This window comes from Drosophila innubila, assembly GCF_004354385.1.
Source record: "Drosophila innubila isolate TH190305 chromosome 3L unlocalized genomic scaffold, UK_Dinn_1.0 0_D_3L, whole genome shotgun sequence".
NCBI lineage: Eukaryota > Metazoa > Arthropoda > Insecta > Diptera > Drosophilidae > Drosophila > Drosophila innubila.
The window spans coordinates 26,628,361-26,916,718 of NW_022995376.1; the positions used below are offsets into that span (position 1 = coordinate 26,628,361).

The 288,358-nt window shown below is 34.3% G+C and overlaps 13 protein-coding genes and 1 long non-coding RNA gene across 21 annotated transcripts; 6 read left to right on the plus strand and 8 right to left on the minus strand.

The window, feature by feature from the left end:
- Window positions 1-11,257: 11,257 nt before the first annotated feature.
- On the minus strand, window positions 11,258-81,010 carry LOC117789255 (Ig-like and fibronectin type-III domain-containing protein 2). Its single transcript, XM_034628367.1, has 17 exons — window positions 80,539-81,010; window positions 32,748-32,839; window positions 32,409-32,579; window positions 32,203-32,340; window positions 31,028-32,144; window positions 29,856-30,069; window positions 29,514-29,787; window positions 28,310-28,582; window positions 27,173-27,537; window positions 16,242-16,389; window positions 15,964-16,105; window positions 15,015-15,207; window positions 14,702-14,948; window positions 13,552-14,221; window positions 12,602-12,933; window positions 12,273-12,517; window positions 11,258-12,108 (listed from the first exon to the last, which is right to left on the minus strand). The coding sequence occupies exons 2-17, from the start codon at window positions 32,821-32,823 to the stop codon at window positions 11,635-11,637; spliced, it is 5,079 nt and encodes a 1,692-aa protein (XP_034484258.1). The 5' UTR covers window positions 32,824-32,839; window positions 80,539-81,010; the 3' UTR covers window positions 11,258-11,634.
- Window positions 81,011-87,930: 6,920 nt separating this feature from the next.
- Window positions 87,931-89,490, minus strand: LOC117789111 (obg-like ATPase 1). Of its 3 annotated transcripts, none has more exons than XM_034628154.1 (2): window positions 89,372-89,490; window positions 87,931-89,309 (listed from the first exon to the last, which is right to left on the minus strand). In XM_034628154.1, exon 2 carries the CDS (start codon window positions 89,259-89,261, stop codon window positions 88,068-88,070), a length of 1,194 nt encoding a protein of 397 aa, XP_034484045.1. In that variant the 5' UTR covers window positions 89,262-89,309; window positions 89,372-89,490; the 3' UTR covers window positions 87,931-88,067. The 3 variants fall into 3 exon arrangements, with proteins under 3 accessions (XP_034484045.1, XP_034484047.1, XP_034484046.1); XM_034628156.1 differs by having other exon boundaries at window positions 87,931-89,286; window positions 89,372-89,487; XM_034628155.1 differs by having other exon boundaries at window positions 87,931-89,286; window positions 89,362-89,484.
- A 1,213-nt stretch (window positions 89,491-90,703) lies between these two features.
- Window positions 90,704-104,243, plus strand: LOC117789103 (probable helicase with zinc finger domain). Of its 4 annotated transcripts, XM_034628145.1 has the most exons (7): window positions 91,003-91,522; window positions 92,022-92,538; window positions 92,602-93,211; window positions 93,269-96,813; window positions 101,028-101,985; window positions 102,025-102,273; window positions 102,338-104,243. In XM_034628145.1, the coding sequence occupies exons 2-7, from the start codon at window positions 92,194-92,196 to the stop codon at window positions 102,925-102,927; spliced, it is 6,297 nt and encodes a 2,098-aa protein (XP_034484036.1). In that variant the 5' UTR covers window positions 91,003-91,522; window positions 92,022-92,193; the 3' UTR covers window positions 102,928-104,243. The 4 variants fall into 4 exon arrangements, with proteins under 4 accessions (XP_034484035.1, XP_034484036.1, XP_034484033.1 ...); XM_034628144.1 differs by lacking the exon at window positions 91,003-91,522 and adding an exon at window positions 90,704-90,850 and having other exon boundaries at window positions 101,028-102,273; XM_034628142.1 differs by having other exon boundaries at window positions 101,028-102,273.
- A 294-nt stretch (window positions 104,244-104,537) lies between these two features.
- On the minus strand, window positions 104,538-105,226 carry LOC117789113 (H/ACA ribonucleoprotein complex subunit 2-like protein). The gene is made up of 2 exons (XM_034628159.1): window positions 104,976-105,226; window positions 104,538-104,908 (listed from the first exon to the last, which is right to left on the minus strand). The coding sequence occupies exons 1-2, from the start codon at window positions 105,224-105,226 to the stop codon at window positions 104,677-104,679; spliced, it is 483 nt and encodes a 160-aa protein (XP_034484050.1). The 3' UTR covers window positions 104,538-104,676.
- A 3,731-nt stretch (window positions 105,227-108,957) lies between these two features.
- Window positions 108,958-111,714, minus strand: LOC117789105 (tudor domain-containing protein 3). Its single transcript, XM_034628148.1, has 4 exons — window positions 111,568-111,714; window positions 111,424-111,511; window positions 109,282-111,357; window positions 108,958-109,216 (listed from the first exon to the last, which is right to left on the minus strand). Exons 1-4 carry the CDS (start codon window positions 111,600-111,602, stop codon window positions 108,986-108,988), a joined length of 2,430 nt encoding a protein of 809 aa, XP_034484039.1. The 5' UTR covers window positions 111,603-111,714; the 3' UTR covers window positions 108,958-108,985.
- A 1,271-nt stretch (window positions 111,715-112,985) lies between these two features.
- LOC117789114 lies at window positions 112,986-113,434 on the minus strand. Its single transcript, XM_034628160.1, has 2 exons — window positions 113,223-113,434; window positions 112,986-113,162 (listed from the first exon to the last, which is right to left on the minus strand). Exons 1-2 carry the CDS (start codon window positions 113,406-113,408, stop codon window positions 112,986-112,988), a joined length of 363 nt encoding a protein of 120 aa, XP_034484051.1. The 5' UTR covers window positions 113,409-113,434.
- A 1,787-nt stretch (window positions 113,435-115,221) lies between these two features.
- LOC117789115 lies at window positions 115,222-117,002 on the plus strand. The gene is made up of 2 exons (XR_004617836.1): window positions 115,222-115,261; window positions 115,347-117,002. It is a non-coding gene; the product is annotated as an uncharacterized LOC117789115 (long non-coding RNA).
- Window positions 117,003-119,603: 2,601 nt separating this feature from the next.
- LOC117789108 (1-acylglycerol-3-phosphate O-acyltransferase Pnpla3) lies at window positions 119,604-127,126 on the plus strand. 2 transcript variants are annotated; one of them, XR_004617834.1, is made up of 8 exons: window positions 119,604-119,989; window positions 124,879-125,561; window positions 125,624-125,790; window positions 125,852-125,960; window positions 126,023-126,111; window positions 126,173-126,417; window positions 126,487-126,635; window positions 126,783-126,922. XR_004617834.1 is itself a non-coding variant. In XM_034628151.1 (7 exons), the coding sequence occupies exons 1-7, from the start codon at window positions 119,830-119,832 to the stop codon at window positions 126,935-126,937; spliced, it is 1,608 nt and encodes a 535-aa protein (XP_034484042.1). In that variant the 5' UTR covers window positions 119,604-119,829; the 3' UTR covers window positions 126,938-127,126. The 2 variants fall into 2 exon arrangements, 1 of the variants encoding a protein (XP_034484042.1); XM_034628151.1 differs by lacking the exon at window positions 126,487-126,635 and having other exon boundaries at window positions 126,783-127,126.
- Window positions 127,127-127,331: 205 nt separating this feature from the next.
- Window positions 127,332-149,713, minus strand: LOC117789106. Its single transcript, XM_034628149.1, has 10 exons — window positions 149,689-149,713; window positions 137,259-137,504; window positions 137,023-137,186; window positions 136,780-136,962; window positions 135,955-136,070; window positions 135,563-135,656; window positions 129,730-129,906; window positions 127,934-128,223; window positions 127,733-127,878; window positions 127,332-127,670 (listed from the first exon to the last, which is right to left on the minus strand). Exons 2-10 carry the CDS (start codon window positions 137,473-137,475, stop codon window positions 127,393-127,395), a joined length of 1,665 nt encoding a protein of 554 aa, XP_034484040.1. The 5' UTR covers window positions 137,476-137,504; window positions 149,689-149,713; the 3' UTR covers window positions 127,332-127,392.
- A 745-nt stretch (window positions 149,714-150,458) lies between these two features.
- LOC117789104 (structural maintenance of chromosomes protein 5) lies at window positions 150,459-160,456 on the minus strand. The gene is made up of 17 exons (XM_034628147.1): window positions 160,275-160,456; window positions 159,275-159,647; window positions 158,644-158,822; window positions 158,338-158,584; window positions 158,157-158,255; window positions 157,809-158,096; window positions 157,651-157,752; window positions 155,560-155,768; window positions 155,340-155,503; window positions 155,093-155,219; window positions 154,191-154,396; window positions 153,912-154,129; window positions 153,632-153,856; window positions 153,335-153,559; window positions 152,397-152,554; window positions 150,658-150,775; window positions 150,459-150,594 (listed from the first exon to the last, which is right to left on the minus strand). The coding sequence occupies exons 1-17, from the start codon at window positions 160,340-160,342 to the stop codon at window positions 150,499-150,501; spliced, it is 3,102 nt and encodes a 1,033-aa protein (XP_034484038.1). The 5' UTR covers window positions 160,343-160,456; the 3' UTR covers window positions 150,459-150,498.
- Window positions 160,457-162,343: 1,887 nt separating this feature from the next.
- LOC117789112 (growth arrest and DNA damage-inducible proteins-interacting protein 1) lies at window positions 162,344-163,135 on the plus strand. The gene has a single exon (XM_034628158.1). The coding sequence runs from the start codon at window positions 162,387-162,389 to the stop codon at window positions 163,086-163,088; it is 702 nt and encodes a 233-aa protein (XP_034484049.1). The 5' UTR covers window positions 162,344-162,386; the 3' UTR covers window positions 163,089-163,135.
- A 1,508-nt stretch (window positions 163,136-164,643) lies between these two features.
- Window positions 164,644-182,964, minus strand: LOC117789107 (UDP-glucuronosyltransferase 2C1). Its single transcript, XM_034628150.1, has 6 exons — window positions 182,297-182,964; window positions 171,519-171,659; window positions 168,279-168,462; window positions 166,391-166,687; window positions 165,523-166,310; window positions 164,644-165,458 (listed from the first exon to the last, which is right to left on the minus strand). The coding sequence occupies exons 1-6, from the start codon at window positions 182,332-182,334 to the stop codon at window positions 165,296-165,298; spliced, it is 1,611 nt and encodes a 536-aa protein (XP_034484041.1). The 5' UTR covers window positions 182,335-182,964; the 3' UTR covers window positions 164,644-165,295.
- A 40,859-nt stretch (window positions 182,965-223,823) lies between these two features.
- LOC117789109 (transcription factor AP-2-epsilon) lies at window positions 223,824-245,318 on the plus strand. 2 transcript variants are annotated; one of them, XM_034628152.1, is made up of 8 exons: window positions 223,824-223,881; window positions 240,507-240,737; window positions 240,816-240,983; window positions 242,823-243,030; window positions 243,515-243,704; window positions 243,780-244,044; window positions 244,686-244,853; window positions 244,910-245,318. In XM_034628152.1, the coding sequence occupies exons 1-8, from the start codon at window positions 223,825-223,827 to the stop codon at window positions 245,018-245,020; spliced, it is 1,398 nt and encodes a 465-aa protein (XP_034484043.1). In that variant the 5' UTR covers window position 223,824; the 3' UTR covers window positions 245,021-245,318. The 2 variants fall into 2 exon arrangements, with proteins under 2 accessions (XP_034484043.1, XP_034484044.1); XM_034628153.1 differs by lacking the exon at window positions 223,824-223,881 and adding an exon at window positions 239,185-239,229 and having other exon boundaries at window positions 244,910-245,317.
- A 13,533-nt stretch (window positions 245,319-258,851) lies between these two features.
- On the plus strand, window positions 258,852-279,016 carry LOC117788725 (dynein regulatory complex protein 11; the record flags this gene model as incomplete). Its single annotated transcript, XM_034627567.1, has 8 exons — window positions 258,852-259,684; window positions 270,162-270,492; window positions 270,549-270,838; window positions 272,089-272,245; window positions 272,664-272,927; window positions 273,012-273,169; window positions 273,231-273,814; window positions 278,936-279,016. Coding segments are annotated over exons 1-8 (2,601 nt in total), but the record flags the coding sequence as incomplete, so codon positions are not given.
- Window positions 279,017-288,358: the final 9,342 nt, after the last annotated feature.

Consider the following 288,358-nt stretch of genomic DNA (forward strand, 5'->3'; position numbering starts at 1 on the left):
TGTCAGGATCGGACTAGAAATACTAAAGATACTAAAGACCACATCTTTGCGGCAGTTAGATTAAATGACCAATAATTAAATAAATAAATACTTAAAAAACTTCAATTCATTTAATTGACACTTTTTACTTAAAAAATGGTAAAATAAAAGAAAATTTAACACACTAACTATCAAACATACATAAATATATGAAAATTTAACATTTATAGATTAACACAATTTAATGAACAATTGAATTAACAGATGAAATGTATATTAACATAAAATTAATTTACATTACATTCATACAAAATTTCTAACATAAATTGTTATATATTAATATAACATTAATGTAATATGTATAACTAAAATTATATTATGTTATTATGACATTAACATACCACGGCGTGCAAAGCGAAACTTATTTGCTTAACATATTCGTTGTTTATTATCCGATCGCAATGAAATTTTCAGCGTAAATCACAAAGATGATAATCCATGCGTGTGATGAATTTGAAATCTCTACTTATTAAATTGGTCTTGTAATTGGATATTTTAGTTTTTGTCGATTACAGGAAAATTGGGTACGTAGCAAAAATCCAAAGCAAACTTGATCACCGAATTCGGTTGCTCTAGCCCTTATAGTCTATGAGATCCAAGCTGTTATATGTCCTCAATATATCATATTTCCTCAAATATCTTCTCGGTTTATTAACCGATCTCGATAAAATTTTCAGCTCACCTCAGGACACCTCCCCCCATCCTATGTGTAAATCTCAAGACTGTAGTTTTAAAATTGCCCTTGTTACTAGATTTTATATCATTTACGTGGGCGGAAGTGGGCGTAGGTCAACATCCTCGGAGTATTGTCACCAAATTTGGTTGCTCTAACTTTTATAGTCTCGGAGTTAAAGGTGTTCAAAGAAGTGTTCCATAATTGTCACCAATCTAATAGGCTCTAGTACCCATTTTTTGGGTACCGAGCTAACTAGTACCCATTTTTTGGATACCGAGCTAAAAACCGGGGACTAGGAATTGATTTTAGAACTATGGTTTACGAATATGGGACACCAATTGTTTTTTTTTTTTGTTCTTTTTTTCATGCAAATCGATGCACTCTAATATATCTACTTTATGGGGTCGGAGATGCCTCCTTCTCCCTGTCACATACATTTTAACAAACACAATATACCCTTTTTATTATTTTTAAAGTAACGGGTATAAAAATTATCAGTAAATCTAATGTAAATTCACAAATAAAAATTACAAAATTTAATCAAAAAGAATAATTAAGGAAATAGTAATGCCTCGACAGCTTCAATTCACACATTTCGCTAGTATATAACTTGGTAATGCCCTTATTTTCTGTAGGATTCAATCAAGCTTACGAGCCCAACTCCTCTCAATAGACTTCACAATATCATTGTAGATAGTTATCGGTTGATCTCCGTTTGTGTCTTCACACATACTTGTCTTTTATGGATACTGATTAAACTGTCAATAGCAATTCTCGTAGAGCAGAGCAGATAGTGAAGAAGGTGTTATTAGCCCTTTTATTTTTGAATGCCACTTATGCAAATAACAATGTAAATCACTTAAAGGCATAATTAAAACATATTTGCATGATAAATGCGTTATGATAAATAATAAAATTAAATAATAAAAAACCTTCGCATTTAAATGAAAATTATGACAAACACGCAGCCAGATACATATATATATATATATATATATATGTATATATATATATATACGTAAGGTCAGACTTTCCCGTCATATTTAATTATGAGTATGGGAACGAGTAGAATGGCGACTGCATTAACTCAGTAATTAACACTAATTATGTGCGTCCGGCATTTATGATGGCTATTGCATAATAATAAAAGCTCCAAGGATGAGCATGACTGTGCCAAACAAGAACATTATAATTCATGCATTATTAAGTTATATATATTTATTAAAAATTTCAGTATTCACAGAATATTAATATCTATCATACGGACAGATAGCTGTACTGCGCTCTGATTCATAGAATCCACATAATTTGAGAATTCATTTGAATAAAAGCGGATTATATTTCAATTGCAATCCCAATTACTGAAATTGTTTTACGTTCGTACTTTCGGCAGTTTGTGGATCCGTGCTGCAGCCTGTCTTATGAGCTTAGTTAACGGATTAGCATGTTATCAATGTCCCTAGAGGCGGTGCATTGGCATGGGCTGACCTGCCAGCAGTTTGAGCCATAATTTTGCGAGGACTATAATCACTTTAAAACAATTTCGTCTGCGGCTCATTTAATGAGAATTAATTTTCAGCATGTGCAATCGGGTTGCAGTCTCCCCTTTTTTGGACACCAAACCACACGGTAAACCAAAAAATAAACACAAACCCTCTTAAATTACCCAAATCCAGACTTATAATCTTCTGTTCGCCACACACATACGAGTATACTCGTTTTCGGGCTCGGGTTCTTTTAGGGTGTGACGCCTGCTGTGGTGGTGGGCGTGGCGGCTGCTGGTTGCTGCAGCTGCTGCCACGCGGAGGCAATCACTTTAAGCGTAAGCCGCGCCATATTGTCAGCCATTATTGTCAGTGTACGGAAACCGGAAATAGGGTGTCATATTTTTCAGTGTCTGTCCTCTTCGGCCTTGTCCTTGTGAGCCTTGTGAGCCTTGTGAGCCTTGTGAACGCAAAAATGCGTTAAGCTCCACTCGTGCTTAAGCGCTTCATCTGTGCTCTGTTGTAACCGAACAGTCGCTATTCAGGGCAGGACATGGAAGGAAAGGGCAGGACAGACGTGATATCTCATTAACCGGCTTAAGCAAATTTAACATATCTCTGTAATTAAACAACATCGCACTTGTATACTTAATGCCATTCTCTACATTCTCGTATCTGTCCACAATGCCAAATAAGAGTCACAGTCGCAAAAAGATGGCAAAACCTTGCTTTTTGATGCTGTCACACATGCAAAACGGCCAAAATTAGAAAGTATAATGAAGTCTCTGTAGATCTCCTCTTTTGTTTTGTTTACTTCTCTGTTGTTCCGCATTTTATCAAGTGTGTCGGCTCTGACAGCACTCATACGCCATGTGCGCCATGAATTTTTGTTTGCCACACTGGAACACACTGTTTACTGAAATTGTCCCTGTTTCGGTGTTTGTGTGTGGGTGTGTGTGTATTCATTTCGTGCTTGTGTGTTGCCCTATGCAAAATCACTGATTGCCAACATTTAGACACAAATATTTATTCTGAAGTTCCATCTATCTGTATATATAGTACTATATTCTATAAGAAATCTACACTTTATAGTGAAAGTTTTTTCATGTATGTAGATCGTAACAACTTCTTTTTTTATCAAATGACATTTCCTATAGATAATTTGACAACCAGAATACAAATTATCTTTTCATTTTTTAATTGCCTTAAATATATTTCAGTTAAGCCGTCTGTAAAATTATCAATATATATTAGATTCTTCATGAATGGATTATATTCTTGAACATGTCCTTAAGTACGTGTATTAGCACAGCGTCTTTGGTCAATATTTTGTACATTTCCTTATGTATATGTCCACAATATAAAGGCGTCCCATTAACAATTGTGGTCTATAACTATTAACGGTCGCACACTTACTTCTTCATAATGTCGCATGTCTGGAAAACAATTCAATTAGTAGATATTTTATACCGAAGTTGGCAAAATATGGCCAAAAAGAAACATTTATTGATATTCGTATGCTTATATTGAAATGTGCATGGTATGTATGTATTATGAGCTAATTGTTATTATATTATTACGATAATAAGCCAAATTCAGTTAATACTCGCATTTTTTTTTTACCAATTCCTTGTTTGTATAGGGAAGTACTTGTATATTTTAGTAAATATGTATGTGCGCTGAGCACAGCGTCCGTTAATATACAAAACTCACGCAATGCCGTTACTTAGACCCAGACTTTGTGCTGCCTCTGCCTCTGATTCAGCTTCTGCTGCTGCTTCAGTTGGCTGAGGGCCAACCAGCGAGGTTGTTGTGGCAACCGCGCTGGACAAGGACAGGCGACAAATTGCCTGTCCCCTTGTCGAAAATTAAAATTCGTAGGCCTATGAAATGTTGATTTTGGATGGTGGTTGGTGGACGGTGGATTCCAATGTGAAGGTTTTGGTTGAACGTTGCCCGGAAATGGAAAATAAAAAGACATAAAAGAAACGACAAATCGTAAAAAGATTTTTGTGTTAATGCGCATGATGAAAAATTGATTAAAAATTTCTACTAACGCAGAGCAACACATAAAGTAATAATAATTTCAAATAAAAGAAAAGAAAAGAAAAGGAAAGCCGAATCGTATAAGGGTCAAGCAAACGAGCTTATCCGTTTACTTTATCGAACAAAGCCAAGAACTTAGTTAAAAATTAATAATAATAACGTCAAACTTCGCAACAAAAATCTCACTTACCCATTGTACTTTGACACGCACCGTGTCTATTGTGTTATTATTCATTTTATGTTTTTATTATTGTTATTACGCCAATTTGCAGTTCATTTCAGTTAATTGTTTGGCCACCGGAAATATATAAATAAAAGAATAAAAATGAAATTTAATATAAAGTCCGGCCTCTTTTTTTGTGGGCGTCATCATGAACTTTTTTTGAACTAGCCTCATCTTACTCAACATGGCGTATACAATATTTTGCATTTCAGTTTTATTATGCCAAGAGTTATTAGTTTAGCGATAAATAAAGTTTGCAGCTTCACATAAATCACACAGCACGCTATGACATTTTTTCAACGCAGATCTATGGATTTCAATCGATGGACTATTTTTAATCCAAGTAAATTGTTTATAAACGGGCTCTAAAATAGAGTATTATTCTGAAGATACGAATTTTACAATTATTATCGATTATAACTTTCCCTGTCTAACTTGACGCACTAATTAGAGAATTTGTCTTGGGTTCAGAGCCCGTGCTTTCTGCTAAGCGAATATGCTTTCCCTGAAGCATAGAACTTATTCTTGCTAAGTTGAGACACTCCTTCAAGACGTTGATTTCACCAGGCAACCGACAAAAATACACGAAGCAACCCCACTTTTTTCTAAACATATGGGCCCTGTATGTCAAAAAATAAATTTTTAATTGTGGAATAGTTTTTTTTTTTTAATTTGAAAAATGAAACTCTTTTAGCGGTTTTTAATAGGTGACCATATTTCATAAATTCTCAAGCGATTTTGAAAAGGTTTACTTTTTCTGAATGCGAATGAATATGTCTATAATTCATTGACACACTGTTTTAAATTTAAATGAATTTAAAGCAGCTGTTCAATTAAAATTCACAAAATTACGCCTTCTTCATCGGTATATTTACGATTTTTGTAATTTGTAGTAACCGACAGCACCTAATACACTTATTACTATAAGAGTAAGAGTATCATAAGAAACAACAACATTTTTCAAACGAAAGGCTCATATGAAATCTTCCAAAAAAAAACCTCTTTACGAGGTAAAAGTCATGTGTCGAATTTCTTTACATGTCCCAACATTTCTGATAACCAATTATGTAAAAAACAGTATTCAATAATATATAAATTTACAATAAAATATTTAAATACAAAATAAAAACAAGTGGGAAAGGCTATAGTCGAGATCCCGACCATAGGATACCCGTTACTTTGCATACTTTTAGGTGATTGTATTGAAATAATACCTTTATTAATAACTTTGGTTAGCTAATACTCCCGTTCTACTCGTCCGATCTTGCTGCAGTATGGTGAGATTATAGATAATATTAATAGATAACGTTATTTACCATAAAAGCTGTATTATCTTAAAAACTGTTGGTGTGGCGATTTTTAGAAATTTGCGGGGACGTAGGGGGGCGTGGCTTAAGTTTGAAACTAACTTCTTCTGCGTGGGTGTAGAGAAATCTGTGTGCCAAATTTGGTTGCAGACAGACGGACATTGCTATATCGACTCGGATATTGATGCTGATCGAGAATATATATACTTTATAGGGTCGAAGATGCCTCCTTCTCCCTGTTACATACATTTCAACGAACACAATATACCCTTTTACTTATTTTTTAAGTAACGGGTTTATACCCGTTACATTCTGCACCATGAGCAAAAAGGTTGAGCTTCGCAGATATACACAGCTTCTATGGTTTTGAAACTGTTTTGGTTTTCATTTTAACGGAATTTATTGTTTTTCCGCTAAACTGGTGGTTTTTTCACATAGTCGAAAAACAAACAACATCAAATCCAATTTTTTTTAACTCTTTTAAGCAAACAATCAAACAAACTTTTCATCTCATTTTAGAAAGGTCACTACAAATTTCAAATTAAATTATCTTTTGAACCAGTTGTCGTACTTGGGTGATCGAGTTACTAGTCGATGAGAATTTAAAATTAAATAAAAAATTTAACCAAAAGGCCCAACGCACAGTGGTCGATTTTGTTAATCTGGCAAACAATTATTAATAACTTTCGAACAAAATGTGTAATAGTTTTTTTTAATATTTTTATAAATTTGTAAATACTGCAAGCCAATTTTACCACAATGATTTTATTTTTAAAAATAAAAAATTATTTACAAAAAAAATGTAATAAGCTTTAGATTTGTATATTAAATTATTTACAGTAAAAAAAATTAAGAAGAAATTAAGATTCGGCGATATTTTCTATCAGTTTTTTGACCTTTGATCAGCATCAACAACCAAGTCGATAAAGCCATGTCAGTCTGTCCGTCCGTGTGAGCGCCTAGATCTCACAGACTATAATATTATATATATATATATATATATATATATATATATATATATATATATATATATATATATATATATATATATATTTTTTTTTTTTTTTTGACATGGCCCTTTTCGCCCCAGCATATTGCGAATAGTCCCCACACCCACAGTTTTTAAGATAATACAGTTTTTATGGTAATTAACGTTATATATTAATATCATCTATAATATCACTTAACCGCAGCAAGATCGGACAAGTGGAACAAGATTAATAGCTACCCAAAGTTATTAATAAAGTTATAATTTCAATACAACCACCTAAAAGTATGCAGTAGTCTTTATCAAGTAGTCATTTCTTTAAAGTCCTTTAATATATATTGAAATAAAAAACGGTATGGTCTGGATATCGACTATAGCCTTTCCCACTTCATTTCATTAAATTCATTCGCTTTCTGAAATGTAACCGCACGTCCAAAAACAGTTAATAAAAGAAATCAAAATAATAAATTAATAACAGTGTTATTATTAGCATGGAAATCGTATATGATCCAGAAAAAAAGCGAGCATACTCGACTGTTGGAGAGCCCGTACTTACTATGGCAAAAACTAAGAGTGGAAAAAATTAAAAAATATTTAGTTAACTTAAATGCATATTCTATCAGATTGGTTACGATGTCTCATAAAACATAAATGATTTTCATACTAAGACTTGATTTTCGCTCGATGGGTCATATGACAGCTATATGATATGGTGGTTTGATTTGCTCCAACTTCGGTAAGGATGCATATGCTATAAGTTTGGTTATTATATCTTATAGAACAAAAAAGTTTTTCACACTAAGACTTGATTTTTGTCCGATCGGTCCTATTACAGCTATATGATATAGTCGACCGACTTGAACCAACTTCGGTCAGGATATATAAAACCAAGTTATCTACTATATCATATAGCAACAATAGAGGCGCTCAATCGAAAATAAGGTCTTAGTATGAAAAAATTTTTGTTTATTGAAATATTTTAAGCATGACAAAATTTTTGTTTATTGAAATATTTTTACCAAACTTAGTTTTATCCATCCTGACCGAAGTTCGGCCCACTATATCATATAGCTGTCATAGGACCGATCGGTAGAAAATCAAGTTTTAGTATGAAAAAGTTTTTTGTTTTTTAAGACATTCTAACCAAACTGATAGAATATGCATTAATGTTAGTTTTGTACATTCTGACCTGCTTTGGTTCAAATCGGTTCCATATATCATATAGCTGCCATAGGAACAATCGGTCGAAAATCAACTTTTCTAAAAGAGTACCTGGGCTCAGGGTATCCTACGAGCGAAGCGAGCAGGGGGCGGAACGCCCTTGCTTTTTAATTTATAAGGAGTTGCTACGTGAACTTCTTTGTTTATAAACATTAAATTTTTTCTTAGTCGGAAAGGCTATAGTCGAGATCCCGATCATAGAATACCCATTACTTATTTCAATTACGGCTGCAAATCAAACACTGAAATTCGTGTTCATCGTAGTTCATTTGCACAGCTAAATGATCTACAATCAAAACTTTTCTTGCAAATTAGTGCTTATCGAGAATTGAAGTGAACTTAATCGCGCGGATGCTGATCAAGAAGATGTATACTTTATAGGGTCGGAGATGACTCCTTCTCCCTGACGAACACAATATACACTTTTATTTATTTTTTAAGTAACGGGTATCACTACGGACGGCAGTGCGCGATAGTGACGAAAGCCTCATGAAGGGTGCGAAAGGCGACTAACAATATATACAGCTAAGTTGGAAAATTTGCTACGACTGTCCGATCAAATCAAGTTATATACCGATCGAAAGGTTTAGTCTTAACTTACAAAATGGCATACTAAACTTTTTCTAACCAACCTGGGTCATGAGATACGGGGGTGTAAATGGGAGGGGAAAAATTTAAATGATTGCAGCTAATGGGGCTGTTGGGGCCTTTTGGTAAAATGTTTTATTTTTTTTTTCTACTTAAAAATACGCGTCGATTGATACCTTAATCACCCAAATCCGATAACTGGTTCAAAAGATAAATAAATTTGAAAATTTTAGTGGACTTCTCGAAATGAAATGAAAAGTTAGTTTCTTTGTTTGTCTTTTTGTCTGTTTTATCAAAGCGCTAAAGAAGCTAAAATGTAATGATGGGGACTTATTTCTTTTCGAAAATCTAGAAAAGTTTGTTCTACGACTTTTTGAAAAAACCGCTAGTTTAGCGGGAAAACACTAAATTCCAGTAAAATTGAAACCTCAACAGTTTCCAAGCTATAGAAGCTACAGATATGTTCTGTATATCATTGGAAAGGTGTCTTGCTTTTAAGCGTACCTTTAAACTTTTTTTCTAAAGTACTCAGGTAATATTTTACAAGTGAAATAAAGTTTTTAGCTTACATCTTAGCGATTTTTGACAAAACGGCTCTAACGATTTCTGTTAAATTTTAATATGTTGTAATACGTACAATTTCGCGTTTTTTGGTATATGAAACATAAGTTTTGGTTGAATGGCTTGGAAGATATTACCTGTTAAGTGAATTAATACATTTTTCTATCGGTCGAAAATCACGTTTTAGTACGAAAAACTTTTTGGTTTTATGAGATATCTCAACCAAACTGATACAACATGCATTTAACTTAGTTTTATATATCCTGACTAAAGTTGGATCAAATCGGACAACTATATCATATAGCTGTCATAGGACCGATCGGGCGAATATCAAGTCTTAGTATGAAAAACTTGTTTGCTTAGTGAGATATTTTAACCAAATTGATAGCATATGCATTTAGGCTAGTTTTAAAAATCCTGACCGATGTTAGTTCTTGTCGGACCACTGTATCATATAGCTGTCATAGGACCAATCGGGCGGAAATCAAGTTCTACTGTGAAAAACTTTTTTGTTTTATGAGAAATCTTAGCCAAACTAATACAATATGCATTTAACTTGGTTTTATATATCCTGACCAAAGTTGGTTCAAATCGGAGCACTATATCATATAGCTGTCATAGGACCGATCGGTCCAATATTAAGTCTTATTATGAAAAACTTTTTTGTTTTACGAGATATCGTAACCAAACTAATAGAATATGCATTTAAGTTAGACTTATATATCCTGACCAAAGTTGGCTCTAATCGAATCACTATATCATATAGCTGTCATAGGACCGATCGGGCGGAATTCAAGTCTTAAGATGCCAATTTTCGCTTTTTTTTTTATTAATTTATATTTTTATTTAAAATTTTTAGAATTAACTGAATTTTGTTCGTCACAAAATTGGATATCAGAAATTTTGGGGCTAGAAATTGCTTTCGTCACTAGACGTTTACCTCGTGTAGAGGTTTTTTTTTGTGGGATACTTATGTTTTCTATGTTTTAACATTTAGAATGACCTTAATAACGATGAACTTAGCAAGCTGACTGTGGATCGTAAACATCATTTGCCATTAAATGTTTTGAACTTGTATTGAGTGCTTTGCGCTGTCAATATTTAGTAGCTTGCTTCAAAAACAAACAAGTCTTTCTTTAAGCAACTCTTTACATACCCTCATAGCCAAAACGAAGGTAAAAGAAGGCAAATTTCATGCAGGTACGAGAATGAAGAATGTATTCACTGGCACTTAAACGTGTTGCATAATTCAAGCAACGTTTATTCAGATCCATTGCATCAGTTCGGGCAGTCATAGAACGGAAACGGAAGTGTAGAATCAGAGCTAAAGCTCAGCCAGAGCAGTTCCATCTGCTGACTAGCATATTAAGGCCGACTATTAAAAGCTAGTACAAAAGGGGCAAAGATATTTGAGGAGGAAATGTGAAAGGTGGAGGATGGATTTTCGTTGAATCCACTTTGTTTATGTCTATGTCTACACTCAAGAGCAGAAGAAGTCAAAGTGTCGCCGCTTATGCATAACTAAATTATAGTAATCTCCGTGGCACAGGCTGACATAGCGAGTATGAAGGCGTCATCCATATCAGTATCAGATCATAACGCATTAGGGCTTATCATGTCGAGCAACTTACTCAGATATTCTAATAAAAAGAAATTTACATATGATATGAGTATGTACATACGTTACTGTACAAAGTATATCGCGCACTCTTTGTACGATATAAAAGCTGCCTTTTCTCTTTCCTTTTCCTTTTCCTATTCCTCCTTTTCCTCTGCTTCTGCTGGCCTACAAATAATAATGGGCCTGGTCGGGTTGAGTCGGGTGAGTGCCTACTTATGTGTAAGAATATATTGCTTAGACACTAGTCTCCACCCAGCAAGAGTAAACTTCAATAACCCATCACCCCGTCCACCCCTTTGCCCTAATAGTCCGTTATCCCGGGGCAGAAATACTCGTAGACAGACATGCACAGAGGAGCCATAAGACGAGTATGTCTTTCAATATGGTAATATGCGCTGTTTACTTCAGACTCCACTGAAAGAAAGAAGGAGAAAAAAACTTGGCATACTATACTCTACTACTACTACACTCATTAAATAATCAAGCGATAGTTTTGGCTTATGTTTTTTACCAATTAAATTTATTTTACATAATTTTTGAATCACAGTTACATACTACAAATTTATTACTTTACGCTACCCAAATTCATGTTAGCAATTATATTCTACGCATTGTTACCCAACTATTTCTCACAGTGCATTTTCTGTAAAGATGTCACTGCTGCTGTGTGTGTGTTTTTGTGTGTGTGTGCGTGTTTATGGTTGCGCTTCGCGCTGTTTACACGGCCTATGTCTACATTTTGCAATTGTACTCGTATGTCTACAAGCATGTACTGCGTGTGTGTGTGTTTGTGTGTGTGTGTGTGTGTGTTCATGTGTATGTGTGTGTACTAGCTCTAAACTTTGATGTTGCTGTTGTTCTTGTGGAGGGGGGTTGTCATTTATGGCACAAGTTTCTTAAATCCAGCACCTTCTTGGCCAAGTTTGAGCTCTTCATAAATTGAGGGATTTACTTCATTGCACTGCGTATTGCTTAGCGGGTTGTGAAAGTGATGCGCCGCATCTGTGAGGCCATTGAGATGGCCATTGCGCTGCTGATGTTGCTGCTGTTTCTGATGTTGCTGCTGTTGGTGATGTCTACTGCCATTGGCAGTGATCCCCGTGTCAGGCGTCGCAGCTGCTGCTGCTGCTGCTGTTGTCGTTGATGTGGATGTCGTCATTGTGGCTGCAATGCCATTGTGGTTGTGATTGTAATTGTGGCTGCTGTTGGTATTGTTGCTGCTGCCATTCTGTGTCCTAACAGGGCCAACAGAGCCGCTGCCATGTGTGTGATTCTTGGCATTGTGATGTTGCTGCTGCTGTTGATGCTGCTGTTGTTGCTGTTGTGTTGTGATGGCCGACGTCACAGTGGGTAGCTTTAGTAGACGGGTTGTAGGTGTGTGGGCACAACAAAAGGAGAAATAGAAAAGACACATGGCAGTTATAACATAAGTATACTCGTATAGTAGGCAGCTTAACGCCCGCCTGACTTACGACCGGGCTATCCATGGCTATAATTAATAGGAGGCATTATACACACCTGTACCTGCTCCAGGCCACGAGTGTATGTGGGATTCTCGAAGGCCACGTTGCCATTGCCCGCCTTGCCGTGGTGGCAGCGATGTCGGCGATAGAACACAATGGCTGCTGCCGCCAGGAGGATGGCCAAAATGCTTGCCACAATGCCGCTGATTGTGCCCACGGCACTGGAATAGCTGCTGGTGGCCGAGGTCACATGTTGCTCCCCCAGTGTGAACCTAATCGGATCGGTGAGTACGCTGGCACCTGCGAGAGAGACAAGTCTGCAAATTAAGCCTAGACGACACACAGCCAGCTATCGCCATCGATTCCACACTCAAGTTCACGCACCGTATATATTGCCAGCCTTTACCACCAGCTCATACAGCACGTCCTTCTTAAGCCCATTAATGCTTATTGTTGTGTCCTTTACGTCGATGCGTTGAATCTCTAGTACGCCCGCCATCATCATGTTGTTGCTGTTGCCGTTGCCGTTGCCGTTGCCCATACTTGTTGCATTATTCATGGAGGCGAGTGTATCCGCGCCAGGCTCCATCGAAGCTTCGTTTGGCTGCCCCGACGACGAGGACGACGAGGACGATGTTGGCGGCAAGACGGCGGCCTCATGGTAATATATTCTATAGCCGTCGACAACATTCGGATTCTTTGTTGGAGCGTCCCATCTGTAATGAAATAGTTTTGAGACCGTGTGCATGGCGCCATATTATGAGTGGTAATATTGTTGCAGGCGCAATACTTGTCTGGAATTTTAATAAATTTAATGCGAACTAGCAACTGGCATTCCCAGCCGAGTTGATTCGCATCTGCCCCCGCCCAATACTCGCATCTATTACCCACCACCCCACTATCCCACCACCCCACTATCCCACCACCCCACTATCCCACCAACCACCCATCGACCATGGACAATCCCTTGTTGTCCCTCGTCCCCTGTCCCCTGTCCGTCTGTCCGTCGGACTTTGTGTGTGCGTAACCTTTGACGTTGACTAAGTGTATTAAAGTGAGATAAAAATCTCAGCTTTAATGGATTTTGCGGTCTATTAGTGCAGTCAGCCTCGCACACATGGCCAACTCAGTTGGTAATGAATGTATTGGCTCGTGTGGATAGAAAAATGGATGACTTCACATCCGACTAAAGGCAAAGGCAAAGGAAGAGCCAATGAGAAAGTGTTTCAGTAGACGACATACGCATAGTTAAGAGATTAAATTTGATAGCTTTAAATGAAATGAAGGAATTTGGTTCGTTTTCGCGAGTAGGTTTCTCGATTCATCTTACTTACTTAATGTTCACCTCGTTATCCGACAACACGCTGACCACAATATTCTCTGGGGGACCCGGCAATCGATCACGGTTCTTCTCGAAGCAGCCAATTATAGTCCGGGCATACTGCAAGCTACAGATTTCCTTTGAGCGCACCGACTCGCCGCGACACCAATTGAGGCACTTGCGAGGCACATGCTCCTCCGCACAGCAGGAACGATGGTCGGATCCGTCGGCGGCGCACTTCATCAACTTGTCAAAGTCCACGATGCACTCTGGCCTGTTGGCAATTGCGTCAAAGTCGACATAGTAAGTGCAGGCATCGCGGCAAGACATCGATACGTTCTGCTCCGCGCAACATTGCAACACATTGCGATTGAGGGTGGGAGTATTGCGTATACGCACTGAGACTGGAGTTGTCGAGGAGCCAAAGGGATTCTCCGCATGGCAAAAGTAGTCACCAACATCGTTGGCCTGCAGTTTGCTGATGCGCAGCGACATCGTATAAATTGTGGAGACATTCGTGAGGGAAACATAGTAGTTGCCTCCTTGGGGCACGGGCACTCGACCATCGTGATCACGCCAGAAAATTGTCTTCGGCTCCGGTTTTGCATCCACAATACAACGCAGCTCCACCTCATCCCCCACAGATGCGACTGTGATGCCGGCAGCCTGAATCCTAGGTGGATCTGTTCAAAATAACCATATTTTTATTTAGTAAGAACATCCTTTCTTCACTATCGATAATTGTAATTGTTAATCATACCCCTCAGTTTTAAAATCTTTTTTTTACTCTTTTGCGAATACGATTAAAAAACCGTTAAGAAATTCTTGAGGATTTTTCGGAAACGTTAGAAAATACCTGGGAAGGCTTCCCCATTCCTCGTCCGTACTAATTCACAATGTTTAATTTCTTGACTTTTTTCTCAACGATTAGGGAGCATTCCTTGACTTTTCCACTACTTTTCCTTAAGGAATAGTTCTGAAGGGTACTTTAATTAAGATTTCATTATAATCATTTAATGCCAAGCAAAAAATGTTAATAACTTAACATGTATTTGGTAGTTGATTTCAATGTTATTGAAATTTGATTTTAATTGGGCCCATCTGAGAAAGTTGTCCTCCAGTCTTATCTAGTACATCTTAAGAATAACCAACTCTCAACTTACAGCAGATGTTGACGCGTCGGGTGGCCTGCATGGGAACCCCATAACCGTTGTCCGCATAGCACGAGACGTGCTCCATGTCCGCAGAGACATTGTGAATGACCGTCACCATGTGGCGTGAAGTATCCTGGCGCACCAAGTGCCCGCCCACGTAGAGCGATATTGTGGGTGCCGGGTTGCCCAAGGCGAGGCAGAGGATAGTCATCGAACCGCCCTCGGGAATGTTGTCCGCCGGATGCACTGTAGGTGGCTGTCGATGAGGGATTCTCATTAATATATTTTCATTGGCAGACACAAACTATTCTCAAGACATTACATCCACAAAGGCAGGAAGCGCGGGATCCGTCCACGCCACAAGCGTCTCCGATGGCAGCGAGGATGCTCTCTCTCCCACTGCCTCCACGTAGAGGATGTGCTGTGAGCTGGGTTTGAGATTAGTGAGGCGCAGCCAGGCTAACTTCGTGTCAATCTTGGTGAAGCCCTCAGTTTTCATCATCTTGTGATAAACCCTGCAATATTATGGCTTAGTAACATACAATATATATGTAATGCACTCGACACAAAGAGAAAAAGTCAAGTATTTGTACTCAAAAAGTGTTTGAGTAAGCCATTTATTCTTGACAATTTAAACTTGACTTTAAGGAATCAATTCCGAAAAACGTTACGTCACTAAATAAAGGAGTTCCTCTTCAATTTTTATTATAAAAATTTAAAACAAAAGTTGTAAATTTTTTTCCCAGAAAGCTGTACATATTTAAAGAAATGGGAGATATACATATATAGTATGTACACATGTGATCTACGCATTAACAACTTCCCTTACTTCTTGAAGGAACTATATTTGGAACTTGATTTAAAGTAAAAATAAAAAAAAAAACATTTAAATAACGAATTTTATATAAAATTGAAAATTTAGACCGATTTTAAAACTTATTCTTTAATTAAAAAACATATAGATGTTAATTTAAAATTTGTATTTTTAAGATAACAATCGTTACGACCCCTTCTTTAAGCGTTCAAGCTGGTTTCAATATCTTGGTTTCAGCTTTTACGAACGTGATTTCGTAATCAAGATGAAATGATGAGAACATGTTTCTAGTAAGCCTAGAGTTGTACTTGATTACTAGATATCAAGATAACATGTACTAAATTAAGGAATCTCTATGCTCGCCTTCAGGTATTCACACTTATATCAAGAATGCATTTAAATAATCGCAAAAGCTTAGTTTAAGGTTCGCCTTTTTCTCTCTGTGTAGGATGCTCACCTGTAGGTAATGCGCTCGTGCGGATGAGAGTACTCTGGCGGCTGCCAAGTCAACTGCATCCAGGTCGCGCTTTGTGTGAGCACGGTCAGTGAATGGGGCGGCGAGGGTGCGCCCCAGGTGTCAGGTGTGTTGGGGTGTTGTACTACAAGCAAACATGGAAAAACGATGCTTAATTCTAAGTGGAACAATTGAAACCAACAAGGCCCCTCTGACAGCAACATTCGAGTTGCCCCCAAATGCCCAAATGCCCAAATGTCCAAATGCCTTGAATGACTTACCTTTTTCGCCGGCACTCGACGTGTTGAGCAGCAACATTGATGCCGGCAGCGATGTGCCAAATTTTCCACGTGCCACAACCGTAATGCGGTATAAGGCATTCTCGTCCAAATTTGTCAAATCGATGCTGGTCTCGTTGGTGGTCAATTCCTAAGTGTAAAGTTACGTAGATGAAAGACGAAAAACATCAGAAACAACAACAACAGAATTGTAAGCATCAGTGAGACAATAATAATACTGCAGCTTTGACATTTCAGCTATTTTATAGCCAGACTATATTGAAGACCCAAAAATTGAAAAATTTGAGCAAATTACAGATTACTGGAAAGCTCCTACTCTACTCTTTATGGAAAATATACTACGGACAAACAAAGATTGAATTGAGTTATTCGAATATCTCAATGCAGGAAATTTCAGAGATTTTAAAATTCAGAGATGCATCGGATATAAGCCCGTTCGCCCCAATTATATTAAATTGGTTGAATGCAATCAATTATAAAGCTGAATGCATTTAAACATGTTAATTGCTATTTTAGTCAAAAGGTTGTTAAAATTTATCCACCAAATATACAGATATTTTAAAAATTTTGTTTAAAATAAGAATAAAGAAAACGTGTTGTTTTCAATTTGCCTTATACATATAAGCTTAAAATAAAAATTTTCAATAAATGGGATTATTTTAATACATTTTTAATAAACATTTCTAGCTATTTTTACCAATTTTTTTTACACATTAGATATTTTTTCCATTTTAATTGTGGCAACAATGATTCACTGTGGTTTTGCCTTATTTGAGTATTTCCATGGAGTGAGAGGGGGCAGAGGGAGATCGTCATGATTAGTACTTTTTGTAATTGCCGCGACGAAGTGCAATTTGCGGTATTTAGCCACAAAATGACACCGCCAGCCGACACTCTACACACACACACACACACACAAGCACACAAGCACACATAAGCATTGGTGTTGCCAGCTGGCGTCATATTGTTTCAAAAGTCATTGCCGAAATTGACAATAATGTCCATTAATGTTGATATATGTAGATACGATTTGGTGTACGCGGTGTCTGTTCTACTGACAGTGTAATTCTCCGGGATAGTCCCGACCAACAGTTAAAATTGCTTGCGTAATCTGCGGCTACAGCTTGCCGCTATTCGAGTTGGCAGTTGAGAGTGAATTAGCCGAAACATTGTTGCAGAGGTACGATGAGAAATGGCCAGTAGAAATCAACAAACTCGGATGATGTACATATGTATGTACATGAGCTCGACTAAGTACTGCCAGATACAGATTTAGCTAGATATACAGACGTAGATACAAATGAAATCCGGTTAGTTTTGTTAAATTGTTTGATTATCTTTCAGTTGTCACAGCTTTGCGCCATTTCGACCATTAATTACACTTTTGGTTAAAGTGATAGATAATTTATGCTCACTCAGTTGTTGCATCCACTATGTGTGTGTGTGTGTGTGTGTGTGTGTCTGTGTTGTGGCACGCTTATTGCGTAAATGTGTTTTTATTATTTGCGAGCTTTAATGCTTCTGACATAAATAATCTGTGTTCTCGCACTGATGCCACTGATGATGACAAAGTGTGTACACACGCTAAAGCGATTTGATTTACGTGACTTCTTCTCCCTCCTCTCAACCATAATCCCTCCTCCTCCTTCTCTACCACCACCTTCATCACACCCGTAACGAGACTTTGACATTTTGGTATGTGAGTCAATGTCAAGTCGAGTCAACTAAGTCGGCTGACAAACAGAAAATTGATCATTTTATGCTCGTACTCATATCTCTCTTGTTGATGCACTTTTGTTGTTGCTTTGTTGCACAATTTAATTTATATGAATGCACTGAAACCTCAACATAGCACATTTGCCTCCCTTTTTTGGATGCAGGTGTTGTTTTTTGGACAGCGACCATCAAAGTAGCACTTGTATTTTGATTTATACAGACAAGTTCGTATAGAGCTTGCCGGTCCAAGTATGTATTATACGAGTATGTAGTATAATGCACTTGCTGGAGAGTTCAGCTGAGTGATGATCTTGGCCCCCATATTCCACCAGTGGGCGTATTTTCAAGTTAGTTTGAGACAAATAAATTAAATATTTTTTCTCATTTATGGCCCTTTCCAGAAATAAAGGTATAATCGAGACATTCGCAAGGTTTTAAAATTCAAACAAGGGGGCTCCGCCCTTGCTCGCTTTGCTCGCGGTAAGGTGCGGCTACAGTTGAGCACGCTCGACTGTGCCCTGTGCCCAGGCTCTCTGTACTAAAAGTTGATTTTCGACCGATCGTTCCTCTGGCAGCTATATGATATAGTGGTCCAATCTAAAAATTAAAACTAACTTGATCTACGATCGGTATCCAGGAACCTACATACCAAGTTTAAAGTATCTGAGATCGACGCGTTCAAACAGACGGACATGGCTCAATCGACTCGGTTGCTCATACTGATCAAGAATATATACACTTTGGCGCTCTGCCACGCCCCATTCTACCTGATACAAACATTCTGCCAAACACATACAGGTCTGTTCCGAATTCCGAACGTTTTCAAAAAGTAAAAACGAAAACTAGTTTTGAAAATTAATTTTAAATATTTCATGTTAAATATAGCACATAGAAACTAAATTAGAATAAAAATTTCGTCGATCGAGTTTTATTTATCAATTGAAGTAACTATAGCAACTTTCGATTGCAAGAGCTAGTATCGATAACAAAAAGTAAAGTGAAATTCAGAACAGCTCGATTTAGTCATCGTCGCTAGATTTTGTTTTGTATGCAATATTTTATAAATTTTAATACGAACATTTTTTTTTAATATACTTCAACTTTAAACAGTTGAATTCGTGATGTTAAACGATTCAAAAAATGTTCAAAGTTATTTGAATTTTCAGTTTATTGTTTTATGGAACTATTATAAAGATTTATGTAGCATTTACTGTTTATTCCGCTCGCTCAACATCACACGTTTTAAAAACGACAATTCTTGTCGATTTGCGGAATTTGGAACAGCAATCAACTCGATTCGCGGCAATTCCACTCGTTTTCGGAATTCGGAACAGGCCCGATAATACACTTTTTTGCCATTTGTAATGGCCACAGGGTATAAAAATAACTGGAACTTAGAAACAAACATGTGTTACTATATCCAGAGAATATTATAATTTTGTCACTTATCACGAATTAATGGAGACGTAAATAAAAATTCAGGTCCATATTTTTGCGGCAGGCAGTGTCTTGTTGGAGCCAGTGGATCGGTTGACTATAAGAACGATCAGTCCAAAATCAACCCATAACATAGTATAGAGAGCAATTTTGTTTTTTAAACATGTCAACCAATCTTCACTCATTCAATATTAATTATAGGTTGACTATTTAATATATCTGTCAACTAAACAATTAGTCAACAATTTAATACAGTATTTAATCGAATATGCTCGACTGTAGCGAGTTGAGCATTTGCTTATAAATGGGAATGGAATTTCACAAATTCTGTGGTAAGTCCTGATGTAAAAGCAATGCTCAGACTTAGATCAAGCATTGATCAGTAATCATTATTTAGTAATTTGTCACATAGATTTAAAAAATGAAGCATATTCAATATTGCAATTATCAGCATTACAATTATATGCCTTATATCTTTCCTTTACAAAGTTTATGTACACTGATAAAAAAAAAATTTCCAAAAATCAAGATTTCGGTCTCAGAACTAAGATTTTTGGTCTAAAAAATGCGTGGAAACATACAATTCTTAAATTAAGAGTGTCTTGATATTAAGAACATTTTAAATAAGACCAAGTTCTTATTTTAAGAATAAATGTTATTAAAATTAAAATTAAAACATCAAAAATAAAATAAAAATTATTTTATATTTTTATAATTTTTTTTTTTTTAATTTTGATTCATATACATTTTATTCTGTTTTAGTTTTAGTAATTTTAAAAATGCTACATTAAATTGTTACGAGTGAGATTCGAGCCGCCGCTCACAACTGAAGCGGTTTCTCTAACCAGGGCGCCACGGGGCCACAATTTGTTTGATACGAAATAGTATCTATTTATACTTTCCTAACAACTTAAGATTTTTATTCTGATATTAAGACATTAAGATTTTTTAGATTAATAGTCTTAGTTTCAGTAATTTGGTCTTAAGATAATCTTATTTAAGGAACAAAATATTTAAAAAATGTTCATGATTTTCGAAATTGGTGTTTTTTTCAGCGTACTACATTTTAAGCGCTTTGACACTTTATTTTACATTGCTAAAAATGTGGGTTAGTTTGTAAGAAAAGTGAAAAACTGTGCAAAGAGTAATAAAACAATTCGTTCGCACGTTGTGAATATTGTCATTAAATTAAAGGCACAACATTGTATGAATTTTATGTGTTTTCTCCCTTGAGTCCAGGCTTGTTTTTAGACTTAATTTTTCAAAAATTATATTCACCACAAATATCACGTTCTTATCTAAAAGAAAAAAGTGTGTTGTGTTCTTACTATTTCGAGTACTATCGCTTGAGCCTGACCCCAAAGGACCTTGTGGACAAAAACAAGTACTAATAGCCCCAAAGCACCAGAGCTGCAACTTTGAAGTCACTTTATTACGAGTACATCCCTTTTGACCAATAATTATGTTAGTCCGCAATCTAAATGTGCCACAGTTGGCATGGCGAGAGCAGTCGAGCAAGCCTGGCCCAAATGAATAATTAATGCGGCCACAAACACGTGCTCCGACGCGTTGAGGTGAGACACTCGTAACTACCGAGTCCCAATACCAAGTAGCAGCTTCCAAATATGACAGCAACTGCTAAAACAAATAAATATTCAAAGGGCATAGTCTTGAATGAATCGCCCAACTTCAGCTTCAGGCATTTTTTATATAGTGTATACATTTATATAACAAAAGTCCCTCGATGCTCATTTGCCATTTTCAGCCTTAGAATCAAATAGTCGAAGTATAATCGATGTCATTTTACCTCTTTCAAGGCTATCCTCTCTCTCTCTCTCTCTCTCTCTCTCTCTCTCTCTCTGTCACTCTCTCTCTGTCTTTATTTCTGTGTCCCTCAGAGGAAATGAGCTCCATAGGAGTTTTGAATGTATCTAATTGGTCGTCTGTATACTGCGCAGGATTTTTACTATTTTATTTCAGCAACCATATTAAAAAGTTTTTATGACTAGCATTTCGGATGAATTTGACAACAAAGAGAAATAAAACTAGTATGTTGTTGCTGTTGTCAACTAACAGCAGCTGCGGCAGTAAAAATCATCACAAAAGTTACGTTCAAAAAAGTAGTCAAGTTGAGCTCCCGCCACCCCCGTATAAACCATTGGGGACGGAAGCAACCCTATCACTACCCCCTTTTTGGGAAGGCCACTGTCCATGTTGGACTGGCTCAGCGATTGCCAATGCTGGTGAGATCATTCCACGGCGCACTGCCGCTGAATAGAAATTGCCAAATTATTGGCACTGATTCAATCGAGCACGACAAACACCCTGGGGTGTCCTTAGTCCTTCGTCCTTTCTCCTTAGACTACTTCCTGCTATTTACTATTAACATGCAGGAGTATTTTCTTTGTTTCAGGTGTCTATCAATCGATATAGCAGTTAAAGTAGTTAAGAACCTATGAAAAAAATTCCATTATTCAATGGTAATAATTTCGTTATCTTCTAGTGTAAAATGGTTTCTTCTAAAATCGAATTAAAAATGTTTTAATGTATTTTTACATCACAACTTACTTTGTTTGTAATCTTATATGACTAGCACTGTGGCTTTGTTAAAGATTCAAAATATAGTTTAGATAAATGCACATAAAATATTTGAGCATCTCTAAGAATAGGAGTAAGAACACTCTCTAAACTCTTACTTTTGTTCTTTGTTTTTCTGTAAATTTTTCATGTCTATTTTCTGTGTTTTACTAGTTGCAATATTTTAACTAAGACAAAAGTATTTCTGGCACGTTTGAATGCAATTAACTTTTTTATTAAGCCAATATCCGAGGTCAGATGTCAGTTCCACGTGCCAATAAAACTCATGACCTCAGAACGGGTTGCAGATACAATACGGTATACTCATAGATTCATTTATAAATGTGCATACATATTTATATATATGTACCGTATATGAATATACCGATAAAATAACGCTGCAACAGCAGCCAAAATGTCTGAGGCCGATGCACTGAGACGCATTTAAACCAATTGACACCAGGCGGGCTAGAATCGAGAGGAATAAAAGAAGCTAAGCCAACAACTCCGCAACATCTGCGTCCGCTTGGCCTGGTCAAGCAAGCCAAGCCAACCGACCAACAAAACCAAACTGAGATGGCGAATGAATTTTGAACGCAAGAGCATGCAGAGAGAGGCATGAGGCTAAAACAGAATCAGAAACTAAACAAAAGAAAACACATTGACAAAAACGAAAGCTGGCAACAGCTACATGCCTCGTGCCTCATGCCCATACCCATGCCTCATGGCCCATGCCCATGCCTCATGGCCCATGCGTCATGCCCCTTGCCCCTTGCCCCATGCAATGTGGCATGCTGTTGAGCTCTTCTCCACTATCGATTCGATTGGTGACTAGTGTTGGGTGATAGCAAAGGGCATAGTGAGGATGAAAGTTAAGGGGAAAAGTTGAATTTTTATTTTAAACATATCAACTATAATTAGTGGTTTATAATAAAATAAGCAAAATTAATACCTATCTGCAATTTTGAAAATATAATTATTAGCTGATTGACAAAATTTAATTTTTTACGTAAGTGATCGCATTATTAAATTAATATAACGCATCTAACATGATTATTGCTTCTGTGTGACCGGCAAAAACTATAAATGAAGCTGCATTTATTTGAATGTGCAGTTTTTAATCAGGAACCGTAAATACTGATTATTATTTTTTTTGTTTTAAAAAAATACTAACTTATAATTGTTCAGAACAAAATTAATCATTTAAAAATTCCTGCATTTTCGCCATGATTTATAAGTTTCTGATTTTTTGCGTTTTTTTTTTCTATAAATATTAATACTTTTGAGTAATTTAGGCTTTTCAAAAAAAAAACCTCTTTACGTGGTAAGATTCTAGTGACAAAAGATTTTCATGCCTCAAAATTTCTGATATATGTATAATTTTGTGACGAACAATATTTCATTTAATATATAAATTTAAAACAAAAATATATGAATAAAAAAAAAAATATATATTCTGCACCATGCTCAAAAAGGTTGAGCTCATTATTACTTAAATTTTGATTTAACGCAGTGAAGGCCACTGCGAAATAGCTGGGAACGAATTTGCAGAGCACAGCAGCGAAAACAGCCATTAACCGACCTCTGATCTTGCACCCTAACTACAACAGTTCCGACAAAAAAACTTCATTCAAAAATATCACCATAAAGATCGTGAGGAACTATGGAAGAACACAAACACCCATTATCAAGAGATCAACCAAAAAAATGATTCGACTTCTAGACTTCGGGAAGTTTCAATTCAATGACAGCTTCTCCCATCTAGACTTCAGCAAAACACTACGTTTTCGATTCGGACATACACAACTCACACATAATCACTTGTTTGACAAAGACGCCAAACCAAACTGAAATTTTTGCAGCCTGGACAGCCGACTCTCTATTAAACACATACATTCAGAATGCAATCACTTTCTCAACGCAAGATCCAAATATTTTCATAACTCCAACGAACTCCTCCTCTTATTAAACCCCATTTAATCTAATATGTTACTCACAATAAATTTTTTTTTTAAGAAACTAATCTATACCAACGTATTAAAAAAAAAAATGACCATAATCATAACAGTAACCAAGGCTGCAAACCTCTAAAATATTGTTAAAGGTTCGGTTCGGCGGTTCGAACCATAGGGCAACCCATCGGTCCGGTTCGCGAATTGGTTTGCATACCCCCTGAACCCAAGGTTTGGGTTTAAGCCTTGGTTCACTTTTATACAAAAAAATGTTTTTATTGTTATACATTTTTCTCTACATTTTGAACAACTTAAATTTTTTTTTTGAAAAATAAATTAAATTTTGATGATACACTAAATTTATTTGAAGATTTAAATATGACTTATTTTAATTCGAAATCTCAAATAATTGCGTAATATTAGAAAACCATAAAATGTATGTAATTATTTTTTTTTTAAAAAGCGGTTCGGTTTAGGTTCGGGTTCGCAAAGTAAATAGGTGTAAGGCTTCAACCCGAACCGAACCGGTTGTACGAGGTTCGGTTCAGAACCGGTTTGCAGCCTTGAAAGTAACCAATAACAATAAACTAGACATTACAAATGTATATAATAATATAAGAAATAACTGTATAATAATAGTAATAGTAAATAGCTTAAGGCCACAGCCATAGCTTAAGATAGTTTGTATGTAGTTTTAAACAAAAAAAAAAAAAATTTCAAAAAATAGATATCATACTAAAACGGGATTTCTTTACCGATCGTTCCGATGGCAGCTGTATGATATAGTGGACCGATTTGAACCAATTTTGGTCAAGACGTATATGTCTGACTTAAAAGCATTATCTGACAGATTGCTTGAGATATCTCAAAAAACAAAAACGTTTTTCGAACAAAAACGTGGTTTTTGACCGATCAAAAAATGTATATATTCAGTTAAAAAGTAATATCTTCCAAGCCCCTCAGCCAAAGTGTGTGTGTATCATGTACCAAAACTTTACGTTCTACAACATATTGAAAATATATAAAAACTCTATTTCACCTGTAAAATGATACCTGAGTACTTAGAAAAAGTTTGAAGGTACGCCTAAAAGCCCTTTTCAACGATATAGGCCATATCTGTAGCTTCTAAGGCTTGGAAACTGTTGGGGTCTCAATTTTTGTGGAATTTAGCGTTTTCCGCTAAACTAGCGGTTTTTAAATAAGTCGTAGAACGAAAATTTCTAGATTTTCAAAAAGGAATAAATCCCCATCATTAAATTTAAGCTTTTTTAACGCTTTGATACAGACAAACAAACAAACGAACTGACTTTAAATTTAATTTTGAGAAATCCACTAAAAATTTCAAATTTTATTATTTTTTGAACTAGTTGTCAGATTTGTTAGATCGAGGTAATAATCGACGCATATTTTTGATAGGAATTTTTAAAAAATAAAAAATTTTATCAAAGGGCCACAACGGCCCCATAAGCGGCAATCATTTAAATTTTCCCCCTCAAAAGCAAAAGTTTTAGTATGCCATTTTGTTACTTAAGACTTAACCTTTCGATCGGTATATAACTCGATCTCAGTCGTATCTATTGCTAGTCGCCTTCCGCACCCTTTGTGCTGCTTTCGTCACTAGTCCGCAGTGAAAACTTGGACCATAATCATTTTTTAGAAATTAATTTTAGAAAAAAAACAAGGGGGCTCATTAATGATTTTACTTTTTTCGCTTAAAATAAAACTTAAAAGTACTGGGTATACAAGGATATTCAATAACTTTGGTGAAAGGACTAACACTGAAGCCGTAAATTTATGTTGGGGGCAGGTGTCCCCCCTGATACTACCAGACTACGCCTTTGGGTGCTGGCATCACGGGCTAGTCGATGTCGATGTCGACGGGCCACTAGTTTGTAGTGTGGTGTGATGTAGGTAGGAGGAGAGAGGAGAGAGGAGCGCAGATCACATTGAAAACATTTTGCGCGCATCAAATACAGCAACAACAATAACAAAAAACAAAAACAAAACAACAACAACAGCAGACGTCAAACACTTGCCAGTTATTCAGTTATTCAGTTATTTTTGCAGCGTTTTTTAGCATTTGCCAGTTTTGAGGCCAATAACTCTGCTGATGGCCATGGCTGATAGCTGATGGCTGATAGGGGCAGTTGCAGGCGACGGGGGGAGGGTGTGGCAGGCGCAGGTGGCGCCGTGTTGCGCTTTGATGTGCGACAACAACAGTCAATAACTACAACAATGCCAATGGCAATTTATATGTATATTAAGCCAAGTTCGCCTGCCCCTTTATGGCAACAATTTTGACTAGTTTATGGTCACGTTTTCGACATTCGACGAATGCACCATTTATGGTCCATAGCAACCCTTTAATCACACTCTTTGGCCAAAACGTTACTCACAGTTTAAGGTATGAGCGGGCACGTGCTTCAATACCTGAGAAATCATTGAAAGGTTACTAACTGATATGGACATATGAGTCTTTTTACATACTATTTGTACACATATTGTTATGCTATGGAGGGCCTTTTTATTTCAAAACTTTAGCGAGTCTCACTTTGCGTTCGTTTTACGCTTACCAGCTTTTAAATTAAATTGGTATTTTTGAAAATAAAAATATATAAAAATACTTGTAACGAAAAATGTTGAAATAATTAAACTATTCTAAAATCTAAAATCGGTAGTTTTGAAAATAAAAATTAATATAAATACTTCCAACGAAAAATGTAGAAATAAAATTAATTTAAAATCATTGATAATTAAAATAGATTTGTGTTTTTTCTATTATTCTTTAACTTACAAAACAGTTTAAAAAGTTGCTATATCTTAACTAAAATGTCAAAAGTGAGATAAGGGACCTGTTAATTAAATAATGCGTGAGCTAAATGATAATGCAAACATAATTTGCATAGCATTTGTATATAACATTCGTAATGTTAAGAATCTGGGATAAAGCGACTTGTTAATAGAACTTTCAGGATCATTACACTATTCTGTAACATGCTTGGAATTCTTCAATCTAACAATGATCATTCGTATGCATATACATATAACTCAGAAATGTTTTGTGCCTGCGATAATGGGAACTGTTAACAGAGTCAAAACTATAATTTGATTTCTCGAGTAAAGACGTGAGCAGTAATTGCTTCAGTCCTTCTCTAATATTGAGTAATATAAGTAAATGATCACTTATCATAATTAACTTAAGCAGTATTAGTCGATTGAGAGTTTACTCACATTCTCCAGTTTGGCAACTGTTTCATACATAGTCATGTTATTGACTCGCCCATATTGAACAACAAAATCAATATCATCAGCATCGGCATCGGCATCATTATGGGGCGCACTTGTAGAGCCCGAAGACTGTTGCAGTTGTTTAGCTGTCAAAGTATCGGCTCCTGTCGCGACATCTCCAGCCACAACGCCAGCTGCAGCAGCCAGTTCATCGCCGGTTAACATGTCGGTGGGCAGAGCGGTGGTGGAGGTGGAAGTGGAGGCTGAGGGGTTCTCCGCATTGGGCGGAGTCCATGCCAGACTTATGCTTGTGCTCGTCACGGATGTTGCATGCACATCTCCTGGTGGTCCGGGTATGTTATTCGTGCCTGGGAAGCAGAGGAGTGTGGGAGTGAGCAGTTGATTTTATAATGCAAGTTTAATTGGCCAATATTGGTTTTGTCTACCATTTTGTGGGCTAAGCCAAGGCATTGACCAAATAATTTAGCACACAATCGTGTGCAACAGTGCGTATGCTCAACATGCACAGACACGCCATTAAACAAACAGAATTAGCCGCAAACACAAGCACACAATCACAAACATAAGAGTAGACCAGTGTTGCCAACTCATCAGTGCCTAAGAAAGCTACATACATTAACATTTAAAAATAGCTAGAAAAATTAGAAAAGGTTAGAAAATGCACAAGAAAGCCAGAGAAAAAACTATATAACGAGGCAACTCCTATATAGCATTTACATATATTCTAGATCAGTATCAGAGCAACTAGATCTCAGAGATTCCAAGACATAAAATAATCATTATCGTTACTTTTTCTTAAATGAATACTACTACATAATACAAATAATAGAAACAATTAAAAAAAAAATAAAGTAAACATTTTCTTTAATAGTATTATATATAATAATAAATAAGTGATCATTTCTAACAGTTTTTGAATATTGAATATATTTAGTACTACTGATGAGATAAACATTTTACTTGAGTTCTTGAAATGTTTTTTAGTTATAACTACTTTCAGTAATTTTGTCGAAGATATAATAAAACACTTGCTCTTTAAATATATAGCTATAATTCCCGCCATCTGCTTCTTTTTAGCAACACTGAGTACAACTGCCATGGTTTCCCTACGATTCTCACCTTCCTCGAAGCACTGCAAAATGTTTCCAGCGTATGATAAACAGTCTGGCACATTGCTCGCCAATGTAGATGAGGCTGACATGCCTCCGTTTCCGCTTCCATTTGATGTGAGCGTTCCGATTCCCGCCGATGTTGCAGTTGCCGCTGTCGATTTGGTGGTCAACGCAAGTGGCATGACGCCGCGGCAGAGTGGCATGCAAGCGTTAATAACGCCACGACGGCTGCAACAAGGACTGTGGTCTCGTCCTCCTGCCGCACAGCGAGCCAGAATAGCTGAGATTGAGCAGAGAACGGTTAATAAGAGACGTTGCCATGACACAGCAGCCTCTGGTCAAGTATAAATCCACCCCTCAGGCCCCAATTTAAGCTTTGAATTCATCAATTTAGTGTTTGACATGATTTGGATACTTAATTTTAGGACACTTCCTTGGCGCTTGAAAAATTAGTTTTGAGCAACCAATGACGGAAAGGATGACTCTGCATACTAATGCAATTTTCAGGAAATTACCACAGATTTTACATCTGCTTGGAGTAATTCTTTTAAACTCATGCAAGTCATCATCTAATAAACTTGACATGTTCATTATCAATAAAACTATTTATGTTAAGCTTGGGTTATTCGACTTTCTATTCGAACAATATAATAAGTATCTAGTTCATTATCAATAAAACTATTTATGTTAAGCTTGGGTGATTCAACTTTCTATTCTAACAATATAATAAGTATCTAGTTAATACTTCTATCATATAAAGCATGGATTGAAGCTCTTTAGTTACCCAATTAGTTGAATTTAAATTTATTTCAATTTCGATTGATAGTTATTGCATTAATTCTTCGGTCATCTAATCAGCATTTCTTGTTGTAGAACTGCTTCTTATTCAATTAAGTGATTGGCTTCGAGCCAATCGAACGTAAAAAAGAATGTCTATAATTTCAAGCAGTTTTATTCTTCTACCAAATATGTTTCAACTAAACATTTGTATTGATTTGCTATTCGTTTTTGGGTCTTCGAATTTGGTAATATGGTCAATTAAAAAGAGCATTTGAAATGAGCTCATTAAATTGAGAAAAATCATTGAGATGGCCCATTGTTCGTTGTTCGTTGTTCGTTGTCCAGCTTGTAAGCTTAATAAGGATGTTGGACTGACACTAATTAGTGTTGGCCATGTGTATGTCATGGAATTGGGCTAAGCTGTTACTCACGCATTTGTGCACGGCACGTCGGACCGAGATTTTCGATGTCGGACAGGCGTATGTTGTAGGAGCAAAGCGGAGCGCATTGTGGCAGAAGGCCTGAAGCTTGGCAACACGTCGACATGTTGTATTTGCCGAGGGGAGTTGGGTCCAGCTCAGCGGTCAGGGTGCGTGTAATGAGACGTGGAGATGGTTCGCTTTTGCCGTACGCATTAATTGATACCACATAGAACTCGTAGTAGATGTCCGCCTCCAGACCTTCAAGGATGAGTGGCGGCTGACGCTGCAAAGTTAATTAAATTAGCCGAACAACCTCGAGAAGTTCTAGCTTCTAGCTTCTCCTGCACTTGCCTTTTCCACTGACAGATAGTCATCGCCAACGCCGAGACGACGGAACTTGACGTGATACGTGGTCACCGTATCGGCCAGACGCTTTGGCTTATTCCAGTCCAGAATGACAAAGTTATCCGTTTTTGCGACCGTACGCAACTTAGATGGAGGATCAGCTAGCACACCATAGCCTTGGAATAGACAGCTGCTATACTCGGACATGAAACGTAGACATCTGTGAAATGATAAAGCAATTCAACTCTGTAAGCATTCTCAGATTTAATACAGCCATTTCAGATTTACTCTACTTCCAATGATAGCAAAAGGAGCTGTAAGAAATTACAATCGATACGATTCCAATCGAAACTTGTATAAAGTTTTCAGACTATTTTCATTGCAATGAAACTACATTTATTTTGATTTGCTAAAATTGTAATAGGCAAACAATTTAAACAAATAATTTTAATCAATTTTGGTTTGATTCCCTTTTCATGGCCTTTATTAATTAAGTCATAGTTTTTATTTGTTATCTCTCTCTCTTTATCAAATTTGTTAACTGACTTCAATCCCATATCGACAACGTGAGTAATTTAATTAACTATTTAGTAATAAATAATTGTGTTTATGGGAATAACAAGCATTTTACCTTTTATTTAAAATTTTAAATGCGATTTTTAATCTTCTGTTTCGTCAATATTAAATAATGGCTCTTGGATCCTCTGTCCACTATCTGATATATTGAGTTTTGAATGAATAAATGATAGCAACCAAATTAGAAACTGGTTTCAATCCATTATCTTAAGTTGATTGCAGATTAAATTTTTAGTATCATAAAATATGCAACCAACTGTGATTGCAATCAAATCTGTATAACAATGAATAGGGTATTCAGCGGTAATTTTGATTACCAATCACAATATAATTTTTGGTATCGGTATCACGTGAATTTTATTATACAAATAGTGCGAACGACGAATAAAGATCTCTAACGAAATTTCAAATGATGTTGAAGGTTGATTTAAAAGGTAATATGTTATATGTCAGTATTCAGCAAGTACTGATTTTTGATCCATCTCATGTAAGAGAGTCATTTACTAATTAAAATTACCTTCTGAGAAACCGCAAAGATTGCAAAACATATTGATTGAAATTTTTACAGCTCTGCAATATAATATAATCTAATGTATACCTACTTGAACAAACTAAAGTCCAGAGAGGTCAGCTTGCCAGCACAGAGAGGGAAACAAGCCGAGGGTATTCCACGAGCACGGCAACAGGGCGTATGATCAATGTTATTAGCCAAGCACGTGAATGTGATGTTCGACCAAGGGGCACACACCATTAGGTCAGGGAGCGTGGCCTGATCCGCCTTCTGTGGGTCACACATCTTGTCCATGCACATGCGGTGCGTCATTCCACTTGATTCACAACAACCTCGGATATCTGGCAACGAGGGCATCACCTGTTTGTCCGTGTTGCCCGCCTGAGCCTCGGCCACCGAAGCGCTGGTGTGAGTGAAGAAGCGAAGTCGCTCATTGGGCAGACTGGAACCGTATTCATTGACGGCCGTGAGAACTACAGCGTACATGGTCAGAGGGGAGAGTGTGTCGAGGAAGAAATACGTCTGATTGGCGGGAACATTGTAGAGCGTCGTTTGTTCCTCTTTTTGATCAGTTCCGTCCGACGATTTATGTTTGACCTCACCGCTCAGCTCGTCCTCGTCGAAGCTATGCAACGCTGTGAGGTTGACCATGTAGTGGGAAACCTGGTCGGCCAGCTTCTGTGGAGCTGCCCAGCTGATGTTGACCGTTGTCTCCCGCACCTCTTCTATTGAAAGAAGAATTGGCGTGCTGGGTATCAGCTGTACCCCCTTGAGGATGCACTGGAGTCCGCTGAGGGTGTGCTGCACACACGAGACGCGAGTCTTTAGCCTGTCGGTGAAGGGTGTGTACTCGCCGCGACACATGTCCTGGCACAGATCGGGAATTTGCTTTTCCACACAGCAGGGAACATGATTGCGACCATCAGCCATGCATTTTACAATGCTGGGAAAGTCCTTCTCACAGGCCTCTGGATCGAAATCTGTAGTTCCATCCAATATATTGTGGACATTGCAGAAGCCCATGCACTGGGAGGAGACATTCGAATGCTCACAACACTCGGTAAAATCATGGGTAAACACAGGCGGCGCTTGACTTGGACGCCAAAAGCTGCGATTATCCTGGGCATTAAGGGGCGGCGGTAAGAGGAAGACATCGCTAGACTCCGCCGTAGCAGTGTCTGTGTTATTTCCCTGCGATAGCTCCTTAACTGCATTTAAGAAACATGATTTTAAGACCACAAAAACATTAAAAATTCTATAGCTTACCTGTTAGTATGTGTATGCTGCGTAAAACCGGATCAGAGTTCAACTCACAGATATAGGCACCCGAATCACTTGCCTTGAGGCTCTTAATTAGCAGCACCCAAACTTCTCCTCCCGTTTCCAAATTGCGTCCTTTTGGGTCTATGCGAGATCGAATGTCTGTGCTTAACATTTCAGAAGTATTATTCGAAAAGTCAAATCCAACTTACTTTCATCATGCAAAACTCTCACACGATGATCCTTTGTGACCCGCACCGTTCCAGCCGTTAAGATCTCGTCCCCCTTCTTCCATATTACCGTATTGTTGGCCGCGTTCTCGGAGACAACGCATGTCAACAGCGCATCTTTGTTTTCGAATATTTGCGATGGTCCACCAGTTCCTAAACCAGGATATGGTACATGCAACAATCAAGATTAACTCTTAAAGTAAGACAGCTCTGTGCGCTGACCAGTTTAAATTGGTCTTTCAATATTCGATGTACGTTAGACATTTGAAAACACAGTTAATGGAACAAATTGAAATTCAAATAAGCGAAAGATTAACTTACCAATTGGCACACCTGAATTAACATTTGTTAATAATATACATATCGTAATGATTTGCAATACGAACACCTTGAGCATTATTCCGTGTATTTGCCTGTGAGTAAAATAAAGTACAAAAAAGAAAAATTAATTTAAGTAATTAACAAAATGATCTTATTTTTAATATAAAATAGTTCATATATTTACTACTCGCAATACAAAATTTCGTTCAAATATTTACATTTCTATCTGTATTCTTTTGGCGTAAAATTTTGTAATTTTCAATAAATATATTTCATATGAATATTTACCTACAATTATTAAAGTGCGAAATCTATAAAATAGTAATAAATAAAACACAGTTTGAACGTTATTGGATGTTATTGGCAAATTGTTTAAGAACATATAATATGTATTTAAAATATTGTAAATTTTGAATTTTCTTTTATCGATAAAAACCTTAATCATCACATTAGAGGTTGTTTTTATAAAGTACAAAATTAAATTAAATTATGCTTTAATCTAATTGCATTAATTTTATAATGTGAAAAGAAATATTCTGTAATTATATATCATCGTGTATTGTTATCATTAGACAAGATTGTAAATGTGCTGTTGAATTTTTCAAATTACTAGATATAGATTTTCATTTATTAAATATCCTAACGTTAAAAGGTTTACTTTTAAATGATTGACATGATCATAAATATAGTTTATAATTTTAACGGACAATAAATTAAAATAGTATGACTTTTAACATATTATTTAGTAGTAAAATTTTATAACACATTCGGGTGAACACATTTTTGTTCAAATCAAGTCACGGTGTTTGACATTATAAAATGTTATATACCCCATTCTCTGTTTTTGTCGTAGCTGTCGCAAGGAGATGTAAGTATATTTGTGAATTTAAAATATGTATTTGGTCGTTTTGGGATGTCAAAAATGTTGAAACTTAAATAATGGTAAATGCTTTCCTTTACCTATTGCACAATCAATATTTTTCAATCATTTTCATAGCCCGTGAGACACATTTTTATTTAGGGAGGGTGACTGCCCCTCTTTTGAGCTCACACACCTATACACACACACACACACACACACACACACATACACAGCCGGATGCACCCATGAACGCACTGGCTGCAGCTGGAATCAGCGCCACCTTGGACATGTGAGGTGGGTGACGGAAACAGAGACGGAGACGGGCACGGACACGGACACGGACGGACACGGAGAACGTTAAGGGGACTAGGACGGACACGAAGACTGGCAGCGTGTTGATGTCGACGGTGGCATTCAAAAAATAAAATATACGTGACCGTTGGCCACCCCCATCCCAACATGGGTTGACGCCATGTTCTGCTGCCTTTTTCGTTTACCTCCGTTTTTTTCTTCTTATATTTATTTGTGATAAATATTTTGTTTTTTTCTATCAAATGTTGAACATTGCAATAGTCGCTTGATGCTGACAAGTTGTACGAAGCCCGGTTCGCAGATATTGGCTCGAACAGCCAGTAAAGGCGTTATACCAATTGCAAATCGATGCGAGTGTGCAAATACTATACATCCGTACATCCGGTATTTTTCGAAAAACGTCAAGCATCAACAGGGCACGCATATTGCAAAGCCATCGAATTAAAGCCATTTCCATTTTACTGTTCGCATAAACGTTTTCCATCATTTTGATCATCTAATCATTTTGATTGCATCTAAAGCTCGTGAACCTCTCCAGCTTAACTTTTTTAAACATGTTTACAAAGAAAATATTGCAAATTTAACAGTAATTTATTTGTTTCTAGTCTATATATATAAATCTCTTTGTCCAACTGACTGACTAAATGACTGCGCATTGTATAGGCCAAGCCGATTGCCTTACAAGTTTGAAATTTTGGCTCATCACAGCTATGACAAATTCATCGTAATAGTACCAAATTAAAAATTTGAATTTGGTTGATATTAATTTTTTTTTCTTGCAAACTAACACTCCGACAATATTTATTCCAGTGTTCAAATATTTTTCCTATCGATAGTCAAGCAGACGTGAGCGTTCAAAACTTACTATAGTTTTCTGCCCATAACTGAACTCATTTTCGCGCCTTTTTTAATGTGCTTTGCATTGCGCTGTGAAAAATTATGTTTTCATAATTTTTTTAAAAAATTGTTGAACGTGTATTTAATAAAAAAAATATTTGTGTATTCTGTACATTTAACTTCTCATTTACAGCTTTGTGACTAACATATCCGAGAATTTCTTGGAATAGAACTTGTTATATTCGTCTATATTCGGCTTTAATCTTTATGTGTTTCTAAGTATGGTCCTTTGTGCATCGTCCAGTGCCAAAATGATCTGGTAATTTTACATTAGTTAGATGAAAAGGTCAAGGAACTTATAGAAAATAACGCCGAATAATTATTGTTAAATACCTTTTTTTTTCTTTTTTTTTTACTGTAAATAATTTAATATAAACTTTCTTATTGCTTTTAATTGACTTAACCAAACTTACAGAATATGTCTTTTTAACCAAAATTTACACACTGATTAAATTTGCATAAAATCGGATGACTATATCAGTCAGCTGTGAAAGTTTACTTTGTAATCTATTAATAATATCCAATTGGCTTTGAATACATTTGCAAAGTAACTATTTTATCAACTATTTAAATAAATAGTTATAAAAGTATTTAAAAGGCTATTTTATATAAATTTTCAGCAAATAATTAATCAATTAATTCGGAAATATAATGAAAATGAAATATTTTATATAAATTGTCAGCAAATAATTAATCAATTAATTCGGAAATATAATCAAAATGAAATCTGAACTCAATACACTTCATATTAATATAATTATTAAATGTTAATAGGATTATGTTCTTTTAAAAGAATCTTCTCAATTTGTGTGTTAAAAAAATTTAAATATATTCTTATTCTAGGCTTCTGCAAAAAGCAAGAATATCTTTAAATTTTTTTAACACACCAATTGGTTCAAAAGACATTCAATTGAACTTTTTTTTTGTGTTTTTACTTAAAAGTTTAGAATGACTCTTATTTGTGACATTTAAAATAAAAATCAATTATAACACTTATTTTAAATTTTTATTTAAAAAATCCATTTTTAAACTTTTAAATAAAAGTTGTTACTTAATTATTATTTTTTACTTTTCTAATAAAAATCAAAAATAAGTGTTATATCGTAAGTTTTAAATAAAAGTTAGGAAATAATCCCTGATTCCAACAGTGGTACTATTCATGAAATTACATTTTAGATACAGAAGTGTCGAGCTCTAATTTCTTACACCTATTTGCGGGTACACAAAGATAGGTTATATTCATTATTGGTATATTTGGTACAAAAAAATTAATTTAAAATATATTTAATGCCCTTTTGTTAAATTTAAATAACAGTTTAATATAATTTTATAATTTTTACAATTAACAGCAACCATTGCTCATTCTAGGGTCTCGACAACGGCTTTTTTGTGCATTTGGCTTGTAAAAAATTAGTAAAACAGTCCTGTATAATAGAGTCGGCCAATTTTTATGGAGTAAAAAAAATTTATTTTATTTCGAAAGATCAGATTCGAAAGATTTTGATTTTAGACCGAAGGTTTATTAAAAAAAAAATTAAACCACTCTCCTGTATAATTTTTTTAAGCGTCTTGTATGCTCAAGAAACGCTAGCTTTCGAAATAATTTTAGCTTATATAAAGTTCAAAATGAATACGAAGACTAATTTAATTACGAAGTTATGTTGCACATAGGAATGAGTGTTCTAAAATTATGCAAGCAATGCTTTCAAACAACAAAAATATTTTGGAGAGATTAAGGTTTTAAGGTATTTTTTGAAATTGAATGAAATGTATTTTAAATTAATTTATTAATTATATAAAACATACCTAAAATAACATTTATATAGCTCGGAAATTTTTCAAACAGTTGTTTCAAAATTAATTCTTTTAAAAATTTCTAAAAGGTTTGTGGCAGGGATTGTGGTGATATTATAAAACAATTCTTGACGCGATTTTTAAAAAAATGTTTTTAATTTTTGATTTTCCTAATTTACTCTTACTAATTTTTGGTTTTCTTAATTTTTGTTTTCCCAATTTTTTCTCCCCTCAATTTTTGTTTTCCTAATTCTTGTTTTCCTAATTATTTTTATCCTAATTTTTGTCTTCCTAATTTGTAATTCTTAATAACTGCAAGGGCGTACGCAGGTATGGGGCAGCTGCACCAAATTGTATAAATATTATAATTTATTTAAAATTCAAAAATATTTCGAGGACGGCAAAGTGCATCTTGCTATAAGCCATACTAAAACCACTGCAGTTTGAGTGATGTTTTGTGAATTTGATTTTAGTTGATTTAAAAACATGCCTTCACTTGGAAAACATTTTTCCAGTTAAATAATACTATTATAGAATGCAAATATGGGAAGTTTGTTATCCAGTAGGGAACTCCACCCCCTGCTCGATTCGATCGCGGTGATGTAGTTGAGCCCAGATGAACAAAACAGTTTTTCTTTACGAATGGCAGCTATATAATATAGTGGGCCGATTTGAGCAAAATTTGTTTAGGATGTATAAGATATAGGCAGACACTTGCCAGTATTGACATATCGCCACCAAGTTTTATTAATAGTCTCGGCTTTTTGCGAACTACGCCCCCCACAGTGGGCGTGGAAATATTTTAATATCTACTTGATCTAACTAAATTATATTAAGTCTACACTCCAAATGTACGATTAACTCTTACCATCTCTAAGATCTTTTAGTTCATACGAGCAGACGGACATAAGTATATCGACTCGGCTGTTTATGCTGACACAGGGTATTAAATTACATACTTAAAAAAATGCTTCTGCTCTCCACCCCCCTTAATTTTCATTCTGAGTTCGCGCTTGAATAACAGTATTGCTAATTTTAGTTTCCTAATTTTGTTTTCCTAATTTTTTCTTCCGAGTTTTCGTATTCTGAGTAATATTTTTCGACATTCGTATAGTGAATCGTTTTAAGAACTAACAAAAAAAACGCGGTTATATCGACTCAGCTCTTCATCCTGATCAAGAATCTTTTAGTTTATTAATGTAGAATTATAACACTACTCATGTATCATAACTATTTGGGTTATGGTATAGTTAAAGTTATAAGTTAAATTAGAACTAGCTTAAACAAGTTTATTTATTTGGTAGTTTACAAAGTTAAATAAAATTTTACATGCATTGGCATTAAGCTGAAGGGTGACCATTGGCGGCTATTGAGGTTGTCAACAGACTCGTATTTCCAGCGTTCAACTGTGCTTGAGAAATCCCTTATATACTCGTATATATACGAGAGACGTCTGTTAGAAAGGCATTTGTTTGTCCATGGCCTTTGGTAATAGCACTTGTAGGGTATCAAAGGTCGGTTGCATATTTACAAAGTGCAAACTGCTAATGACCAATTTCCAATGCCCAATCGCAAAGTCGTCGACTATGGTTGAAAGACAATAGCCGTGGAAAAGTTGTATCAATGGCAGGGACAGGGGCAGGGCCATGGGCGGGCTGCAAAGAGGTTGACTGCTCATAGTCGAAGATATTTTATGCGCGTTAAACGCATTTTCAATTGAATTTACAAAGTGCGAGCGATGCAACGAATACGTCTCCCCAGATACGAGATACCCAGATACCGCCATGCTCGGATGCCACCATAAAGACCATTCATAAATTCTTCAAGCGCAAGCGTTGCCACAACCATTCCACTCCGACTTCGACAACGAAGTCTCATCGCCTCATGCCGCACAATGGAAATAGCGACACGGTGAATTTCGCTGCCGTGTGACTCTCTCAATTGCAAGGGTGACAAATTTGATTAAATTATAGCGCTATTGCAAAGCGTTTTATCTTTCGCTGGCACTGGAGCTGGAAGTGGAACTGGCGCAGTTGCACTCTGCCAGCGTATGCCACGTACGAAGGACCCAACTCAATTAATTGTTTTTGCTTTGTTGTTGCCATACTCTCACACTCACTTACAGATACAGATACGCAGACACGCAGACACGCACAACAACCAACCCATCACTCACATTTACGTGCCTTACTTGGTTGCCATCCATTTGCCTTTAGCGTCCCGCGACCGCGTTAAAGCAGTCAACGTTCTGCTTGTTGACGTTGTAAGTATATTGTATAACGTGGCGTATGAGTAATATGATATGCATGCTTCGATTCCGTCCGCCCCGATACCCGCTCTTAACGCGCTCTGCTCGCTGAAGATGATTTGGTAATCAGTTTTGATTTTATTAGCATTTGGGGCACGGCAGGCAAAGTAACGTTTCTCGTGGATGCCAAAAAGAGCGGTAAATATCCCGAATCTTTTTTACGACTTGCGACATGTGCGTGGTTTCGTTCCGGGTGAATCCCCCGTTGTACAGTGCTGAGGTATTATAAAATCTTAATAATTGTTAACAATGTTAGTTACAAGTATACGAGTTGGATTAACTAGACTTTGCAATTAATTCTATTGTTAAGAACCAAATCAAATTATGACCAAATGACAAACTGTCTAACATAACTCAGCATTTCAGTAGGGCGTACCTTTTTGTATACCAAGTGCCCATTAAAAATGGGCAAAAAAGGGTACAAATATTGTGTTTGGCAGAGTGTATGTAACAGGCAAAAGGAGGCGTGGCAGCCCACATAGAGTATATATATTCTTGCTCAGGATCAACAGCCGAGTCGATCTAGCCCTGTTTGTCCGTCTGTCTGTCTATCCGTCTGTTTGAACGCGTCGATCTCAGAAACTATAAAAGCTAGAGACTTGGTTCTTGAATTCCGTACGTAGATCAAGTTTTATCATATAGCTGCCATAGGAACGATAGGTTGAAAGTGTTGTTTTAGTATAAAAAACTGCTTAGCTTCTTAAGATATTTTAACCAATCTGACACAATAACATTTGGACTGGTATTATACATCCTGACCAAATTTAGTTCATCGGACCACTATATCATATAGCTGCCATAAAGACGCCCAGTCGAAAATCAAGTTTTATTATGAAAAAGTTTTTTGTTTTTTTTTTATATATCTTTACCAAACGGATAGAATATGCTTTTAAGATGGTGGCATACATCCTGGCCATGGCTCAGATCTGTTTCCTATATAATATAGATGCCATAGGAAAAATCAGTCGAAAATCAACATTTAGTAAAGAGTACCTGGTCACAGGGTATCCTACTGTGGAGCGTGCTCGACTGTAGCCGCAGGTAGGCAAGCGAAGCGAGCAGGGGGTGGAGCCCCCTTGTTACACATGCAGAGAGTATTATACACCCAGCGACACTTGCGACTTTTCTGGCTGGAGCTTTCCCCAAATGCTATTTGATTCCCAAATGCGGGGCGGAAGGGGGCGTATCAAAAATTTAAAACAAACTTCACCTGCTCCAACGCATTTGTAGTTTGTGGGTCAAAGTTTGATATCACTGCGGACGGCAGTTCGCGCTAGTGGCGAAAACAGCATGAAGGGTGCGAAAGGCGATTAGCAATGCATACAGCTAACAATGAAAATTTGCTACGACTGTCCGATCAGAATGAGTTATATACCGATCGAAAGGCTTAGTCCTAACTTACAAAATGGCATACATACACGAAAATTTGCATTCGGCACTGCGCAAAAATAAATTTGTTTGTTCATGGTAGCTCAACCTTTTTCGCGCACAATGCAGAATGCCAATTTTCGTCTTTATTTTGTGTTCATTTATATTTTTATTTAAAATTTTTATATTAAACTTTATTTTGTTCGTCACAAAATTGGATATCAGAAATTTTGGGGCTGAAATATGCTTTCGTCACTAGACTTTTACCTCGTGTTGAGGATTTTTTTGTGTGATTTGTTAATATCTTAAGAATTCTATTGACTATAGCAAATTGAATTTTATAGAGATATCAGATGTCAATTTTCATAAGTCGCCAAAATGTGAACGAAAAAACCGTATTTTACCTGTAAAATTTTACCTGAGTACTTTAGGAAAAAAGTTTAAAGGTTCGCCTAAAAGGACCCATAAACGATATAAAGAACATACCTGTAGCTTCTATGGCTTGGAGACAGTTGAGATATCAATTTTAGCGGGATTTAGAGTTTTGCCGCTAAGCTAGCGTTTTTTTTTTTAAATCGTAAAACAAACATTTCTATATTTTCGAAAAGGAATAAGTCTCCATCATTAAATATGTTATAAGCTCATTTAGCGCTTTGATGAAAACAGCAAAACAAACAAACGGACTTTTCATTTCATTTTGAAAAGTCCACTAAGAATTTTCAATTTGATAATCTTTTGAACTAGTTTGTAGGACTTTGATCGAGGTATCAATCGACGCGTATTTTTGATAAGAATCTTAAAAAATGAAATATTTTACTGAAAGGCCCCAACAGCCCCATTAGATGCAATCATTTAAATTTTGCCCTCCCACTTACACCCCCTTATCACATTTCTTAGGTTATAAAAAGTTTAAGTATGTCATTTTGTAAGTTAGGATTAAACCTTGCGATCGGTATATAACTCGATCTGATCGGACAGTCGTAGCAAATTTTCATTTTTAGCTGTATATATTGCTACACTGAAAAAAAAGAAGAACTTCTTAAATCAAGAACTTAAATATATAAGATTATCTTAATAATATAATCTTATTTTAAGACCAAATTACTAAAGCTAAGATTATTAATCTAAGAAATCTTTATATAAGAATAAAAATATTAAATTGCTAGCAGAGTATAAGTAGGTACTACTTCGTATCGAACAAATGGTGGCCCCGTGGCGCTCTGGTTAGAGAAACCGCTTCAGTTGTGATGCAGTAGGCGGCGGTTTGAATCCCACTCGTAACAAATTAAAATAACATTCACAAAATTACTAAAACAGAACAAAATGCAAATAAATCAAAATTTTAAAGTAAAAAAAAAATTATAAATGTGAAAAATTATTTTTTTTTATTTTTTTTTTTTTTTTATTTTAATTTTAAGAACACTTAATCTTAAAATAAGAACTCAGTCTTATTTAAAATCATAATGTGTTCTCTTAATTTAAGAATTTTATGTTCTAGACGAATTTTTTTGACCAAAAATCTTAGTTCTGAGACCAAAATCTTGATTTTAGAACATTTTTTTGTCAGTGTAGTCGCCTTTCTGAGATACCTTAGCCAATCTAATTCCCAAGCAAACTTGGATAGAACCGGACTATATAATATATTTGTCAAAGAAACGATAAGTTGCAAATTAAAAACAGGCTTTGGCAGGGTTATTAAATCTTTGGCAATTCAAAGATAACCTTTCTTCTTTTATTTATTTTGAGTTAATTACGAAAATGTGAACAAATTAGAAGCTTAAAATGATTCATAATAGAGCGCAAAGGAAAATGTAAATGACTTGGCCATTATGGAAACCGGAGATAACATAAAAACCGAATATATCATAAAGAGACGGTACAGGCTATTGTGATGGTAATTTAGAAGACACGACATTGCTTCATATTTTCGCATTATCTATGTAGCCTGGTCGACAACGAAAGACAAACCTAACGGAAGACAGACAAATGACAGTTGGGAAAGGTGTGCATCGTCAGTTTGGAGCTGGAGATGGAACTGGAACTGGAGTTAAAGCAACAGCAGCAGGCAATTGACTAAAAGATATCCTTTTTGATAAATGAAATACACCACAAAACATTTTAAAAGCCAACCGACAACACTTTCCACTTTGCTGCTAATTTAAAGTTAACACCAAAAACTCCTGGCCACAAGAAAATGGCAGGTTGCTGAAGTCGAGGGACCGGCAAGGATGGCTAGTCACGGTTCCTCCTCCCTCCTCTGCTTCTCTTTGGGTGTATGGGAAGCAGCAGGAACAGCTCGACAGTCGCTTGACAACGGTGCAACCATCGCCGTGTGTCCGTCCATTCCTACAGTTGTCCTTTGGGTTTGTCTGTGTGTTTTGCTGAAGCTATTTTATGGTTGCCATTGCCTGTTCATGTTGTCATGTTTTTCGTTTTTGTTTCGTTGATTTTTTCCTTTTTTCACTTTTTCTTTTTTTGAGTTTTTTTTTGTGTTTGGCTTGAGAGAGGTAATTTTTCTTAATTACCTCAAAATGTTTACCTTGTTGCTTGTGTTTGGGCTATGGCTTTGGCTCTTTGCAAGCCTAGATAAGGAGCGGCGCGTCAGGTCGGTAGCTAGGAGTCTCCTTAGATTGTCCTCTTGTGTAAAGGTGTAAAATATTTTTCGACATCGTACTAAAACAGAAACAGGAAAACAAAAACAACTCTTTTCTTTTTGCAAATGTTATTGTTTGTGTTCTTAAGCAGCTTTCCTGTGAACCCATAGGATTCTGTTTCACACACACACACACACACACACACACACACACACACACACACATGAAAGGGCTTCTAGAAGGAAAGTAAAAGTGTTGCCTACTTTTAGGCGGTGACAACAAACGTATGGGAGTGGGTGTGTGTTCCTAAACACAACTAAGTACCTGACGACACACTGGCAACACCATAGCACTTTTTTGCAGCTTAGTGCAAGGTAACCAACAGTGTTAAAACTATTTCGAAACACGTACATAGTAAGCATATACTCGACCTGAACTTGGATGTGTAGTCTAAGGCCCTCTGCAAAGCTTTAAATGAAAGAAGGGAAGCAGGGAAGGGGAAAGCAGGCTTAGGCCATTGTTTTATTTATAACTTGAGCAAATATGATGATAAAAATTATCTGCACGCAGTGTGACAACTTTTGGTCAACACTAGAAACAAATTTGTGAAACTTTCTAGCACCGGCTCCCACTCTGGCTCCGACTCCGGCTCTGATAAGCAGTCCTCTTATCCTAAAAACCATAGTAGGAATGCATGGAAACATCAAGATCAAAGTTGCTTTTCAGAATCGGAATTTCTGCACACTCGTAGTTTAGTCTGCTGTTGTTATCTGTTTGTATAGTGGCTTATTAAAGAAGTTAAACAGAGTTTAAATACTTCAAGAGTTGTGATGAAATGACGTTTGCTAGCCGCAATACAAAAAACCTTAAAATAATTATCAGTTTGTTTTCAATTCAACTTTTCTTTGTTATCGTTCGTAAAGTTTTTTACTATAACTTTTTAAAATATATACAGGATGAAAAAGTCCTTAAAACCCAACTTAACGCTGTTTTTCATTAAACAATTTTTTAATAAAAATTTACTTTCCAGTATCGAAAAAATATTTAAAATGCAAAGAAAACACTTCAATTCTGATGAAAAAAAAGTAAACTTATTTCTAAAAATTTGAATTTATGCATACATTGTCACGTACTTAGACTATTTAAAATAAAACGGAAAAAGATGTTATAACTTAAAAACCTACAAAATTAACTAACATTAATACAAAATCTACTTTATAAAGTTTTATGCAAAATGGCTTGACCATTGCCGAGGTCTTTGCGATTTTCAATATCAACTAAGAACCAACTTTTACGTTATAGCATATTTTTGCTAAAATCTTTTAATCGGAAAAATCGATTGTTTTCATCTTTTTAATTAAATATAGCTTAACTGTATTTCTACTCAGATATAAGCAATTTTTATTTTTAATTGGACTTTTTTCTTGTTTTGGCACACTAAAAAAATGCCCATAAACCATAAAAGCAGGAGACACCATTCAATGATTAAGCGCAGGGTATCCCTCGATCGAGCACTCTCGACTAGGACGAGGTATTCCAGAAAAACACTCTTTCAAATGCACCCCTAATTATGTGGAGATGTGTGGAAAATCAAAAAGGGATTGAATATATTTTAAGCAATTTATCGAGTCAAGTTTCATTCAGATAGACTCACGAAAGACACCAACTGTAAAAAACCTTTCTATGCAGCTTCTCACTCTTAATAGACATGCTTTATGTAATTAAAGAGTTTGGGGCAACATAAGAACACCCTCAACACGAGAATAATAATAAAAAAATAAGCATAAATGCGAGTGATTTTGTATTAAATATTGGTACACTTATAAAATAAAACAAAAACAGAATTGTGCAAAAGAAATACACATATGTAGATAAATATATATATACATACATGCACGGAGCACGAAGTAGAAGCACCATAGCTCAGTATTTGCATATGGAAATGCAAAGGAGCCCAGTTCAGTTCGTTGAATGTGTCTAAGCAGGCGTGGGAGTATTTGTAAATCAGACATAATTGTATGTGTGTCTGCAAGTGAATACGAGTACTCACGAGTGCAGTGTGACTATGGACGTGGCTATAGCTGTGAGTTTGAGTTTGAGTGTGAGTGTGAGTGTGAGAGTTTGTTTATTTATTTTGCATGCGCATTTCGCTACGCAAAGCAGCAAAAACTTTTATGCACATTTCATAATTCGCTTCAAGCACAAATGCACAATAATGCTCGTACCAACAAAACAACAATAATAGCAACGGCAGAAACAACAACAAGAAAAAAATTGCAAACAAGGATGCACAAATCCGACAAACGATAAAATGTAGGGACAAGACACCAAACAACAGTGACAACAATGCCTCACAAATTTTCTAGAGACAGAGCGAAGGGGAAAGATGTCAACAGTAGAAATAATAACAACAATGGCATTGACTTTACATTTCCGCCGCTTTACTTGGTAACTTCCGCAGCTTCCATTGTTACCGCTGACAAGCGCATACCACTCGGTGTGGCAGCATTTTCGTTTTATATCCATATGTAGCACGCACTTGCTGCAACTGCAACACGAATAAAAAATATTGTAAGTGAAATCCTAAACAGTCTAAAGCATACGTCCCATTTGAAACTATGACGGCTTCCTTTAACATACATACACACACAGTGCGAAAAATTCATCAAATTTATAATTAAAACGCAACATTTAAAACTCGATTTATCACTAAGATTAAATTTATTAAAGTCGATTATTTTGATCTTTTCGATATCTTAAGTCTGAAATTTATGTATTTAAGTATTTTCACACTCGCTCAAAACAAACTTGATTTAAATACAATATAAACTTTATCCAATTTCTTAAATTCTGAAACTGTCTACACTAACTTCTTCAAATATTAAAATTATAATTGATACTGCTGACAAAAAACAAAATCGTATAATCTTGATGTGTAAGTATCAAATGTTCTTCAAATTAGTAAGTTATATGACCATAATGCAACATCTCACGCTGCTAATGTAATTGTGAAAGTAAAACTACCCTGTTTCATACACAGATCTGTTCTGGTTTTCACTTAATATATGGTTTTTATTTTTTGATATTATTAAATTATTTTCAGGTCATCTTATTAACTTGATTTATTTGATTTTGTAAAATTATATTTAGGTCATAACCCCATATCGGTAAGACTCTAACCTAAAACGTTTGTTGAATTTTCTTGACGTGTTCTAAATTCCGCTGGTATTTCTGAAAAGCAATAAAGTATTGAGTAGGGCGTAAATATTTAGGTACAGATTTAAAACATTAGTTTGAGTGGATTAAAATAATAACAATAATACTAATTTTTTACAGTTCGAGTTTGGACAAAACTGTGTATAATTAAACGAAAAAAAAACTAATTGGTGTTGTAAACAAGCACTGTTTTGCAGTCCAATACTGTAAGAACACCTGACTTCCGTGCGAAACTTAAAAATTATTGTTAATGCTTGAAAAAAAACTTGTATGTATTTTATATTAAAGAGAATGGTTTTTAAATTGTTATCCTATAGTCTATATATAGACTACAGTCAATTATATCAAAACAAACAATTGATTGGGTACCAACGCTATCACTACTGATTTGCTGAACAGAATGCCGCACAATATCGGAGCAGTTAAACTCGCATCTCGCGGGAAATTTAAGGGAAAATGGGGCCAACATATTTGAATTAAAATTCGTAAAATAAAACTAAAAATCGGAACAGGTCTGATGGGCTTAATTTCTCAGTGCCCGTCGAAGACCTTCGCAAATAAGACAAGCAAGAACTAATTGGAAATTAAAGGCAAGCGAATGCAAAAAAAATTGGAGTAGGAAAGATTTGATTTAAGATATAACCGATTTGAGCCCAAATTCCGAACTTATATAAAGAAATTTCATAGTCATTTTAAGTAAATCTGGAGTTTTACTTGATATCAGATTCTTTGCTCTTATATGAAGATTATTCGTACTTGATTAAAGAATTTTTCAGTAATTCGTACATACGTATGGATTTAAAATATGTACTTAGCTCGAGGTAATTCGAACTTAATTTTATAACTGATTTTTATACCCGTTACTTAAAAAATAAGTAAAAGGGTATATTGTGTTCATTGGAATGTATGTAACTTCTCCGACCCCATAAAGTATATATATTCTTGATCAGCATCAAAAGCAAAGTCGATATAGTCATGGGTGTCTCTCCGTCTGTCTGTCCGTCCGTCCGTCTGTCTGTCTGTATGAACAACAGGATCTCAGCGGCTATAAGAGATAGAGATACCAAACTTTCACTCAAAGACTTCTATATACCCCTTAAAGATCAAGTTTGTTCCAAATTTAAGCCACGACCCCCTCCGCCCTCGTATTTTTTGAAAAACCGTTTGTTCGTTTGTATGAACAAAGGGATCTCAGAGACTAAAAGAGATAGCGTAACCAAATTTGGCACACAGATTTCTATATATCTCACGCAGACCCGCAATTCGCGAAAAACCACCACACCCATAGTTTTAAAGATAATACGCTTGTTGTAGTAATTAACGTTATCTATTAGTCTTATCTATTATCCCACTGAATCGCATCAAGATCGGACAAGTAGAACGACGGTTATGTCGAATTAAGATTTTAAGAGTATTTTCTTTAAAGTACTTTTATATATATTGAAGTAAGTAACGGGTATGCTATGGTTGGAATCTCAACTATAGCCTTTCCGACTAGTTTCTCTCTGTGTACATGCACATTACACATACTTATGTTACATGCACTCATAATAACACACGAGAACGTATGTGTTAACTGTAGTTTGTACTAGGCAACAACTTAAAAGTCGGTAAGCTCTAAAATAGCAACAACTGACGTCTGTCGACAAGAAAACTCTGCAGTTGACGCGCTCTGACGAAGTTTAACGAGTCCTCGTACAAGTTGCAGTTACATTGCCGCAGATACCACAACCCGCTGCCGCTGAAGAGTTCTCCGCATGTGCGGTTAGAAATTAGATTTACTAGTCTCCCGACAACCCAGCAAAAGGCCATTCAAAGCCCTAAAAAGTGGCAACAACTTCACACAAGCCGAACAACTTTTAGAAAAAGTAAAACAAATGTTGTTAGCTGCTTTCTCCTTTCTCGTGGCGCCTCCTTCGTCCTTCATCCTTTCTCCTTCGTTATTCATCCTTACACTCTCGGCTTGTAGCTACCATATACCCTGTTGTACTATTAAATTTACTCATGGGACTGACTGAGGACTTTGTTGTTTGCAAAGAAGACATAAAGTGCAACTGTTTTGTTGTTCTTTCGGCAAATTGGCCAATGAAAGCAAAGATCTGCAGTTAAGGTAATCAATGGAGCTTCTAGCTTCACTTTCTAATATTTTTGCTCAACGACTTAATAACTGGCAAATGTTGACCATGTGTTTTGCCCTTGCAAAGACAGGTTGTCCAAGTTTTGGTCCAAAAAGTTACAAAACACTTGTAATACTTTTATTTGACGAGTACGAGTATGTCAGGGGTTTCAGACCTTAAACAAAGTTCAAAGTGCTTTAAATTTCTTTACACTCGGAACTTTTCAGAATATTTGCGAAACCGGATAATTGAAAACTAACGATCGTATTCTTCTTCCATTTCCACAAAAAGGTCCACCGTGTTCAAAACCTAAAATGTCCAACCAGAAACATATGTTAATTTTGTTACTCATATAAACAGTTACACTTGAATAAAATTATCATGATGAGCATATCTATTGCACAGTGTTACAAATGCGATTTTTCTTCATTGTAAAATAATTTTTACAAATGCAAACAAATGCAACCATCCTACCGATTATCTTCCGCGAATGGTTATTGTTCAAATTATTGAGTACAATTTCTATCTGCTCAACTGTTGTGCGTCGTCGCATTTTGGAAAATTTGTTTTCGTAAAGGAATCTACTCATAAAACTAATGCATAAATAGATAGATTTTCGATCAGCTGCAAAGTCTTTGGTTGAAATAAACTGTGTAATTATTTTTGGTGAATTGGTTGGTTTTAAATTATTTCAATTTAAATTTAAATCTGTCCGTCTGTCGGTCTGTATGAACAAAAGGATCTCAGAGACTATAAGAGCTAGAGTAACCAAATTTGGCACACAGATTTCACACCCACAGTTCTTAAGATAATACTTTTTTGTGGTTATTAACGTTTTTTTTTTTAATTTTATCTATTATTCCACTGAATAGCATCAAGATCGGACAAGTAGATCGGCAGTTATGGCGATTTAATGTTTTCCAAGTAATACAAGTAAATTCTTTAAAGTACGGGTATAACTATTTTAAATTTAGTTCTACCTTAATGATAAATCTCTAAATATTTAAAAGAGAATCGAAGAAAAACTATATTTTATTGATTATTATGAGCCAAATGAAATTGTGATTTCATGGTAATAACAAAGTGGGATAATGTGAGTGCCCTGGCAGTAAATATATTATTCCGACTGAGACTTCAACACGCAACTCGGCACCTCATTTTGCACTTTGGCATAAACTCAATTTCAACAAAATGTGCTGCCAATAGGCAGGACAAGGGATCCAGGCAGCGCTGAGACAAGTCAACCGCAACCAAGCCAAGCACACACCGTGAAGGTGTGCGATACGATACGATACGATGTGATGTGATGCGATGCGATGCGGCAGCCAGGTAAGGTGCTAATGAGCTGCAGTTCCAGGCGCACTCATAGAAGGAGCATCTTCATGAAGGTTGGCAACCATTTTACTGTTGCCAACTTGCTGCTTCTCTTTGAATGCGTGTATGTGTGTATGTGTGTGTATGAATATACTTGATGCTGATGTCGCTTGTTACTCCCTGCCAGCACTTAAAAGCTTTGTAACACACACACAAGCACACACACTCTCGCACAAGGGTGTACGCAGGTATGAACTAGTGGGGGCAGCTGCAGCCCCTAAAGCTTACAAAATTAATAAAATATTCTTAAAGATTATTGAAAATTCAATGAGTGAAAATTTAGATATTGTGCTTCTTCAATGCTACTTGGAAGCTAAAAGAAGCTCTCACAGCTAAGACAGATATATTTCAAAATTAAACTGATTATTCGGAATTGTGTGTGCAATTATACAAACAGTAAAACCAATTGATCAATGCAAGAATTGTAAAACATTAATGACTCAAAAACAAGTCTGAAAGTTTATGGTCGAGATCCCGACACTAGGACACCCGTTACCTATTTCAATATATATAAAAGTACTTTGAAGAAATAACTATCTAATAATAATAAAAAGTTCGGCAAAATCATATTTTGTATTGAAATAGACTTCAAGGATAATTATTCAAATATATATAAATTCGCTATGATAACTATTTTGGAGGGATTTGAAAATGACCAACTAATATGAGTATTACCATTTATTGTGATTGTAATGAGTGTCTATGAATTTTCAATTCGATAACTGCATTGAGCCCTTGCACTAACGCCTACGCTATCAACAAGAAAATAAATCCAAAAATTTTAAGGGTATAAGTTAAACTGCATCCTATCTCTTAAAGAACGCGAGAGCCTCCATTCACAAGGCCATACGAAGTGTCTATATTGGCCTTTACCATTTTCTGTACAGTGGCAGTAACAGATTAGTAACTGTTTTTAGTTCAAAATGTTACAATGCTATTATTTTGAATCAGGTTAATGCAATTCTTATGTGTCAAGCCTGTATAAGCTTGGTCCGAAATCGCCAATAAGTGTGAGCATTCCTTTCATATCCATGCCGGCCGGAATTTCTTGAATTTTTGTAAGGTCCAACGATATTAAAACTATTAAAAACTTGAACTTTAATAATTCATCACTGCAGTTCTACTTGTCTGATCATACTGCGATTTAGTGTAACGGTTATCATCACAAGTAACCTATTATCTTAAGAACTGTGGGTATAGTGGTTTTCGCGATTTGCGAGGGCGTAAAGGGCGTGTCAAAAACTTGAAACAAGCTTAATCTGCGTGGGGTAAATAGAAATCTGTGCGCCAAATTTGGTTACTCTATCCCTTGTAGTCTCTGAGATCCTTGTGTTTATACAGACGGACGGACGGACGGTTTTTCGCGACTTACGCATTTGGAGACTGCGGGTGTAAGTTTGGTATCTCTATCTCTAATAGTCTCTAAGATCTAGGCGCTCAAATGGACTATATCAGCTCGGCTGCTGACGCTGATCAAGAATATATATACACTATATGGGGTCGGAGAAGCCTCCTTTTCCCTGTTACATACATTCGAACGAACACTATATACCCTATTAATTATTTTTTAAGCAACCGGTATAAAAAGGTAAAGTATGCTATGTTATGAAAAAGAATCGGGATAGCTTCAACGTTGTATTGTGCTCTGTTTTGACCAGATTAAAAACATATCGATAAGTATGAGGATCATTGATAATTGGAATTTATTTAACATTCAAATATATTACCACCATTGCAAAAATCATGTTGCTATAAGTCCGAATTTACTATCATTAAAGAGGTGGCGGGAGCTTTTATATTTTATTTAATAAGCCTGCGATCGTTTGTGAAAAATATATATTCTGTCCATTAAATATTTAATAGTATCTTCAAAATAAAAAGTAGAGAATACTTGCGTATATGTATGTATATACCTCAGCCTGCCCCCTTTATTAACAGACTGGGTACGCCCTTGCTATCGCACCAATGCATACATATGTATGCACTATATATGCCTTACCAAACTGCCAACGCGATGTCGACCTGCGCTTATGCTCTTGATATTTTTGACGTGTTCGTTTGACATTATTGTTGTTGTTGCTGTTACTGTTACAGGTTGACTGCACTTTGAGCAAGTTTGTTGCTGCGGGAAGGCGTTGTTGCATTATTTTCATTTTTGTTTTAATTAAAATTTCACATGTCAACGATTTTTCCAGGGGGGGCATGAGAATGGGCATGGGCTGGTGGCATGGTGCGTGGATGTGTGGGGGAGAGGGAGCTATGATACTAGTATGTATCATGCCAATGACTCTTCCATTTCCTTAACTAAACAGTTGAGCCACCCACCAAGAGTTCACAATTTTTGGCACCCTTCTCGCAACATGTGGCCGTTGACAAGACTGTCAACTGCTTTTTCTAATGGCAACTGTGCAACGCCTTTCGGCGGCAATGCCAATCCATCAATGACTCCATGTACCCACACTTTAAGGTATAGTTCCACCAACGAGTGCCCTTCTAACTCAGAAAACTACGCCAACACCATTTTCAGCCTCCGCTGTGTTCTCATCTTTTTATCTGACGTCGATTGCCGTTTTTATGTTTTGGGTATTTCGATCATTCATCTGGTGCTTTCCATCATGCTTGTATTGAGCTCTCGGTAAAGTTTTTTTTTATAAATTCTGTAGGAATAGTTTGTATTGTCTTCCGTATGCCCCAAATATTATGAATCTATACATTAAAATTTCGCTGTCAAAATTTTGTTCATAAGATGAAAGAATTTATATAAATCAGATGAAAAGGGTGTAACTGATTCAAAATATCTAACAGATTCTAAATAAGATTGATAAAAATTAGTTGAAATTCAAATATAACGAGTTTTATGTGTAATAGTAGTTTAAAATTATGTTAAGGTGTAAGGCAATTTCAATTGAGAATACATATACAAATTAATTGAATTAAAATCTTATTATGTAGATGGTTCAAATGAAAACCCTTCAAAATCATAAGAAAAATTTAACTAATGTCAACTCAATGTACCCATTTATTTAAAATAAATGTTTTAAATTAAATATTTTGTATATATGCAAAAAGATATAATTTTTGGATCATTTTCAATAGATAGAAACACTATCAAAATTACCTGAAATGATTTACCGCTTATGGTTTGTTGCCTATTGTAATGAAACTAAAGCAAATATTTTAACTCTATCCCAAAAATAGATAGTTATTGTAATTGCAAGCAATAAATGTAATTGTGACAACAGGTTCAATAATTGTTGGCTCTTTCCATATTTATTGACCAATTTTGGTGTTTATTTATTTATATGTACATCGATAAACGCACTCCACGCACATGACTCTAAAATGCTAATTAAAATATATAAATATATATATGCATGTATGTATGTGTATGTCCACATAATGTCAGATTTAATAAAAAAAACTCATTACGTCCAGTTGTTTATTATTAAAATTCCGCACAGTTGACCGGTTAAAATAACTTAAAAAAAAATTAACGACAATGCGTTAAATGTTGTCTGTAAAGACCGATATGACAAATAATCGAGACCCCATGACTATTTGATTTTCAACCAATTTTTTTTACGATGTAGTATTCTTAACATGCAATTAATAATCTGTCATTAACATTTGCGACTTTCATTTTACAGACGTTGTTAAAAAAAATAGCCCAAGTAAATGTGTTCTATTTAATAATAACGACTAAAAGATATCCTAATTAAAATATATTGGCAAAACATCAAGATTTGGTTCTATTTCGAATATAAAAATAGTAACCCTACCAAATATGAACAATTATTTATTACATTTGAATAAAATAGTTTGCATACCTTTTATTGATTTAAAATTGTTTTTATTTTTTTTGATTTGAACTATTTGAATACACCATGTTTTCTGCGGTATCTTTTCAAGGCAAGGCAATATAAATTAAATACATGGAAAGAAAAAAAAAAACTATGAGTTGCTGCCAACATTTAAATTGCGTAGGCCTATTGCCGATTTCCGTCAGACAATTATAATGTTAATTTAAAACGAAAACCCTTCAGTGTTAAAAATGATTAATGATCAATGACCCCAAGCACGAGACCTGTGAATGCCCAGTGGATTTTTCAAATAACAAAACTAGGAAGCAATCGACACAATTGACAGCACGAGCGACAGTAACAAGAAATACTTGTTGTTGGCCTGTGGCAAACTCAAGAGAAGCAACTTCATCGTCATCAAAATGTCTTGGAGATTTTTGGTAATATCTAAGCAGAGTTTTGAGCACATCTTAGAAAACTGAAAATATTGTTATTAACACTATTACTGAGGACTGGCAGTAAGCACTAATGCATCTCACAGAAGTCCAATCTGTTTTCTCAATAATTTGCACAAAATGAATGTAAATATACGCAAATTCCCCATCGACTGAGTTCATTCTGTAGGGCTGACAATGCACGAGAGTTGCAGGGAAATAAGCACTGTGCTCTCCCCCTCTCTCTCTCTCTCCCTCTCTCTCTCTCTGCGGAGAAAAGTTCCAGTTTGCTTGTGGTACAGCAAAAAGTTGATTTATAAACAAACTTCTGCTGCACAAAGTTGTACTCTGCCGTCAACAAACAAACAAACAGAAGAAAAAGAAAAATGGCCAACGAAAGTCAAAAGTGCTTTGGTCAGACAGCCAACCCTCCGCCATGCAAACAGCTGCTTCTTCTAACGTTAAGGGTATAGGTCCAGAAAAGCTGGTGAAGGGAAGTATCACACAATGAATGTATCCAAGCGGCAGTAAAAACCAGCATAAAATATGAAGAAAACACGCATCAAACTCATAATTGAAAACCAAATAATAGGACATTTAAATACAAAAGTGCAAGCCGCGGGAAAGGTTACATATTTAAGTACAATATTGTAGTAACCTCGACGAGGGCGTACAAATAAAATAAAAATAGGACGACAAAGTACTTTTCAAAGAACACAAAACATTTTACATGACCAACTTCCATCAGAATAGAATGTTTATAAGGCCAAAATTATAAATATTCATGAAAAGTATAACACACATTTCACTCTTGTCAATTGACTCATGATATAAAACCTTAACTCGTATACAATAATATTGATATCTATGGTAATAAAAATCAAATAGACATTACTATCTACAAGTGCAAGTATATCCAGAAAATTAGGCTCTACATAAAGGAATTGTCCGTCAATTATTAAACACAAATTGAGAGCAAGTGCTCAAATTACAGCTAAAAAGTTCAAAAAGTAAAGCAGGTTTTTTGTCAGTGAAAAAGGTCATATAGAGCAATACAAAACCCACAAGCAACTGTCTGATTTTAAAAGAGAAAACATTTTGGCATCAGCTCCTTACATATAGTCGTCGTCTCTTGCAGTCATCCTGAGTCAAATCAGTTCTTGGCACGAATTTCGCAACAGAAATCTAAGAAATAAAAAAGTTTTGATGCCGCCGCAAAAGCCAACGCACAATCGACAAGTTCTGCGCGTTGGCTTAACTTCTGCCACAAAATTTTAGTTTCCGGCTTTTGATGGCTTGCAGTTTGTGTTGGCAATATGTATTCCTTGGCCACCGAGTTACCGAGTTGCCAAGCTGCCTTTGCTTAACTTCAACTTTTCTGCTCTCTATAAAAGTTCTTGGTAGGGTGTTGCTTATTTGATTTTTGTGCCGCCTTTGTTGCACAACAATCAACGGACCGACATCAACATGTGTACTACCACACCAATACCTCAATACCCCAACAACAACAATAACAACCCGAAGATACACAACAATTTGCAATTTTACAACTTATAAGCGAATTTCTCGAAAATGAGCACAGCCCACAATTTCACAATTTAACAGGCGCCGCGTTGAAGCCAACAAGTTTACAACAAAAAGGAGCATTTTGCTACCAATAGAAAGCTTCAGTTTGAGGACCGGGGCAATAATTCACCCCATCTTTTTCCTTTCTTTGATGGACTGTAAATTGGCATAAACGATTATTAGAGATGAACGAAATTAATAAATAATAAATTAAATAAACGCATTTATGCATATATTGACCCAACCATACAATACATGACCCCAACGACCTCAAAAACACTAATCCTGTTTATTTTGAAATAGTAAAATATTGATTTTAATTGAAGTAATGAGCAGTTACCATAATATTTGTACGTACATATATATCGACGTCGTTATTGATAGTTTTTTTTTTCGTAAAGTCCCTTGGATATATTTATATTTTAATAAATTATAAAATTTAAATACAGGTTGTATTTCAGCAATATTCAGCTAGTGAGGTGAACAATTCTAAATAAAAAATTTAAATGAGCATGTATAAGCAATAAAATTTATGATTACTTATAAATTAATTATCAATAATACTCATTAAATTTCATTGAGCTCAGATGTAATTTTAATTTTGTTCCAAATTTAACTCAAACTATTAATTCCAGAGTCGGATAGTAACATTTATATAACATTATACAGAAATATATTCCAGTAGCTTGTTGCTGTTTTCTTACTTTTTTAATAAAATATCTGTCGTTTCGGAATATTTTGAATAATATAATACTAATATTACCTGACCTTACCTTAAATGATAATAGCACGCTTCATAAAATTTGATCGCATAATTACCTGAAACAAATATAAGAAAAAACTCAGCTTAAATAGTTCATTGCAAACGATTTCATACTAGTTTGGTTACTTTTCTATAATTATGGTAAATATATCATAATAATAATTTAGTTATCACTGAATCATTACGTTGCGTTAAGAACATAAATTTCTTAAATTAAGAGAGCACATCTTGATTTTAAGAACATTTTAAATAAGACCAAGTTCCTATTTTAAGAATAAATGTTCTTAAAATTAAAATTTAGAAATTTAAAAAATACATACAAAAAATATTTACATCCTTACCAAAAAATATTTTTTAGATTAATAATCTTATCTTTAGCAATTCGGTCTTAAAATAAATAAACTCTCAAAGAAATAATATTGGAAATTCATTAATAGGTCATTGCTAACCCCAAGTTTGCTTGTAAATCTAGTCATAGTACTTGTAAAAACACATATGCACATAACAGTATAAATACGGCGTTTTGTTGCCGTTCATGCAATTAATGTCAAGTTGCCATAATGAGTACACAAAAGCAGCTGATGATGCTTTCAACAGCCGTGAAGGCGGCTTAAGTTAGCCAAGCGATAAGGACACAGTGCCAACTCGGCAGCCGAACAGTTGGAGAAAGTCAGGAAGTCGAGGCGTAAAAGCATATACGGAATTAGGGACAGCAAGAAATACACGTATAAGACCACCAACATGATGCTTTTTATTTGTTTATGAAAATGAAGCAGCAGCATAAGCAGAAGCAGAATCAGAAGCCAAGAAGTTAAATTGGTTTTGTATTTGTTAACTTTGTTGACTGGCCGTCAGTTCTGCTCTGGTTCAACCTGTCTAAATACTTTATTGTTGCTGGTTTACGACACATACATGAATACATACACAACAAACATGTATACATAATTGAAAAATGGAAGATGCTCCAATCCGAATACTGACAACGACAACAACAACAATAACAACGGCATTAACATAAGCAACAAAAATATTAAGTGAAATATAAACCCAGCCATAAGCCTAAATACTGATTATGCAGCATCAACACACTTCACTCCACTAATGTGGCCCAATGTGGCCCAAAGCATGTGGCAAACTTTGGCGTTAAAATGTATGACCAACCCGTCTAAGGACATAACCAGCACCAGGATCAGACCCAGACCCAGGACCCAGTTCTGGTCTGGTCTGGTCTGCTCCGCCCTGACAAATATACGAACATAATTGTGGGCGTCTTTGTATTCTCATTTCGCATGCCAGGCGGTCCTTTTTGAAAAGTTATGCGTTTGTCTAACAACACACACGCATACGCACCTACATTCCAACACACCCTAACCACACACCCCTAAATACAAAGTCGTAGATACACACGTTAGATTGTAAGTAGTTTTGGTAACTGTTTTTGATAATAAAAAGTTATTTATGTGATATAAACTTTTCGCCAGACGTTGCTTTTTTTGTAAACTAGTCGTATCTAAAAACGAACCTATGTTAGTTGGCATTGAATTATTTCTCAACTAAAAATGATCATGATAAAAGCTAACTAAAAATTCACTTTAAATAATACGTAACAAAAGTCAGAACAAGCTAATTTGTTGAGATCGCTCAGATTACCTAAAATAAGTATATTGACGGCAAATTGTTGAAATAAAAAACGATAATAAATAAATAAAATAAAGACGACCCGTGAGACAAGTCAGGTTTAATGCACAACGGGTATACACACTAATTGTTATTACTTCAGTAAGATCAGAAACGTATTTAAAACCGGTTTCTAATTCAATGAGCTCAGAGCAACAAATGAACGAAACAATCGTACATACAAAATAAATGATCAAAGGTATAATTAGCAACGGAGATGCAATTAGACCTCCAGCAAGAATTATTTCTCCCATCTAATCGATAAAATATGAAACATTTTATATCAATTCAATTTATTTGTTTAGCCCATTCGAGATGGAAATATTCAAAAGGTAATTGCCATAATTCTTTATAACCAACAACAAGTCACAGTGTTACTTGATTGAATTCACTAGCCTGAGAAATATAAGACATTACAGTTTAGTGAAGACCAGCAGCATTCAGATAAGTACACATAGATACACACACATACACATACAAATAGAAGATGCACGTAAGTAGATATTAGATTCCATTCAAACACACTCCGTTGAAGTGCTGTTTAAACGCTGAACTCTATCCACAAGCTTCGCCTACTAAATATTTTATGGCAAAACAACACTGTTGCTGTTGTAAATGTGGCTGGCTAAATGCGAAACATGAAGGCCCAAATATTTGACCAGCAAACAACCAGACTGGGAGGATGGATGAAGCTGACGCATAATGGTTACTTTGGGAGTTTAAGCTCAGATTAATTCAAATTAAAAATTTGTAGATAATTCAATTATTATATATTTATCGATAGCTAATCTTTAGTTGGTCTCGCCAGTTTGGCATAATGAGATGGTGAAAGTGAATAAATTGTTGACAGTAGTCGATCACGTTTTTGGCACCATTGATGTGGTCATTTGTTTGTGGTTTCATCAGAAGTTTCTGTTTCTTAAAAACAAATTTTAAAATAAAACAAATAGTAAACAAAATCGTAATTAAGAAAACATTATATTTTTTTGGCATAGTTAAAATTTTAGAATAAAAATCGAAAATTTGTTAATAATTTTATTATTTAATCCAAGCTAATTCGTCCTAAAGAACCACTGTGTGTCGGATTAATTCATTTTTACATTTTTTTTGGCATACAAAAAATGTATGAACAAAGATCGGACATTTGTTATTAATTTAACCAAGCTAATTCGTCCTAAAGGACCACTGTGAGTCGGAGACCAAAGGCGCATACAAGTAGTTTTCGGAAATGAAGAGACATTTGAGAGACATTTTGTCAGTCACGACTGTCGACGCACCGCACTAGTTTGCAAATTGCATTAACATATCACAAGTTGAGAGATGCCAAGCAGGACAACAGCAACACCATCGAATAACCGCTTGATTGTAAGCTATTAACAGCATTAAAGATGCCAAATTTAAATAATTCCCGTCTGAGTTTAAACGTTTCTCTACACACACACAAGTACGAGTATGTGAATGTATGTGGGTATATGGGTGACACTTGGAACGTACATATATATATACGGAGTCTGGTTCGCAGTGCAAAATCAAGCTAAACTGTCGTTTAGAGATAAACAGCTTCAAGCTAAATGCATGAAACTGACAGCTACACGGAGTAAGCATATAAATTACTAATACGCACTGTTGTCTACGCCTGCTATCCACACGTCCACTTACACTTTGCATGTATACTTGTACATGGATGTATATATGAAAGTATCATGAGTTGCTCATTTGCACGAGTGTAGACTCATATGAATTTCAGTATGTAGTCGCTTATGTTTACGTGTACATGCATCCACACATACTGGTATGTATTAAGTCATATAGAGCATATGTAAATTTTATTAAATCGATTCAACTATTCTTACCAACGTCTTTGAACTGAACTAAAATGATTTCACTTGCTACAACTGCCACATTTTCAATCAATTAACAAAGTTTTCTTATCTTAAGAGTCGAGTCAGCATACGTGTCAGTATGTATCAACAAAGAATACTTGAGATTAAATAGAAACATAGAAGAGCATCGCATATTCCTTTCTACTTAAATAAATACTCGTATAATTTTATAACAATTACAAATTATTGCTATTGTTGTCTTGAATCACTTCAGTTCATTGTCCAATCAAACAGCTGTTGTGGAAGTTGAATTATCAAGAGTCTCGTCTTGACTCACCTGATGACTGTCTGAATGTGAGTAGTATTTGCTTAACTTGGCTCATTCGCTAACCGGTTTGCTGCGCTTGACCTTGTATCTGTTTAAAGTTCTACATCACGTGCGTCGTAACGATTATTTGTACTCAATACTCATGTATTATACACCTTATTGTTGTCGTTGTCAATATTGTTCGCTTTGTTGTTGATGCTGTTTTTTTTGGATGTGGGTAATTTTCGATGAGCTGTGAAAAATAATTCTACAAAATGAATATAATTTACACCTATGCTATTCCTCGACATTTTCAGCTGATTGTCATCGCATTACTGTGATCCATTGACACTAGGTTTATCATTAAGTAAAGAGATGTAGGATATATATACAAATGAGAGTGTATGTCAAGCCAGTTTTGATAACTTGTTTTGCACAGCAAAGGGTGAAAAATTGTTTGTACTTGAAAGAAATGCGGAATAACCTTGAATTAAACCGGTCTTTTGTCCGATATATTCACTTACATCTATTGTATTATCTCTCTATACGTTTTGTTTGTATGTCGAGAACGACGAGCAATCTGATAAAGGCATTTCCAGTTTGCAATATAAATACGTAATATTAAATGCGAGTAGGAATTTGATTACTAATCATTATCTAATTAGTTGGAAAATACTCAATTATTTAATACGTATTACAAATGTCTTAAACTAAGTTAAGTGTAGTTAACTAAGATGAGTTAATTTCAATCAACCCATAGGAAGCCAATTTTAAGTTTGATTCATGAGCTTAAGTCTGCATGAATATCAAATTCAACAAAAATAAACCAGTTTCAAAAACCGCTTAGAATAAAAGATACAAAAATTTCGTGCATAACTCTTTTCCAGATAAAAGTTAAAATTGTTTATTAAAAACCACCAACTTTTGGACTTTTTTAGCGAAAAAAATAATAAATCATTATATGTTTTTTTTCCAAATAAAGTTTATTTTTGATTATTCCTTTCTTTTTAAATAAAAATAGTTAAGATCTAAGTTTTATTAAATTACTTAAAATTAATGATGACCATTGAAGAAAAACGTAATAAATTTAAGCTTAATCATAACCAAGTAATTTTTATTTTATAATATAACTTATAATGATTAGGGTCCCTGTTTTTGAGATCGAAATCTTGATTATAAGAACTGTTGTCTAAAAAATATGTCGCTTTAGACAACTTGTTTTTTTTTTGTATTTTAATGTATTTTTCTCTTAAGGTTGTGTTATTTATAAAGTAATCACGGCAGTCTACTCTAGTGACGACTGTCAGTTCGGATCGAGTGATATGCCGCTCGACACCGTTCTTTTTGTCAGTGCATATATCCAGCAGTTCAAACTTAATTTCTCAACTTCAAACTCCCCACGATTCCCACCGATTCCCCTTTTCGGCTTCTGACTAACATACAATTTAACGAGAGAGGGCGGCATTAAATAAAGCTTAATTAGCCCCGAATATGCAACAGAATTATTGAGCAAAGAATTCTGTAAAATGAAAATTTGAAAAATCATCGATTAGTTTGAGCCTCAGCCCAGGACGGTGGCCACTTGAGCGAAGTGAGCTGAAAACGCTTGTGCATTTTGCGCGATAAGTTGATTAAATTGCATAGAAGTGGGCTGAGTGGGGTGCCATTAAGCGTATTAGAAGGCACAACTTAGATTGAGATTGAGTGCCGCTAATTTGAATCCGTAATTTCCTCAGTTGGCCACTGAAACCTTTGCATTTGACTTTTATAGCACAAGAATGGAAGGAGAGAAAGGAGAGCAAAGGGATCACAATCGTAAAATGGTTTAGAATGCTGCAATTTTGTTGCATGGTATACTATAGTGTGGCACTCCTTTTACTGCCACATTATATGCCCCATTTCCCAATCCTGCACAGTGGAAGAAAGTGTTAGAATAGCGCTTATTACATTTTGGAATGCCGTAAGTATTATTTTTGAATTTTATTCGATTAACAATACATTAATTTCAATTTCGATATTTATGCAGGTATAACATTTCGAAAGCAACATATTTAAGTTTTAGTTTTAGCGCCAATTTACGGTAAGAGCTAAACAAATTATCATTTGTATATTTCTATTATCTTTACTAAAAGCAAATAAATTGGTTTTGTTAAAGTTAAGGTAAGTACACTGATAGAAAAATGCTGTGATATTTTAATATTTCCACATTTATTTAACTATTTTGCTCTATGATTTTGCGTTATATACGGATTTAGTAGATTTAAAGTGTAAGCACTTTAAATCAAAAACAAATATGTATATATTAAATTTAAATATATTTCATATTTTATATACTTATTATAGTATTAAAAAAACAAACATAAGATTATTAAACTAATTTTGCATTTGTATTTAAGTGAAAAAAAATTTCAAATATAACTTGCTTATTTATTTAGTTTATTTATTTTATTGTTTCTTAATTTATTTTTTACTTTAACTTTGTTTTTACTGTTATTCTTTTATATACATTTTTTATTTATTTCTTTTTTATATTTTTAATCGTTTTGAAATTAATTTTTTTTTTTTATTTTAATGAATTTTAAAACTTTCAACTCAATTTAATTTTTCCCGACTCTTCTCCTTGGCATGGCACAGAGTGGGACTCGAACCCAAGCCTTCAAACTGAAAAAGTTCTGCCTGTATCAACGTCGGCAACTCTATCCATTAAGCCACCGGACTTAAAATAAATGTTTTCCTATTTTTTGTCTAACAACAATGTACAAACCGGCTTCAATTCTAAGAGGTTTTGAGTTAAATTAAGGTTTATTATATTTAATTTTTATATTTTTTCTAGTTAAATCTAAAATAATAAACTCAAATATGGTTATATTTGTTATCACTTTGTGTGTATGTATTTCAAAGTTGTTTCTTGCACGATTATAAAGCTGTAGATCATAAGCAATAGTAAATATGACGAATTTTAACAGTTTTTTCGAAGTGTTTTGTTGTCCAAAGGTGTCCAGTTTAAAAATAAAAAATTAATTTAAAAAAATATACAATATAAAAAATGAATTACATGCTGAAAAAGATCTTTGATGTACATAGGAATAATCTGACAAACGAAATCCTTGCTACTTTCGGAGATATTAATAATAGTTATAAGCGCCAATTTAGCGTGTTTATCCACTGTGTCCTGTCGGCTATTGATGCCACCATTGCATCGAGTTGCAACTTGCTATATTCCGTGCAGTTTATAGCATATGCAAGTGCAAGTGCAGTTCAGCATCCAAGCAAAACAGACCCGTGCTGATCAAACATTTACCCGGTTAACAAACTAGACTCTTTTTTATATACACTCACATTTTTTGTGCTCTTTTTGTTTTGAGTGGTAGTTACAAGCCAGTGCATAAGCAACTCAACCGGAGGCAGGTATTTTGGTCGATTCAACCCTGACAAATGTAGTTCAAAGTCGTGCAACATCGTAAATCCATCGTTGAACTATAAAATACCGTCTTATTGCAATTTGTATCTCTTTTAAAAGCGCAAAAAGAACAGTTTGGCGGTGGGCTTTGGGCTTTGGGCTTCATGCTACAAGCTTTGGCTTTGGCTTGGACTTGGTTGGTTCACCCCTGAGCTCTTTTAATCCGATTTAGCTGCTGCATTTTTTGCCATGTTGTGTGCTGTCCAGCGATTACGCCTGCTTATTTCTCTGCTTCCCTTCCCTTTCATTTTCCTTCCTTTCCTTTACTGCCTTTGATTATTTCATTTTAGCTCCTCTCTTTGCCCAACGGTTTAGCATTTTATTTTAAATATGCTCCACTCGGCCCTTTACACTGTTCTTTCTTTCTTTGGTCAGACTTGGTTGACGTTGTTTTTATATTTAAGCTCTAAATCGTTACTTAGCTCTCTGTTTGACCGAGTTCAATGCTCAGTGTTGGCCTTCAATATTCTGTCATAAGTAGATCAGCTGTCCCATCCATTAAGCACAATATGAGTACTCTACGACTTCTACAGAAAAATCTCTTCGTTTTAAAGAATAGATTGAGATGTAGTCTAGGTGATGTTTAATCTATACTCTTCCATTCTCTGTATTTATGACTATTTGCTCTCGACGCTGGTTTTTGGCCTATTTGCATTATGAATTATTTATTTTTTCCATTTCTTCTCTGCCATCGAAACGAAACAAAAAATGCAAGTAAAAGAAAAGCAAAAGAAAAGTTGGAAAATGTTGCAACAGCGGCACTTGATACCACCTACGCGATAAACGGGAAGGCAGCAAGAGAACATGCCAGACCAAAGAGAAACACGAACACGAAAAACGAAATATGCGAAAAGTGTTTGTTCGTATTAAATTTATGAATATTATATTTGAATATATCCAGGCAAAGTATCGCGGGCAAAACCAAACCCAGCTACTGCAGATCCCAGCTAAAGTTTGTCCATAAATTTGTTGTCGTTGTTGTTGCCGGGACTCTACGGCCTGACTTACTGAAGGAGTTACGGCAACCAAACTAGGAGGCCACCCCGCCCATTAAGATTCCCTTAAGGGTATCATGTTGGTCAAGTGGTTTATTTTTAGAGCATCATGAAATAAAGTATCGACTGGCTATCATCATTCGTGTGCAAGTTCTTTAAATATTCAATTTCCCTAAGCTGCTCAAAACACTATAGGAAAAAAGTCGGATACTTTGGCATCAATGCAATTTTTTTGTTATTCAGTATTTTAAAAGTCTCGGATTCTCCCAGTCTTAATAATTGATAAACAATAAAAAGCGAGTTTTTATATTTTTAAGGACCACCGATAATATTTTAAGATCGATTAATGTCAGCTGACTGAAAATCATTGCTAATCCAAATATGTAAAATAAGTTGAAAAAAGTTATTTTTGGTATTTGGGTTTTATTGTGCAATTGTATTTTCCATGTTTCATGTGTATTTTTAGCTCAGGGTATTACTTTTATCCCACAAAAAAAAACCTGTACACGAGGTAAAAGTATAAAGATGAAAGCATATTCCAGCCCCGAAAATTAACATACGGCACTGCGCAAAAAGTAATTATTATGTTCGTGGTAGCTCACAGTGCGCATAGTGCAAAATGCCAATTTTCGTGTTTTTTTTTTTTTAATTTATATTATTACTTAAAATTTTTATATTAAACTTTATTATTTTCGTCACAAAATTGGATATCAGATATTGTAATAATTTTTTTTTTGTGGGATATCAGAAATTTTTAAAATAGCTTTTTTACTATATATTGTAACTATCATTAATGCAGACAGATAATAAAATAAGTAAACATAGTTGTTGAATTTATTTCAAATTTAATAAAAAACACAAAAGAAAACCTCTACACGAGGTAAAAGTCTAGTGAAGAATGCAAGTTTGAGCCCAAAAATTTCTGATATCCCATTTTGTGACGAGCAAAATTCAGTGATATAGTAGTCCGATTTGATCCAACTTTAGTCAGGATATATAAAACCAAGTCAAATGCATATTGTATCAGTATGGTTGAGATATCTCATAAAACCAATTTTCGACCGATAGAAAAATGTATATATTCAGTTAACAGTTAATATCTTGCAAGCCCCTCAGCCAAAATTGATGTTTCATATACCAAAAAACGCATTTTACGTTAAACAACATACTTAAATTTAAAAAAAATCGTTAAAACAGTTTTGTCAAAAATCGCCAAAATGTAAGTAAAAAAACTTTATTTCACCTGTAAAATGTTACCTGAGTACTTTAGAAAAAAAGTTTAAAAGCCCACAACACACCATGATACATAGAACATTACTGTAGCTTCTATGGTTTGGAAACTATTGAGGTTTCAATTTAGTGTTTTCCCGCTAAACTAGCGGTTTTTTCATAAAGTCGTAGAACAAACATTTCTAGATTTCCGAAAAGAAATAAATCCTCATCATTACATCTAAGCCTCTTTAGCGCTTTGACAAACAGACAAAAAAACAGACAAACAAACAGACGAAATAGCAGACAAACAAACAGACAAAAAAACAGACAAGCAAACTGACAAGCAAACTGACTTTTCATTTCATTTTGAGAAGTCCACTAAAATTTTCAAATTTTTTATATTTATCTTTTGAACCAGTTATCGGATTTGGGTGATCAATCGACGCGTATTTTTAATTGGAATTTATAAAAAATACTTTTTTTAAAAATAAACCAAAAGGCCCCAACGGCCCCATTAGCTGTAATCATTAAAATTTTTCCCCTCCCACTTACACCCCCTTATCTCATGAACCAGGTGAGCTAGCAAAGTCAGTTTGTAAATTAGGACTAAGCCTTTCGATCGGTATATAACTCGATCTGATCGGACAGTCGTAGCACATTGTCAATATTAGATATATATATTGCTAGTCGCCTTTCGCACCCTTCGTGCTGCTTTCGTCACTAGCGCGAGCTACCGTCAGCAGTGATATAGTCAAAGGGATACGAAAAAATAATTTTAAAAGTTATTAACTAAAACTGAACCCTTTTTTATGCCAAAAAATCAAATTTTTCTCGTAGTCGGTTGGGAAAGTGGATGAACATGTAAGCCTATTAAAAAATACAAATTTTTATAAATTTTATTTTAGTCTAAGTAACAAACATGCAGTATTTAAAGTTTTATATTTAGATTCTAAGCCAAGCAATATACTTTTGGCCAATACAGAGTATTACCTAATTTTTAAACTAAAGGTATATAAGGATCAATTAAATCAAATGCTTGCAATCTCTTCACTTACTGTTTAAAATAAAAATAACTGTACAATACACTTAATAATGATTCGTGTAAAGTATCTGTTGATAGATCTTAACTGCTTATTAAGCTCGACTAAAATAAACTAAGCAGATGCATAAATATGCTAATATCCTGTGTGTACAATAAATAGGTTATTTGGCACTATTTTCCCAGCCAAGTCTAAAAGGCATTGTCCCATCCGTGGACGACCGCCAGAGAGGTCTTTCTCAGTTAAACAGTCTAATTTGAAGACTAGAAGAAGACAATGCCCACAAGTAGCGCATTAAACGCTGTAGACAGCAAAGCTGATATAAATCTAGCTTTATTTGTACAGTCAGAACGAGTGAGAGGGATTTGGAGAAGGGAGTGAGTTGTAAGCGAACTGTAGCGCCTTTTCAATGTACAAAAGTTGGAATGAAAATGGGACGATGACTTTGGAATGAATGCAATTTTGATAAAATATGCAAAGAACGCACGCGAAAATAGAAACACATACAAACTCGCAAACTCGCTCAAACACTAAACATTGAAGCAGCAACAAACGAAATGAAAAACGGCTGTGCAAATTAATTTTACGTTCAACACAAACCAACAACAATAAAACATCTGAGACAGCGCCAAACAAAAGTAGCAACAACAATAACGGGAGCACACTCCAAAACTTTACGACTTGCAAACAAACGCGCACACACACACACACACATAAATATATACACACTTATATGAGTGCATACATATTTTATGTTTGTATGTAAATGAATAGGAATAGTAAAAGTACTCTCTACGAACATCCAAAAGTTGAGTTGATTTTCTGTTGTCCCGCAATTTGGAAATCGATAAAAATCAGGGACTATGACCATTATAGGTTTTATTATAGTATTAATTTCAAATAATAAGTTTTTTAAATTTTTATTGATTTACTCACAATGTAATTATAAATTTAGAGTGGAGTCGCCGTGGTTGGAGTCGCCGACCTGCCCCAACTGACCCCACTGTTCATAAAGAATGAAACACAAATTATATTTACGCGTCAAATTGTAAAAAATCATATGCTATAGGTCCTATACTATTGATGAATCAGATTAACAGTTCAAGCAGGTATTATTAAAAATTGAACATTTTGAAAATTTACTCATTTTTGTAATGGGTGTGATATTGTTGCTGTTAAATAAATATAGGTATTTAGTAAACTTGTAGTTGAAAATTAAATAAAATAATAGAAAACAGTTCTTAATTACACGTATTCATAAGTTGTTTGTTATCAAAATAAAGTAAAGTTGAAAAGTTAGCAGATATTTCCAGATCCATCATCTAACTCTAGTTTTACTGAAATACTAACACATTCAACAAAATTTAAATAACTAAAAAATAAAAATTATAGTTTCAAAAAAACTTTAATTTATTTAAAGTAAATTATCTTGGAATTTTAAAGCAATTAAAATAAATGTGAAGAAAGTGTTTATAAAGGTTTAATATTTATATTCGCAATATCAAGTCAGCTATAAATGAACTAGATGGAAGTCCAAACAGTTAGCAATATCTATCTTATTTTAAGCTAAAGAAATGAATCCTATGCGATTAAGTCAAGCATCTTTACAGAGGAAATGACAAGGAAATTGTGTACTCGCAAATTGATTACAGATAGCCAGGATTCTTTGGTCGTGTTTATAGTCCGCCCAATGAGTTTTACTCGTCGTCTTGAATAAGGGGAAAAGCCAGTCAGCTGGAGGATGGTCGAACGTCTTCAACTAAGTAGTTACAGAGCTTTGATTTAAATTTAATTTTTCTTATGACACAACACAAAGCGTAACTTTTCACTGTCGTCGCGTCGTTCTCGCCCCACATCATCTCCAGCGTCACTGCCGGCGACATTGCCTGACAGCACTTCACAACAACAAAATTTATCACGAATAAAAATTAATTAAATTTAATGGAGCGTAAAAAGTTGGAATTTATACGACCGTACGATTTTAAAATTGTTATAGAAAACTCTTAATTTTGCTAAAAATATTACATCATACATACCCTACCCTATCATAACTTTTTATTTTTTATTATATCTTATGATTACACCATTTTGATTTAACTATTTAAAATGAATGTTGGAAAATTATATTCAATAATTTAAAGTATCTTAAAATATTAACTTAATTTATATATTCCAGAACTTAATTTTTATTATGAAATCTATTTAAATAAACTGTATTTAACTATATTTATTTATTTTATAATTAAAAACCCACACTTTAGATTGCTCAATTCAATATTTGACGATAAAACATAATTTAAATCTCTGAAGGAATTATTACCAGATTTCTTAATATCTAACTTCAATAGCTCTTAGCTAAAATATATATGTAACTGCGATGTATCTGCTAGTCGTACAAACCAGTAAATACACTTTTTTGTGATCCATTATGTTAATTCTCATTGGCCTTGGTCTGAGAACCTTGGTTTTAAACGGTTTGCTCTTATCTCTTTTGATTTCTCCTACTTTATTTATAATTCTCTCACTGCAGTCGCTTTGTTATTACAATTGACGGTTTTTATGCCGAGAATTATACATATATAATTTTCGCTAATTTTTAGCCCCAGCATTTTAACTTCAAAGAGGTAAATCTCTTTTATAAATGGCAGAAAGTTATTAATTTACAGTCTTGTACTTGTAAATATCTGTAGATTTGCTTCTTAAGAAGAATATGATTCAGTATCGAACACAATATTTAAATAAGTTGGTATATTAACACATTGATTAATATAAAGGTTAAGAAACTTTTAAAGCTGCCATCAAGGACAGCTGACGTAACGCCACTTGAAGATCAGCAGACAAACAAACAAATGGGTTAATTATAATTATAAACACACAAATAAACGTAATAATCACAAATTATGCAAGTAAATATTGAAATAAACCAAGTCACCTGAAGAGCCACCTTGTATGCATTCCATACATAATAATTATGTGGAATTCACAATTAAATCGAGTTGGTTTAATCACATTAACCAATTGCTGATATTCATGTGCCCACTATATAGATGTACATCTATACATCTATATATATGCGCATAAAATATATATATTTATGTAAACATAATCGATGGCCTTATTTGGTTTTGTGGATTTTGAAAAAATACTCAGACCGCATATTAAACATTCATGTATTAAGCAAAAACCCTCAAAAAACGAGGCACAAAGCATCGTTGTTACGTTGAGCAGGGTTTTTCTTACTTTTTTGTAAGTATAAGAAAATTGCGCAGAATTAATTAAAAATTCAAGACCCCACGATAACATTATACGACTTATTTGTTTTCCCCCAATTCAATGGTAAGGGGTAATTAGATTGGTAAACATACAAGCCTCACAGGGGAAAATTCGATTCCAAATGGCAATAAAGCGCATACGTACTCGTGAGCAAAGTTTTGTAATATTATTGCAGAGGAAACTATATAACTTTGTCACAAAATGTGTAACGAATTGAAGAGTAAACAAGGCAAATTAACTAATTGCAATCAACTTGGTGAATGCCAGCATGATACTTGACCCTGCTATCCTCTGGTCGACGCACTACCTCTACTTGGTTGCCCCTGGATTGTCACCTAACAGCCGTTGGGTTCAAAACTATAGCGCGCGACAAGTTTCTTAAACCATTATAATATAAGAATTGAGGTCCACCCATGGAAAACATATCATTCAATGAAAGATGCAAGACGAGGAGGAACATAATATATTTTAAAAATTAAAAAAAAAAATTTAGACGAGCATATTTTCACAAACACTTTTTATTAAAAGCCCTTAGGGGTCGGGGAAAACTCAGAATTCTCACCGGTGCTCACCGATGGACATGGAATGTAAGAACAAAACCGAAGCGAATAATGTGAATGTCAAATTCAGCTGCGTAGAGAAGTATCAGTAAAAAAAAAAAGCTCTAATGACACATTTTTTTTTTTTTAAAAAACGTTTTTTCAGCATTAATATTCAAGACCAAATACAGATATTTTAAATGCCGTAATCTGATCATCCTATTCATTTAGTTTTTCCAATATAAATGCGAAGAATTAAAGTCGCGACAGTGTATTTTATGCGGGTATTAGCCAAATATAACTTTGGAAAGAGTTGGCCCAGTGCAGTTAAAAGCACAAGAGAATGAAATCAGTCTATACCTGCACTTGGTGGGGCTGACTAAGAACAGGCAAAGGAATGGGCGGCTTCCAAAAAGGTGGCCAACAATCATAGGGATAGACATTCATGTGTTTGAGTGTACAGTGTGTAAACGCATAAGCAGCAAATTCTTTTTAAGCCCTTTTCCCCAACAATAGCCTCAGTGGCAAACAATGGCCACAAATGTAATGGGTGCTCTGGCGGCACACATTCCAAGTGCTTGCAGCGGGAGACAAAGCTCGAGTTGCAGCATTTAAATACTTGACAATATGCAAGGCAAGAAAAATGGCAACTGCAACAACCAGTTTGTCTAAGATCTGTGGTGTTGCCATATACGTGGGTGTAGCCTTAAGTATAGACGTGGTCGAGGGCGTGGCGGGGGCGACTGTCCAAGTGGCTCGCAGTGGGCCAAGTGGCAAATGGAAGAAGGTGAAGGTAACCGACCATGGTTATTGTCATAGCCGTTACCGCAAAATTCTCCATGGTCATAAGTAAGCAACAATTTTTTTAAATAATTTTCTCTGCTTTGCGACGCAGCAAGATAATGAAGAATGAGATTCTTACCATTGTCTTGGACACGATTTTCGCCTACTCGTATGCTTTATAAGTTGGCTCGTTACAGGTCCTACACTGATAAAAAAAAATGTTCTTAAATACAGATTTTGGTCTCAGAACTAAGATTTTTGGTCTAAAAAATGCGTCGAGAATATAAAATTCTTAAATTAAGAGAGCACATCTTAGTTTCAAGAATATTTCAAATAAGATCACATTCTTATTTTAAGAATAAATGTTCTTAAAATTAAAATCAAAAAATAAAATAAATAAAAATAATTTTTTTTATTTATAATTATTATTTTTTTAGATTAAGATTTATATACATTTTATTCTGTCTTAATAATTTTACAAATGTTATTTTAATTTGTTACGAGTGGGAGTCGAGCCGCCCACTACTGCTTCACAACTGAAGCGGTTTCTCTATCCAGAGCGCCACGAGGCGAAAATTTGCTTGATACGCAATAGTACATATTTAAACTTTCCCAACAATTTAAGATTTTTATTCTTATATTAAGATTTTAAGATATTTTAGATTAAAAATCTTAGTTTTAGTATTTTGGTCTTCAAATAATCTTATTTTAAGAACAAAATATTTAAGGTGAATGTTCTTGATTTAAGAAGTTGGTCTTAACGTTAGTGTATTGCATGTTTCAAATATTATCTTAAATGCAATGCACCATCATATCATACTCAAGTAGCCTTAAAGATAATATTTCAATAGATGCAATAGGTTAATTTTTTGACATATAGTATAAGAATAGATTTACACAAAGTGCATATTAAAATTTAACAACAAAAAGCCCGATATTACAAAAATGCATAAAAGCGCGTCTTTAACTGAACCCCTAAGGGTTGACTGCGAGAAATTTCTAGAGCACAACACATAGGAACACAACTTGGAAGCCATATATACTTATATATAGTATATATACATCTATATGAATATACAAGCAAAGCACATACACACTAATATACATTGTACAAGTCCATGTACCCTCTGTTTACTTTGGCTTTTTCCTTTTGTGTTCTGTTTGTCAAGTACGAGTACAACCCGCTTTATATTTCGTGGTTCGGCTACAATTTGACTAACAAACTCTTCTCAATGACCCGTCGTCCGGTCGAGTTTTCCTCTGCTCATTTGTCATTCAGCTTTGGGGGCACAATTACGTAAATTACAATTATGTTGTATTCCTTGGTTTTCCCGGATTTGGTTGCCTGAATACAGAGTTGATGACTGCGATGTGACCGCGGTGACAAAAAAAAAACTTCTTGCACACGCACAATGAGAGAATAGATGTTCTATAATTTCTCCAAATACCCAAGTGCTAAGCAACCGATCTGGACCTTATCTGATTTCACTTTTCGTCACTTTAACAACTATTATATTTTAACACATTTGAAACATTGTCTGAGTTGATCTTAATATTAATTATTGTACCCTGATATGGGTTAAAGTTCAATTAAATATTTACAAACGCATAAACTATGACGACCGTGTAAAAATTATTGGTAAAAAGTAACAAAAATTTAAAACAAATTTGATCTGTTCCACATTTATAGAAACCACTGTGTGAAATCTGGTTGCTGTAGCTGTTTTAGTGAAAGTAATATAAGATTATTCTCTCTGAGTAAGGGGTATAAGAAGGCATAAGTTTAGGTGCTTCCTTCCGGCTTTTTGGTAAACCATGAATTTAAAAAAAATGGGACAATCAGCAATGCAACTATTGAGCGGATTTTGCATCTCTAATGATTTTCCATTTTCAACTTCTGTTGCGCTGGCTTTTGAAAGAGTAAAGTGTCCAAAAATGCCAGCAACGAATCCCTTTTGGAAAATTTCATTTCGGAAATCAACTTATATCCATAAACAAGCCAAAAACGCCTAAAAAGCCTTAACAGTAAACTAGAAAACAGGAGGCTGCACTAATGCCGTATGAACCCAGCCCAAACGAGAAATGTGCCCCCTCAGTGCCCCTGGGCTCCTGCGTTCCTGCGCCGCGGCGCGCCGCTGCTTATCCGCTGCAACGAGGACGTCGCGTCGGAGGCCGGACGCCTAAGCGCTAGATAAACTTTACGTCTTGAAGCGCACATCAGTCCCTGGCCTCGACTCCACTTTGCACTTCAACTTGCTGGGGAATTGTGCGCCAATGTGTCTGCATAAATATGTCTGTGTGTGTGAATATCTGTGTATCTGGGAATCTGCGTATCTGTGTATCTGCGTATCTGTGTATCTGTGTGTTTGGGTGTACATGTATATGCTTTGACTGCTGGCATTTTGCATGTTTGTCTCGCAAATTATGCGTCGCGCACAAACAAAAGCGGAAACGGTGCTGTTCGCTGCGCTGGAACACTTTTGGGCGCTGATGTCGGTCTGAATGTGGGATTGGAATTGAGGTTGTTCCTCCCCTTTGTGGCAGGCTTCTGTGCGCCTTCTTTTTCCATTTTTTCACACTCCTGTACTGAGGCGTGTGTCGCTTCCTGCTCATTTTATTTTTCGCTCCGAGCCGGAAATAATAATTGCAACATGGCGCTGCCTCCACGGCATAACAACTGCAACTGCAATGGCAGCAGAGAGCATTAGCAAAATTCAACGAGTGTAAAAACCCTTCCCATCAATGCCATGTGTGACAACTTGCCGATTGCAGTTTCAGTTCCAGCAGAAACATCACCATAATGATTGTAATGATCAGCGAGCCGATCTTGGAACTATTGAATACCATTTTCTTCCATATGTCATGCTTTGACTCCAATAAAAATTGACAGCAGAGATGTCATCGAGTCGTCATAAAACGTCAATCTGACCAGAAAATGCCAAAAAATGGGACATTAACTTTTTTTAAATAATATTTGCCAATTATTCTTATATATTTGTCCCGTTTAGTTTAATGAACAACCCTAAAATAATTATACGAATTGATCAAGTAAGAGTTTACGTGTATAGTACAGAATAAATTTTCGGATAGGGAATGTTTGATATTTAAGTATTTAAGTTTATTGTTTGATATGAAGTAGCTTTGAAAAAAGGCAAATTTATCCGGAGAAGAGATAAATCGGCAACACTAATTGTCGGGAACTGGCAGACTTTTCTATTTTTCTTTTTGTAACTCTCTCCCTTTCTGTTTGAATGAGTGCGAGTATCTGTCATATAAACAGTACTTAACTGTCAGGCAGACAGGCAAACGGACAAACGGACAGACAGTGGCAGGAGACACGATGCTGTAACTCAGCCCATCTGTTTCCTAGTCAGCCAGTCAGTCGTTTATCCCATCCATTAGCCTTCCTTTTCGCGTATGTTTCCCTATAGCTAAGCCATGTCCATCTTTTTCATCTGGTCGCGTGTAACTGCTAACGAACAGTTGTCAATGTCCAGCCTAGAAATATGCATTTTCCTTGTACGCCGCTTCCTTTACTTCAACTCACTATCTATGTATGTATGTGCATACAGTACAGTACAATACATTTCTATGTATACGAATAGGTCCTATGCGGGCTCAAAATATTAACCAACAACTGTTTTTGTGTTTATAAATATCTTTAAAAGTATCTGAACTAATTGTAACTGAATGTGATTACCCATATCTATCTGTAACTATGTATGCCTATATTCATATTTGTATTTATATCTGTATCTATATTAGGGTGTCCCTTATTTTTAGACCACGTACTTAAAACATGTACAGGGGTCTATTGGGTTTGTTTTAACGAATATGTGCGTAACAGGCAGAAGGAGGCGTGGCAGACCCTATAAAGTATATATATTCTTGATCAGCATCAATAGCCGAGTCGATATGACAATGTCCGTCTGTCAGGACGTCCTGACGTCTGTATGATCACCTAGATCTCAGAGACTATAAGAGCTAGAGACACCAAACTTGGTATGTAGGTTCCTGTATTTTGCAAGCAGATCAAGTTTGTTTCCAAATTTGGCCACGCCACCCTTACCGCCCAAAAATCAGCTAAGAAATTTTGATATCCATATTATAAGAACAATAATAGCTGGAGATTTCAGATTTTGGTTAGACGAAGCGGAAAGTGTTCTAGATGTTTGCTGAAAATTTCATTCCGATCGGACAGTAAATAGGGAAGATATTCAAACAATAAATTTTACTGTTGGATTTGATAAGGGATCGTTGGCAAGTAATTAAATCTTGAATATCTTGATAACACGAAAATTTAATTAACATATTATATAACAAATTGGCGTATGATTAGTCATGGGTGTGATAAGAGGCGGAAAGTCAGACAATGTTCGTAGGTTTGAGTCCTGCCGTGTGCGAAAGACATTCAATTTTTATTCTTTTTCAATTAAAATTCAGTGTTTATTTTTAAATGTGATTTTAAGATGATTAATGGCTTAAATACAATTTTTCATTGTCATTGTTATTTAACATTTCTTGAAGTTTTGTTGCGGGTTCGATTCCCGCCGGGGACAACATTTTTTCAGCTGACTTTTAGCTATTTTCAAATTTTTTTAAAATTATTATTTAATTTCAAAATTTTTCTTAATTTATTATTTATGAATGTTATATTGACATATTATATTGAATACATGTTTAATCATTTTTTTAAAATTATTTTATATTGACATTTATATAAATGTTATGTTAAAATTCTATTTAAATTTAATGTTTTATAAATTTGTCTGTTATCTTTTTTTGATTCAAATATTATATTTAATTAAATTTTGAGCTTCAATTATGTTACTATATGAATTATGTGTTGGTTAGTTTATTTATTACAACACTTTGCATGTTGAACAAGTACTTTTAATTTAATCTCTGTTAAGGATTTACTTTTATGTAGGCTTATATATAAGAATTTAAGTTTATCTTAAATATTATTTAATTCTTAGAAGTGGCTGCTTTTGGATAGTAAGTACGGGGTCTCCGACAGTCGAGTATGCTCGACTGTAGCACCGGCCGACTAGTTTAACATAGTTTTTTTGCAATGCATACCCTCTAGTTCTTTTAGACTTTTGTAAAAACAAAAACAAAAATATGCGCAGAAAGTTCTCTGAAAGTTTTATAATTCGATTGGTAACATTTTTATCGAGATTGGCCGACTCTGGAATGAAATCGGCACGGGTTAATGTAGTCTGAAATTTCCAAAATAATTGTTTTTTAATGTTGTAATATAAGTATAAAAAAATAGAAGGGTATGCGTATTCGCATATTTAAAAAAAAAAAATTTCACCGAATAAGGGACGCCTTAATCTATATGTGAACTGTACCTGTACATATATCTGTATCTATATCTAAATAATCGTATATATTAATATCTGCAGCTGCAAACATCTTGTATCTGTATCTTTACTCAAATATCATATCTAGACACAAACATCAACAGGAATCTATACTTAAACCTTAATATTTATATATACATATACATAAATAAATTTCAATAGAATGACTTTCCATATTGTATGAGTAATACAGTCCAAGAGCTGACATTATTTCATTTTTAATTGCACGATGCGCATTTCATACTCTATAGAAGTCTGACTTGAATATAATTGAGATCTATTTATTGTTTAACTGTAAAATAATCGTCTTCAAATCCCGTCTTACAGTTAATTAAGCATCTTATCTACGGGCATATCTTGAAGTTTATAGATTTTTTAATTGCTATCTACAGTTATATCTTGAAGTTTATAGATTTTAAATTGATTTAAAAGTTAGCAATTATTGTTTTGCCCTTCATTGGATACAAAGTTGCTTTAAAGTTATATTTATTTTATTTAAATAATTAAAAATGCTTTGCGAATTATCCATCGATTAGGATCTTGTCAAGAAATGTTATTTCACAGTGCCAAGTAATAAATGTGTGTCACTTCGAGCACATTTTATTGTCTGCCCGTTGCTATTGTCGTTAACTTGTTGAAAGCAACTCAACTAGCGACTAAGTAAATGTCCCTATTGTGCTTTTGTCAGCATTTGTTGCACTCTGGACAGATTTGGTTACGGAGACTTGGTCATCTTTCCCCAAATAGAATCATTCCATCATCAAATAAAGCCCACTTTAATGGAGAATACAATACCAATGAATTAAGGTTGAAACAAACATTGCTCTGTACTCAATAATGGCCATGGTATGGCTTTCAAAAAGTGACAAGAGCATTTCGCGTGTAAATTTCGTATTTCCACGAGTAGAATCTATCAACTTACACATTTGTACAAGGATATTTCATAGCTTAGTAAATGAATGAAATGAGTACACCAAATCGAAAACTAACTTCTTATTTACGCAACAAATAAACAAAAGCTCTAAATCGAGTAAAATTTTCAGTTTACCATATCGCACCCTTTACACGAGAGTGTATAACAACATAAAATTTTTAAAATATTCAGGAAATAACATAAAAAAAATTGGAGCTTTTCTCTTGGAGGCAGTTCAATGTAGACAACCATAACAGTTCATAATTCAGCAATCTACAGCAGATGATGCAACATCTTATATTGATGGGAGGTATATATGTGATGAATACATAGTTTAAGCAAGAAAATTCAAAAATTACGATTTTGTGTTGTTACATTCCTGTGTATAGGGTAAGATATGAACTATTTCACACAAAAACGAGCGGAAAAAGGCTATAATCGAGACCCCAACTGTTACACACTTTGGATATATATTACCACCAGGTATATGGTTCTCGTCAAAAAAGTTATTGAGTTGATTAATTAACGGCGTTAGAAACAGTCAAGCCGCAGATAAAGAAAGAAATCAGATCATAGGCGAAATGTTCTTCGCTTGGTCCACTGGGTAAGGTGATATTCTGAGAAGGCATCCAAAAGCCGTTGCATAAGTTGGACTGCTTGCGGCGGTTGTGTCTTTCACTGAAAGCAGTGCTTGGGTTTTTTTTTAAATTCATTTATTTAATATTAAGGTAAATAATATATACAATGTAGAAAGATCTTGAGAAGTCTATAGTCGGAACTGCGGGACTGTCGTGAGGTAATGCTTCACAGTTCCGACTAATGGCTGGCTCGCCTGACTGTCCTCTATGACTGGCGCCTTCTACACCTCTCCAAGGCCCTAAGCCTAATCATGACTGTGTTTGCGTAGCTGCCAACTGCTGACCAGATTGTCTGACTGCGAAGCATGTGGGAGACCACGGGGCCTCCGATGACGCTGCTTGGGTGTATGCGTGTGTGTGTGTGTGTGTAAGACAGTATCTCAATCGTTTAGCGACTTGTTTCTGAATGAAACCATAAGAAAAGGAAACGAGAAAACTGAGCTGCTTTTCGCTAGAAATAGTCTGCAGCATGATAAAAAAAATGGAGGCAGCTTATACTCGCAGAATCGTCAACTTCAAATCAGCCTCAAATTTCTCATATCCTTTACGTTTCCTGCATTTTATTGCATTTCCGTGTTGTTTGGGGCAATCAAAGCACATCTTCAGGATTCAATGCTGCAAAGGCCGGCCTAAACATGTTGGCCACTGCAATCAGTGCAACACTAATTCGGCTTAAAATCTACAAAGATGTATAAACGTACATGAGTACATATGTGGATGCACATACACACAGAGAGAGCTTATTTACTTTGACATTCATCTATGTACCTGGTTTTGAATAGAGGACATTGCGCTATGCGCCAAATCTCTTGAAACAACATGATGGAAACTCACAAACTGTCACCAGGTATATGATTCATGTAATTGTCTCGAGAAACCCAATTTTGCTTTATTTACATCCATATACTCGTACAAGTACATAAATCAAGGCTGCAAGCCTCCAAAATTTTGTTAAAGGTTCGGTTCGGTTCGAAGATTTAAATATGAATCCGAAGTCTCTAATAATTGCGTAATATTAGAAAACCATAAAATTTACGTAATAATTTTTTTTTGGAACCGAACCTTTTATTTTAAAAAGCGGTTCGGCTTAGGTTCGGGTTCACAAAGTAAATAATTTCAAGGGTTCGGTTCATGATCCGGTTTAGGCTGCCTTAAAACTCGAACCGAACCGGTTATACGAGGTTCTGTTCAGAACCGGTTTGCAGCCTTGACATAAACAATACAGAGAGTTGCATGCCTTTATTTTTTAACCTTTTACTTTAACTCCCATCCTTTTAAATATTGACTATTACCAATAAGAAAGTTGGCATACATTAAAACTGAAACAAATATCAGATTCGGTAATTTCGATTAACGGTTCAGGTGCAGGTTTCGGATTTATTCCCTAATAAAATATATCACATCTAAATCTATAATAATCTATACCAACTTTATAGGATTGGAGAATAATTTATTGAACTGTATTTATTAGAAGCTGAATACAAATTTATATTTAAAACCAAAAAATATTGAAATGCGTTTTATAAAAGCAAATCATACAGCCACGGCTTACAAAATTATTAAACTAATTTGCGTAGCTTCATATATGTACATATACTTTTGTATATGAATACCTATATATTTATTAGTATATAATATATACTTCTGTACATATTAGTAAGATGATAGAATAGTACGAGTACATGCCCACATGTCAGTATGCTAAGACTTCTCACACATTTTTCTTAAACTGAGCCCACCGGCAATGAGTTCCATTGTAAACCGTTTGAAGGCCTAATGAAAATCAAATTTAGAGACCAGCAAACGGCACCAACAACGACAACAATTCAACTCAATGCAGCTATGTTTACTGCTTACTGTACAGTGTGCACTGCTTGTCGCCTATGATTGTTGGCGCTGTTGACTTTACTTGCGCTGTTTACGCTGCTGCTTTTGCATTTTTTTGTTGTTCAATTAAACGGCCATATGTATTTATAGGGGGGAGTCAAAGCAGAGTATTCCAGCTTATGTATGTGTGTGTGTATATATTATTGAAACTTTTTCAACTTTCATTTCATTTCCCGCGCCGGCAAACTGAAAAGTTAACCAAATACGGGTACTATAAAACAAAAACCAAAAAAATCCTATAAACTGGTGCAAATGCCAAATACCAAATCAAAGCGAAATGAGAATTGGTAAATTTTAATTATTGCACAAGGAAAAGTTTTGAAATCGACTTGAATGGGGCTTTAATGTCGAAAAATCTAAACGTCCAACGTCAGTTAGTTTTTTCTTGTTTAATTGCTTAATTTTATTTGCATAAAAAAAAATTAAATAAATAATAATAACAAATACAAACACTAAAAAAACTTACATACCTCGATTCTATTGTTCAGGCGTACCAAAATGTTTCGCAAGCACTATGTACACACACACATAAGTATGTATGTATGTATGCTGCAGAGGTTTTCTTTTATTCTTTTTTATTATTATTATTGTTGTTTTTTGTTTAACACTTCACTGGTTTTTTTTTTGCGTGTCTGAGAACACTACAAGAAAACTTTTAAAGTGGTTATTAAACGGGATTGACAGTTGATTTGTAAATCGTTGTATATTTTATTCTTACTTATTGATATTTTTTGTGCACTTTTTCAAAGTCAATTTTGTTGTTTCGCGAAACACTTAAAAACACACTTGTTTATATTTGCTTGCACCGAAGACGAGAAATTTGTTCGCGAAATACTTAAATAACGATACCATAGACGGCTGCAGCTTTCTTGCCAAAAGCTCGCCAGAACTTTTCTGCCCAGCTTCTTCGAACTCCGTTAGACGACTGAATCGGCAAGCGCCAAACCACAATTTTATAAGTGCCCTGCAGCCGAAGCTCTGCTTCGTGATCCACGATCGGCGCATGCGCTGGATTTCTCACAAAAAATATAAACACAAAGCAGCTGGTTCTACGGAGCGCGGACTCAGCTGTTTTTGGCAAAAGCCGGCAACAACACTCGTAAGAGCGAGACAAGTGTCTTGAAATGGTTACATACATACATATGTGAATGGGCGGACTAGTTGACTGAGCAATGCAAATAGCAAAGAACAACATCAAAGATACAACTCAGGTCTTTGTGTACCTGCTGTTGTTGTAGACTAAGCAATATGAGCATGTGTATGTATGTAAGTAGATACGACTACAACTACATGTGAAAAGTTCAAGCAAGATAAAAGCTTTCAAGCTTACAATAATCCACAACAGGTGGTGGCTAATGTATGTATATGTCATATTTATATGTAAACGCATTGTTAATAGGTGGAAATTCAGTATGTACAATGTACAATGTACATACTTGTTACACCAGGCAACAGTTAAAAAGCTATTGGGACCAAACCCACTTTATTTGATAGATATAGGGCCTCAAATGATAAAATAAAACAAAAAACAATTTTTTTTACATGGTGTAGTTTTTTTCATTTTAATGTTAATATTTTATATAAATATTTTTCTTTTAATTAGATTACAGATTATAGATTTAACACATGTAAGCAGTTTAAAAAGCAGTGTGACTGCTGCACGGATCAGACTGCTTGACTTTTCACTGCATCAAAACAAATATCAGTTTCAGTAGTCACTAAAATGTTTTCTTGACTAATTTAAAACAATTCCACACTCGATGTTGAACATCCACTGGAATATAGAGTGAAATTTGTTTGTGTTTTGAAACATTTTTTATATATGTACACGGTTTTGCGCAGTATGGGAACCAACTCAAATAAAATTAAACTCGATAAACTAGATTTAATTAGATGCTAAATATTCGTAAGTCCTGAATCTAAATATGTATGTATATGTATGTATGTATATGCTAATATGACTGATTTTTTTTGAATTGCGATGTTCGTTTTGAGTTTATTGAACTGTAATAATTTTTTAACGTTATATTAATGTCAAAAAACAATTCCCAAAAATAAAAATATTTTTTTCACTAGTCACTTGTACTTTGTATACAAAACAAATTTAGTATTTTGAGCGCCAATTAATAATAGTTGTGTATCAACCCTGCGTTTTTGTCAGTTGATTATAATTATTAAAAATATTAGTAATTAATAGTTAATTATATAATTTATTAAAATATTTTTTGTCGCTTTTAATTTGAATACAAAACAATGGGCTCCGTCCCCTGCTCGCTTCGCTCGCGGTGAGGATAGTAGGATACTCTGAGTCCAGGTACTCTTTTATAAAAGTTGATTTTCGACCAATTCTTGCCGAACAGACTCGATGCTTAACTCCGCGCTAAGGGTGGCTACATCGAACAAAAACTCATTTTTCCTATAGCTTGAAATGTTTTTAAATACTCAGAAGGTTTGAAATCAAAACTAACAAAATTTACCAAGTTACAGCATACCCCTGTAAAACCAAGTTATATACATATTGTATCAGTTTGGTAATCAAAAAACAAAACAGTTTTTCATACTAAGACTTGATTTTCGGCCGATCGGTCCCATGACAGCTATATGATATAGAGGTTCGATTTGAAACAACTTTGGTCAGGCTATATAAAACCAAGTTATATACGTATTGTATCAAATTGGTTATGATATCTCTAAAAAAAAAAAGATTTTCATACTAAAACTTGATCTTCGACTGATTGTTCCTATGGACGCTATATGATATAGTGGTCGAAAAAAGAAACAAAGATTGATCTGCCTGCAATATAGAGGAATCTACATACCAAGTTTGGTGTCTCTAGCTTTTAAACTGTTCTCATAATTTGGATATGAAATTTTCGATGTCGATTTTTAGGCGGTAAAGGGGGCGTGGCCAAATTCTATAGTCTCTGAGACCTAGGTGTTCATACAGACGGACGGACAGACAGATAGACGGACATTGTCATATCGAATGGCTATTGATGTTGATCAAGAATATATATACTTTATAGGGTTACTGCCTGTTACGCACATATTCGTTAAAACAAACCTAATAGACCCCTGTACTTTTTTTAAGTACGTGGTTTATCTAGTGGGAAAGGCTCTAGTCGAGATCCCGACTATAGGATACCCGTTAGTTATTTCATTATATATAAAAGTTCTTTAAAGAATTTACTACATAATAAAAACTACTGCATACTTTTAGGTGATTGTATTGAAATAATAACTTTATTAATAACTTTGATTAGCTATTATTCCCGTTCTACTTGTCCGCTCTTGCTGCGTTTAAGTGATATTATATATAATATTAATATCTAACGTTAATTACCATAAAAACTGTATTATTTTAAAAACTGTGGGTGTGGTGGTTTTTCGGAATTTTCGGTGGCGGAAGGGGGCGTGTCAAAAATTTACAACAAACTTCACCTGCTCCAACGCATTTGGAGTCTGTAGGTGAAAGGTTGGTATCTCTCTCTCTTATAGTCTCTGAGATCTAGGCGCTCACACAGACGGACATACGGACATGTCTATATCGACTCGGCTGTTGATGCTGATGAAGAATATATATACTTTATAGGGTCGGAGATGCCTCCTTCTCCCTGTTACTTACATTCCAACGAACAAAATATACACGTTTACTTATTGTTTAAATAACGGGTATAAAAATAAAAGGGGGCAGTAAATGATACTGACGGACAGTACTCGAAAAAATAAATTTTGAAAGTTGAGCAATTTAGAGAACAAATCGTAACCAAATAGACATTCTGAATCAAAATCGGATAAGTTCAGGCAAAGTTATACAAGTTTGAAGTCTGGTAAATCTTCGGACTGACAACCTTACTATTAAAAATTGTCAGATTTCGCATGATTTTTTCCAAAAAAAATTGAACTTGTCAGTCTTGTTATATTTGGACACCAGGAGTTAATTTTAAATAATGATCAAAATGAGATTCCGAATGAAAATTGGATTAGTTTTATACCATATAAAAAAATATTCTAAGTTCTAAGTATATTGGGGTCCAATAGTTTTCTTATAATGGGCAATAACGGCTGTAAGAAAATTTAAAATTAATTTTTTCAAGAAACTGCAGTTTTAATTTATTTATTGTCAGGCTATTTATAAGCAGCCGACACTTAACAATACATTTAAATTAAAATAAAAATTTATAAAATAAATTAAATTATTACTGTGTAATGTAAATGAAAATATATATAAATATTCGGGGGGTATCTAAAATGAAAAGAAAGCGATTGGTCCAAAATTTGTTGCATGGATTGGGAAAAACCCAATCAGGACAAGATAAAATTTGAGATTAGTTAGCTAGCTAGATTAGTTAGAAATAAAAATATATAGAGGCTTTAATAGCAAGCGAAGAACACTCAAAACTATGCGTATGGTACATATTGCTATAATCAGAATAAGAAAAGGTTCATTCAAAGCCCAGTCAGTGGTGCAATGCTGAAGATACAGAGGATTAAAGTTACGAGTTAATCTAAAAGGTATCTGAAAGTAATTTCTTCCATCAAACTAACTGAGTCTACTTGACCCTGCAGTAATTTATGGACGAACATTACTCCAAGCATAATTCTACGATTAGTAAGAGAGGAAAGATTGATTAAGCGAAGTCTTCTAGAGTATGAAGGTATCTGAATTTCTAAGTACCAGCTCAAGCCGCGAAGAGCAAATATTAAGAGATGATTTTCAACCGATTGTTTTCTGGCACTATGTGATTCGTATTAAGGGGACCAAATGCATGACCCATACTCAAGAATCGGACGAACAAGAGATGTATATAAAAGCCTAGTTATATAAGGATCATCAAACTCCTTGGACCATCGCTTAATAAACCCCAAAACCCATTGCTTTATTGACTGCAACAGCATATGCTTATCAAACTTCAGTTTATGATCTAGAATAATACCCAAATCATTTACTGAGCTTTCGCAATCATTTAAGCATTCCAAGATTATGCCATTAAGTGAATACTGACAAGGCGAAAGGATCTTTAGAAAGTCATTACTTTACATATTGAGCTAATTAAATTTAGCAAATTGGCTTGACACCAAAGAAGCAGTGCATTTATGTCCGCTTGCAAAAACCTATTAGAGAAAGGTTCACTATTGGTTAAACATAGCTTACCGTCATCCGCATACATGAATGCACTTAAGTGAGATAGAACAGATGGAAGATCGCTTATAAATAACGTAAAAAAAAGTGGGACAAGATGTACTTTGAAAATGAAGTTCGGAAACTAACTCTTTGCGCTATGAAATAAAAAATTGGATATCCAAAGCAGAAGATTATTCGGAAAACCGAGAAGATAATGCTTATAAATTAGAAGTGAGTGATTTACAGAATCGATGAAAGCTTTACTAAATTCCGTATAAATAACGTCAGTTTGTTGTTAGTTGTTGTCGATCTACATCTCATAAGCCCATGCTGAGTAATAGAGATAAAAGAAATACATAAATGTTGAAGATAAGAAATTATTATTTTCTCAAGCAACTTCGGAATTGCAGAAAGTTTAGCAATACCCCTATAATTCTAAACGTTGCACTTAATACCCGTTTTGTGAAGACGGATAATATAAGAGTCTTTCTAAAGATTTGGAAAAGATGAGGAATAAATTGACAAAGTAAATAACTTATGAGCGGTCTACACAAAGATTCCGCACTGTACTTCAATTCGGAACCAGGCACACCATCGGGACCTGGTGTATATACTGGCTTAATTAATTTAAGCTCAGAAAGAAGCAATCATAGTTTTTTCACGATTCGATGGCCAAGAAGCTTACACTCTAGTTCGTAGTTATTATATTATAAGAAATATATGTATAATAATTATTAGAAAATAATCTAATATCTCCTCTCTATCTTATCGGGAAATCGTGTTCAATTAACGTCCCACTACTAAGTACCGATATTTCTTATTAGTGGCTTAGTCATTTTTGTTAACTCGGCAAAGGTAGACTGCAATTGTCGAGCAGTATTTCAGTTTATTAAATTCATTTGCATCGTACAAACATGGAACATCACCTGGAAATCATTGTGGACATTAGAGAAAAAGGTTTGATAGAAAATGTAAGAATTTTTCGAATTAATTGTGTTAATTAATATTGTTTTTTTCCTTTCTGTGTTTACATAATTGGATTAATTTAGCTTCCAACAAAATGCATCTTGCTATAAGCCATAATAAAACCACTGCAGTTTGAGTGATGTTTTGTGAATTTTATTTATATTCGATTGCGATGATGTAGTTGAGCCCAGGTGAACAAAGAAGTTTTTTTTACGTATGGCAGCTATATGATATAGTGGGCCGATTTGAATAAAATTTGTTTGCAAGTATTCACATATCAGTACCAAGTTTAATTAATAGTCTCGGGTTTTAGCGAACTACGCCCCCCACAGTGGGCATGGAAAAATGGCAAAATTTAATATTGTTTTCCAAGTGAAGGTATGTTTTTAAATCACCTAATGAAGCCTTATTATAAAAATTCCAAACAAACCCCTCAATTCACATTGGGCAGGTTTGCAAATATGCCCAGCCGATTCTCCACCATAGATTTTAATTCCTAATATTTTATCGGAAGCTTAATAAATCCAATTATGTAAACACAGGAAGGTGAAAAAACATTATTAATGTTCTTATCTTAAAAATTTATATAAGTTTGTGAAAGTATAATGCTCTTTAAGACCGGCTGAGTGATTTTTAAATAAATTGACTAAATTGACTCGGCCGTTGTTACTGATCAAGAATATAGAATGATATTCAATACATTTCTAAAAAAAAAAAATATTATTTTGAAAATCGCCAATGAGGAGTAAGGGTATGATTTTTAACTTTTTTTGATGGAAAAAAGTCAAAGATTCGATAAGTACCTGTAACTCAAAAACACGCTCTGGTGGAGAAAAATGAAGATCACATTTGAAATCAGCGACCCCAAATTAGTAAAAAAAAAAACTTTTATACATTTCAAAAGAGTAAACAAAATGTTCAATTTTGTCCCCTTGTGTTGTAAAGTCCAAAAATAAAATAACAACCTTGCTATAGCAGCTTTTCATAATACTTATTTTGCTTGGATCAACTTTTGATCAAAGGTATGTTCAATGGATTCTTATTTTGGTAACGATTTTCTTTGTTAAATTTGCAAATCCCAAATATCAATAGCCATAACCAGTAGAAATAGTTGAAGCTAATCAGTACAAATCCTACCAAAATCCGTGGATCTATAGAACCCATAAAAAAAACTCTACACGAAGAAAAAGGCTAGTGGCGAAAGCAATTTCTAGCACCAAAACTTCTGATATCCAATTTTGTGACGAACAAAATTCAGTTGAATAAAAAATTTTAAATAAAAATATAAATTAATAATCAATTTTAATAAATTTTTTACCAAAAGGCCCCAACAGCCCCATTAGATGCAATCATTTAAATTTTTCCCCTCCCACTTACACCCCCTTATCTCATGACCCAGTTGAGTTAGAAAAAGTTTTAGTATGTCATTTTCTAAGTTAGGACTAAACCTTTTGATCGGTATATAACGCGATCTGATCGGACAGTCATAGAAAATTTTCCATATTAGCTGTATATATTGCTAGTCGCCTTTCGCACCCTTCGTGCTGCTTTCGTCACTAGCGCGAACTGCCGTCCGCAGTGATATTAGCGAGAGCTTAAGGTTTGAGCACCACAACATTCTAGAGGACTTCGGAACTACATATTAGGAAGCCATTGATACTCATGGTCGAGCAACAAAATAAAGAATTAAATTTTTTTTGTCAAGTTAAAATGTCCTATTTTTAGCTCATCCTACAGACATTAAGTCGAATCTACACCTTTGTCAATGTTATTGTTTTTTTTTTATTCTTTTTGAAGTTTATTTCTTTTTTTTTGAAGAGAATATCAAGCGAAGCGAAACAGTTGCGAGTACAAAATTAAATTCATGTACAAGATAATGCACATAATGATGTAGGCGGAAAGACGACATCATTTCTTCTTGGCATCCTTTAGACCGGCACCGGCATTGAACTTGAAGAATATTATATCGCCATCCTCGACAGTGTAGTTACGTCCCTGCTGACGGTATTTGCCAGCCGCCTTTGCGGCAACCTCGCTTCCCTCGGCCTTGAAGTCTTCAAAGTGCATCACCTCGGCCATGATGAAACCCTTCTCAAAATCGGTGTGAATCCGTCCAGCAGCTTGGGGTGCCTTTGTGCCCTTTTGTACCGTCCATGCCTTAACCTCGTCGGGGCCTGCAGTGAAGAAATATTCCAGCTGCAGGGCCTTATAACCAGTAACAATAATCTTTTCCAGCTGGCTCTTGCATTTCGTCTCATCCTCGTAGGCCTTACGCTCCAAATCGTCCTTTTCGGTTAATTGCTGCTCAAATGCGCCTGAGAACGGTATAAGTAGTGAACCTGGATCGTGCTTGTCAATCCACTCCTTAATCTTGGGTAGCCACTTATTCTTCTTGCGTATAAAATCTTTGTCGGACAGATTTACCAAGTAAATGGCCGGTTTTGATGTCAAGAACAAATACTTGTTTAGCGTCTCAATATCATGAGCATTCCAGTCCTCAAAGCGCAAATGACGCTTCTGATCCACCAATATTTCCTTGATTTTCAGCATGGAGTCGTACTCTGGTTTCAACTTCTTGTCTCCTCCACGAGCCACAACTTTTTCGAGCTTGTCGAGGCACTGCAAGAGTTTCTCTTCATCCTTGAGACGCAGCTCCTCTGCAATGATTTCCAGATCACGTACAGGATCGACCTCACCCTCCACATGCGTCACATCCGGATCCTCGAAGGCTCGACACAAATGGAAAATGCTATCACAAGCACTAATGTGCGAAAGGAAGTCGTTTCCCAGTCCCTGTCCCTCTGCGGCGCCTTTAACCAATCCGGCAATGTCTACCACATTGAGATAGGCGGGCACAACGCTGGCAGGCTTGTGGTATTCCACGAGGAACTCAAAACGCTGGTCAGGCACGGGCACGCGACTCTCGTTCGGCTTAATGGTGCAGAAGGGGAAATTCTCAGCCGGCGCTGCGCTCTGTGTCAGAACGTTGAAAAAGGTTGACTTGCCCACATTGGGTACGCCAACGATGCCAATGCGCAGATTGGTGCCAATGCGTCCGATCAACGGCTTCCTTTCCGGTTCATCATGCTTCTTAGGTGGCATATTGAATTTATTAATTTGCTGCCAGCTGTAATGTACTCGTCAGTTAAACTATAAAACGTTTTTAAGCAATAAATAGTTTAATATACAATGGAAGATTTACTTTTATTTACGTTAATCACTTAAGCCAGCCAGGAGAAAGTAAAATATCGAAATTGATATTTTTTGTTAATTGCTCAAAAAATTAGGTTAAGAACAACACCGCACCATTACTATTTTGAAATTGGTAGGGGCACTCCTAAATAGAGTTGTATCGATTCGTTCAGAATAAGTTCAAATGAACGAGTCGATAAATAATCGATTGAACTTATTCACTACTTCATAAGCTATATCGTTCATGTTGTTCAGTTGGTCAAATTAAATTAAATTTTGTTTAATATTATTAATGTCATATTAATATGTTCACCATACCATAAATAATATTGTGATTATACTACCAAAATATCTTTCAATGCGTTAAAAATAGTTCATTGATTAAATTCACCGATTTGATTCAAATCAAAAAAGTTACATTCAGGGGTGCCAAGAAAATCGAAACCAACCGAAAATCTCTCAAATCTATATAGATTTTCTGTGGCACCACTGATTTATTATTATTGTAAAAATCTGAATCTGCAGTTAAGTTTAAACAAAACAATTATTTATTATTTTATACTTTTATTTGTGAATCTGACTTATTTGTTTTAAATATGATAGAGTTTTTCGATCAGTTGTTTACAGTAACTTAATAACAAATTTGGAGTAGGCCCAGAAAGGTAGGAAGATTTGGCTTAGATGGAACGATTTTATCAGCGAATCGAACTTTCAGTGTCACAGCAGAAATTTTAACAAGACATGTAAGACAGATTTTTTACTTGACAGTGTGGAATTCGAACTCAGCTATTTTTCATACTGTTGTTCTAGTTATGTGACAGGTTGGCTACTCTAGGTAGAGAGCCACGGGACCTTACGGTTAATGGTTATATTTAGGTTTTGTACTTTTGGTACCGGTATAACTACCAGTTTGCAGCGGTAAATTGTTAAGAAACAAAAATATAATCACTGGTTATTATCGAGATAAATTGTAATTTTTTTTATATAAAGCAAATATATATACATAAAGAAAAAAAAATTTGGTCCAGCTGCAGTACTAACTTGAAACTGTTCTGATACTGGTTCCGGTATTTTTCGGCTCATCAAAAATAATTTATTTTGGTGACTACCGATATTATTCCCTGGTACTAACACACTTCTTGAAATTTCTTCAATTGTTAGTTTGGCCGTATTGTACAAACAGCGAAAAATTTAATTTTTCAATTTCTAGAAATCTTCCGCGTAAACGTTGTATATGTGTAATTTGGCAGCAGTATTCCAATAAGAAATTTCTAAAGTTCGATTATAATAATCTATCAACTCACAATCGTCCGACCTCCACAGTTTAAGTGTTAGATAAATTTTATGTGAACTCAGTGATGAACAAACCAACACTAGTACATACATAGCTTATTTTTAACATTTTTCGACGTGAGATGTGCATTTTCTATCATATCTGTGCTTAACCATGTAAAATTAAATTAGCCATTAGTGTAGCATCATTAACAGTTAGTGCAAAGGTAACTGAAATGTGTTTTTCCATTAATCTATGTACGGCGAATAGGTACACATCTCCACCTCTTTGGTTGGCAAATGACAGCTGCTGCGCCTTTGAGTTTTTCGGCTATAAGAGATATTCATTTTGTTAGATGCAAAAAAAAATATTTAAAGTGCATTCTCAAAAATAACAAGTCGTATGTATGTATGTGCAATTGCACAAATTTATATGGAAAGCGGAGTTGATTTACATATTTACATATGTTTCTTCGAGTATGTATGCACATGTACATTTGTATAAGTCCATGTAAATTTATATGGCAACATCATTGCGTATGGCCGTATCAAAAAGCACTGGCTGCTAATTTGACATTCCGTTTTGTGTTGAGCACCGTCTGCTGTTGCAGAACTTGAAAGCGAAAATTTTGAAGAAAACTCGATGTATTGTGCAAAAAAAAAAGAAGAATAGACACAAAATTGTAAATTAAATAACGAATTAAGTTAACAATACACGAATACAGCAAAAAAGAAAAGTAAACGCATTCGGTGCAAACTGTGAAAGTAGCTCAAACAGAGCCTTAAAAAAAATATTAAAACAGTCAATAATAAAAATAAAAATAATTCAGCAACAACGAACTCAAGAGAGACACATGTGTGTACTTAAATTAATAGAAAGTTGTCTGTGCGAATTTAGTGTATATAATAAGCTAGAACACAAAGCCACCTCTTATAAATAAAACACCGTGAAAAATCAAACAAAAACAAACACAATAGAAAATGCGAACATTTTTAATATCTGCTTTTTCATGCATAGATATTGATTCAAGTAATTTATATGTACATATCGCAATCTACCTATAAATGCACTAAAAATATTTCTTTATCGAATGTGCAACTCGTCATAAAATGAGAAATATCTTTGCGTCTTTTCATGCAACATTCTTACGTGTAAACACTGAATACACACATAACTATATACGGAGATAAGGATTTAGTATAGTTAGTTGATTACCTGAACTATACAAATGTTTCCATCAACAAAGTCAATTTACACCCATTGTTATATGTACAACAATAAGATCTACTGAAATAGTATCTTTATGTTGTTCCAATTGCATTATTTTAATACAATATAAACAATTCGACATGTATTTGCATTTTTTCACTTAAATTCAATTTTTTTTATCTTTGCAGAAAGAGTAACCCTTCTGTATCTGTATCTGTAAATTGTTAACTTAAGGAAGTAACGAACTAAATATTCATACACTGAGAATTCTTTTAACATAGACGAGCACTTAAGACACAGAGAACGGCCCAATCATAACCAGCCCATAAAGATTAACGACATCAGGCTGCCGTCTCGACGATGGCTGCCGAAAAGGAGATGCAGGCACACGACATGGTGCGACGACGGAGCTGGGCACGAGCTGTGGCGCTCTACGATCAGATACTCGCCCCAGGTGCGAGTTTGACTCCCACCCAGCTGCAGACGCCGCAACCGAATGGAACAACGCGGGCACAGAAGGATCAGCAGATTGCTTGCTTGCTGGGACGCTGCGAGTGTCTGCTAGAACTTGGCAGATACGAGAGCTGTCTGGCAGATGCGTACAAAGTACTCACACTGCTGGCCGAGCAGACTGAATGCTTGGCCAGCGTATCTCGGGCGCGTCGTTGGCTGGTGCATGCGCTCTTTAAGCTCCACAAATACTCGGTGAGTAATTAGCATTAATAACTTTAAACTATCTACATAACAACTATAAATGTACATGTGTAGGACGCGGAGCACTTTTTGAGCAAGTGGATTAACGAGCTCAGTGGCCAGCAGATCTTTTCGGACATTTCGAAAACGCTGGAGCGGTACAAGTCCATAATACAGATGATTATGAATGGAAACAACAAGGCACAGTCGCAGACTCAGAAAATTCCTCACGCCCGTCTCGAGGATGAGATGGCCATTCTGGACACGAAGCTTGATCACTGGGCAACAAATAATCTGCCCCTGGACAAGTATAGTAAGCTGCTCAGCAATAAAGGGTTGAAGAAACGGGAGCAACAACACCAACAACAGCAGCACCAACAACAACAACAGCAACAACAACAGAATGGTAGTGGTAGCTTTAGTAGCAGTAGCAGCAGCACTGGAAGCAGCAGCACCATGTCCACCTCCAGCATGTGCGCCAAGAACAATGAGCTATTGTCGGCCATTAAACTGACCGGCGTGAAGCATCCAGCAGTGGATCTTGGACAAGATCAAGCGGATCAAGCCTCGCACTCGACAACAACAACAACATGCAGTTACTGTGCCATCAATTTTCAAACACGCAATGAGTTGAGGCAACACTGCCAGACTGAAAGCCACCAGAAAGTGATAATGAGTGATGAGGGTACTAATTATGGATAATGATATTGTTTTTCTTATTAATCAACTTCCCATTATCTAGGTCGCGACTGGAAGTGGCGTCCTCCACCTCGCGGCTATACACTGGACACGTACAGCGTCTGCGAAACATTTGTGGAAGCACACACCTGTCACTATGGGGCCCAATGTGTGGAGGCGCACGGCATTGACGAGCTGAACGAGTGGAAGGAGCGCTTTGAGTATAGGCGAATGCGCGTACAGAAGGCTTGCGAAAAGGAATTATATGGCAAGTCGTACACGGAACAGGTGTTGGAGCGATGGATCCAGGCAACTGCTCCGGAGCGTGTTATGTGTGAGAGAGTGGCTGATGTTGAGGCTAACTGTGAGCAGCAATTGGTTACCAGCATTAGTTCAAAGACTTCGAAACGCGAGTGGCTCTTTCAGCTGGAAACATTGCGACCTCTTAAAGCCGTTGCACTCCTACAGGACGCGCATCGCAATCATTTCGCGATAAAGTCTATCAAGCTGGGGAATGCTGAGGCAGAGGCCAATGTAGAGCTAAAGTCTGATCAGGAATGGGTCGCCGGCAGCGTGGTTACATTGTCCGAAGCATCCAATGATGAGGAGCAAGACACGGCAGCGGTGGAATCAGTAAAGAACGTTCTCTCACACGTGATTACTGTTGAATTTCATACAGAGATTTACGGTACGTTCCGGCAATCCATATGCTTTGACGTTGGTCAAGAGCCCCTGCTGGTGCGTCATCTGTGCGTTGATGTGCTGCCCGTCAGCGACGCTGAGAAGATTGAGGAAATCAAACGTGACATTATCAACAGCTCGGCCACACGATGGGATGTCTCCAATACCCAACTGACACGTTTTGAGACCACAATCGGTACACACTTAAAGACGGAAGCCTATCTCAGTGATTTGCAGCACGAGCGAGAGCTCTTGGAGCGATATCCGTGTCCTCGGGCGGCCACATTCACGCTTACACAGTCAACCATTGTGGAAAAGCGACTGACACAAAACAACTATCGTTCGCGCATCCACGAGCTGCTTTACGTGGAAGAGATTGCTCGATACGAGCAAATCGCACGCTACAACGTGCGCACCCGTCTGACTGTGGCTTCTAACTATATATTAACACCGGCCGGAATGGCCACGAGTACAGCCAAGTACTCCTTGGCTGGTGAGCTGTTTGCACTGATGCGCTTGGGAAAGGACATTTCAGAGGATACGTCGCCGGGTCGGCTTATTCTTTCCAACTGCAGCAGCGTGTACATCTCAGCACCGGAGGAGACTTCGACTAAAGCAGACAAGTCGGAAAAATCTGATAAATCTGAGCAACGTGCTGTGTATGAGGCCCTCATTGAGGATAAGGGAAAAAATGTTATATATCTTAAGCTGTCGTCCAAATGCGTGGAAGCCATGGGCCTGCAGGCGGACACCGACCTGGACGTTGATATACAGTTTCAACTCAATCGCATGCCCTACTGCGAGTGGCACAATGCCGTGGACAAGATAACCGATTTCCGTTTGATATTTCCGGCCACCGAGCTGGAGCCATCCATACCGTGGACACCGAAGAAGCAATGGGCTGATGCCTGCGAGCCCAAGTTGAATGCAAAGCAGCGGGAAGCTGTTAACGCCATCACGACAGCTCTGAATATTAAGTTGCCACCGATCTTATTAATCGGACCGTTTGGCACTGGAAAAACATATACGCTAGCGCAGGCAATTAAACAGCTTCTGGCACAACCAGAAGCCAAGATACTCATCTGCACGCATTCCAATTCGGCGGCAGATCTCTACATTAAGGAGTACCTGCATCCGTGGATCGAAGAGGGACTCGAGGAAGCAACTCCGCTGCGTGTCTACTACCACAAGCGTTGGTCCGCCACCGTCAATAGTGTGGTGCAAAAATATTGCATTACAGATGGCGTGGGCAACTTTCGTCGTCCCAGCATTGAGGATATTATGCGCCATCGCATCATAGTGGTTACACTGAGCATAAGCATGGAGTTGGCCACTCTTGGTCTGCCCAAAGGTCTATTCACACACATTTTCTTGGACGAGGCGGCGCAGGCGATGGAATGCGAGGCGATTATGCCTCTTGCTCTGGCCAACGATTCCACACGCATTGTGCTGGCTGGCGACCATATGCAGATGAGTCCCGAACTGTTCTCCGCCTTTGCCAAGGAGCGTAAGTTGCATATATCGCTTTTGGAGCGGTTATACGACCACTATCCATCAAACTTTCCATGCAAGATTCTGTTGTGCGAGAACTATCGTGCTCACGAAGCCATCATACGGTTCACCTCGGAACTCTTCTACGAGCAGAAGCTTGTGGCATCCGGCAAACAGCCGCGCCACGAACGCTTCTATCCGCTTACGTTTTTCACGACGCGCGGCGAGGATGTTCAGGACAAGAACTCGACGGCATTTTACAACAACGCTGAGGTCTACGAGGTGGTGGAGCGCGTCTCGGAGCTGCGTAAACGGTGGCCCAGTGCCTGGGGCAAGTTAAACGACACGAGCATTGGAATTATGACGCCCTATGCGGATCAGGTGTTTCGCATTCGCTCCGAGCTTCGTAAACGCCGCATGGGAGGCATCTCAGTTGAGCGTGTGCTAAATGTGCAGGGCAAGCAGTTCCGCGCTGTATTCCTGTCTACAGTGCGCACCAGACGTACGTGCTTGCCCCAAAGTGGCGGACAGGGATCTGGAAGTGGAACCGTTGCAACGGCCAGCATTGGTGACGCAGATACCGACTATGGTTTCTTGAGCAATTCCAAGCTACTTAATACTGCGATAACACGTGCACAATCTCTGGTGGCTGTCGTTGGTGATCCGGTTGCCCTCTGTTCCATAGGACGCTGTCGTAAGGTCTGGGAGCGTTTCATTGAAATATGTGATGAGCACAAGTCACTCTTTGGGTTAACATGGTCAAACCTGCGATCCCAACTGGATGGCGTCGAGATGAAGCGTGGCTATGTGCTCAATCCCCTTGCCCCAGAGTTTGTTCCACGCGCCCTGCAACCAGAGGCGTACTTGCGTGAACAGGCTGCCCTGTACCTAAACGCACCACCACATGCGCCGCCTGGAAGCCAGCCAAATCCCTATGCGACTTCGACAACAATTGGTACTGGTCCGGCTGCAGCTCATCAGATGAATCAGATGGCCGCTGCAATGGCTGCCAATCAACAACTCTCACATATGTACTCCACCCACATGGCGGCAATGATGGCAGCTGTTGCGGCCGGCGGTAAAGCTCCCAACGGACCCTCCCCTGGTCCAGGGCCGGGACCTGGTCCTCATCTGCGTGGTCATATGGGAATGCGCGGCCCCCCGCCGAATGGACCACCGCCAGGACCACCCCATCTGCGCCAGTCTCAACCGGGTGGAGGTCCACCACCGCCGCCTTACGGTCAGTATGCAGCAATGCAACATTGGCGTCCTCCCGTTGCCCCACAACAGGCTCAGCAACAGCAACAAAATCCTAATGCCAGTCTCTGGGGTCCACCGCCACAGACAAATCCTTGGAGCGTCTTACCGCCAAACAAGCAACCGCCACCACAACAGTCAGGTGCTCCAGGCCGTGGGCCAGGACCACTACCACCACCAGTAAGTATAACTAGCTGGAAAGGCTACAGTAAAAAGAAAATGCACTTTATTAGTTTACGTTGTAGACATTCGAGTTTATTATCCGATCGGTATTAGCTTTATAGGGTATATCGGGGCAGTGATACTTATTATGTTCAGCAAAAACTAGATCCAGTAACTAAATAAACTGTGTGTCTATTAAAAATGATCAATAAAGGATAAAATGTGTTTGGCAGAATGTATATAGGAGGCAGAATGAGGCGTGCAGACTCCATTAAGTATATATATTCTTGAAAATTATCAACAGCCGAGTCGATATAGCCATGTCCGTCTGTTTGAGCACAAGAATCTTTCCTAGATACCGCAGATCAATAATATTTTTATTTTCTACTTATATTTATTTTGAGACATTCCAAATAATCTGACAGAATATGCACCTGGGCTAGTCTTTTATATCTTGACCAAATTTGGTTCGAATTGGTCCACTATATCATATAGCTACAAAATTAAGTTGATCGCCGAACTTTACCATGAGGAGAGGTGCCCCTTTGTTGTTTATTTTCGCCTGCAAAATACTAAAACAAACTTGATCAGCTTTTATTTTCGTGCGAAAAAATGTCAATTTAGCCTCTGAACGAATTAAAGTTTTTAAAGGGCGGAGCCCCCTTGTTTTTATTAAATTTCACGGGCTAGGGTAAAGACATCGCTTTTCAATTTGAACTGTACATTAATGTTGCATTATGAAAGCCATGGTTGGCTACCCGAAGCTAGAAAGATGCTCATTCATCAGACGTGATCTCAAGATCCCTTCCTTGATCGAGGTGATTAACAAAGTCTCTGCAAGTCATGCGCTTAAGATGTCCTCTTATGGTAATCCAGTCGCTAAAGAACTGGCTGAACGTAACTTCAATTTTTTAAGTCCGCCACGGTCCGAAATTATTATATAATACAAACCAATTAAAAACTTTTTTCCAAACTCTCAATTTTTTTTTTCCAAAATCGAACAATATCAGAGGTGCCACAGAATACGAAACCAACTGAAAATCTCCCAAATCTCCATACATTTTTGGGAGATTTTCGGTTGGTTTCGGTTTCTGTGGCACCCCTGAATTCGAAATATACTTGTTGTTATGTAAAAACCTGATATTTTCTATGCTAATTTTAGCGATTCATATTTTTTTCCTCTTATTTACGCATTTGATAAAAAATTAAGCTTAATAACAATATCGATGCAAATCGACTAAGGAAATGCGGAAATGATATTAACAGCGAATTATTAAACAAAAAATTCTATTTTTATTTTTTTTTTATAAAAAATTTGTATATTTTATTTAAACTGGTTTTCTGCTACCATTAGTGGCAACTTAATCTAGTTTTACATTTAAGGGAAGGAACAATTGATCACAGGAGATACATATATAGAATTATATTATTTACAGTATATTATTTACAAAATTTACAAATTAATGAAGGAACCTAGTAGGGAGATCCAATGGATGGCACCTTTTGAGTCTTCTCTTTCTGGGTTTGGTAGTTAGTCGTCTGGCTAGCGCGTTAGGATGACCACCAAGGCGTTGAACGTAATTTGAGGCCTGTAGTTGCATAACATCGCCCACATTAGGAACCTTTAAGTCTCTTTCGATGTCCCTATTTCGCATGTACCATGGTGCGTTGCATATTCGCCTCAGGATTTTTGATTGGGCAACTCTGATTTTGTTTAAGTTTGTTTTTGCGGCAATGCCGTAAATTTGAAGTGCATATTTCCATATGGGGCTTAATATGGATTTATAAATAGTCACTTTGCTGTACAATGACAGCTTATTTCTGGGTGACAGCTTATTTCTGGGAAAAAAAAAAAATTCTATCAATCCATATGAAAAGAAACTGTGAAATCGTGACTTTTCGGGCCTACCGGGCTTCGGGCTTTTTGCTGCGGTGCGGCCCGTTTACGATTTTCAGGCCCGAAGCCCGTGAATTTTTTTAAGACGCCCCGGAGCCAGAAAAGGACCGTGCCTTCATTTAATAAACAAGTGGTAACCGCTATAGTCGAGATCCCGACCATAGGATACCCGTTACTTATTTCAATATATATAAAAATACTTTAAAGAAATTACTACCTCATTATTAAAACAACTGCATACTTTGAGGTGATTGTATTGAAATAATAACTTTATTATTAACTTTGGTAGGCTATTACTCCCGTTCTACTTGTCCGAACTTGCTGCGGTTAAGTGAGCTAATAGATTATATTAATAGATAACGTTATTAACGTTTAACATAAAAACTGTATTATCCTAAAAAAAAACTATAGGTGTTGTGCTCCAACGCATTTTGAGTCTGTGGGTGAAAGTTTGGTTTCTCTATCTCTTATAGTCTCTGAGATCTAGGCGCTCACACGGACGGACAGACGGACATGGCTATATACTTTATGGGGTCGGAGATGCCTCCTTCTCCCTGTTACATACATTTAAACGAACACAATATAGCCTTTTACTTATTTTTTTAGTAACGGGTATAAAAATTCAACAATTGGAGAAAATTTATTTAACGTTTAAACTATCTTTGACCGTTAGGCAAATTCATCTTTGATATTGCTTGAATGCTTAAGAATTAGGTATTTCACATGATATTTTGGGAGAGTTTTATTTAAAAAATTAAAAAAATGGTTTAATTCTTGTTAGTTTTTAGTGGAAATATTTAATTGACAAGGATATAGAGGCCTGTGCTTATGGCTAAAGTCAAAATTGCTGATAAATTGGTAACTAAATTTGAGTGTCAAAGGACTTTTTTTTCGAAAAGTTCGCAGAATGCTAAAAATTTGCTTCACCAACCAATCAGAGTTGGTCTTAATTGGAATATCATTTTAAAATTGTAATATCAGTATCCCACAAAAGAAACCTCTACACGAGGTAAAAGTCTAGTGACGAAAGCAATTTCTAGCCCCAAAATTTCTGATATCCATTTTTGTGAAGAACAAAATTCAGTTTAATCTAAAAATTTTAAATAAAAATGTAAATTAATAAAAAAAAAAAGCGAAAAAGCTCATACAAATTTTTCCCCTCCCACTTACACCCCCGTATCTCATGACCCAGGTAAATTAGAAAAAGTTTTAGTATGCCATTTTGTAAGTTAGGACTAAACCTTTCGATCAATATATAACTTAATCTGATCGGACAGTCGTAGCAAATTTTCCAACTTAGCTGTATATATTGTTAGTCGGCTTTCGCACCCTTCGTGATGCTTTCGTCACTAACGCGAACTTCCGTCCGCAGTGATAAATTAATTGAGTGTTGACAAAAAGAAAATGGAATGAAGATGTTAGAAAAAATGAGCCGATATAATTAAACTTTACCTTTTGTCTTCAAAATAAATTTTCCAGCGTAGTTATAGAAATCGTTCAAATAAATTCAAATTTGTTTGGAAAAGGCTAGATCTGGCAGAAACAACAAAATTTATTATACTTAATGTTAATTTGCATCCAATTGCTTCTATGGCAGCTATATAAAATTATAATCCGACTTAGTCCAAATTTGGCCAAGATGTAACAGCCAGTCCCAAATACACAATCTGTAAGTTTGGTTGTGATAGCTCAAAAATCAACAAAGTTTTTCATACTAAGCAATTTCTTCGCAGTGTTAACTTTAACCGCGAATTTGACGCCATTGCAGTTCGAATTCCGAAAAACACCTTTTTATTGCACACCTATGTGTGTAGGAAAATTTCAGCCTCCTAGGTCTTACCATTTGGGCTGCACAAAGATTAGTCAGTCAGGACAATCAGATTTATATATATAGATTTTATTTTTTTATGCACGACTAAAAGCAGTCGGCAAAGAAAAAATACTAAGAATAAAAATTATGTCAGGAATTAAAATTTAAAATATGTTAAGAATTAAAATTATAAATTAATATTGAATAAAATTATAAACTGAAAGGAAGAAGAAAGAAAATTAAAATTAGATCTGGGGTTTGCAAATATTATAAATGATCCAACATTTGTTGCAAGGATCGGGGAAAACCCAATCAGATCAATAAGTTTTTGTGTTGGTATTAGTAATAGTATTAATATTAATATTAGACTGGTACAAGGTAATATAAGTAGTAATTAGTATTGCTAAGGTCAGAGGCTTAACGAAAGGTATCGGAAAAGTGATGATTTCAGGGAAAGATGAAGATATAAAAAATTAGTTAATGCATCTATAGTACCACGCTTATTCACCTCAAATTGTTCAACAGTCTCTTCGAGGAGGCAGTGTGCCACCAGCTGCTGGGAATGCAACAACTGCCGCACAGCTGTTACGGAATCCCAGTGAATTGGGCTACCTTGCAAAGAAGACGCTCTACAACCACGGTCAGGTGCCACCTCCTCAACAGCCCCCGCCTCCGCAACATCATCTATATGGTCAGCCGCCCATACCGATTCAGCGTGGAAGTAGCGTGCCCAATGGTCCGATGAGCCCGATGGAGAATGGACCACCACCACCTTATCTACGGCACAATGGGGTTGGGGTTGGGGCTAGTTACAATAACTACGACAAGGCAACAGCACCGCCACAGCAGCCTCCACCCGCACCCTACATGTACACGGCCGGAAAGCAGCCGTCTCCTAGTGCACTGCGATTTCCAGCTGCACATGAACTGCTGCCCCCAAATGTGAGCATTTACGAGATGGCATTCAATTCGAAGGAGGAGCAGTATAAGTGGTATCTCAAATTGCTCGAGTCTGTTGGTCAAGAGGCAGCCAACAAGTTTGGTGATATGCTCCGCCAGGTGATGGCTACGTTGCAGCTACAGGGTCACCAACAGCAGCAGCAGCAGCAGCAGCACCCAGCACAGGGTCACAAGCAACAGCCACCATCGGCACCAGGGCCACAGATGTTGTCAAATCCACATGCTGTCATGGGGCCACAGCCTCAAAGGCCTCCACAATATCCGATGATGTACTCAACACCGGCCCAGACTCAGAATCAACAGCCAGTGGAATCGTCGCCTCCATTGGACAACTTTAATCAGCAAATTGATCTTGTTTTTAATTCGATTATGAATGGTGCCAATGACATTGCCCAGCCCATTCTACGTGACGTTCTTGGAATGGTTGGCGTAACGGCAGCGACACCACCCGGTTCTGGAGGTATACCGCTGTCCAATGGCATGATGAATGGCAGTGAGTTGCAACATCAGCAGCAGCAACAACATCAGCAGCAGCAACAACAACAACAACAACAACAACAACAACAGCAGCAGCAGCAGCAACAACACCAACAACAGCAGCAGCAACAACAACAACAAAGCCGTCTCTTTGCAATGATGCAAGGCCAACAGGCACAACAACCACCCTTACCATTGGCAAAACATGTTCCCAGTCAGGGCCCCCCGCAACCGCAAAATATGTATGCTAACCACATGACTGGACCGGCACCTGGAACAGTTGTCCATCCGACTTCCAATAGTAACAGCGCCGGCGTTCCATTTATGAGCAATGGTGAGTTTCTGAACGTGCACAAATAAATTACTGATATTAACATAACTAATCTTTTTTTTGCTAGTCGGCAACGCCTTGCTCAACGACAAGTACACCAACTTCAACAACCATAACAATGGTGGTGGCCACAACAGTAACGGGCTTCAGAATAATGGAAGTTCAGTGCCACTCTATCGTCGCCAGGCAATGACCGGCAATGGAAATAATACCTACAACAATATGCCTGGTTTATTTGCCGGATTGGACACGGGCACTAATCTTATTGAGGCTTTGTTTCAGGCGAACAATGTGGTTGGCGACCACCCAAACAAGTCCGACCACGGACATGGCCTACTCTATAACAACTACAACACGCTTAAGAGTGGGCATGAACTGGACTTGTTTGCGGTGCAGCCACAGACTGTACAGGCCGCATCTGACCCGGTCAATCATCAGCAGGCTTCAGCTACAACATATGCAGCCGTGCTCAGCCAGGGACCGCAAGCAGCCGCACCACATCAGCATCAGCAACAGCAACCCACAATGAATCCGACGCGGTCCATGCATGCATCGAAATCTTCTCAACCAACCAATGATATGTTAGAAAAGGATCCATTTGCAGCCATACGCGAATTGGGACAAGCAACTACAGGCTTCTACAACTACTTTCAGTGAGCACACGTGTATGGCCAGCGGCGTTGCATGCCTCGACGAAATCTCCTGCTTGCTGCATGTGGCATCTCGGTCTTAACATAAAGACTATAGGGTCTTAATAAAAACAAAAACAAAAAAACTTAAAAAACAAGAAGAAAAGAAACGAAAAACAAAAACAAAAAAATTGCAAAATTAGAAAACCCAAAAACAGAAAATGAATTGCTTGTTAACTTTAGCTCTCCCCCTTTGCTTTTTTTTAATTGCAATTAATTTAAATATGTAGTCTTAATTATTATATATGATATGCATACGTTTAGTAGTTACAAAAGCTGCAGCAGGTCGTTCCGCCCCTCGCACGCCCCAGGCGCTGTCATGCCGCAAGTAGCAGGGTCGCTCTGAGCATCCAGCCCTTATTAATTAGGCCCTTGAAACTAAAAACTAAATTAACTTATAAAAAAAAAAACACAAAAAACATACAAAAACGAAAAAAAAAAAATTCAATTAGCTAGTTTTAAGATAATTCAGCAAAGTTTGTATTTATTAATCATTCTATTGGTCGTAGATTATATGCTACGAAAAAGTTCAGTTTGGCCTAAGTGCGCTTGAGTTATAAATACATACATATAAATATTGTACCTTACCTTGAGTTTTGTACAGCAGTTGACCATTCGAAAAATTAGTAACTGAAATATTATCATGTACTCAAATACATTATTAATTGTCATAATTCAAATCTTTAATTTATTTACGTACTTATATCGTACAAATACAAATACTGCTTTTTAATTGTACTTTAAATATACATGTAATGGCTATATGGGATACTTTTATTGTATGCACATAAACATACATACACATGCATGAATCAAATCAACTTCAGGATAGAAATCTTCCGCATTGTACGTGATATATTCAGCATTTGGGAAATATGATAAGTATAATGGATAATGCTGCCTTCTGGAAGTCTCTATTGTAAACATGGACATGATGAGCTGAAGCATGTAGATTTATTTTAATATTTTCTCCAGTATTCTCCTCTGGTTCACTCATTCTTAATATTAATTTGGTTAGCTAATCGTATTTGAATGCATATAAATACATATACATATATGAATGTAATTAATCGTCTTTTACATAAAAATTACAACAAAAAACTTAGAAAATAAATATATACTTAATATTAAATACCAGTAACAAATATTAATTATAGTTATATGTCTGTTTATCTTAACAACACATTTAATTAAGCACAAATAACTTTGACTACTGATTTGAAACACGAAACGCATCCAAACTACACATAACAAAAACTGTGTAATCCACTATAAAAATCCGTATAAAAAATTAAAAAAAAGATCCCCAAGGGACAACAAAACCCATATTGTCTCTTTACTTTGATATTGCTTCGTAATCTACATTTTAAGCTGCCCAATCATAAACATTTAAAATCTGTATGTCCTATACATGAATAAATTAAGGAAATGTTTTTTTTTTTACAGCACTTTTAAAAAGTGAGAAAATCTTGTAGCAAAGTTTCTGCTTATACATACATATGAATATTAACAATTCCGTTACATCTCTCATTTATATTTCAAAATGTAAGAAATCCTTTAAATAATACGACGATACTCTCATATGATACAAATACAATGTTTATTCATGTGAACAGTAGCATTTACTATATGAACAATTGTTTATATAAATGTTATTTCAAAATCTGTAACTTAACTAACAAAGTTCTTAATTAGAAATCTAAACTATTTTAGAAGCTCAAACTGGAACATTGAGTTTTGCCAATTCGTCCCGGACCTCATCGTACAGATCTTTGTATTCCTCATTCTGGCGGACGAGTAGGGCAACTGTGCCCCGCTTGACGCCCATCGCTGCGCCGAGGTCAGCACGACTTGGAGTGTAGGTGTAGGGAATGCCCTTTTCCTCGCAAACAGCAGGCAAGTGACACATAATGTCCACGGGTGTCACATCTCCGGCAAAGATGCAAATGCTGCAGATGATATGATAAACATAAACTTGGAATGAAAGTCTCGATATAAATATTGAGTAAAGCTTACCCGGTTTCACCTTTGCGTAGACGCGTTTGAACATCCTTAAGTCCATTCCGCAAATAGGTTTTATGTTTCATGGCCTTCTTTACCAATTTATAGCATTTTTTGGCAAGTTTCTTACCTGCCATTGGTTTGGCTATAGCGTTAATAAATAACAACTTGTCGTCATAAGTCTCCTCGTCCTTAATAGTCACGTTTTCGACGACTTTAATGGAAGTGTCAGCCTCATCTGTCTGCTCCAGTTTTACTTTAACCATTTTATTAATTGGCAAAAAAATGTAGATTAATATTTTACAAAACTCCCACAAATTTATGTTCGCTCAACTTGGATCGTAAACACGTGTAGCTATTTGCAGAGCTGCCAACTTGTTTTAATGTCATGTCGCAACAAAAAAACGTGCTGGCAGCTTGGATCGCGAATTTAAGCTCATTTTGTGATCAATTTCAAATATATTAATTGCAAATTTCAAAATGCAATTATTTTGCAATTAATTAATAATTTTAAGAAAATTCAAAATTCTATAAACGATATACAATTTTTAATTTACCATTTTTGGCATTGTTCCCAACATAGTAATTGTTGTCCGATTGGAAAATTTTGAAGGGAAAATCTAACAGGGTGGCATCATTTGGGCCGATGGCAATGCTTGCGCATAAAAACAGTGTTGCCAATTTAGCTATTTCCCCGCTAGATCTAGCGGGTTGCAATTGGCTGATGCGGTTTATATTGAAAAATAGCGGCTAGCGGGAATTATAGCTACTTTCCAAGCAAGGTGGAATCAACCAATATTGAAGAGATTCTGCTCCAATTTAAAGAATACCACAAGAGTACCAACTACGTGGATGCAACAGGAAATAATAAATTTTCGGCACTGGCATCATTTGCGCTAAGCCTTTTATCGCTGCCATCGTCGAACGCAGAGGTGGAAAGAGTCTTTAGTCAAATGAACAATGTTTAAACTAAACTTCGAAATAAAATGGCAGTTCAAACATTAAACTCAATTTCACGCATAAGATACGGACTACGCAGGGAAGATGAATGCTGTCATAATTATGAGGTGCCAGCAGTATGCTAAAAAAAAAGATTGGGATCAATCAGATCTACATAAGTTCAGCTGCAGAAAACGATATGCTTAGCGAGCTTGAAAAGTTTTCAAAAATACTGGATTAAGTCAATTAAGAAAATATCGTTTCACTACTGTAGCGGTTTTTTTTTAGCTACCAACAAACTTTTCTGACTATTTCTAGCTATTTTCAAAGGCTAGTTTAGCTTTTTTAGGACCCGTAGAGTTGGCAACACTGCATAAAATAGCACAGTTGACCGCACTCGACAGTAGTATACCCTGTGCTCAGGCATTCAGATGGCGTTCGGCACGCCGAGAATTTTATGCCATAGCGGATCGCTGCTTTAAATTTTAGACTGATTGTTTCAATGACAGCTATGTATATGATATAGTGCACCGATTTAAATAAAATTCCGTCAGCATGTATAAAACCAGTTTAAATGCATTATCTGTCAGAGATAACAGTTGATTTTCCAATGATTGTTTCCATGATCTATATTCTGTATATATTGCTAGTCGCTTTTCCGTTATTATTATTATTATTATTATTTTTATTTTTTTATTATTATTATTATTTTTATTATTTTATTATTATTATTATTATTATTTTATTTTTTATTATTATTATTATTATTATTATTATTATTATTATTATTATTATTATTATTATTATTATTATTATTATTATTATTATTATTATATTGTTATTATTATTATTATTATTATTATTATTATTATTATTATTATTTTATTATTATTATTATTATTATTATTATTATTATTATTATTATTATTATTATTATTATTGTTATTATTATTATTATTATTATTATTATTATTATTATTATTATTATTATTATTATTATTATTATTATTATTATTATTATTATTATTATTATTATTATTATTATTATTATTATTATTATTATTATTATTATTATTATTATTTTTATTATTATTATTATTATTATTATTATTATTATTATTATTATTATTATTATTTTTATTATTAATATTACTATTTTATATAATGTTAACATAGTAATATAATTATTTTTTGTTGATTGATTATTTTTTAACTATATTAATCTCAAAATGATAAATTTGCATATGGGCAATTCCACAGAAATGTCAACCGCAGTCTAAAACTTAAAGTTGATAAAAAACTCTTGCGTTACTTTTTTTTTTAACATTTTACATATGAATTAACTTATTCAGACTCTGAACAAAATTAAGTTTTCATTTCATTTACTAAGTCAAACGGCTGTCAAAATGTGGGTAGCGAGCCCATAACTGTCGAGTGCGCTCGACTGTAGATTTCCACACCTTACGGCTTCGGCATTTTTGAGAAATTTTAAAAGATGCAAGCTCACTACTGGAAAAAGCTATAAAAAACAGTTTTAAAAAAAATTCAATGACAGCTATATTATATAGTAATCCGATTTTAACCAAGTTCGACCAGGATATATGGGACCAACCAGATGCATCTTTTGTTAAATAGTTTAACTTAAATTGGTTGAGCTATCTCAGAAAAACAAAAAAATTTCTTATACTAAAACTTGATTTTCGACTGATCGTTCTTATGGCTGCCTTACGGTAAAGTGGTCTGATCCAAAAATAAAATCAAATTTAATCTGCGAGCGGTATCTAGGAAACTACATACCAAGTTCGAAGTCTCAAACAGACTGATACTAGTCAGGAATATATACTTTAAGGGGTCTGCCACGCCTCCGTCTGCCTGTTTCATACATACTTCCAAACCCATTATTCTCTTTCTTGGTCATTTTTAATGGGTATAAGCACTACACGATAGAAAAAAATTGTTTTTTGCCATATGGGTACCCATATGTATAAAAAATCGGGTTTTGAACACGATATTTTTTGGCTGTTGTTCCTAAACAAAAGTATGCTACTAGACTTCATTAAATGTAATTTTATCAAAATCCTCATGCTTCTTTTTTTATACTAGTGCCTAGTGAGACTATTTCCAAAGCCATCTGCCGTCTCAATGAGCTTAGCAATGAAGGCGATCGTCCGGAAACAGAAAAAAACAGGAAACGCAGGAAACCAGAACCAACAAAACTACAGGACCTGTCTGATCTGATCCGCAGAGGCTCCTGGCACGTCGGCCATTGTCGAACATTGCCGAAATTTGAAGTCCATGATGGTCTGTGGCGAAACTTGAGCCGGTGGCAAGACACCACTGGTTTTCGTGAGTCAAGGAGTTGAGATATACCAAGAAGCATTCCACCGCGACATTCTCAGCGCCGTGGTACTTCCATGGGCCCAATTTTACTTTAGCGATGCGGACTGGACTTTTCAACAGGACTCCGGGCCAGCCCACATAGCGAAAATGACGCAAATCTGGTGCAAAGACCCAATTTCCAGACATTATACCGACTGCTGAATGGTCGCCCTACTCGACGGATCTCAACCCGATGCATTAAAGCGTGTGCTCTATTTTGGAGGTCGCCCAAAGACCTGCGGCCCATCGCCGATAATTTTGTATTACGTTTGGACCTTTCGAAACCGACTCAGAATGTTATTACCAGTGCTCCATGTTACCGTTACTAATTGTTGTTTTGCCTAGTTTCTTTCGTTTAGTAAAATTTTGATTAAAAATGTTTGTCTACCTTTATATTAATTTGAAATGAATTTTGTCTTTTTATTCTATTTAAAAAAGTAATCAATTTATAGCAACTATCATTTGAGAGCAGCAAAAGTTGGATTAGGATTAAAAAGCGTTTTTCAGATTTATTTTGCTTTAAAAATTTAGTATTTTTTACCGTCTTCCCATCAAAAGTTAGCAACACTGACGCTGATGCAAAGTTACAATGGTTCATAAGTAAAAATAAAAAATCAATTTGAAATTATTTATTAGATACATTTAATTTAATTCCAATGGGCATACATGTATGTGTGGGTGTGTGTGTGTGTGTATGTTCAAGATATTTAATATTCCCGTTTGTGTGGTGGTACATACACCTGTTGTTGCTGACCCGGACGATCACCGCGGAAGCGTGTCTTCTGATGCTGTGGCTGGGGATTGTTGGTCAATGGTCTATTTTGGGAGTCGGTGATGGGCAAAATGTCCGATTTGAGTACTTCTTCATGATTTCCGTAGCCCAGGAAGAACACGACACACGTGTTATCAGACACAGCTGTTATTTCGGCTTCGTAGTACTATGAACATAAGAGAAGTAATATTAATAGTATATCTTTCTATCTATTGAAAATTGAATACCTACCCTTCCATCATCCCAATACTTTGCCATACACAGATCACCGGACTTCCACATCCAAGCATCGTGACCAAAATTCTGGGGAGGCGATGGTATTAGAGTTGGCTGCGGATTCGGCAGCACAAAGTTAGCAGATCCCGGTTGAGACGGAACTGAATTGATTCTTTGCTTAGTAGCCGGTGGGGATTGGGCGAGCGTTTGATTGGACGGTGCAATTGTCAAGCCCTGACTCTTTAGTAAACTCATGGCAAATTCATTAGTTTCCTTACTTTGGAAACCCATAATTTTACTGGGATCATAAGTATATCCGTTTGGCAATTGACTGTAGCTGGCATTCGACTGTTGTCTCCCACTGTCTGTCGTCGGCTGTCGCTGTGGTGGTAGAGGCTTCTCTGTTGATTTCTTCTCGGATTGCAAAGAAACCCCTTGGGTTTCAAATGGAGGACGACTGGAGGGCCCACCACCTTGCTTTCCACCGCGTCTTGGCTCACGTTTAGATGAGCTCAGCTTCAAGTTTGCAGTTTCTTCGACAACTTTGCTTAAGCGAGTATTGACTTCATCATTATTCGTATTGTTACTAAAAGCGTTTGTGGGTTTGGAAGCGGGGATAATCGCAGAAGCACCAGCACTGCCTGATCCACTTCCTTGTTGGCGACGTCTGTTATTGGAATTTCCATTTTCGGCTCGGGAATTGCCATTACGATTATTCGGACGCTCGTTGCTGCGTCGGTTAATGCCTTGGTCTTTGGTAACTGAACTCTCCTGTTCATATTTCCCCTCAGCGACACTTTTACTGGCCACATGACTGTGGTTATGATTTTCCTGGCCATTGCGGCCAGCGCTTTTGCCATGTGTTTGTTCTGATCCCCGAGAGAAGTTGTCGTGCTTGCTGCGCATGTTTCCGCCACCTCGCTCGCTGTTGATACTTCCGCCTCCACGGGGTGGGCGATTGCGTCCTCCGCCACGTGACATGCGACCGGGAGGCCCTCCACGATGAGCAGCAAAACTGCTAGATACATTGTTCTCAAATCGCGTGCGTTCCCCTACAGCCTGAGGTTTGCTCTCCGGTACGTTTACAGTTGACAGCTTAGAATCATTTTCATACTGTTTGAAGATTGCTTTCTCGGCACTTGATATGGATGCTTTTAATGAATCTGCGGCAACGTCGGCAGCTGTTGTCTTCGTTGGGGGCAATTTAGTAGTAAGGAAATCAAAAAGTGTGGCATTCGCAGCAGGTTTTGCCGCTTCGGCTTCATCTTTTAGACTGGCGCCACGTTTCCCTTCTCTACTTGGTCGCTCACCTCGTCCGGCACGCACCTGGGGCTCGCTACTGCCTCCGGCGGCATCTCTGCGCCTCTTGAGATTGAAGAGAGCGCGCTCCAAATTATTTCGAGTTAACTGCAGTGCAACCATCGCTTCATCTTTGCTATAGCCCTTGTCCAGTATCTTTTTAATATTATGGTCTACAAGATTCTGGCCTCCACCGCCAAAGACTTTCTTAACAGCTGCTTTGCTGGCAACGGCAATTGCTTCGTTTCGCATCACGTTAAACTCATCGTTCTCCTTTGTGGGCTTGTCCTTATCAGATGCCGCAGCAAGACTCTTAAAGTTCCGCTCAGCGGTGGCATCAATACTCTTGCCGAAAGCAACCCACGGCGGCGGTGCAGTCGATCCAGCGGGCGGTCTTCCACTGCGGGCATACTTCAGCATTGTTCGGGCAAAGTCCCACTTCTCATAGAGTGCTTCAACGCGACCGCCGAGTATCTGCAGATCACTTGGACGCAGGAGCAAAAATCCATGCATCAGTTGAAGTTTTTCAGCTTTAAAGTAGATTTTCGTGCCAGGCGCGACATTCAGATTCAGGGCTGGCACCGGCTCCAGTTCCAGGGCCTGCAGCGATGCCTGCCCATCAGTTAAATCCAACTGCAGGAGGCGTGGCGCCGCCTTCGACTCCTCGTTGCTCTTGGGTGCAGCGATATTCCGCACTCTTTGCACCTGGAGCACAATGCGGCCAACAAGCATTCCAGTGGCATCGTCTCGCTTAGTCGCCAGTGCACCGCCTCCAATTTCGCGCAAGTCTCGCTGTAATTTCGCGAATTAGCAATTATCTATAAATCTTCGTTATTTTAACTACTGTTTGATACTCACGTTTAAAGCCTCATCGATAATTTTGCGTGGGTCGAGATTGCCTTCGATGCTGCTGCTCAATGACTTTATTCCCTCCTCCGTTAGATGCCTAAGCATATATTTTTTAGTATATCATTTACTTACGAACCCAATTGATTCACTTACCATCCGCTCGCTTTTAATTGTGTTGTCAATTCCATTTTTTCGTGAAAATATATATGTTGTTATACATATACTTTTTTGCAAGCGCAGCACAAACTGCTCAGCTTCGCCGCACCGCTACCTATTTTCGCCGCTGCTTATTTTGCCGCGAATATCGATAGGTCGATAATAATGCACTGAATTGGGGATGATACTTTAATATTTCGTCGCCATTGGTAGGAGAATTATTCATATTAAGGGCATTCCTGAATTATTTTAGGATTTGATTTCGGTTCAGCAAATCATAATCAGTTGACGGATCGATTCTTTTTACACATGGCAATACAATCAAGTTAAACAATTTAAACTAAATTTGGTCAGGATGTATAAAACAACAGTTGTCCATGTTCTACAAGTTTATTTTTGTACGGACTTCTTTCCAACCACCAGGCAAACAGGCGACTTTGAGCATGAGGGTTTTGCGCGTTTCCCTTATTAATCAGCAGATTCTCCAACTCTGCTGACCATGTGACCCTGCAAGCAGTTCTTTTCTTGGTCGCTTTTGACTAAAATACATTTAATATTAGCTATACAATTTAAAAACGGTTTTAACTTACCTTATTCGATTATTTCTCATTGTTTTTAATCTTGTTCTTTTGGTATTTGCCATTCATTTTAGTTGACACTGTTTACATTTTTGTAGCGACTGACAAATTTCTAGTGTTGCATTTTGAAAAATATCATAAAACTGGTTGGGAACTTTTGGGATAGGAGCATCAATAATAGATGTTAAAACGAATGGCAAAATTTCGGCACGGGAAAATTTTGATTTTAATGTTTTTCTATACTTAAAAAATCTTTTAAAACCCTAAAAAGGGGATGAAATGGCAGCGCTGGTTGATTGATTACATCTTGCTTGGAAAATATCTATAATTCCCGCTAGAAGCTATGTTTCAATTTATTTGCCATTTGCAACCCGCTAGATCCAGCGGGGAAATAGCTAAATTGGCAATACTAGTCCCTTTTAAAAATTTTGACCATCGCTGATATAGAACATACTAGAGGTGGTAAACTATCGATAGTGGGCACCATCGATGGCCGCCGATAGTTTTTCCAAAACCATCGATAGTGGACGATAGTGACCTCGATAGTGCGTCGATAGTACCCAATATAAAAACTGTAGCTAAGTATTTAAAAACTTGGCCTACTCGATGTTTTAAACAATTAAAACTCTTCAAAATCGGTTATTATAAAATGACTTTAAAGCATAGCTTTTGGGTAGTAGTTATTTATTTTGTAAATATTTTTATTCTTCAGGATAAGCAAATTGAATATAAACTTAAACAAATCATTTATCAAGATAAATTCAAGGTAAAATAAAAATTAAAAAATAGAAAATAATAAAAGTATTCATACTTCAATTGATAACTTGCTTGTGCTTTTTAGGTTATTGTTTGTTGTTGTAAGTTGTTCTCTTTCTCCTCTTTCAAACGTGCTCTGCGGTCCGAGACTATTTGTCCTGCCTTGCTAAAGACTCGCTCTGACTCCACAGATATTGCCGGAATGAACAAATATTTGAGCATTAGTGTTTTAATTGAAGGAAAATCCATCTGGTTAACCTGAAATAGAGATTAATGTAAGAAGAATTAATTATCGAAAGTTATTTTTTTTAATTTCACCCTTATCCATAATAAGGGATCCATTTCCTGCGGCACAATGGCCCTTTCCAAAAACGGTCTCTTAATAATGATAGCATTAGATCGCGCGTTTCCACGTGTACTAGATTCTTGATCCAGAAAATCAAAAAACGAGTCCCCATTAGTTGTTGGGTTGACTTCCAAATTCAAACTAACTGCATTTTCCATGTTGCTTAAGGTTAATAGCTCGTTTTCCAAGCAAATTGCGGCTTGCTCAGCATTTTTATTTAGTTGGAGTCCAACCTTTTTAAATCTTGGGTCTAAAATTGTAGCCAACCTCGTTACACTCCTTTTTTCATATGGGGACAAAAGCTTTTCAATGAAATTTAACAAAACAGTTACCATATTTTCCCAACATCAGTTCGCAAGTGCGAAGAAATATGTTTGATTTTTTGAGTAAGTCTATATGTTAGTGGAATTATAAGCGATATGGTAACATATTGTCCTCCTGATATTTTTTCGCTGACTTGTTGGAAAAGCGATAGAATTTCTTCCATATCCTTCAATACATTAATCTCTTCTGCATGAAACGGTAGCGGTGCATTTGTTGTCGATAATAATACGGCAGCAATTTCTTCGTGGGTTGCTAATATTCTCTCGATCATGAAATAGAAGCTATTCCATTAAGTTGGAGTTTCTTGTAGCAACGTGTACTGAAAGCCTTCTTACGCAATCTTAAATTTTTCGTTTGAGATAGAGCTTTTCTTGAAAAACTTGACGATTGTTTTACATTTTAGAATTAGCCCGTTAGTTGCATCATCCTTAAATTTTAGTCCATCTTGGACAACTAAATTTAGCGTGTGAGCAAAGCAGGGAATATTTATAATCTTTAGCAGTTCGCAAGCTTTGATCATGGAGCTGGCATTGTCCGTGACAACACACACAGTTTTTTTCAGTAAACCCCAAGACGCCAATACTTCTGCGATGTTTTGTGCCGAATGGTTTGTAGCATCCAATAGTTTCCTTGTCGCTAATCATGCCCTTTACAGGCTGTAGCCACAAGTCACTGTCAAGAAACATGTGTTAGCACGGGATGTCTATAGGTCACATGTTACAGCAATATCGGAAATTCCTTCAAAGATGGTTGAAAGCTTTGCCGAAGTTTCTTTGAACAAGTCCAGCATCAACACATTTTTTAAATGTCCACGACTTGGCAGCTTGTACCTACTATCCAGCGCTTTGCTGTAATTTATAAAGCCTGGATCCTCTACAATGCTGTAGGGTTGAGCATCTATGGCAATCATCTCTGTTAACATTCTATAAATAAATTTTTTCCGCGGTGCATTAGAATCATATAATAGAGATTTTTTTATGTATGAATCTATTGATCGCATGCTGGATCTGCATCTGCTGCTTGAAGAGGGTATGCTGTCGCCCGCAAGAAAAACATCTGCATTTGTAGTCGTATCAGGTCCATCATCCTTTAAATTTGGATGAAACCTTTTCAGGTGATCACGCAAATTTGACGTAATGCCGCTTGTCTTGTATTCTTTTTGACAAGTTAGGCACTTTGCATAATTCTTGTCGTCTGATCTTTTGAAATACTTCCATACATCATATATCTTAATTTTCTTCTTTAATTTCCTATTGCTCGCTTTTTCAGACGTAGAGTTCTTGTCTGAATCTGATGTGCAACAATCACATGTGTCTTTCGAATTGCGGCGTTTACCTTTTAAAATACAAACATTTTAATAAAATGAATTGAAAGTGCTTCAACAGTGCCTTGTTAATTACCTTTTGGGAGAAATCGATCCATTTTTTTTAAGTTTACTTATGTACAGCACAATTTAATTAAACAATATTTTCACTGCTGCTAACAAAATAATCTCCACAATTGAATAAAAACGCGCAATTTATTTCAGTGATGTGTAAACAGAACCATCGATGGCACTATCGAGCACTATCGTCAGTGCGGCACCATCGATAGTAGGCCGACTCGATAGTGCTCCACCATCGATAGTGCCATCGATTGTTTACCACCCATAGAACATACTTGGTTCTAAAGTAAACAACATAATAAGGTGATGTTTTCCTCGAGCACCTTTGCTTGTTGCTTAAAGTGGACATGTAGTTCATTACTTATTATTTAAATTTTTTAAATCGCAGCTTGTACAGTACAATGCCGTCTGTAGCAGAATTTTACTTTAAAGAGGGATTGGCCCACACGGAGGATCATGTGTTGGTGAAGAATCTGTTTCTTACTAATATCAAAGAAAGTCTGGAGCAGCAGCAGATTCAAAAGTATTTCGAGACATTTGGATGCTTTGACTTCTTGCATCTGTTTCCGAGTGGAAGTATAAAAAGAATAAGAACTGGCTAACGTTGTTTTCGAGAATCCTCGTCATGCTGCCAATGCATTGAAGAGACAGTTCCACTATTTCAAGAGATGCCGTAAACCAGTTCGGCCAAGTTATAGTTGGCTTCAACCATATGCCGAGAAAATGCCGAATAAACCGGATAATGTTTATCCCAATGATCCCAAACCCGATGCCATTTAAAACTAAACTATCAATGCCTAGAGCATATATTCCAAAAATTATCACAATCTGATCGCATTCACTTTGCACGCACCTGTTTTCGTTTCCGATACATTAATGAGGGAATGTCGACGTCGCTGGACAAATCTTTCAGCTTTGATTTATTTAAAGAAATGACTGTGTTGGAGTTGCAAGATTTTTTTCAACTTTCCGGACGCAATGTAAAGAAAATCGAAGGTGAAATACCGAAGCATCACTGTGACCCCGTCTGCAACTTTCTTGGAAAGCATTCCATTAATTTACAGTCAATGATAATCAAGGACACCAGACTTACATCGGCAAACATATTTAAAATGTTCGCAAACCTAAATAGTCTTCGAAACCTGAAATTAACTAGATGCAATCTCAGAAATGAGGATCTACAAGCGCTCGAGCATTTGATCGAGCTTAAGAAACTGGATTTATCCCATAATAATATGTTAAGTGCAAAGAGCTTGAATTGTTTGCCATAGTCTATTGAGTCGCTGACTCTAAAAGACTGCGATATGAGACGACACCCGGAATTGTTGATCAAAATATTTGGGAGGTTCCCGCTGCTTAAGGAATTATACATACCAAGCTTTATTCTCGGATTTCCGTGTATCGAGCAGCTAATTAGTGACAATTGCTGTAAATTTTTGGAATATTGTCTCCATTAACTGCAACGAGGACGAGATTGATGATTATTGTCATATTGCAAGGCTACCAAGCCTTAAGAAACTAATGTTGGTTATTCGTTGGTATGGAAAAGCAATGCCTCCAAAGCTTATGACATGGCTGGTGAAGTATAAGTCCAAGCAGTTGGAGCATTTTGATATAAATGCAATGTATGGAAGCTTTATCAATGCCGAGATCCTTCAGATGATTGGAAATCTTAGAGCATTGCATACGTTTAGTTTGCCAAACAGCGATGCGATCACCGATCGTGGATTACAAGCACTGTTAACTTTGCAGGATTTAACAGATATTAAACTCAATTTTAATAGGAAAATTACGGAAAATGGTGTACTCCGACCGATCCTTGCCTGTCCCAAGCTGCAAGTGTTACATCTGTTAAATTGTGATCAACTAACCAACAATATTGTTAAACCTAAAAAACAATCATCATAATCGTATGCTTCCTTTTAAACTTTTTATGTTCGGCACCAAAGTCAATAAATCTACACTACAAAATGCGGATGTGGCTGCCAGGAATATAATCGTTGTGGTATTACAATTAAATTTTCAAATATATACATTTTAATATTATCGGATAACTCTTTATTTTGAGATTAAAACAACCTCAAGCCCTTTTTGATTTTGTCATTTGTTTATACAAAGCTTGTGAAGTTTTTTATTAAAAGCTTTTTAAATTTAAATTTAATTTAAAATATCTTTACTAGATCAAAAGGTATTATTTTTGTAACGCAAAATACAAAATGGTCCCACTGTGTTCACACTGCTTACATTGTATCTGTTTATGAACGGCCCACAATTCAAATGTGAACTTTATTTAATAGTTAATTAGCAATAAACTAAAATTTTTAAGGAAACTATAAATCTTGAAATAACATTAAATTAAGAATGATAATTTTTTTGAATGTTTGAAGTTTGTGGCTGCTCGGCGGAAGTTGTATAAATCGAATCTAAGAAAAATAAAAAATTTGACCAACTCATAACAAAAATTTTACATTAAAAATTAAGTAATTTAAAAAACAAAATAATTTTTCTTAAATTTTTATATCAACTGCGCGTTTCCGAGAGTTGCCGTTTTTTTCGAGCTTTTATAGAATAAAAAGCCTGCCAGACTTTTAAACTATCGGTATTTTTTCTGGGATTCACGGCTGCCACACCGTTTTTGGGTTCAGTGATGCCATTTCGTTTTTAGCAATTTTGAAATCGCAATTTGAGCTTTTTTTCGGATGCTTTCCAGCCAGAAACAGCTATTTTTCCACTAAAAAGCACTGGTTGCAGCTAGGGTTGTTGATATTTTAAAAAATATCATTATCAATAATTATTCAATTTAGACCCAGATTTTTTTTAAAAGTTGTCGCGCCTTGTGGCTCGCCAGAAGTTGTGCCGCGTCAGAAATTGACCAGTACTGGTCAGCCTCGTGACACACCAGGATCCCCTTGGGCCGTGCGAAGACTTGTGGCGACCCGAATTCCGTTTTTTTTTTCGAAACCAAGTCGTGATCGACGAGGGCTATCCGCTTAGAGAAGAGTGCTATGCCGTTAATTGTGTCTTGTGACACATTGGACATCAACATATCCATTGACAGTGGGCAAACGTGCCGTCATCATTGAGGCAGGAGTATACTTATCCAGCGAATCCATTCCGATTGCTCCGCCACATGTTTGGCAAGATTTTGAAGTTGAAGAGCTGCAATATACAAATCCTTTTTGCATCTGTGCCGCAAAAGAACCCAATTCCGCTTTTATATTTGAAAATTATCAATATTTATTAGAGCATTGCGCGTAATTGAAAATAAACTAAAAATTATACAAAAAGATAAAAATAAAATCTAACTCGAACAAAAGAGCAAAATTATAAATTAAAACTTATTTAAAATTAAATTAAATAATAATCCGTTAAGTAAAAGTAAAGTAAAATAAAAACTAAACATAAACTATAAAATGAGATAGAAATAAGGTTAATAAAAAATACGACAAAGTTTAGGAACAACACAAAAAAAATAACATTGAGAATTCACCGAACAAAACGCAATAAATATATACATATATATACGGATACAAAATTGCCCATAAACAACTTCCAAATCACTTAAAATCTATTACAAGCGCCCCAATATTTAAAAATAAATTGCAAATACACCTCCAAGAAAGTAGCTAAAAGCTGCTGATATAAAATAAAAATAAAAATTGTAATATTCTAAATATAGTAAAATTAAAAATTGTCAAAATCAATAATGTTAAATTAATGTTAGGCTAAGACAAAATGTGATGTATTAAATGATTGTATTAATGTTAGTGACTAGAGCCATAATTTATAAGCATCAGCTTGTAGCGCTAGGAAATCAAAATTAAATAAAATTGAAAATTAAAATTACACATACCTATAAATAGAGAATACAAATAATTACAATGTTGTTAGAGATTAAGAATATTTGAGATATAATACTTACCTGATGATGAAAACGTCCGTCTAGTTATTGTTGTGGGGGGAGTGAAAAGCATAGAGGCCAACACAGGTTGAAGAGTGGTCCATTCGGTGGCCAACATTAGCAACATTGACGGCGTGGCGTCATCTCAGGCAGGGGAGTACGCCTGGGTCCAGAACCGGGATCCTGTTTGGACGAGAGGTGGATTAGTTTAGGTACTGTGAATGTTGGTTCGTTAACTTACCGTTTTGGTTGTTTATTGCAAGTTCTGTTGTCGTCTGTTGTTGAATTCTGTAGTCTTTTGTTGTAGTGTTGTAAAGTTCGGTATGTCAGCAGATGTTTTGTGTATCGATGATGTTATCGATTGTGTGGACTGCGGGCCAGGGATGGGACTCCTCCTGAGAGACCGATGAGCCAACCGTCGCGGCCCCATGAGAAAAAAGCAGTTCGTAACAGTTTCCACTAATTTTTACAATTTTATTGCACGGTTTGCCCTTGGATGCAGTGTTAACAATTTTGTAAAAGTATAATTTTGCTTCCATGTTTCACGAAGAAATAAAATTGGCGGAAACGGCAAAAACGACTACAATTTTCGCGCAATACTATCGCCTAATTATATCGATATTAATTAACTTAGAAAAAATTATCGCCCAAAAATATGTCATCACAAAAAATATCTATCGGTATATCAATAATATTTCGACATCCCTAGTTGCAGCCGATCTCACTCATTCATTGTTATTAAAGCAGTGGCAAGTAACGGTTCGTGTTCTTTACAAATAAATAACAAAATAAATAATAAATAAAAAAAAATAATTATTTGAAAGTAAAAAGTGATAGAAAAATACAATATCCTCCATTTTATAAATCAACATATTTCGTGAAAAAAACATTTTTATTAAAAAAATTTTGAAACAAAAGTTATAACAATATTCAAAATCCAATCAAAGTATAAAATAGTGAAAAATAAAAAATGAATTTATCTTTCGCTGGCTGTGGCTTCCTTGGAATTTATCATGTCGGTGTTGCTGTCTCCTTTAAAAAATATGCACCGCACTTACTTCTGGAAAAAATTGGAGGCGCCTCTGCTGGTTCCTTGGCTGCGTGCTGCTTGCTTTGCGATTTGCCCCTAGGTAAGCATCTGAATACAACAAATGTATACAATTTAATTGTGAGAACTACTATTAAATAATTGCACTGATTATTCTGTTGTTATTATTAAATTTAATGTGTCGTTACATGTATGTTGTGTTCTGGTTTTTTTGAGATGATTATAATTGCGAATAATCTTTTATGGAACTTAGCATAAGGATATGAAAGTTGGCACTTAGCCATTTTCACATATTGAATAAACATACAGCCGTGTGTATATATGTAACTCCAAGATATACATACATACGTGCGTGCTACATACAATTTAATGTGTTGACAGCTGTGTGTACACACCCATTTTTGGGGGCTCGTCGCTGCGTAGAATTGTCGTTCAAAAAATACAACGCAAATGGAAACCAAAACAAACAAAGTCTTTGAGCATAAAAATGTGTTAGTGTGTGTATGTAAAGAAACCCCAAAATAGATTTACACATACACTTATTACATGAACACATACGGATACTCATATTTATGAATGTACACATGTATGTGTTTAATTCAAAATGAAAATATGTGAAGGTCGGAGACTTGTTTATCTTGGGGGCTCGTTTGAGTTTTGTGTTTTAGTGATATGTTACATTAATTATGACGAGGGAAATAAATAGAAATATTCATATAAATGTACATACATATGTTTTTTTTTATAGTCGTAAGATTTTTATAGTAATAATGAATATACATACATAAATATGTATTATTTAAGCACATCATCTCATTAGTTTCAAAGATTTCCTTAAATTTCTTGCTGGCCCATTTCTAAGTATGTACATTTAAGCAAACATATGTATCTGTGAATTTACCTGTTGCTGCTGCGCGGGATTTTTCTGGCACATGGTAGAAAGTTCGTCGGCCCGACAAGTAGCAAGATTTATTCCACTGGCGTATGTGTGTATGTACATATGTAAGTAGGTATGTAGTATGTATGTGTGTATATCTTACCAGGTTTTGTCCCAGTTTACGTGCAATTCACTTTTAACGATGGTCCACAGCAAAGACATGTAACTTTGATTATGAGTTTACATACCTGTGTTTGTATGTACACACATACGGGTATGTCCATATGTACAGTACGTTATGTAATTGCATTCAAAAAAAAAAAATTCACATATTTTTTTATTTAATAAAAACAACTTTTATTGGTTTTTAAATTTAGTTCTTGTTTTATTGAATGTACATATTTGCTTATAGTGCTTTGAATATCTAAGATCCATTTTAATTAACTATTTACAAAAATATAACATAAGTGTAATATTTATTGTCAATAGAATTACTTGACATTTTTATTTTATTTAATACATTTGTTTTCTCTGTACTATTACTTTCATATGCTGATCTGATCTTCCTTTCTGCAAATTACATTTCTTTTGTTTGAATTTACAGTTCATAATAACCTCTTGTTCTTTAATTTGTGCCTATTCAAAAGTACGTATTATACAAAAAAGAAACCTCCACGAGGTAAAAGTGTAGTGGCGAACGTCTTTCCATGCCCCAAAATTTCGGATGTGATAAGGTATTCCTATTAAAAATATCTTTTAACCCAGTTTTCGGATTAAAATGATCGAGGTATCATGTGTATTTTTGATAAGAATAATTAAAAATGCAACCAAAGGCTTCAAAAGTCTTAGTATGCTATTTTGTTTTAAAGACTAAATCTTTCGATCTGTATATAAGTCTATCGTTCGAGCTGTCATATTCAGTCCGTTCTTCCTGTTTGTATTGCCGGTTTTTGGATGTTAAGTTTCTTTTTTCCTGTGCATTTGGGGGTGTAGTTTATTCTATTTAGATTTAGATATTACTGTGTATCAATTCATTTATTTACATTCACATACTCGTATATGAGCTTATGTATTATTCAACATCACTTCCAATTGACGTCAATTTAATTTGGCCCAAGTTTAGCAACTCGACGAAATGAATGAGTTTCCTATTTGATTAGAAATAATAAAACGAGCGATCCAATACAGATTATTATGTATGTATGTCCATATGTGTATAATATGTATGTGTACAAATGTGATAACTTTTAACAAGTGTTATTATTTACAATAAATTCGCAGCTGGGTTTTGCACTGTTTCGAGGCTTATCAGCCCATCATCCTATCAGCCCATTTCATTGTGACAAGTGACTATAAGGTCTCTTCACACATACATATTTATGAGCATCCATACATATTAGCAAAAGTATCTACATGTGTATATATTTTCGTACTAATTACGGTATATAATAAGTATAATAATATTAGATGTAACTATAATTTTACCCGTTTATTTCAACTTGCGTTTATTACTCATGTAAATAAGTATCAAGATCAGCTGTGACAGCTGTGTGAATGGCCTATAAAATGGTATCAAAGTACAGTTTAACTCACAACAACGCAATTTTATATACGTATTTTTATTGTATATAAGTGTGTTTAGGATTCCCAAATGAACAACACTTTTATCATATTATTATGAGCTATTTGGGTTACAAAGTTCAAGTTCTTTGTAAATAATTTTCATTGTTTAAAGCTTGAAAGGCGAGTGACTCAAAAAGTTGTTAATTGAATATGAATAAGAACTGTTGTTATACGTAATAACAAAATTACACTTACTCTAATTGTTCCTTTTGCATCATGATCTAACACAAATATATAATATCTAGAGATATATTCCACTAATATGTGTAACTCAATTTCAATGACTATATCTATTTCTTAGGGATATTAGATCACCTTCTGCAGTGAAATTGAAATCATTATTTACGAGCGAAAGTCTTAGTATTTCCGGTTGATTGCACGATTTAAATACGTTTAACATTTAAGGGGTCACGGGGGTGTGTCCTTGGTCCGAAAACAATCTTAAATATGAAGTAGATAACGAATTAAAATTTTCAAACTGGCTTTAATGAGCGATCTTGTAGTAAACATTTGAGGCAAGCATAGGGCTTAACTGGTTCTTTAACAGACGAGCCCCTCGTATACTATAAATACAAATCGTTAACTAAACTAAAGAATACCCTGTTATTCGAAGAAAAAAAACGACGACATGTATTGTTTGCTACAACCGTCTGATTTAAAAGATATGTATGCCATTAACACTTAAAATCGTTTTAATAATTTTGATCTGCTCTATAGGTAAGATAGATTTGTCATGCCCCTCTGAAAAAACAGAAATTTGAAAACTCCTGCAATGTAATAAATATGGGATAAACTCTTCATTAAGATAATAATTGAATTTAAGCAGAATTTGCTTTTGGAAATAGTAAAAATTTAATGAAACTCTCTAATCAGCAACCATTTAGTTTCCCAATCTAGCAGTAGGAATTTGTTTTTGAATTTCGAAACAATATTTAACATTATAACATCAACTTATTACTTTCAAAGTGGTGGCCTGATTCGAGCTTTACGTCAGCACGCATAACATTTGTAGGTATTGTTTGTTATCTCTAAGCGGTGGGGCTTTTCTAATAAAGCAATGTTATATTCAGAAATGTGTTTGTGTGTTTTCAATGCCTGTACAAATTAGAAAAGCAGCTGCTGTCGCACTATAACATGTTGTGCTAAAAGAAAACAACTATTATACTTATATGAACATACACATTAATATACATACATATGTACGCATGCTTGTACATATGGCGCGTGCTTTGATAGTGGCTTATCAGCAACGTGCTCGATGGGGGCCAAAGTAATATACTACAATCTGTCAACACAAGGTGCATGCGTCACTTCCCATTGTCCAGATGGATGAACGGCACAACAAAAACTATCAAGAACGCTCACCCCTAGGGTGCTCGACTGTGAGACACCCTGTGCGTGTCCATGTTACCCTAATTTGTGTTTGTTTGCGCATTCAAAAATAAAAGAATGCTTCTTTTCCTTTGTCCATCTGGGCAGATCTGCAAATGCTCATTTGTACAGCGACGTTATTTAACAGGCGTATGGTAAATTCTGACAAAAAAGTTAGAAATGACCATATTTTTTAACTTTTCTTTTTATATCATAGTCAAAATAAAATTGGACTATATTAAGAAAAATATGAAATCAATCTTTCTTTATGATTAAATGATATCAGCAAAAATAAACGACGACGATACATTATAAAAATATGATTTGATTTTGACTTGAACATGAATTTACTCAAAACTATAGATAAGCCTTTTTGAAGAAGATTTGTTTAATAAGATTTGAACTTATGTGTGTTATTTTTACAGGTTATTAAAATTTAAAACCTTTCCTCGTTTCTTTTAAATTGCCCAAGTATGCCACACATTACGGTTTATAAATTTCTTAATTTTAGTATTGTGTGTATTTGTGTGCTCACGTCTACTTTATTTACCCTGCCGGAAAGAGCCCCAGCGGCCCGTTTTGCTATTAATATAGTAACCGGTAAAGGGTTACCGGTTTTTTTATGCTTAGGTTTCCAAAGACCGGTATGATTTCGGTTCACAAAAAAAAATTATTCTTACAATAATTTTAAAAATATTGTAATAAAAAATTCTATTAATCTATTAATTACAATTTAAAAAAACGAAGACCTTACAATCTGAATTTAATTTAATGCTTAATTTAACCGAAAAACGTGAATCAGTTACCAATCGATTACCTATTTTATCCGATTAAAGGATACGGCTTCGATTAGCAGCATTGTGGGCAAGCCTGCTAGAATTCGCGGGCATGCTTATACCAAAATAAGCGCTTTGTACACTACCAATTTAATAATTTAATAATTACCAAGTGTCTTTTAGTAGTGGGTTAATGGAGTGATGTGGTGGGATTTAGTTATATTCCATTTGTAAATTTCTTAAGAACAATTTCTATTTTCTGTAAAAGTAAAGTTAATATTATATATTATTTTCATTGTGAATTTTTCTTGAATCTCGTTAAAGATAACATGACTTCCGATTTCTTCCGGGTGGTTAACGAAGCGCGCCGTTACTCACTTGGTCCATTCAGTCCGTCGTTTAACATACAAACCTCATTGCTTGAAGGTCTACAAAAATATCTACCTGAAGACACCCACAAGAGAGTTAATGGACGTCTACACATTTCGTTGACTCGTGTTTACGATGGTAAAAACGTTATTATCTCAGAGTTTGAGTCGCGTGAAGAAGTCTTGCAAGCACTACTGTGTGCTTGCTTTATACCTGGATTTTCCGGACTATTGCCGCCGCGTTTCAGAGGAGTACGTTACATGGACGGTGCATTCTCTGACAATTTGCCAATCTTGGATGAGAATACCATTACTGTGAGTCCTTTTTGCGGTGAGAGTGACATTTGTCCACGCGACCAGAGCTCACAGCTATTTCACCTAAACTGGGCCAATACAAGTATCGAAATATCACGCCAAAACGTCAACCGCTTTGTTCGCATTCTGTTTCCGCCTCGACCAGAGTTTCTTTCAAAGTTCTGCCAGCAGGGATTTGATGATGCATTGCAATTTCTGCATCGAAACAACCTTATCAATTGCACACGATGCATTGCTGTTCAGTCCACTTATGTTGTTTCTGAGACAGTTGCGAACACCGATGAATTTGATCCCGACTGTCGAGATTGCAAAAAGCATAGAAACGTATGTATTTAGAAGTTTACTCCTTTGCGCATATAGTTAAACTAACTCAATTGTTGTCACAGGATGCACTGAGTTCACATTTGCCAGAGACTGTGTTGAATGTAATTCACGACTGCATAGAACAGGCTAACAAGGGCTTAGCTAATTGGATATTCAAACATCGTGGTATTAAATTACTCTCACTGCCAGCGACGGTACCCATGGATTTCTTTCTGGCCACAATAACAAAGTAAATTGAATCCTGAATCTGTTTAAAAATGCATTAATAATTGTATATATATAACATCTAGAATTTCCAAGCTGACCCCAAAAGTGACTAAACAAATGCGTCAATTAATCGAAGAATTAATTATTCAGCTTAACAATACTATGCAACTTCGTTTGCTTGACAAGTTTGCAGTAAGTGTTAAAAATTCGTAAATCAAATAAATACAATTTTTATCGCATTCTTTTTCACAAAGCTCTACGATCAGCCACATTTTGATGCAACTGGCCTCTTTCACTCCAACCATTTGTATGGTCCACAAGTTTCAATTTTTGTCGATCAATGGTAATTTAACAATGCTAATTTTCTCAGCGAGAATCATACTGATTAATTTCTAATTCCACAGCGGAACTTTACCTCTTAAGAGCGATGTTAAAATAAGTTCGCATACTGACGCGTTGTATGCGTACTATTACAAAGACGACAACACCAACAAAGTTAAAGTGACTGAAATTTTTGATTTGGATGACATAGCGAAACAGGGGCTTAATACAGATCCACAAATCTGTGAAGGACAGGTCGAGGATCATTCAAGTCCGCATCAGCATTGTAACAATACTGTTGATAGTGATTGGAATTGCAGTGAATCAGGTGAGTAACTCTCAAAAGGCTTTTAATCAAAATGTATGCAAATCATATAACCTACATTTTTTTTTACAGTACAACTAATGCCTACGATACCTGAATTACGAGATGTTGCCTTTTAATGCTTTCACAAAATTTATTTACTTATCTAGAGCTCTAAACAAACAATCTATGAAATACCAAATTAAAAATAAGTGGAATGGCGAAAAATTTTAAATTTAAAGGTAAATTGGCAAAAATTGCAACACCTTGAATCTTATGTGTTTTCGGTAATTGAGCATCTGGTTGGTTGTACAATATCCGTATTCTAAACATATATTATTTCATTATTGTGCATTGACTAATTTCCTTTTTTTTATGTGTTTTTACAGACTTTTTCACAGATGCCCAAACGCTTAAAGTAGATCATATGCCACCGGTTGCGCAACAGGCTACACACCCAGTCCTGCAGTTTTCCGGTGCAAGCATTCTCAGTTATCCTGAAGATGATCAACGCTTCAACGATTTATACATAGAAATTGAATAGAAAGTGATATTTTTAATTTATGTAATATAGAATTTTTACCGAAACGACACCAAAGTGGCTAGTAGCCTTTAATGTAACTAGCGTACGACTTATGTACTTAAGCATAAATTAAATTACGTTAAGTTGTATAAGCCGTAATGTATGATATATTTCTAGGCCGCAAATTAAAAACGATATATAAATATTTTACTAATTTGTTTCAAAATATAAAACTTTTTTAAATTTATTATAATTTTTATGTTATTTATTTTTAAAAGAAAAAAAATAATCGTTACGACCCCTGGTTTTTAAAATTGGTCTCTGAACTGCACCTTCTCCAAAAATCATAAGGTTTGCAGTTTTGCTAATTTGCATTCCACCACTCCCACCCCTTGAGGTTTTAAAAAAAGACAAATTTTGTACACTGAAAATTTGGATTTTTTATTTGTGTCAAAAGTGAAAAGAAACAATCACACTTAGATTTTCACTTGAAAGCCTGAGGGCAAAGACGAGGCTCTGCTTCCCCGTTTACTTACAGGTAAGCTGGAAGCTTTCGAACAAATATTAGGCTCATTACAAGAAATACACATTTCCACAAATTCAGTGAGATCATTTGAGTCGAGGGTCTTGGCAATTTGAAGTGCCCATTTCAAATCCTCCTTTACACGTTCACTTTTGTTAAGGGAGGCATTAGCTTTTGCAATAAGAATGGTGCTGAGAAAGCTCCATATAATGCTGTTGCAATTTTTAGTTTCTGAAAATAAAAACAATTTAAAATTAACTAATAGAAATTTTTTATTTTAATCCATTTCAAACCTTCAATCGCCTTTCGAGCGATAAAATAGCACTCATCATAGTGGTTTGACTCAAGGTGAATACTAGCAATTTGATGAAGTAAATAGCATTTCTCAATCGAGTATCTTGCAAATGTCATGCGATTTTCAAGTCGCAATATCTGTCGCCTGTAAGTAAGTAATGCTCAAAATTGTGTTATATTATTGAATCAAAATGATTAACCTGGATCTCGTCATGCCAGAATCCAATATAATTGCGCTCTGATATGTGGAACGGTCTCCAAACACGAACTCGGGGATATCCTTTAATTTATCCGTATCAAGGTGTAAAAGGTTAAGAAGAGCATTCTTATCATTCTCACGAAAGTTTGTCGGAATGTGATATTGCTCGGCCAATGCCAATGCCAATGTATTATATACTTCATTAAGAAATTCAAATTTCCATGGCATTATTCGATTAGTTTTCAGTACCACATATTCTCCCATAACGTCCTCAACATATTTTGAAAGTTTCTAAAAGAAAATAAAAAAAATTGGCGGAAAGGGTACTATCGAGTGCACGTGACTGTATGGTAGCCTGTACCAGTCTAAATAAAAAGTAAATTGAATATAGTAAAATTAAGTTACTTCCTATAAACATTATATGAACAGATGAACATGCAACATATGTATGTACACAAGACTGGATCAATTTGTATAGAGAAAAAAAGCGACAAGAGTTTGTCAAGATCGAAATCTACGACGAAATCGGTTATAAATTAATAAAAAATAAATAAATATTCTAAAATCACCATGTTGATCTTTTCAAGGAAATATTTGCATTGATTTAAAAATTATTGATTTTTATTAGTTTTTATCAATAATAATGATTTTATTGTGTAATTTTAAAAAATCTGACAGTATATTGTAGTGAAAAAATAAACATCACGTATATTTATCTATTACGATTTGTATTATTTTTCGATCAAAATAAAACAAATTTGGGCATTTCCAGATAAAGGTCCACCACGACCAAAATCTTAAAAATAAATCAAAAGCTCACATCTTGTCAAATTTTCTTCCGGACCGAATTTAAGTTACTTGTTTAAATAATTTCCACATAAATAAACCCACTTAAACGCACACACCGACTGCAAATTTAAATAAATTGAGTTTTTCTATATTCTTGACTGTTTTCTGAAAAATTGACTTCCAAAAAGAAGTGTAGTATTATATCGATTATTTGACAAAATCTCTATTTCAGCATCAACAAGTTAATCAAAATGAAAAAGAAAACAATTAAATTTAGATTTATTTTTTAGTTTTGAAGTAATATTCTTTGATTTTCTAAATACAATTTGATAAAAATTCTTGTCAAAAACTAAGTGGAAATGTCACGTTCACGATGTTTCGCATTTTTCAAGATGAAGTCAAACGTACGCGTCGCGTTCTCAATGCATTGTTTTCTATAAATAATTCGAAAACGACAAGTCTTCAAAGTTCGTCTTTTATAAAAAACAAAAAATAGTGTTGATAAAATGCATTAAACACGTAAGAACCCATTTTTGAAAATGTAAATTTTTGACATTTTTTTTCAGTTAAAGACGTAAAAATGTCGCATTCTCGATCCTGGAAATGCCCATTTGCAATTTAAAGATTACGTGTAGGATGGATTTTTTGTAAATTTTTTTGCATTATAAAAGAAACAAAAAAAATGAATGAAAATCTGTCATTATCATCGACTTATTTTACTTGATTAAACGCGAAAGGAATACAAATGATACCTGAGCAATCATTTTCAATCCATTCTTTTTGAATTGTGGGAATCTAATCGGTTTCCCTTATATGTAAATGCGAGAAAGTCCTTCCCGTAGACCATTAATTGCAATTGAATTTTATTGTGAACTCTACATGTCAAATGTGACAGAGATGCGCTTTTTATGCAGTTCTTGCATTAAGCAAAACTACATATATTACGGATTGTAACGTATTTTGGGGGAGGATGCTCTGTGATCATTTATTGTTTTGACAAATACTTACCGTTAAATTTTGTTCGGTGCGAAGACGTCTTATGGTTCTTAACACTGAATTCATATTTCGACGAGTTTGGTATTGAACACGATTGAGAAGGGCCTCCCGGAATTTGTCTAACAGAGCCTTGTTAGTATACTTTTTATATCGCATGAAATACATCGGAGATCGGGCGTGCATCATTTTCTAGAACAGCCAAAAATTAAATAAAATGATGTGCAAAAATGGTGTGAAAAAATCACTTAAATTACGCTACTTTTTAACTTTTATGAAAGATAACACTAGGCAACATTCCAAATCTGAACTGAACCGAACCAAACTTTTTTGGATAGATATGGGGCCCAATACGACAAAAAACATTTTTTTTTTTATTCTATGCCAGTCTTTTTTTTTAAATTTTTTTAAGTTTGGAGTTTTCTTTGAATTTTAAAGTAAAAAGGGCTAAAAAAAAAACCAAAAAAAAAATATGATTTTCTTAATTCAAAAATTGATAGCTCTAAAACTACTGGTTTATTTCTTACACTGTGTGTGGATAAATTACAATAGCTTTCAAAAAGTAAAGCTTTTGACTATCAGTTTTGTCATTCTCAAGTAATGATGACAAATGTGGGCGCACCTCTAAAAAAAACGGCAGGAAAAAATAAACAAACTTTTAAAAATTCTAAAAAAAATTTTTTTTTTTTGTCGTATGGTGCCCCATATCAAATCAAACAAGGGGGCTCCGCCCCCTGCTCGCTTCGCTCGCCTACCCCCGGCTCGCTCTGCTCGCGGTGAGGTGCGGCTACAGTCGAGCACGCTCGACAGTAGGATACCCTGAGCCCATGTACTCATTTATAAAAGTTGATTGTTGCCCATTTTCAATGGGCTCAGGGTATACTTTCGGTTTTCTTAAATCACTGTGCTTATCACTGCAGACTACGTTATTAATGCCCCACTAAACAAATACATCACTCGGTATTATATTAAACTTATTTAAAATTAATTAGAAATTGATAAATTAGTAAATCGCAAGTCGTAATCGTAATCGTTTTCAATCGCTGTAGAGTGTGTCAAGAGTAGCCACAAACTACAACTTCGCTCAGCCTGCAATCTGGCAGCACCCATTTTCCTCTCTCACTCTCTCCCTCATACGCAACAAATTCAAGCCTGCCAAATGCTGCTGTAGTGCGCGCGAAATTTGAAATAAAAGACAATGTTTAATTTTATGAGATTCTTAAAGCGGAAAATGCTAAGTTTTTTTTTACAACGATAATAAGCAGATACTTATTATATATATGTGTAAGGAATCGGAAATATTAATAATTAAAATTATTATTTTGCAGCTTTCAGTGCTCGGCAAAGATGCAAAAGTAGTGCTGCAAAATGATCGCTTTTTCTCTCATGCAATTTCATGCATAGCTATCAGCTTCTGCTGATTTTTGCCATGCAAAGATACATATTTATATATTAACACAATTATGTTTTAATCAAATTGTATATTTGTATATACATAAATTATACATTAACATTTTCATTACATGATATCGATAATATTTTTGCTTATCGCTTGATTCTTATTTGGTACCCAAAAAAATGGGTTCTAATTCGTACTGTCTTTGCTCGCACGTTCGATTTGCCATGCAAATGTAATTATTGAATTAAATGTAAATTCCGAAATAACTTCTCTATTTATGGATCAATCGCTTTGAAATTTTCAGGGTCGTTTAATACGCATACTTCTCAACTGATTGTTTAGTTAGGGAGTGCTATGTCAAAAATTGCGCCTGTAAATCGTTTTGTGCAATTTGTGGGCGAAGGGGGCGTGGCACCTAAAATTGGAAACAAACTTGACCTGAAACTTCACCTGTATCCAAAAACCTACGTAACAAATTTGAAGTCTCTAGCTCATATAGTACTTGAAATCGAAACCCAAAAGAAAATGGGTACTATTTCGTACTGTCTTTGTGCGCGCCTTGCATACAAACGTGAACATGCTGTCTCGCTCGCACGTTTGATTTGCCATGCAAATGTATTTATTGAATTAAATGTAAATCACTGCGGACGGCAGTTCGCGTTAGTGACGAAAGCATCACGAAGAGTGCGAAAGGCGACTAACTATATATACAGCTAAGCTGGAAAATTTGCTACGACTGTCCGATCAGATCGAGTTATATACCGATCGAAAGGTTTAGTCTTAACTTACAAAATGGCATACTAAAACTTTCTAACCAACTTGGGTCATGAGATACGGGGGTGTAAGTGGGAGGGGAAAAATTTAGATGATTGCAGCTAATGGGGCTGTTGGGGCTTTTTGGTAAATTTTTTTATTTTTTAAAAATTTTACTTAAAAATACGCGTCGATTGATACCTCAATCACCCAAATCCCATAACTGGTTCAAAAGATAAATAAATTTGAAAATTTTAGTGGACTTCTCAAAATGAAATGAAAAGTCAGTTTGTTTGTCTGTTTGTCTGTTTGCATCAAAGCGCTAAAGAAGCTTAAATGTAATGATGGGCATTTATTCCTTTTCGAAAATCTAGAAATGTTTGTTCTACGACTTTTTGAAAAAACAGCTAGTTTAGCGGGAAAACGCTAAATCCCGCTAAAATTGAAAAAAAATTCCAAACCATAAAAGCTACCGATATGTTCTATATATCATTGTAAAGGTGTAATTGAGGGCTTTTATGCTTACCTTTAAACTTTTTTTCTAAAGTACTCAGGTAACATTTTACAGGTGAAATAAAGTTTTTTAGCTTACTATTTGGCGATTTCTGACAAAACGGCTCTAACGATTTCTGTTAAATTTTAATATGTTGTAATACGTACAATTTCGTTTTTTTGTATATAAAACATAAATTTTGGTTAAGGGGTTTGGAAGATATTACCTGTTAAGTGAATAAATACATTTTTCTATCGGTCGAAAATCACGTTTTAGTACGAAAAACTTTTTCGTTTTATGAGATATCTCAACCAAACTGATACAATATGAATTTTACTTGGTTTTATATATTCTGTCCAAAGTTGGTTCAAATCGGACCACTATATCATATAGCTGTCATAGGACCGATCGGACGAAAATCAAGTCTTAGTATGAACAACTTTTTTGTTTTATGAGAAATCTTAACCAAACTAATACAATATGCATTTAACTTGGTTTTATATATCCTGACCAAAATTGGTTCAAATCGAACCACTATATCATATAGCTGTAATAGGACCGATCGGTCCAATATTAAGTCTTAGTATAAAAAACTTTTTTGTTTTACGAGTTATCGTAACCAAACTAATACAATATGCATTTAAGTTAGACTTATATATCCTGTCCAAAGTTGGTTCTAATCGAACCACTATATCATAAAGCTGTCATAGGACCGACCGGTCCAATATTAAGTCTTAGTATAAGAAACTTTTTTGTTTTACGAGATATCGTAACCAAACTAATAGAATATGGATTTAAGTTGGACTTATATATCCCGACCAAAGTTGGTTCTAATCGAACCACTATATCATATAGCTGTCATAGGACCGATCGGGCGAAGTCCAAGTCTTAGTATGAAAAACTTTTTTATTCATAGTAAGTACGGGGTCTCCGACAGTAACTTAACTTGGTTTTATATATCCTGACCAAAGTTGGTTCAAATCGGACCACTATATCATATAGCTGACATAGGACCGATCGGTCCAATATTAAGTCTTAGTATGAAAAACTTTTTTGCTTTACGAGATATCTTAACCAAACTAAGAGAATATGCATTTAAGTTAGACTTATATATCCTGACCAAAGTTGGTTCTAGTCGAACCAATATATCATACAGCTGTCATAGGGCCGATCGGGCGAAATCCGAGTCTAAGTATGAAAAACTTTTTTTTTTCATAGTAAGTACGGGGTCTCCGACAGTAGAGTATGCTCGGCTGTAGCAACGCGAGCAAAGCGAGCAGGGGTGGAGCCCCCAGTTTTTTTTTATAATTAAAGAAAACAAATTTTTAAATATGAAATACGTTCAACAACTAAATTTATATATTTTACTATTTGCCTGCATTAATAATAAAGTTAGAATGTCAAAAGCAAAAGCAATTGCAAAAATTTCTGATATCCCACAAAAAAAAACATCTACACGAGGTAATAGTCTAGTGACGAAGTTTTGTGACGAACAAAATTCAGTTTAATCTAAAAATTTTAAATAAAAATATAAATTAATAAAAAAAAAAAACGAAAATTGGCATTCGTCACTGCGCAAAAATTAATTTTTATGTACAAAGAAGCTCACCCTTTTTGCTCACAGTGCACAATGCCAATTTTCGCCTTTTTTTATTAATTTATATTTTTATTTAAAATTTTTAGATTAAACTGAATTTTGTTCGTCACAAAATTGGATATCAGAAATTTTGGGGCTAGAAATTGCTTTCGTCACTAGACTTTTACCTCGTGTAGAGGTTTTTTTTGGTGGTATTCCGAAATAACTTCTCTATTTATGGGTCAATCGCTTTGAAATTTTCAGGGTCGTTTAATACGCATACTTCTCAACTGATTGTTCAGTTAGGGAGTGCTATGTCAAAAATTGAGCCTGTATATTGTATTGTGCAATTTGTGGGGGGCGTGCTATCAAACATTGGAAACAAACTTGACCTGCGTATGGTATTCACAAACCTGCACTCCCCTTTGAAGTCTCTAGCACTTATAGTATCTGAGATCGACGCGTTCAAATAGACTGACAGACAGACGTACAGGGCTAGATCGACTAGGCTGTTGATCCTGATCAAGAATATATATACTTTATGAGGTCTGCCACCCCTTCTTCTGCCTGTTAAATACATTCTGCCAAACACATTATACCCTTTTTTGCCCATTTTCAATGGGCTCAGGGTATAAAAATTGGGTTTGGTTCAGTTTAGAAGAAAAAAGTCAAAATTTGTTGCCTAGTGTAATTAGCTCCCGCCACATCACGCCATTATTCTACTTCTACAGGACGCTTTGGTAATCAATTCTATAAGTTCATTACCCCGTTTTGCCTGCGTCTGGCTGTGACAACGCAAGTTATGGTATAAAAACTGAAGCATCATCAAAAAATGGAGATTAAAAAAAAAGTTTTTTAATTCAATATTATTAAGACAAATAAATTATTTAAAAAAAAAAAACACGAAAAATTGGCATTCTGCACTGTGCGCATATTGCATTTGCATATTCTAAGAGCACATAAATTGAACCGACTATGATTGTAAACGTATTGTCTGGACTGAGAGTCTGTATTTAACCATTTTCAGTGGGATTGAAAGTAATATTGCTGATGAAGACCCGTAAAAATTTTTTGGACTTCATTAGTCAAGAAATGTGGCTGTTTTGAAACAATTTTACCTTTTCAACTAGGTGGCGACATGGTGTGCATAGCCAAAACTGTTAAAAAATGGCTTGGAATGTAAGATTTTAGATTGATAGAGTAGTCAGTACAATGTTCCGAGCCCGATCCGATTGAAAATCTTTGGTCAAATGTTGAACAACGACTTGCATAGTATGATATAGCCCCATCCGCCAAGGACGATCTTTAGAGCCGTGTACAAGTAGAGTGAAATCGAATTCCAAAAAAGATATTTGAGAATATGATATAAATTATATATTAAAGTTTATAAATTAAGTCAACAAAACCTTTTTTCTATGTCGAAATAATTTATGCTATTTAATATCTTCAGTTTTCACGAAAGGTGAAAAAAAGGTGAAGTACATGCGAGTTGTTTTAGTTTTTATTTGCCACTCCTTAAAAAAAATTGTATTTGTGTTATTTACTAATATTTCTTACAAATAATATAATAAATATGGAAAAAAAAATTTTTTTTTCCTTTGTAAACTACCAATTTTTTTAGACTTACCAAAAATCTTTTAATCACTTCATATTGCTTCACAGTTAGTGTGCCCAAGAATGTATCTGAATTTTTGCATTGCTCCATAAGTACGGTTGGGTTGCTGAAATTAAGAAATATTTTTATGTGAGTTTATTCATTAAAGACTTCGATTACACTAGGATTTCGAATTATATGTTAGCGTTTTTCAGAAGAATTATTGCATTTTTTAACATTTGATCTTAAAAAGCCTTTACATACAATCTTCTGAAAGCTAAAGAATATATCTGTATTATGTTTATTTAAAAAAAATTGTTTGAAACAGTTAATTGTTTGTTTGGCTTGAAGACAATATAGTAAATTGAATTTACTATATTATCCAGTTTTAATTAAGAAGTATATTTCATATTACGCTTACTTACGTTCTTAAATTTTTTAAGAAAACGACGTCTGCCCATGATCTATCCAAGTAAACTTGATTACATAAATTAAAAGCACGACGTTTTCTTGCCATTTCACGGGGAGACAAGAGTTTTTCCTAATAAACTAAGGTAAGTAAAAAAAGTAAGAGCACCACAAGTCGAGTACGTTCGACTTTGAGACTCCCGGTACCCAAGGCCCTTATATTCAGAAATTTTTAAATTTTTGTAATTTTGAATTTTCTATCCTGAATATTTAGGAAGATATTTAAACAAAAATTTAAATTTTTTTATATATATAAAACTCTAGACTTTTATTTTTCATTACAAATAAAAGCACTACTTAGCCGTAAGCTTTGTACGTTGTAGTGTCAGTGTCATCTTCTTCCTTAGAACTGGCTGGGTAAAATTGTTTTTAGATAACTTTCGAGCTTATTATCCGAACATAATGAACATCATGCCAGCGATATGTTTCATATGTGGTCAAACTCTACGCTTTATCTCTAAATTTCCCTTGTAATATAATTTTTATTCGATGGGAGCTTGGCAAAATACTGCATTTTCTGCATTCATGCAACACCACTAAACACCAGTTTAAGTATTTCTAGATCTTTTAGTCCTAAGTTCTAAGGTATTCATATGGACGGACCGACAAACAAACGGACTATATTGACTTGGCTGTTGGAGTATATATATATAAATTCATATTCCTTATAAAAAGGATTAGAGATGGCTTCTTCGTTCTATTATATTGACACAAACTAATTAAAGCCTAGTAATCTTTGGGAACCGGGATGAAAAAACAGTCTATAATATGGTGAAACTAACTTCGATCTCAGGAACACTCAGAATATCGCATTTGTCCTGTTCTTTTAATATTTTCCAGAGCGGGCGCTCATCAACCTTCATTTCATCATTAATAACTTCTCTCATATGGTTAATAAGTTTTTCGTTCTCTAAAATAAAAGGGCTTAACCCATCTCCTAGAGTATCTTCTATATTCCCATCAACCTTAATGAGCAATTATTTAATGCACTTGTAACTATGAATAATCAAGCAAATAAAACATACCACGATCAGTCGATCTTCAAAAGATTTCGATTTGTTACTCGAAAAAAGGCGTGTGTTATTATGGACTTCAGCTTTAAAGTTTTCAAATTGATTTAATTCGTAAATGGCATCGCAAATTTCCAGGTTAATTGGATAATTTTCCGGAAGTGACCTCTGAACAATCTCTTAAATTTGATGACAATTGGGAAAAGTACGCTTACATTAAATATATATGTATATAATGTATGTGCACTTACTTTGCGCTTTCTTACAATCTGCTAGAGCTGCGTTGGTCTTACCAATTTTACGGTGACATTGACTTCGATAGTAAAGGGTCATAAAATCTTCTGGGGCGAGAGTAAATGCTTTATCATAATAGTGCATGGCATAATTTTCCCTGCGTCTCCGGGAGTAATATTTTGCCCAATCCTTGTAAATTGCTCGCTCTATTTCAGGACTCCAGTCTAGTTTCATCCATGGTGGAACTGCTTCGTCGATTCCCGCTTTTGGGACAATTGACATGATTACTTATTTTTTATCTTTTTTTTTTTTCTTTATTTCAGAAAGCCTTGATGAAAAGTAATATACTGTTTATAAAGTACATATTTAAGTTCAGGCGATTAAAAATCTTTTCAATGACTTTAGTTCCTTTGATGTCAAGACTTAAATATTTTAAACTATATATTTTGTTGTTGTTGTGCAATTATTTGAATCGTGATAATTTTGAACTCTTCTTGCGAAATTACCTAACTTTTATCTTGTGTCTGAAGTTTGAAGTCAACTTTGATCTAGGACGTCCGAATGTTTTATTAAAAACCGTCCCAATTTTATATTTCAGATTTACACGAAATCTTTGGTAAGGCTCAGTAGTTCAAGTCATACAAAAAAACTTAGATTCAGCTCGCGAACCGGTATATTCACCCCCGAACCGAAGGTTGTGAACCTTGGTTCAATTTAATACAAAAAAAAAATTGATTTGTTTTTATTTTTCCCTGATATTCTGAGCTAATTAAATATTTTACGAAAAAATAAAACTTTTGTAATTAACCTAAAGGAATTTTAAGATTTAAATGTAACCTATTATTATTTTAATTAATTTTTGTTTAATTAGGTGGATAATAATAGATTCTCTAACGGAACCGTTACTCGAAATTAACCGTTTCATATTTATCATCGAACCAGGAATCAAAATAAATTCTTGATCAGGATACGAATAGCGAAACGTATGACCGGTACAGCTTCGCGACATTTTGCCAAAAATTATTTGTTGTTTTCTGTTTCCATATAATTCTGCATTACTCGTATATTAAAGAATATAGCAGCGAATATTGAAAATGTTTTCGACCCTTGAGTCACTAAAATTGAAACACGTTTTTTCGGTCAAAATAACATTATGGGTACGTAAAAAGTCAAGTAACTCCATATTATTTACTTGCGGAATGGCGAACAATCCATACTTGCATTCTACTCATGACAGATGTATTTATATCCCACAAAAAAACCTCTACACGAGGTAAAAGTCTAGTGACGAAAGCAATTTCTAGCCCCAAAATTTCTGATATGCAATTCAGTTTAATCTAAAAATTTTAAATAAAAATATAAATTAATAAAAAAAAGGCGAAAATTGGCATTGTGCACTGTGAGCAAAAAGGGTGAGCTTCTTTGTACATAAAAATTAATTTTTGCGCAGTGCCGAATGCCAATTTTCGTTTTTTTTTTATTAATTTATATTTTTATTTAAAATTTTTAGATTAAACTGAATTTTGCTCGTCACAAAATTGGATATCAGAAATTTTGGGGCTAGAAATTGCTTTTGTCACTAGACTTTTACCACGTGTAGAGGTTTTTTTGTGGGATATCAGAAATTTTTGCAATTGCTTTTGCTTTTGACATTGTAACTTTATCATTAATGCAGGCAAATAGTAAAATATATAAATTTAGTTGTTCAACGTATTTCATATTAAAAAAAAAATTGTTCTTTAATTATAATAAAAAACTAGGGGGCTGCGCCCCCTAGCATAATCTACTGTCGATGACCCCGTACTTACTATGAAAAAAAAAAGTATTTCATACTAAGACTTGGATTTCGCCCGATCAGTGCTATGACAGCTATATGATATAGTGGTTCGATTAGAACTAACTTTGGTCAGAATATTTAAGTCTAACTTAAATGCATATTCTATTAGTTTGGTTACGATATCTCGTAAAACAAAAAAGTTTTTCATACTAAGACTTAATATTGGACCGATCGGTCCTAAGACAGCTATAATATAGTGGTCCGATTTGAACCAACTTTGGTCAGGATATATAAAACCAAGTTAAATGCATATTGTATTAGTTTGGTTAAGATTTCTCATTAAACAATAAAGTTTTTTACAGTAGAACTTGATTATCGCCCGATTGGTCCTATGACAGCTATGTGATATAGTGGTCCGATAAGAACTAACTTCGGTCATGATTCTTAAAACTAACCTAAATGCATATGTTATCAATTTGGTCAATATATCTCACTTAACAAAAAAGTATTTCATACTAAAACCTAATTTTGACCTGATCGGTCCTATGACAGCTATATGATATAGTGGTCCGATTTAAACCAACTTTGGTCAGGATATATAAAACCAAGTTAAATGCATATTGTATCAGTTTAGTTGAGATATCTCATAAAACCAAAAAGTTTTTCGTACTAAAACGTGATTTTCGACCGATAGATAAATGTATTTATTCACTTAACAGGTAATATCTTCCAAACCCCTCAACCAAATTTTATGTTTCATATACCAAAAAACGCGAAATGTATTACAACATATTAAAATTTAACAGAAATCGTAAGAGCCGTTTTTTCAGAAATCGCCAAAATGTAAGCTAAAAAACTTTATTTCACCTGTAAAATGTTACCTGAGTACTTTAGTTTAGAGGTAAGCATAAAAGCCCTCAATCACACCTTTCCAATGATATATAAAACATTTCGGTAGCTTTTATGGTTTGCAAACTGTTGAGGTTTTAATTTTAGCAGGATTTAGCGTTTTCCCGCTAAACTAGCGGTTTTTTCAAAAAGTCGTAGAACCAACATTTCTAGATTTTCGAAAAGAAATAAATCCCCATCATTACATTTAAGCTTCTTTAGCGCTTTGATGCAAATAGACAAACAGACAAACAAACTGACTTTTCATTTCATTTTGAGAAGTCCACTAAAATTTTCAAATTTATTTATCTTTTGAACCAGTTATGGGATTTGGGTGATTGAGGTATCAATCGACGCGTATTTTTAAGTTGAATTTTTTAAAAATAAAAACCAATAGGCCCCAACAGCCCCATTAGCTGCAATCATCTAAATTTTTCCCCTCCCACTTACACCCCCATATCTCATGACCCAGGTTAGTTAGAAAAAGTTTTAGTGTGCCATTTTGTAAGTTAGGACTAAACCTTTCGATCGGTATATAACTCGATCTGATCGGACAGTCATAGCAAATTTTCCAAATTAGCTGTATATAGTGTTAGTCGCCTTTCGCACCCTTCGTGATGCTTTCGTCACTAACGCGAACTGCCGTCCTTAGTGATAAAATTTAATAATATTATGGCACTTATATTTACCTGCACAGAACATAGCAAGTACAATATTTTATTAAAATAAAACATTTTTAACCTGTTAAGAAAAATTTGCCTTCATTTTAGATATAAATAATAAATATAAATAATAAATGATACATAGTGGGTCTCCGGCCACAACCCGAAAATTCGGACAATAAAATTTTTTCTTAGAAATAGACTGTAACCAAAATTTTTGTTTTTGAAATCCGGTCGTTTTTGTCTGTAAAAAAAGAATAAAAGTGGCAAAATTTTGCGGTCATTCGGTAGGTTTTTTATTCAGTACTCCTGATCTGTAATCAGAACCTGCTGAATGACATGATACCTCATTACAAATCTGTCTACTACGTTTTTTCACCCCTCGTACGATTTATTCGGCATCATACTTTTTGATTCAAATTTGAAATTTTTGTTGTTAGAAAGTAGAGCCCTGCATGAGTGCACACTAAACAAAAAATTACAACATATTACTCAAACAAATCATGTGAAACACATAACACCATCAATCCTCACACTGTCTGTACAATGACTTTGTTCAAAAACTCATTCCTGAGTGTGAGTCATAATCTAAAGCTAGTGTGAGTCCGTTTCACAAAAAAATTATTCGCATGATAAAATGAAAAATTAACGATACTTTCATTGATTCTTGATTCACTTTATAAGTTTTCCGATTTTTCCTATGACTGCAATTCACTCGAAGTGTAAAATTTGATCCCAAATTTGACAGACTTGCACGTCGAATTTTCGAAGTTTCGAGACTTGCATATATTCATTTTTTAAATTAAAGTGATAACCTATTAACGGTACTTAAAATTTATTGTACCCTGTTCTAATTGTATAAATATTCATATATATTCATTACACTGGGTACATAGAATACTCACATTTTATGAATGTAAGTGAGTACTGTCAAATTCTAACTCAGTATCCCAAAAATTTATTTAGCATATCAGTAAAGAGCTGCACAGCATAAATAATCAAGAGCATCAATTTCAAAATAAAGTATTTTAAAAAAAGGAAGCAACAGCGGCACAATAAATAAAAAAATAAAATAGCCAATAGCTACGAAATTGTGAAGAAAATTCAATGTTGTTTTTAAATTCAAACATTAATACATGCCTTGATCATAAAAAAAACAAATAAACATAATACATTTTGTTTGAATATTACAAAGTTATGACGCCTAAAATTTCAGATTCGTCTATTTTTCACAGAAGGTACACCTCGTTTCGATGTGATCGTCTATCACGAATGGGAGGTGGTGTGCTTACTGCCGTTGATTCCAACCATTCTTCGGAACTAATTTCGGTTCACGTTTCCTCAAATATTGAGTTTGTAGCCATTAAAATATCTTTAAATGGTTTCTCAATTTTTATAACCTGCTCATATATTTCGCCAGATTTAGATATGTATATTTATCAAGAGCATCTGCGCGCTATATAATTGATTTCATCTATGCTATCCAATAACGACATCTTATTGGCATTCGGTAATTTTAATTTGCCTAATGTCGTATGGTCGGATTCACCAGATGTGTTGGTTCCGTTAAGCTTAAATGAATTTATTAATTCACTTATTGAGCTGCATTTGTCCCAAGTCAACCCGGTTCTAAACTGTAAACATCATCTTCTTGACCTGCAATTTTGCATCGGATCCCTCTAGTACTACCATTACACGAATCGATCCTTTAGTATTATCAGAAGACCCCTAATATCCTACTTTAGACTTAGTATTAGAGCTGCCTGGGTATGAGCCTATTGTCTCAACTAATGTCGTGGTTCGATCTCGATGTTTCCGAAAATTCTTTCCGTTAATTCTACAAACTGACTGGTCGCAACTTTACTCTTGCACAAAACATTAACATGGCCACTTCTATTTTTATAATATCGTGAATTAGCTTTTTGATAAGTGCGTCCCCCGTGAGCTTCCTAGGAGAACTAATAGACCTCCGTGAGGTTTCTCGGGAGCTAGCGCGGCTAAAAAATGTGAAGTCGCTCTATTGTAAGAGGCTTAAGTGTTCGGGATCTCCTTCTGATTTCTCTCGCTATGTTACTGCCAGATGACATTTTATTTCTCATAACTCTCGTCTTTATAATGAATATTTAAATCGTTGTCGTATATAATTCGCTCAAAATCCCAGACAGTTCTATAACTTTGTAAACATGAAGCGTTAATCTTCTGTATTACCCTCTACGCCACTACTAAAATTATTCATATTAATTATATATTCAAATTAATTATATGTTAGTCCACTTCACAAAAATGGTTCTAAGTCAGATGTTGAAAACTATAGGGGTATCTCCAAATTGTCGGCAATGCCAAAAGTGTTTGAGAAGCTGATTACTTCTCAACTTCAACACTTATGTAGCTCTTTAATTTTACCTTTCCAACCCGGTTTTGTGTCCTCTCTTGTGATCAGAGGATTTCGTAATAAAATGCACACTGATGTCAATTACACTGACTTAAGTATGGCTTTTGACTCTGTTAATCACTGTCGCCACAATATTTGGTACACCAAGATTCAATTGAGTCTGTTCAAAAGAAGTTTCTTCTTTTTGCTCTTCGTGGCTACAACTAGGCTACTGTTTAGGACTTTCCGCCCTATCCTGATAGACTCTTAGATTAACCTTCCATCTTTAAGTAATCGTTGCACTATGCTGGGTGTTATGTTCATTACCAAATTGCTTAAGGGTTATATTGACTCCTCCGTATTACTGAGCCAATTTAAATTGTCGGTTCCTTCTAGACGTACACGTAACTTCATTTCTCTTTCTCTTAACACCTGTACTACTAACAACTCTCTGCATGAACCTTTTTGAGTACTCTGTGCTGATTACAATCGATTTGATCGTGTTTTCTACACAGAGGCCTCTCTTTCTACTATTAAATGTCTAATTCTAAATTTTTTCAACCACAACATAACTTTCCTTATTTTCTTTCGTTGATCTGATTGGGATCTTTCTGAGGTTTCTCCCATCCTTGCAACTAATGTTGGTTCAATTAATTCATTTTTTGAATTCCCCAGACTTAACTTAACTTAATTTTACTTTTTTTATATTTTCAATCTTATCATCGTTTTTTTAAGTTTTCTTATTTGATTGTTAATTTAGTTTTTATTTAAATTTTGTTTTATTTTATGCATAATATAACTTTTTGTCGACTGATCTTAGTTTACTATAATAAATAAATTAATTGAAAAAAAATAATTTAAGAAAACTCTATTCTTTGTACATTGAGTAAGTGTACATCAAAAACGCTGTACTCATATTTAGTTGTACAACTTTTAGTGAGAATGAATTCACAACCACTAGAAACGTCACAAATATATTCACAAACAATAGTCACTCACATTCATAAAAAATGAATATAGCAAAAAAGTACAACATTTTGGAGTGAATGTCTAATATACTTTTTGAAATGTATTCATAAAAAATGAATATAGCAAAAAAGGTACAACATTTTGGAGTGAATGTCTAATATACTTTTTGAAATGTATTCGTGCAGGTCTCCAGTTACTCTTAGATGGAGAACCTCTTTCCATCCCTGATATTCCTAAAATCTAGAGAATGTAACGGTGGATGTGCCGCCACGATTGCATATGCCTCTGTTGTTGTTTATATGATGGTGGATCATAAATATTTTGATCAGATATTATTTATCTGTTTGTCGTAGATAGGTAAGTTTCTTTTCGCAAATGAACGGTGGAAAATATATTTTTACAAAAAGTTTTCTCGGCGTTTAATTTAGAAATAACTTCTGTTAAGCTAAGTCGTCTGCTAAGTTATCAAATCAATTGGGTCTCGTCCCCTGCTTGCTTCGCCCGCCTACCGCTTGCAACGACAGTCGAGCGCACTCCACAGTGGGATACCCGGGTGCATGTCAAAACGGCAGGTGTCATAGCGGCATAAACGCCCGATGTAAATAAATATTACATGCTTAAAGCAATGTCCGTCTGTTCTGACGTCTGTTTCAACACCTAGATATTATTCTAATAACACTAGGCCACAGCCAAAAAATTACAAGAACCAAACCCACTTTTATGGATAGATTTGGGGCCACATATGACGAAAAAATTTTTTTTTTCAATGTAAGATTTTTTTAAATTTGATTTTTAAAAGCTTTACTTTTTCTGAAAGCTAATGAACATATATATAATTCATTAATGCAAAGTTTAAGATTTAAACCAGTAGTTCAAGAGACAGAAATGTTCGAATTAAGAAAATTATGAATTTTTCTTTAGTTTTTTTTGATTAATATTCAAGGAAAAGTCGAAAAAAAATTTGTTACATTTTATTTTCTGTTTTATTTAGCTGCATTAATTACGCGTCGTTTAAAGTATGATTCATTAAAATCTATGGAGAGACGACTAAGAAATTAGCATAAAAACAATGAAACAAGTTTTACGCAAAGGTTGATTTTCGACTGATCGGTCCCATGGAAGCTATATGTTATAGTAGTCCGATTCCAACCAAATTTGGACAGGTTGTATAAGGCAATACGAGGCTTATAATTTGTAAGTATGGTACAGATAACTTAAAAAATATAAAAGTTTATTATACTAAAGGTTGCTTATCGACCGTTCGTATCAATCATTCCTATGGCAGCTATATGATATAGTGGTCCGATTTCTACCAAATTTGGTTAGGATGTAATGGGCAATTAAAGATACCCAATTTATATGTTTGATTGAGATATCTCCAAAAACAAAATAGTTTTTCATACTAGAGCATGATTTCCTACCGATCGGCCCTATGGCAGCTATATCATATAGTGGACCGATTTGAACCGAAATTGACGAAGATGTAAAGGACAATATAGAATACACAGTTTGTGAGTTTGGTTGAAATATTTAAGAAAATAAAAAAGTTTTTCATTCTAAAGTTGGATTTTCGACTAATCGTTCCTATGGCAGCTATATTGAAAAGTCAACCGATTTGATAGGGATATATTACACATTATCAGATACACAACCTGCGAGATTGGATGATATATCTCAAAAAACCGCAGAAATTTTCATACTAAAGTCCGATTCTGAACCGATCTCTCCTATGTCAGCTATATGATATAGTAGACCGATTTGAACAAAATATGGTCAAAATGTGTAAAATAACAACAAATTGATAGTGTGTGAGATTCGTTAAGATATCTCAAAAATCACAAAAAATTTTTATATTAAAGGTCATGCCGCTCCACAAGGAAGTCATCAAAGTCGACAAAAACATGCCTAGACACAAATTAATATTGTATCGCCGCCTCTCCATAGATTTTAATGAATCATATCTTAAATGAATCATAATTGATGCAGCTATGAAAATAATAGAAAAGAAAATGTAATAATTTTGTAGACTGTATATAAATGACATATAAATATATTCATTACCTTTTAGAAAAAGTAAAGCTTTTGAAAATGGCATTCTCGAGTAATGATGACAAAAGTGGACTCACCTCTGAAAAAAAGTAGTAAAAAAAAACCGAATTTTAAAAAATCTTTTTCGTCATTTGGGGTCCCAAATCTATCCAAAAAATTGGGTTTGTTTTTTATAATTGGCAAAAAGTTCAAATTTGTTGCCTAGTGTTATTTGCATGAAGCGCTTTTAAGTTAGCTAAACAAGTGCTATTTTATTAAAAATTTAAAACAACTAACTTTTGTATTGGATTGAATCTTTCAAAAGCATTTGAAAAAAACGGCGGTTGAGCAGGAAGCAGGGAATCAAACCGAAACAAATATCGGTTTCGTACTACATGCGTACTATCTGTTCGTATTTTGTCGAGATAAACTTAACTTCAATTTAAAGCTTTTCTTAATAGAAAGCAAAATTATCAAAATGATATACAAATACATACAGAAAACAACAAATCATTTTTGGAAAAGTGTACCAAAAGCGAACCGGTACAAACGTTTTGGTTTTCGGTTTTTATACAAAGTTTATTTCGGTTACGGTTTCGGTTCCGGTACTCTAAATAATTTCGGTTAACGGTTCCGGTACCAGTTTCGGTATTATTCCCTGGCAGGAAGTGCATAATTCAACAATATTCTAAACCTACACAACCTCATGCTAGGAAGCGACACCCATCATCCTGGAACGAGTAGTTCGGGGAACTGCGGATGAAATCTAAGATAGCCAATGCTACACTAGGATAAAAAATCAAGGTTTCTGTACTTAAACAGGCGATATTTAAGCAAACGATGTCAAAAGCTGTCTAAGTTCGCAATTTCTAAAGTTGAAAACATAAATCTTATTTCAACTTCGATTTTTCCGGGATACTTTAAGTAAGTTTTGGGTTTAATTCAAGTCTGTAAAATTGGAAACATACTACTTTAAGTACACAAAATTTGAGCTAAATCGAAAATGTACTTGTTTCTATAATAAAACATTATCATAATTAATTAATTTTACTCTTGAAACACACACTAGTATGTATACTAATATTAATCAAAATAACAAAATTAAATACCATTTAATAATGGTGTATTTTGTTGGTAAGCGACCTTGACCTCGCTAGAACGAGTTGAGAATTCTAAGGTGCTACAGGGCAGTCAGAATTCTAAATTTAAAGTCGATTCATACTTTATTCAAGATGTATAGTACACAGCAATCTTAAAATTTTAAGAATGAAACGGTATACATTCAATTACCTAATTTAAGGATGGAATATTTTTCTAAGTGTATAATTTTCAATTAGAGTGAATTGATTTTTGTTATCATTATTATTTTCGATGGCAAAGAAGTGACCAATACATTACATTACATTAGTCCCAAGATTGATATATATGTATACTTACATAGCAGGTTTCCAAAAATAAAGAATTCAAATTCTGTTATCAGTCAGCTTGATATGATGTTCATTATTATTCCCGTTATGATACATAATATTCTTCATATAAGTTACAATCAAGATGGTTTTGCGTAACGTTAATGCAGTGATGCTCATCGAGACGTAGCCTTATGTAAATCTGGTGAAAATAATGCAATCTCGCTTCAACTCAAATTTCAGTTTTACACTGTTGTATCACTGAAGATATTAAAATTGTTGAGCGCAGTGACGACTTCAAAGATACTCTGTATATACTTCACTCGAAAATATAATCTCTAGGAAAAAGTGCTAAAAAAAAATACGATATATTCTCATTTTTTTAGGAATTATACACTCAAATATATGTCATAGAAATATGGCTCATTAACTTTAAGATTTTCATAAATCGAAAAACATGTGTTTGAGTTAAAGACGCAGAACTATATTAAATTTAATGTGTCTTATTCATTAAAAACTATAAACGAGTTTCCTACAAATTCTTGTTTGTATGTTGTTTTAGGTGTATTAAATTTCCATCGCCAACATTGCACTATGGGCGATTTTTCGGTTGAGGCGGCATAAAGTCCAAGATTTTATGGTAGCACAATTAGAAAAATGGCATTATCAAATACTTCAGTTATATTAAAAAATTAAATTTTTTTGTCGAAAGGACGGCTGATTTATCAGCTCATTTATAATAAAACGTGCTTGATAAATTTGCCGATATTTAAAATATATATTTGCTGCCATATCTGTGTTGTGTGGTTGTTGTCCACTGCTTTTGTTAATTTATTTCTTATCAAAAATCTAACCAAAGAAGTTGTGTTCCGTGGACCATTACTTTTGTGGTGCACGTTGGTGCAAGCAAGTAAAGATGACAAGTTATTTGTTAAAGACCGTAGACTATCATGTCATTATCCTCTTCGAATAAATGGTATTTAAAGAAGGTCATCGTGCTTGTACAAATTCAGGAACGGAAAGTTAAGGCGTGGTCCAATTATCTTTATTTTTTCCCAGTGTCTAATAGGGAAGGAGTGGTCCAATTTCCAAAAAAAAAAATACCTAAATTCCATTTCAGTCTAATAGGCTATTTCCACGACAGCACATTTGGCTCATCCGACGCCATTTTCATCATCCGGCCCGAATGTGGACTTCATTTCAGTACAAAATCCGGATGATGATGTTGGCTCATCCAAAATGAATGAGCCGATATTTTGTCATTCGACCCGGTGAATTTCAGTATTTTTTTATCGAACACGCGATGTTTATCGATAAACTCTTAAAAAAAAAGCAATTATCACCTTAACCAGCTGTTTTCATCAATAAAATCGGTAGCCATTAAATTTGCGCCAATTATAATATCATAATAAATAATAAAATATTGTTATCGTCTGCTTTTTATAATTTGTGCACAGAAGTCGAACAGCTGCTTTGCTTTAAGTGTCTTAACAGTTTCACATTTAGTCGTGGAAAGCCAAAAATGAGGCACATCCAAATGTGACCAGATGAGCCAAATGTGAGTGGTCGTGGAAATAGGCTATAACTGACGTACATAAAAATATTCATGTCTCTAGCTTTACATTTAAAATTTGTGCCGCTTAAATCGAAAAATCGCCCATTGTGAATTGTACTCAATTTGGAAAATAGTAGGTAGTAGGAGCACAATAGTTAGCGCATGATTGACTACTACTACTAGATCCAGAAACATATAAAAGATGCAACTTATTTAAAATCATCGTTAGTCTCTCAATAAGCGATAAACGAGCAGAACAAAACTGAAACACAATTTCTAACTATCGAAATTGAATGCAATAAGTGTGTGCCCTCATTATAGTTGGGATTTTTTAGATCAGCAGTTATTGATAAAAAAAAATCTTTATCATAAATCTTCTACTGGCCTACCAAGTCCCAATATAATGGGAGTAAAGACCTCAGTTCATGTTAAGTGTGATAAATTACCTAAAAATACAATTTAGTTTACATCCCTAAGTTACGGGAAAATAATTTTTTTTTTATTTTTTTATTTCAACCGAACGCCTGATATCAGCTAGAACTGTTCAACCCTGATAGAGGCTTTGCCTGGTGATTGATAAACACATATTTTAACGCGTTATATATATTTTCATCTTGCTAAAAACCAAAAATGTTCCCTGCTTGGTTATGCCCATGGTCATGACACGAAAGTGCTTTGATTAGCACGATCACCCAATAAATGCAATTACTTTACCAAAAAAAAAAAATTTTTTATTCAATGTAGAGACTTTGTCTGTGCAGATCGAAAATACCTGTTAATAATACACCTACCATTAAAATCATAGGTCGTAAACGCTGCTCAACATACTTATAAAGATTGTTTGTCCAATAACTGTGATGTTCGTATACGTAGAAGAAAGTGAACGAAATTTAACATTAATTTCTAACAAAAATATTTATTGGTGTCACAGAAAGCGAAACCAACCCTGACAACCTAAATTATTTCTAAGTTTCAAAACGTATTAAAACCACAAAACATGTTCATAAATAAAATTCGAAATATATAATTTATTTTTGGCAACTAGAATTAACAATATTTATTAGATAATTATCTGCAGTATTGATATTTCCAACAAGTTAATTATTAACTTTGAATTTCCAGCAAACTACTGAACACTTGCGCATTAAACTTACTCTGTACTGTAGTATGCCAATATAGTATTTATTCCAATTCTATACAGGATGATTTCTCCCAGACGGGCTTACTGAACTTTAGGCTTTCTTCTAGTTATTTTTTGGATTAATTTAAAATTTGGATGCTTATTTATTTTGGTTGTTGCGATTAAGGTTTTCAGCTTTAGTTGCAATTAAATTAAATGGAACCAAAGATGACAAGTTGCGAGTTTCTCACTTCATTTTATCATTATAACCATAATTAGCAATCTGGCATCATACCATGTAGCTTATTCAGGGGTTTTGATTTCTGTGACACTACTGAATATAGCAGGTCTATACGTCATGTAAACTTCACAATATTACTACGGGATCTTAAGTAAAATGCGATTGGTAAAAAAATGCAAATATAATAACTAGTCAAAATGTTTTTGTTTTACATAAAGTTAGGACTTAATCTTTAAATATTTAGCAAAGTGGGAATTTCGCATCAGATTTCATAGACCCAGAGTTATGTACCACCGAAACACACAAATGCTTATTGTAGTTCAAATCACGAAGCAACTGGGGGATATAGCAAGAAAGAATATAAAAAGAATTTTGAAAGCTATATTAAAAACTATTCACCTTAGGTGTCACAAATAGATATTGTGCAGAACCCTCTTTAGTAGCTTCCTTTAATAGCAGCTCAAAAATGTTGCGTTCGTTTGTAGCATCCATTCCTTGATTAATTTCATCAACGCATCTGAAATATATTACATTACAAAATCTGTTACTACCTTAAGAATTATATATTTTCTTGACCTTAATCATACAAATTGCAAACGATATATGTACATTAGGACGGGAAAATTTAATTCTCAAAATATTTCACCAGGAAACTATGAGTCAAAAATCAATCCATTTCAGTTTAAGGTATTTGAATAAAACTGTCTTATGCATTTTGACCAAATTTGGTTCAAATCGGTGCACTATATCTTATAGCTACCATAGAAACGCACTGTAAATCGCGAAATATTTGGCATAAGGTTGAGAAATGTAGATATCCAGTTGAAACTTGGCATACATATTTGATTTATTTAAGAAATATGGTGCGCAAAATATTTTAACAGAATTTTGAGTTCATTTGACCACTCCTACCCTGACCGCCCATATAAGACCACATTGCGCATACGTAATCTTCATGTAAAAAGGCAATTCCAATGGAAATTTAGATTTTTAATTATTTTTGTAAATGTAAAATAGTCAAAAATCTGAAAACATATAAATATTAAGTAAATTATGCTTAATGTTTAGGTGGTCTAAACTGCATAAATATTCGGATATTGTAGACCAAACGTTCAGCAGCGCACAGTGGTACAATCTCTCATTTTGCTGTACGAAAAGCATATTTTTTGTACCAATAAAGATATTTCAAAAATTTAAAAAGCATTCGATTAAAAATCTTCTTAAGCTTTAAGCTTTCTCTTTTATCACCATTTTATTGCGAGGTTGCATCAGTTTTTGCACTATAACTTTCGTAGACGCATGAAAGACCAGGGTAATCCAGTTAGAGAATTGTTTACGAAAGAGTCCTGTAGGGGGATAGTGGCCAAATGTGGCGAAATGTTTGTTTTCTTCCATTAAAGTTAAAAAATACACAAATTTTTTCGGCATTTTATTAGAAATGACAACTCAGCTTTAAAGTTAGCATTTTTTTTTTAAATTTTGTAAAAAAAAATTATAAAATTAAGTAACTATTTTTTTTGTTTATCCATTCTACATTCCCTGACCTTCAGTATCCAATATTACCAATAAGTTTTGCTCCAAAAGTGTGGTTGCATTAACAGCAAAAATAATTATCAATTATTCATAGATTAAGTATTTACTTTGATAATTTTATTCCAAAACTTTGTTTTATTTCCATGAAATTTTTGACTTTAGACCCATATGACCGTGAAAAAATATTCTTAGAATGCAGCGTAGGTTCCGTTATTAGTGGACGCTTTCCACCTTTTTTCCCACCCGAATAAATAGACCCGCCCTAATTTGTATAGTTTTAATGATGCAATACCATTAATTCACTATTTGAATTAGTATTTTATCCGAAACGATTAATGCCCTTTATGTCCCTATTTTGTTAAAACAAGTCAGTCAATAAGCAAAATTTCAGACCGTCGATTTCTATATTTAGCAAATTTTACAAATAGTTCACATTTAGCAGTAAATAACCATACTTCTGTTCTTAATCATAAATACATAGATACTCGGTTGGATGAAGCCCTTCGATTAATAACATAAATATTATGGGACCCTAGTAAGAACCAGGACTAAACTTATGATTTTAACCCAGTTGCTATCTGTGTTGATATCATTCGTTAAATTACCTGAATGGTACATTTGTAACGTGCTGCAAAGACAATGAATATATGGCAATGGCGACGGCACGTTCTCCACCGGATTGTATATACTTGTCAAGAGTTTGTAATTTGGCATCCTTTCTGTACTGAACCATTATTTGAATGCCATAAGAGTTAAAATCATGCTGAAAAAAATAATAAATTAGTAGTAAATTAAATAAAAAAATAAATGTTATAAAACAAAAATATGTGAACAGAATTGGTAATATGTACGTATTTTATCGAGGCATACCTAACTTAAATATTAAGTTGTTTTGTAATAGAGAGCAAAATAATATACAAACAGAAAGCAACAAATAATTTTTGGAAAATGTACCGAAATTGGTTCTTAGAAAATAATTTATTTCGGTTACGGTTTCAGTTCTCAAAATGAAACAGTGAATTTCGATAAACGGGTCCGGTACTGGTTGACGGCTAGAGCTAATTCTTGATCGAGTCATATCCAAATTTTTTTTCAACGGAACAACGTGAAACTTAATTTGTCACCAACTTCTGTCAAATGAGCAATAGTGCGAGGTTTGCCTGCACGTTTAATATCTTCAACGTTTTAACTTCGCTCAAAATATTTGACCATAGCAAGAAATGTTCCATATTGTAAATTCCCAAAATAAAACCAATAATAAATAAAAAAGTAAAAACACTTAAAATTAAAAATAGTTGCAAAATTTGCTGGTAATGTTAATGCCACTTGGCAATATGAACGCCTTTTTTATCTTATACGATCTGCTTTATGCACATATAAATGCTTTACGCAGATAGTGTTTCATAACCGTTATTTACCGGTTTTTAAAAGCCTTGGTCTTAAGTTAACAATTTTTAGACTTTGATTACTTAACATAAGAACTGTAGGAAAAGACAATTTTTATTGAAATAATTGATAAATTGGTGAATGCACATTTACTTACTATATCTTTTCTTGACAGGACCACTTCTCCTATATATGATATAGATTCCATAAAATCGCCGAACTTTGTGCTTATTGTTTCAATTAGGTTTGTTAGTCTTGGTTCCCAATTGTTAAATAAGCTTGATATCTCGGATTCAACGTTTTTCTCTTGCTTGGCTTTATGTTCGATCAATTTCTTCAACTCTTCAACCTGCTCTTGACGTTGATGAAAATCGGTGATTGCCTTGAATATTTATAAAAAAAAAATTAATATTTTATTCAAATTGTTGTGATAACTCTTCAGATTAATTATTACCTCTGAGTTCACATCTTTCATGCACTCCAATCTTGCTTGAAACTCGACTATGGCTTCACGTATTTGTTCCAAGTTCAACCTTGATAATTCGTCAAATTCAGATTTGAATGAAAAATCCGTATTGCCAGGAAGTTGGCCGTTACACAGACGTTGAACTTCTGAAGTTTTTGTTTGAATATCTTGTACTTGCAATTTCATAGATTTCTCCAATTTCTCGACAATGTCCTAATAATATTAATTATATAGAAATTTGGGGCTTACAGGATTTATTTATACTTACAGTAGAGTTTTTAAATTGTTCTTCACACTCAGCAAGAGTATTTATTTGAGACTCATGTTGCTGTTTATGGACATGCTCCTTTACTTGGTTTAACTTCTTATTTGTTAGCAATTTATCTGTAGACTCTAGAATTTTTATTAACTGACATTCAATGTCAAATATTTTCTTGAGATCTGACAGAACACGTTTTTGAAAAGTTTCTTGTAAGGTATTCAACGCTAAATAAATTATAAAAACTTGTAAAAATATTGGTTAAAATATGTTCTTTACTTTACTCACATGAGAACGACTTGTTAATGGTGTCTACTTTTTCAAGTAGCTTTCTTACTTCGCTCTCCAGATTTCCATAATGTGCCAGTTTTTGTTCAATTTTTCTTTTTTTCTCTCCTTCTTCCCGAAGGACTATTTGCAAACGATCAAATTCATTATCGACCTCAACTAAATTGTTTCTAATTTGATCCTTTTCATACACAGATTTGGCATGTCTATAAGGAAAAAGTACTTCAAATAAAAATTCAGTTTTATAAAAACCTGATATTATAAATAAAATAAAGAATCAATAGTCCGTTTTATTCACATCCAATTGTTTTATTTGTATAATGTTGCAAGGGTTGCTTTTTATGTATGTAACTGATCTGGCAATGAGACGGGTATTTAGGAAAATATACCTTTTATATTCACATCTATCGAATGGCACACAAACTGATATTGAATATATTTAAAATCGGCCTATAGAGAACAGCGACCACGGTTCAATTTATTGTACCAATATTTCACGGTGCTTAAGGCTGGAGTTTGGCGCATCAAAAAATTCAGTGAATTTTAAAATTTGAAGCAATTGTAACCAACATCTTTATTGCATTTCAACTACCGGCAACAATTGTTTGTACAATCTTTTAAAAAAAAAATAAATGAAAAAATAATAACTTCATGTTGAAATGTAATACTGGTAAGAAACATTATTTTAATTACTAACAAAAGGGACGGCATCAGAATCAAATTTCCACGTTTAAAACCATTTGCATTGCAAAATATAAATGCAAATATTAACAATCATATTTGCTGCCAAAATAGGGAAAAGTCTGCAACATTTTGTAAAAATCTTTGTCTATATTCAGTGGGCGTAGTGTATAAAACAAGTCTACCATAGAATGAGATTTATAAAGTAATTTCATACTTACCGATCTTTAAGTGATTTTAACTGTTTTGAGTCAAGACTAATGAGTTGAAACTTTCTTCGAATCGTGCTTTCGGTTAGTATGAAATCAGAACGATATCGAGATGTCGTCACTAAAAACTTTTTAGTGCCTAATAATAGAAAACAAAGCTCAGTGTGAGATTAAAAATAATTTTTATGAAAGTAAATCCTTAAATATTTTCCTGTTCTATCCCTTAAAACATATTACTTAAGTAAATACTATTACTTACCTCCAAAAAATAACCGAATTGATTTTGGAATGTTTGAAGTATAATTACCAACCTCATCTTTGCCAATAGGAATATTATGAATTTGGTAGGTTCCACAAAGTTTGTTTATTATTGGAATCGGCCCGGAGACCAGATCCACAAGATACGAACTGAATCCCATAGATCTATTCAATATAAAGATAGTTAAGAAATATATTACTAGCATTTTAATTATGCTTACGTGATTTCTGAAATTGGCACAACAGAAGTATACAAGCATCTGTCTGCTGGTGCACAATACAGAACATTAACAGATAGTCTTTGCTTCACACATAATTCGTTAATGAGTTCAGACATATCATTTTTGTCCTCGCATGCGAAAGCGTACAAGTCGCGCTGCCTGACAACGTTTTCTAAATACATAGCTCCTTCCTCACTTTTTATGCTCAGCTGCAAAAGAAATCACAATTAAATGAGTGTTATAATCAGGTGGGCCACAGAAATCGAAAACCAACCAAAAATCAACTTTAGGAGATTTTAGGTGACACTGACCCCAGTTCAAGATGATTTTTAAATCTCCATCATTTTGGCCGGATATTTATGGAATGGTCATTCAATCTCACAACTATCTGTATTAACACATTTAAATATTAAAAAGGTTTTAATTCATGATATTTAATTATACAAAATGTCTTTGTCATTTACTTGTAACGCACAAAACTGTCCCGAGCAAGCGAGATGTCACCTAGTCTTTGAATCAATTTAAAATTATTCGGAGTCTTGAATATGTTATTTTGATTGCGTATTATTATAGTAAATGAACATAAAAAAAAATATTAGTTTAAGTTGACAAAATTGCAGCTCTAAGCAGTGAAGAGATTAGTGTAAATTAAAAAGTTAATACAGCACTTATATATTTTATTAAGTGACAACTTTTGCAGTGTTTGTGGTATGTGTGAATGTCTTCAGTAAAAAGAAGAGCTGGGTTGTTTACACAAAGTGAGAAAGAGATGGCATGTCTTCTTAGTTTAAATTAAAAATCATCATAAATGTGTCCTTGTCGACACGGTAGTTATATAAAAATTTGTTCAAAATAAGAATAGCTATAATTTTTCTGTGTTTGTACATAATCAACATAAAAACGCATACGTGCTGTCAGCAGTCGCCAGTGGATCCGAGGCGCTTCGAAGAAGCCTGCGTTCGATCCTTTCCTTTCCAACTGTTCTTTCCGCAAGAAAACAATGGCCAGCAATCTTGCAAGCGTCATCTTTTTAATTTTTTTTATTCACTTAAGCACTTTACAAATGTAAGCAAACCAATTTGCCATTCACTAGCAATCAAATAAGAGACTAAGCAGCTCACATGATCGCAAGGTTTTCACACAACTTAGATTTTTCGGCGAGCAAAATAATTGAATATTTTTGTATTTAATTTACAAGCGATTAGTTACAAAAATATTGCTATTTTCCCACTTATCAAATATAATACGAACACTTTGGGATCGACTTTAAAAACAAAGACAAAAATAACAATACATTTAAGTGCATTTTTTTGGTGAACGGTAGCAACTCTTTGTTGCTGTTCTCGTTTTACGCGTTTACTCGGATTAAATACTCCGAAAAATTAAATCTCTCAAAATTCTGTGTCACCTACAGTTTGGTTTGAGAGATTTGGAAATCAGCTCGAGTCAAAATCTCCAGAGATTTCTGTGGCACCCCTGTATAATTTGTAATTTGACTTTAAACTTATGAACATAGAGTGGACAATTTTTATCTTCTGCTTTTGTAAACTAAATATGAATGAAATCTTACAAAAAATGTTTAATGCATAATTAGGGTGGCCACACTTGGCGTACTAGAAATGTACACAAAAATAAGAATAATTATTTTATTTTGCATTAAGCATCAATAAATGCCATCGGTTTATTTCTTATAGAATCTGGGCATACTCTATTATATCTGTTTGTGTTTCTATTGACCAACGCAATAAACCGACGGATGTAATACAACGGATTCTATTTCCATAGGTGAAAATTTTTGTGTGTCACACGACACCGTCGGTTTATTAGCAAGTGTCTTTACCTTAGAGCGTAATGTGCACCTTCTGATGGTGCTGTTAACTTAAGTAGAGCTATATTAGTTATAAAGTTTAATATGCGTTTTTACAGTTTTTAGTATGAGTTCGTTGTGAAAAAAAGATAGGGTAACCAGTTGATCTTATCAGCTAAGTCTCTCAGTTAAGATATTAAAAATATTGTGGTCATATGCATCCGATTTCCTTTCGTTATTGACTAAAGGTCTTACTTATTGATATCGGTTATATATATACTTACTTCAAATATCATGGGGTCATAAATATTACTCCTATATTTATGCTTATTTTCAGCCACCCAACTCATAGCTCTGACCAAGTTGGGATTTTGGTTTCGTAATTGCTGAAAATAAAATATAGCTTGAAATAATATTTATATTATTTATCTTTTTATCTTACTTCGATTTTTTGTGTTTTGACATTTTGCAATCTTTCAATCTTATGACAGAGAGCAGTGATTTCAGGAATTTTCTCATCGTTAAGCATTGTTTCAAGTTCTCTGCGCTTATTGTACTGACTCATCGTCGTCTCACGAGTCTTGTTTATTTTGTTCTTATGCCCGTCCAAATCCTTTAAAATATCTAACTTGTGCTTATTAAATTCATGCAACTCATGCTTTTTAGTTTCCACTAACTGCATTATTTGATTCACTTCATTTTTACTTTTAGTTGCCTGCTGCACATTTCTCTATAAAATACTCATGTGTGTTAATATACATTGCATGACAATTAATATGTAATAACCAACCTCCAAATCGCATTTACTCTCGTTAATATTATGTTTAATGTTTTCCAACTGCGACTCCAATCCTCTTTTAGTTGAATTAGTTTGGGTTATTAGCTGGACCTAAATAATAAGAAAGAGAGAATATATACGAATTGTATTAGCATTTCAATATACACGTTTATACTTTCAATACAATACTTACTTGCTCCAGAGTCTTATTTCTAAGATCAGAAGTTTTTTGTGAAATTTGTTGCTGTGCTCGCTTTTGCAACTCATACATTTTTTTATGAGTTTTGCAATTTACTTCAGCTTTATCCAACTGATCTTTAAAATGCGTGATCTTTGTTTTTCCCACAGTAACTTCAGTCCATAATTTACTCGCCCTATAGATGTTCAGCTTTTGTAATATTTCCTGACGTTCTTGATATTGATCCACTGTAACCTGAAGTCTATTAAATTAGTTCATAGATATATTTAAAACATTAAATTAAATAATCTGAATACTTACTGTTCCAGGCGTTTTTGTTCTTTCTGAAGGCTATTCTTTTCTTCTGTGCGGTCAGCATTAGCCCTTAGTAATTTTACTCGCATTTCTTTTAGATCGTTGAAGTTCTGTATTAACTCTTGGTCACACACAGAAGACATTGTATTGACTAACAGTTCTTGTGGATTCATTTTTGAAAAATCCTGAATTGTAAGAATATAAATTGTAGTTTAAAAAATCATTAAAAAATAAATCAATGTTTCTTACAGATGTTAAGAGGTTTCTAAATCCCTATATTTCCCTAATCCAATTATTCTGCAGCCATATTGAATAACTATAAATCAAATAACTATAAAATAGAGCATTGAAATTTAGCAATTTATTAAATATTTCATACAATTTAAAAGAAACTTCATCTTCGTTCAAGGGGGAAGACTTTAAAAATAAAAATCTAAGTTAAGACTTGGTTAGAGTTAATATTTAATTAATACTTGATTAGAGTGATAGTTGAAAATATGAGTTTAATTGCTTACTGTAACAATATGTTTACTCGTTGCCTAAAAACTCCTTGAATTTATCACAATAGAATTTCTAACGTAGAAATGTACCTTTCAAATTATTATAATGGAATGGAGAAATACTGAATTTATATTACCTGTACACGATCCTGTGGTAAAAACTGGCACAAATTACTGACTTGAATATTATAAGAAGCAATAATTTTCAGAAATTTTGTCTTGGACATATCCTTAGAATTCACAAAAAAGCGAGATTCTCCAGTGTTGTTTATTATGCGCTTAAAAGCTTCTTTGCAGTCATTTTCGCGTCCATAAATAGTAATTGTGATTGTAGCAGAGTTCTTATTGCTTTTGATGTAATCAGAAATGCTAGAGGAGCGATCCAACAGCTGTGGGTCGCCTCCCAAGCCCAATATGATTGCAGATACAATTGTCGACTTTCCGGTTCCATTTGGTCCCGTTAAGACATTTAGGTATTCTTTCGGGTAAAACGTAATTTCGTTATATGACCTGAAAAATAATGGTGGCAATTTTAATTCAAATATATCTAACATACATACAAAGATAAATCTGGTACTAAAGAAGTAAGCGCCCTGCGAAATCATAGCGTCTTTAGTTATAATTCGTCATCTGGATTTTGTTTTGCCACATAGATATGGCTGCTAATAAATTCAGCCCTATAGCTATAGATTTTCAACTATAAGCATACAGCATTTATTTATATAAATACATAAATTGTTGTTACCATAAAAGCAGATGTAATTCACACCTAAGTTGCGTTCGTCTAAGTGGGCTATGAAATATTGGATAGCTAGATTAAAATTTTTTATATGCGAAGGGCCTGCGTTAGCATTAAATGAAGCACCACTTCTGGAATCCACGATCGACGATTGAAGGTGCTCCAGATTACTGTGACCAAAGGCATAATCGCGTAACAATTTCAAATCGTACTTCATTGTTCATTACCAGACACCAAACACAGAGTGGTCGGTCATTTGTGTCCACGCACACTATCGACCTTCCATACCAAGATGTACCATACTGATGTAGCAACATCAACAACAACAGCAACGCATAAGCAAACATAAAAATCAAATAACTTACAGACGATAGAATATAGATAGAAAACGTACTTACACAAAATCTTTGCAATAGACTGAATGGATTCGTCCGACCATATGCGGTGGAGTTAATAATCTCGACATATTTATGCAACCTTTTTCGAGATACAAAAGGTATTAGTATCTTTTTATGACTGTTTAAATCCGCGGCTTATTTTCCTGTTTGAGCGAATTTAATTTACACAGTTTCGAAGAAATATAAATACATTGTCATATGGCGGCGATATTTTTAATATTTGGCACAGAGCCTACTATCGATAAAATGATCGACACATTGGTTATCGGGTTTCGAAGCTCGACGCGTTATGCTAGGTTCACACTGTTACCTAGTTTATAGAGCAGCTAAACCTAGTTGTTTATTACCATGTATATACAGTGCCTTAAGTTGCTTTTATTAAAAGCGAGTTGCCTTAAACCGCCTTTATGACCACTTTTTTAATGCGCTTTAACGTTAACAGTGATTTAACGAAGCTCGCTTTTTAAACCTGTCGCTAATTTTTTACGCCGCTTTAATTATACGTATAATCACTTACGCTTTAAAAATGTACTACAAAACCTACTATTTCTCGTATACATCTACTTTGAAAATTCAACGATATGCTAAATATTTAATTAATACACAATAATAACATAATAAAGTCGCACGTATAATCATGGTGAGAGTGAGAATTAACTGATTTTTTAATAAATTTCAAAGCGATGGTTAAAGAGATTTAACTTAAATCACCTTTAAAAACACTTTTTAAAGTGCTTTAGGTTAGGTACTCACCAAAGAAAAATATTGTTCGCTGGGTCTTAACTCCATATAAAGGAAACAGTGGCGCAACGTTTGAGTTTAGCTGGTGCGATACTCACCAAAGCTATCAAACAGAGCTGCCAAATATATCTCTGACGACTGTAAGAATATATGTCAGGCTACAATTCAATATTTATATATATAAAGATATATCATCTGTTTATTGCCTACGGAATAGAAAAAAAACTAACTTAAAATGGCGAGTGCTTAATTTAAAATAAAGAAAGGGCGTTATATTAAAAAAAAATTAAGGTATGTACTTACATCTAAAAAATTCCGTGCGCTAAGCCAAACTCCATATAAAAAAACAGTGGCAGAACGCAAGATAAATTATCTTTCTTCAGTTCCGCTGATGCGGTACTCACAAATGGCATGAAAAAGGGTTGCCAGATAAGGTGTGGCGTTCTTCAACACTTAAGGCAACAGCAGATATTTCTCTGTCGACTGACCATTTATATGTGGTGTTCAATATAAGGACAGCCATTAGAGAAATGTCAGCTGTTTGTGGTGCACACAAGAGATAATACATTGAATTAAAAATGGGTTAATTTAAAGTGAATAGAAGACGCTTGGACTTATTTAAATCAGACGATAAGATAAAGTTGATCAAAGAAGTGGAGAAGTACACCATTATATATGACTTGGATGAAAAAAGCATTATGCAATTTTTATTGATTGAAAACTATTCTCTTATTTATCTTTCAAGTTTGGCGCATTTTAAATGTAAGCAAACCACAGCTGACGCCCCAATGTGACTACTCAAAATTTGGTTACTTTTTGGCGTTGCGTTGGTCACACTAGTTTGCGACGTTAGGCGTCCAAATATTTACCTTTTTTTTGATCCTCACAACCTTTAGTGAGTACCTACCCTAAAAAAAAAATCGGTTAATTTCCACATACACACTTCATGTCATCTAAAACTCTGCGATGTGCCATCATATATTAAATTAATTCACAATAGTAAATGTATAATGTAGTCGCTATAAACCTCGTAAATTAAGTGACACTGTGATGTTTTGAGAGTTTTCACATATACTGGAAAATGGCTGCTAAACTCAATATTCAGATTCATAATGTTCCCAATGTAGCACCTGTTGACATGTGTTAATCTCCGCTGAATTCACAAATTTAAAATCCAATCAAAGGGTCGTTGCAAAAAATGATTCAGATTCTTTAATGTAACAAAACTAATCTAAATCTGTTTAGTAACACCCTTAATATTCAGCTTCGGCTTCAACTTATCGATAGGTATTAATGTACACAAAAGCAGAAAATTATTGAATAGAAATTAGTCGTGCTATCGATATGTGTAATTGTTGAACAAAGTATTAAATGAAAATGAATTTCCGTAAATTAAATGTTACAACAGGAATTTCCATCAGATGCTTAAAGTATTCCACTGGATCTACAAAGACAGAAATACCGGCATCATTTGTCAATGAGAATGTAGAATACGAGCCAGTGCGGGACAAATCTGGTTTGCGGCAACAACATAAGAATGTGCTTTTCGAAAGCACTCCATATCACGAGCCGCACTCCTGGATACATTTGACAGAGAAGTATCAACGAAGCATGTATGGCAAGTTTGGCGCAAGTAGTAAAGTAAATCCGCAAATTTGCTTTGGTGTAAAATCGGATTATACCAATACACATAAGTTGCAATCCATTACGCAACCCGATACACTTCAGCAAATGTTGGAGAAGGTACGAGTCACAAAGTCTGCTAAGCTGGAAGCAATTACTGAACGTGAAGATGCCATCGCTAAGAAGCTCGATAAGCTGGAGCAGTGGAAGGCAGACCTCAACGCAAAGATTGCCAAGAGAGAAGCGGATGCGACAGCCGCAATTCAGCGTAAGGAACGATTAATAGAGGAAGTTCGCAGGCATTTTGGATTTAAGGTGGATACACGGGATGAACGCTTTACTGAAATGCTTGAGCAGAAGGAGAGGGAAGACAAGCGAAAACAAAAGGAGGCTAAGCGAAAAATCAAAGAGGAAAAAATGATGGCAAAATTAGTTAAACAATCAACATAGTCTCATTGTTAAATTTCGAAATGAACAAAATATATTGTACACATGTCCATTACCGAAATTTAGTTGTTGTGTCTTGTCATGTTGTATTTCGCCGGACCGTACAATATGTACACTTTTGTGCTATTAATTTAACCTGATGTTATTTACGAAACTATTTTTTGTAGGCCTTCCCGGTTCACTCTGCTGTTGAAAAAAGATTTTGTCCTCTTTTATACTGATCATCTCTGATCATCATCAAGTTTCTTTGAAACTCTTCAATATCTCTAAATGTGATGATTTTTTGATATTGATACTGATATTTGAACTGCTCGAGTGCATTTAGAATAACATGTTCTTTGTTGGCCATAAAATCTGCACATAAAATCGCTATTGAACAACTCATTAAGGTCTCACATTTTTCTTTGGCCGTTTCGCTCCAAAACTCTTATGCTGTACTAAAAAGCTTGCCGAACGCCAAACATTTTTTTTAATTATTCATGTACTAAATATAACTTCGCTCGACACAAAATTAGGTATCCGAATTTTTCGGGCATGGAAAGATTTTCGTCACTAGATTTTATTATGCTTCTGTCATGAATAATTTGAAAAAGGGTTATTAATATGCTTACTCCAAAACTTAAAAATAAATTCACAATTACATCAAAGTCGAATACACTGTGTTCAGGCATTTAGAAGCCGTTCGGTACGCCGAAGATTTGATGCATTTAGTTTTACCTGATTATTTCAATGACAGCTAAATAATATAGTTAACCGATTAGAATAAAGTTTGGTTGGAATGTATAGACCAACTTAAACGCATATTCTATCAGATTGATTGAGATCCCTCAAAAGATTTTTCTTACTCAGACTTGGTTTTGACTGATTGTTCCTGTGGCAGTTGTATGATATTGTGGACCGACTTGGATCAAATTTGGTCAGAATGTGTAGACCAACTTAGACGCATGTTCTGTCAGATTGATTGAGATATTTCAAAAAAACAAAAAAGTATTTCTTTCAAACTTCAATTTCGACAGGTCGTTTCCAAAGCAGATATATAATATAGGGAACTGATTTATACAAAAAAGTTCGTACTAATACGTGATATTCGACCGATCGTAAAATGTATATATTCAGTTAACAGGTGATAATGCCCGAGCCCCTTAACTAAAAGGTATGTATCTTATACCAAAACCGCGAAATTTAACGTATAAAAAAAATCGTTTTAGCCATTTTCTATTAAATCGTCAAAATGTTATATAAAAACCTAATTTCACCTGTAAAATTTTACCTGAGTACTTTGCTTACCTTAGTTTAAAAAACTCAATGGTACGCCTAAAGGCCTTCAAAAATGAAGCTATATGGTTTGCAAACTGTAGTAGTGTCAATGTTAATGGATATTAGCATTCTACCGCTTAACTAGCGGTTTTTCAAAAAGTCGTAGAACAAAAATTTCAAATTTAACTATATTTTGAACCAGTTGTTAGTCGCTAGTCGCCTTTCGCATCCTTCGTGCTGTTTTTATCACTAGCGCTGACTGCCTGTCCGGCAGTACATATGTTTAATTAAAATGCTTCGCTTTAAAGGTTAAACTTCATTTTATTTCAACTACCCATAGTATTTTAACAATAAAATTGAATTAATGTAGTAACGATTTGTAGACTTTGGTTTAAATTTTTCGCATATGCAAATGTTGCACAAAATTTTGAGCTTCGCAATAAATGATTTTTCAATTTTAATTTTGTGTATTTAATTCTACTTATAAATGAAGACACTATTTACAAGGCACTTTATCCAAAAGAGCAAAAACCTTAAAGGGTTATAAACTTTATCTGTATTCAATTAAACTTATGTTTGAGAAATCAAATGACTCAAACGACATTAGTAGATACATATGTATGCTTGAGATTCAGAGGTATCGGTATCTCAAATATTGTACCACAGTTATCTGCTCGAAATAAATTAAACAGGCAAATAATATTATCCCAACCCATGCTGCACAATAGCGAATTTGCGATTGTCGCTGACTTTTAATCTAATGTGTTACAATCTTAATACGCTGCCCATTGGGACACGATAACTAATATATCATTGTGTAGCCTGTTTCAAACTATATCACTTTGCAATGAATTAAATAGGATGTGAATAATTATTAAATTTTGTATCCCCCGCATATTTAAAATTTCCAAGATATTATATGTTAGGTACGAATTGTATGTTTTGCGAAATTTTCACAATTTCTTGGATTTCTTTTTCGTTGTTGGGGGAAGGTTGGGAAAATGCTGGCTGCGCACTTTATCAGACCGAATATCCAGACGCTTCACCATTAGCACCACAACACATAAGGCCAGTAAGTAGATGACAACCACATCAAGGAGATAGTACTGCCACCAGCTAAGTGAAAAATATGTATTAATTAAATTGATTAAGTATGCCAGTTTTTTTTTTTTTAATATACCTCAAATATCGCGCTGGAGACTGTAAATGATATGCACCATCGTGTCGCAGGACATACTCTGTCCAGTAAATGGCTGTATCTAGGGCTGTGGATCGCTGATCTTTCAATAAGTTCTGACGATATCGGGCTGCATTTCTGAATCGCGGGTCATGAATCACGCTCATAATTGCTTTATATAATTGATTCGTGGAGAGAGTCTCTAAGTCCAGCTTGATGGCGTAACCATCGACCTCTGCTTTTGCCGAGTTCACGTCGTGATCGCAGAACACAGGCATTGTGACTACCGGCACACCATGGTAGACAGTTTCGAACATACTCAGAAGACCTCCATGAGTAATAAATGCACGCAACTTGCTGTGGCCAAGAATGTCCTGCTGTGGCAGCCAGCGAGATAGCTTGACATTAGGTGAAAGGTCGTGCATGTCTGCCGCGTTGCCTTCATACTTCCACAGCACATGGTAGGGCAAACGCGCGAATGTCTTTACAAGCATACGCCGTAGCGATTCTGGCATATTGGCAGCTTTTACAGAGGAGCCCATCGACACATAAACGAAACCTGAAGCACCTGATGTCGCAATAAAGTCATCCAAGTCTTTAGGTAACGGTCGAGCAGGCTTACAGTGTATGCAAGCCACCTCTGCTACATTTGGATTTAATGCGCGGGGATAAGAGACGACCGCATGTCCATTCTGGAGGATGAAGCTCACATTGCGAGCCATTTCGTAGGGGTGAGGGATATGGGAACCCAAGTGATCCTGCAGAACACGATGTGTACGGCGCATGACATACTAGAACAAAATAGTTAGAAAGTTATCTAAATGTTGTAAGGCAAGCATCAACTAAAATAGTATAACATTATATTGCTTACACTGTGCAATATGTTTTGCCCAATTTGCATGCCTGTATTCAGTGCTCTCTCGTAAAGGCTCATGGTATCCGTAAAGTGGGAGTAAAAGTTCGGAGTTACTGCATAACTGGCAGGATTCCCTGAAAGGGACAAACTGCCCATGTAAAATCCAACAGTGTTAATGTACATAAAAGGTATCTTGTACTGATGTACCAGACCCTGTACACACTCGGGAAATGCGCCGTCTAGTATGGCCAGATCAAAGGTACGACTCGCCAAATCTTTGGTCTCAGCATCACTCAACATTGCGTCGCATGACTGAAAAAATTGAAAAGAATCACACATTATATACTTTTTTAACGCGCCATTATTTCAGACTTCAATACTAAAAATTTTAAATATTAAAATGTAGACATTTCTCTGGAATTGCCCATATATACCTGTAAAAGAATAACATTAAAACCAAGTCTTTACAGCACATTAGGTGTCGAGTGATCACTCGACAGTAAATGGTTGTGACATAGCAATGTTAAAAGCTGTTTTTATTTTGGGATAGAACATTCCAACCTCTTTCCACACTTGACAAAGTATTAAATCTGTTGGCCTTCAAATATTTTAGTTTTTGCCAAAGCTTACATAACATTTCTGCATCCTACTTAAAATTGTTTTTAAGTAGGATGCATTTCGCGATACGAAAAAATTCCGCAAAATATTTTAGTCCGTTTACAAGTTTTACAATATGACTCCTAACATCATTCCAGCACATTTACAGGAGTGGTAGGGACTTAAAATTCATACTTTCTTTTATACGTCATGGAAGTAGTATTTGTACCTGTCAAATGATTTTGAGCGAATTCGCACATCATTTAGAGGTGGTTTTTTTATTTTTTCAATCTTTTTTTAATGCGTGTCAGTTTGATTAATGCGTTTTTCGCTCGCCATACTTGAATTAACACCGCACGTTCTTATGACAAGTCTTCTTCTTCCTATCTTGAAGAGTATTGAGCACGTATCATGTTATTGCTATAGTTTAAGGTATTTTAAAAGTAATCGTTAAAAATTTCAGCTTGGACCTAATTTTTAATAGGGATTTCACTATGAATTAGTCCCGATTCAACATATCCTTTTATTTTAATTTTTTTAATATTTAATATATTTACTAAAATATAGCTGTGATCACTCTAAATTAATGAGCGCAATAGCAATTGACGTCAATAAATTATCGTTGTCGATCACAAAGTGAATTCATCACTTTTATACCTATTGAGTTGAGCCAAAATAAACAGTCCTTTTCTTTCCTTTCGAACACTTTTACATCCAATTAACAACTAAATACTATATTAAGCACATTTTGCTTCGTTGAGCGGCACTGTATATTTTTTAAAAAATAATAAATCAAATGGGAATTTCCAGGATCGAAAATGCGACATACGGCAAAAATTTACATTTTCAAAAATGCTTTCTTACGTGTTTAATGCATTTTGCCAACACTATTTTTGTTATAATAGACAAGTCTTGTCGATTTCGAATTATTTGTAGAAAACAATGTATCGCGGACTCCATGAAAAATGGAAGTCATTTCTAACTTCATCTAAAAAAATGGGAAAGTCTGCGAAACGTGGCGAGCAATTTGGAAGAAAATATTTTTAAACCATAATAAAATAATGTAGTTTTCCATTTGAAAATTATTTTAATATGTTACTATCAACTCAATTCATTCAAATATTCAAGTATTCGGTGTGCTCATTCTATTTGTCTAATATATGTGTTGCTTAAATAAGTAACTTAAAATTGTTTCCTAATGAAAATTTGACAAGATATGAGTTTTTAATCAATTTTAAGTTTTTGGCCGTGGAGAACCTTTCTGTGGGAATTTTTTATATTCAATACATTAAATTTCAATACTCACCTCAAATGCAAAGCGTAATCCATCCCATGGTTTAATGGGCATTTCGCCATTCATTCTGGAACCAAGTAAATCCCAATTCGTGTAATTTTGTATATACTCAACGAGTCTTGTTGGTGTTACCTCATGCAGGCCATCGATATGAAAATCTGCTGGAAATCCATTAAGGAACGTTATGTTGTGGCCTCTGAAAATATATAATAAAATACATTTTTTTACAAAAACAGGTAATTAAGATGTTGTCGATTCTTAAATTATAATTATTATATTTTATGACTTCAGAAGGTAAGTTTGTTATAAATGTTAAGGTAAAGCACACATGCAGAATTTAGCTATAAAGTATACATACATATACCCCATCTCAAATAAAAAAAATAATAAGCAACAGATAATAAAAGCAAAAGCCATTCAATAAAACTAGGCAACAGCCAAAAAATGACAAGAACCAAACCTACATTTTTGGATAGATTTGGGGCCCCATATGACGAAAAACATTTTCTTTTTCTTTAAATCTTTCCTTTTTTTAAATCTGTCTTTTTTTCTTCTTTTTTTGAGATGGGCGCCCACATTTGTCATTATAACACGGGATTGCCAAAATCGATATTTAAAAGCTTTACTTTTTCTGAAAGCTACACTGATAAAAAAATGTTTTAAAATCAAGATTTTGGTCTCAGAACTAAGATTTTTGGTCCGAAAAATTCATCGAGAACATAAAATTCTTAAATTAAGAGAACACATCTTGATTCTAAGAACATTTTAAATAAGACCAAGTTCTTATTTTAAGAATAAATGTTCTTAAAATTAAAATAAATAAAAATAATTTTTTATATTTATAATTTTTTTCTTTAATTTAAATTTATTTATATTTTTTTCTGTTTTAATAATTTTATAGGTGATATTTTAATTTGTTACGAGTGGGATTCGAACCGCCGCCTACTGCTTCACAACTGTAGCGGTTTGAAACGAAATAGTACCCATTTATACTTTCCTAAGATTTTTATTCTTATATTAAGATTTTTTAGATTAATAATCTTAGTTTTAGTAATTTGGTCTTAAAATAATCTTATTTTAATAACAAAATATTAAAGATGAATGTTCTTGTTTTAAGAAGTTGGCCTTTTTTTTCAGTGTAATGAATATATTTATAATTTAATAATACAAAGTTTAAGATTTAAGCCAGTAGTTTAAGAGACATCAATTCTTGAACAAAGAAAACTATGATATTTTTAAAGTTTTTTTTTAGCTTTTTTTAATTTAAAACTCGAGGAAAAGTCGAAAAAATTTTTTACATTTTATTTGCGTAGCTTCGTGAATTACACGTTGTTTAAGATATCATTCATTAAAAACTATAGAGAGACGGCTAAGTAATTAGCAAATAAACAATGATACAAGTTTTACGCAAAGCTTGATTCTCGACTTTTCGGTCCCATGGAAGCTATATGATATAGTGGTCCGATTCCAACCAAATTTGGACAGGTTGTATAAGGCAATACGAGGTTTATAATATTTTCGACTGATCGTTTTTATGGCAGCTATATTGAAATATTTACCGATTTGCGAGATTTGATGATATATCTTAAGAAACAGCAGAAGTTTTCATACTAAAGGCTGATTCGGAACCGATCTCTCCTATGTCAGCTGTATGATATAGTAGGCCGATTTGAACAAAATATGGTCAAAATGTGTAAAATAACAACAAATTGATAGTGTATGAGAATGTTCATATTAAAGTTCATGCCGCTCCACAAGGAAGTCAACAAAAACATGCCTAGAAACAATATAATATTTTATCGCCGTCTCTCCATAGATTTAAAAAAATTATATACTTAACGTGTAATTAATGCAGCTATACAAATAAAATAGAAAATAAAATGTAATAAATTTCTTTCAACCTTTCCTTGAATTTTAAAGTAAAAAAACCGGAAAAAATCATCGTTTTCTTAATTCAAGAATTTATGTCTCTTAAACTACAGATTTAAATCTTAAACGTTGTATTAATAATTATAGATACATTCATTAGCTTTCAGAAAAAGTAAAGCATTTGAAAATCGGTGAGCGCACCTCTTAAAAAAAATTTGTTGCCTAGTATAATTATTTTTTAGCTTTGAATGGGGCCAAAGTAAGAAGATAAAGCATAAGTTGAACAGTAGTGTAACAACTCAAAATTTAAAAATTTTTTAGGAAACAAAAACTGCTGTGCTCTTCTATGGGATCCAGCACATTAAAGAGAGCAAAACTGTTATGTTTCCCGCAAAGATAAAAAAAACGAACTCATTTATTGTGATGCTATATGCATATAATAAATGCAATGTATCTGATAACCAGTTTGAACAAGGAAAATTAAAAATTTGGGGTCGTTACACTATTGTGTAATGTACGATAAGTGCGCAGGATATTTCTGAGTTGTGTACTTTTTCTTGCTATGATCTAAAATTGGAATTAGTGTTATGCTATATCTTGAATTTTATTGAAATTCGATGTCTGCATTTTTTTGAATGTACATAAATATATTTACTTTTCAACATAATCTTATTTTATTGGGACTTACTTTATCCAACAGTTTTCCAACTAATTTAAGTATAAGTATTAGTATTTTTAGAGAATCAAACCAATTCCAGTAACGGTTCTTCCCAAAACAACTATTTATTTCGAAAAAGTAGCTATTTCGGTTTTATTATTTCTGGTCCGGTATCAGTACCGATTTAATTAAATTTTTAAAATATTTTAAAACAATAAAAATATAACAAATATGTACAATACTCTGCAGCGAAAATGACTTATTTTTCGAAACTCCTGTGACCTTGTACATATGTACGTATGCATGTATTTTATGCATATAAACATGACTTAAAATGTAAGTAATTTTTAAATAAAAAGCCAAATGACATATATACACAAAATAATTATTTTTTTTCGGAAAAATTTACCGATACCGTACCGGTACGAACGTTTCGGTATTCGGTTCTTGATTAAAAATTAATTTTAAAGCGATCGAAAATGGGTTAGTTAAATCAAGAATATAATATTTTTGTGTTATGCTTCGATAACGAAGCCCAATGTGTATGATCAAGAGATCAATTTCATGAAAATATTGATTCTATTGGAACATTTGTCAAGTTACGATACGTGAACAATAAAAGGCTTATCAAGTTTCTTAAAATTGTTTAAGATGAAAAGCTATTTACTTTCTCTTGTTTATACCATTGCTAATTTAAGTGCATTCGGAATATTCTCAATACACACCTGCTTATCAATCCTTTAGCAAGCTCCCAAAATGGTATTTTGTGTGACTTTGTACCTCCCATGGTGGCCATTAAAATATTCGCACCCAGGGCCTGGCTGGAGTATATGATAATCAACAGGGTGCTTATTCGATACATGTTGCTGCAAGAAAGGAATAATGAAACATTTATTTCGGTAATTAAAATTATCCTTAACGAAATAAAACTAACTTTTAAGGAGTTAAAACAAAAAGTTTAGATATAACTGAGAACGGCTTTTCAAATACTCGTAGCGCGCATCTGCTACACAGCATTTTATAGCTTTAATGATAATATTTATGTATCAGAGTATGAATAGTAATGTACGCCAGGCTAAGCTATTTAAATCAAGTAATCGACCGTGTAATGCTTATATTTCTACAAACTATATAATGGAAATATATACACGAGTGTGTATTCATACTTTATGTGTTGTTGTTAAAATGAAATTAAGAACTCCATAAAATGAGTTTCAAAACAGTAATAGCAAAAATTCTACGCCCGCTTCGCGGCAAATTTAGTCAAAAAATTATAAGCAAACCAAATTGGGCACATTGAATATATTAATTATGTAGGTTTAGCGAAGACTTAAGATGAAATTAAGGTCAGAGGCGATGACAAGAACAATATTTTTACACATATGTCCAGAATAAAAGTAGGTAAATTGAGCTGATAATGTTGATACAGGCAAATTATGAAGTCCTACTCTTGTCAATCTTACATTTTATAGGTAAAGTGGAAAACGACAACAATCACACTGAAACTGTTTAGTTATTCATATTTATAGTATTCAACTGGTTTCGGTTCTTAATTCGGGCTTCGTCAGGGTCTGTCGGTCTAGGTGAAGGGTGAAGTGCATGAAAAGCAATTAAACTTCACAACACATTCACAAATTATAAAACCCAATACATCCGTCTAATGTGTATGTATATATGTATGAACTTGTTTATGTCTAAAAGCATTTTGTTGTAAAATAGCTTCTTTGCTAAGAAAATTTCTAAAACAATTTGTTTGTAATGCAAAATTACAATTAATTTAACATCTCCAACACAAATAACATCCGATCGGTTTGCTTATGCCTGTCACAATAAGGACAACACAATTATACCTTATGTTGCTCAATTGGAATTAACCGAGAAGATAAATCGTGATTCAATAAATCAAATAATTAGTAAGTTCAATGCGGCGGGAACCGTGCTTGTAATGTTATTGAGGAGCAATTTCAAAAAAAAATTATGATACTATAATTTTTATAGATGTTACCTGATATTAAAATTTTTTTATAAAATTCAATGACATGTGTCTAAGAGATTTTAAAATACTTTTTAGGCTGATTGAAAACATAAACATGTTTATTAATTTTAAGAAAGTGCTGGGTTTTTTACCCAGTATTGTGTTTGCCGAAGTGCTTCTATATGGGCTGATAAATTGTAGAGAACGTGACAGTTTTAAGTCAAATGTTCCCGTTTTTTGTTCTCTATAGAGACTGTCATTAAAAAAATTTGTCTTTTTTGATCATCGTGGATATTAATCAATTTTTGATCTGGGCTTTTATGCTGAAAACATTTTCTTCAGAAGAAACAATTGGAAGCATAACGAGCAAAGTTCGAAATGAATAAAAAATTTGAAGCAAAATTATTTCGTGTTGACTTCTAAGCAGGGATTGAACCGCAACCGAAACCGTAACCGAGTATTATCCGATTGAAATTGGTTACCGAAAAAAAAATATCTTTTTTATAATACCGAAACCGATAAACCAAAATTATTCAAATTGAAATAACCGGTATAACGGTAAGTTTCGGTACAATGAAGTTTTAAGCTGAAATCATCGTCTTTCAAGCTAATTTATAAATTTTTTCTTTTAATTTTAATATTTATCTTATTAACATACATAAAATAACAAATGATTTTACGCAAAATGTACCGAAACCGTGCCAGTACATGTGTACTTTTCGTTTCGGTTTTCGGTTTTTCAAAAATAACTTATTTCGGTTTTCGTTCCGTTACTCAATGTGAAACAGTAAATTTCTGTTAACGCTTCGGGTAATATTTCCTGTATTTTACAAAATGCATTCAAAATGCATTCGAGAGTACTAAAAGCAAATATTCATGCTCAAAGAGAAACGGAAGTCATTTTCGGATTGTCTTACAAAAAATAATTTTTAAAATGACATAATAATCCGATATTTAACAAATTTGGTGGGGACACCGACTATAACAATGCAAGTTACATACTTTTAGGAGTTTTTAAAAATAAAAACTACTATTACTGGCATTCTGTTTTACCAATCTTGTTGCGATCAAGTAGGATGTTAGATAATTATAATCAAGGCTGCAAACCGGTTCTGAGCCTAACCTCATTGAACCGGCTCGGTTCGGGTTTTTAAGCAATCCGAACCGGATCATGAACCGAAAATTTGATGTTGTATACTCCGTAAACACGAACCTGCACCGAAGACATTTCTTAAATAAAAGGTTCGGTTCGAAAAAAAAATAGTTACATTCTTTTTATTAGTGAAATATCGACAACTCAATGGAGTTTGTTCATTGTAGTTCATTTGCAGAACTAAATGATCTACAATCGAAACTTTTCTTGGAATTTAGAGCTTGTCGAGAAGTGAAGTGAATTCAATCGCGCGGAAACAAAACGAGTTCACTTAAATTATATTGTAATATAAAAATTTTAAGATAATACTCCATTTTAATACTAATTTAGACTTCTAGAAAAGTGAACTTGTTATGTTTTTAAAATTTAATTCGATATAAAAGTCAAGAAAAATTATATACAAAAAAAATATTTTTTTTGCACACAATTGAACCAAGGCTCAAACCCTAGCCTTGGGATTAGAAGGTATATAAACTGGTTTCCGAAACGAACCTAAGTCTTGCTCTATGGTTCGAACCATCAAACCGAACCTTTACCAAAATTTTAGTGCTTTGCAGGCTTGATTATAATAGATATAAGTGGGTGTGGCGGTTTTCCGCCTCTAAAACTTTTTGTTCATATGAACGGACAGTCGTATAAAGCTATGTCGAGTCGGCTGGTGATTCTGATCAAGACTATATATGCTTTATTGGGTCGGAGGTGCCTGCTTCTCCCTGTTACATGCATTCCAGCACTACAATGTACCCTTTAAATTTTTTTTTTCGGGAAAAGTATTAGGTATTTCTTAGTCGAGTGTTCTCGTCTAGAGCTCTCTTGCGCGTTCAACTGCAACAATAAAGTAAGGGTAACTCGCGCTACGGCTGAGCTTGAATTGGCTGTAACCAGTTTCAGCATTTAACGAAAGACTATAATAATTATGAACATCGTACGTGTATCGGGTTGAATGCGCCGAAAATAAAAACGAAAGTGCAGGTCTAGCAAGTGATGCACAGTGGGGTATGAGTTATTTTTAAACGGGATATACTTGTAATGTAATGAAAAAGAATGTTCTACATTCTCCTAGATTATTTGAAGTATAGCCCTAAATTTGGGTTACTGATAAAAAACACTTACTCCAAATATTGGTTATAATTATGCGATATAAAAATAAATTGATTTCCTGTAATATTGTTTAAAATATGTAGTAATGTATCTTGCAAAAGATGTGACTTGCTGATATTAATTGAAGGACGTTCATGGGAATTGCTTGATTTATTATGAGGTTGAACGTGCTGAACAATTTAAAAATAAACCTGCTTATGACAACCGGAACCTTTATAAAAGGACAAGGCTAAAACGATTCAGCTGTCAATGACGATCAGAGTCGAGAATGTCTCCTTTAGCCTATTACTTACATTTACACAGAGCTATGATACCATCTTTCAGTTGTTATACGGTCAAAGGACGTCATGTTCGTCTGTCTGCAAAAAAGCTTTCAGTTAGGCTCAGCACATGAAGTTGCCCTAGACAATGGCGAGGTAAAGAATATGCAGTGAAAGTATGGATACATTTTCGTTTTTACTCGAATGAATTGAACTTGTTTGTATTTATACTTAAATGTAGTGTTTACACATATCTTCGACCGTTTAGGTCAGTTTAACATACAAACAATAGATCAGCACTCATAAAAAGCGTTGTTGAGCCAAGCGTAGCTGACATTATTATGACGAGAAAACACTTTATATTGTTCATTTATGTTTTAAGCGTAACTTTCGACAACTAGTAATACAGTAGATAACGGTTTTGTGGATCGATAAAAGCATTATGTAGTTATGTAACTAGATACTTTGTACGCGTTTTTGATTATGATAAACGCAAACAGGTCGAAATAATAAAAAAGAGACTTAGTTACAATATTCGAAATAATAATAATGCTATTACTTGTTATGTCAATTATAATACAAATACCAAAGTATTTAAACTCTCGCAGATCTTCCCTAGGGCGTGTTAAAGTGCACTTTGATTAAATCTAAACGAACTTGTGTAATCTACGGCATTAAAATATTTAGAAATATCATCTAACAATAGATTTGCACGTTGTACCTTTTTAAACATTTTCCTATAAAATAGCAAAAGGGTCAGTTTCTTGATGTCAGTCTAAATTATTTACAATTTGATGGGAATATAGTACCAACACTGAACAGTAAACACTAAATACAACTTAAAAACACTAGGCATCAGCCAAAAGCCTCCTTGAGCCAAACTCTTTTTTTATCTTTTGGGTCCCAATTTTTTTCTACTTAGACAGGTTTTTTTTGTTAGTTTTTTTTAAACCTTTTCAGAAATGAGCTCGCATATTTTTAATATCTCAAAAATGACAAAACAAATTTTAAAAACCTTTAAATTTTTAAAGAATAATGAATAGAATATAGAATAGAGAAGAAATTTCAGAATTACATTTAATTCAATAATTAGATTTGCATGGTAAGTTGAACGTGCGAGCGAGACAGCATGTACACGTTTATATGCAAGGCGCGCACAAAGACAGTACGAAATAGTTCCAATTTTTTTTTGGGTTCCGAGTAAGAATCGAGCAATAAGCAAAAGTATTATCGATATCATGTAATACAATTGTTGATGTATAATTTAATTTACAAATATACAATTAGATTAACATATAATTGTGTTAATACATAAATATGTATTTTTGCATGGCAAAATTTCTCGTCACAATTTTCAATATAGTAGGGCAGAAGCTGACTGCTATGCATGCAGCATCCTTTGGCATGCTCGAATTTGTTGCGTGAAAGAGAGAGAGAATGAGAGAGGAAAATGGGTGCTGCTAGAATGCAGGCTGAGCAAAGTTGTAGTTTGTGGCTACTCTTGACACACTCTACATCGATTCCGAGCGATTACGATTACGATTTGTGATTTATCAATTTCTCCACCTCACCGCGAGCGGAGCGAGCAGGGGGCTGAGCCCCCTTGTTTTTTTTATAGAAGAATTTTTTCTTTTTTTTTTTTAGAATTTTTTAAAATTTTCCTTTATTTCTTGTCGTTTTTTAGAGATGTACCCACATTTGTCATCATTACTCGAGAATGCCAGAACCGATTTTCAAAAGTTTTACTTTTCTTGAAAGCTAATGATATCTGTAATTCATCCATACACAGTCTAGGATTTAAGACAGTGGTTTAAGAGCTATTAATTTTTGAATAAAGAAATTGTTTTTTTAGCTTATTTATTTTTAAAATTCAAGGAGAACTCGAAAAAAAATTCTGAACTTCGGTTTTAATTTTTTTTTGCAAAACTGCATTAAATAGGCGTCGCACAGTGGGGCAGATAATCATTTTGCGTTGCAAAAATCATATCTTTTGAGCCAGTGAAGATATTTTCAAAATTTAAAAAGCATTCCATAAGCTTTTAAATGAGTGTTTTCACTGCGTAATAGGCCTACAGGTTGATTCAGTGCTTTCGGTCAAAGGTGAAAAATATTTTCAGTGCATATTTTACATGTAAAATTAAAAAAAATTATTTATTTTAGATCGAAATATAAATTTCAATCTTTTTTATTCTTTAAAAAGCATCGTTTAATATATAAAAAAGTTTTATTATGTTTGTTTAAAAAAAAAAATTTTTTTTGTTTTTTTGATAAATCTTGTATGATGCCCGGCATAACGAAAGCGTATGAAATTGTACTGCGCTCTTCCTCTTCTATCACCATTTTTTTGCGAGGTTGCATTAGTTTTTGTCCTATAACTTCCCCAGACGCAGCTGGACGCATGAAAGACCGGGGTTATTTCGTTAGAGAATTGATTAACAAAGACTCCTGTGGTAGTGGGATTGTGTCCAAATGAGTCCAATTTTTTTTCTATTCCATCAAAGTCAAAAAATAGCCTAATTCTAGTGCTTTTTTTAAACATCGCTGGGATAAAAGGTCAACAAGTGAAGAAACAAAATTCTGCGGCATTTAATTAGAAATGAATGTACTTTTCATATGAAAACAAAAACATAAAGATCGGTCATATAACTTGTCATCAAATCAGTTTTAAAGTTTGCATTTTTTATAAAATTTTCACATTTTTGCGCGCACTGATAAATGGGTCAACTTTGAGAGGCTGTCACGCCCACAATTTTTACCTGATTTCAAAAATCTTTTGAATTCGTAAACTTTCAAGTTTTCGCTATCAAATGCCATTATTACTTTTTACGAACGCTTTCGTCAAATAAATGATTTTTGCCACGCTTTTCGGCCTCCTGCCCCAGTGTGCGTCGTTTAAGACATGACTCATTAAAATCTATGGAGAAACAGCGATAAAATAAAATTTTATATCTATGCATGTTTTTTTTGATTTTTATGAGTCCCTTGTAGAGCGGCATGACCATTAGTATAAACATTTTTTGTGTGCATTGAGATATCCTAACCAAGCTTACAGGAAATCAATTTGCTGTTGTCTTACACATTTTTACCACATTTGGTTAAAATCGGATTAACAAATCCTATAGCATAGGAACGATCGGTCGAAAATCCATCTTTAGTATGAAAAGTTGTGTTATTTCTTGAGATATATCAACCAATCGCACAGGCTGTATATCTGGTAATGCGTTATATATACCTACCAAATTTGGTTTAAATCGGATCACTATTCAATATAGCTGCTATAAGAACGATCAGTCGAAAAGCCACCTTTAGTAGAGATGTCTCAAAAAAAGGCAAGAAAACAAAATCAAAATTTTTTAAAAAATTCGAAAAAAAGAAACCAAAAAAGTAGGCATGGCAGACCCCAAGATTTATTATGATATTCTTGATCAGCTGCAACAGCCGAGTCGATATATGTAGCCCTGTACACAAGCTCTGTCCAAGACCAACACAATAGTTTAATATTTCTAAATAAGTAGTGAAGCTTGCTTGGGAACGCAAAACGCATGTTCTAAATTCCCAATAACAGAAACAGCAGTGATTTTATTTATTTTTTACTAAACTCTGAAAGGAACAGAGCCAGTTTTCTGTTGACTATCAGCGACTGCGTTTTTACAAAATAATTTTTCTTTTTCCTTGGCTGGAAGTCGCTTCTAAGTCCCCTCCGATTATTGTATTTTAAAATAAAATATTAGTTTTCGCTTATAAAATGAAACCTTCAGCAAAACAAATAAAATAAATATTCATATGAAACATCCACTTTTTCATTTAAGTTCGAAGTCTGATTTACATATGAATATTTGATGTTTTCTTAGAATATTATAAGACCTCAGGTATATGGTTTTTAGGTCAAATCGCAAAAAGTAAATTAAAATCTTGAGTGTATGGCGTAAAATCATTTTCCAGTTTCAAAAGTGACCACAGGTCCATGATTAGCACAAATGTGATTTTCCAACATAACCAGTTTCTTGGCCGAGCGGATTCAATGAATTGCATTCATACGAGTTCAAGTGAGTACATAACCAGAAAGCTTGTCTATACTCGGTATGATTACCCAACATTGTAACTTCAATGCACTTACAAAGCGCCGAACTACTTATTTTAAATAAATGGTATAGTTATATATTGAATCCAAATAACTTATTAATGGTAATGGTAACCTTATAAATGTATTATTATATTTTATTACAAGATTATTAATCTATTTACATTTGTCTTACATTTTATATTATTGGAATAGACATATTCATATGACAATGATTTAATTTTGACTCCCCAAATCATATACTTTCTACACACGAGCTCAATAAATATCTGTAAATATCTTTTTCTGGAGGGGTAAAAGAGTGGCTGATGCCTTGCAAAAGTGTAATGATCTATCACTGCGGATGGCAGTTCGCGTTAGTGACGAAAGCAGCATGAAGAGTGCGAAAGGCGACTAGCAATATATACAGTTAGTATGGAACATTTGCTATGACTGTCTGATCAGATCGAGTTAAATAAAAAGTTTTAGTCCTAACTTACAAAATGGCGTTCTAAAACTTTTTCTAACTCACCTGGATCATGAGATATGGGGGTGTAAGTGGGAGGGGCAAAATTGAAATGATTGCAGCTAATGGGGCTGTTGGGCCCTATTGGTAAAATTAAAAATACGCTTCGATTAATACCTCGATCACCCAAATCCGACAACTTGTTCAAAAGATAAAAAAAATTGAATTTTTAGTGGACTTTTCAATATAATATGAAAAGTCAGTTTGTTTGTTTGTCTGTATCAAAGCGCTAAAAAAATCTAATATGTAATGTAATAGGGATTTATTCCTTTTCGAATATATAGAAATGTTTGTTTTCTCTATATATATTAGGTAGTTTTGAGGACTTTTAGGCGTACCTTTAAACTTTTTATCTAAAGTACTCATTTTACAGGTGAAATAGGGTTTTTTAGCTTACATTTTGGCGATTTATGACAAAATGGCTCTAACGATTTTTATTAAATTGCAATATATTGTAAAACGTAAAATTTCGTCTTTTACGTTTTGTGTATGGAACATAACTTTTGTCTAAGGGGTTTTTAATAAGTAAGTATTAAGAGAGGACAGCAGCAACAAGGCAGGCGTAGCAGCCAAAGCTTGAGAGTGTAGTTAACAGTTTTGCGTTGCACCACTAAGCAAATAACCTTTAGAGAAGTCAAAAATTTCTGATAACCCACATAAAACACCTCTACAAGAGGTAAAAGTCTAGCGACGAAAGCATATTTGAGCCCCAAATTTTCTGATATTCAATCTTGTGACGAACACAATAAAGTTTAATATAAAACTTTTAAATAAAAATATTAATAAAAAAAACACGAAAATTGGCATAGCGCAAGAAGTATTTATTATGTTCGTGATAGCTCACCCTTTTTGCGCACAGTGCAGAATGCCCACTGTTTTTTTTTAAATTTATATTTTTATTTAAAAGTAAAAAGTATATATTATTAATGCCAGCCAACTTGTACATACATGTATATATAATTTTAATCTTTATTTGCATGTATATATTGATTTATATATATTCCTCAGAAAGTTGGTATTAACTCAGTTCGTCACCCTAATAAGAATTTTAATTGTTAGGTACTTATATATACTTTGTGGGGTCAGAGACGTCGTTCTTATTGTGTGCCAAAATTTAATCGTGTTAATGATGAATGTAAGAACTGTAAAACTCGGAATGTATACCTATAAGATATGTGTAATACACACATGCATACATATAAAGGAATAAGAAGGCTAAACATATACAAAAGATTTCAGCAAACACAACTAATTAAGCTGTCTATTCGATATGCGCAGTTAAATAATGAAACATGCCCAAAAATGTGTCGTTATTTTCGCACATACACACTTACACACACACACACACGCAAACACACCTAGGCAGATATACCAGTAAATCTCTAGATGTGCAAAAACATTGCGCAAGTACACCTCAGAAATTAAAAACAAGTTTTGAAAACATACATATCTTGACTATTTTTAACAAACGTTAATGCAATGACACAACTCCCACAAAACAATATTTTAGTTTTTGTTTTGTATTTTGCTTAAAAGAAACCTTTGTTTCTCATCATCATTCCTTTGTCAATGTCACTTACAATTTGTATTTCATTTGTTTTCTTCTTTTATTTTTGTTTTCATGTTTTTAATTTTTTGTGCCAAATCTTGCCCATAAATTATATGCAGATGAGACAAATACGACTACGAAAAACCCGACCAAAATCAAAGCAGAAAATGACATTGAATAAAACCAAACTAAACACTTAATTAGCATACTCCGAATTAAATGTGTAACTCGCAGGTTTTAACAATATCCATTGGGTCTCATTTCATAAGGTGGCCTGAGTAAGTTCATTATGTAATATATATATGTACAATTCATACATGTATGGATGTGAGTACGTGTTTGTGTGCTAGTACACGATATAAATAACAAGTGTGACTGCGCAACGCGTTCGTGTCGCAAGTCTTTTGTTTTTGCTTCTTCATTTTTTAAGTGGAGTTTTCTTGAACCGTTAAGTACGTAAGTTGTTGCATTGCTTTGACCTTGTGGCATCCAACGTATTTGCAGTTATGGTTTTTTTTATTTCATTTTATTTTTTAAGTTTCTTTGCACAATCAATTGGTTTGCGCGCCGGTTCGTCTCGCAACAATTTCGTGTTTCGTAAAAACATATGAATGTTTGTATTTACATATGTACATACACATACGGTAAGTCAAGTAAGTGTTTTGACGGATTAAAAAATAACATAAAACAATATATATTCGGTTTCAATATTGCTCAAAATATAAACATTTGCTTGACTTATTGTATTTATTTTCTAAGAATTTATAAGAAAAACAGTCTGACAACATATTTAATGCCTCTTTATTAAAATTAAGCTCGTGTTTAAATCTATATGCTAAAGCATTTTCTTAATTAATTTCGAGTTTCATTATTATGTACCTATTTATTCGCTGATTGCTATGTATATTCCGAGACATAAAATTCAAATCCGGTGTGGAACGTATTTATGTTATGTTTGAATGCTTGATGAACAAACAGTCGCGTGTTAAACTTTTTGTTTTGGTGCACTTTCAATCTTCTTTAATCTGCATTCATCAGTTGTTTTTTGTTGTTGTTGTTGTTGTTGTCTGTTGTCCGTTCGTTGTCCGTTGTCTACAAGTTTCATTGGCCGCCGCTTAATTCAATATTGTTGCTGCTATGTGATCGTGCATAAGAGAAGCAGTTAACACACTTTCACCAATGCAAATGGATTATTTAATACAGGTACTTGAATAATACAATTTCTGCATTTTTGCATTGGCGTCCACTTTCGAGTAACTGTTACCGATACTTGGGAGCACAAAAATTATAAAACGGCCAGAATAAACACTTTAATTTTACTGACGACGCGTCGTTGCCGACACCACGAAAACTGAACATGTAAATGAATGTGCAATTGTCAATTTAACCAACAATTCATAAATTGCAGAAACAAGACAGTCACAACTCCATCAAATGCAGTTTGGTTTGTTTCTTTAAAACTGTTGCTCATGCGCTCCGGCGAAGACAAAGAGAGAGCAAGTCTGCAAGTAGTTTCACCGCCCGACACTCAAGACTAACTAAGCGACTTGTTGATAAAAACGTCGATGTTACTTTTGAACACAAACGTAACGGCAGAGACGTGTCTTGACCGGGGTTGCCACACTGTTCGATTTCGTGCCAAAATTTAAGTTATTAGTGTGCTGCCAAATTTTTGTTTGTTGAATTCTTTTTCCTATTGTTTGGTTCAAAGTAATTTATATATATATATACACGCAGGTATGGGCAGAGGGGTTGGGCGAGTAGTTGTCCTCTCCTAAATCCTTGAAAATACAGAAAATGTATAAAAATTTATTATGCAGTTTATTCCAAGAAGAAAAAAAAAACAGCTAAAAAATATAAAAATCAGTTCAATAATAAAATTAGTTGAACAAAAAAAAAAATGGTCAAGGCAAGAGTTTTTAAACAAAATGGATAAAAAAAGAAAAGTTTGACTTCGCAAAATGATCCTGAGGTCCTAGTTGACACCACCATTTAATAAACTTTTCTGTAATCGAACTTTTTTTATTTTTCAAATGTGATATTTTTTTTAGCTTACTTCCACAGTTGAGACCAGCCCAGGTGTATATTCGATTAGATTATTTGAGCTATTAAAAAAAAGAGATTTTCTTACTGAAAATGTATTTTCGACTGAGTGTCCCTATGGCAGCTATATGATATAGTGGACGGATTAAAACAAAAATTAGTTCAGGATGTGTAAAAGTATTTTAAGTATTAAAAGCTCACAGCTAAGTTTTATTAATAGTTTTTTTTTTTTGCAAACTACGAACCTCACATTGGGCGCGGCAAATTTTACAAAATAAAATCCAAATTACGCGAAGTGCACAATTAAAATTTGGTGCGCCTAGCTTTTACCATCTCTGTGGTTTTTTGTTTATATAGACAGATGGACATGGGTATATCGAGTCGGCTGTTGTTACATAAATTTATTTGGCCTGCCACGCCTCCTTCTGCGAAACCAACAATAAGTTTTAAGATAACGTTGCCGTTGAAAATAACCGCTTAAAACCGTAGAATCAAAGCAAACAGAAAATTTTTTTAATTGACTGAAAGCAAAGTTTATTACCAATCCGATTTTATCCGGAGTTGTATCCGAAATTTGTACTTAACGAAAAGCTGCAGTAGAGACACAAACCTAAAAATACTTTCGACTAAAAAAGTAGATGCATTTATCCGCTAGATGGCGCTATTGAGGTGTTAAATTGTGGAGGCGGACAATGGATTAACTTACTTATAGCATAAACCTGCAATAAAACTGTATAGTATAAGGTTATTTGACTTCGTGAATTTTTGTATATGCATGATTGCATATACATTTTGAACAATTGCTAAATTTCTCTTTTATTTTTTTTACAATAACGTCTAACAAATTAAGTACTGTGAGTGCTTTAGCTCGAAAGATCGTAAGCTTATCCGTTCCGGAGGTTACTGAAACTGTAATCGTGACATAACGGCAGTAGGTGAGTGATCCAAGATAAATGGCAAATAGCAATAAACCCTAGTAAATCAAAGTGCATTGTAGTTTACTAAAATAAAGTAAACACATATAACTTCCGGAATCATTATTATTAAATCATTGGCAATGCTTTAATTTGGACTTACAATAAACAGAAACTTATAATGGTCGGAGAACATTAACAAACCAGTAAATAAATTATATGCTCTACTTTGACGAAGTGAATATTCCCAGTGAAAATTAAAGTCCTGATTGCCGAAAGCTAATTGTTTTCTTCACTGCTTAATGGACTCGATATTTTCGGAAGCACTGGTGCTATTAGCCTTAGTAAATTAACAGTGGCATTTAACAACATTGCAACATATGTTTTTGATGTTATGAGACGCCAACATACAACGACCTTTGCAAAAAAACTGTTCAACATAAGTATGACGTCATTCATTAGATTTAGAAAATTATGTTGCATCCATATTAATTTTGGTAACAAAGAAATGACTATATATTTCTTAAAAATTAAAATTTGTCTCCTCAAGCAGGGTTAAAAATCTTGTCTCTATAAGAAATAAACTTGCAGCATCTGAAAAACAGTTTTACATTAGTGCTGTATAACTGTGAAACGATCTAGATCAACCTTTAAGCAATCGTTACTCAATTCATATCAAACTAATCTCACACCTACAATTTAAAAATTAAGTTTAGCTCATGTTTGAAAATTGTTTTTAAAAATAATACCAATTTATAATAATGATAAAATTAGCAATACATTAAAGGGATTAAGCAAATATTTTCAATATGTTTAGGCATCATCATTCTTTTATACGTGTTTTTTTTTTATGCACCAATGTCTGGCATATGAGTTATTAGTGTTGACTTAAATTTTTTACCTAAATGAGCGGTTATTTGGGCGTTGACGTACAAAGTATGTATGCCCAAGCCGGAGCATGTTTTGCGCGGATTCCAGGGAAGACTACTCCATTAGGAATAGAAAAGTTGAGGTGTGACATTATACATAAAAATAATACCAAACATTATTCTAAGATTTGGAAGATATGGAAGGTTCATTAATAGAAGTCTACTTGTACCTCCACAATAAAAACTTTTTTTTGCACCGATTCAATGCTATCTTGGTGAACAAACTCCGATGCACTAGACTGGTGTCTTTCTTATATATGAGTTATCCAAATAGGGTAAGTACGATAAAACGTCATTACATTGCAATTTAAACAGCTTAAATCAGGGAATAATACCGGAACCGGTACCGAAACCGAAATTATCCGTTTAATTTTGAGCACCGGAACCGTAACCGAAATAAATTTTATTGTTGTTTTCTGTATGTATATCATTTTGCTTATATTCCTTTCTATTAAAAAAATGGAAATTTAAGTAAGGTTTACCCACAGAAAAAACCTCTACACGAGGTAAAAGTCTAGTGACGAAAGCAATTTCTAACCCCAAAATTTCTGATATCCAATTTTGTGACGAACAAAATTCAGTTTAATCTAAAAATTTTAAATAAAAAATATAAATTAATAAAAAAAAAAGCGAAAATAGGCATTTGGCACTGCGCAAAAAGTAATTTTTATGTACAAAGAAGCTCAACCTTTTTGCTCACAGTGCACAATGCCAATTTTCGCTTTTTTTTTTATTAATTTATATTTTTATTTAAAATTTTTAGATTAAACTGAATTTTGTTCGTCACAAAATTGGATATCAGAAATTTTGGGGTTAGAAATTGCTTTCGTCACTAGACTTTTACCTCGTGTAGAGGTTTTTTCTGTGGGATATCAGAAATTTTTGCAATTGCTTTTGCTTTTAACATTGTAACTTTATCATTAATGCAAGCAAATAGTAAAACGTATTTCATATTTGAAAAAAAATTGTTCTTTAATTATAAAGAAAAACTAGGGGGATCCGCCCCCTGCTCGCTTTGCTCGCGTTGCTACAGCCGAGCATACTCTACTGTCGGAGACAACGTACTTACTATGAAAAAATAAAGTTGTTCATACTAAGACTTGGATTTCGCCCGATCGGTGCTATGACAGCTATATGATATAGTGGTTCGATTAGAACCAACTTTGGTCAGAATATATAAGTCTAATTTTAATGCATATTCTATTAATTTGGTTACGATATATCGTAAAACAAAAAGTTTTTCATACCAAGACTTAATATTGGACCGATTGGCTATATGATATAGTGGTCCGATAAGAACTAACTTCGGTCAGGATTTTTAAAACTGACTTAAATGCAAATGCTATCAATTTGGTTAAAATATCTCACTAAAAAAAACAAGTTATTCATACTAAAACCTTATTTTGAACCGATCGGTCCTATGACAGCTATATGATATAGTAGTCCGATTTGAACCAACTTTGGTCAGGATATATAAAACCAAGTTAAATGCATATTGTATCAGTTTGATTGAGATATCTCATAAAACCAAAAAGTTTTTCGTACTAAAACGTGATTTTCGACCGATAGAAAAATGTATTTATTCACTTAACAGGTAATATCTTCCAAACCCCTCAACCAAAATTTATGTTTCATATACCAAAATGTTTCAAAAACGCGTAATTGTACGTTTTACAACATAACAAAATTTAACAGAAATCGTTAGAGCCGTTTTGTCAAAAATCGCCAAAATGTAAGCTTAAAAACATTATATCACCTGTAAAATGTTAAAAAGTTTTAAGGTACGCATAAAAGCCCTCAAACATATCTGTAGCTTCTATGGTTTGGAAACTGTTTTAGTTTCAATTTTAGCGGGATTTAGCGTTTTCCCGCTAAACTAGCGGGAAATTGAAAAAGTCGTGAAACAAACATTTCTAGATTTTCAAAGAGGAATAAATCCCCATCATTACATCTTAGCTTTTTAAGCGCTTTGATACAAACAGACAAACAAAGAAACTAACTTTTCATTTCATTTTGAGAAGTCCACTAAAAATTTTAAATTAATTTATCTTTTGAACCAGTTACCGGATTTGGGTCATCGAGGTATCAATCGACGCATATTTTTAATAAGAATTTTAAAAAAATAAATAATTTTATCAAAAAGCCCCAACGGCTCCACAAGCTGCGATCATACAAATTTTTCCCCTCCCACTTACACCCCTGTATCTCATTACCCAGGTGAATTAGAAAAAGTTTTAGTATGCCATTTTGCAAGTTAGGACTAAACCTTTCGATAAAATACGAGCATATATTACGTATGTATGTAAAAACCTGTTAATTTATATAACCGATATTTGTTTTGGTTTGATTCCCTGGATTTAATTTAGGATTTCAGTTTGACATGGAATGGCCAATCATTGCATTGTCGCCAATTTTAAACGCTTTCAATATGAATGAAATTGGAATCTGGTCGTGACGTCCGTGGCTATATCGACTAAGCTGTTGATACTAATGTAGTGATTTGTGTAAAAAAGTACACTATCATTGTACCTATTGCTAACTCTACTCATCGTTTTGGCTTATCGATTGGGCCTATTTCCCTTCAGGAAGAAAGTCAGTAAATTATGTGTCTAATAATTTATGATACAGATCTCTAAGAAGAAGATTGATACTGAATAAAATGAGTGCATTAAGGTCTGACACCACTGATTTCAAATTTCTCAAAACAACGGCAGTTTCTTACCTCTTTCACTGTTGGATTGGGTTCACACTTACTGAGTCCCAGCCAATAGATGTATATATTTAAAAGATACAACAAAATGATAAGAGAGTTATTATATCTTATGTAACCATTGGGTATCGGGGTATCTCATGAGGTTCTAGAGACATTGACCCTTTTTTTCGTATGTTTCAAAAAGAAATTTGTTCATGACAGTTTTTATTTTCGAATCTTCGGGCTTGGGTAAAAACATCGCTTCTAAATATGAGCTGCATCATCAACTTTATATTTATTGAACATTCAAAATAAACTTAATTTAAAATCTATTTCAAGCAGTTTATTTGAGTATATTTTTTATAGTACAAATTTCAACAAAATCCAACTATCGGCGACCATTTTGGCCAAGTCATCTTTGATGAGGTATTCCACATAATATTTGGGAGAATGTTATAAAAAAAATCAAATTTGTTAAGTTCTGTTAGTTTTTAGTAGAAACACTTAAGTTATAGGGATACAGATGGATTAGTAACAAAATTCGATTGTCTAAGGGCTTTATTGAAAAGTGCCAGTACACAGCATTCTCTAAATTTACTTCAATCTATTTGGTGTGGCTAAATTGAATTATAATTTAAAATTTTTAAAATCAGTATAGTTTAAATTAATCACTCAGAAAATAAATTACCGAAAAATATAAAGAACAATTGTTTGTAATCCGAAACCGAATCGTTCTTAGTTTTTTGTTTTCAAAACACATACATTTAATTTCAAATTAGGACCTCATGTTTTCGATACACAAATTCCGATACATGAAATTTAATAGGCGTTTGAAATTTAACGACATTACATTGGCAGGTGAAACAAATTATGCTATGTTGGCTCTCTGGCTAGAGTCGCCGCTTCAGTTTGAAAATAATCCGGGCTCGTTTCCCACTCTTGCCAAGGACGGATTTTAATTTTAATAATACAAATATGTAAGTACTACTAACAATTTTATTACTGATACAAACATTTATCTCAGTTTATTCATTTGAGACGCTAACTACTAATTATTAGATCGGGCCACCAGAGCAGAAGCTTCCGTTGCGCTTAGGCCGGCTCTTAATTCTGCTATCAAAATCTTGATTTTAAAAACATTTTTTTTTTTTTCTGTTTGATCTTATTCACTTCTTAGAACGACCCGAAAGTGTTTGCATCATTAAAAAAAAGGAATAGAAGTAGCTGCAAAAATGATTTTCGAAAAAATGTAACATTCTATACTTACTTACATATACCCGTTACTTATAAAATAAGTAAAAGGGTATATTGTGTTCCTTGGAATGTATGTAACAGGGAGAAGGAGGCATCTCCGACCCTATAAAGTTATATATATATTCTTGATCAGCATCAACAGCCGAGTCGATATAGCCATGCTCGTCTGTCCGTCTGTGTAAGCGCCTAAATTTCAGAGACTATAAGAGATAGAGATACCAAACTTTTACTCACAGACTCCAAAGGCGTTGGAGCAGGTCAAGTTTGTTTTAAATTTTTACCACGGCCACTTCCGACCCCGCAAATCGCGATAAGCCGTCTGTTCGTCTGTATAAACAAAAGGATCTCAGAGACTAAAAAATATAGAGTAACCAAATTTGGCACACAGATTTCTATAGACCCCGCGCAAATTAAGTTTGTTTCAAATTTAAGCGAAAGTCCACCACACCTAGAGTTTTTATGAATATACGTTTTTTATGGTAATTAACGTTATCTGTTAGTATTATCTCTTGTCCCACTGATTCGCATCAAGATCGGTCAAGTAGAAAGGTTATGACGATTAAATGTTTTTAAAGTAATATAAGTAATTTCTTTAAAGTACTTTTATATATTGAAATAAGTACGGGTATCCTATGGTCGGAATCTCGAATATAGCCTTGCCTACTCGTTTAAAATGTGTTTACCAATCATTTTAGTTTATTTATAATTGTATATGAGACAAGGTGATGATATACCTGTGTCTTTGATGTAAAGGACTCCTTGGAATGCGATAATTAGCCATTGGGCATGAAGACAATTAGGAGCTTTCATTGTCATTTCACTTAAATTGCAAATGTAAAATAAACCATAATTAAAACATTTGTTGGCCGTAAACGTGGGTAACCAGAGCAAATTGTAAATTACACGCTCGCTTAACCACTGGCCACCCCAGCTAAGAATTGGGCAAGATGTACGATGAGGTATACGAGAGTCCACAGTGGTTGCAACATGAAATTGTAATTACAATTTCCCGACGCTTTTGCGAAGCAGGAGACTCAAATGGTGTTTGCCTCCGCCTCCGCCTCCGCCTCCATCTCCGACTCTACATTCGACTGCATCTCCGTCTCCGCCTCCGCCCCCGCCTCCGCAGTTGTTAACATGCGCGTGCTAAAAAACGCTCTCCTCGATTTTGCCTATCGGTGTCACTAAGTGAGGGCTACGTGACAATTTGTTGTTACGCGAATCTCCCCAACGTCTCACATTGTGTATGTCGACACCCCCCGCACGGAGTAAAAAAAGGAATCGCCCTTCGTGGTCGCTTTATTTCAACCCGAAAATTGTACCAACATGTGGTAACCCATAATTTACGCCGAGGGAGTTATCAATATGATTACCATTAGGTATTCCATTGGATATCATATTATGCTACGAATATTTACACTTTTTTTTCTAATATTGAAAAGCTAGCAAGTTTTGGGAGATATGCATTCAAGTAATACCAATCTTAATCTTACAGATCAAGGCTAAATATTGTGACATTGAGCATGCTCCTTAATTCGAAATCCCTTAATAAGCCTTTTACTCTTTTAAATTCAAATTACCTATTTGTCAAATAAATCGTTGTGAAGGACAACGAAACACTTTTAAATTTGAACAGAGAACACAAATTGTTAGATCAAAAACAAAAATTGAAAATTACCATCTGTCAAAATTCACGTCATTCTACGCAATCTGTCGTCGTTGATGTTGAACTCGTCTCCCATCCGAACTCAGAATACAGAGCAGGCTAATCCATTGCGCAACATTGTTGAATATTTGTAGAAATATCCTTTCAGTTGGACGAAGATAATTGCATACACATACTATACGGCACTTATCATCGTGTTTGTATGTCATTTTCCTGGTGCACTTGTCAAGTGTTGGTATACCGACTGAACCCAAGGCTCTCATTAAAAAATACCCCTTCGATATATTGTAACATGCTCACAGACAACCACCAAAGCGGGGTGGAAGAGTTAAGTAATTGTGAACTCTAATGTGTTACCTTTGGCCTTAACTGACACACTAACGATGGGTGTTGTTGGCGTTTAAAGTCTTTTTTATCCGCAATTAGTTTTAAAATAGCTATTAAAGAACATTAAGCAGGGAGTGAGAAAGGGATTTTCCTCTTTCTCGAAGCCTTTCAGCTAACCTTGGTATACTTTACGTTCACGCTCACCTCTACTTTATATTCAATCAATTCCTTGAATCCCAACATATTTACAATTCAATTTGAATTATATTGAAATTTATTCACAAATCAAATATTTGAGAATCTATGTAGCTTAAACATTCCTGATTGCATTTATTCAATGAATAGATTTTCGTGTCCGTGGAATGGCTTTAATGCAGGCTTTAAGTCCTCTACCCTCTATCTCTCTCGATTGAGTATATATATTGACGTATGTATTATACACACACTATTTGAATCAGGGTTTAAAGAATCTTTAAGTCAACCCTATATCTTATACTACATAATCACTGAAATAGACTCAGGTGTTAGCTTCTCCTTTATTCTCTCAATCTGAAGAAAATTAACTGTTCATAAGGTATATTTATATATATGAAATTAAACGTATGTTGAAATTTGTTTATCAATATAATATAAATTATTAAGCACCAGGCAGGGTTGGGTATTGTCTGGAAATGTTTATTTTCATAAAGACGTAATATGAAATTTGTTAATTGACTCGTCGGGCCAATTTAATCTTATCATTAAGCTCCTACCTAGTAAATATATAATAAAATTCGTTATCAGGGTTGCCACAGAAAGCGAAACCAACCGAAAATCTCTCAAATCTCCATACATCTTTGGGAGATTTTCGGTTGGTTTTGATTTCTGTGTAGCGCTAGAATGTTAATAAAAATAAATAAATATATAAAATAAATCACAGCAATTGTTTTAAACTTGTATTTACCGTGTGGAAAAGGTTTGCTAGAAAGGTATGGAGAGGATTGTAGAAGACATTTTCAAGTTAATGCTTGAGGAATTTTAATTTTAATTTTTACACTTGTTCTTCTTTGTTCATCTGTATTATATACATAGTTCAGTTCTTCTTTGCTTATCTGTATTATATAAATAGTTCAGTTTGGTATTAAGTGAACTTCCTGATCCAATAAAACACTTAGGTGATATGTTCATTTTATCAGTACATTTGCGAGCTATTCAAGGGATAAGTTTGTCGATATTTCTATGTTTGTTTTAGGAATTTAACTGCTTATGTAAGAATGATTGATCCAGACCAAAATTTCACTTGCTACAGGGATTTGTAGTGGGATTAGCCCAAAAATAATGAACCGCACAGCTCAAGCATTTGCCGCTATTGGCTTTCCCATGAATAAGCAATATTTACTCGAGTGCGTAATCCTGCTGCTCACAATTAGCTCGGTTTGGATTGCGAATGAGTGCAGGGACACTAAAAGAGCAATTGTTGCTGGGCATGAAATTCAAATACAAACAAAATGAACAATGTCCATTCATGAACCTGTCAATCTTCAATTGAATTGTGATTGTGTGAATATGAAATTCAATTGGAATGAATGTCCGTTTATCCGTGTGTTTATTCAGCCACTGAATGGGCGCCATCTGTTAACTTGCTTACGGTTGCTTACAGTGCATCTGTACCTTCAATTGTATAAATACTTACATCAACATATATACTTGCAGTAATTTATATTACCAATAAATGCACACTTGTTCTCACAGTTTAACAATCGCAATATTTAGTATTTGGCTCTTAATCGCTGAACCTGTCAAGCTAAGCAAATTAATAATAATTAATAAATAACAGAAAATTATTATAATATGATAATAAATATATACTTTAGTATATAATTATATTTAATAAAATACAATTTTTCCATGAAAAATACAATATAATCTATTTTTCCATTGATGTATATTTTTTTATACCTACTGGAAAAATTTGAATTTAAGCGGTACAAAATACAAATAAAAAAAACCATTTCAAAAAATGACGCGTCGAGTCTCGAGAAGAGAATAAAGAGAAATATAGGTAGGGAGGGAGAGCGAATTAGAAAACAAGAATAAAATGCACTGCGAATATATGTCACCGTTGCAGGGCACTGTATAACTCAAAAACTAGAAAAAATTTCATACTAAGGGTTGATATTGACCGATGGTTTCTATGACAGCTATATTATACACCGATTTTCATCAAGGATATTCAAATGAGTGTCAAAGATGTGTGTTACCTAATGCATAAATACAAGTAATTCGGAGAAGTTTAATTGCTTTAGTATTATTTTCTCTTGTCCATTTTCTTATATCGACTGCATTCATTTTCTCCACTTCAGACACTCATCAAAATCCCTAGAATATAACGCAATTTTTGGTAATTAGCTATATTTATAAATATTATCTATCTATTATCTGTTAAGAATACCAGCTCCTAAAAGTATGTAACGGGGTTCCCAAATATATATACTTTATAGGAGGATAAGGGATTCAGCACATTCCACATTTGTAAAACAGTGTACGCTGTATTATTGTACCTTCTGGATTATTGTGAAAGACTGGATGAGTCTGCCAGTTAAATGAGCAGAAATTAAATGTGTAACCATTGATTCATGTGGTATTTATCTGCAGGTCTAACACAAATCCGATGAGAAGTGCAATAGTGTGCTCCAAAATCACTTTAACTGCTGGTAATCATAGCATAATCTTCAAAATTTGCATGCGCGCTGCTCAAGAGAAGGCACTTGAGATCCTTATCGCGCAAATTATTCTCGTCACGTCTAACGTCTCTTATGAGGCATCGTCCGTCGTACCCTGCAAGTGCCCGCCAATTTAACTTGCTGCCATCGTCTTTACTCTGTCCAAAAGGCAAAGATATTCGCTCATCTTTTGCCCTGTGTCTGTCGTCTTTCCCCTTGAGTCTTTCCCCTTGTGTCTTGTGTCTTTCGCCTCGTGTATTTCGCCTTTAGTACATACTTACGTTAGACCGTGTTGAATGACCAGCAATGGATTGCTCTGGGCATTTGGGAGAGCGACGACGCGTCGCGCCGGCTCGTTGTGGGTGTTTTGGCAGACAGGCTGTTCGATGGCTTGTTCAGAAACTCGGACGCTTTACAGTAATTAGAGGGAGTAGAAGCTTTGATATCTCGGAGTAGAAACAACGCGTTGCTGTCCTCATCCTCATCCTCATCCTCATCCTCATCTCATCCTTGGTCTCGTTTTCGTTCTCGTTCTCGTTCTCGTCCTCATCATCAGTCTCTTCGTTGAAGCCCATTTGCAAACGGCTGCACACTCTTTCGAGATCGAACCGATCGCCCTGCGGCATCAGGCATTAAATGAGAAGGTAAAGATATGAGCATCGAGTCTGGCACGGGCTTGTGCTCATATTTTTCAGAGCACGATTGCACGAGGCCCGCGGTCGCAGGAGCCATTGAGGATAGCATTTGGATATGCAAAAATGTAAGGAATTTTCATAACAAAGTCAAGACAATTTGAGTAACTATTGGTACGCTGTAGCTAACATTTTTTAGCATGATTGCTACTTTATTTGTTTATTCTACGTCAACTGAGAGCGGTTACCAAACTAAATTAAACATTTAAAATAAAATTAGGAAATTTGATTTAATTTAACAATTGAAATATATTGTGCAATGTACACGTCTTTAAATCATTATTTTATTAATTACATTACTCATACTGCAACTCAACTGCAAATTAAGAACATTTTAAATAACTACAACACGTGCCAGAAATGGACAGAGATGGGAGAGACAGACTATTCTCTAGTCCAACACATACAAATAACGAAAATGTGAATTGTTATTAGCCAGTCGTACACGACGAGGGCTGCCGACTGGTTGCAAGCAGCAGCAACCTGCAACCTGCAACATGCAGCATGCAACACGTTTCGCCATTTCTTATGCGGCTGCCCGAGCAGAGAACTATCAATAGTCGTTCCTTCGAGAGAGGGAACAGGAACGGAGATATTCGCATCTTGGTTGGTTGCTCGGTTCTGAGCTGGTTGTTGTGGCGGTTGCAGATTTGAGTGCGATGACAACACAGCGAATTCCAGGCAAAAGAAGAAGGCAGGTAGAAGGGAAGACCGAGACATGTTTCAAACCGAACGGACCAAGTTAAATTTATTTCCATGGACGATTTCTGGTTACTCTTAAGAATCAAACGAAACTACGAATAAACCTAACAATTTTAAGAATTTCATTAATTTATTTTTCACATTTATTTAATTATTTACTGAAAGTTGGTAATTCTCAGTAAGTACTTTACCTCAAAGGGTCCTCATTGGCAATTGATCATTGGTCGCACAAAATGCAACACAATAGCGAAGGACCCGATTTGGTGTAGGTGTAAGACATAAGAATATAAAGCAAATGTTATGCGCGCAAAATGCAAAGTCAAACGAACAAAATCCTATAATTAAACAATTATTGCAACTCCCACTTTTTGCTGGAGGCCACTTGCCGGATCTGGACCCTTGCACTATGTGCACTACTCCTCCTTTTTGAGATCATGACGGTCGCAGCACCGTGCAAGTCGGTACGGGCAGAAGGCAGGCTGAACACTGAAGGAGTAAAAAGGAGGAGCGACGGCAAGTACTTCTGCCAGTATGTTGCAGATGTGGCACACATTTGGGGCAGAAGCTCGTGCTCCACCCCTGTCTGATTGTCAGACACAGTGCGGGCTCAACTTTGATTTTAGGCCATACAGAGCAAACAGCTTTAAAGGGACTAACTTAAGAGACAAGCTAAGAATGATCTAGCCAAGACTGACCGACTCTTAGCTTACCGTAGCTAGTCAAATGTTAAATAGATACAATTCTTACATTAAAAGGAGTTATTAGTCGTGTTCCAAAAGTTAATTCAGATGGAGAAAGACACACTAAGGCGCAATGTAAAAGCGTAAAGGAACAAGGGAAAATAAAACTAAAGAATATAATAAATTGTTTAAGAAGAGCCGATCTCACCCCCAAATCTGTAGCACAGAGTACACTACACTCATAAAGCGACCTGCTCCTGTTGAATGCGGGGTCCCAACTCGTTTATCTCTCCAACCGCCAACCGCCAACCGCCAGCCGCCAACCGACAACCGACAACCGCCAGGTTGTCTCCGCTTGACCAGGTCGACCACAACGCATACGCAACGATAATTAACACACAAGTGCGGGGCGTGATGAGGAGCGGTCCACAGAACCAAACAAATTATTAAAAATGAATTAGTGGAAATATAAATATGTATATGAATTTTGAAATTCCATACCCAAACCCAAGCCCAAACTCGTAAATGCCTCTTCGAGTTCGACTACTCGTACCGCTAAGCAGGAACGCACGTGCGCCCAACTGATTGCCTTCATAACTGAGGCAGTTTCTTTATTTCAGGCACTGATGATGCCTCTGGCCCTGGCTGTGAGGCCTCTGCAATTGAACACGAATGAATCGTTAGGTTTGATTTTCTAGAAATATATAAAAACTCATTAAATACTAATCTATTCTCAATTTCATTATACTCTTACGAGTATGACTTGGCCTACACCTAATGACGCTGTATTGCCAGACGCAAATGCATACCCAATTTTGGGTCAGGTCATTTGTTATCTTTCGGGCATGCAGTAGTTACTACCGTTACCGTTTTGAAAAATTACCTATGCAAATATTCATTAGGTGCAACACCTTCTATGAGAAAATAAATTAGTAGGTGTACATATCGGGTCCTAATCGTAAGCGACAAAAAGCAATTTTGCAGGGATAAATTTTTAATCTTTTTTTTTTTTAATCATGTTGGAGGATTATCCTTAAAATATGAGATGAAGTCTGATAAGGATTTTATAATTTTATAGTGATTACATTTGAATATTTGGAGACTGATCGAAAATATGGTTACTTGCAAACAGAAAATAATCCAAATGTTTCAAGAAACTCTTTTTATTTTACAAATCTAGCAATTAATACTGAATTCAAATCTCTTTTCTTTATAGCAGATTTCGAGTGATTCCAAGTAATTACTAATTAATATTAAGTAAGCTACATTGAATCGCACGATAAGGTGTCTTAACGAAAGATCAAGCAATTCAGGATTGCCTACGAATATAGTAATCATTGATAAGCATTAAACTTACATATATGATTAACAAACGTTTTAGTCCAGAGGAAACGACAACGAGATACCCTGCAAACACTTAAACAAACAGGATTTAAGCTATGCACTTCTTTTTTTTATTATCTTATGGTTGTGAAACAGGCTACAGTTTATTTTAATTATTTTTTTTCACAGTCGTCTGAAGCCTTTCAACTATGGTCCGGATGGTTTTTTTTTTTTTTTAAATTAATAACTCGAGAACGAATTAAGTTCTTTTGGTCTAGTTTTTTGCATTTGGCTTATAATATCAATACGCAAATGGTCTAGAAAAGTGGACGTCGTACCGCTCTTTATTTTGGGTTCTGCGATATGCAATTTGGAGTGTTGGACAATGTTAAAATTTTGGTTATGCAACATCTGAGGTGGAAGTATTTTAAATGCATCGCCATCAAAAAATCGTTAAATTGAACAACCTTAAATAATTGCTTTATTCCAAAATAATCGTCATCCGGACCATAGTGCATTCGACAAATAAATAATAAAAATGAAAAATTAAAATATAAAACTTATGATTTTTGAAGAGTAAAGATTCAAAATTGACCTTTAGTTTTTAGTATATATAATACATACAAACTTAAGTATATATGTATTATACATATTTCACTGGGATTAAGTTGGACTTTATTAATTTTAAAATAATCACTCCATCGACCTTAATAATTAAAAGATATAAGAAAAATAAACGATGATGTTAAGTTACATCCACAAAAAAAACTTCTACACGAGGTAAAAGTCTAGTGACGAAAGCAATTTTTAGCCCCAAAATTTATGATATCCAATTTTGTGACGAACAAAATTGAGTTTAATATAACAATTTTTGAGTCGCCGACCTGTCACATAACTAGAACTACAGCTTAAGAAATAGCTGTGTTCGATTCCCTAAATGCCACAATATAAGAGAAATTCAAAAGAAAAAATAAAATGTTTAACAAGCCAAGACATAACCATAAATTTTAATGATTGTTGCACAAGGACAAATATTAAATCTAATAGGAATAAAAAATAATACGTTTAAAAATGTTATTCTGATTCAATTGATGCGCTACTTTTTGAACGATCTAGTACAAGTTAAGCATTTAGCGCTAGAATGTTAATAATAATAATAAATAGGATTTGGATAAACGTATATTATATAAGGTATTAGGTACTTTTTGATATCTATTTTCTTTTTTTTGTACATTATAATTAATTATTTTTAAGTATATAATTAATGCTGCTGCAAAAGGGAGGGTTTTTTTTAATACGTATAATTTAATAATTAAATATGTAAATATTATAAGAGTTAAGCAAACATTTAGAATACAATTGTATACAAAATTTGTGGTTTTTGATGAGCTTTAAGTTGAGTTAAAGTTAAGTTTTTGACCACATTGGACCTTTCATGAGCGAACTATTGCAAATATTTCTGGAAAAATAAATTTAACACTAATGTATGTATTTTTTTCGAATCACTATTCACTTTTTCCGAAAAATTTGTAATACATATTTATAATAGATATTGCACTGATTTTATTTCAATAAGTTGTACTGAAGAAATTTAAAGAATTTCCGTGAGTTTATCCGTTGTTGAGAGATTGGTTTATGCCAGTCTACTTACTTAAATACATTAATGTATTGCCGGTTATCTATTGCATTAATGCTGTTGAAAAATATGGCAGAAGGATAAAGGATTATGTAAAGGCGTCAAAACGTCGTGACGCGTCGGAACGTAGCAGAGCATTGTCGTATGCGATAGAGTTTTATTTCGAAGAAAGAGAGTCACGGCAAAGTAAGAGAGCACGAAGAGAGCACAGCTGATTGGTTGCACAAAGGGTGGGTGAATATGCGAGTACCTAGCCTACGTACATAAGTACGCAGAGTATATAGCTCTGTTAGCATCCCCAAAAGCAATATGTATTCCGGCGACAAAGACGCGGCTCCGAATTTCGGTATTGGGGCTTTTGCTGCTGGTACTCGGGATATGATTTTGTGCTTGCCGGACGTGATGTATATATACCTAGGATTACTCGCTTGGAGTCTGCCCTCATGTGCCTCCGCCCCTAATAAATAAGTGTATACAGCCCTGGGTCATTATTTACCAAACGAAAGCTGTGATGTTCGGCTTACATTTATACACACTTGAATATTTATATTAATATATATCTATATAAATATATGTATACTATTTATATGTATGTGAATACATGATTTGTACAATTCATTTAGCTGACAAAAAGACATACACACATGATTCTCATGTTTTAATAGATGTACTTATTCATTCCCTGCGTATTATGGATACACAATGTCCAGAAGCTTCTGCAAGAGCTGGGCAAAAGCACTGCTTTATTTCCTCGGGTGATACTGGCATGCAGAAGATTGAATCCAGCATATCCGAAACTGAATCTGAATCTGAATCTCATACATAATCGTACATACGAAATGTGCGAGTACCTGTATGTACGCATAAGTCTTTCTGTGTGAGTGAAAGCTTGATGGAGCATATACATTTGTACATATACATATGTATATGCGTCGAGTACATACAGATATCAACATATGTATGTACGTATGTAGGTTTGTACATAAAGGAAGCATATGTATTGGAAAGGCATGTTTGAAGAGCTGCGTTATCTTGGACGAAATGGAGACGGGCCAACAGACCAACAGAAGCTGCATACAGTACACCCCCGGGTAGTACATAGCCAAAGGCTGAGTCCTGAGTCCTGGTAGCAGTCGTACAGCGAAAAGCATCAAGCACGTAAGCTGGCCAAATCCTTTGGTCGAAAACCACAAAGAAGATACGGAAGTTGAAGTTGATTCAGTCATCGAGCACGTAGCTGCTGCCGTCGCTATAGTCGAGTACTCGCATATCTGCACCACTGTGGTGCACTACTCTTCTGCTTCCACTGTATCGAGGTGTAGGAGTTCGAAACGGAAATTGACTAACCGGAAGCCAAGTACAACTTCACAGTCGTCCAAGCTGCTTTCACAACTAAGTGAAACCGTACGCCAAAATTTATTAAGTTTACCCAAACAGTGCTTTAAAAAAGTCCGTCGGCAACACGTTATTCGTTATTCGTTATTCGTGATTCGGGATTTGTGATTTGCGATTCACCGGGCGGTGCTTACGGTGAACTTATTTCTACTTATTTGCATAATTTTGCATTCATTCAGACTACTCATAGAGGCTGTCATTCTGGATTTCACAAGCAATTTTCGACGGAAGGTGACTGTGCACATTTTGTCAATTGTTTTTGCCAAATTATCTTAGCAACTTTTCTTTCACTTCCGCAGGAGTTGGACATGTCATTTCTGGCTACTTTGGATGCCAACGCTTGGCAGGTAAATATATTAACGTTATTTCATTATAATCCGGATATACGAAGCTCTGATAATACGGCCTTCTTAATATAATAACAATCAATTTTTTGAATAATCAGCGAATTTAAACTAAATCCTCCAACTTGATTCACGTTTTAGATACCAAATTACGGCAGTGTTTGTGTTTCTATGTGTTTCCTGAAAAATTTTAAACTTGAATTCGTAACTTGGATTTGTGTAAAAATTGCGATACATCATCGATCACATCAGTGCTCGCAGTCGAGTGTTGCATATATATTTTTTTATGCGCGTTAATTAAAGAATTAAAAGAGAGCGGGAGGCATCTCCGACCCTATAAAGCATTTATACAGGTGTGTTCTACAAATTTATAACAGCGTTAAAGCAACCCAAAAGCATGTATTGGTGTTTCTGAAAAAAAGAAACTATTACTTTCAAATGTCTAAAAAAATGTTCATAGATTTGACAAAATTAAATATTTATAAAATTGAACTGAAATTACTTTATATTGAATAAAAAATGCAAAAATAATATGTTCGAATATATTAAATTTCTGACATTTTAAGAACACCAACATTTTGAACGGTTGTTTTAAAGAACATTTTTCTTCAAAATCTCCAGAGATTTCTGAAACACCTGATAATTCTTGATCAGCATCAACAGCTGTCTGTCCTAATACACACGTAGGTGTGGAGCAGATGAAGCTTATTTACAAATTTTACCACTCCCCTTCCGCTTCCGCAAATGACAAAAAATCATCACATCCACAGTTTTGAAGATATAACTCTCTTCTTGGTGATTAACGATTTTAAATATTATAATTTATTGTTTTACTAAATCGCATAAAAATTGCATAAAATCGCATAAGCATATTGCTTTTTAAGTCTGTCTTTCTATTAAGCGCTGAAAAGTATGCCGCATGTCTTTCCCCGTAAGAGCTTAAAATTCGTAGATAAAAGATGTACCTAAATTATTTAGCGAGTGTCTCATAATCGGAGACTCGTCTATAACTTTTCCCGCTTGTTTAGCTTCTTGATTCAGCTCGCTTTCATATTTATATTGAAAATGGTCCAAAAGGGTGTTTTCATTTTATGTAAATGAATGTAAGGGCATAAGTTGAACACTTTAATAGTTCTTGCAGAGAAGTCGAATTTTTGTCGTGTTTTTCTTATAAAGGTTTTGGTATCTGAGACTAAAGGCTATATGCACACTATAGCTGAAAGCGGAGTTTAAAGAGGAACTTTAATCTGAGATTTCGTTCAGATCTTTTTCTGAGATGAGGAAAGTGCTCTCCCTGAGCAGAGCTGAGCTTTGGTGATAAAGTTTTAAGCTCTGCTAAGCGTACTTGTGCGCACTTGAATAAGCACAGTGCGAATGAATTTTAGTGATGATGATAACTCAGCTTTCAGCTCCACTTTCAGCTATAGTATGCGCGAGGCCTAAAAGAAAGAAATCTTAGTCGTGCACTCTCGACGAGAGTTTCCTGAGTTGCTTTTATTTCTATTTCAAATTTTCGGTATGTAAGATACTATTTTAATATGCATAATAATGATTTGACCGTTCAAATATTCATTGTACATAATAAGTGTATTCTTTGTACGTAATATTCAGTGAGATGACGTTAAATTCATCTTATTCAAATATTTCATGCAACTGAACAACCACGTTGCGATTTACACTCAGCAAGCATATGCCTGGTTACAAATATAATACACGATATAAATATATGGGCAATACAATTACAAATACATTTTAAAGTAAAACAAACATATGTCTAAACATTATTATTTTTTTTTGACAAAGCCCATCAGAATGAGTAGAATTGGAGCGTTTTCATTGCATTTTACTTATCTTTTTTATGATAGAAGAGAGATTTCTTCAAATAATCATTATAATACATAGACTATTTTTTGATATAAATTTCTAAGAAAAGAGGTAGTATTTTAGAAAAAGCTCTGGGAGGTCTAAGCTACATATTAAAATTTCGGTGCCGTAAAGAGAAGAAGAAAAATTTGACAACTATTCCATAAAAAATTTCCGCCTACTCGAAACTGGCCTTAAATGTGTAAATTATTTAAATAAGTACTTAACTGAATATGTCTCTGGAAGAAAATTTAACAAGATGTGAGTTTTTGATTTGAGATTTTAAGTTTTTGGCTGCGGTTGACATTTCTGTGGAATTGCCCATATATAAAAACCTAATAACCAAGTATTTACAACACATTAGGTGCTGAACGATCATTCAACAGTACATGGTTGTGACATATTAATCTTAAAAGCGGTTCTTATTTCAGAAAAAGAAACATTCTGGCCTCTTTCCACACTTGACAAATATGTAAGTCTGTTAGGATGCAACTATTTTTTTTCCTGCTTAAGCTTATAAAGCTTAAAGTTAACACTTCCTACTTAAGTTGTTTTTACTTGACTTCAACTTTTTAAAATAAGTAAAAGGGTATATTGTATTCGTTGAAATGAACAGAGACTATAAGAGCTAGATTAGCCAAATTTGCCACACACACTTCTATGGGTGTGGAGCAAATCGCAAATAGCCACCACACACACAGATTTTAAGATATTATTTTTTTTTGGTAGCTAACATTATTATTTTTTTTTATTATCCATCATCGTACTTAATCGCAACCAATTCGGCTCAATAGAAAGGCAATAATGGCAATTTTAATTTTTGAGGCAATCAAACTACTAAAAGTGTGTAACGGGTTTTTGTATAGTCGGAGTTTTAACTTCAAAATACTTTACTGAGCTTGTTGCAAATTCAAAATTACAGAATAATAATGTTTATCCATACCTTTGCCTGTGAACGCGAGACCTTGCCAACTTTCAATTTGCTCACAAAAGTAATTACAAGCTCAGATGCTCTAATGCTTTCCAGGACAAATTAGGCATAAAGAATGCAATTGTCTGTCGCATCTCTTAAAAAGTTTCAAGTAATTTTATTATTTCGGTTTACTTGTTAAGTAAATGGACAAAATCATCCCTTATTATCGATACAATCGCTTATGCCAGTGTGGAAAAACTCATTTTGAGCCCCGTTTATAAAGGGTAAACGATAATATTGTATATTTTTCAACTTTGAAGAGGTCTTGAGAAAAAACACCCATCAACATTGATAAAAATGTGAATGAATGTGATGTTATGGAACAGGTATCACAAGTCATACACATTCCCCTTTAGTATACATATTATCTAACTATGTCTGAGAAGAAATTTTAGACACATGTAAGAGTTTGCAACGAGTTTTTCAACTCTTCAGAATTGCTGAAACTAAATGGTGAACAAATCGTTACTCTAGCATTTTCCCATCCTTTTGTGAAGGATGAAAATTTTCAAAAATTTTGTTCGTTGAGCTCGTAAATATGAACAATATTTCTAATAATATTTTCGATTTACAAATCGTGTCCAAGCTGAAACCTTTTTGTTGTAGAACAAACGTTTTAGTCTATCAATCTCAGTCTATTCAAATTGAATCAAAGTGCATATCGATCCGAATTAATGCGAGTGATAAAATTGAATTAAACGCTACATTGACACTTTTATAGAAAAGTGAAAAATCAAGACAATTGTCATTCTAAAACCGTTAAGGTTAGACTATAATTGCATATTCCAAAGAAGATCACCTCTAAGTGACGGCCTGTATTCATTTCATTAATTTGTCTGTACTTATGTTATGCATGTACTGTCACTGCCATTGTCACTGTCACTGGCAGTCATTTCATTCCCCGTTATTATAACCCCGATGGTGGTTAGTGTGGTCGCGTTTTGTTTGTCCAGACCTGTCGACCAAATGAAGCGAATAATACATCAAACACTCTTTAATGGGGGTGACAAATCCTCGGCAGTTGGTGAAGCTGATTACTCTTTGAGAATAGCGAACTTGGAATTGGGTTGCAAGGATTCATCACCGTCGACAACTGAGCTCTCAACGTATATTATTCTGTGACTCATTTTGTTGAAAAGAAATCAACGACCTTTAGTAAGAACAATCATTGTAAGAGACAAAGCACTTCTTAAATATTTTTTGCTTTTCAAAGATATTTCTGTAAACTAAGCAAGTGTATATAATTTTCGGAGTGCCGAAGACAACCTTTATTTGTAGTTATATTCGACGTAGTCTTAGTTTTTTTCGATTCCTTTTATATCAGGTATACATATGCTTAATTATTCACTGAAAGGACATACAGTTATTTGCATACAACAATTATAGCCCTTTGATAAAATGTGGTATATAAAGTAATTAGTATAAGAAACGAAGGAACGTGACAATTCAGTTAAAGTACCCCGTAGGTTTACTTCAGACATGCACCAAGAACCACACGATATTTCAAATTAAGCACTGCATTTTTCATAACTCGAAAGAGTATAAAATATATATACAAAGTTATGTTCTAAAGTCGACCGCACTCGACTGCCGGAGACCCTGTACTAACTATGGTAAAATCTAAAACTGGTAAAAATAAAAAAAATATTTAGTTTACTCGATTGTAGGATACCCAGAGAGATGCTCGGCAATGACAGCTATATGATATAGTAAGTCGATTTGAACCAACTTAGGTCACCATATATAGGACATACCCAGATGCAGATCTGTTTGGTTAACATATTTAAGGAAACAAAAAATGTTTTCATACTAAAACTTGATTTTCGAAGGCTATTCCTAAGGCAGCTATATGACATAGTGTGCCGGCTAAATCGAAATTTGACCAAGACCAATGCAGATGGTATAAAAAGCAGTTTCAATATCCTTCTACCTCACCAATCTTGTAAACAATTATTTATCACGGATTACTTTTTCTTAAAAGAGTTGGTCAACGCGACGGTCGTCAAGAGTTTAACTCGTTCTATCGGATAAAGATGGCTTAATTCAAATCAAATTTCTGTTTCTTAACTTATTTACAATTACTATTTCATTATGCGTACCAGAAAGCTGTATTTAGTCAGCTTCCTCGTTTATTATTATTTAGAACTCTGAATATTTGCGAGTTTGGGAGTGTGCATGACAGTCCCAGAATATAGACTTAGAGAGAGAATAGATAAGGTATATGGGTGACATAAGCTGGCGAATGAAATTGTAGTATCCGAAACTGGTACAATTAACCGCACTGATATGAATATTACATTTAAATGCCAATTATATGCATAAAGGGATTTTCGAGATAATTACGAAATATCATACTTGTCCTTTTGCAGCGTTCAGCGTTTATAATCCTTATCCGCATTATCCTATGTTCTGGGTAGGCTAATAATTCGATATGTTAATATTGAACACGTCAGTGGGCAGCGAGTGCAGACCTCTGCGGCATCATGTTGCATTTTGACAGTAAAAGAATAGTAGGAACAAAAAACAACAACGCCCTTAACTACAAAAGTGAGGCACGTGACCTTATTTATGTGCTTTAAGACATGACGAAACACTCTGTGCCACACAACAACACTAGACAACATCAACATGCTGCGAGAATTAGTGTGTGTGTGTGTGTGTGTGTTTTGCTTAGCTTATTCTGAATGGGGATGAACCAAGCCATCGAACGAATGATTTGTCCTCCTATATTTGGCATCAGCGTGAACTCTCCTCTAAGTGAGATTTGTGTGGAGTAAATTTGGGCTGAAGTGATTAGTGGGCACTTCATGCTAAAAAGTGAAAAGCCAAGTAGTCCGTCCGACTCCAAGCATGAAAACGAGTGCGAGTGCGAATACGAGTGCGAGTGCGAGTGGCAGCGAACGTCGTTTAGGCGGCACGCATATGTTTTTGCTTGAGCCGCGGCCGTTCTGGTCGACAGGGCGGCGTGTTCTTTGTTGCTTTACGGTTGTGGGTCGCACACACCTGAGTGGGCGAAACGGAAAATCAACAGCAGCCATTATTGAGGGCCTTGGATTGCCCACGGCTTGTTTAGAAAACCCAATACGTACATACGTGTTTATAACGGATACATTACGAAGGTCGGTCACGTGACCTGAAAGCAGTCATTTTAATTAAATTTATAAAAAAACAGTGCTGCCAAATGGATAAGCGTGTGCGAGTGTCTTTTGTCAGCAAACAGTACTTATCACTCGTATACTGTTATACTTAGCTTACGCATATCGATGCTAATAAAAGTGGTAACCAAATAGTTTGTTATTTTGTTATATCCTTTCGGATCTATTCTTGTATCGACAGCAAAGTTTATCCAAAAATACCGCAGATAAATTCAAAGATTTATCCTGCAGAAAAATTAATCTGTCCATAATATTAATTTTTTTAATTTTTAATATTAAGGTTTGTATTAACTTAATTGCTGATTTATAATTTAAGTCTTAATTCTAATTGAAATAATCATTTACTTTTTGCTGACTGTATTTAGTTAAGTAAATAATAATTATTCACAAGTACCTATGTAATACAATAAAATAAAAATTTTGAGTCCATCTATTTTCGTGTGATTAATTTTAACTTTTATTGCAACACAACATTGACAAGTTCAAGTTCGAACTTTGAATCCTTGATGGTTGTGTTGAACTTAAGTGAACTTTAAAAAGGGAGCGTATTGGATTAATACCAGACAATAACAATATACAATCCATAGAATTGCAAGAAAGTAACTCAATCACAACTTATTATGTCAAGTACAATAAGATCGGCTGCTTAGTGGGTGCTTGAATTGACATTATGCACTACTCGTATATTATTAAAACCCGAACTTGTGTCAATTTTTAAGTATGCACACTCGTAAACATGTATGCGTTCGCTTTCATGTGCATGTTTTATGATGTTAAGCATTTTATGTAATACACTACATAACAGCGGAACGAACTGTGGCGGCGCCGTGAACGATTTAAACTTATTATATGATTTATATTAATGGCATCATATCATGTTTCACGCGTAGTCAGTGTCCGTTTGCCTGCAAAACAAATTTGTCAGTGGGGGTCGGCACGCGCTCGCTTTCCAATGAAGTTATAAGCAACGACAGGTCGGCGTTCGGAATGGCGCGTATGGCAATCGCAAACTCTGCCCCCTCCTCTTGGTCTTGGCGTCTCTTGGCGGCCTTTTGTATAGGTTCCAATATACGCCAAATACACATAAATATATAGGTGTTCATAAAGCGGGTATCGGGTATACTGCTAAGAGAGAGTTGTACTGCGATCAGATCATAGAGCTGAGAGCACTCAATGCTGTATGGGTTTAGCTGTTGATCCTTGGGTCCTCTTTTCAAAATGTTCAGTTTGCATCGCATTCGTCCGGTTCAACTTAAATAGCTATATTAATTGCTGAAATACCGATTCAAGAACCTCTTTATAAATGAAAGCTCTGGGTCAAAAACAAAACTATTCAGTTAAAGAATCACAGCTCTTCTATATCAAAGATTGTTAGTCAATTAACAGTGCAAGGGTAGATATAGTTGAGTAACTTCGTCCGTCATAAATATCGAATCGGTTAGCTTTTATTTGTTGCTGCTACATTGGATATTTGCATGTCTGCATACACACCGTCGCGATAATCGATCTGGAATACAATGTATACATGTATTTTTTTCTTATACATATGTTATATGGAAATATTTCTCTCCTCATCTGCATTACGAGCACTTTAACTGGGACTATCACATATGCACTGTGCTTATGGCATTTCTACAGGCAAATGCATGTAAGATCGGAATTCCTAATGCTTTTATAGCTTTGGGGGAAACCCAAAGTATTCCCACACACAGAGTCAAATAAGCAGCTATTACTTTAAAACGTACTACGCAAATGTTAAGTATCTGTTACGGTTTCATGCCGTTTCATTTTTTACGCACTTCTTGGACAATCTTGATGCAGAAACGCATCCTCGGGCACTTTGTTTCTCTCCCTTGATAAACTAAAAAAAAAACCTCTTGGACCATGTGCGTATTGCATAATACTTCCTAGTACGGAAAAGTGTTGTGGGACTGCCATCGTGGTTGTGCATATACAGATATATAACTGCACTATCATTTTTCAGGAGAGAAATAGTGCATCTAATTTCAATTAAAACAAAAAAAGAATATGGATTGTAATATTAACAATACATAAACAGAAGTTTAAAGAGCACTGTCACATTTATCCTCATTAATTTTGATCTTTGGAATTAATTTTTTAAAATTCGTCTTGGTCTTTGTTAGCTTATCGTGTATAATTTATAATATGCTTTTACATCATGTTAATAGCTAAAAGTTTATAAGTATTACAAACCTATTGACCTATTCCACGCAGATGCTTTGCATACCTTGCAAAATGTCGGGTCATTCACTTTGAGCCTGGTTTAACTTGGTCCATTGCAAAATATTCAACGATCGGTCAAAACCTGTTATTTTTTTTGTAAAATTGAACCATAAATTTCTAATGATGATATTGATCCAAGCATAAATCACTCTAAAAGTCGACTGAACTCATATTATACGAAATTAAAATGATCGACGTGGGATGAAGAACGTCTACTGCTTCCATGTGTTGTTTTCGGATATAAAGAGACTCGAGACCGCAGTTGTTGTACAAAGACCTGTACACATTTTTGCATAATATACTTATGATTTATTTTAAGCTGCTTCAAATTGAAGCGAAGAACGATTACAATAACCATGTGCATAGCTATATTTATTGTTATGAGTATAGCCTTCACCAATATTATAAAAATCACCTCAGCACGATTATTTCGAAAATATTATTTTAAGTTTATATGCTTTGCCGAATAGCGTCAACTAACTGATACATCAGTGTTTCAGAAAGTCATGCCTATGTGTATGACTTTTCGTCGTAGCATATACTACGAGTATAATAAAAATTTCGATACTTAAAGCTGAAGTGAACATTTAAAGCTCGCTAATAATTAGTAAGGCATTTAATGATTTCATTGTCCAATTTATATTCCTTAACGACCTCTCAGGCATGTTTGAATTTCGCATTTTGTATGTGTGGCTTTTAATTTCGGGATCATCTTCCCAATGTGGAACACAGGCGGATCGGTCATCGGGCGCGGACAGGTAATGAGCGTGCACCGCCGACGCCAAGGCGTCAGTTACGGCAACCGTTGCAGTTACGATTCGCTCGTTTTAATAATGGCAATTTCATTGGACTCCAACGCATTGATAATTTTCTCACATAGAAATTCGTTTTTTTCTTCGTTTTCCTTCATCGGTTAAGAGAGGCGCCTCACGCAATTCAGTATTCAAGTTTTATGACCTAATGAACAAACGTGCCATCCAGAGGCAGAATCACAATACAACACAATACAACACAACACAACACAACACACAAACATGCAAAAACAACAAGAGCAACTATAAATGCATGTTTGGAGGCGAATAGGGATAGAAAAAGTCCGTCTCCTTAAACATTGGTATACTCTGTGCGCATTTAAACTTTTTAGAGGGAGTATATAAAAGGAGCATATTATGTTCAGATTATTATGCCTATATGGGCTTATTTAGCGTAGTGTATTTAAGATATTTCTTTTCTTTTTTTGAGATTAAGTTACCAAACACACTCGAATTGTAGAATCTCGAGATGAAATAAAGTGGCATTAAAAGAACAATCATCAAAATTTTTCCTTCGTCGAGGGTTCGATTCCTATCAATTCTGGTATTTACCTGTCATGCTGCTATGATTTTGAAAATTCTTTAGGTAACGCTAAAAAAATGGATATTATAATATTTTGCTTTGGTTTCCGAATTTGTATAAAGATTATCGTAGTAGATCTTAATAAATAGCAGATAATTTTAATGCACACCCGAAAAAATATTTAGTGCTCATATATATCAAATTACGTTTTTATACCTAAATTCGACTTTAACTTTGATTATCTTGGTAATATTTTGTGTTTGGCTTTCCCACTTAGGCTTTTCCACCGAAAAATCAACCACAGCTAAAATCATAAAATTGATCAGAAACTCACTTCTTAAAAAATGTACACATTAATTAAGTCACAAGAACGAACATAACGACAGCATCGTTGAAAAAATTTATTCTTTATACATTTTTGACAAAAATAAAAAAATAAATAAAAATGCAGACTATGTAAAGTATTATTAAGTTGAAGAAATACTCATCAAAATGCTAAGAAAACATTGCAATATTTATAATAAAGCTTGTTAATGACTAAAGTAGTTTAAATATATTTCATATAAAGTGAAAAAAGACAGATGATACGTAGATACGTTAATTAGTTGTGTAAATAATCGATGATGACCGTATGTTTATTGTTATTATCATGAAAACTAAAGATGCACGTACATCATATTTTGCCTTTAACATAGAGAATTTAAGACGCTATCGAATCACAAGAACAACTGCGGGGAAATTTGTTGATATCTTTCTTATTTAAACATCAAAGCGTACGAGCATCAGCCGTGGAAAGGCCATACATAGTATGTTCACAGGGTATTTTAAAGTCGATTGTTTTTGCGTGAAACATTGCTATTTGTTTTGATTGCTGTTATGTATGTTGATGGAACAAACTACAACTCGGAAAGGGTGCTAATACGCGGTACCTTTGTTTCTAACGGCTAACTAAACCATTTAAGCACATGCTGCATACACACATACCGACAAGTATACCATTGGGCATTTAACTCATATATCATAAGTGCTCACTCCTGGCCGAAGGCGATGGCCCAATTAGTTACAGCGACATCCTTACGAAAAAAATAAGTCACAATCATAATAAAAAGAGTAATTAGCACCAATGCTTTTACATATCTAGTTATATACTTACATGCAGACATATGTATTAAAATAAACGTCAAGACCGAAATTATTATTTGCAAGTCGAGGTTGAATTGAAGAAAGTATTTGCCAATTGACTGAAAAAAGACAAATAGTCAATATAAGCTCAAACTGGGAATAATGTGACAAATGTCCCAAATTGAGTTTAGGTAAATAATACTCTGAATGAAACTTTAACGCTCCATTATTATGTCACTTGCTTAAAGTGGATTTTGAACCAAAAGATTTCTTAACAGATGTATCCTGTTATACGGGGAAACTATACACCTATACTATTCATACTATACTATACATATTTAATGAGACGAAGGGAGTGACTTTTCGGTTGCTTTTCTCAGGTCTAACTAGATTTTAGGGGGCGAGAGATGGTGCGAGCATTGATTAACACACTCATGCAAATTAAAATATAATGCAAGCACAGAATAAATGATGATTATTCCCTCTCTTAGACGTATTCAAAGTTAGTTTTGTTTGTAAAGTTAGTTGATGTATTGAGATTCTATACGCAATATCTAGATACTTGCATATATACTTTTATATACTACTACGTACTCGCATGTATGTAGCAACGGTAATCCAAAGCGAGTAAATACAGCTGCAGATGTTTTTTTGCTCTCAACCTCATATTTAAATGGTCCGGTACTAGCCTGTTGGCTGTTCTCTTTCGACCCGCTGTAGTTGTTGTTGTTGTTGTTGTTGCTTTTGCTGTTGCTGTTGGGTTGCGAAAAAAAAGAAGAGCGGATTAAAGGTGCACACGAGCACAGCCGTAGGAAATATGCTGTAAACATCCGCCTGCTGCAACTGCAACTGAAAATACATACTTATGTATATGAATGTGTGTATGTATATGTGTGTATGTTCACATCCATACATATGTACATCGAGAGGAGCACTGAAAACGCAAGGGGCTCAGGCTACAACGAGCGCGCACATCTTCCCCGCGGCAATTGGACGTCGTGCAACATTGCAGCAGCCTTTTTGCAGCGTTGCCTGGCTCATGGTCATGATTCGTGTGCCGTCGCGTCGCGTCGCGTCGCGGCGCTGCAGACCTCTAAAGCTATAGAGGTATAGGTATAGGTATAGCACTCACTGCTGACTGTTGACTGCTGCTATTGCCGGGAAGCGACGGCCGCATCTACCAAAATTTGAATCTGTCTGCAACTGAGGATTTAACGAATATGAACGAAATAGCCCCTGGCCTTTTAAAAATATTACTACACTGTGCAAGGAGAGTATGTAAAAATGTAAAAAATGCAAAGAATATTGTGGTTGAAGTAGTTATAGATTCAAATACTCAATCACAATGGTATGGGGTACTCATATTAATTGTATGCTGTTTTAGAAATATTTCGTAAAATCATAGAATTATGCCGCAACAGAACCTTCGTGTAAATATACATTCTTATAGTCCATAAAAATCATATAAGTAATTCCAATATTGCTGAGAATCATACAAGCTTGACACAAAGTTGCGTGTAGGATATGAAAATAGAAAATATTTTTATTCGATCTTAGACGTAATAGTGAGTAGCATAGGGATTTGTACCACGTAGTAAATTGTTATTATGTGAACGCATTTAAGAAAATATGTTTATGTCGATCACAAAGAGATTCAAACCTGTGATTAAATTTAATTCTAAGAAAACCTCATTACGAGGTAAAAGTCTAGTAACAAAAGCCATTCCATGCCCCAAAATTTCTAATATCCAATTTTGTGAAGAGCAATATGAAATTTATAATATTAATTTTTAAAAAATATTGCGCATTCGGCATAAAATCTATTTTTGGGTATATAGAACCGATTCATTTGAAATGTGCCGAATGCCCAACATTTTTTTATTAAATTAATGGTCTCCTAAAACTTAACATTTATTTATGTTTTAAACCAGTTTTTGGATTTGGGTGATGGAGGTATCAATCGAAGCGTATTTTTGATACGAAGTTTGAAAAAATGATTTTACCAATTTTAATACATTACGAGCAATATCTTGACACTTTAATTACTTGGAGACAGATTTGTACAGACCAAAGACCATAACTGTTATGAGGAATCTCCAAAAAATCACTTTTAATGGTTTTTTTATGACTTATATTTTATTAATACAAATTAATAGTTACTTTTATAAAAAAAAAAAATTAAAATTAATCATTATTTTTTATGTTTATTTTTTTAGTCTCTTATAAGTCTTTCAAGTCTTTTTTGATGAATAAAATAAAAGTCTTTATAGACTTTCATTTCTAATTTTAAAACTTTAAAAGTCTCAAAAGACTTTAAATTTTGAGGAATTAAATAAAAGTCTTTAAAGAATTTTGTCATATGAAAACTATTGAATAAAAGTCTTTGTGAATATCTCCGCTTATAATCAAGATAAAAATTTCAAAATTACACACAAAATTTCAAAATTATCTACACCAACCATGGAATAAATTTTCCCAATTACATTGTAGAATAAAGTACTGAATTAGTTGGAAAAACAGAAAAATATTTTTTGAATCAAAAAAATAATAATAGTATGTGAACTCACGTTTACAAATTCACTAGATTGAACTTATCCCCCTGTGCTATTACTCGTATATTTAAATACATATTGTTATTCATAACGAAAAATTAAAAAGTTCTTAAAAGGTATAGTTCTCAATAAATTGAGAATTGATCCCGCTGTGCGGCGAAAAAGAACGTAGTTAGTTAGTAGAGGATAAAGGTTCATAGAATGTCTTAGGTTTTACTGGTGTTGTAATTTTAAAAGTTTTATCTTGAGTATGAGCGAAGAAATCGACAAAGACTTTTATTCAAAAGTTTTCAAATCGTAAAAGTCTTTTATGACTTATATTTTATTTATCAAAATAAAAGTCTTCAAAGTCTTTAAAGACTTTTATTAAAAAAAAAAAATCAAAGACTCTTATAAAAGATAAATAAAATAAAAATCAATAATATGTAATTATTAAATGTGATTTACATAATCAAGTCTTTAAATAACCATTAATTTTGATTTTTTTCTTTTATAACTCAAATAAAAGTTTATTAGCTGTTTGCAGAGATATACAAATAACAAAAATTTTGGTACATTCAAAACAAAAATTGAACTTCTCCTTATGGTTGATTTTTTATGTTGCAATTTTGAACAATAATCATTATTTTCAGACCTTATAAATTAATATTGGTGTCATTAAGAAACATATTATTCAAGTATCCTGATGACGATCTACCGACAAATTTAAACTTAAGCACTCTTAATGGGTACTTATATTAAATGATAGAATTGACAAGCTTAATAGGATGAAAACAAACATATCAAGACCGTTTTTGCAAAAGTATCGTATGTTACAAAAAGTTAATTAATTAGGAGACGTTTCTATAGTTTTCTCTGGCTAGGGGTAAGATATCGCTTTCAAATTTTAAATGCACATTTGTTTTAAACTTCTTTAATTATGACCAAAAAGAAATGTAAAAAATTTATATTTTTGATATAATAAATGATTTCCTAAGCGCGATACTTTTGTGATAGCAGTTTTGCTAGCTTTGTCACAAAATAATATACATACGATGAGTTTAATAACAATTGATCTAATGAAGAAAATTTTTATTACTTTTAAAAAAATTCAACATTTATTTCAATTAATTTACCTATATATATTTTTTAATTGCAATATTCAACTGATTTCAACTATATTCGAGTCATTTGGCCAAGTTATCTTTGAAATTGCTTGAATGCTTAAGATTTAGATATTCCATTTGATATTTTGATAAAATGTTATGTTGAAATTTGTTAAATCCCTTTATTTTTATACCCTGAGCCCATTGAAAATGGGCAAAAAAGGGTATAATGTGTTTGGCAGAATGTATGTAACAGGCAGAAGGAGGGGTGGCAGACCCCATAAAGTATATATATTCTTGATCAGGATCAACAGCCGAGTCGATCTAGCCCTGTCCGTCTGTCTGTCCGTCTGTCCGTCTGTCCGTCTGTCCGTCTGTCCGTCTGTTTGAACGCGTCGATCTCAGAGACTGTAAGTGCTAGAGACTTCAAATTTGGAATGCAGGTTTGTGAATACCATACGCAGGTCAAGTTTGTTTCCAATTTTTGATGCCACGCCCCCTTCGCCCACAAATTGAAAAAAAGCGATTTACAGTCGCAATTTTTGACATAGCACTCCCTAACTGAACAATCAGTTGAGAAGTATGCGTATTAAACGACCCTGAAAATTTCAAAGCGATTGACCCATAAATAAAGAAGTTATTTCGGAATTTAGATTTAGTTGAATAATTACATTTGCATGGCAAATCAAACGTGCGAGCGAGACAGCATGTTCACGTTTGTATGCAAGGCGCGCACAAACACAGTAAGAAATAGTACCAATTTTCTTTTGGGCTTCGATTTCAAGTACTATATGACCTAGAGACTTCAAATTTATTATGTAGGTTCCTGGATACCATACGCAGGTCAAGTTTGTTTCCAATTTTAGGTGCCACGCCCCCTTCGCCCACAAATTGCACAAAACGATTTACAGGTGCAATTTTTGACATAGCACTCCCTAACTGAACAATCAGTTGAGAAGTATGCGTATTAAACGACCCTGAAAATTTCAAAGCGATTGACCCATAAATAAAGAAGTTATTTCGGAGTTTACATTTAATTCAATAATTACATTTGCATGGCAAATCAAACGTGCGAGCGAGACAGCATGTTCACGTTTGTATGCAAGGCGCGCACAAAGACAAAACGAATTAGTAGCCATTTTTTTTTTGGTACCAAATAAGAATTAAGCGATAAGCAAAAATATTATCGATATCATGTAATGAAAATGTTAATGTATAATTTATGTATATACAAATATACAATTTGATTAAAATATAATTGTGTTAATATATAAATATGTATTTTTGCATGCCAAAAATCAGCAGAAGCTGATAGCTATGTATGTATGAAATTGCATGAGAGAAATAGCGATCATTTTGCAGCACTACTCTTGCATCTTTGCCGAGCACTGAAAGCTGCAAAATAATAATTTTAATTATTAATATTTTCGATTCCTTACACATATATATAATAAGTATCTGCTTATTATCGTTGTAAAAAAAAACTTAGCATTTTCCGCTTTAAGAATCTCATAAAATTAGACATTGCCTTTTATTTCAAATTTCGCGCGCACTGCAGCAGCCTTTGGCAGGCTTGAATTTGTTGCGTAAGAAGGAGAGACTGAGAGAGGAAAATGGGTGCTGCCAGATTGCAGGCTGAGCAAAGTTGTAGTTTGTGGCTACTCTTGACACACGCTACATCGATTGCAAGCGATTACGATTACGACTTGCGATTTACCAATTTATCAATTTCTAATTAATTTTAAACAAGTTTATTATATTAAAGTTTATTATATTAAACTTATTTAAAATTAATTAGAAATTGATAAATTGGTAAATCGCAAGTCGTAATCGTAATCGAGTGATGTATTAGTTCAGTGAGGCATTAATAACGTAGTCTGCAGTGATAAGCACAGTGACTTCAGAAAACCGAAAGTTGTTCATAGTTTCGCGTGTGTAATTTTGATACCTGAGCCCATTGAAAATGGGCAACAATCAACTTTATAAAAGAGTACATGGGCTCAGGGTATCCTACTGTCGAGCGTGCTCGACTGTAGCCGCACCTCACCGCGAGCGAAGCGAGCCGGGGGTAGGCGAGCGAAGCGAGCAGGGGGCGGAGCCCCCTTGTTTAGTTTAATTACTTAACTAAGTAAAAGGAATATGGAGGCCAAGGTTTATGGTTAAAAATATTTAATAAGAGTTGCAGATAAATTGGTCATTAATTTCGATTGTCAAAGGGCATTTTTGATAAATACTAGTACTCAGCATGATCAAAATTTTGTTCAATCTATTTGGAATCTAATTGGAAAATAGTTTTTAAATTGTTATTTCTGTATAATTAATATTAATATTTAATTCAAAAAAACACTTTCACATACGATAAAATTGACAGTGAGATTCTGGAGTAACTAAGCGATTTCCTCTCTAATATTTTACCAGGTTATGTGTATGGAGTTTTAAAAAAATTGAATTAAAAAGTGGATATTGCAAAAATGGGTCGATATTGTTAAAGTTATCTCAACTTCAACTGTCGGTTTATGCATTTGGATATGTACAAAAATTAAAGGTTCTTATACCCGTTAAATGAAAATCTACCTATACTTTACACTGCGCGTCATCAGTTATTATCAATATGATTGTAATTGTATGGCAACCAAATTTTTATTGCTACTCAAGTGGGATGAATAGTATTCACTTCAATAAGAAGAAGGTATACACTTTGTGTCAAAGGAAAAACCAAAATTAAAGCATGCGATCAGTTTAGTTACAGTTAATTAAATAAAGGTATGTAATAAAAAAAATAAAAAGGGTAAACCCGACATGGGATGACTTGCTCGCAAAGTTCACCAATACTTCACCAAAGAGGAACTAGTTATAGGCTTGAAATGAGATTGGGCAGACTTTTATTTAAGTTAACATATATTGAAAATTATACCTTAATTATAACTAAATAGTTATAATAGCTATAAATATTATGTTTTTAAAAAAATATTTTGTCAGATAAGACGGACATTGTTATATCGACTCGGCTGTATATATCTGTATATTCTTGATAAGCATCAATATCCTAGTCGATATAGCAACGTCCTGACGTGTGTTTGAACACCTAGGTCTTAGAGACTACAAGAGCTTGAAACACCAAATTAGGTGTGTAGGTCCCTCTATATTGCAGGCAAGTCAAGTTTATATTTTTTTTATTTTTTGGATCGGACCACTATATTATATAGCTGCCATAGGAACGATCGGTTAAAAATTTAGTTTTAGTATGAAATACTTGTTTGAAGCCACGAGCGATGCGATCAGGGGACGGAGCCCTCTAGTATTTTCAGGTACTTTCTTCAAAAATTGTACTAAAATATTTTAGCAAATTGATAAATAATAATTTTAATTGTTCGTTCGTTTGAGTGAAATTGAGCCAAAACTATAAACAAGTAAGGGAGTGCTAACCTGATGATGCAGTGGATGTAAACAAAATAATACTCAATGCTAAACATATGTATTTTTTTACTATGATTTTCAATAAAAATAGTTGTTCTTGCTTCGGCAGAACATATACTAATAAAAATAGCTTTAATTTTTATTAATTATTTATCATATAAATAAGTTATTTGTGAAGTGATCTATGTATAAATAAATATGTTAAAAAAAAAACACCATTATAATATGGTAAGTATTTTAATTTTTTTGTTTTGCATGTACATCTTATCTTTTTTTTAGTAATTATCAATGATATGTATCAGAATAGTAGTTTTGTCTTTGCATTTTGGTTTTCTTATTCATGTTGCATTCTTAATAATCGTTATACAACGAATAGTACTTCCCATTTAAGAAGTTATTATGTGCATATTTATGAACACAGCCAGAGCAATAAAAAAACTGCATTTGTGAAAATGTTTAGGTGGTATGCTTAGTTAATTCATTGTTTGTAAATAGTTTGAATAAGCTAATAGGAAAAATTTTCTCAATATCTTAATCCTTAAACAAATTTATGATTTTTGAAATATTTATTAAAGGTGAAAACAATTGTATCTTGATTAAACATAATGTATGATATTTCAAGAAAATAAACTTAAAATTCCGTCAAGTTCTTTTCGAATATAATAATTATGAAGTGAACACTTATAAATCAATAAAATAATGTCTTTTTAATAAATGATAAATATAAAAGAGTGGGTCAATTTGTATGGAGTAAAAAAAATGCACAAAGTGGTTATGAAATTCGTTATCTACGAAGAATTCTAAAATGAATTGCCCAAGAAACCATATGTCTAAAATCAATATCGAGCTTCCACTTTTTACAGAGAAGATATAACTTTTTCATATATTGGCAATGGTCTATTACCTCTAAAAAAAAAAGGGCGAGTTATGATGAATTTAGAGATGGCGGTCTCTTTTCAATTGAATTTTGAAATAAATGCAAAATGAACTTTTTTGTTGAAACTTAACAAAAGTGCTTATGCTTAAAATTTAGTTAGAACTAGCTAAGACCGCAAACTAATTCTTATATATAAATTCATTACAATTCGGCCTCATCTGTGTTTTTTTATTTATTTTTTTTTTTTTTTAAAGTTAAGTCTTACCTAACAGACGGTCTCGAAAAAAGTGGAAGCTCGATATTGATTTTAGACATATGGTTTCTTGGGCAATTCTTAGAACTCATCGTAGATTACGATTTTCATAATCGCTTTGTCGCGAAAAAAGTTGACCCGCTCTAATATCTAATGAATCAAAATGTATGGAAATTGTATAAGAATATAAAGAGTCTTGATTAAGTTTCGACAAATTAAATAAACACATTGTAATTAATGATGTGATAAAGCTAAGTATTGCATTTCTTATTCGATCGAGTTGAATATGATTTCATTTGGTAAGATTTTAACATATTATTGCTAATTATTTCTTTAGTGATAGGTTTGTGTACTTAATTCACGTTTCCACGCAAACTAATTTGCTGAAAATAAAGTCTTCCATTTCTAAAATTAATAAAGGTATCGAAAACACCAATTGGAAAAATCGTGAGTCCCAACACGTCAGGGAATTGCTCCTCTGTTACATACCGACAATCGATTGCACATACTATACATACCATTTAGTAGTATGTACTGGAACGTACGTATGATATGTATAAGTACGCGATATGAATACGAGTAGTCTGTACATACTCGTGCATTCAAAAATACATACATTCACAGATTAATGCATACTCGTGTAAGAGTTTGTATGTTTGGCTTGGTTGTTCGTGTAACTCTCCTACAGGGGAGCAGTAAATGACGAGACTCGAAACGGGTGCTCAGGTGCATTATCCAATTGCGGCGCTGGCACGCCGTGTTCGACCCTCCTCCACTTAGGCGGCTTCATTGCAACGGCACGATTTATGATTGCGGCTGCTCATTTGTGGCCGCGGCAGGCGAACGATCGATGATCAAGCCGCCATTTTTTGTTACGATTCGGATACGCGATACAGATGCCCTGCTCGCTTTACGAATTTACGAAACAATATTGATTTTCACTCTTTGCTGCCGTACCGCATAAATTGTGATGCCCAGCACACTGGTACACAGTCATCGGCATGCCTGGCGTATGTACTCAAAGCGGGATTATTAAAGTATATGAATAAATACTGCATACATATCCATGTGCATATCTAAGTTGATGTCGATCGATCTGATGGGCTGACGGTCTGTTGCTGGACAGATGTAAGTCGAAAATGGCAGCTTCAATTGATATTCGTACCAGTGTGCGGCCTGGCAGCTCCGTCTAGCGAGCCTGAGCACCTAATTTAGGATGAGGCCAAAATGCAGTGGCCCCAGGTCCAACTCGTGAACGCCGCAGGATGTTCATGACTGCTGTTGTGGCTGCTGTCGTTCGTTCGTCCGTTCGTTCGTTCGTTCGTTCGTTCGTGGTAGTGATTGTAGAAAATGCTTCTTTATCTGGTCGCTCTGCGGCACAAATGCGCGTAACTGCAACACAAACAGAAACAATACATGCACGCAAACCTCAAGTCGACCCGTATAATCATTCCATTGGTGTGTGAACATTAAGACAGATCGAAGGTTTCTTGCCGATATCAAATGAATTCAAATTATCATGATATCTGCTGCTCGGTTGCACAAAAGTAAGCACTGGCAACAGAAAGCACCACTGACATAAATTATAATGTACTACAAAACATAATGTTAAATCAATATTATTCATCTATAAAGAAAATAATATCCTGATTTTGTTGATTTTCTTTTTATCTATTTTATTAAAAAAACGAACATTATTTTCAGTAACTTCCTGCTTTTTAGTGGAATACATAATTTTAATTTATTTATTTGTTATTTATTTTTTGGCTTAAAAGAACATTCTTAAAATAATGCACAAGTTACTAACTGGGGCTTATGTTGCAAGCATTAAAATATAAATATATATATTACTAAATAATGAAAATATATTTCATATTTTCTAATACATTTTATAGTTTACTGATTTTTCATGAATAGTATAATTATTTTTCTTATATATTACTCTTTTTTTTTGGTTTTATTTAATTTTATACAATTTGTAAAAATATTTTTTTAGATGTACACACGAATGTATTATTCAAAAACTGAATTTCAAATCAATATTTCTGACATGCAGTGACCCAGTTTTAATTTCAATCCTTTTAAACTGCAGATAATAAAAATGATGTAAAAATACACATGCTTTTAGTAATTTATGACTGTATACTCTTACATAGAATATAATGTTGAATTTTTTTTGATATTATACAACCACATATATATATATATATATATATATTTATGTACTTACGTATGTATGTATTTGAATGTGTGTATGTATTGTAAGTACGCACATTATTTTTGTTATAATCACTCAGCGATGCTGTGTAAAATAAAACCCCAGAGCAAAAATGGTAGGGCACTCACCACTGGCAAAACACATTGCCAAGCGTCCAATACCGAGTTTTTCCCAGTAGCATAAGTTACACCCCCGAGGCGAAGTGTGTTGGCAACCCCAGCTTTCCATATTTATATACATACATACGAGTATGTATATATGTCTGTATGTATGCATTTTGCAACCACCGCGCTTATATACTCGAGTACTTATATAGTACATTCCTACATGCATACATTAATATAAGCCAAATATACACACATGTGTATGTCTGTATGTCTGTATGTATATGTATATGTATATTGTATCTATGTATCTACACATATGGAGAGGCTGTGCTGCCGACGCAATAGCGATGCCGCTGACGCAGCCTCTGGGTTCGGCCCATTGTCTAGTAGTCAGCTTGAGGGGCGTGGTTTCCGAAAATATAAATGGCTATGGCTGTAGTTGATGCTGTTGCGCGTTTTAGCTTGAAAACGGCTACCAGCACACAGGCACAAACACATGCACACATACATAGCCAAGACAAAGTGGTATTGGTGGCCTGACTTATACAGGCGCTCTCTCCTCTCCTATGCCAGTGCTTCGTTCTTCTTACTCTTCGCGCTCTTAAAAAAGTAACTTAAATTAGACTCGTACTTAAGCCCAATAGCGGTTCGGTTTACGAGCGATTTACTCGCTAACGAATCGCGTAAATCTCGTTGACAATATCGTTCACGTATGAAGATAAATAAATCTAAAAAGCTTGTAGGTACATATACGGATATAATTAAATTATACTATTTACATGACAACACGGACAAGTCATTTTTATTTTAATTCAACTACAACTATATTATACAACATTCATTTAGTACGTTTCAAAATAAGTGATTTAGATAATCGATCGAACGAATTTGGAGGAACAATATCAGCTTAGGTTCAACTGAAATGTGGTTCGGTTTCCAACCGGTTTGCATCGTGTCCATTACTCTTTGCAATCATATCATCGCTCTCTTTGGAGTATCTCTTAAGCAAGAGAACGAGATTGTGATGGTGAGAGAAAGAGGGAGAGATAGAAAGAGTGAGGGAGAGAGAAAGAGAGTGAAACCTGCTTCGGGGAGGGTCAGTGCCTTAATGTCAAAGTGTGTGTCCGTGTGTATGTGCGGTACAAACATAAAGCGACGAACGGTCTTGTCGTTGTACGTGTATGTATGTATGTATGTATGCAAGTAGTATGCTCGTATGTATTTCGATGCATGTATATGTCTACATGCATGTGAGCAGCGTGTCCGTGTATGGGTGTACACATCTGTATTCAAACAGCAGCAGCATCGGCAGCATCGGCAGCATCGCAATACATCCCCTGAAGGTTTTTACGTCCAACCAGAAAATTTAGTTCAGTCGAGAACTACCGTCAGTGGCTGCGCAAAGGCAGAGTTTATTTGCGGGATTTTCGTTAAAGCAACTGAATATTACGGGGTACGCTGTATGCAGTGTGTTTGAAATTTTTTATGATTGCAAACAACTCGAATAACATTAGGTTTTTGTGATTATACATCAAGTTCCACCTACATACTTGAAATCAGTGCACCTGTAATTGCCGTCACTTTCACTTCGGACTAGTGATACTACATTCAGACATCAGTGTACATCAGTATAACATAATAATTTCATGCGTACATCGATGTACATGGAAGTACTTAATACAAATATACAGTTTCATATAACTATGAACTCCAATGACTTATAGTTGCCTTATTCAGTGCCAAAATATATCTATCTACTAAGTATTTGTACCTGTTCTGCGTCTAATCAAAGTGCTACAATTAGTGGCAGTGAAATCTTAACGTCAATCGTTCGACAAATCACTTTTCACCGAACGTCATCGTACTCTATGTAACCACAACTCTTGGAATTCTAAATCCAATCAAATATGCATATCTTACACCGGACCAATGACCATCAATTCGAGGATCAAAAATTCATGATGGTAAGCCAGGAACCAGCTCAGTTTATAATTATGGTCGATTATTTGATTTTGAATTCGTTTGTGTAGCATCAATTTAGTATTTGGTCTGTAAGTATCATCGGAATAAATTGATAATCTATCTGTGTCAAATAGCGCTCGATGCGTGAGACCCGGATAAGGTCCTAGGAATCCTACACACTGAACAATTATCTGTCAGCCATAATCAGTATCAGTGTTGTTGTGCAAAATACTAAAAATCCAATATTGAACCACTAAAGCCAATGGGGCTCTGTGATCTCTGATTGACATAAAAATTTCGTGCACGCAAGCAGTCAGGGTAATTACCATACCATACTACTTCAAGTGAACCATGTCTGCGATCTTAGCAGATTGATTACCATACGTTTTAGCAGCTCAACTAAAGCTCAATTTATAATAATGGAGCGCACTTAAGCTTGGAATTTAAAATCCCACAAAGGGCAAGCTTTTGGCTTTTTACACATTTTTTATAGTCCTCTTAAAGTTCTCAAAACACAAGTTAAAAACCCAGCTTTTAATAAAAAACTGCGGCTATTCTATCTATGAATACATTGCAGTATCATTAGTTTATAAAATCGAAACATCTCAACTTGTATAATAAAAATAATATAAATAATATAAATACTATTGCTGAGCAAAGGCACTATTAATTTCGCGTCTACTAAAAGCAGTCAAATTTGCTAAGAAAAAGTTGTTTTAATATCTTAAAGCTAAGATATTAAATTAACGTTTAAAATAAATCATGTATGATTTTAAATTTAAAACCCAAAGTAATAACACTTAAAAGTTTGGGTGTATTTAAAAATACTTAATCCAACATTCATTGATCCACTCAGACAAAAGGAAAAACTTTTAAGCTTACAATTTTCAGAAGATATTAAATGGATACAAATATGGCTATCAAATAAATTTTGTTATCATGAAACTGTTGGCATACATTCGATATCAATTGGATTTACTAACGGAAACAATAAGAAGCAAATATTAAGATCAACATATTTTTATTTCAGTTTATAATTCTATAATTTAAATTTAATATATTTGGTATTTTATTTTAATATTCCATACATCTTTTAAGAATTTAGGCGAATCATGTAAAAATACATAATTGAATATCATAGTTTATTGCATATGTGCAACAATATGTTTTACGTATATTGCTGAATAATTTATTAGAAGTGCATATACCTCTAAGGGTAAGAATACATTCTAATATGCATCAGGTTCGACAAATAAATACCCCTTGTCAAAATTCGCATTTCGACAATATTATAAATTGGTTCTGACATAAGATAGAAAATTAGAGTAATGGTCAGGAAAAATTTGAAAAAGAATACATATACATTAATATTTATATTCATGTTTAAGTTCAAGTTCTGTCTACGATTTTTTTCGTTCGATTGGAGCTTGCACTATCTACGTTTATCCACCCCCATTCAATTAGTTAAATTATATGGTTTATCGGCATTCCAAGAACTTTTTGATCCCTGCTCAAAAATACAGGGTAAAATGACGGGGCAAGGGCCAAAGATCAAAACAAAAACCAAAACAAAAGCACAACAAAGAGGCTGAGCAAAAGTCATCGCCCACAAAAATCATTTCGCATAGCCGTTGAAGTGGGTATTCCGAATGTGTTAGCGTTATCTGCCTTAGTTAGTCTTTCTGAAGTCTGAAGTCTCTGCAAATCAGGTAAAAGTTTCTCGCGTGATGCGTTGCCAAAATAATTTATGAGATTGAAGCACAACCAAACTCAACAAAACGTAGCGCCCAATTTGCGTGCGGCTCTGATATATATGCATCAGTGCAACATATTGATAAAAAAAAAAACAAAAAACGTTATGGAATTCTTAGTTTTCATGCTTCTAAATTCCCATCTTAGGTTTCATGCTCCAAAATTCCCATAACAATTTGCAAGCTTTTTTTGGTAACTACTGCAAAAAAAACTTGAAGCCCACGCTAAAAACTTTAGTGCATTCATACATACATGCACAATTAAATGAATCAAATACGTGTATTTTTGTTTGTACAAGCTTAATGCACGTTAATCATTTATTCAGTTAGCAATAATACTGAAGCACACGGAGAACATATTAGTTTTTTTCAATATTTCATTTAAGGGATTCAAAATGTTGTTAATTTTTACGGTTAGTACAGACAAATATGTATTTGATGTATACTAAAAGGCACATAAGGAGAACAATAATATTTTCAAGTCAATTTATATTATGTATCTAAATATCATTATGTAAAAAACAAAAACATATATATATAAATATTATAAGAACACCCAAGTCTAAAACATTGAAACGCATATACACATAACGTCAGCCATATTCTTCTTTCTTTGCCCCGAACCTATGAAAAAGTTATTCATGAATAACTTTCGAATATTACCCGATATTAATGATTAAGATTCTGTTAAGATTCGAACATAATTATTACATGCGAAAACTTTATTATAGCTTTACATTTGCTCTTATAGTGGTATTATTTTAAATTTTGAAAGTTATTATATGAAAAAATTTATTCGGCCTAAAATTTAATAACTTATTAATTTTTACTGTACTGACCAACATTTTATAACAAAATGTTGAGTCAACCAATTTTGAAGCTTTGAAACCTTACTTCTTACATTTCCATAGACAAATACTACTGTTAATCTCATAAGTAAATTCGATCACCATGGAATTTAAATTTAATAGGCATAACTCATCATATTTATTAACCGATGTTAAACACCACTAATTAAAAAAACTTGTACAACGGATGATTTACGAGAAATAAAAAGGGTTTTAACAACTCGTATAAGATTTTTGCGTATTAATGTACACATATTTATTATGTTTGGCTGACCAGCTTAATCAATATAGTTAGAGCTTTTGTACGAGTGAAACGAGCCGGATTCAATCACTGTATTACTTTGATCAAAAATAGTAGGGAATTTTACACTTAAGCTTTGCGGGTCTTTAAACAGTCTCTTCCTAAGTTAGTTGCATTGTTGTTGATATCCCCGCAGAGTCTCATTCATTTACTTTTAGTTTACACGCATATTAGGGAACTATCAAAATTGTCTTTTTTTTGTTTATGGTTTTTGATTGTGTTGAGTAAAAAACTTGCTTAAGCTTAGTGTTGGTTTGGTCGAAGTGAATATTAAGTACATTTTAATGGATGTCAAGATCAGTGCCAAAAACTCAAACGTTCTTTAAACACAGCATTCGCCTGATTCAACCACTATGTGACTTATCACATTTTCACAAACTTAAGAGGCTGCTTCGTGGACAACATTTTAATTAGATTATGAAAATAAAAATAATATTTTAGAGCGTTCGGAAGTCTATTTCGTAAAAATACTTTTTTGACTGTTTCGCCATTTGGAAAAAGTGAGACAAGGATAAGGAGTAGACTTTCCAGAGAAAATAAAGAATTTTTTTTATACAATAGTAATATAATTCACAAACAAACAATAGAAATATTTAATATTCCTATGTCAACATAACCTTTTGATCACTTTCATGTTTTTGAGTTAAGAAAAATAAAAAAAGTTCAGAAGTATTTAAATGGGATAGCGACAGTCTGCAATTGCAGATATTTTTCCCTGAAGAATTTTTATTTCTAACTGCTTTGTTTAATCTGGAGTAATTTGCATCTTCCGGATTTTATGGACTGGTATAAATTTTTTTTATCGAACATTTTTTATGGACCTTTTTTGGAACGCGAAATTTTTCCGACTTTAATAAAACATATATATATATATATATTTCCATTCTGATTAGGCTAATAATATTTTATGTATAACTTTTTGAAAAACCTAACAAATTTATTGGGACTAGGTTTGTGTTTTGTACAAGCTTTAGCTTATGCAGAATACATTTTGTAGAGTACTCTTTTAAAGGCAACATCCCCTTAAGCATAAAAAACTTGCTGAAAAATTAAAAAAATTGAAAAGACTTTATTTGTGTCAATGTGCATTCGTTTTGTTTATCATGGTGTATTAATTTACGTGTGAATTGTTGAATATGAATATAGAAGATATTATCTGAACAAAAAATTAGTTTTTATAAACTAATTTCAGATTTTCGATTTGATACGATAAGATTAAATTGAATCAGCTGAAATCGGTTTCAAGGAATACAATATTTGACAACTGTCTTCATATTATCAAAGGCACACATACAGGAATTTGTATGAGTAGAAGTGTGTATATGTAAATACAAGTATTACGATATGAGTATGTAAGCGCTCGTTTCGAACATCGCATCAAAATTGATTTCATTTGCAAAGAGGAAATTAAAAAGTCCACACAAAATGAAATTGAAATGCAAGATAAATGTAAATTTTCGCAACGTGGCCGCGAACTTCGAACGATAGCAAGTGTCGAAACTGCGGCGTGTGTTAGGCTCGTGGCAAAGCAGCAATCGGTTCGTTTTGGAATACGCCTGGTCCGGCCCAGTCCCAGTCCTGGCTGGGCCCCGTCAGGCCAGACCTGGCCAAAGCCAAAGCCAAAGCCAAAGCCAAGAATGAGCCGAGTGCAGTTTTACACTGTTGTGCAGTGAATTGCAGATCGCAGTTATTTTTTGCCGTCAATGTTGGTTGTTGGTTGTTGGTTGTTGGCTGTTGGACTTGAGCCGGTCTGCTGTCTGGTCGAGTCTACCTGGATGACTGGCTGCTTGCTTGGCAAATAAATTCGTACTCTGCTATTCGTCATAAGGCTGCTAGAACACAAAACACAAAACACAAACCTGAGTCCATGTCCCGTCTCTTGAATTTCACTTGATCCAGCGTTGTGCGTACATCCCGGTTGAATACATTTATGAATGAGTTTTACTACTTCATTAAAACGAAGATGTCGGCCTCGTCATGACAGTGGGAGTGAAATAGGGCGAAAGGGGTGAAGACGAAGGCTGAAGGCTGCTGAAGCCAGTGGAAGTTGCTGAAATAAACTGAATGCGTATGCGTATGCATATGCAGTCAGGGAAAAGAGACCGAGACAAGGACAGAGACAGAGACAGTCCCAGGGACAGGGACAGGGACAGGAACAGAGACAAGGAGCAGCAAGCGCGTAATAAACAAAAATCGATTATCGTTCTCCACGTATTTCCATTGTTGTTACGAATATTATATTTAAAGTTTGAGCGCTTCTTCTTCAATTCGTTTAATTTATAGCCGAAAACTCTTTTGGCCCATCCGGTTGATCCAACTCACTTCTACATAGTTGTACCGGACGTCCAGTCAATGGGAAAATATAAGAAAAGATAAGACCAACGCTTTTTCTCTTTCATATTCAAATCACATCCGGCATACAATATTATACATATGCTTGTACATGTCTATATACTTAAAAAACATACAAACATTTCAAATATATATAACATAATACTATTATTTTTTAATTATATTATACATATATTATGTTACAAAGCTGAAATTTATTTTATTCCCCCTTTTAAATAATTTATAATAATTCTACAGCTTCAAGTAGGCATATAAATAAATAAAACTTATAGCCTTATACACGTATATGTAGTAGTAAGAATTGAAGTATTTTATTCTACTTGCTCTGATTCAAATTGTCATCAAGTCGAAAATGATAAATTTACTTATGAGACAGCCCGAGGAAACATTAGAGCCTCTCGCACATACTCGTATTGTTCGAGCATATGGCCTAATTGGCAGTTCTCAAATATAGGCCCTGCCAGCAGCGAAATGGAGCGAATACGAATGCGTACGCGAGGCAGTCGAGACCTGGAACATTTTCGGTTAAGTGGAACGATTTGATGTAGTAATTTTAGTAATAACGGCAGCAGACAGATGCCAATTTGTGGCCATAGCTACTGTTTAACTACTCGAAATTGTTACGTCATCGGCGAGGAATGTTGGAGAGACGAAACATTGTTTCTTATAAGAACTAATTTAATCTGTGCTCCCGCACTTACAATTATACATACATACACTGCCCGACAACCGATTAGCACATCCAATGCTTCCCGTCTTTGATGCTTAATATCAGCCAATAGGAAAAAGCCTTCTTGATACATTATTTCACAACAAAATTATACACATGAAAAGTGTATGTTTTAAGTATAAACTTTAATAATCGCAATTTAAAAAAATTAAAAAAAAAAAAAAAATTAATTTTTAGCCACTTCAAAATTTTAAATAACATAAGAAAATAACACACACATTCCTGATGTAAATCAACATACAATTAATTGTATGGTTAACAAACAATTTCGAGAGTAAAGATCCATTAATATTTCATTAGATATGCTAGCATAAAGACGCTCAGAAAGAAAATACCCAAAACAACAGAAGATATATTAAATAAGATACAATAATATATATGTTGGATTCTTCTACATCTACATCTCCTGCACTACATATGTGTTAACTATGGTTAAGGAAATGTTCTATATATAGTAATTTAGGGTTTGCGAGCGCCCTAGTAAGGATACAAAAAAGATATTCAGTAATCTTAGAATATATGACACATTTTTTGTATTTAATTACATTATTTTAAGTTTTCATTATGTTGCAATGAAAAGTGAAAACCTTTTTATTCTAAATAATTTGGTAATATATTATTTACAGCTTACCAATTTTAATTTTTTCATAAAGTAATATCTTATTAATCAAAATATACTAATTTATGGAAAGCCATATTTTATAAAAAGTTTTCTTATAGGAAAATTAAATAAGAAATGTCGCAATTTATTTCATAATAGTGTCCTTAATATAATAATGAAAATTTCGATGTAATACATAATAATAACAATAAAAAGATTTTTTTTCATAAAAATTAAATTTGAATTGTCATGTTTCCATTTTCAATAATAACAATGAAAAGGTCAGAGTTGCCGAGTTAAACTGATTACACGCCATCTATTGGTTGTTGGACATAATTGGCTTCCTGCGCTTTAACAACAAAACTGCTACAGTTTTATGTGGACAATAGAGGGCGCATGTGGCAACAAAGTAATACTCACAAGATGGCGCTTTTGACTACGATGCGGAAATTTGCCACCACTTATTTTCATACTATGCGTATATCTTATTTCTATTGAACAAGGTTAAAATGATTCGATATATTTCTGGAATTAAATGTTGCTACTACTACAATAACAAAGTAGAGTTTTCTTTTAACTTTTAGTTTTTTTGTTGGAAATGAACTGCTTACCAACCACCCCGGGCGCTAAGATATAAGGGGCGCCGATATTTCAAAAAGAGTTTGAACTTAGAAAAAATTTGAGGGGTTGAGCCTGAAATTAAATAAATCAGACAACGAAAAGTGCGAAAACAATTTTAATATTTGGTTGCAGATGATAACAAAAACATACCAGAAACTGCTACATTTCGAATTCCATTTTTAGAATCAATCGACTCCATCATTTAGCAACTAAAATTTAGATTTGAGGCAATTTTTATTGTTTCTGATGATTTGAATTAATAAACAGGACTATAAAACTAAATCCAAATTGGAAAGTGAACTTGAAAAGCATACAATGAATTTGACAACGAATTTTGAACGATTCTCATCACATCCTTACATCACATCAGCATAAGCATCGTTTATTTAGCAAACTTCAAATAAATTTTAACCACTTACGATCATCAATTGGACAAGATAACTTAGCAGTCTCCGTTTGCTATCAATCGAATATCTCCAAATATGGTAAAGTATTTTATGATTTTGCTTTCATAAAAGCTATCAATTAATACCTCAATTTGGGGGACCTTAAATCAATTTTACAATTTTAGAAATAACAATCCATTATAAAATTAAAGTTTAAGATTCTTAATTTTATCATGTACTTTTAAAGTATGTTTTTAGGATGTTATTGTTAAATTCAGACAATATGCGGATAAAATGGCAACGACTCAGCATTTTAAAAGTCAAAGAAGTCTAAAATATTTGATTTAACTAAAAAACATGGGCTGACGTGGGCCTGGCCAAATTTGAAAATTAACTTCCGATAGGTCAACATTCTAAGAGTATTGTCACCCAATTTGGTTCCTCTAACTCGAATAGTCTCGGAGTTAAAAATGTTCAAACTGGTATACCATAACCTATAACGAATCTAATAGTACCCATTTTTATGTAACGAGCTAATTATCATGTTATAAGTTTTTATTGTAGTAACATTTAATTAATTTAAGCAAACATTTTTGACACTGGAGTTCAGTTTAATATGTTTTTAAAGGAATCATCATTGTATTGTTTATTTGCTTAAAAAATGTGTTGCTAAAAAGAAATTGTAGGGGGTGGAGGGGGCGCCGACAAAATCTTTGCCCCGGGAGCAACTTTGCGTCGCAACGGCGCTACTGTTGAGACTGAAATCTGCTCACATTAACGTGTTTATATGTAAGAAAAGAATAAATGTAGCAAAAATATGTGCAAGAAAGGCATTTCAACTGCAGTTTCTGTCATTTGAGAGGAAAGGGTCTTTATTTTTTAAATTGGGTTTATTCGGTCTGTTTTTTAATCAGTAATCCCTTCTTTATTTCTGATGGATACAGTAATCAGTACCTGCTAAATGACATGATACCTTCTTATACAAATCAGACTAGGACGTTTTTTCATCGCTCGTAGGAAGCAATGGTCGCATTCACCAGGCACGATTGCTTCCTGATAATTTTTGTGATACCTCTGATACTTCTGGGGAACGGGACTGATACCGTAGCATGATACCAAATTTTGGGTATGTATCATAAAAAAAGGCTGCTACTTTGTGCTACTTTTCTGCTCCCTTCAGATTTTCTTATCGAAATACATGAAATGTTTATCGAAAGTTTTCTTTGTTATCAATGTGCAACTGCAGTAGCAGTTTTTCAATAACAAATAATTTATTTTAATTTATAAGATAGTTTTATTTTAATTTCCTATCTACTCTGTTCATAACTTTTATTATCGATAATAATTCGATTATCAGGTGTAGGCAGAATAATGTATCAAAGCTTTCACCAGGAAGTATCAATGCGACCAATTATAATCAGGTATCATACTATTTTAAAAAAATTTAAAAATGTTTGTCGTTGGAAATTTTATCCTGAATGCAATAAGTTGCAAAAAAAAGAAACGAATAATTGTATGCACGCTGCTAGATTTGGCAGAAAAGTTCTGTAAGTTTGGCTAAGATATTGCAAAAAAAAAAGTTTTTCATATAAAAGGTTAAATTAAGCCCGACGTTCATATGGCAGCTATATGATGTAGTCATCCGATTTACACCAAATTTGAACAGGGTGTAACATTTAGTAAAAATACATATTCTGTGAGTTTGGTTGAGATAGCTCAAATACAAAAAATTGCATACTAAAAGTTAATTTGCATCCAATTGCTAAAATGACAGCTATATGATTTAATTACCCGATGTTGACCAAATTTGGTCAGGTTGTAACAGGCAGTCTCAAATACACAACCTGTGAGCTTGGTTGATATGACTTAAACCTCTTACGGGTAAGACTGTCTGTAGACGGTCATCCGTTTTTTAAATATAAATGTAAAGCTAATAAATTTTTCTGTTCGAATATATTTATTGTATATTAAGAATTGATTTTCTGACGCTTAAAAAAATATATTATTATTTTCCGATGAACCGTTATTTTAGAGAATATTGTTAAGCATTGAAATTGTGGATAATACCAAATTTAATTATGACCAAATAAATTTGTTTTGATTTATAAAAAAAAATGAAAATATTAATTATGGTTTAATTTTTATATAAAAATGTAAATAAAGTATTTATTATTTTTAGTATTTAAATTAATTTTCATAGTTTAAAATGATCTCCAACAAAATAATAAAACTATTATTTTCTTGACTTACCTTTATGTCATAATAAATATGACTTTAAGTTCTCAGGAATCAAAAAAAAAAAAAAAAATATTAAAAAGAATATTATTTTTCAATTTTTTTAACAACAATAATAACATAAGAAAAAAATAATAAAAAAAATACGATGAGGTAAATAAACTATGCCTTTGTATGTTTAATCTAGTTTACACTAGGTGACTAAAAGGCTGCTTCTAAGTACTTTCGATAAATTATATATTTATTGTCTGTGCAGTTGCATAAATTATTGGGGTTGGAGTAAATGTCTAAAAAATTTAATTCTGGTAGTTGAGGTCGGGTCAGAGATTTTTTATGAAATGAGAGTTAAAAAAGTTACTGCTTGTTCTTGTAGTACTTTCTTTTGTGTATTTGTTTTAGAAAATACTTATGTGTATATGAATGTTTTTTTTGGGAATTTCCTAGACAAAACGAGGATTATTATCGAACAGACTTAATATGTATGTATGTTTCTGTTATATATACACATATGTACATATATGTTGTATAGTCAATAGAGAGGTAATCCACAACAATATGTTTGCCTCTTTACCTGTGTAATAGGTAAAGTCAGAATTTGGAGTCAAAGCTCTTTTAATGACAATTGATCATTGGCGAGTGGATAGCATTTCATTAGAATACCATGTGTGTGCGTGTGTATATATGTGGATGTGTGTATTTATGTTTCGTTCTGCACACACTTGAGGTGGAGGTGAAACTATTTCGACCTGTTCAACGGCTTCCATCTGTCTACCTGTGCTTTCAGAAACCAGACAATCAACCATTCCAACCTTTATAATTTATTTATTTTTATCTTGAATTACGGTATGGGAGTATTGACCACCAGTGTAAATTTCAAATTTCAGCATATTCACTACCGACAATAGCTTACAATTCAAAATCTCGTGTGATTGAAAATACAATACTTAAAAAAATAAAAAAAATAATAATAATAAATAAAACTCAAATAAAAAAGAAGTAAAACACGCACGCAGAGTTTCGCATACTCGTACTTATAGAATGACTTATTGTACAATAAACTTTTTTTATTTGATGTCTGGCCTATTTGGTAAATAATAACTTTAGGCCAAGGCTGCATGGCTCCAATATTTGAAGTGAAATAAAACTCCTCTTAATATATTTAGTTGATTGAAAAATGCAAATCCTTTAACAAAACAAATCATTTTTCATAATTAGACTCTTAGTTTTGAAAACTACTTTCATGTTGTTTTAAAAAGTGAAAATTCTCTTGTCGAGAGTGTACAACTACCAGATACCCTGCTTTGTACGTGATCACTGCAGTATTTTCATCTTCTTCATGGCTCCTGGATAATCCTCTGCGTTTATTATCCGATCCTTTTCGAGATTGATCACTCATATAGATCTTTTGCTTTGAGCTTTTTTTGATTTGAAATAAACTTGACTTGAATCGTGGAATCTACGTATCAAACTCTAGTCTTATAGTCTCAGAGATCAACGCGTTCATACAGAGCGACGGTCAGGCGGACAGACAGAGCTAAATGACAACGGGGTCTGCCACGTCTCCTTTTACCTGTTACATAAATTTGGACAAAACTCTTTTAATCTATATTTACTGGGATCAATATATAAAAGTAAACCAATGAATATTGAAGCAACATTTAAAAGTTATTGTTCATTATGAGAGACTATACCAACCATAACAAGGGGGCTCCGCCCCCTGCTCACTACGCTCGCGGTGAGGCGTGAAAGGGCTACAGTCGAGCCCCCTTGGACAGTTATATGCTCGCTACCCACATTTTCGCGGCAGTTAGACTTAATGACAATTTATAAAATAAACTTCAATTCGTACAGAGGCTAAATTGAATTGACACTTTTATCTTTTAAAATGTTATAATAAAAAACTTACATAAATATATGCCAATTTAGCATTTATGGATTAACATACACGCAATTTAATGAACAATTGAATTAACAGAAGAAATGTATATTAACATAAAATTAATTAACATAACAGTCATATAAAATGTCTAACATAAATGTTAATGTAACATTAACATAACATGTGTACCTGCTGTTACCCCACCCCTCTAGACTGTGCGTAGAACGGCGTGCAAAGCGAAACTTATTTGCTTAACATATTCGTTGCTTATTATCCGATCGCAATGAAATTTTCAGCATACATCACAAAGATGGTAATCTACAGGTGTGCTGATTTTGAAATCTCTGCCTATTAAATTGGACTTGTAATTGAATATTTAAGTTTTTTGTCGATTACAGGAAAAATGGGGAGGTGGGAAAATTCTAAACTTGATTTGCGCGCGCAACTTAGCAGTATTGTCACCAAACTTGGTAGCTCTAGCTCTTATAGTCTCTGAGATCCAGGTGATTATATGTCCTTCATGTATCATATTTCCTCAAATATTTTCTCTTTTTATTAACCGATCTTGATGAAATTTTCAGCACACCTCAGAGCTCGTTCTTTCATCCTGTGTGTCAAGTTTCAAAGCTGTAGCTTGTTATTAGATTTTATCATAAAATTTTTATGTCATTTACGTGGGCTAACGTGGGCGAACGTGGGCGTGACCAAATTTTAAAATAATCTTGATATAAGTCAACATCCTAGGAGTATTGTCACCAAATTTAGTTGCTTTAACTTTGTGTTCAAATCATAGTTATCACAAATCTAATAGTCTCTGGTCCCTATTTTTTGGGTGCCGAGCTAAAAACAACAGAAACAACAGTTTATCATCAGGAAAAGCTCAAGCAGCCCTTCAGATGAAGATAGTGACCAAGAATAAACAAATCTGCAGAATAGATAAGCAGACAAGCTTGAACTGCCCAAATGAAATCATACTGCGAGTATTCGACCTATTCTCACTTGAACATGACCGCATACAACCTTACACCTATAAGTCAACATATGCTAAGACCAACCGTCTAATCAGCAGTCACCAGTCGTTGGGTCAGATGGGATCCGTATCGAAGCTCAGTCTTCTTATGCTCGAGTATAGTAAAAAGAGTAATTATGTAATTTGGCAGGTTGTAGCCAAAGAGTGGCTACACAACTTGTTTCGAATAATTTTTCTCGGCCCAAAATATTAAGAAATGAACTGAGTTCCGAGTGAGTCTAGCTTTTGGCTTTGATCAACTCAAACGCACATTTTTCAGTGAGTATGCATGAAATCCGTTGGGCAGAAAAAAACCAACTAAAAGCCGAAATTCGTACAAGACAAAAGCAAACCGGTTTATCTGTATCGTTAAATATTCTATTAGATGCTGGCAAATGACAAGATAATCCAAAGTAATCAATCAAAATTATTTTAATTTATAAAGCCACAATAAAGTCGTGTCCAGATCGCAATTGCCACGTTCGAGCTGGGCTAACTAAAGTCAAATACATTTACATATCAATGTATGTATATATATACATGTTTGTAAACTGTACATACGTACATATGCAAAAATAAAATTATAAACAAACATACATTAGTATTTAACATAGATGTCAATATTAGAAATCTCAAATTCAACATTAGACTAACTACACATTATGTATTTATTCTTTGTACATATCTAATATCTGAAATTGAGATGAAATCATTTCTAAATAAAATACTTTCCGTCTATATATCATTATTTATGAATGCGGAATTGCGGACACTCAGGAACTTAAACAGAGGCACTTCTACATGTAACACATATAATTATTAAAGTTCTTAACATAATTTTGCATCTTACACATTATTATTGTAGGAGTCGTCGTATTTTCCAAATTTAAAGAATCAACAATAGCAGTTATGAATAACCAGGCATTAGCAGTCATTGTATTATACTCGAACTTGTATTTAGCTTTATTCACATTATCATCTAAATCTCCTCGCATCCTGCATTTTCTAAGGACGTGCGAAACAGGATGCTACAATGGCTTTCCATATCAGGGGCCATTCACGACCACTGTTGTTGTCAAAATTCCGCCAAAAAGCTACATGTACATATATAAATACATACATGTACTTATGTATGAACATCCTTCCCTTTGCTTGTCCTGGCCGTATGCACTCCTATGGCGTGAATATTTGTGTACACATGTCAAACCGCCATTTGGGAACATACATACACACGTATATATATAAATAAAATCACGGTTACAGTTATCATTTGATGCGAAAGCCATGTTTTGAATAACGGCTCGGATTTTTGCTCGTCGTTTTTAAGATAATTTTGGGCTTATTTGATTCATTTGAATACATTTAAATACATAAACGTAAATGTATAGATACAGTTTTGTAGTCCATGTTTGCAATTACTTAGATAATATTATTTCGGATGATCCACCGACAACTAAAAACATATAAGCTATTATTTTTAATTTATTTAATATAATTTGAATATTATGTCCAAATGCTACAAGTACAAATGACCTATAATTTATGGCATTAATCACAAAAGATTTATTATTGATTGTTATATTATCAAATTATATCTTCATCTGATTCAACTAAAAATCTGAGTAGCTTGTTTTTATTTATTTTTGAATTGCGACGCGGTCTTAATGATATTAGGTAACTGATATTACCAGAAGTGGGCTCGGATTTTGTAAATTAATTTCTCGTTAATTTACCAATTTCGTTCTTATCAAGCCTAAACTATTATAGAAGCAGTATGTACAGTTGAGTAAGATGTTCATATGTATATACATATAACTAGTGTGCCGATCATAGCGAAATTTGTACAATTCATTGAACACACATATTTATATATATATGTATATATGTATTTATCGATGGATATATGTAAGTAAAAAGATTTTGATTCGTTATATGTATTTCCTAAAATTCTGCAACAAAAAAGAAAACTACCACAAAAACTACACAACAATTATTCACAATACGTACGTGTATGTGTATGTGTGTATACAATTAAGTACTCAAATATACACGAGTAGACGTATTTTCTTAGTCTGCACTGTCGTCGGCGAATGCAAAAACATCCGACGAAGCGTTGTTACGACGCCGGCGTCAAGAGTTGGTCTGATGCTGCTGCCATTGTTGTTGCTGCTGCTATTGTTGCTGTTGCTGATGGTGGTGGGGCTGCCCTATCGGCACGCGGTCTCGACCAGTTTTCATTTCGTTTTTGGCTTTCACGGACTGCTGTCGTCGCTATCGTCGTTGTCATCGCCGTCGGGTCAATCAAGTTGTGCCAATATTTAATAATTATTGTAGTAAATAAACCCACCGTTGGTGTGCTTATAACCAAACATAACCAGCTCAGAACTGAGACCAAATAAGAACAGATAATTAATTAAGAGATGGACATTTATTAAAGGACTTATATTAAAAATTCATTGTGATTAATTAGTATTGTAAGTATAGTAAAAAAGTGTATACTGTGTATGGGTGATACCGTTTTTTGTTTTCGAAAAATGCATTATTTCAATCTTCGGAATATTAATGCTTTAGTTACTTGTACAATATGATAACATGACTTTATCCTATGTGGATATGCCAGCTGTAATTGAAATTCAGGTAAGACTAGCAACTTCATATGAAACCAAGTACCAATTTCAAATCAGATTAGTGTAATAAACATATGAATATACGATTATGTTTGAAATTTGAATAAAACCCGACGGCAATGCACTTGGTTTCTTTAACTCACGTGCATGCAACGCCATTAATATTTTTTTAATTTTTAATTAATCGAATGTTACAAATAATAAATAATAAATTAAATCCCAACAATTTTTGATATCCAATTTTCAGATAAAGGATACTCAGTTAAATATCCTAAAATAAAGAAAAATATAAACATTTTACATTTTTAACAGTATGTACAAACAAATATAAATATTTTGTTGTACGACCTTTTGAAAACAGCTAGAATAACACAAAAAAGTGGCACCTTTGCTGTTTAAAAGAAACTGCGATATTTATTTTAATGAAACACTTGCACTTCAAATCTGATGAGCCAGATTAGATACAAAAGTCTTAGTACGAACTATTCTTGGTTAAAACAGTAGCTTTCGTTTGGTCATTTCATTTTTTCTTTATAATTGCTATTAGCCTTTCCGCACTTTGTCTACAGTTAAATACATATATAAATATGAATGTATGTATGATATTCATAATTTTAAACACAAGATCTTGTAGTATCTTGTAAAGGCACCCAAATAATCAACTCGACGATCGGAATATGGAAGATAAAATTGTGAATTATAAGCTATAGGACTACATTTATCACGTTACAATAATCGTTCAAATATTGTGGTGGTGGACTATTTCTTCTTGATATTGAAGATATTATAAACAATTACAATTCGCTATATTTATGAGTATAACACTACTAATAAATACGGTATTTTTTAATAATTACGATAAGTGTATGACAGAATTGACAATTGCTATACAGATTATATGTACATAAGTATTTTTGTGCAAATGGATTAGAAATTTTTGGATAGACCAAAGTGAATTCTGAGATATAAAATTTAAATAAAAAATTAACAAAATAATAAATAAAATAATTATAATATTATATAATATAAATTGTGAAATGAATTTAACATGAATTGCATTTATTTAATGTAACTATTGCACTAATTTAGCGCAAGGTTATTAAAATATAAAATTAAAATGATTAGATCAAATTATGATTTTAGTTTAATTATGACAGCTAGTTATAAAAGATATACGAGTAACAGTTATAGTATTTACAATAATAATTATTTCGTGATTGTGGGAAATAAATACTAATATAAATATATGTTTAATAAAGTGAATTAATGAATTAAAATTAATTACAGGAACGCCTTAGTGGACATGGTAGCTTGGGTCTCTCGAGTAGTAGTCCTGCTTATACAACCCATTCAGGAGGACATTCAGGCAGAGGTGGTCCAACTTCTGGACACAGTGGGCACAGTGGCACCCATGGGTCGGCAGCTACCATGCATCATCAATCACTGCAGTCTGATTTTCAACCTCCATACTTTCCACCACCTTTCCACCACTCAGCTCAAAGCCCTCCTCAGCAACAGGTAAGTGTTCCATAATGGGGCACCACACCAGTGGGACGTATCATTTCCAAAATAGTTTAGATATCTGGCTATTTACAGAATCACGGACCGCTCGAGTACTTGGGTACGGATCCATACGGACAACCGCTGTCTTCATTGCACCATGCTCCTCTTCATCATTACAATCAGTTGGCGGGCCTTAGGTCTACACAGGATCAACTGGGTATCCACAGAACCCATAGGGACGCTGAGCTGCAAGGACATGTTGTAAGTACACTCATAATTAACGAACACATAAAAAAAAATCCCTGCTATTGTCTGTCGATTTCGCTTGAGCTGTTATCCTAGCTGAGAATTCTTGATTAAGAATTTGGTCAAATTCTTCACTTTCAAACCTTATAAATACGTACAAAATATAAACACAGCAGTTGAAACTTCACATTCTTATAATAATCGCCGACGTTATGGCTTTATGAATTCCATTTAAGTGCATTATGGAACACTGAAAAAATGCTATGAAGTATTTCAAAAATGTTCTTGGGATTTCTCTAAAACATCTTGCAAATAACAACGAAAATTCCTGGGCCAAAAAGAAAAGAGTTTATATATATACTTATATGTACGTATGCGTTTATATACGTGTATGTATGTGTGTGCATAATATTAAGAAGGATACTCGCACACTTTTGGGGGCTTTTAACGAACTTTGCCCTTGCAACCACGGCTAGGGCAGTTGCGTTGTTGGCGTTCCAAAAGGCGTATCCCCCGTAGTGCTTGTGCGCATACATACTACATACTTCACTCATACTCATACAAAGAATACACACATATATATACGATTGCCTGAACACAGGATTGGCTCAGCTGTTGGCTGCTTCAACCCCAGGGTTTATGATTATGGCTTGTAAAAGCAATAGTCTGCCCATAATTGGAGAAGAATTTATACTAGCATTATTATTTTCGCATATTAAATATATGCAATGCCATTCAAGATGTTCATCGAAATATTAGATAATTTCAGTACACACAACGCTCAGTTACTTCAAGAGTGTAATAACTCAAAAACCATGATTTTTCAAAACAAAAAACAATACTCGTTTTAAGCTTTCAATTCAGTACCAACGTTCACTAAACAGAACAAATCATGTTTCACATATGAAGAGCATAAAAGAAATCTATATCAAATTTACACAACTATAAAACAGGATATAACAAATATTTCTGCATCATTAATTGAGAAAAAATATGCAGTAAATATATGCTTGGTATAAATTCGATCCTTTTTTTGCCAATTTGATAAACCTATCTGCGTAGGTCCTTCTTTCTCGGGAGAAATGTGTGTGATTTGAAACCCTGTGCCGAGTGTATAATAAGATGCTGCAAAAGGCAGAAGAAGGATGGTTACATAGAGGAAAACTCAGATGAAGGCACAGATAAAACATATATCAGTTTGTCCGTCTGTTTCTTCAATCAAACCAGACTTTTATTTCGAAATATATTCTAAGTGGACAAATAATATTAACTTCCATTTGTGGCATGGATTACATAAATCGGAACTAACCAGCTCATATTACTATGTATTAGACATTTGGTAATTTATAAACAAGTCGTTTTGATCTTAAATATCTCGGCCAGAGTTATACTGAGCTAATCAAAATTTTCATTAATTTTTTCCTTTATCAATCACAATTATTATATTAATTAATTTTGTATATATATTCTAAGTTCTGATTGTGGTTCTTAAGCTTTAAGACTATATTGATGAAACTGGATTGAAGTCCGTCTGATTGATCAAATTACTATTTCAACAATTGTTTAAAAATTAGGCTTAAGTGGTAAAAACCTTTCTTAAGATGTCTCATCCAAATTCCTAATCAAATTTGATTAAAAATGTATTACAATTTTATATACTTTTCATTACAATCTTTTTTTTTAACAAAATATTTAACTAAATTGAACAAAAAATCTGTTCATATTACCAAAAAATGTCAGTTTATGTTAACACTTTTTTTTATAAATTGAAAGATTTTGATACCTTGAAGTTGTATAATCTTTTTAACGACATAATGTGAATAACTTAAGTCTCTACTAATTTTGTTACTATAGACTCAACTGTCACATGGTTTTCCGTACACGGAGCGAAGAAGTGATTACGGCAGTGCAATATCAGCAGGAGCAGCACACGGCACCAGACTTGGACATGAGCATGAATCCCTGGCCTTACATCAAGCGTTGCAAAACGCAGTTGATGATGTCCAAGCTCCAGCCCTTGATGACAACGTAGCTTTTATGTCAGATTTACCTCTAATAAAAAGTAAGTTTTGATTTACACAAAACATTTTGTATGTAAGTACGTAAACTATAGAGCTAGACACCCACATTGAAACAATGTTCTGAACAATCTACATGATCCCAGTTATCGCATATCCCTATTACACGAATTCGAGTATGTATAGTATATTTGCAAGGCGTTATTTGCAAGAGAATGCAAGAGAACCTCACCTCACAACAATATTAAAAAAAAAATATGAATTGAATTTAAGGCGGTACCACAAACATGCGAGAATAACAATGCCCATCAACCCCTGAATTGTATAAATACTTATTAGGTGTGCGATGAAATTGTAGCTGGCTTCTCTAATTGGCAGGATTGCTGAAAAATGATCCTTGTACGCTGAGTTCACACTTTTCAATTTCAAAACATTAGCTCAAAGACAAATGTTTTCTTTAGAATGCACTGTTCGCACATAAGCATGTGTGTCTTTAAATATGTTTTAAACTGTAATATTTCTCCACAGGCATGAAAAGTGGGAAGGACGCTGGAAACCTAGGCTCAGGGTCGCCAAGTGAAGTATTTTGCGCAGTCCCAGGTCGACTCAGTCTTCTGTCGAGTACTTCGAAATATAAGGTTACAATTGCGGAAGTTCAGCGTAGATTGTCACCGCCCGAGTGCTTAAACGCATCCCTACTGGGAGGCGTTCTAAGAAGGTACGCTTACGCCTTACTATCAAAAAATATGCGAATAGGCATTATTAATTAATTGTTAATACTAATTCACATTAGAGCGAAGAGCAAAAATGGAGGCAGATTATTAAGGGAAAAGCTTGAAAAGATTGGACTAAACCTACCAGCCGGACGCCGAAAAGCAGCAAACGTAACACTGTTAACATCTTTAGTCGAGGGAGAAGCAACACACTTGGCCAAAGATTTTCACTTTGTTTGTGAAACTGAGTTTCCAGCCAGACAATTGGCAGAGTATATTGTGCGCCATCAAACCGAACCCCAGGATTCATATAGACGGAAAGAGCTCATCCTTCACTCGCAACAAGTAAGTATTTTTGTTAGGGTATCACTCACTGAGCGACAATAATTCCAATTTTATTATCGTCTTCAGCTCGTACGTTTTGTTCTCCGTATTTTTTTTTTGTCCTCTGAAAGAACTGCAATCAATAGGTTTAAGTTTTCTTAAAAGTTGGAGTGGCAAACCCCAAAAAGTATACATTTGAGGGACTTATACCGAAACTAATAACAAATTTCGGAACGTTCCGAGTACTTTATAAAAGTTTCTATTTCGAATTTGTGCATTAAATTCTGGTAATAGGACCAGTACGTACATCTAAGTTTGTTAAATGTAAAAAATTAATTTTTGTACGTTAAGAGAAATTTTTCGATATATATATACAATTAATAAATACATAAAGAATACTTTTTCGCAAGAGCTTAAAACATGATGTACGTGTATATTGCTTTCTAGACCCCGGAAAAAAAGAACAGGGGTTTGTAGCGGAGTCTAACCCGCTTTACCCCACGAGGGCCGTCCTGCTCAACCTAGCCTAAGAGATATTTTTTAAATTGACAATAATTTCTTTCTGCCAATAAGCTAATATAATTATTAGCTTAATGTAATTAGGCAATATAAATTAATCTTAGATTGAGTCTTAAATTTTATTTCAATATTTTTGTTTTTAGATTACAAAAGAATTGATGCAAATATTGAGCCAAGATCGAACCACACACTTTGGAACAAGGTCACAGCATTTATTGGAGCCTTCAATGCAGCGTCACTTAACACACTTCTCCTTGATAACGCACGGATTTGGTTCTCCTGCAATTATTGCCGTACTGCACGCTTTTCAGGTAAAAACATACATATAAGTATTTTAACACAAAAACTCACAAACGACTCATTACAGACGTTTCTTAATGAATCTTTAAACTATTTGGAAAAATTATACCCTTCAAATGGAGGCGGAATGGTATCCTCATCTCTGGATAAAAGTAAAATTGACAACGATAAGAAATGATAGACTACATTGCAACAAACTCGTAATTTAACAAATCTTATAATACAAAATTAGGTACAATATATATTCTAATAAGTAATAAATTATTGTATATTTATTTAATTTAGTGTAAATTATTGGAAATTTGTAAAACCGTAATTTTTAGGTACATATTAAATACATATGTACATACACTGAAATGTATTATGATTTCTTAAAATTAGGAAATTGAATCAACTTATTTCCGTCAGAAGTTGCCAAGGGGTTTACAACACTTAAAACACAAATATCCGGGTTTTATTTTTTAAGTATTCTACTATTTAAACATTTTAAAATTATACAAAGAAATAAAATATGTTTTTAAAACAATACGTTTACGATTTTTTCTTGCATATAATGTGCAAGCTAAAGCGGCTAGTATCAATATTACAGCCGGAGTCTCTTGGATTTATATATTAAATTGAATATCGTTCATCACAAAATTGGATACCAGAAATTTTGGGCCATGGAGAGACTTTCGTCACTAGGCTTTTACCTCGTAAAGAGGTTTTTTTTTTGGAAGATATCAGTAATTCTTTTAGTTTCATATGCTTCTTATATTAATAATTTGAAAGAAGGTTATTAATATGCTTACATCAAATTGTATGGCTGCTATATGATATAGTGAACCGATTTGAATTAAACTTGGACAGAAAGTATATGACCAACTTAGTTGTGTATTCTGATAGACTGGTTGAGATATATCAATAACAAAAAAGGTTTTCATACTAAAACGTGATTTTCGACCGATCGTTCCAATGGCAACTATATGATATAGTGAACCGATTTGAACCAATTTTGGTTAGAATGTATAAAACTAACTTAAATGCAATATCAATCAGATTGATTGGGGTATCTTAAACAACAAAAAAGTTTTTCGTACTAAAATATGATTCTCGATATGATTCCGGTATTCCTATGGCAGCTATATGATAAAGAAAACCGACTTGAACAAAATTTGGTTGGAATGTAAAAAACTGACTTAAATGCATTATCTGTCAGATTGGTTTAGATATCTCAAAAAACTTAAAAGTTTTTCTTAGCAAAACGTGGTTTTTGACCTACCGTAAAATGTATATGTTATATTCAATTAACAGGTTATATCTTCCATACACTGGCAAAAAAAAATGTTCTAAAATCAAAATTTTGGTCTCAGAACTAAGATTTTTGGTCTCAAAAATGAAGCAAGAACATAAAATTCTTAAACTAAGAGAACACATCCTAATCTTAAGAACATTTTAAATAAGAACTTGGAATAAATAAGAATAAATGTTCTTAGAATTACAATCAAAATATAAAATAAATAAAAATAATTTTTTATATTTATAATTTTTATATTTTGATATATTTACATTTTATTCAGTTTTAAGTAATTTTATAAATGTTATTTTAATTTGTTACGAGTGATATTTGACCAGCCGCCTACTGCTTCACAACTGAAGCGGCCCCTCTAACCACAGCGTCACGGTGCCACCATTTGTTTGATACGAAATAGTACCTATTTATACTTTCCTAACAATTTAGGATTTATATTCTTATATTAAGATTTTAAGTTTTTTTAGATTAATAATCTTAGTTTTAGTAATTTGGTCTTTTAATAATCTTATTTTAAGAACAAAATATTACAGATTAATGCTTTTAGAAGTTGGTCTTTTTTTCAGTTTAACCCTCATCCACAAGTTATGTATTATATCATATACCAAAAACGAGTTATGTATCATATACCAAAACTTTAACGTAGTACAACATATTGAAAATAAAGTAAAATCGTTAGAGCCGTTTTGTCAGAAATCGCCAAAATGTAAGCTAAAATCCCTATCACACCTGTAAAATTTTACCTGAGAGCTTAAGACAAAAAAAAGTTTAAAGGTACGTGTAAAAGCCCTCAAAAATACATTTCCAACGATATATAGAACTTATTTAATTTTAGCGGGATTAAGCGTCTTCGCGCTTCGTTTCGATTTTTTCAAAAAGTCGTTGAACCAGAGACCATAACTGTTATAAGAAATATAAAAAAAATCACTTTTAATGGTTATTTAACCCTCTAACAGGCAAAATCAAAATAGTCCTTCAATCAAGTTGATATTTATTTTATAAGTAGATATACCTATAAGCTTAAGTTTTAAATTTAATAATTTTCCGTTTGTTGGAACGACCGTCAGGTGCAAAATACTGAAGACCGTCTGTAGACGGGCTCGTCGGCTTGAGCGTGACCGTTCGCTTGCATTACAAGGGATTATCGCACGCGACTTTTGGCGATAACTTTTCTATTTATTGCTTCTTAAGTTTTTTTTTGAGTTAGTTATCACTAATATGATTATAATAATATTTCATTTACTTAAATTTAAATAACTATTATAAAATATATCAATTTGTAAGCAATTTTAAATGAACAATTGCTTGAGTTGACCGTTACTATGTAATATGTGGAAACCCCTATTTACAGGTATTTTTTTAAGTTAGATGTCTTAAAATATATTTATGTTTGTAATGGATGCCACAAAAAAAATTTTGGGAGACTGATTTTATCTGATATCAGATGAACAGCTCGTTTCCAGTGATTGCTAAGCCGGTAAAGTCTTTGCACGCCATTTCCTTGAAGAAAACAAGTCCTGCTGCTATTTTTGTAAGGAACTCTGCATGCTTCAGCTGCTCTCCGATCCCATAATCTGAATCGGAAACTTTTTATACAAGAACTATATAATATGTTTGCATTAGTGGTATTCATGTTCACGAAATGTTAGAAAAGCCACTCATCATATAGTAGAATAGCTTTCTTTATGTTTCCTATCTTCGTTCTTGGATTGTAACTGCATTTTAGTTTATTAAAATCGAGTAATATTTAACTGAGCTATTCAGCTTTTTAGGATAAAAAGCCATCAAATTGCTGACAGTATTTGACCGTTTTTTATTCTTTTCGCTACGTTTACGTAATTTTATCGGACCACAGATCCGAAAGCTTACGAAAAGTTAAAATTTCAAGTCCAAATTTAACATAATGGAGAAACGTGCTTGGGAGAGTTCAATTGCGATCAATTGTGATAATTTTGTTGGCAATAACAGGAGCGCCGACTATGTTATAATAGCGCGCTCATCAACATATTGTTGATATGGCAATTCTATGTCCAATGTTAAGTGGCAGCACTGTAATAGCTGTCAGGAACATATCTATGTTGAATAAATTAGTCTCTCTGAAACAACCAAACGTTGAAATTGAACTCTGCACCACTCGCCAATACATATTGCGCAACATATACATAGTTTCCGAAAATCTTTTTTAACTTTGCTAATTACACTAGGCAACAAATTTGAACTATCACTGCGGACGGCAGTTCGCGTTAGTGACGAAAGCAGCACGAAGGGTGCGAAAGGCGACTAACTATATATACAGCTAAGTTGGAAAATTTGCTACGACTGTCCGATCAGATCGAGTTATATACCGATCGACAGGTTTAGTTCTAACTTACAAAATGGCGTACTAAAACTTTTTCTAACCAACCTGGGTCATAAGATACGGGGGTGTAAGTGGGAGGGGAAAAATTTTGATAATTGCAGCTTATGGGGCCGTTGGGGCTTTTTGGTAAAATTTTTTATTTTTTAAAAATTCTACTTAAAAATACGCGTCGATTGATACGTCAATCACCCAAATCCGATAACTGGTTCAAAAGATAATTAAATTTGAAAATTTTAGTGGACTTCTCAAAATGAAATGAAAAGTCAGTTTGTTTGTCTGTTTGTCTGTTTGTCTGTTTGCATCAAAGCGCTAAAGAAGCTTAAATGTAATGATGGGGATTGATTCCTTTTTAAAAATCTAGAAATGTTTGTTCTACGATTTTTTCAATTTCCCGCTAGTTTAGCGGGAAAACGCTAAATCCCGCCAAAATTGAAACCTCAACAGTTTCCAAACCATAGAAACCATTTAAACGGACCTTTTCTAAAGTACTCAGGTAACATTTTACAGGTGAAATCAAGTTTTTTAGCTTACATTTTGGCGATTTCTGACAAAACGGCTCTAACGATTTTTGTTAAATTTTAATATGTTGTAATACGTAAAAAAACGAAAATTTGCATTCGGCACTGCGCAAAAAGTTATTTTTATGTACAAAGAAGATCACCCTTTTTACTCACAGTGCCGAATGCCAATTTTCGTTTTTTTATATTAATTTATATTTTTATTTAAAATTTTTAGATTAAACTGAATTTTGTTCGTCACAAAATTGGATATCAGAAATTTTGGGTCTAGAAATTGCTTTCGTCACTAGACTCTTACCTCGTTTAGAGGTTTTTTTGTGGGATTTGGTTATTACACGAACCAAACTGTTTTCGATAGATACGGGGCCCTATATGGCGAAAAACCTTTTTTTTTATGGTGAGATTTTATTTTAGAATTTTATAAAATTTGGCTATTTTTTCTTACTTTTTTTAAGAGGTGTGCCAACATATGTCATACTCGAGAATGCCAAGACCGATTTTTAAAAGTCTTACCTTTTTCTTAAAACTTCTGAATATATCTCAAATTCGTTCATGCACTGTCTTATATTTAAATCAGTAGTTAAAGAGACATGACAAATCATGATTTTTTGTTTAGCTATTTTTTTTAAATTTTTTTACATTAAAATTCTAGGAAAATTCGAAAATTTATTATTTTACATTTTCTTTTCTATTTTATTTACATAGCTGCATTAATTACAATCATTTAAATCTATGGAGAAACGGCGATATAATATTATTTTATATCTAGACATGTTTTTGACGATTTTGATGACAGCCTTGCAGAGCGGCATGACCTTAAAGGCATGGTTACACTTAGAGCGAAAGGACCGCGTTATCAAAAACTCCATACAAAACATTTTGCGATTTGCAGTTTGATATTTGGTTTACACTTCTCGCTACGTAAAGCTACTTATCGGCATAACGTTGTGTTAACTATAACATGGCCCTGTTGAAGCCACTCTTCGCAATTACGTATTGGAAATAGGTTTCAAACCTATTTTCGTCAGTCAACAATGAAATAAATAAGCGCGCCAATTGCAAGCACAACAAGAAAGCGTTGTTTTGATGATTTTGGAAAAGTGGATAAGGTGCAGCTTATAAATGCCGATAAAATGAAGAACGCAGATATGAATAAATATAAAAAAATAAAATAAAACTTTCTTCAATGATAATATTAATTAAATAAAATTGAATATATGCAATAAGCATGCATAATTTTGAAATTACATACATACAAATAAAAAACATAATTAATTTAACGCTTTTTTTGGTTAAATTATTTTTTGTCATATTGTTTTGTTTATGAACAGCTGATTTGGTTTAACAGGGCTCAATAAAAGCGCACGGTCGATTAAATACGTACATCGATAGCAAAAATACCAAAATTCTGTACATAACAGCGAGGAAAAAGGGCAAACGTAACGATTTTAGTTCGCTCCGAGTGTAAGCTAGGCTTTAGTTCGAAAATATTTTGTGTTTTCTGAGATATCTTAACCAATCTCACACAATATCAATTTGGTATTATTTTTAGGGTTGTCGAATATTTTGTAAATATCGTATCGATAATATATTTTGTTTTGAAAAAATATCAAAATGATATATAATATACCGATTTATTTGATATATTTGATATTTTTATGATTTCCTTTCTTCTTACAAAAAATGATACTCTGCCCAACAAGGAGAAATGATACGATTTATAGATTATATATATTATGCATACATAACATTGTTTATTTCTTTGATTTTAGTATGTAATAAGATACATTGCTTATAACTTTGATTTAAGTATGTTACCATGTTTATAGAGCAGCTAAACCTGATTTTAACTTAAGCCGTAAGTTCTTACAACTCATTTTTTTTAAGTATTTATACGTGCGACTTTATTATGTTATCATTGTGTATTAATATGTGCAAATGAAGGCATTTAAACTGCAGCTTCTGCCATTTAAGAGCAAAGGGTCGTTATTTCTAACATTGGGTTTATTCGGCACGTTTTTTATCAGTTTTTTTTTTATTATTTTTTACTTCTGATAGATCTGATAGTAATTAGTACCTGCTAAATGACATGATACCTACTTATACAAATTAGACTACTACGTCTTTCATCGCTCGTACGATGCAATTATTATCAGTTATCGGTTATTTAAAAAAAAATTGAAATTTTTTGTCGTTGGAAATTTCAAGCTGAATGCAATAAGTAGCAACAAATATATATAATATAACATTTCCTTAAAAGAAACGAATAATTGTATGCCCGCGGCTAGATTTGGTTAAGAAATTGCAAAAATTAAAAAAGTTTTTCATATTACAGGTTTATTTGAAACCGACGTTCATATGGCAGCTATATTATATAGTCATCCGATTTAAACCAAATTTGAACAGAGTGTAACATTTGAGATAGCTCAAAAAACAAATAAATTTTCATTCTAAAAGCTAATTTCCATCTAATTGTTCCAATGGCAGCTATATGATATAGTTACCCGATGTTTAACAAATTTGGTCATGGTGTAAATGGCAGTCTCAAATACACAATCTGTGAGTTTGGTTGACATGTCTTCGGAAACAAAAAAGTTTTTCGTACTAAAGGTTAATTTGAGCTTGATTGTACCTATGACAGCTATTTGATATAGTCATCCGATTTTGACAAAAGTTGGTCAGGGTGTGAAATATGGTACAAAAAAATACAATCTGTGAGTTTGGTTGAGATAAAACAAAAAAACTCTCCATACTAAAATTGAATCTGAACCCGATTGTTCCTATTGCAATAAAAAAATAAAATAAAAATCCAGTCGGTGTGGGAAATGAACCCGCACCTCCCTGCACCTGGGTTAAACACACCATCCTCTGCACTACTTAGGTACTGAACTCGCCAGCTGACCAAACACTGCTATATGTTTATTTAATAAATGTATATCTATGTTTTGTCAAATTGATTTTTAAAAGAGTCATGATCAAGCGAGATTCGAACCCGGATTTCTGCTTCTGAATATAATTTTGCATCCTCTGCACCACTTTGCCACTAAATGCCGCGCATGACCAAACTCTACTACACTACAAACACATGTTAACAGAAAATACATGGGAACTTTAATTTAAGGACTTGCCCTTCGAATTTTGAAAAACTCAGCCTTATCTCCCATTGAAATTATCTTACAATGCAAAATCAGTCAGTTGGACAAACAACTTTATAAATATAGATAACTAAGCGAATTTAATTATATAATATTAAAAAAGAACGAACTTTTAGTTCCAATACTTTGATTTCACGGACTTTAAAAATACGCTTTGCGTTATGTGGAGATCTGTCATTCGTCTACGAGAGTCACAGATGACACATTTTATAGCGGACGCTAGCCGCTCCGAAGGCACTAAGGCGATTTTATAAATTCCCGGCATGGATGCCTAATGCGAATTCCAGAATTGCAAGGGATCACTTTCGGGGTCGTTTTTGCTCGCTACCCAGACTAGAGAGTGACCAACGGAAAAATATCACAAAATAACCCAAAAAATATCGCATATTCGATATTTGGACAAAAAAAATATTACGATATAAATATATAATTTATTGAAAATGATCGATATATTGATATTTTGATATATTATCAACAACCCTAATTATGTTACACATTTGACCATATTTGGTTCTAATCGGTTTATTATATCATAAAGCTGGCATAGGAGGGATCGGTTCAGAATCAGCCTTTAGTATGAAAACTTCTGCTGTTTCTTGAGATATATTATCCAATCTCGCAGGTTGTGTATCTGGTAATATGTTATATATCCCTACAAAATTTGGTTCGAATCGGTTCACTATTCAATATAGCTCCCATAGGAACAATCAGTTGAAAATCCACCAGCATGAAAAACCTTTTTATTTTGTATGTTATCTGTACCAAACTGTTTAAATTTGGTTGAAATCGGACCACTATAACATATAGCTTCCATGGGACCGATCAGTCGAAAATCAACCTTTGCGTAAAAATATTTCATTGCTTATATGCTTATTACTAAGGCGTCTCTCCATAAACTTTATTGACTCATATCTTAAACGACGCGTAATAAATGCAGCTATGTAAAAGAAATAGAAAAGAAAATGTTATAAATTTTTTTGACTTATCCTAGAATTTTAAACAAAAAAAAAATCTAAAAAAAAACCAAACAAAAAATCATCATATCTTAATAAAGTAAACTTTTGAAAACCGGTTTTGGCATTCTTGAGTAATGATGACTAATGTGGGCATGCCTTTAAAAAAAGGTACGAAAAAAATCCAGATTTTTAAAAAAATTAAAAAAATAATCTCACCAAAGAAAAAAAAATTTTTTTCGGCTGCTGCTTAGTGTTATAAAAAATTATCATTGCGGACGGCAGTTCGAGTTAGTGACGAAAGCAGCACGAAGGGTGCGAAAGGCGACTAACAATATATACAGCTAAGTTGGAAAATTTGCTACGACTGTCCGATCAGATCAAGTTACAAATTGGCATACTAAAACTTTTTCTAATTCACCTGGGTCATGAGATACGGGGGTGTAAGTGGGAGGGGAAAGATTTGTATGATCGCAGCTTGTGGAGCCGTTGGGGCTTTTTGGAAAAATTTTTATTTTTTAAAAATTCTTATCAATTCGATTGATACCTTGATGACCCAAATCCGTTAACTGGTTCAAAAGATAAATAAATTTGAAATTCTTAGTGGACTTCTCAAAATGAAATGAAAAGTTAGTTTCTTTGTTTGTCTGTTTGTATCAAAGCGCTAAAAAAGCTTAGATGTAATGGTGGGGATTTATTCCTCTTTGAAAATCCAGAAATGTTTGTTCTACGACTTTTTCAATTTCCAGCTATTTTAGCGGGAAAACGCTAAGTCCCGCTAATATTGAAACCTCAACTGTTTCCAAACCAAAGAAGCTACAGATATCTTCTATATATCATTGGAAAGGTGTGTTTGACGGCTTTTATGCGTAAAGCTTAAAACTTTTTTTCTAAAATATTCAGGTAACATTTTACAGGTGATATAATGTTTTTAAGCTTACATTTTGGCGATTTCTGACAAAACGGCTCTAACGATTTCTGTTAAATTTTATTATGTTGTAAAACGTACAATTTTTGGTATATGAAACATAAATTTTAGTTGAGGGGTTTGGAAGATATTACCTGTTAAGTGAATAAATACATTTTTCTATCGGTTGAAAATCATGTTTATAGAACGAAAAACTTTTTGGTTTTATGAGATATCTCAACCAAACTGATACAATATGCATTTAACTTGGTTTTATATATCCGGACCAAAGTTGGTTCAAATCGGACCACTATATCATATAGCTGTCATAGGACCGATCGGTCCAATATTAAGTCTTAGTATGAAAAACTTTTTTGTTTTACGAGATATCGTAACCAAACTAATAGAATATGCATTTAAATTAGACTTGTATATTCTGACCAAAGTTGGTTCTAATCGAACCACCATATCATATAGATGTCATAGCACCGATCGGTCGAAATCCAAGTCTTAGTATGAAAAACTTTTTTTTTTCATAGTAAGTAAGGGGTCTCCGACAGTAGAGTATGCTCGGCTGTAGCAACGCGAGCAAAGCGAGCAGGGGGCGAAGTTTTTCTTTATAATTAAAGAAAAATTTTTTTTAAATATGAAATACGTTTAACAATTAAATTTATATATTTTACTATTTGCCTGCAATAATGATAAAGTTACAATGTCAAAAGCCAAAGCAATTGCAAAAATTTCTGATAGCTCACAAGCTCACCCTTTTTGCTCACAGTGCACAATGCCGATTTTCGCTTTTTTTTTATTAATCTATGTTTTTATTTAAAATTTTTAGATTAAACTGAATTTTGTTCGTCACAAAATTGGATATCAGAAATTTTGGGGCTAGAAATTGCTTTCGTCACTAGACTTTTACCTCGTGTAGAGGTTTTTTTGTGGGATGTTAAAATACATCGAAATATCGACAACTCGATTTTCGCGGAAACGATTATCGAGTACTTCAGCTCGATGATTTTTTGGACGATTTATTGAGTTGAATAAATCGATTTCCATGAAAAATCGACAACTCACTAGGGCTTGTTCATCGTAGTGAATCTTCAGAATTAAGTTTAGTCGTCCAATTTTTGATGAGCGTCCGTAAAAAATAAACTACAAAATTGTCAAAGTTTGAGTTAGGCATGAAAACGATGCAAGAAAAATAAGATTTCTTAAAAAAGTACGAGTGTATTTTGTGATTTCAATTAAGTTTTCAAATAAATAAATTATTTTTTTAAAAACTCGATATTTGCAAGTCGATCTACTATTTTCCGATATATCGACAACTCGATGCTTATTTTTGGCGATTTTCTATTTCGATATAAAATTCGATCTAAATTATAGATTTACATGACTATTTATAAACCGCTTTCAAAAAATGGACACACATTTTACTCGTGAAAATGTTTGCTTTACAAATAATAAACATGGCTAGGGGGTTTCTACCAAAATAGTGTTCAAAAACATCACCATAGTCAAAAAATAAAAACAAAAAAAGGGAATGAAACTTGTTAACCCTCTAGCAGGCAAAATCGAAATAGACATTCAATCAAGTTGATATTTATTTTATAAGTAGATATAGGTTAAAAAAGCTTAAGTTTTAAATTTCATAATTTTTTCATAATAAGACCGTCTATAGACGGTTGGAGCGCAAAAAAATATGGCCGTTCGCTTGGCGATAACTTTAGCTATTTTTTGCTTCTAAAGTTTTTTTTTGAGCTGGTAATCATTTATAAGACTATAATAATCAAGGGCGTAGGCAGCTTTGTGCGTAGGTGGGAGTCAAAAAAAATTTTTTGTCTTTGTATATCCACACACCAAGAATCTCTAAAGATTTTTTAAAGAATTGATTTTAAAAATAGAGCTTTGAAAATTTCGGAGTTTACAAAATGTCAGTGATTTCATATTTTTGATGTACAATATTTATTTCCGAAGTCACTGAAGTCAACTGGCATAAAATTGATTTAAATTTCAACTAAATAAAATAAAATAATTTAATTGATACTTTCACAACTAAGCTCCTTTACGTCTCTTTAGTTCGTCCCATCCTGGAATACTGTTAATGCATTTGGAGCCCGCAGTATCAAATAAATCAGAATCGAATTGAATCAGTTCAAAAGCAATTCTTGCTTTTCGCCTTACGAGGTTTTAACTGGGACCCCAAAATTCGTTTACCACCGAACTCCTTTAAGTTTCGTCTTCTCAATCTTCCGTCTTTAATCAATCGTAGGAAAGCTCTTGGTGTTGTTTTTCTTCACAAATTGATTATTGGCGAGATTGATTGTAGTTCCCTTCTGGCCGGCCTTACCTTTTCGGTCCCCAGCAGTTCTACTAGGAATTACAAGGCTTTATTTTCATCTACATGTACGACTGATTACGCTTCACACGATTCGTTTTGTGTTTTATGCACTAACTATAAGAGCCTGTTTCACGTTTTCTCCTCAGAACTTTCTCTACCTCTCCCTTCCCTAAAATCCTCACTTTCCAATACCTGTCGTTAAATCCCTGACCTTACCAATACTAATAACTTGTTATATGCATTATACTAGTCTAAAATTCATACAAGGAGCATTAGCCTAATAATATTTATCCAACTTTTCTTTCTCTTTCCCTCTCAAAACATAATTTTTTATGAGAAAACGAAAAATTTTTTTCTCAAACTCAAAAGTATGCCAAACACGTTAACAAAAACTGTCTGTCAAAAAAGAACTTATGTCTATATCGCGCTGAAACTTTATATGTCTGCCTAAATATGAATGGACTGTAAGCAAAAATAATACTTTTAGCGATATCAGCGCATTAAGGAGGTCAAGGAGGTAACTTTTCACCCCACCTAGTATACGTACAACATACGCTATGTCCCATCCCAGAAGTTTTGTTTTGAATTTTTTTTGTAACACCGTGTTATTATTATCTATTATCTACTGAATCGCATCAAGATCGGACAAGTAGAACGGCAGCCATAACGAATTAATGTTTTCAAGGTAATACAAGTAATTTCTTTAATGTACTTTTATATACAGGGGTGCCACAGAAAACGAAACCAACCGAAAATCTCAAAAAAATGGATGGAGTTTTGGGAGATTTTCAGTTGGTTTTGCAATGTTCAAAAATGCACTAAAGCTAATATATTTTTAGCATTGATGTTAGATAACTAGCAGCAGCCACATTTGGCCACTATACCAACAACACAGGATGCTTTGATAATCAATTATGTAACCAAATTAACCCTACGCGCAGTGGGCGATTTGGCCGGTCTAGCTTAACAAAATGAAATTTTCGATTATTGATTATCTACCAAAATTTAATTTCCCGTCGATCGCAAAATGTCCAATTAGCATAAAAATGTTATCTTTACATTTTTAATCGATATTTTTGATCAGCTGTGAGCTTTCAAAGTCAAAAAGCATTTCCCGTCGATTTCTATAGCTGCACACATTGTCGTGAAAAAATTGTTGAATAGCAGGGACAGCAAATAATGATAATAATGTTTTTTTCAATTGAAAAAATCATTCACTTCTAGTAAATTTAAAAAAGAGTGAAATATACCAACATATTTCTTAAAGAATAATCTATGCAATTTCCCGATGATTTTCAAATTTATGATTTTTACTATTTTATATATTAAAGTTGTTTGTTCAACTGACGTAACATTGTACGGCAAGCGGCTAAAATACAAGTTTGAAACAAATTCATCGTGGGCTAAGACGGCGTTTTGGAAAATTCAACCTGCAAGTGCGTTAAATTCGAGGTCAAAGCTCTCATTTATTTTTAATTTACATATAGTGGTGTTTGGTCAGGCGACGGACTCAGTACTTAGGTGGCGCAGAGGATGGTTTGTTAGACTCACTCACAAGAGCCCCTCGGTTCAAGCCCCGGACCAGCCAAGATTTTTATTTTCACTTATCAATTTCATTTTTTTTTAATTTTACAATATTTAACAATTTTATCAAAATCGATTTACTATATCATATAGCTGCCATGGGAACAACGCATGTAAATTAACCTTTAGTATGAAAAACTTTTTTGTTCTTTCAGCTATCTCAACTGAACTCAAAGAATATGTCTTTTATACCATATGCTAAAAATTTCGTCAAAATCGAACGGCTATTTCATATAGCTGCCATAGAAACAATCGGATAAAAATAAACCTTTAGTATGAAAAACGATTTTGTTTTTTTTAACTATCTCAACCAAACTAATCAAATTTGGTCAAAATCGAATGAAAATTAACCTCTAGTAAGAAAAACTTTTTTGTTCCTATAGCTACCTCAACCAAAATCACAGAATATGTGGGATAGGTTCTTTCTAGTGAAATTGCAAACATAAGTTCAAATACTTTTATAATTTTTTGGATTAAAAAAATATTTTTCAGTTTTTCCAATTAATTCAGTCATTTTTTAACAATGTGGAAGGGGAAACTTTGTCCATGCATGGTGTTGATATAAGAGAACCTAGTGTTGTAATTCTTAAATTTTACCTTGAATAAAGTAATATTCACAAGGACTTTAGTCAAAAATTTTGAAGTATTAAAAGTCTTTAAAGACTTTTATTTTATTCCTCAAAAACATTTGTCTTTTTGGAGTTTGAAATTTAAAAAACAGAAATAAAAGTCTTTACAAAAGATTAACAAAATAAAAAAAATAATTACTAAAAAAATTTTTTTATTTAAAAGAAACCATTAATTTTTATTTGTAAAATAAAAGTTTTTAAATGACCATTAAGAGGGATTTTTATGCTTATTACTCACAACAGTTATGGTCCCTGTGTAATATTTCATATCGAGAATGCTGTGCATAATCACTTTTAGTACTAAATTTAAATCCGACAATATATGTAGTTAAAATTTTTAGCTTAATCATACCAAACCAGTGTTTCTTAAAAATGTCATTTGATTTAAATCACAAGTTATGGATAGCCACCACAAAAGAAATTGGACAGCTTGTAAAGAAGCAAAATCGTCTGAAGAAAATTGATCCACCCGAGGACAAAGCATTGTCATTTAAAATATTTTCTGAGCTCTATGTCTTATATGTGGAACTTGTGAACAAATTAAGTTTTATTTATTTTAACACATTCCAAGTGCAGAAACGGGGAGTTGTTCGAACGCTGGTTGAAAATGCCACTCAACAGTTGATGCTTCTCAAGGAGGAGTTAAAGGAAATGGAGTTGAGCGAATACGTGTACATTGATAAAGTATTGATTTCGAGAAAACTTACCCCACGCGATTTAATGATTTGGAGGTCTCCACAATTTTTATATCGCCGTCCATTAGATATTCAAAACATAATATCAGACAATAAATTGTATATGAATGATGAAGAAAGAGAAGAGAATGCTGCGAAGGACTGGGTTAAAGTAAGCGAAGCTGTAGAACTTATTCAGGCCCACGAAAGAGCAAGACGAGCTCGAATATATAAATCAAACATAAAATATAATAAGAAAAAGTACTTGGAAGTGCAACAGCGAAAAAAAGTAAATTATAGGTTTACTTTTAAGCCCAATCAAGCCATGAGTATACCAGTTAAAAGAACTTTATTTAATGCAGACTTTATAAAGACTGAAGAATCCTGTACTGAACTTATGAATAGGGATGATAACAAGGACGAGCTTCATGATGGTAAATAAACTTCAAACACTTTTTATTTTTATGGGAATTTTATGTATACCGTTAAATATCCGGATTCCGGGATAAACCAAATCCGAAACGTTGTCAATTTTGATGATCTCAAATTTTCTTAAGCCAAATTCTTGTTACATGTACGGATTTTCAATCTTAATATTTGTAAACGACGACCGACTTTAGCCTGATCTTAGGAAGACTTTATTCCTGAATATTTTTTAATTTAGGCATCAATAGCACTTGGCAGCAAATTTAAACTTTTTGGCTATTACACGAACCAAACCCACTTTATTTGATAGATATGGGGCCACAAAAAATTTATTATATTTTCTTTTCTATTTTATTTAAATAGCTGCATTAGTTAGGCGTCGTTTAAGATATGATTCATTAAAGTCTATGGAGAAACAGCGATATAATAATTTTTTAAGTAATAGTCTATTATGCTGGGCCAACTCTAAATCAAAAAAAAAAAAAACCCCCAAATAGAGACCGATTTATCATGAATTTAGCCGAAAAAATTAGTTTGGGGACTCAACAAGTTTTGTTTTAATCTTTGACGTTTCCATACAAAATTGCCTACTTTTGTTGTTGCTTTGTGCAACAGAAAGTTTTATATTTTTAGTAAAATTTTTGTGGCTTGTGAAGAATTTCAAAATTGGGGTAATTTTCGAAAAATTTCTAAACGAGAAAAAAATGCGTTTTAAGTGTAACTTTTGATCAGTATACCCTTAAATTGAGGTGAGGTTTGGTATCAAACTTATTTTATTCTTTAAACTCACTTGTACTTAAAAACAAGTTGAAAATAAAAAATTTATTAAAAAAAAAATAAATTTTTCCCTATGAATCTATAATTTTGGGGACTTTTTCGGTAAAGTTCTGACCTGCGCCGAAAGTTTCCCAAAAAAAAAAAACCCATATAGAGGGCGATTTATCATGAATTTAGCAGAAAAAATTAGTTTGGGGCTAATTTCAGCTAATTTCTTTTTAATAAATCTTTGAAATTTCCATACAAAATTAGCTTGTTGTTTTTGCTTTGTGGATCTTTCACTCTTTTGTTTACCAACACTATTTTTGTGGTATGATTCCGAATCGAAATCATTTGAATTGATTGATCGAAAAACTTTGTAGATCCAGACAGTGGAACTCACACGCAGAATATTGAAAGACTGTGGCGGGACATGCGCGACGAAATCCCACTCTATGGACGCAAAAAGGAGTACTTTACTGGCTACCTGGCGAAGTTCCACTACAAAAATACGATTGCTGAAATCTCGAGACAAATTCATGAGCTTTTCATGGCAATAGGGAAACTGTACAATTTTTTAAATATTGCAGTCATTAATGAAGATGTTCACTTCGATGTTATATGTTGATAAGATGGAGGTACAGCGAAGGAGGCAACATTAAAAAAAAAAAATCGCGCGATTTGCTTACGGCCCTCTAATTTCATTCCATCCCTCTAGGATGATGATGTCTAAAATGACTTGATGTCACAATAACCGTGTGAACATGAGCATGACGAGCTGTAGTAGTGACAAGTTGCACAAATTTTGTATGGAAGTTTCAAAGACTTTTTACAATTAAGCTAGTTGAGTCCCCAAACTTATTTTTTCTGATAAATTAATGAAAAATCTTGCTCTATTTGGTGATTTTTTTTTTTTTGTTGCAAACTTTCGGCGCAGATTAGAACTTTACCAAAAACAATAAAATTTAAAATAAAACTTAAATTTTTTCAATTGTTTAATTGTTTTTTATTTTCAAAGGCTTAATTTTTTTGTAAACGTATTATAATTGTTGAAAAACATGAAATTTTGAGATTGATTAATAACACTAGGCAATAGCAAAAAAATTACACGAACCAAACACACTTTTTTGGATAGATATGGGGCCCCATATGACTAAAAACATTTTTTTTCTATGGTGAAATTTTTTTTTTAGAACTTTTAAGAAGCTTGATTTTTTTTGTACCTTTATTTAAAGGTGCGCTTACATTTGTCGGCAATTTTAAAAAATTCTAAAAAAATCTTACCAGAAAGAAAAAATGTGTTTTGTTATATGGGGTCCCAATCTTAAAAAAAAGTGGGTTTGGTTCTTGTAATAACCAAAAAGCTTTAGTTTGTTGCCTAGTGTTATCGTAAAATTAACAAATCCTAATATTCCTAATTCATAATTTTTAAAAGAATTTCAGATACATTCATTAGCTTTCAGAAAAAGTAATTACACTAGGTAACATCGAAAAAATTAAAGTTTTTTTTCGTCATATAGGGCCTCATATCTTTAAAAAAGTGGGATTGGTTCGTGTCATAGCCAAGAAGTTCAAATTTGTTGCCTAGTGTAATATGCGCCCTTTCCTTTGCAAAGCCATCTTTAAATTTTTGGTCCAAAGTTGCTTTGAAGTGTTAAGAATATCCCACAAAAAAACCTCTACACGAGGTAAAAGTCTTTTTGCGCAGTGCCGAATGCCAATTTTCGATTTTTTTTAAAATAATTTATATTTTTATTTAAAATTTTTAGATTAAACTGAATTTTATTCGTCACAAAATTGGATATCAGAAATTTTGGGGCTAGAAATTGCTTTCGCCACTAGACTTTTACGTCGTGAAGAGGTTTTTTTGTGGGATATCAGAAATTTTTTCAATTGCTTTTGCTTTTGACATCGTAACTTTATCATTAATGCAGGCATATAGTAAAATATATAAATTTAGTTGTTAAACGTATTTCATATTAAAAAAATAATGTTTCTTTAATTATAAACAAAAACTAGGGGGCTTCGCCTCCTGCTCGCTTTGCACGCGTTGCTACAGCCGAGCATACTCTACTGTCGGAGACCCCGTACTTACTCTGAAAAAAAAGTTTTTCATGCCAAGACTTGGATTTCGCCCGATCGGTGCTGAGACAGCTATATGATATAGTGGTTCGATTAGAACCAACTTTGGTCAGAATATAAAAGTCTAATTTAAATGCATATTCTATTAGTTTGGTGACGATATCTCGTAAAACAAAACAATTTTTCATACTAAGACTTAATATTGGACCGAACTAACTAACTAACTTCGGTCAGGATTTTTAAAACTGACTTAAATGCAAATGCTATCAATTTGGGTAAAATATTTCACTAAACAAACAAGTTTTTCATACTAAAACCTAATTTTGACCCGATCGGTCCTATGGCAGCTATCCGATTTGAACCAACTTTGGTCAGGATATATAAAACCAAGTTAAATGCATATTGCATCAGTTTGGTTGAGATATCTCATAAAACCAAAAAGTTTTTCGTACAAAAACATGATTTTCGACCGATAGAAAAATGTATTTATTCACTTAACAGGTAATATCTTCCAAGCCCCTCAACCAAATGTTTATGTTTCATATACCAAAAAACGCGAAATTGTACGTTTTAGAACATAATAAAATTTAACAGAAATCGTTAAAGCCGTTTTGTCAAAAGTCGCCATTTTGTAAGTTAGGACTAAATCTTTCGATCAATATATAACTTGATCTGATCGGACAGTCGTAGCAAATTTTCCAACTTAGCTGTATATATTGTTAGTCGCCTTTCGCACCCTACGTGCTGCTTTCGTCACTATCGCGAACTGTCGTCCGCAGTGATATATTTGAAATTTTAGACCGATCTCACACCGGGTTCCAAAGTTACAGAACCAAATTTCCTGAAATACGCCGTAGTGCATTGTTTTAAATCTATGTATGATTTTAATTTTGAATTTGAATACTGATCTCAAATTGAGATTTTCAATAGGCAAATTTTTTTTAAATTAAAATGTTGTTCTTACAAAGTGACATATTTTCAAAATTTTTAGATCCCGTACTAGAGTCCTGCATGAGTGCACACTAAACAAAAAATTATCCCATATTTCTCAAGCAAATCATGTGATACTCATAATACTATTAATCCTCACACTGTCTGTACAATGACTTTGTTTTAAAACTCATTCATGAGCATGAGTCTATGATCCAGTCATGATGTAAAGCTAGTGTGCGTCCGGTTCACAAAAAATGACACTGTCAAATTCTTTGCTCAGAGAAAAATTTACGATTTTAGTGATTTTCTTTGCTTTAAAAAACTTGTAAAACCAGAAAAAAGGGAAATTGGCAACAGTGAAGCCGTCTTTACCACGGCTGCTCTCTTTTGGGGGTCATGCTTTTTATAGTATGCTTGCAAACGTCGTTTGGTATCTGTTTTTAGCGCTTGCCGAAAGAACCTAATACTGTTTGGCCCCTGAACAAATCGGAGGACGTCACCTTATTACAAATTCACCTTGCACTAGTTATTCATTTCTGCACAAGTGTGATTAGCACATTCAGCACTAAAATTACTCAGCAAGATCATAACAACGAGTGTGAGAGCACTAGAGAGACTGTCTTACAATCATAATGATTTTCGTAACAGTGTCAGAGCACATCATACAAAATGAGTTGAGCCACACGACAGCTTAGCTTCGAGTCAATGAATCCGATAAATCAATAACTCATAAGGAATTGAACTATTTATTTGAAAAATAAAATGAGTCGTATGCACAGTATGATTTCCGACTGTTCAATCGATTTAGTGTGAGCTTGTGCAGGGCTCTATCCCGCACTTAATAAAGTATAGATGCCTGTAGTTTGCTTAAACAAAAAAAAAGGGGCGTAACAGGCAGAAGCCGACATGGTATATCCCATACAGTTTGTATGCACCAACAGCCAAGCTAAAGACAATTTTGGTATGAAGCTCTATATTGCAAGCAAATTAAGTTTAGTTTTCTGTTTTTTATTTTTTTTTTAACGAACCACTTGAATCGATTTGTCGAAAATTAAGTTTAAGTATGCCAAACTTTTTGTCTTAGCTGCCCCCTAAATTCTTTAAAACTAAAAGTTGCGCTAGACGGGGACGTTTTAATCGACACTTTTTCACCAACGGTAAATTTTGTGTTGTCAAGCAAAAATGCCATAGGTCTTTGTTTTCACAGAGTCTGGTCACAATCTGAACAATTTTATATAAAAACGCTTCAACATAGTAAGCATTAGACCAGTGGTGTCTAAAATTGGTAAAACCAAACCCTTGTGGTTGGAAAGCCAAATTTTACCGGCCCGACGTGGCGTCGCGGCCGACACACGTATAGAGAGAGAATATGTGTTTTCTCACGTCGCGTGTGTTCGGCTGAAACTCGAAAGTCCAACGCGAAGTTTGACCTGGTCACGTTTCCTTAATTTTCTCAGCTTTGCAGACAAGCGCAATGTTTGAATGTATGAGTTTGGAAACCACTGCATTAGACCCACACCGAAAAACCGATGGAAATAAGATCTGTTCTATTTACACAACACCGACGGGTTTTAAACAAAAAGCATCGGTGAAAAATCCCTCGTCTGACGCCTGCTTAAGCAAATTTATAGAAAATTTTAGAGTATTTTATTCTAAGGGGAAAGATTTAAAAATGTGCTTTAAAAGATGTTATCAGAGCTCAACAGCATCAGAATTAGATCAATAATACAACCAGTAGAAAAAATATAATGAAATTCTAAGCATAATGGATACAAAAGAATGTAAAGTTGAACTATGCTGCGTATACACAGAATTAAACAACCTATTAAAAAAAATTGTCTGTAATTGAACATTTTAAGACCCCGTACTTAAAGAAAAATCTATTTTTTGTGTCAAACAAAATTCTTACAACAGGCAGAAGGAGGCGTGGCAGACCCAATAAAGTATATATATTCTTGATCATCATCAATAGCCGAGTCGATATAGCAATGTCCGTCTGTCCTAACGTCCTGACGTCTGTATGAACATCTAGATCTCAGAGACTATAAGAGCTAGAGACACTAAACTTGGTATGTAGGCTCCTCTATATTGCGAGAAGATCAAGTTTCAGAATTTGAGATATCTTAACTAAGCTGATAGAATTTGCAGTCACCTTCCAACTCTCACAGCGATCGGTCGGGCGTACGGATAGTTCTAAAAACAAACAAAACAAAACTAAACAAACAACAACATAACACAGACCAAAAATCAAATTTCACTGTTAAAAGCCTAGAAAGTAACGGCAAATCTATAGATAAGCCCTGGCTAGTGAACATTAACTACTGCTTAGCAGCAAAAAATGACAGGTCCACCAGAAAAATTCAAAGCCAAAACACAGGCTCAACTGGGTTTTGTGCTAGACAATGCAAAAACATTTAAGAACGGCTCAATAGGCCCTAAATTTCTTATTAAGTCACGTGTTAACAGTGACGACACCCTTGCTTATGTCCGTCCATTTCTATTGAAAAAAATAATAGACAATATTTGCAACGGCGAAATTAAATCATGCATCCCCCAAAGTCACGGTTCTAAACTAATCAAAACTAAATCACTAACTCAAGCCATAAACCTCGTAAAACTTACATCACTTGGCAACAACATTTAGGTTTCGGTAAAGGAACATAACACCCTCAACGTTTCCAAAGGAGTAATTTATTCCAACTCCCTACGCCACATCGCCGAAGAAACCATAACCAACGAGCTAAGCGACCAACAACTCATTGAATGTAAAAAAATCACAAAAAAAACAACATGAATGCTTTGTCGAGACCGGACTTAACATTTTAACATTTAATACACCTAACCTGCCATCATTAAAAATCGGATACGAACCTACTGAAGTTCGCCCATACATACCCCAAAGCGGACGTCTTGGCCACCCAACACTTCACTGCAAAAGCCCCCAGCTGTGCCTTAACTGCAACTCGACTATTCATAAGAATGAAAGCCCAGACAAGCCATTCCTTCATGCATTAACTGTAAAGACGCTAAACTAGCTGATCACCAAAACAACATTATGGATCGCAAGTGCCCAACCTTCCAAAAACATAATGAAATCCTAACAATAAAAACAATCGAAAAAACTGACATCAAAACCGCTCGCATCATCTACGAGCAACGCTATCAACTTCCAACGACCTATGCATCAGCTACTGTCGCCCTACATCCATCATCAACGCAATCTACCTCAAATAGTCGCCACGTCGTAAGCTACATTGACCTCAGCTCTGAGACCTCTGACACACAAAACCAAAATGGGAAAAAAGCAGACACAAGTAACACATCCAATTACGACAAATCTCTAAGCTTGGAACTCGCCCTCGAAGCCAAGTTTAAACACTATTATAAAACCCCAAACACCTTCAAAACTAACCTTAAAGCCAAGAAACCAAAAATCACTATAAGACCAAATAACTCCAAAACCGGCCCCGATGAAATCGTGTCCGAGGACGACTTTCCTATGGAAACCTTAAAAAATTTTAATATTTAAGCATACTAGGAGGGGGTGTGCATTAGATAACGATACCGCTAAGATCAGACCTTTGAAGAACTAAGCACCGGCTACCAAGCTCTCTAAGGGTCTCACATCCTGGTACCGTCTTCTTATACTCACCCCCTTCCTCATTAATTATTACCACTTCAGTGGCGGGGTCCTGGCCGGAACCCAACCTCTGAATCTATATCTTCTGATAATAATCGCGAAAAATAATATCTATCCCTTAACATCGAATTTCTATTAAGATCCTACAATGGAATATTAATGGTTACCGTAATTATTATGATCAGTTACAAATATTCATAAAACAAATCTCTCCAAAGATAATCTCATTACAAGAAACGCACGTACATAATTACCACATTTTCCCCACCCTACTAAATTGCACTCTCTACCACAATAACGCCTCTCAAAATGCGTTTGGAGGAGTAGCTCTGCTCATCGACAACTCCTTACAACACTCTCATATAAACATAAGCAGTGTAAATAATATTGAACTGATTATAGTCTCGATACAATCGAATTCAAATTCAACATTTACTCCACCTACATAGGGCCAAATAAACCATTTTCCACTAAACAAGTTCACGACGCCTTCTCCGATCTAACCGACCATTATGACAGGGGACCTAAATGGCTGGCATAGCTCCTGGGGCTCACTCAACAACCAACGAGGAAATTAAATAGCTTAATTTATGGACCAAACTCCACTATTAATACTCAACGACGGCAACCTCACTCACTTTAGCACACACAACACACTTACACATATAGACATATCGCTCTCGACTCCCACAATACTTAGCTCTGGAATCAACCTGGCAAATTGCATCAAATCTGTATGGCAGCGACCACTTCCCTATCACAATATCCCTCTTCACAATCCACACCCCCTCACACACCAACCGCTCAAGATTTAAACTAAACCTCCCAAACTGCGACACATTTTTTGAAACATCACATGTCCTTAGCCTCGCTAAGCCCGCGAGCCATTATATTAACAAAGAGGCAGCTAATATCACTATACTCATACGACAAGCAGCAAACAAATCAATTCCGCATATCATACCCACTCCAACTAAAAATTTAATGTTCCATGGTATAGCAAACATCTCGAAGAAATAAAAAATAAATATAATAAATTTTCAAAAAAATCTGCTAGAATAATAAACTACAAGAAAATCAACGCTGTCTTTAAAAGAGAACTAAAAAAAAGCTAAGAGATCTACGCATAGAGACTTTACATCCCAGATCACCCCAAACACGCCCTCCTCAAAAATGCGGCACAGCAGCAGAACTTTTGTGGCAATAAGCCCACACTCCCCATTCACTGTCTCAAAGACGAAAACTCCTCACATTTAATTACATCTGGCAAGAAAATCGCTGATGCATTTTGCGCAGACTGGTCAAAAGAGTCCGACTACAGAAATATCTCACCTACCATCCAAACAAGGAAAGAATCCATTAACCCATTCTCCCACCCCTCATGCTATTCAGCCAAACTCATAGAAGACGATATCACACCTATTAAGCTACAAATACTGGTAAAAATCCAGGCTTAGATCGTATTTCATATCCCAGCATATTGAAGCATCGGCACCCATCTGTTCATCTCCGACTCCTCAAATTCTATAACAATAATTTTTAACTCATTAAACTGATAACCAGATAAACACATCTCTGCATTGCCTCTCTAAGCAACATAAGCCAATAGCAGTTTACAAACAGAACCGCATAGCACTTGTTAAATCTCTTTCCAACCACAAATGCATATACACGGCACAACGTTTAGCATTACGACCGAAAACTCAATAATACACCAAGCCATCCTACCAGAATATACATCAATCGTTACTGCCGTAATAATATCCATCCACCACGCCCTTACTTAAATCTCCAAATCGAATCAAAAACTTTTCATATTCTTCGACTCTTGTTCATCTCTCAGCGCCAAAAAGCAAATTTTAAAGGAGAGAGTTATTTTGAGTAATCGTATGTAGTGTTTCGTATGCCGCTTACGTTATAATTAACAGGTTAATATCTTCGTAAATATATACAATACAAATTAAATATTTTGTGTGCAGATGAGATTTGTGACTATGAACACATTTGCATCAAAAAACAAATTTCGGAAAAATGGCACTTACACCGCCGCTCAACTGAATGGTTCACGACTTCATCAAATTAGATTAGCCAAATTTTTAACCAATTTGTCGATTTTGATGAACTAATTTTTATTTGATAGAAAAATTAGTTGTTAATAAGATGTGAAAGTTTCTACCACAAGTACAAATATTAAAATTATTTAATTTCCCATAAGCCTACCTAAAATGGCATGCTATTTTTGGGTCATCTGAATAGGTTCAAGTTCTTTGAACTTTTATGGTAATCGACACAGGAGGTCGTACTCAGTATTAAATTATAGTAAAATAAAATATATTTAATAAAAAATCCACCCAAAACGAAAAAAGAATATAAAAATATAAGAAATAACTGTATAATAATAGTAATAGTAAATAGCTTAAGGCCACAGCTATAGCTTAAGTTAGTTTGTATGTAGTTTTTACAGCGCATAGGAACTGTGTATAAATAAATTAATAAATAAATAATACAATTTGCATTTAAGTTGGTTAATACATCCTGACCGAAGTTGGTGCAAATCGGTCCACTATATCATATAGCCACCATAGGATCGATCGGGTAAAAATCAAGTTTTGTATGAAAAACTTTTTTGTTTTATGAGATATCATAACCAAGCGGATAGAATTTGCATTTCATTTGGTCTTATACAGTCAAGTAAACTAAATATATTTTTAATTTTCCGACAGTATGGGCACTCCGACAGTCGAGTATGCTCAACTGTAGCACCGCGAGAAAAGCGAGCAGGGGGCCGGCCTCCTTCTTTTTATGTAAATTTTAAAATCTGTTAATTATTTAAAGGATTATTTCCAGAGGTCAGCGTGCGTTATTTAAACCGATTTAAAAAAAAGCATTACATTTTTTGAGAGCTATATACTCGTACATATATTATGTAAATAAGAAAATTATATTTATTTGAGAGGGATTTCGATTTGTTGACTACAAGATTTAACGATGATGTTGTAAAGCGCACTTACAAACTTGGGTGGCAGCTTTAGTTATTCATGAACATTTTTTAACTTATAATACTTTTCTCTTAGATCATGAAGTACAAAAAATTATTGCGGTACGTAATAATGCTGCTCGTATTATTCAATCCTGGTGGCGTTCCTACAGAATACGAAAGATTTTCAAAATTAAAAAACAATTTAAAAAAGAATTGTTGGGTATTAAGAAAACGCGACAGTTAAAAAGACCAAATCAATTCTCCAATTCGGTTTTGGAAATGTATAACAATGAGAAGCTGAAGCAAAAGCTAGACGAGGACTTTGCAAAGTTAATTATGGATGAACGAACAAGGCTGCTTCAGGTTCGAACTCCTTGGATGATGGAAGACATTTCCGATCATATTCGCGCCTGGTTTGAAGAATTGTAAGTGAATTGAAGAATAAATAACTGCTTAACTTTCTACATCTTTTTTTTTTCAGCTATACAAAAACTGGCAATTTTCACCCCTATCCAGATCCAATTAAAAAGGGTACAGTTCTGGTTGTCACTGATGAGACTATGTCTCCAATGCAATTTCAAGAAAGTCTTAATAAGAAACCGATGACCAAAGAGGAAAAAAAGAAACTCAAGGATAAAAAGAAGGCAGAAAAAAGAAAACTAAAAGCAAAATTAAAATTGCAAAAAATAAAGGAAGCTAAACGAAGGAAAAAATTAAAAGATGCAGGAATCATTGATGTCGGTTTTATACTTGCTTCTAGCAAGCCCATAGGTATAAGTAGTTAATATATCATGTAATTATGTGTTAATCAACATTTTAATTTAGGAAAAACTTGAAATCAGAGGCGCTAGAGTGCACAGTTATATGGTTATAGTTTTATGGTAATTAATGTGACAAGTAGGTTGATCAGCATCAACAGCCAAGCCTAAGTTAGTTTATCAATCTGTACGTGGGTCCCCAGATCTACAACATTCGGACCTTTCATTTTATTGCACATTACGATCGAATGATTAGCTTAAAAGTTGATCATCACCTGACTAGTAAATGTTAGCTTTCAACTTCTTTTTATACCACTTAAAAAAACCCCCTTGTTTGTAACGAACAAATTATGTCTAACAAATAGACGAAGGCGAAGCAGACTCCATTAAATAAATGTGTTCTTAATAAAAAGCAGAGTCGAAATAGTCAATTTAACAGATGATTATTAGCTATTTTATTTTTTTGGCTAAATGGATTACGCCTATAGCCTTTTAAGTTTAATAATTTAAACATATATAACATATTGAAGTTTTATAAATATGTCATGTGTCAATTTTTCAAAAATCGTCAAATAGAAGCTAAAACACTTTATTTCACCTGTAAAATTTAACCTGTAAAATTTTTTAGAACTTTAGAAAAGAGTTTAATGGTACGCCAAAAAGCCCAATAAAAATATATTTCCAACGATGTACAGGACATAACTTTAGATTATATGGTTTTTAAACAGGTTTCAATTTAAGCGGTTTTTTTCAAAAAGTCGTAGAGTAAAAATTTTAAAAATTTTAAATTTAATTATCTTTTCAACCAGTTGTCAGAATTTTAACAGTTTAAGGAATTTTAACAAGCTAACAAATTTTACCAAAAGGCCCCAAACATTTGCCCTTTCACTTACAGCTCCTTATCTCATAAACCAGGTGAGTTAGCCATAGTCTATGTATTTTGTTGGTTAGTTAAGTTCGATCGGTATATAAGTCGATCTGATCGGACAGTCGTAGCAAATTTCCTTTCCTAGACGGCTTTTGTCACTAGCGATGTGTGACGTGAGGTCCAGTGGATCTCTAGCTATAGTCGCCGGGTGTCACATAATAAGAAGATCAGTTTGAAATATAACTAGGTTCGATTAAAATATTAGAATCTGTTAAGAATCTGCTTAAATCTGTTAAATATCCTGAAATGACACTAAAAATTCTTAGGCGTCATGTAGCATGCTAATAATAATAAATAATATATACAAAAAATTTATTTCATTAATTTGTTTACAGAAAAAATTGAGGAGACAATGAAAAAGTTTTCGATTGATTGGAGAAATGTTGATGAATATCTAAATAAGAATTATGACCCAATTAAAATTTGGGTAACAGAAGAACAGTTGGATATAATACATCATGAATTGCGGCAATTAGTAGATGAATACATGCGGTAAAATAAACTATTTAAATTTGTAACTTTATTCACACATAAAAATGACTTGTTGATTAAAATTGTTTTTACTCCTGCAACGAAAGAGATAAAAAGGCTGATAAGATTGTGAAGCATCTCCGACCCTATAAAGTACATATATTCTTTAACAACATTAGCAGTATCAACCAACATTATTGTAAACGACTTAAAAACCTATGTACTAAGTAACATTTAAGTTACCCAGATGAGAGAAAAAAACTTTTAAATGTATCCCTGGTAGAACTTAATTAAACTTGTAAAATTACTTCTGATTAATTTGTAGTAAAGATTGAACAAATTTTGTAACTTTTCCCATATGGAATCCAATTAAAAACAATCTGCACCACTATTTGTTTCGGTATTAATCCATATTTAATGTAGTAATTTAATTTTGTAGGATTGAATATGAATTGTTGAGAGAAGCTTTGGCAAAAGATCAAAAAATTGCTTATAAAGCCCAAAAAGTGAAAAGAGCAAAGCAAAAAAAAGCCAAGAGAAAGAAGAAGCCTTTCGATCTTACAGAAGACAGAACCTTAAGTTCCTTGTATAATGAACTTAAAGATTCGGGTGTCATTGAACCAGTTTCACATAAAGATTTTGATGAATTCATTGCCGATTTTAATTTTTTGGCCGATGGCACAAGGGATGAAGACAACTTAACGTAAGTCTTTAATGTAAACAAAATTAAAAAAATTTATTTATTTCGAGTATAATGTGAACAAAAACAAAAACTTTTTACTTTCAGTACTGTTGGTCCTGCTAAAGGTGATATAAAAATGGTAATTCAAGAGAGTATGTTGGGAATGAGTGAGTTTGATTTACCAAAACCAAAGTCAATTCTACTTATTGGTCCACTGAACAGTGGAAAAAAGTTGCTGTGTAATATAATTGCATCGGAATTGGGCAAGCATAAATTTAAATTACATGTTAAATATATAATGCATAATTATTAATATTATTACAGATGCTGTTTTTCTGAATCTAAGTCCAGAAAAGATATTTCAATATGAAGATGATATGGGCATGTTTTTACATAAAGTAATGAAAGTGGCAAAGGCGTTCCAACCAACCATATTATATATTGAAGAAGCTCATCGGGTTTTTGCAAAAAAAGTTCCTCCGGAACTCATTTCTATCAAGCCGACCCTTCTTGGCCCATATATAGGCAAAAAAATATTGAAGCTTATCAAAAAGACTGACAAGATCGTACTTCTTGGCACAAGTAACATGCCCTGGTCAGCCAGAGGGACACTTAAGAAAAGTTTTCAAAAAATAGTACTTATCCCGAAGTGTGACTATGGAACTAGTTTTCTGCTTTGGCTTGATCTAATGACCGAAAATGCGCCAGACGATATGGAAGCTTATGCATACTCTGCGCTTGCGAAAGTTTTACAAGCATACAATTCTGGAGACATTACTAACAATATTGCCCAAACATTGAATGTTGAAAGAAAGATGCGCCTTAAATTTGAAGCACTCGATCCGAAGGAGTTTTTGGAATATTTTCTGACTGAAAATGACCCCCCAATGTTCCCACCAGAATTGAAGGTATTATCTGAAAATCCATACACAGTTCTAAATCCATTGACCGTCTTGTAAGTATAGAAGTAAAATGCGGTTGGGAGTGCTTGACTACGTAATATTATGTTCTGGGTTTTGAGATAACCTTACACTTACTTACGCGAACAACATTGTAACACCTGATTCTAACGAAGCTACTGAGCTGTGAGTCCATTTATTAACGTAAACTGAATATTTCTTGTATCAGGAGCTTACCGGTAACTATAGTTATGCATATTATTGTATAATCCCTTTGCACTTGGGCAGACGAATGCAGTACTTCCCATGTGATTTACTGTCTGAGACTGAGAGCGAACTGTTGGGCCATCTCGAATTTGACAATATCGTACTAATGCACTTGTTTGCAGCTTGGATGCCGCTATATATGCTTATATTGAGGGGGAAAAGGCACTTCTGCTAGTAAAACACAACAATAGGGAAAGTTAAAAAAAAAAATAAACTCAAATAGAGGGCAATTTATTAGGGATTTAGAGATAAAACTAGTCGGCCGGTGCTACAGCCGAGCATACTGGACTGTCGGAGACCCCGTACTTACTATGGCAAAAACTAATAATGGAAAAAATTAAAAAATATTTAGTTAACTTAAATGCATATTCTATCATATTGGTAACAATGTCTCATAAAACATAAAAGATTTTCATACTAAGACTTGATTTTCGCCCGATCGGTCCTATGACAGCTATTTGATATAGTGGTCCGATTTGAACCAACTTTGAACAGGATATATAAAACCAATTGTTATGCATATTTAATCGGTTTGGCTACGATATCTCATAAAAAAAAAAAGTTTTTCATACTAAGACTTGATTTTTGCCCGATCGGTCCTATGACAGCTATATGATATAGTGGTCCATTTGATTCCTCTATCTTGCAGGCAGGTTGCAGCAGGTCAAATTTGTTTCTTCTTTGAATCGGACCTATATCATATAGCTGTCAAAGGACCGATCGGCCGAAAATCAAGTCTTAGTATGAAAAACTTTTTTGTTTTATGAGATATCTAAAGCAAACTAATACAATAAGCATATTACTTGGTTTTATATATCCTGTCCAAAGCTGGTACTAATTGGTTCACTATATCATATAGCTGTCAAAGGACCGATCGGTCAAAAATCAAGTCTTAGTATGAAAAACTTTTTTTTTTATGAGATATCGTAAACAAACTGACAGAATATGCTTTTGAGTTTGTTTTATACATCCTTAACAGCTCATATAGCTGGCATTGAAATAAGTAATGCAATAATGTAATACAGCGCTCTGCAAGGGCTTGAAGTTAGCAGAATAGTATTGACTGAATATGCTAATAGGTTGTTTATATACTTATTTACAGTTCAAATCGGTTTACTATATCATATAGCTGCCATTGAAACAAGTAGTCGAAAATGTAATATTTTGTAAGTACGGGGTCTCCGACAGTCGAGTATGCTCGACTGAAGCACCTCGAGCGAAGCGAGCAGGGGGCGGACATGTAGCATTGTTTGGTCAGCCAGCGAGTTCAGTACCTAAGCAGTGCAGAGGATGGTGTGTTACACCCATTTTCCACACCAGGCAAGATTTTATTTTAATTTTTTAATTTAATTTTATTAATATTTTATTTAATTTACCGATATATTACAAATTGGTCAAAATCGGATTACTATATAATATAGCTTTCATAGGAAAGTTCGGGTTCACAATTAGCTTTAGCATGAAAATCTTTTTTGTTTTTTATGTTATCTCTACCAAACCTATTCGGTGCTGTTCCGAATTCCGAAAATGAGAGGAATTGCCACAAATCGAGTTATTTTGTCTTAAAGCTCATAAATATATCAACAATTCATTAATGAAAAAAATTTTAATTTCATACGGTTGTTTTAGAAAAATCAATTGTTAACTTTTTTTTACGATTTTTGACTTTAAAATTCTAAAATTCTTGAAAAATCTGAGTTGCCGTCGATTAAGATATCATTCATTAAAATCTATGGAGAAACGGCGATATAATAACATTTTATGTCTAGGGATGTTTTTGTCGATATTGATGACTTCCTTGTTGAGCGATATTTACCTTTAGTATGAAAATGATTGTGTTTTTTTTGAGATTTCTTAACTAATTTTACAGAATATCAATTTTTTGTTGGCTTACACATTTTACATATCTCTACCAAATTTGGTTAAAACTTGTTTACTATTTAATGTAGCTGCCATAGATTGGTCGAAGATCCATCTTAAATATGAAAAACTTTCTTATTTTCTAAGATATTTCAACCAACCTCACAAATTGTATATTCTTTATTGTAAATGTTTTTTGTCATATGGGGCCCCATATCTTTCCAAAAAAGTTGGTTTGGTTCAGTTCATATTTGGCTGTTGCCTAGTGTAATTGGATATCCCACAAAAAAAACCTCTAAACGAGGTAAAAGTCTAATGACGAAAGCAATTTCTAGCCCCAAAATTTTTGATATCCAATTTTGTGACGAACAAAATTCAGTTTAATCTAAAAATGTTAAATAAAAATATAAATTATAAAAAAAAGCGAAAATTGGCATTGTGCACTGTGAGCAAAAAGGGTGAGCTTCTTTGTACATAAAAATTACTTTTTGCGCAGTGCCAAATGCCAATTTTCGATTTTTTTTTTTAATAATTTAAAATTTTATTTAAAATTTTTAGATTAAACTGAATTTTGTTCGTCACAAAATTGGATATCAGAAATTTTGGGGCTAGAAATTGCTTTCGTCACTAGACTTTTACCTCGTGTAGAGATTTTTTTTGTGGGATATCAGAAATTTTTTCAATTGCTTTTGCTTTTGACATCGTAACTTTATCATTAATGCAGGCAAATAGGAAAATATATAAATTTAGTTGTTAAACGTATATCATATTTAAAAAAAAAAATTTCTTTAATTATAAAGAAAAACTAGGGGGCTTCGTTTTTCATACTAAGACTTGGATTTCGCCCGATCGGTGCTAAGACAGCTATATGATATAGTGGTTCGATTAGAACCAACTTTGATCAGAATTTTTAAGTCTAATTTAAATGCATATTCTATTAGTTTGGTGACAATATCTCGTAAAACAAAAAAGTTTTTCATACGTAGACTTCATATTGGACCGATTGGCTATATGATATAGTGGTCCGATAAGAACTAACTTCGGTCAGGATGTTCAAAACTGACTTAAATGCAAATGCTATCAATTTGGTTAAAATATCTCACTAAACAAACAAGTTTTTCATACTAAAACCTAATTTTGACCCGATCGGTCCTATGGCAGCTTTATGATATAGTAGTCTGATTTGAACAAACTTTAATCAGGATATATAAAGCCAAGTTAAATGCATATTGTATCAGTTTGGTTGAGATATCTCATAAAACAAAAAAGTTTTTCGTACTAAAACATGATTTTCGAACGTTAGAAGAATGTATTTATTCACTTAACAGGTAATATCTTCCAAACCCCTCAACCAGAACCCCTCAACATCAGAAACTAATAAAATTTAACAGAAATCGTTAGAGCCGTTTTATCAAAAATCGCCAAAATGTAAGCTTAAAAACATTATATCACCTGTAATATGTTACCTGAATATTTTAGAAAAAAAGTTTTAAGTTTTACGCATAAAAGCCCTCAAACACACCTTTCTAATGATATATAGAACATATCTGTAGCTTCTATGGTTTGGAAACGGTTGAGGTTTCAATTTTAGCGTGATTAAACTAGCGGGAAATTGAAAAAGTCGTAAAACAAACATTTCTAGATTTTCAAAGAGGAATAAATCCTTATCATTAAATCTTAGCTTTTTTAGCGCTTTGATACAAACAGACAAACAGACAAACAAAGAAACTAACTTTTCATTTCATTTTGAGAAGTCCACTAAAAATTTCAAATTTATTTATTTTTTGAACCAGTTAACGGCTTTGGTTCTTCGAGGTATCAATCGACGCGTATTTTTGATAAGAATTTTTAAAAAATAATTAATTTTACCAAAAAGCCCCAATGGCTCCACAAGCTGCGATAATACAATTTTTCTCCCTCCCACTTACACCCCCGTATCTCATGACCCAGGTGAATTAGAAAAAGTTTTAGTATGCCATTTTGTAAGTTAGGACTAAACCTTTCGATCAATATATAACTTGATCTGATCGGACAGTCGTAGCAAATTTTCCAACTTAGCTGTATATATTGTTAGTCGCCTTTCGCACCCTACGTGCTGCTTTCGTCACTAACGCGAGCTGCCGTCCGCAGTGATTAGATATTTCGGGAAATTATTATCTCGACTCAAATTTAATTATATTTTTAAAAAGTTGTCGGATTTGGGTGATCGAGGTATCAATCGCATGTATTTTTGATAAGATTTCTTAAAAAAAAAATTTTTTTCCAACGGCCCCACTAGCTGTTATCATTTAAATTTTTTCACCCCCTGGTGCATGATAACCAGGTGAGTTTGGAAAAGTATAACGATCGGTATATAACTCGATCTAATCGGACAGTTGTAACAAATCTTTCATATTAGCTGTATATATATTGCTATTCGCCATTTGCACCCTTCGTGCTGCTTTCGTCACTAGCGCGGACTGCCGGCCGCAGTGACAAATGCAACACAAACTTCAATTTAGTACTTTACAAAATAAACTGTGGTGAACAGCATCAGTCTGCCTGGGCATAGGGTACCCAAATGTCGAATGTGCTCGACTGTAGCGACATCTCACCGAAATGAGATATGTAGTCAAGCCCGATTACTTCGTATAAAGGTCCATGGACCAGGACACGGACCGCGGGACCCCTAGCGCTTACAACTATGTTCCTATCCCTATCACTCTTCTGCTCATTGGCAAATGAAAAATACAAATTCTTAAGCATTCTGCACTCCTGATTGTTTATGTCATCATAACAGAATAATAAGCTCGGAGATTATTCAAGACTTGACTAAAAGTTAAAATGTTATTGCAATCTTGTCAGAAGCACAGAAGTACGATAACTCAATATAAGGGGCACAGGGTCATTCGTAGTCCAGCACTCCTTTATGTAGCGTTTTTACTTGTGTACATTGACTTGCGGAAAAATGTTTTAATATGTAGATCAATTTTTTTGTGACTTACTGATATAAATTTTTTATAGATGATGGAGAAATTTACAAAATGGTTTGGAAAATCCAATAAATTCGAAAAAATGAGAAAGAAGATTTTGGCAATAAAATCAGCAAAACAGAAAAAGAAATAAAAGCTCAATGTAAAATTTTATTCACTAATATATTTTTTATTGAAATTTGTTTATTTATTAATATTTCTCCCCTTTTTAGCATTTATAATATTTAAATTTTTATTGAATAAAAATGAAGAACATGGAACTATCACTGAAAGATAACTTATCTAAAGAAGGTAAAGAATTAGTGGTCAATACTTACCACTTAAACTGAGTAAGTAATCACATGAACATTGCGAAAAGTTCAACAGGCAATTTAATCAGTAATCGCTTCTTTATTTGTGATCGAATCAGTTCCTGCTGAATAACAAGATACATTTTTATTAAAATGTGGAAGCTCTATGACTTCTTTGTCTGACTCTCGATATTCTTAACGCTTGATAAAAATACATTTGTCTTATTTTCGTTAACAGAATAACAACACGAAAATTGTTGTTTGTCGTGTAAGGCGAGTACTCAAAAAAGTTTGTCTTCGCTAGCGAAAAACTGCCAATTACTTGCTGAAGCCTAGAGCAAGCCAGTGTTGTCCATGCAACACCCAAAAATAAACAAAAGTGGAATGGAAAGACTGTAGCGTCAGTTGCCCGTTTTGTTTATTGATTAGGCATGGGGAAAATATAGGATATTAAATGTTTAGTAACTCAATGTACCACAAAAAAAAAAACCTCTACACGAGGTAAAAGTCTAGTGACGAAAGCAATTTCTAGCCCCAAAATTTCTGATAACCAATTTTGTGACGAACAAAATTCAGTTAAATCTAAAAATTTTAAATAGAAATATAAATTTAAAAATAAAAGCGAAAATTGGCATTGTACACTGTGAGCAAAAAGGGTGAGCTTCTTTGTACATAAAAATTACTTTTTGCGCAGTGCCGAATGCCTATTTTCGCTTTTTTTTATAAATTTATATTTTTATTTTTTGCTACAGCAGAGCATACTCTACTGTCGGAGACCCCGTACTTACTATGATCGGTCCTATGACAGCTATATGATATATTGGTTCGATTAGAGCCAACTTTGGTCAGGATCTATAAGTCTAACTTAAATGCATATTCTATTAGTTTGGTTATCTCGTAAAAAAAAAAGTTATTCATACTAAGACTTGGATGTATACGTTTGGTTAAGATTTCTCATAAAACAAAAAAGTTTTTTACAGTAGAACTTGATTTTCGCCCGATTGATCCTATGACAGCTATATGATATAGTGGTCCGATAAGAACTAACTTCGGTCAGGATTTTTAAAACTGACTTAAATGCATATGCTATCAATTTGGTTAAAATATCTGACTAAACAAAAAAGTTTTTCATTCTAAAACCTAATTTTGACCCATTCGGTACTATGACAGTTATATGATCAGGATATATAAAACCAAGATAAATGCATATTGTATCAGTTTGGTTGAGATATCTCATAAAACCAAAAAGTCCGGTTTTTTCAAAAAGTCGTAGAACAAACATTTCTAGATTTTTGAAAAGGAATAAATCCTCATCATTACATTTAAGCTTCTTTAGAGCTTTGATGCAAACAGACAAACAAACTCGATCTGATCGGACAGTCGTAGCAAATTTTTCAACTTAGCTGTATATATTGTTAGTCGCCTTTCGCACCCTTCGTGCTGCTTTCGTCACTAACGCAAACTGCCGTCCGCAGTGATATATTTTGTAGATTTCTCCATATAAAATAAAAAAAATAAAATAAATGTACATAGTTGGGGTCCACAGATGGTTTCAGTTGTCTCCTATATTGTAGCTTTTATAACCTTGTAGAATAACTCCTGTTTGACTAACAGTGCTAGAAACCGACAAGCCCTTAGATCTGGCAACTCTGAATTTTCTTTCTGAGGACTGCTCAGCTAAACCGCTGTAGAATTTTATTACATTGTATTTCGACACCGTTATTTTTATACGGAGTTGACACCGCGCGAACAACTTTTCTCTCTCGAGAGTACTCCGCTTTAGTAACAGTTATCCCGGTAACATATCACACTATTTGTGCAATACATTTTTTTAATACTAATAGCAAAAATTTTTATTTTTGACTGTCGGAAATTTCCTGCTTAATGCAAAAAATAGTAATAAGGTATCATGTTTGGTGATCAATGTTACCTGCTCAATGCCTCCATTGCACAGTCAGCGATTTGGTCGATCTAGCGTAACGAAATGAAATTTCCGTTGATTGAAATATACCAACATTTGATTTACCGCTAATAGCTACATGTCCAATTAGCATAAAAATGTTAACTTTACATTTTTTAATAGATATTATTAATCAGCTGTGAGCTCTGAAAGTCAACATATGTGAACACAGCTGCGACATGAAGCATTTCCCGCCTTTTTTATTGCTGCACACATTGTCGTTAAAAATTGTTAAATTGGATTGTTAGCAACTTGTTTTTGGTTTTTATTAATTTTAAACAAACAGCTAATAAACTTTTATTTGATTTATAAAAGAAAAAATCCAAATTAATGGTTTTATAAAGACTTGATTTTGTAAATCACATTTAATAATTGTTTGTGATCAAAAAAATTTAGAATAATTATTATTGTTGATTTTTATTTTATTAATCTTTTATAAGAGTCTTTGATTTTTTTTTTTTGAATAAAAGTCTTTAAAGACTTTGAAGACTTTTATTTTGATAAATAAAATAAAAGTATTTAAAGACTAAAGACTTTGAAGACTTTTATTTTGATAAATAAAATAAAAGTATTTAAAGACTCTAACGATTTGCAAACTTTTGAATAAAAGTCTTTGTCAATATCTTCGATTATATCAATATCAAGATAAAACTTTCAAAATTACAACACCAGAAAAAACTACGACATTCTAATAACCTTTATCCTCTACTTACTAACTACGCTCTTTTCCGCCGCACAGCGATCGATTCACAATTTTTTGTTGCAATTATCATGTCTCTTAATCCAATAGATATTTCAATTTAAAAAAGTTGGAAATTGGCGGTAGAAGGCGGGAGCTAGTTATCTTCCATCAATGATAAAATAGGAAGATCCATTGCATTATTTGTCCACAGTTTTAAAGTTTATATTTTGGCACGCGAGTTCAAATACTATTATTATTTTTTGGATTAAAAAAATATTTTTTTATTTTTTTAACTACTTTAATACTTTATTTTACAATGTAATAGGGGAAAATATTTCCATGGTTGGTATAGATAAAAGAGAACCAAGTGTGTAATTTTGAAATTTGTTTCTTGATTATAAGCGGAGATATTCACAAAGACTTTTATTAAAATTTTTTCATATGACAAAAGTCTATTCCTAAAAAATAAAAGTCTTTTGAGACTTTTAAAATTTTAAAATTAGATATAAAAGTCTTTACAGACTTTTAAATTATTCATCAAAAAAGACTTGAAAAACTTACTATAGACTAATAAAATAAAAATCAAAAATAATGATTAATTTTAATTTTTTTTTTTTTTAAAGTAAGTTTTATTTTGTATTTATAAAGTAAAAGTCTTAAAATAACCATTTAATGTGACTTTTTTGGTTATTCCTTATAACAGTTATAGTCCCTGATTTTAAAGGTATGTAATTTAAGAAAAAATTATGTTTTTTGACCTGTGCATATATTTTATATTATTAAATTGTGTTTTAAATAAGCAACCTTTGTAAGAACCCTTTTCTGAGTAAATCTTAGCTTTGCTGGAGTAAAACTTAGTCAAATTAAAAAAAATGTTAGCTAACGCTTTAAAATGTTGTATGTTTTTAGCAAAAAGTGTCGGTGAAAAAATCCTTTTGGGTCGAAATGCATACATAAAAAAATATTTGAAAAAACCTTTTGGCCGCTAAATTGGCCAAATCGCACACTGTGCTTTATCTTACTTATACTTGCTATTCTTGAACACCGATCCTCCGCTGTGTAAGTCCCAAAACCAAATCTTTTTTAAATTTTGTTACTTGTCAATGTGATTTCTTATACTAACTTTGCCGGTCACAATTCTTAGGGCCGTTTTCTCATCATAATTTTAAAGCCTACTTCACCCATAGGCAACTTTACCCTAAATGTAGGCTTTAACCTATTTCATTCTCTCATCTTGATTTTAAAATAACATCAACAAAAATGGTCACACTTTTTAAAAACGAGCAACAATTGGAAAATTTGGCTCAAAATTTAAAATCCTGAAATTTTTGTGTGAATTGTGCCTTTATCTCAACCGCTTTAAGAGCTAGAGCAACCAAATTTGGTAGACAGACTACCATAATGGTGGATTAATTCAAGAGCCTTTGAAATTTTTTCAACTTCACCATTGTCCAATGCAAATCGCAAAAACAATATATTACACCCACATTTGTGAATATAGAACTCGTTTGTTATTAAATAACGTTTCGTGTTAATTTTAGCTATTATTTAGCTTATTTTCATTAATACGTATCAGATAAACATCGCGGCAATAAATTAGGATAAATGATGATAAGCCATTCAGGCTCCTCAAGGTATGCAATAATTGATACACTGTATGACGTTTCCCTTAGCAACAGCGAAATAATCGTAGTTGGCAAATGTTAAGCCCTTAAAGTTTGGATGACCTGCCCTGTAACTTATAGCCTGCCTGCAACTAAATTTTTGACAAGAATATCAAAGTTCCCTTGACAGCCAATTTGTCTAGACTGTAAGGTTGATAGCAAGATATGACTTATAACAGTAATATTGATTTTGGTGACTTTACTTTTAAGTACAGGGACTTTAAACACAGTGAGGCAATAACGTAGTCTGCAGTGATAAGCACAGTGATTTAAGAAAACCGAAAGTTGTTCATAGTTTCGCGTGTGTAATTTTTGATACCCTGAGCCCATTGAAAATGGGCAACAATCAACTTTTATAAAAGAGTACATGGGCTCAGGGTATCCTACCGTCGAGCGTGCTCGACTGTAGCCGCACCTCACCGCGAGCGGAGCGAGCCTGGGGTAGGCGAGCGAAGCGAGCAGGGGGCGGAGCCCCCTTGTTTTGAATCTGCGTCTGTGATTCACCTGGGAGTGAACGGACGACATCGACCGGCCGCTTATTAGTGACCGAATGGATTGAATGGCAGCAGGGACTTACCCCTACAAAATTGAGAGCGTCACAGTCGCCGTCTGAATCATCGGCTATCTGCGCCTCTGCATTTCTAGCTTCCGCTGCATACCCTTCAGCTCCACATTCTTGGCTCTGAGTGGTATGATTTACCCTTTGACGCCTCTGACCCGTTGCTCGATCAAAGGTGTTAGTTTTTTTGAACGCTTGTGGGTTGGCCGAGTTGACGTAGGCTGGTGATTGCGATGGCATCAGCACCCTAGACATTGAAGGGTCAACGTCCATTGGCTGCGGATCATTATTGCCGCTGCTTTGCCAACCACTACGCTGATCGGACTGTTCGGGCTGCTGATGTTGCTGCGGCTTTTGTTGCCGGGTGTAATAAGGGCTTTTTGTAGGGGCAGGCAGTGTCTCGACTGCTTCTGCGCCCTTTTGCCGCTGCTGAAATTGAGGCTTTTGTTCGGGTCTTTGAGCCTTGTCCTCGATACTTCTGGCATAGTTTGCCGCGAATGTGTATTTCTCATGATTGGCCTCGATTTCTTGTGCGAGTTCCAAAGCAGAAGGGAGATCGAGCGGGTGCACCGCAAACAGAATACCAAAGAGGCTGCGCTTGAGGCCAGGAATGAATATGCGCAAGGCATCCCCTTTAAACTTTTCGCATATGCCCTTAGCTAGTGCTGTGTCATATGACATATTTACCTTGTTTATGAGTAAGGTGAGCTTTTTCTCGACCTCGTCATAGTATTGTGGCAAGGTAAGCTGTCCCTGCCTGAGAGTGCCCATTTCTTGTTCTGTGACGTGAGCTGGCCTCTTGTCACTGTAAGTGAAATCTAAGCGGTTTATGATGGCATCAAAATTTAGGATTGTGGCAAACGAAGACAGAACTGCGTCGGCCGAACCCCTTATCTTGCTTCTGATGATTATCACCGCTTGGTAATGGCGAGAGCTGCCATTATATCGTCTGAATATTTTATACGCTGCCATCGCAGCCTGTCGCCATGAAACATAAGTTTCTTGTGAGCCCGTGAACTCTGCGAGACACTTGACCGCGTCTAGAGGCTCGTCGCAGCGGACGTTGTCCACGATTTGTATTTCCTCAAAGGACTCAATCGGAGGTGCTGTGACCTTCAAGTCTGTTACTTTTTCTGTCAGCTCGACAATTTGAGGTTGAGGCTCTCTTTAAGGGCCGCATCCCTTTCCCTGAATGCCTCTGCCTGTGCTTTGAGCGCACCCGAAACTGCTGACTCAACCAAAGCCTTGAGTTGCTGGGGATCCATATCTGTTTTATTTGAATGTACCTCTTCGTATAGGTCCACTCTAATATCGTTACTATCTGAGTCCTCTTTTCCGAACGCCTTTCTCTTTAGTTAAGGAATATGACAACTAGCCACAGAATCAGATTCTTTTTTTTTTTATATAGGTTTGTTTATTAGATCAAAATTTAACAAAAATTTTATAACAGTATGTGTAACTGGTTTTGTGTGTCGCCAAGGTCTGAATTGCTCAGACGTGTGATTAAATGAGTGTATGTGATCATTGTCAGCTTTTCCGCCTATCCATTGGAAAAATGTTTGCAAAAGACCTGTGTCTCAGTCTTTTGATGGGTTTTTTGATTCTTAGCTCTCTTGCCAGGCGATTGCAGTGTCGTTGTAGCCGCACGCTATATCGGGCTGCATAAGCCCGAATTAGGTTATCGACCATCTCAAGCTTAAGGTCTCTGTGCAAGGTGGAGGTGCGTACATACCATTGTGCACCTGTCATGCGGCTTATTTTGTAGTCTTTAAACCCGTTTCCGATTGGACAGAATAAGATTAGCATCATTTATAAAAAATAATCGAAACAAAGTATTTGTCGAAACGATAGAACAGTCAATGGCCAATTGGATTTGCAGAACAAAATAATCGATGTGCAACAACACAGTTTAGTAAATTATTGAATTTTTCGAGAGAAAAAAATTGTATCTACCTCACGCAGTACTTAAAATTTGTGTGAATGAAAAGCTCACTTACATGATCTTTATGAAATTATGCGGTAACCCTAGTATCCTAATATTCGCAGGTGACGCTGTCTCCCTCGCTGCGGTCACGATCAAAAATTTTTTAACGCTGCCCAGATTAGCTTGCGCGCTATACTGGTGACACACCGCTGCCCGAAGAGCTCCAGCGGCTTCGGTGTATAAAGAAACGATTTGTGTAATTCAATACACTTGCACTGACCGAGTTGACGTTGGTCAGGTACACTGCACAGCACTAAACATAGATTACGCTATGCCGAATTTGTTGTAGTGTTTGGCGCAGATTTAAATGCGAGCGCCGTTAGTGTCACAACACACAACACAAGCTCAAATTTTATTTTTATCTGTTTTAAATTTTTTGTTTAAATCCACGGCTACGCGACTTGGGACGGAGCGCGAGATTCGTTACCGTTGGGCGCCAATTAAATGATTATTAGTTTTATTTAATTAAATGTTATGTTTATTAACATATTTAATATTGGTTACAACACAGCAGTCTGTGAAGGAGTTAATTAGCGCTTGGACTTGCTGTCTCAAGGCATACAGAATATGAACTAAAACTAAATTGACAAAAAGAGACTTATGAAGCTACAAAGTACAATAAAAAATATATCGAGTTACACAATGCAAAAATCATAACGGCTGCAGAAACGCTTAGCTTGCGCCTCGTGCATTGCCTGCTATGTGAAGACATCCGGCCCAGAGCTGAGTCAGCGTCTGTGCTGGAGTCTAACCGCGTCGCGTTAACTTATGTTAACTTATATGTGTGAGGAATCGGAAATATTAATAATTAAAATTAGTATTGTGCAGCTTTCAGTGCTCGGCAAAGATGCAAAAGTAGTGCTGCAAAATGATCGCTTTTCCTCTCATGCAATTTCATGCATAGCAATCAGCTTCTGCCCATAAGGAATTTTGCCATGCAAAAATACATACTTATCACTGCGGACGGCAGTTCGCGTTAGTGACGAAAGCAGCACGAAGGGTGCGAAAGGCGACTAACTATATATACAGCTAAGTTGGAAAATTTGCGCCGACTGTCCGATCAGATCAAGTTATATACCGATCGAAAGGTTGAGTCCTAACTTACAAAATGGCATACTAAAACTTTTCCTAATTCACCTGGGTAATGAGATACGGGGGTGTAAGTGGGAGGGGAAAAATTTGTATGATCGCAGCTTGTGGAGGCGTTGGGGCTTTTTGGTAAAATTATTTATTTTTTTTAAATTCTTATCAAAAATACGCGTCGATTGATAGCTTGATGACCCAAATCCGTTAACTGGTTCAAAAGATAAATTAATTTGAAATTTTTAGTGGACTTTTCAAATGAAATGAAAAGTTAGTTTCTTTGTTTGTCTGTTTGTATCAAAGCGCTAGAAAAGCTAAAATGTAATGATGAGGATTTATTCCTCTTTGAAAATCTAGAAATGTTTGTTTTACGACTTTTTCAATTTCCCGCTAGTTTAGCGGGAAAACGCTAAATCCCGCTAAAATTGAAGCTCCAACAGTTTCCAAACCATAGAAGCTACAGATATGTTCTACATATCATTGGAAAGGTATGTTTGAGGGCTTTTATGCGTACCTTAAAACTTTTTTTCTAAAGTATTCACGTAACATTTTACAGGTGATATAATGTTTTTAAGCTTACATTTTGGCGATTTTTGACAAAACGGCTCTAACGATTTCTGTTAAATTATTAAATTAAATTATTATGTTGTAAAACGTACAATTTCGCGTTTTTTGGTATATGAAACATAAATTTTGGTCGAGGGATTTGGAAGATATTACCTGTTAAGTGAATAAATACATTTTTCTATCGGTCGAAAATCACGTTTTAGTACGAAAAACTTTTTGGTTTAATGAGATATCTCAACCAAACCGATACAATGTGCATTTAAATTGGTTTTATATATCCTGACCAAAGTTGGTTCAAATCGAACTACTATATCATATAGCTGTCATAGGACCGATCGGGTCAAAATAAGGTTTTAGTATGAAAAACTTGTTTGTTTAGTGAAATATTTTAACCAAATTGATAGCATTTGCATTTAAGTCAGTTTTAAAAATCCTGACCGAAGTTAGTTCTTATCGGACCACTATATCATATAGCCAATCGGTCCAATATTAAGTCTTGGTATGAAAAACTTTTTTGTTTTACGAGATATCGTAACCAAAATAATAGAATATGCATTAAAATTAGACTTATATATTCTGACCAAAGTTGGTTCTAATCGAACCACTATATCATATAGCTGTCATAGCACCGATCGGGCGAAATCCAAGTCTTAGTATGAACAACT

Bases quoted from the DNA above. Each gene is read 5' to 3' on its own strand.
- LOC117789255 (XM_034628367.1), bottom strand. From the start codon at position 32,823: ATGCTCAAGGTGTTCGTATTGCAAATCATTACGATATGTATATTATTA. The intron at 14,949-15,014 runs GTAATGTCTTGA...CCTCATCGACAG, and splicing joins CGCTTCCTGCCTTTGTGGAT to CCACCTACAGTGCATCCGGC. The intron at 14,222-14,701 runs GTAAGTTGAGAG...TATTTTGAACAG, and splicing joins CCGACGCGTCAACATCTGCT to ATCCACCTAGGATTCAGGCT.
- LOC117789111 (XM_034628154.1), bottom strand. From the start codon at position 89,261: ATGCCACCTAAGAAGCATGATGAACCGGAAAGGAAGCCGTTGATCGGA.
- LOC117789103 (XM_034628144.1), top strand. From the start codon at position 92,194: ATGGCTGCCGAAAAGGAGATGCAGGCACACGACATGGTGCGACGACGG. The intron at 96,814-101,027 runs GTAAGTATAACT...ATTGTTCAACAG, and splicing joins CAGGACCACTACCACCACCA to TCTCTTCGAGGAGGCAGTGT. The intron at 102,274-102,337 runs GTGAGTTTCTGA...TTTTTTTGCTAG, and splicing joins CGTTCCATTTATGAGCAATG to TCGGCAACGCCTTGCTCAAC.
- LOC117789113 (XM_034628159.1), bottom strand. From the start codon at position 105,226: ATGGTTAAAGTAAAACTGGAGCAGACAGATGAGGCTGACACTTCCATT. The intron at 104,909-104,975 runs GTAAGCTTTACT...TATCATCTGCAG, and splicing joins CTACGCAAAGGTGAAACCGG to CATTTGCATCTTTGCCGGAG.
- LOC117789105 (XM_034628148.1), bottom strand. From the start codon at position 111,602: ATGGAATTGACAACACAATTAAAAGCGAGCGGATG. The intron at 111,358-111,423 runs GTGAGTATCAAA...GCGAAATTACAG, and splicing joins TTATCGATGAGGCTTTAAAC to CGAGACTTGCGCGAAATTGG. The intron at 109,217-109,281 runs GTAGGTATTCAA...TTATGTTCATAG, and splicing joins AGTATTGGGATGATGGAAGG to TACTACGAAGCCGAAATAAC.
- LOC117789114 (XM_034628160.1), bottom strand. From the start codon at position 113,408: ATGGAAAATGCAGTTAGTTTGAATTTGGAAGTCAACCCAACAACTAAT. The intron at 113,163-113,222 runs GTGAAATTAAAA...TCTCTATTTCAG, and splicing joins ATCCCTTATTATGGATAAGG to GTTAACCAGATGGATTTTCC.
- LOC117789108 (XM_034628151.1), top strand. From the start codon at position 119,830: ATGAATTTATCTTTCGCTGGCTGTGGCTTCCTTGGAATTTATCATGTC. The intron at 119,990-124,878 runs GTAAGCATCTGA...ATCTCGTTAAAG, and splicing joins GCTTTGCGATTTGCCCCTAG to ATAACATGACTTCCGATTTC. The intron at 126,112-126,172 runs GTAATTTAACAA...CTAATTCCACAG, and splicing joins TCAATTTTTGTCGATCAATG to CGGAACTTTACCTCTTAAGA.
- LOC117789106 (XM_034628149.1), bottom strand. From the start codon at position 137,475: ATGAAACTAGACTGGAGTCCTGAAATAGAGCGAGCAATTTACAAGGAT. The intron at 136,963-137,022 runs GTATGTTTTATT...TTGCTCATTAAG, and splicing joins TTGAAGATCGACTGATCGTG to GTTGATGGGAATATAGAAGA. The intron at 135,657-135,954 runs GTAAGTAAGCGT...TCTTAATTTCAG, and splicing joins TTCTTAAAAAATTTAAGAAC to CAACCCAACCGTACTTATGG.
- LOC117789104 (XM_034628147.1), bottom strand. From the start codon at position 160,342: ATGTCGAGATTATTAACTCCACCGCATATGGTCGGACGAATCCATTCA. The intron at 158,823-159,274 runs GTAATATAAATT...CTTACAATTCAG, and splicing joins TACCACAGGATCGTGTACAG to GATTTTTCAAAAATGAATCC. The intron at 154,130-154,190 runs GTGAGTAAAGTA...TAATTTATTTAG, and splicing joins CATTAACAAGTCGTTCTCAT to CGTTGAATACCTTACAAGAA.
- LOC117789112 (XM_034628158.1), top strand. From the start codon at position 162,387: ATGAAAATGAATTTCCGTAAATTAAATGTTACAACAGGAATTTCCATC.
- LOC117789107 (XM_034628150.1), bottom strand. From the start codon at position 182,334: ATGTCTCGGAATATACATAGCAATCAGCGAATAAATAG. The intron at 168,463-171,518 runs GTGTGTATTGAG...ATATATTTTCAG, and splicing joins GCTAAAGGATTGATAAGCAG to AGGCCACAACATAACGTTCC. The intron at 165,459-165,522 runs GTATATTAAAAA...TTTTTCACTTAG, and splicing joins TCTCCAGCGCGATATTTGAG to CTGGTGGCAGTACTATCTCC.
- LOC117789109 (XM_034628152.1), top strand. From the start codon at position 223,825: ATGCATATCTTACACCGGACCAATGACCATCAATTCGAGGATCAAAAA. The intron at 240,984-242,822 runs GTAAGTACACTC...TTGTTACTATAG, and splicing joins CTGAGCTGCAAGGACATGTT to ACTCAACTGTCACATGGTTT. The intron at 243,705-243,779 runs GTACGCTTACGC...AATTCACATTAG, and splicing joins CTGGGAGGCGTTCTAAGAAG to AGCGAAGAGCAAAAATGGAG.